At 40.0% G+C, this 288,358-nt stretch overlaps 2 protein-coding genes, 1 long non-coding RNA gene and 1 pseudogene across 14 annotated transcripts; 3 read left to right on the top strand and 1 right to left on the bottom strand.

Moving 5' to 3' along the window:
• Positions 1 to 94: 94 nt before the first annotated feature.
• TRA2B (transformer 2 beta homolog) lies at positions 95 to 18,955 on the top strand. Of its 5 annotated transcripts, XM_038583630.1 has the most exons (10): positions 175 to 389; positions 6,495 to 6,770; positions 11,645 to 11,778; positions 12,809 to 12,971; positions 14,046 to 14,234; positions 14,440 to 14,555; positions 15,448 to 15,531; positions 16,757 to 16,816; positions 17,373 to 17,446; positions 17,951 to 18,955. In XM_038583630.1, the coding sequence occupies exons 4-10, from the start codon at positions 12,939 to 12,941 to the stop codon at positions 17,959 to 17,961; spliced, it is 567 nt and encodes a 188-aa protein (XP_038439558.1). In that variant the 5' UTR covers positions 175 to 389; positions 6,495 to 6,770; positions 11,645 to 11,778; positions 12,809 to 12,938; the 3' UTR covers positions 17,962 to 18,955. The 5 variants fall into 5 exon arrangements, with proteins under 5 accessions (XP_038439557.1, XP_038439556.1, XP_038439558.1 ...); XM_038583629.1 differs by lacking the exon at positions 6,495 to 6,770 and having other exon boundaries at positions 95 to 389; positions 17,376 to 17,446; XM_038583628.1 differs by lacking the exon at positions 6,495 to 6,770 and having other exon boundaries at positions 95 to 389.
• A 16,469-nt stretch (positions 18,956 to 35,424) lies between these two features.
• On the top strand, positions 35,425 to 39,270 carry LOC607760 (annotated as a pseudogene).
• A 93,407-nt stretch (positions 39,271 to 132,677) lies between these two features.
• Positions 132,678 to 288,029, top strand: IGF2BP2 (insulin like growth factor 2 mRNA binding protein 2). 5 transcript variants are annotated; one of them, XM_038583623.1, is made up of 16 exons: positions 132,678 to 132,952; positions 134,515 to 134,575; positions 246,058 to 246,106; positions 247,201 to 247,252; positions 250,506 to 250,569; positions 253,397 to 253,669; positions 255,556 to 255,690; positions 264,106 to 264,228; positions 264,583 to 264,718; positions 267,141 to 267,269; positions 276,540 to 276,608; positions 277,496 to 277,612; positions 281,565 to 281,639; positions 283,068 to 283,199; positions 284,755 to 284,868; positions 287,177 to 288,029. In XM_038583623.1, the coding sequence occupies exons 1-16, from the start codon at positions 132,775 to 132,777 to the stop codon at positions 287,309 to 287,311; spliced, it is 1,842 nt and encodes a 613-aa protein (XP_038439551.1). In that variant the 5' UTR covers positions 132,678 to 132,774; the 3' UTR covers positions 287,312 to 288,029. The 5 variants fall into 5 exon arrangements, with proteins under 5 accessions (XP_038439551.1, XP_038439552.1, XP_038439553.1 ...); XM_038583624.1 differs by having other exon boundaries at positions 286,162 to 287,464; XM_038583625.1 differs by lacking the exon at positions 267,141 to 267,269.
• Positions 206,079 to 218,311, bottom strand: LOC111093887. 4 transcript variants are annotated; one of them, XR_005383842.1, is made up of 6 exons: positions 217,879 to 218,311; positions 214,704 to 214,926; positions 213,180 to 213,392; positions 209,499 to 209,576; positions 206,370 to 206,503; positions 206,079 to 206,168 (listed from the first exon to the last, which is right to left on the bottom strand). It is a non-coding gene; the product is annotated as an uncharacterized LOC111093887 (long non-coding RNA). The 4 variants fall into 4 exon arrangements; XR_005383844.1 differs by lacking the exon at positions 213,180 to 213,392 and having other exon boundaries at positions 209,499 to 209,579; XR_005383843.1 differs by lacking the exon at positions 213,180 to 213,392.
• Positions 288,030 to 288,358: the final 329 nt, after the last annotated feature.

Raw genomic sequence — 288,358 nt, 5'->3', positions numbered from 1 at the left:
ACGCTTACTTTCCCGCCTCGCTGAGACCCAGAGATGGTGGGTGGGGCTGGGCGGGCTGCGAGGCTTACGTCACGTCCGGTTCCGGACGCGCCGCCGCTAGAAAGGGAAGACCGAGCGCCGAGGGGCGGGGCCAAGAAAGCGCGCGTTCTGAAAGGGGAGGAGCCGGCTTAAGGAGCGCCGCGTCACGTCCGGCAGACTTAGAGCCCGTGCGGAGGCGGTGCGGAGCGCTTCGGTACTCGGCGGCTCGGGAGCCCGTGCGTTCTGTGAGGCTGCGGCGGAGCCTCTATACAGAAGGCGCCAGAGGTTGGCAGCTTCGATTGAAGCCCGTCGAGCGGCGACAGCAGCTAGGAGTCATGAGCGACAGCGGCGAGCAGAACTACGGCGAGCGGGTACGTAGAGGTGGTGCAGGGGGCGGCCGTGTGGTTCCAGCTTGCATCTCTTCCCAGGCCCGTCGGCCTCGGCTCCGGAGACGGGCGATTTAGACTCCGAAGTCTGAGTCTTGGAAGCACAGGAGTGGGGTTTTAAAAGCCCTTGCGAATAGTGTCGTTAGTCACGAAGTAGGCCACTGGCGGGTTTGTGTGGCCCGCAAGTCGAGACGGCGGTTTTTTTCCGTTAGAAGAGGGGAGAAAGATTAAAAATGGCCGCTGCGTCCCCTTGGTGTTGGGGGAGGGGAGCGGTATCTCATTTCGCCGTTGCTCTCCTGCGAAGCCTCGCTGCCGCCATCTTGGGCCGGCTGGCCGGGCGCGCTGCCAGAGGCACAAAATGGCGGAGCAGCCGCGCGTCAAGGCGGGCCCGCGCCTCACAGACCGAGCGGGGGGAGGAAGGCAGCGTTCTCTGGGAGGGTTGGCCCATCGTTTAGCTTTAGAATCGTTTTGTGGACCCCGAAAAGACGGAGTCTGGGGTGTTCTTGGGGCTTTTTTACGTCGGGGAAACTAATCCGAGGTAGACAAGTTCTGGGCCCGTTAGAGGGGGTTTCGCGCGGGCTTTTTGTCTGGCCTAAAGGGAGTGCTTTTTTCCGATATCGAAAGTGTTTTCTTTCAAAGGAAAAAATCGTTATCGGTATCCGATGGACGACACCCTGAGGCTACAGAGGTTTTCTTGTTTTATGGAGCAGATATTTATTTTCTAGGGGACTGTGTAGAAGAAACTGACGGGCAACCATGTATGGCGCCGTTATTTCCTTTGTTTTGAGGCATTCTACTTCTGTGAGCCACAGCTTATGTTGGTACACTTTGACTTTGCCTCCACTTAACCCAAATGTTGAGTTCGGTAGTGGTTTGATTAGATTGCGGGAATAAGACCGCTTCCGGGCTTAAAAAGCGTGTAGTAAATAAAGCGTGGTTGCAGGCCTTGGGTATTCATGAAGATGCAAAAATACACAAAGCTTGTCAATCTCGGGCATTCGGAGGATATGGAGAATTTCTTCGAGTGAGATTAATGAAAAGCACCAGAGAACATGATTTTTTTTTAACTTGGTAAGGATAAAGAAGTTGGGTGCTTTGACAGTTGACTTAAGTTTTGCCTTCTAGTGCCATCCTAAGATCTCAATAGCGGTCGTCAGGTAAATCTATTCAAATACACTAGCAAACTTCTATGAAACCGATTTGGGGCCCTTCATTAAGAGGGCATTTTTTAAAAACTTCCTGTCTTAGGCCCTGAAACTTTGTAAAATTTACTGTGTAATTTTGGAACCAAATCTGATTTAACTTGAGTAATGAGGCTTCACCTATTCAGAGAATACTGGCTTTTTACATTTTCCTTTAAGACGGTTGGTTGCACCAACATCAGTGCCTGTACGAGTATTTTTAAGCTCTTGCTGTCCACCGTAAGAAAGTTTGGACCCAACCTACAAATTGTTAAGCAGTGATTGCTGATTCTACCAGTTGACTATATACCGTTGAATCTAGTCATCGGTGTTTGGAACGGGGGAAGCAAATGATAACTTTTAAGTCTTCGGTTTTCTTAAACAATTACTGAGTACTTTTTTGCGCTGCGAAGAGAATACAAAATGGCCGGTTTCTGAGAAGCGCTCTTAGTTGAATATACCTGAATAAGTTACTTGGAATGGTGTGCTTGTGAAAACGAACATTGCCCCAAAATAAATTGTCGTATTTTACATAAGGGAGGAAATTGCTGAAGGTAGGTTCCTGGCTTGAAACAGCTCTGGGTTGCCATCCTAATAATTTGACATTTTTTGATTTTTTTTTTCTGGTTAAAAATATAAATCCTTGTTTTTTCCACAACTTTGTTTACATAGGTTAGGTATTCGCTAAATTCTTATAAAGGAAAGTTACATGTTAGAAATTGATTTTTTTTTCCTTACATAAGTTTTGAGTCCTGGAAGCATTTCTAAACTTCGTAGTTTTATTTGGCATTTTGTTTTGTATGTAGATTGCTTTCCAATTGGTGTATTGGAAGCCGAAGAGATTAGAATAGACCGTAAAAAAGGTTGTGATTCCTAAAGAACTCTGGCAAAACCCTAAAGCTTAATGGAACAGATTAGATATGATGCCATAAACAAGACTTAAGTGTTTGTAACAGGTCTGATTGGCTAAAAACATCCTTTGAACTGAAAGCCGTGAAAAAGTTGGATTCAGGGTAATAATCTTGGACATACCTGTTAATAGCGTCTCTGGAGCCTGAAAAATTGTAGTAAATCCACTCTAGACCCTTAAACCTATCAAACTTGATGTAAATCATTAGTAAAAGCCTGATTGGTACCATTAATGTAATCACGTGTAATACAAATCTCCTTGGTTTGGCTGGAATTCCACCCAACCCTCCCTTAATTTAGCAGTCCAGAATTGAGACGTCGCTGTTCCTGAAGCCCCAGCATAGTTCCGGAAGTATTTTTTCCCCATTTCTTTAAACTTTAGAAGTTCACTTCCTAAATAGGCTGGTTGCATGTGTACAATAAATTGTTCTGTTTGATCACCCCTATTGAGTGAATATACTGACACTTAGAACAGTGGTTCAGTGTGTGCCCCTATTTCGTTTTAAATGCGTACTCACGGTATATTCTAGAATTTTTGTCCACATCACATTTTAGTTATGGCAGAGTAGTTGTGGAACATTTCTCATGAACGTTGATAGATTTAAATTAAAATGTCTCTAGAGTCACTTCCTTGATGTAGCCGAACTTGTGCAAAATAAAATTTTTCATTTCCGAGTATAGTTCTTTTCCAGTACTTTCCAAAAATTACTGGCAAGCATTTTTGGGGAATAGTTGACCACCTTTGCAAAAAGAAGTATTCATAGCAGTTGTGTCACAATCTGGACAAGTAAGAATATAAGAGTTGGCTGCAAGTTTGGAGGTGAGGTACATGGTGATACTTGGGTAATCTTTAAGGACCAGTAATGGTCATAATATTTAGGATATGCGATGTTTGTGTGGTCTTGTTACTAGTTTAATGTTCTACCTTCCTAATGATTGTAATTTCTTTAGATTCTGCAAACACATCTATACTTAGAATCCAGACACAAAGGAAACACTATTGTATAGACCAGATGGTTTTGATTTCTGTCCTGCTGTCAAGATTACAATAGCAAGCAGTTTAAGAAAATATTCTGGTAGGGTATTGGCTATGGTTTTTGTAGAAGTAATATTTGCAATGTTAGGTACATTGTCTTTAGTCTTATTCTTTGTGGAAATGATTAGCATCTGGATACCATCCCATCAAACTGCTTTTCAGATTTCTGCAGTTTTTCTCTTCTGCTTAATCTTGGGTTGTCTTTCTGTATTCTTTGTTTTTAGCCCCTAACTTTGAATTCTGATTTTCAAAAACTGAAACATCTCAATCTATTTCTAAAGAATTACAGCCATCGCACCAGTTCCTTTAATAAAGGATTGAATTTCCAGTGGGAGGAAATAGTTTGCTTTGTTTTACTGTGAGTCTGGTTAGGTACAAGTCTCTTGAAGAAACCAGGTTGAAGAATATTTTTCTTGGTTTTAATGTTGATGTTATCTGGAACTAGAAGGTGGCATTTTCAAACTGAAATTACAAGTGATTACAAGGTAAGTACTCGTTTTGTCAAACGATTAAAGAGGAATCCGGTGATGAGAGATGTTAATATCATTTACCTTTTCTTCCTCTATCTCCAATAAAGCCCAAAACCTAAGTGATAAACTTAACATTTCATAGTTCACATTTTGCCCAAGAGAATAACAGACCTACAATACAATTGTGTATATTTTTTGAGCCTTTGCATTCTGTTATGATTAGTTTTCATTTGTGAATTTTTTTTATTTTATTTTATTTTATTTTTTTTAGAGGGAATAGAGATTGATGTTCAGGAAATTTTAAGTGTTTTATCCAAGCTTAGTTTTTTGGGGATGTGGGTTAACAACCAATTTTAGGTGGTGGTGTCACTTAGTTTTGTTTTTAATTAAGCCCAAAAGAGCTTTTCACTATAGCAAATTAGTTTTCAGATTCCCCAAAATCTTTTTGAATTGGGTTGTGGAAGTTATTTTCGGATTGCTACTTTGATCAACTTAGATTGCCCAATACTGCAGCATGCATGTATGAGACCCCTTTTCAGAGTCTATTATTGATGCAAGAGATGGGCTTACAAGTCAGATGAGCCAAGGAATATTCTGTCTTTTGAAGCTTTTTCTCCACTCAATCTTCTGATAGTGTTTGACCACAGAAAATTAAATAGTCCATTGATATGAGCATTAACCTTTAAATTTATAGCAGGATCAGCACATTTTTCTTTGCCCTGTTTCACGTTTTAAAATATTACCTTGTCAGTTCCCTACGGAGTTTATACACGTTTTTAAAAGTTATTTGAATTCCGGTTGTAATCCCTAGAGTCATTTTAACCAAAATTGTGCTGATGATGGGAGAAGTTTCTGCTTATTTCTAAGTAGGATCTCTTAACCAAATGGACAATAACATTAGCCCCAGTAGTTAGTTGTCTGGTTTTGTTAAAGTGGCCACTTGAGCTTAGTGTTAGTAGTTGAGTTGAAATAAACTTAATATTTACATTATCTACCAGCATGTTTTGATCTTCAAAAATAAAAGGAAGATGGTTGGGAAGGGATAATTAAAAAGGCAGGAAGGCGTCCATATTGAAAAGTTACGATACCTAGAGCTTTGGCCTCCGTTCTAGTATATTTATGTATCTAAGGCCCTGTATCAGTATGTTATCCTTAGGTGGCCTTAAAGAGGAAACCTGCTTGGGCATTCTGATTCCATGATTACATTTGTGCTGCCAGCAAACATTTCCCATTACATTTTAGTGATGGATATTAAAAGAAAATCAATTACTGTGACTCCCTTAAATAAAAAGCTATTTAAATTTTTTCCTGGACTAAACGATAATTGACTTTTTAAAAAAACTGGACTGAAATTTGTGCTTTCTTAGGAAAGACATCACAACACTTCCCACGATAGCCATGGTTGTCTTAATGCCCGGATATATAATGGCTTTTTTCCTTTTTTTTTTTTTTTTTTTTAAGAACCTTTAACCTTGCTCACCCCAAAAGAAAATAAAACTAGTAGTGAGGAAATTGTTAAATGAAAGATCATAAGGTGAAGTACAGGATAACAAGGAGAATGAGGATGCTTTGTGAGGACTATTTTGTTGAAGGTATTCAACAGACACTAGAATACTTTTTGATCTGTTTAGTGATGTGGAGTTTTTAATTTCAGGAGGTGAGCTATAATTTTCTCTCAATATTGCCACCTTTAAAAAGTAGGGTTTCTCCTTTGGACTGCAGAAGATTTTAATACTTTGTTCATTGAGGGGGAATTTACAGGAATCTTTGAAAACACCACTGTTGGATTCAAGTTTGTTCTGCTTTCCTTCATAGCTACATGGATATAGTAGTTGGTTGACCTGATTTTGTCTTTTTATGATTTTAGTACTAAATTTAGTAGTTAGACCATATTTTAAAATGTCACTAGAGCAGTTTTCTAAGGGTGGGTTTTGAGCACTTCAGTCCAAATTTTGATTTCCCTGATGTTGTCTTCTACAGCGCTCTTTAAACATGCAGTACAAAAGTGTGTGACATTAAATACATTTTGTTACCTTATTATCTAGACAAGTCACAAGTTGTAAAACCTCTCCAACCCTGAGCCTTGTCATTGTACAAATGAATTGTCCGTGCTTTCCTTTCTTGCACTTCTGTATTAATGTGTCATTTTTTTACTAGAAATGTGCTTTTGACACTTGACATTTTCTATTGATGAATACAATAAGTAAGAAGTGTGAAATGTAAAGTTCTTAAATGTTAGATTGAACAGCAAATGTTCAGTTGCGCACTTCGCTTTCAATTTAAGCATGATAAAAAATTTATTTGAAATAGACAGTTGAGGTTGATACCTGATATTTTAGAACCAACAGGAAGCTAGTTTCAGTTTTTTGAGCTGCATACTCTAGCTTTTTTTTTTTTAATCCAAAAAAGGGAATTTTTTTTCTAGTTTCAGTTTTGGCACTGGATTTTATCCTGGAGTTTTAAAATATCTTCATCCTGTTCTTTTTCTATTAAGGTTAATGTTGAAGAAGGAAAATGCGGAAGTCGTCATTTGACAAGTTTTATAAATGAGTATTTGAAGCTCAGGAATAAGTGAAGCTGAAATTTGAAAAAATAAAAGAAAGAATGCATGCTAATTATCAGACCAGAAGTCCCACTTGTAGAATATTGAGCAATTTGTGTGAAGTGGGGAAGATGAAAGAAGTCAGAATTTGAAACGGAAGAATGAAGAAAAGAAATAAAAATGAAGTTAAGATAAGAAGTAATCTGGAATCAGAAAGCACTACGCTAAGTAATTACTAGTCTGTTTATGTGTCCCTGTATATTTTGCTAAACATGCATGCATTATTTGTTTAATAGAAGAAAATATATACAGGGCAAAGAAGTGCCTTCCAGGGGAAACGTTTAAATTAGGTAATTCTAATTTTAACTTCTTAGTCAAATGATTGAAATGCAATTTAAAAAAATAACCCTTTGTAGTCAAATATGAGGCAGGAATGAGCTCTCCAGCATGGGTAACAGTTGCTTCATGTTGTCCCTCCAGATTTTTTCATCTGACTCTGCTGGTCCTGGGGCATGAGCGAGTACCTTCAGAGTTGGAATATATTTGTCATAGTTTTCCCAGAGACTGTTGCCAGGACAATTATAGAACCAACTCTCAAAATTTAAGCAAACTAGTGAACAGGGTAGTTAGCTCCTTTTGGCATTAATGAAAATTTTTCTTTCCAGATGGCATAGTGGAAAGCTATGACCTCTTAGGCCCTACCTTTTAAGTTGCAGGTTCTATATTCACAAGGATGATTCTTAATTCTTTCCTGTTTAATGCCTATTCCAGCTGAATGACTAGGATTACTGCTAAAAAAAAAAATACAGTAGCTTCCCTTAGAATGAGGTGGGTCACACAAGTGAACAGGATCTCTAACTCGGTGGCAATAGTGGTAGTTGCTTTTCATTCTGAAAACCGCTTTATTCCTTTTTCTCATTTTCTGCAATTAACAACTGTTATAATGATGTGAGTGGTATGGATTATAAAGTAGCTTTATTCTGGTTCCCCACTCCCACTAACTGGGAAAAAAAACTTTCAAAGTTCTATTATTTCCCCTTCTGTGTGTTTTTAGTTGAATAAAAGAACCAGGTGATCAGTGTAATGTTAACTTTTCAGTTGGATGCGACAAGTAACGGGTCAAAATTATATCCAGTGGTAGCTAACCAACAGTTGTCTTCTGTTGGGAAAGCTAAGGGTATCACTTCTCCTTCCTGAAATGAAGATAACCTAAACTTTCTCTGAGAGTTTTCAGATCTTCTAGCTCTTGGAAAAAGTGGCTTAAGTGACATTTCTAGAAGGATCTCTTTTCTGGAGGTTTTTAGGGCCAATTGTCAATGGAAGATTTGTGCTTTTTATAATTCTTGTGTTTTGCAAGGAGAAGAAAATTATTCCCATTTATGGTAGTATCCGGCACTTGTTTTGTCCCAATTATTTGTAAAATATTTTTGCCATGTATAAGTAACATTAAGTTAATTTGTATTCTGAATTACATACAGATTAGGTAGAGAGCTAAGGTAAAAGAGATGTGAGTAGATACTCTGTTTAAGTCCTTGTATTCTATTATCGGGAGATCTGAAAGGTCCTTGTCCAAAAGAGGAAAGACCTATTAGGCCTCTATGTGGAAGGAAAGTAGTTTGGAATTGATTAAATGGCCAAAGCTGGATAGATGTATGGCAAAACTAAACAGTGATGCTGGTGGACTGTCCTTCAGGGTTTCCCCCACCACCACCCCTTGGCCAAAGCATCTTGGAGTATGACAGTGCCTCCTTCTCTCATCCTGTCCTAGTTATTAGGGTGGTAAGAGGGAGATGGATGGGCCTCTTGTCCTGGGCAGGTGGAACAGAGAAAATGAGAGAAAGTTCGAGGAAGATGCTTTTGCCAAGAAAAATCAGTAAGTAGGAAATATAATACTCTGAAATTGAATAAATAATTAGGCTTTAATTAGCATCTTGTATGGTGCTCATAGGAAATGGTCAACTCCAGAATTACTAAAATGAGCTTTAGTTTAGGGACCTGTATTCTTAAATGCTGTGTAGGTTTACTGCATTATCTCTGTTTAAGAGCCACTGTTTAAAATCTAAATAATTGAATCCAGTTTCTAAAATAATACAGGAGAAACTTAATGATTTGATTCACATGGTTTCTACTTCATCTCTTTCAAAAATGTCTAAGATACTGCCATTCTTGGAATAGGAAGATGAAGTTATTTTGTTGAAAGGATTAGGTTTTTTCCTGACCTGCTCTTTTTACGTTTTATATTGTTAGTATATGACTAAGATCCAATCTATAAAAACTTGATTCTCTGAGCAAAAATTCAGGGAATTTTTTGGCTTTATGTTTATTAAGTTCATGGTCCTTTTGCTTGAGGTATTAATGTCCAGAGTAGTGTTTTTGGTAGGGTTTTAATGCATTGACACAAAATTTTTCAGCCCTGTGAGTGGACTTTAGAGTTTTCTTTGTGAGGAGGCTTTCCCAGTTGGTTGTGTAGATTTGCCCACTGATTAAGGTTTAAAGTTAACTTTGAATTTAGATTTGCCTAATTTAGGTCTCCTTTCTTCTGGACAGGCTAAATTTTCTTGAATATGTTTTCAAACCAGTTAATGGCCAGCATAACTACAAAAAGGGGTTTAACTTCTTTAAGAAACATCCTTGACACGAAAGGTGGGAAGAGATAGAGACATTGTTTAGGTGTTGGTCTAACCAAGCTTCAGTATTATAAAAGGGAAAGTCTTTGCATTTTTGGCTGGTGTTTCTATTCCTGGTCTAAGAAGTGATTGCTCACAAAATGTATATGCATATAGCCAGTCAGTTTTAGGGCCTGAGAGAAAAGCTTAGAGTTTCACAGATAATGTGTCTTTGGCCCTTTATCTTCTTTTCTTAGTGTGAGCAGACTAGTAAAGCAGGTTAGAATAAGGTTTTTCTGTTTAGTGAAGCAAGAGGCTTAAAAAGATCTTCCTATCCTCTCTTCTTTTATATTTTGGCCCCTGGGCTTACTATTTGTTGACTACAAGTATTTTATTGGTAATCTTTTAACTCTTATTGGGAGTTAAGGTGAGCATATTCCGCTCTCTTTTCCAGAGTAAACTGTTTTCTTTGGTTTACAGTAACAGCTATAATCATTCCATGAAGTAATCATTTCTAGCATTGAAATAAACAAAGGCAGTTAACCTTGGGGGTCCCTGTTTTCTAGTTTTTCTTTTAGATTTGCTTTTGCCTGTGATGTCAGAAACCACACCCCTATTATTGAGAATTTCTTTGTCCAAGGAGAGGAGGGCAGTGGATTGTGCTTTTAAATGTCTGAGTATGCAGAATATTTCCCAGAGAATGCCAAGAGATTATTTATTGGGGTCCCTAAAGCTGCAGTACACCTTTAACCATTCCTTGTTGTTAAAGGTAGCTGTTTTCACTAATAAGAATATCATCTTTTTCTTTGAATCTTTTTACAGTCACTCATGGGGGGATGGAGAGGAGGCGGTCACATTTTATGTCCCTTCACACCGTGTTTTATATAATGAAGTCTTAACTGGGAAGTTTTCTAGAATTGTTTTCAGGCCTAGAGACCAGAAGTTGTTTTGCTGGCTGAGTTACTTTCTTTCCTATTCTAAACTTGAGTTTCTTTTGTATTGCATATAACTTTTTTTCCCTGAGCATCATAGAAGTGATCTTTCAAATTTTCTCCCCTCATGTTGTAGAACACAGAATGTAATCTAAAAAGGCTGTAACTATAATTTAATATCCTATGCTATTCTTTTTAAGAATGTCCAGAATACTCTGAAAATCTACCACACAGGGAGGTCTCCTGTGATCACTTTTATCCAATAGTTTCAACATAAAGTCTTACCCCCCTCCAAAGACTTACTGTAATGTTTTGGTTCCTTTTGAGTCTGGCCATTTCTGCTTTATCTTGGGTAGAAAGGCTTTACTAGACTTGATGCCTTTTAATATGCCTTAAGTTGGATAACCTGAAATAAGGTTGTCTTCTTTGATATACATACCTTAGCTATCAGCCTCAGTGGGTTTGTTCTCTTAATCCGCTGTTTCTGTTTTGGTGCCTTGGCAGAATATTTCCTTAGTTCCATTATTTTATATGGTTGTCTTTTCTGCTGAGTTGACTGTATGCTTTGGCTCATTGATGAGCCAGTTACCCTGTTTACTACCCATTCTTTCTCTGATTTCTTTAGAGATCTTCATTACTGTGCCATTTATCTACCAGGTAGTCTAGTTTTGATGGGAAAGCTATACAGTATATACCTAGACTTTGGTTTTTATGTACAATTCTGAACTCCCTCCCTTCCTGGACCCAGATAGAGCCCCTGATTTAATCTGTTCTTGTTTTAATATGTCCTTTATGTACCTTTCCTAGTTATTTATTCCTTGATCCCTATCAGTTTGCCCTGGTTCATCTCCATTTAGCCAGGGAAGCTGTAGATTTCTAGCACTCTTTCAGCTCTTCCTTCTGTACAGTTACTACCTTTCTGCCATGGCTCCATCTGGTTGCTTTGAGATTCTTAAGGCCCTCCCACCATGGTTAGATGGAATAAGGTTTAGTGTTCTTCAGGCTGGTCCTTGCTTTCCACTAAGTTTCTGCCTTTTGCTAGGACTTGAAGCAGATTGTCCCCTGCCTCGATTTTTCTCCACTCAATAATAAATATAACTTGAAGTTTGAGGTCTTATGGGAAAAAAAGGAATTTTAAAAGTAAGTTTTGTGAGTCTCTCAAAGGATTTTGTTTTATTGATGGCAACTTGATTGAAATATAGGTATAAGGTACAGGTGTCATAGTTAATAAGATTCTTTCTCACCCTAGTCTTTATGGAGTAACAATCCCAAAACACAATCCTTGGACAGTTCCCTTAACTGCTTGGCTTTGGCACCCCTTTCTGAAGAGTGGGGTCAGTTAACTCTTATCCCTGCTCCAGAAAAGGTGGAAGTTTAAGTTAATTGGCCTATGTCAGTTGGAGCAATGTAAATATACCAGGTATATTCAATTCCTGCCCTTACCTATGTTTTTCTTATCTTGGAAGGGGATTGCTTTCCCTCACCATTTATCTCACAGCAGCTTATTTGTTTTTTAAAGTTGCCCAGAAAGTATACAAATTAAACTTTTGACATCTACGTGTAGGAATCCCGTTCTGCTTCCAGAAGTGGAAGTGCTCATGGATCTGGGAAATCTGCAAGGCATACCCCTGCAAGGTCTCGCTCCAAGGAAGATTCCAGGCGTTCCAGATCAAAGTCCAGGTCCAGATCTGAATCTAGGTAAGAAAGACTGTCTTGGGATTTTCTTCTGTTACTCTTAGCTTTGAAATTGGTGTGTGCTTTGAAAATTAGGAAGATAGAGAGGGTTAGATCATTTGTTGGCTTATTTAATATTGGTACTAGCAATGAACTTAATCATAAGTTCTGAGACAGAAGACTAAGTGGTTAAGAGCCTGGGCTTTTGGCGTTAGGGTTCAAATCTTACCTCTATTTTTTCTGGCTTGGGCAGATACTTAACCTTTTTCCACCTTAACTTCCTTATCTTTAAAAGGCGAGTTAGTGAGCAGTAGTTCTTCAGAATTGTGAGGATTCACGATGAGTTTAGGTATGACAGACTGCAGAACATTGGCTTTCGTAACTACAATTCTTGATAAATAGGTGTAGTCTAATATACATGTGTGTACAAAACAAAAATACCCTAACACAGCGCCTTTTTTTTTTTTTTTTAATGTTGATGAATAGTAGGCTATATGTCCTCCTTTGCCCAGGACAAGCCCCAGTTTATGCCTATTGTCAGGCATAATTAACTGTACTTCTTTTCTTTCTTAAATGTATCCTGTCTGGTTTAGATGACAGTTCATATGATCACTGTAGTTAAGAGCAATTGATTGGTTTTAAAACACTGCTGGAGGAAAACTATGGTGATGGTGATTTTATCTTAAGTGAATGATGGGCATAATGGGAGAAGCTGAAAAATAGAGGGTGGTATTCTGAGGGGGAAAGTGGCCACAAATCAAGCTAGTGTGAAGTGCTGCATGTCTTATGAGTATGAAATTTTTGAGTGTTCGTCTTGAGCATGTTAGTTTTGATCTCCTTGATCTTAATTATCTTAAATGGAAGAGAGCTGGTAGTGGTTTGGAGCTCTTCCTAACAGAATTGAGATGACTGTAGATAAATTAGAAAAATCTTGATCTCCTGTTAGTGTATGTCTGAGTTGTGTTCTATCACTTTAACTCTAGATTAATTAGAAGAAGTGAAAGCTGCATCTTACCAGTTACTTAGTTATGACCTTGAAGCCTTTGTCTTACAGGTCTAGATCCAGAAGAAGTTCTCGAAGGCATTATACAAGATCAAGATCTCGGTCCCGCTCCCATAGACGATCCCGTAGCAGGTCTTACAGTCGAGATTATCGAAGACGGCATAGCCACAGTCACTCTCCCATGTCTACTCGCAGGCGTCATGTTGGGAATCGGGTAAGGTGAAAAAATTATTGTTGAAGCAGTTTCCTTTTGTTTTGAAATGACTGATTATATTTGTTAATGGACCTTTAGCGGTGAATACACGAGTTCTTTAGAGACTTTTTAGTGTTTTGAGGATAGTCTCTTCAAAGATACCTAGGTAATGGTGTACATTTTGTCAATCAGTCACACGTAAGCAAGACATGACGGTGTGGCTCGGCTCATCAAATAGGAAATCCACTTTTTGCATTACTGTTAAAATACTAATGTTAGGTCTCATAACATGTTGGTATGTACCATACTAATATTGGATTTTTCTGGGTTAGCTTTATTATTTTTTTAGAATGCTTTCTTGGTTTTCCCATTTTAATTTTAAGTGAGTTCATTTTGAGTACTTTGTTTTTCCTTTTAGCTTATAGAGATAATGCTATTCTTATGCTTAGAATAAATTCCTAGGATGTGAATCCCTTGGGTAAATTCCCCCTCCTGTTTCCCACCACAAAAATGCCAGTTTTGATATTCACTAGTATGAGTCCCTGTTTCCTCCTCCATTCACACACGGGTTTAATTCTGAGGGTGAACTTCATTTTGCCGTTTTTCTGCCCATTCCTGGGGGGCTTGGGGGGCAGAGGGAGGGATTCTTCAACCAGGTTCCATAGTTAGCATGGGATCCCATGTGGGGCTTGATCTCAACCCGGAGATCATGATGTGAGCCAAAATCAAGAGTCGGGTGCCTAACCAACTGAGCACCCAGGTGCCCCTTTTCTGCCTGTTTTTAATGCTTGCAGCTATTGCCATAACACTAATTTTAAATTCTAATTGTTGGTATGCCTGGTTGGCTCAGCAGTTGAGTGTCTGCCTTTGCCTTGGGGCATGATCCTGGAGCTCTGTGACTGAGTCCAGCATCAGGCTCCCCCACAGGGAGTCTGCTTTTCCCTCTGCATGTCTCTCTCATGAATAATCTTTTTTAATAATTTTTTTAAATTCTAATTGTTTTAAATCTACTTTATTAGTGACATTTGAGGTAATTTATTTTAACTTTGGTTTATGATAAATTTTGAAGTTTAAAATTTATTTTCCCATTTCTAGGCAAATCCTGACCCCAACTGCTGTCTTGGAGTATTTGGATTGAGCTTGTACACTACAGAAAGAGATCTAAGAGAAGTGTTCTCTAAATATGGCCCCATTGCTGACGTGTCTATTGTATATGACCAGCAATCTAGGCGTTCCAGAGGATTTGCCTTTGTATATTTTGAAAATGTAGACGATGCCAAGGAAGTAAGTTAAAAGTCTACCTGTAACTTTGTAAAATAGTGCTACTATTGACTCTTAAGTACTAATGAACTTGGATAGGACAATTTTTTTAGGGTATGTTTATTTATACATTTACTTATAAATATGTAGAAAAATCTAATTTATAGTTTAGTGGATAGTTCGTGGCTTCGTCCAGGGTGTACATAATAACTTAATGTATCTTTCGAAGGCAAAAGAGCGTGCCAATGGAATGGAGCTTGATGGACGTAGGATCAGAGTTGATTTCTCTATAACAAAAAGACCACATACCCCAACACCAGGAATTTACATGGGGAGACCTACCTAGTAAGTTTTCTTTTTAAGATAAAGATGGATGGCTGAGTGCATTTTCTGTAAGAACTCTATGTACTAGGAGAAAGTCTGACGTTTCATCCAGTCCTGCCACTAGGACTATAGTGGACTAGGACATTATAGTCCTTGGAACTATGACTATAATGCCATAGATCATTCTGGGCTTTTTTTTTTTTTTTTTTTTTTTTTTAACTCCGTAAAACTGTTCAAAAGAATAATCAGTGGAGACATGGTACTTGTGCTGCACACTGTAATTGGTAATTAATAGTCTTGATTAGAACATTTTTTCATAATGGAATCTTAATTATTATAGTAAAGTCAGCTTTGTAACATTACTTGTGTGCATGTTTTAGTTTTTCTTTAAATATTCTCACTTCTGAAACGACATTCATCCAAATATTTTAATTTTCCCTCCTAGGAGAATATGTGGGCTTAACAAATAAACTTTTGAAGGCAAGTTTAGCAGACTGTGTGTATCCCTTAACCAAAAGTTTTTTTGTTGTTTTTAGGTCTTTTTTTAAATATATATTTATCTACATTATTATAGGGGCCAGAGAAAGGACAGTGTTTATCTAATGTCAGTGGAATCTTAAACCAGGAATATTGTTTTCCAGTTAACTTTCCTATTAGAAAAGGCCCATCTATGAATTAATTAGGGTAATATTTATTAGAAAATGATCTTCATTTTTTGCCCAATAAAGGAGAGTAAAGAGATTATACTTGAAGCAGTTGTCCAGTCATGTCTTTAGAGCTCAGCTGTGGCCTCCAAGACCCAAATGAGCCATCGTGCTATTGTCTGAACAGTTTTAAACAGTAACAGTCATATGTAGTTAAATAGGGAAGGAATGACATAAGGTATCTTATGAAGGTATATTATTATTCATAGTGGCAGCTCACGCCGTCGGGATTACTATGACAGAGGATATGATCGAGGCTATGATGATCGTGACTACTATAGCAGATCATACAGGTAAGGTAACCATAAAATGAGATTTAAGTTGCCAAAAATTAAAAGAAGTATCTCCTCCTGAATCAGTTGCAACATAATTTAAGGCAGTGCTACACCTAAGTTTTCATCTTTATTAAAATCACTTTTTATATATTAAATACAGAAACCTAGATTTTTTTTCTTTTTTTCAGAAACCTAGATTTTTTTTAAGGTTTAAGTGTCTAGTCAGTTTAATATGTACATGTATTTTTTTTTTTAATTTCTTTTTACATTTTTATTCATGAGAGACAGGGCGAAGCAGGCTCCTTGCAGGGAGCCTGATGTGAGACTCCATCCTGGGTCTCCAGGATAATGCTCTGGGCTGAAGGCGACGCTAAACTGCTGAGCCACCCGGGCTGCCCCTGTATTTTCTTAAACGTCAAGTTGTAAGCCAACTGAAATCCTTTTAAAGTCATTGCTTTATAAAGCCATTTTTATTGTTTCTAATGTATGATGCACTGGAGAAACGGAAAAACTAAGTCTTATAAGAGTGCAAAGAAGTAACTGCTAAAGAGCAGTAATTTAGCAAAACAATGGCTAGAAGTTTTTTTTTTTTTTTACTACCAAAAGATTTTATACGTTTTCCTTTTTAGGGGGTTAGTATGGAAATAAATACTTAGAATACTTTTGAAGATAAAAATGGGGTAAAATTATTTTAGCTGCAGCAGGTCACTTAGACCCTGTCTTGCTTGTGAAAATGTCAATTGTATAATAGGTACTGACCCCAATAGTAATCCTTGATGCCTTATTGAGGTGTGGGGGCCTTTTTTTTTTTTTTTTTTTTTTTGGTACATTATTTGGAATGTTTAAAGAAGTTAAAATGGTCAGCCTACTATCTGTGGAAGTAAACCTTTAAGCATGCTTCTGATACTATGGTCCAGCATTTTATCCCCAACAAAAACTTTTTTTGAGAGAACATTTGTGTGTTAATTGGCACTTAGGGATTAATCTATGTGGGGGCTTAGAACGTTAAACTTTCAGGTTTTAATTCAGTTAAGCATTTACTTTAGAAATGTAATTTGTTCTGTTACTCATTTTAGCCACCAGAGAGAGCTCTATGCCAGTTTGTAAAAAGGGTGGCAAAGGTAGCACTTAAATCACTTATTTAAAAACTACTTTTCACTTTTCTGGGAGTTCTAATTTTACTGTATAAATGTATCATTTTTAAAACTTTAAAAAGAAATGTGTTGCGTTTCTGCCTTTACAGAGGAGGTGGTGGAGGAGGAGGAGGATGGAGAGCTGCTCAAGATAGGGATCAGATTTACAGGTATGGCAAAGTATTTAAAATCTGCACAGTAAAATGGCTCACCTAAAGACACTTGGTTTTACTAGAAGTATGTTTTAGTAGTTAATTACAAGTTGCATACACAAATTGGATTGCATGAAATTCATAAAATACTAAAACTGGAACCAGTGATAGTGTGTATATACATGACTTCATTTTATGTTTACAGAAATGAATTGGGCTTATACTAGGCAATTACTCAGTGGCACCATTTTGAACCTTAACATGAGATAGTACAAATTAAGGTCACTGATAAGCATTTATTTAAGTTTTCATTCGTTATAGCTATTTTTTTTGTACTATTGCATTTTTGTTAGCTTTTAATGAGCATCTCAATAAGCAAGTGAATATACAAGTCTTACAAAACCACTTTGAAGCACTAGTAAAATTTATTTTGGGAGTTCATCAAAAGGTGTTTGGGTTTAGTGGTTTTTGTATTTAAAACAGACTTTGAAAATAACATGACTATTGGTGATCTTTGTCATTTAATCTAACTTCAATCTATGGAGTCTTAGATGGTTTTGACATTTGTTTACAGAAGGCGGTCACCTTCTCCTTACTATAGTCGTGGAGGATACAGATCGCGTTCTAGATCTCGATCATACTCACCTCGTAAGTTTTTACCTTGATACGATTTTATGTATTACAATAAACTTCTTGAATTTAAATTATGGCAAATAGTTAATTCAGGTAGTTTTATCTATATTATAACATATACCCTCCATTTTTGTAAGTTTCAAGGAAGTATATTGAAATGATCTTGGAATCTTGTTGCTAACCCAAAAATAGTAAATGTATACTAAATTCTGGTCACCATTTGTTGTAGCATTTTTTTTAAAGGGGAGTGCTTCTAATTTTGTACAGCCTGGAAACAATTGGGTGGCTTTAAAAACTTAGTTCTTGTGGGTCAAGTTACACTTCCATAGCTATTTCTATTTAATGTCAGTTCTTTGATTTCTAGTGTAACCCTTAATAGGAGAGTCTTCCTCTATTTTTACAGGAGAGAATCTGATGCATAGAATTTTCGAATGGTAGAATAGTCTGAAAGTCTCAACATTAAAGTATACTTGATAAATATGCTTCAATACTGAGAGACTGATTATTATTTCTTCCTAGGTCGCTATTAAAGCATGAAGATGAAGACTTTCTGAAACCTACCCTAAAGTTGGGATATTGTTTGTGGACAATATTTTTTATTGTCTCCTGTTTAAAAAGTGAACAGTGCCTAGTGAAGTTAGGTGACTTTTACACCTTTTATGATGACTACTTTTGGTGGAGTTGAAATGCTGTTTTCATTCTGCATTTGTGTAGTTCGGTGCTTTGTTCAAAGTTAAGTGTTTTCAGAAAAGTATGTTTTGCATGTATTTTTTTACAGTCTAAATTTTGACTGCTGAGAAGTTTCTATTGTACAAAACTTCATTTAAAAGGTTTTTCTACTGAATCCAGGGTATTCTGAAGATCGAAGCCTGTGTGTAAAAATGTTACCAAATGGTAAAAAGCAACAATAAAGTTTGGTTTTTACTTTTCTTTCTAATATCAATGCTTAGCAGAACTGTTCAGATTAGGTTGTCAGTAGTAAATTTCAAGACAAAAATACCCATTTTCCTCCAATCCATGAAACATACTATACTTACTATACCTGCAACTAAGTGTTAAAAATTATGCTCTGTAACCCTGTACTGCTAGTATTAGAACTAAAAAATTTTCAATACAGCCAATGCTTAATGCTTCTATAACTGTGGATTTGTCAGCCTTTATGTAATCTGTATTATATAAAGCAGGGGATAAGAAAAGAGGTACACAATGTATGCCTTTAAAAGGCTATTTCTTAAAGCTGTTACAAGGGGATAATGGTATTTCAACTAGTTATCAGCAAGTGACAAATACATTCCACCACAAATGTACTCTTGTTCTTCTAGCTTTTAGACTATGGAAAAAACTGAGTGCTTCAGAGTTCGGAAAGAGAAGGGAACACTACACCTGTGTTGTGGATGAACTGAAGACTTTGCCTGTTCATTTTTTAAATATTATTTTCAGGTCCTTTGCTTACCAAAGGAAGCCCAATTTCACTCAAATGTTTTGAGAACTGTGTTTGAATAAATGCAAATGAAAAGAGTAAAAGGCTGGTACAACTCAGTTGACATATAGAAGATTTTGTTTCAACCTTGTTACTTCTAATTAGAGGGTTTTTTTTTTTTTTTTTAAATAGTTTAAGTCCCTTGTACAGTATTCCTTGGGCTGAAATGTGGTGGTTTTTTTGCTTTTTTAAAAAATATATAAATTGTACATTCCTGGAAAGCACATATTAAGAGGGGAGTTAGGTACATGAGTGTCTTCATTTGGATGGTGTTATATTAAATAAGTCTAGTCTCTACACTTGTCCTGAAGATGGCCAGTTCAAGGTAAAGTGCAATAAGTAAGCAGGTAATTTTATCAAAATCACTTAATATGTCCCAGGTATTTTGTAAAACATTTTACACATACTCCATGTAGTCTGTAGGCAACCGTGAGCTATAACTTAAGTTACTTAAACAGCTATTAAATGGCAGTGCCCGGATCTGGGTGTGGGCAGATCTCCATCCACAGCCTGTGCTCTAATTTATGATGCCATTCTGCCACCAGCTTAGGTAACCATATGAAAAAAATAATAATAGGGTCACCTGACTGGCTCAGTTGGTAGCACATAGCAATTCTTGATTTCAGGGTAGTTAAGTTAAAGCCCCATGCTGGGCATGGAGCCTACTTAATACATACGGTTTGTAGGCAATGTTTGCAGGCCTTAATTCATCACACTGGGTAATGTCTCCTGTGCATACCTCAAACTTCGGAAACTGTCAAGTGGATAAAATTCTGCATGTTTGTGCTTCTAAACACCTGGAATTAACTTTGTATCAGCTAGATTATTTCACAACCAGTTTGAGAGTTAGAATTGGCCCCTCACATAGTTGTAGAATGTGATCCAGAAGGGGCTGGATTATATAGTTTTGTAGGGATACTGTACGTGATGGAACATGCTACCACTTCTAGGCCCTCTTGATAAGGGAGGGGAAAGGGTAGGGTAGGCCAGCACCAAGGCAGTGGATGTGAGAACAGTGGGCATCTGGTGCAGGTCTTAGTGAGGTGCCCTACCCAAAGACCTGCTTGATCACATTATAGTGTGTGAGGTAAGAAATATAAAAGATTTCCCAGCCCTCTAATTGGACTCTGATCTAGAGTAACTTTGGAAAGCAAAGCAATCATGCCTAATTGATGCATCTGAGAAAGGTGTTGGCTTGCAAGTCATGTAATCCACTCATCCTGCCAATAAAGTTGTAAACTAGTAGTAATCAGTTGGGACTTTGGGACCTGGAAGCATTTTGTCTTAATTGCTACCAGGAATGTAATAGGCACCAAACCCTGAAGAAAATGTAGAATTTACAGGTTTGATGAGTGGAAACTCCTTTACTGTTTTGGGATAGAAAACAAGTTGTCAATGTGCTCTGTTGGTGGTCATCTGGGGAGTCTCTTGGGTTTACTGTTGCTGTCCAATTTGAAGACACAAATAATGTCAAAGCCATAGGAGAGACATTGGATAATTTAGTGATTGGATAAATTAATAAGTCTTGAAATTCTTAACCTCCAGGCAAAAGAACCCAGGTTTTTATATGCCAGTACTAAGAATACATTGTTTACAGCTGCAGGCCTGATTGAAAACAAATGTAAAGTTGATTGGGAGGACTGCTGAATTAAACTAGTTAAAAAAAATTCATAATCATACTAGGGTCTTGTGAAAGCACACATTATTCAGGAAGTAAGTCAGATCCCAACAACTGGCATAAGTTCCTGTTTTTTTGTTGTGCTTTTTTGGAGGCCTTTGAGAACCCCAAGCCCTCCAAAATGCTCTTGATTCCCTTGCATAAGGAAAGTATGCCTCAGGATAAAACTAACAATTCTCAACCTCATTTCCTGCTAATCAGTATTTCAACCCTGCAAAGGCTCAAAGGGAGAAATTACGAATTATGCCAGGAAAAAGTTTGACCCAGAAGAATTTTGTTTACATTAGCAAAACTTGGTAAATTTTACAGGGGAGGATTTATTGATAGGAGTGTGGACACCAGCAGACAGATCTGCTTGTGTTTCAGACAACAGACAGATCTTACTTGATTATATAACCGAAAAATCTCTGGATCTTGTGAACATAGGCCTGACACAATAGAGAATTCATAAGACACAACTCTTTGAAGAAGAGTCCAAAAACCCGAAATAAGAACCACCTGTGCATATGAACTTTACCAGTTTTGCCAAGGGGTTGTGCAATCATTTCTGCACTTAGCTTTGTACAGGAGACAAATACCAAACTTACCAGAAATACTAGATACTGGCTTGCAGTTAAACTAGTTAATGGGAATTAAGGAAAGACACTTGTGACACAAAAAGCTAAAACTTAGGGCTTTGAACTAAATGATGAGATTCTGACATTTGTAAGGGGGGGCAGGTATCCCCTCTCCAATCCTGTGCAGGTTTTAACTAGTATCCTTTTATTTGGTTAAAGGCCAAATGGAAGGCATTTAGGGCATTAGGGCTTAATAAAAGTCATCCTGTCCCTGAGGATTGCAGAGTAGTAGTGGTGGCTCTGGCAAATAATAGATTATGCAGATGTGATTTTCCATTCACTTAGTTTTGCCAATGTGTAGATGGACGGGCATTTTAAGTAGGAATGGGTACTACTTGAGAATAAGTTTCCTTATTAGGACAAATAGGGCCCTTGATGCGTGCCTACAATCTAAAAGGTTTTTTCATCCTGGTGAACATCAGAAGAAACCTTTACGTGGGAAGAACAGTTCATCTTTCCATTGAGAATTTTTGAATTCCCGAAGGTAGGCAAACTTACCCTCTGGATTGAATCTGGCCAGTTTGTTTCCAGCTTTTCAAAGCCCTAACCATTCACTTAATGCATTGTGTATGACCACCTTCACATTTTCATTTTTATTTTTTTATGATTTAAAGGATTTTATTTATTCATGAGAGACCTAGGCAGAGGGAGAAGCAGGCTCTCCCGCAAGGATCACAGTGCAGGATTCCATCCCTGATCCCAAGATCAGGACCTGAGCCTAAGGCTCAACCACTGAGCCATCCAGGTATCCCCACTGCCTTCACATGATAATGGCTGCATTGACTAGTTGTGACAGACCGTGACTCAAAAAACTGCCAAGTAATTACTGACCTCTTAGAGGAAAATTTCTGCATGCTGATAACTAATTTAGTCCACAGGTGACTGATCCACCTCTCTCCACCCTGAGCCTGATTTATAGGTAGCTCTACCCTCTCTTCCTGCAAAACCCAGAATTAGACTGTTGAATGTTTTAGACCCACTTAGGTGACCCGGATGATTAACGGTAGTTTTCCTACTGAGAACTAAGTTTATATCTCCACTGTGTTGGTCTAGAAAACTGAGTTCATGGCTATTTCCTGGACAGTGTCTTGTGAACTCACTCACTATATGGCTAATTGGCAGCAGGATAGGAGGGTTGGTAATAAAGCAAGGGTAATGAAAAGTTTATCCCTTCCCCCAGCAAATAATGAAAATACCTAACCCTTAGTTTCACTGTGAAGTATAATCCTAGAAGCTTTCCGATTTTGATGGTGAAAACTGCTGAAGTCCTAAGAAACCAGGTATCTGGTATGAGGGATCCTGCTGTTTTGTGCCTATTAAACTTTAATACTTTGAGTGCATCCAAGGATGAGTAATATTGGGAATACAGCACAACTGTCTTGCATTATTCATTCCATTCACTGGTGCAGAATTCCCCACTATGAGATCTGATGATGGAATTACATCATAAATTTTGGCATATCATAGGAAAACCATTGTGCTAGGATGAGTACCTAGAGCTCTAAGCAGCGAACAAAAATGCCCTCTGTTTTAACCTTACATTCAATTTAACGTTACACATTCAACTTTTATAAATAACGTGGTCAGAGAAGACATTTATTTAGTATGACATTTGAGTAGAGAAAAGAGGTAAAAGTGAGCCATATGGATGTCAGAAAGAATATTGATGTACATATGTTGGTTTGTTCAAATCTAAGGCACACCAGGGAGGCCAGACCAGCGTAAGTAAAAAAAGGAGTAAGATTAAGTAGGAAGCAAAGAGCCATTATCAATTTGTGATTTTTGTAGACCGTAAGGAAAATCTGGCTTTTACCTGTAATGCCATGAAGAACCATTGGGAGTCTTCAGTGGAAGAGTGAGCTGATGATAAAAGCTCGCTATGGAGTGCCAGTCGATGTGTAATGAGTAGAATGTGGTCCTCATCATCCAATGGGAAAGATTGGGACGTAGAAGGGATTTCCTTATAATATGGAAGACGAGCATGTTCTAGAGAGACTTGGGATGCTATGAGATCCCAGGATCCCAGTAGAGAGGCCCTGGCTAGGCTTGGGTCAGATGACCCCAGTACTCCTGGGTTTATGATCATGTTTACAAGAGTGTAAGCCATAAAACCAGCATATAAATGTGAGGTTTTTGAGAGCCATACATATGGAGGCTGAATGGTCACTCAGCAGAATTTAGTACAGATGGGTCTCTAGACTGATCCATACTCTGGAACATTTGTTTCCATAATTAAAACTCTCTTACACTTAGTTGCCAACCTTTTCAACCTTGTGGAGTTCCTCCAGATACTCCCAAGGGTGGTCAGCTATTGCTGTGTAATAAACCATAAGAACTCAGAAGCATACAGCAAGTATTTAGCACCTGATCTCAGCCAGGCTCCCCGTCTGGAGGACAGCCGGTGTTTGTTACTCCAGACGGCAGTGGCAGAGACAGGCTGGCTTCACCCTGCAGGTGTGTGGGTCTGCTCCACATGTCTCAGCCTCCTGGGAAGAGTGGGCAAGCCAGCACATGTTCCTCTCCTCATGACAGCAGAAACACAAGATAGTACATTTCAAGCTAGTGCTTGTCTGTTAACTTTGCACGGCAAAAAAGCAAGTCACGTGGCCAAGGAAAAAGCCATGGGATGAGGAAATTACTACTTTAGTTGGGGAGACTGCAGAGTCCCGTGCAGAAGGCACAGATAACAGCCGGCAATCAATCTACTGTACCAGGTTTCCCATTGCTGGTATTATGTGTGTTGTTTTCTCAGCTTCCCAGCAAGCAGATCTGTCTAGGATACTCCCCAGTGAGTTTTGCTGCAAGGCAAAGACTAACATCAAAGATGCAGAAAATACTAGATATTAACCCAGCCTTTTCTGTTTATAGAGCGTATGCATGTGACCAGGCTTGGTCAATCAGATGCATCCAAACCTGACATCTGGAACCAATAACCCCCCAAAAGTAGGGACAGTAGAAAATCTATTTGAGGGGGTCAGCTTCTCAAAAGGTGAAGGATAGGTGCGGAGGAGGGTGAGGGATGAACCTGGGAGTGGGAGGTATTGCTTGCTCCAGTGGCCAGATGGCTTGTCTGTGTCAGCAGCAGCGGGCAAGCTGTGATGACCAGGGTTTGGCAGTGCTCGTGACCACACTGAACTGACTGGTGTAACTTTGGCTGTTAAACTTCCTTCCAAGCCTGTTTCTCCCCTCTTCCTGCAGAGTCTGCAAACTACCAAGTGGTCTTATTCAAAAAATATAATAAAACCACCTCCTATTCTGCTTAAATCAGCTGGCATTTTCTATTTTTTACAACCAAGAATTGTCACTGATAATACTTCTCAGTTGTGATGCTGAATTGGTGGCGATCTCAATTCCTAGCCCTTCTAATCCATTCTTCACTTAGCAGTGAAAATGAACGTCTTAAAATATAAATAAATCAGACCACATCACTCCTTTGCTTTGAAATACATACCCCCTCAAACCTTGTCATGACCTTAGCACATTGTCTGACGTGGAAAGAAAAAAACAATGCAATCTTTCCGTGGCATCCTGTTGCCTTTAGACTTAAATCCAAACTCTTAGTAGCCTGCAAGAATCTTCATTACTGAGCCAACCACCTAACACTCCAAGTTCCTCCCAACTTTTCTCTCGCAACTGTCTTCTGCATACCAGGAGGAGCTTCCTTGGTTTTAGGAATGTGCAGCAGGAGCTCCAACAGTAAGCCACTTGGGAAGAGGAGGAGAAAAAGGTAAGATGGAGACACCCTGGAACTGGGTGCCTCATGATAGTACTTCTCAGGCTTGGAATCAATTTTTTAATCCTTATTTTGCTTACTGCCTGCACGGCCTTTGTAATTACAATAGTGTTTGTTTTAAAACATGCTTCGAGAAGTAAGCAGCCTAAATTTTTTAAACTTCTTAAGCTATAAAATAGGCCTACAGTCTGATGTTTAAACTGGCTTATTTTCTCAATACAATGGATATATTTTTTATTAAAGCTAATAAGTTGCCAGACTCGTAAGACAAACACTCTTCCTCCTCCGCAAAAGATTGTCTCATTAGGCAATATAAAGAGAATTCTAACAGTATTTGCATATTATGAGGATTCTCTGCTTCAGTCTAAGACTGTTATTTGAAAGAAAGTTTTCAAATGACCTCTGGTTTCCAAATCAGCATGTGTAAAGGACCTTAGAAATCACCACTCCATCCTAACAAGTAAAAAGCTGAAAAATTAACAGCTCATTTTAGATCCATAAGAGAGGTGAGGTCACAGGGCAAACTGCTGCTCCCCAAATTGGGGCCAGACAGGCAGATAGAGGGAATCACAATGTAACTGGAACAGAATCCCACAAGTAGAAATCTGTGAAAGCACTAGTTCCCCCAGGAAAAACTAACCAGACCCTAACCTAGGATTTTATCAGAGCCTAGTGACCCACAGAAGAGAAATCTTCAACTCCAGCCTCTTCTAGCCTTCTGTTGTTGGAGGTGGGGGGGGGGGGGGGCGGTTGTGGGGTAGGGGAACTCAGAAGCACTTGTGAAGTTTACAGTGCAGAGGTACAGACATGCTAAAAGATTGAGACCTAATCCCGGGACTATAGACCACTTTCTTCCACCCACATTACTAAAGGCCTACACCAATCCTTTTTCATTCATGTCTGGCTATCAAAAAAATTAGAAGGGCCAAACCCACAGTTTAAAGAGCTAATAAGCATCAGAACCAGACTCAGATATGGCTGGGATGTTAGAATTAACAGTGAATTAAAACAACTGATTAATATGCTAAGGGCTATAATGGACAAAGTAGACCTCATACAGGAACAGATAAGCAAGGTAAACAGAAAACTTCTAAGAATCAAAAAAATGCTAGAGATCAAAAACACTAACAGAAATGAAGATCTTTAATGAGACAGGATATTGCTGAAGAAAGAATCTGAGCTTAAGGAATGCTCCCATAGAAACTGCCAAAACTGAAATGCAAAGAGAAAAAAAAACCCAATAGAACGAACTATCCAAGAGCTATGAGACAACTACAAAAGGCATAACTTACATGGAACAGTAACCAAAAAAGAAAAGAACACAGAAATACTTCTGAAACAATAATAGCTGAGAATTTCACCCATATTCATATCAGATTGCTGTAGACTGTGTCCCTCCCCCCAATTCATGTTGAAACCTAATCAATGACCTGTTATTTGGAGGTAATTAGATCATAAGGATGGGATTGGTTCCCTTATAAAAGAGAGCCCAGGGGCGCCTGGGTGGCTCAGTTGGTTAAGCGTGTGCCTTCGGCTTGGGTCATGATCCCAGGATCCTGGGATAGAGCCCTGCCTCAGGCTCCCTGCTCAGTGGGGGAGTCTACTTCTCCCCCTCCCTCCGCCTCTCTCCCTGTCTTGTGCACGCGCTCTCTCTCTCGAATAAATAAGTAAACCTTAAAAATAAATTAAAGCCCAGAGAGCTCCCCTAGCTCTTTGTACTATGTCAGCACACAGCAAAAAGACACAACTATCTATGAATCAGGAAGTGGATCCTCTGCATCTGCCAGTGTCTTGATCTTGGATTACCAGCCTCAATGACTGTGAGAAATGCATTTCTATAGTTTATAATCCACCTAATTTATGATACTCTGTTATACCAACCAAAACAGACACCAAAGTACAGATCCAAGAAAACTAGATTACACCAAACAGAATAAATGCCAAACAAACACCCCTAAACAATAACAACCAAATTATACCTAGGCCTATCATTTTCCAACTATAGATAATCAAAGATGGAGGAAAAATTCCTGAAAGAAGCCAGAGGAAAAACCTTACCTATAGCGTAGCAAACCATTACATCTCAATTTTCAGAAATGATTAAACCAAGGAGAGCAATGTGAAATGTTCAAAATATTGAGAGGGGCACCTGGGTGTCTCAAGTCAGTTAACCCTCCAACTCTTGATTTCGGCTCAGGTCATGATCTCAGGGTCGTGGGATTGAGTCCTCTGTCAGGCTCCACACTAAGCATGGAGCCTGCTTGAGATTCTCCCTCTCCTGCCACCCTGCCTCCAGCTCATGTGCAATGGCTTGCTTGCTCTCTCAAAAAAATTTTTAAATAAAATTTAAAAATAAAATACTAAGGAAAAAAAGCTACCAACTTAGAATTCTGTACCTCGTGAAAGTGTCCTTCAAAAGTGAAGGAGAAATACTCTCAGGTTAAAAAAAAATTGAGGGCGTGCATTTGTTGCCTTCCAAGAAATGTTAAAAGAAGCTCTTTAGAAAGAAGGAAAATAATATAGAAAGAAGGAAAATAATATAGATCAGAAACTCAGATCTACATAAAAGAAGAATAACGAAGAATTAAGTGAAAATAAACTTTTTTCTTATTCTTAACTGACCTAACAGTTTGTTCAAAATAATGCCAACAGTGCTATTTAACTATTTGAGTATGTGTGCTTTCACATATGCTTATAAAGTGAAATGAATGACAGCAATGATGTAAGAGATGGGAGAGAGGAATTCAAACTTTCTTATTAAAAAGTACTCCCAGGCAGCCCTGGTGGCTCAGTGGTTTAGCGCCACCTTCAGTCTGGGGCATGATCCTGGAGACCTGGGATTGGGTCCTGCATCAGGCTCCCTGCATGGAGCCTGCTTCTCCCTCTGCCTGTGTCTCTGCCTCTCTCCCTCTCTCTCTCTGTCTCTCATGAATAAATAAATAATCTTTGAAAATAAAATAAAATAAAATAAAATGTACTCCCACTAGTGGCAAAGCAGTGTAGTGTTATTTGGAAGTGGATTTGTATTAGTTGTAAATGTCTACTACAAGCTCTCGGACAACAATTAAAAAAAATTTTTAACTATAACTGATTAAGTAAGGACAAAGTGGAATTATAAAGTGCTAAACTAAAAAGCACAGGAGACAAACATAATGGAAGACAAAAATAGTACAAATAGCAACATATAGAAAATGGTAGAGATTAACCCAACTACATCAATAATCACCTTGACTATCAATGATACAAACACACAAAAGAGATTGTCAGAATTGATAAAAAAATAACCCAACTATATGTTGTCTACAATAAACCCACTTTAAATATAAAGACACAGGGATGCCTGGGTGGTTCAGTCAGTTAAGCATCCAACGTTTGATTTTGACTCAGGTCAAGATCTCATAGTCCTGGGATCAAGCCCTGTGTCAGGCCCAGAGTAGAGTCAGCTTGAGATTTCCCTCTCTCTCTCTCTCTCTCCCCACCCCATGCCCCTCCCCTCACTCACACTCTTCTCCCTCTAAAATAAATAAAAAATTTAAAAATAGAAAGACACATATATACATATAAAAAATAAGTAGATGAAGAAAAATATACCATGCTAATACTAACAGAAAGCGGGGAGGTGGGTGGGGGGGATGGGGTGACTGGGTGACAGGCACTGAGGAGGGCACTTGATGGAATGAGCACTGGGTGTTATACTGTATGTTGGCAAATTGAACTTCAATAAGAACAAATATTTAAAAAAAGCAAAAAACAAAACTTAAGGTCATAATAAACACATTTTTTTTAAGGTTGTATTTTTAAGTAATCTCTACCCCAACCATGGGGCTTGAATTTACAACTCTGAGATCAAAAGTCACATGCTCTACTGACTGAACCAGCCAGGTGCCTCTAAGCATTGTTTTTTTTAAGGTAATGTCCATGAATTTTCTTCCTGAAAAAATTACTATTTTCTCTTTGTAATTTGTTGTAATACACTGTGAGACTATATAAATATACTGTTTCTCACTACAAAAAAAAGTAGTTATATTAACTTCAGACAGCTGACTTCAGAGTAAGTAAAGTTATCAGAGTTTAAAAAGAGATACTACATAATCATAACAATCATAATCATAAAGGGGTCAATTCTTCAAGAAGATAAAACAATCCTCAGTGTATGCACCTAACAGAGCATCAAAATATGTGAAGCAAAAACTGATAGAACTGCAAGGAGAAATAGATGTCTCCAATAGTAGAGCTGGAGAGTTCAACTCCCCTCTATCAGAAATGGACGGACCAAGCAAGCAGAAAATCAGTAAGGTCATAGTTGAACTCAACAATACTATCAATAAACTGGATATAATGGACACCTGTGTAGACCAGCAGAAAACATATTCTCAAACTCACATGGAATATTCACCTAGATGGACCACATGTGGGCCATAAGACAAATGTAAACAAGTTTTTAAATATGGAAATCAGGGAAATCAGGGTGGCTCAGTGGTTGAGCAGCTGCCTTTGGCTCAGGGCGTTATAGCTGCCTTTGGCTCAGGGCGTTATCCAGGAGTCCTGGGTTGAGTTCCCTGCAGGGAGCCTGCTTCTCCCTCTGCCTATATCTCTGCCTCTCTCTCTGTGTCTCTCATGAATAAATAAAGGAAATCTTTAAAAAAGAAGGAAATCATACAATGCCTGCTCAGACTAAAACAGAATTAAACTAGAAATCAATAACAGACAACTGGAAAAGCCTCAAATAATTGGGAGGTCAGACAACACACTTCTAAATAACACGTCAAAGAAGAAATTTCAAGAGAAATTTAACAATATTTTTAACTAAATGGAAAAAAACCCCACAACTTACCCAACTTGAGTGATGCAGTGAAAGCAATGCTTAAAGAATATTTTTAGTATTGACTACAAATATTAGGAAGAAAGGTGTAAAATCAGTCATCTAAACCTCCACCTTAGGAAATTAGGAAAAGAGAGCAAATTAAATGCAAAAGAAACAGAAGAAAATAAATAATTATTAAAATTAGGGCAAAAGCCAATAAAGTTGAAGGTAAGAATTCAAAAGAAAATCAGTGAAAACAAAGCTAGTACTTTAAAAAGATTAATAAAATTGATAAACTAGTGAGGCTAAGGAAGAAAAGAGAGAGGACACAAATTACTAATATCAGAAATGAAGGGGCAGCCCAGGTGGCTCAGCGGTTTGGCACCGCCTTTAGCTCAGGGTCTGATCCTGGAAACCTGGGATCGAGTCCCATGTCGGGCTCCCTGCATGGAGCTTACTTCTCCTGCCTGTGTCTCTGCCTCTCTCTCCCTGTGTCTCTCATGAATAAATAAATAAAATCTTTTAAAAAAAAAATGAAGAAAGGGTCCTTGCCTCAGATCCCATGGACATTTACGTGATAATAAAGTACCATGGGGATGCCTGGGTGGCACAGTAGTAGTTGAGCATCTGCCTTCAGCTCAGGGCGTGATCCCGGGGTCCTGGAATTGAGTCCCACATCGGGCTCCTTGCAAGAAGCCTGCTTCTCTCTGTCCATGTCTCTGCCTCTCTTTTTCTGTGCTTCTCTCATAAGTAAATAAATAAAATCTTTAAAAAAAAGTACTATGAACAACTCTATGCCCACAGATTTGACAAACTAGATGAAATGGACCAATTTCTTGAAAGACACAATCTACTAAAACTCCTACAAGAAGAAATGGACAATTTGAATGACCTGATATCTATTAAAGAAATTAAATCAGTAATGAATAATCTTCCAAAAATGCACCAAATCCAGATGGATTACTGGTAGATTCTATGAAACATTTAAGGAAGAATTTAATGCCAATTCTCTTTAGTGTCTTAAAAGATAGAAGCAGAGGGAAAACTTTCTAACTTATTCTAGGAGGAGAGCATTGTCCTAAAACCAAAACCAGAAAAAAACATTACAAGAAAACTACAAACCAATACCTCATGAACATAATATAAAAATATTAGCAAATCTAGTCCAACAATGTATACAAAGAATTTTACAGCATGACTAAGTGGGATTTATCCGAGTTGCAAGACTAATTCAACATTTAAATATCAATTAATGTAACCCATCACATCCACATGGTAAAAAAGAATAATCACAGAATCATATCTACAGATACAGAAAAAGCATCAACAAAATCTAGCATCCATTAATGATAAAACTTAGTAAACGGAGGTGCCTGGCTAGCTTAGTCAGTGGAGCATGTGACTCTTGATCTTGGGGTTGTCAGTTTGAGACCCATATGTGGTATGGAGTTTACTTAAAATTAAAAGTTTAAAAGAAAAAAAAAAGCTCTCAGTAGACTAAGAATGAAAGGGAATTTTCCCTGCTTGATAATCTACAAAAAAACCCAAAACCCTACAGCTGACATCCATCACACTTTAGTGAGAAACTAGAAAGCTTTACCACTAAGATCAAGAACAGATGCCATTCCTTTTCAGTATCATCCTGGAAGTCATAGGATGTCCTAGGCAATGACACAAGAAATGAAATTTAAAAATATACAGACTGAGAAAAAAGGAATAAGACTGCCTTTACTCATAAGGGACATGATTGTCTATGTAGAAAAGCTTAAAGAATCTACAAAAAAAGTAAAAATAAAAAACTGGAATTAACAATTCTAGCAACATTGTAGGATTCAAGGTTAATAAATAAAACTCTGTTGTTTTCCTATATATCAGCAATTAACAAAGAATTTGAAATTAAAAATAATGCCATGTACACTAACAAGAAAATGAAATAATTAGGTATAAATCTAACAAATTATATAGAAGACATATGAGGAAAACAAAGAAACTCTGGTCAATAAAATCCCAAGAATACTAAATAAATAAAGAGGTATTTATCATGGATAGGAAGACTCAATATTGTCAAACTGTTGGTTATTTCCAACTTGATCCAATACAATAGAGATCTTTGAGAGTTATTTTGTGGATACTGACACACTGATTCTAAAGTTGATATGGAGAGTCAAAAGAACCAGAATGATCAACAAAATATTGAAGGAAAAAACAAAGTTGGACTTCAAGACATTCTAAAAGCTACAGTAATCCAAAGTAATATTAGAGAAAGAACAAATAGATCAACAAAAGAGAATAGAGAGCCCAAAAATAGACTCATATAAATATAGTTAACTGATCTTTAACAAAGGAGTAGAAGCAATACATAGGAGAAAAGATGGTCTTCTCAATAAATCATGCTGGAATAACTGAACATCTACATGCAAAAAGTGGGGGAAAGGGAATGTAGACACAGTCCTTACACCTTTTACAACAATTAAGTCAAATTGGGTTAGAGACCTAAATGTAAAATACAAAACTATAAAACTCCTAGAAGATATCATAGGAGAATACCTAGATGATCCTGGATATGGTGATGATTCTTCAGCTATAACACCAAAGGAACAATCCATGAAAGAAATAATTGATAAGATTTCATTAAATTTAAAAACTTCTACTTTATGAAAATCTCAAGAGAATGAGAAGACAAGCTACAGACTGGGAGAAAATATTTGTAAAAGATATATTTGCTAAAGGACTGTTATCCAAAATATACAAATAACTTCTTTTTTTAAAGATTTATTTATTTGTTCATGATAGACAGACAGAGAAAGAGAGAGAGAGAGAGAGAGGGAGAGAGGCAGAGACACAGGCAAAGGGAGAAGCAGGCTCCATGCCAGGAGCTGATGTGGGACTCGATCCCAGGACTCCAGGATCGCACCCTGGTCCAAAGGCAGGTGCTAAACTGCTGAGCCACCCAGGGATCCCCCAAATAACTTCTTTTTTACAAGTAAACTCTACACCCAATGTGGGGATCAAACTTATAACCTCAAGATCAACAGTCCCATGCTCCAATGACTGAGCCAGCTAGGCACTCCTGCAAAGAGCTCTTGAAATTCAGCAATACAAAAATGAACAACCTGTTTAAAACATGAACCAAAGACTTTAGGAGACATCTTCACCAAAGAGATACACAGAAGGTAAATGAGCATATGAAAAAATGCCCTACGTCATGTCACCAGGATATGCAAAATGAAACTACAGTGTGATGATACCTCTTAAAATGTCTCAAATCCAAAACCTGACAATATCAAATGCTGATGAAAATGTGAAGCAATAGGAATTCTCATTCACTACTGGTGGGAAGGCAAAATTGTTTAGCCACTTTGGAAAACAGTATGGCAGCTTCTTGGAAAACTAAACATACTCTTACCATATGATCCAGCACACTCCTTGGTCTCTTTACCCAAAGAAGTTGAAAATTTAGGGGCCCCTGGGTGGCTGAGTCTTTTGAGTATCTGCATTCAGCTCAGGTCATGATCTCAGGGCCCCAGGATTGAGCCCTGTGTCGGGTTCCCTGCTCACCAAGGAGTCTCTTTCTTCCTCTCCTTCTGCTCCTCCTCCTGCTTGCATGTGTGCTCTAAGTAAAATCTTAAAAAAAAAAAAAAAAAAAAAGAAGTTGAAAATTTACATCCGCACAAAAGCCTGCACACAGATGTTTATAACAGCCTGATTCATAATTGCCAAAACTTAGAGTCAACCAAGATGTTCCTCATTGGGTGAATGGATCAACTATGGTACATCCAGAAAACAGAATATTATTCAGCACTAAAACAGCCAACTTATCAAGTGCTGAAAAGATATGAAAGAAATTTAAATGAATATTACTAAGTGAAAGCAGCCAATTTGAAAAGTCTACATAACTATATGATTCCAACTATATGACATTCTGGAAAAGGCAAAACTGTGGAGACACTAAAAATGTCAGTGATAGCCAGGGGCTCGGGGTGGGGGAGAAGGATGAATGGGCTGAGCACAAAGGAGTTTTATGCAGTGGAAGTATGCCGTATGACATTGTAATGATGAATACATGACTACACATTTTTCTAGACCCACAGAATGGACAACAGGAACAGTGAATCCTAATATAAACTGAGGACTTTGGTGATTATGATGTTTCAATGTAGGTTTATCAGTTGTAACAAATACACCACTCTGGTAGGGGATGTTGATAATGGGAGAGGCTATGCATGTGTGGGCTCACTGGGTATGTAGGAAATCTTTGTACTTTCCTCTTAATTTTGCTGTGAACCTAAAATGTCCCTAAAGAATTAAGGTCTTAAAAAATAAAGTCTTTCTTTTTATAAAGATTTTATTTATGTATTTGAGAGAGAGAGCAAGAATGAGTAAGGAAGAGCACGAGTGGGGGAGGGGCAGAAGAAGAGGGACAAGCTCTCCGTTGGGCCAGGGAACCCAGCGTGGGGGTGGATCTCTGGACTGTGAGATCATGACCAGAGCCAAAGGCAGATGCTTAACTGACAGAGCAACCCAGGTGCCCCCCAAAAATAAGGTCTTAAAAGAAAAAGTTAGAGTTATACGCAACCCAACAATTCCATTCCTTGTTATTTATCCGAGGTATCTGAAAACATATGATCATACAAAAACTTATACATGAATGTTCATAGTAGCACTATTCATAACAGCCAAAAAGTAAAAACAATCCAAGTGATCCTTCAACTCTTGGATGGTTAAATGTGATATGTCCATATAGTAGAATATTATTTGGCAGTAATACAAGGAATGGAATATTGTTACAGGCTACCACATAGATGATTCTTCTATATATTTTGCTAAATGAAAAAGCCAATCAAAAAAGAACATATGTTGTATGATTTAATTTATATAAAATGTCCAGGACAGACAATTTTATATACAGAGAAAGTAGTACATTAGTGTTTTTCTAGGGCTGGGCATTTGCAGGAGGAATAGGGAATGACTGGTAGTAGGTTTGGTAGTAGGTTTCCTTTAAGGATGACGAAAATATTCGAAAACAGATTGTGGTGATGGTTGCATAACTTTGTGAATATACTAACGGTGTTGAATTGCACTTTAAGTGGATAAATTTTATCTTTATAAAGCTGTTAAATTCTAGTCACCAAAAGGCAGTATTAAGAGTGAAAAAGGCAAGTCATTCTGACAGTGTTGCCACATCTGATGGAGAACTTTTTTTTTAAAGATTTTATTTATTTATTCATGAGAGACACAGAGAGAGAGGCAGAGACACAGGCAGAGGGAGAAGCAGGCTGCCTGTGGGAAGCCCAACGTGAGACTCGATCCCGGGACCCCAGGATCACGCCCTGGGCCAAAGGCAGACGCTCAACCACTGAGCCACCCGGGTGCCCCTGACGGAGAACTTTTACCAGAATATGTAGAAAAGGGCAGACAACCTTTGGAAGCCAGCTCCCCAAACAATCCCCACTGGTCTTTTCTTCCTGATTTTTACACCCTTGTCTAGTTAGTTCTCTCACATGCTGAGCTAGACAGACTTCTGCAACCAAGAGTGTTACACACATGACAAAATATAACTTCAAAAGCTAGGTCAGAAAAGACATGGAAGCTTCTGCCTTCCTCTCACCTGGGTCACTTGCTCTGGGCAAAGCCAGCAGCAATGTTGTGAGAAATGTCAAGCCACCCTAGGAAGAGTCCCCATGGCAAGGAACTGTGGCCTCCTGCCAACAGGCAGCACCAAGTGGCCAGCCATGTAAGTAAGCCATCTTGGAAGTGGATCTCCAATCCTACTCAAGCCTGAGGATGACTGCAGCCCTAGTTAACCTGTTGACTACAACTTCATAAAAAAAAAAAAAAAAACAAGCCAGAAGCACCCATACCAGGTTTCCTGACACACAAAAACCAAGATGAAAAATGTTTACTGGGGTTTTAAGCCAGTATTTCTTGAAGGTAACTATTACTCAGAACAGATAATATACAACCCAATTTTCTAAAAAATGGACAAAATCTTGAACAGACATTTCATGTAGAAAAGAAAAAAAAGAAAAAAAGATAAGGGAGTGTCTAGGTGGCACAGTCAGGTGTCCGACTCCTGATTTCATCTTAGGTCATGATCTCAGGGTTGTGGGATGGAGCCCTGCATCTCTGTCCTCAGCAGGGAGCCTGCCTGGGATTCTTTCTCCATCTCCCTCTGCCCTTCCCACTTGTGCTCGCTCTCTCGCTCTCTCTCTCTCTCTCAAGTAAATAAAGAAATCTTTAAAAAGTTTTACTTAATAAGACAAAAAGGATATGCAGGGATGCCTGGCCAGCTCAGTCAGCAGTATGTACAACACTTGATTTTAGGGTTATGAGTTCGAGCCCCACATTTGGTGTAAACATAACTTAAAAATAAAATGCTTTTTTAAAAAGTATATGCAAATAGCTAATAAGCTTAGCAGGGAAGTTCATATTAAAGCTGCAATGAAATATTGCTATATACCAACTAGAATGACAAATTTTAAGAGTGACAATAACAAGTGTTGATGAGGATATGGAACAACTAGAACTTTCATATGTTGCAGGCAGAAATTTACACTGGTACAGCCACTTTGAAAAACTATTTGACAATACATCTTAATGCTAAGTATTTATAAACCTTAAGACTTAGTAATTTCACTCCTGAATTTATACCCCTGAAAACTGAGTAGCTTACATCTATAATAAACATGTACAGGAATACTCTTAGTAGATTTATTCATAATAGATCCAAACTGGCGACAACTCAAAGGTCTTTTCTTTTTAAAGATTTTATTTATTTATTCATGAGAGACAGAGAGAGAGAGAGAGAGGCCGAAGGCAGACGCTCAACCACTGAGCCACCCAGGTGCCTAACCCAAACATCTTTCAACAGGAAAGTAATAAATAAACTGTGGTATACTTATACAATGGAATACTATACAACAACAAAATAATTAACAACTGCTACATTGATTACATGGATGAATCAAACTGCTTTAATATTGTTGAATGTAATAAGCCAGACACAGAAGAGGACACACTGTATGACTCCACCGATATGAAGCTGAAAACCAATAAAACAAACTGTTGTTGATAGAAATTTAAAAAGTGATTACTTCTGGGACGTCTGGGTGGCTCAGTGGTTGAGCGTCTGACTTCAGCTCAGGGTGTGATTCTGGGGTCCTGAGATCCAGTCCCGCATCGGGCTCCCCACAGGGAGCCTGCTTCTCCCTCTGCTTGTGTCTTTGCCTCCCCCTCTCTGTGTCTCTCATGAATAAATAAATAAAGTCTTTGAAAAAAAAAGAGTGGTTACTTCTTAGGAGGTTATATTGCTTGGAAAGGGTCATGAGGGAGCTTTTTGTGTTACTAGAATATTCTATATCTTTTTTTTTTTTTTTTTAGAATATTCTGTATCTTGATCTGGGTGTGGTTACAGGACTGTAATCAGTTGGAAATTCATCAAGTTGTATAACCAAATTCTATATACATTTCAATAATCAATACCTCAATTAAAAAGTTAAACTAAAATGGAGGGATTTATATAAAACACAAGCCATATAAAGAACAGAAGAAAATACTTAAAAATTATCATTAACAGGGACGCCTGGGTGGCTCAGCGGTTGAGCACCTGCCTTCGGCCCAGGGCGTGATCCTGGAGTCCCGGGATGGAGTCCCACGTCGGGTTCCCTGCATGGAGCCTGCTTCTCCCTCTGCCTCTGCCTGTCTGTCCCTCTCTCTCTCTCTCTGTGTGTGTCTCTCATGAATAAATAAATAAAATCTTTTTAAAAATAATATATCTAAAAAAATTACCATTAACAACATCTGAGTAGTAAGATAAAATATTATAGCTATGAATAAGAGTATATTACACCTAAAACTAAGAACAATTAGATAACAAGATAGAACTCTTCAAAAATTAAAGACATGATCGGTAGAATAGAAGTTCAATAAACAGTTGAAAGATAAAGAAAACTCCCAGAAAGCATAATACGAAAATCAAAGAGGTGGAAAGCACGAGTGATAAGAAGAAATTAAGAGTATTCCAAGAGATGGAGAATAATAGAATTTGCTGTGAGACCAGAGAATATGGGGGGGGGGTAGATTTATTTAAGATAGAATACAAATAAATTTCCCAGAACTGAAGTAATAATTCTCTATATTGAAAATGCCCATTGAGTATCTGGCACACAAATCCATGTCATAAACGTTAAAGTATGCTGAAGAAAATCATAAAAGCATGGAATGCAACAGAGGAGATGGAAGGAGAGCAGCAGAGGAGAGGAGAGAGACAGAAATAGGGAGAACACAGGTCTCATTTGAAGAACCAGATAATGGGGCACGTGGCTGGCTCAGTCTGTAGAGCATGTAACTCTTGATCTCCAGGTCAGGAGTTTGAGTCCCACATGGGGCATAGAAATTATTTAAAAATAATTTTCAAAAAGCCCTAGACAACCAGATAATAGAATCAGAATAGGGACACCTGAGTGGCTCAGTGGTTGAGCATCTACCTTCCACTCAGGGCGTGATCCTGGAGTCCTGGGATCGAGTCCCAGATTAGGCTCCTCGCAGGGAGCCTGCTTCTCCCTCTGCCTATGCCTCTGCCTCTCCCTCTCTATCTCTCATGAATAAATAAATAAATCTTTTAAAAAGATCAGAATAGCAGGGGACTTTTCAAGATCAATACAGAATGTTAGAAAAGAGTGGAGAAATGCCTTTAAAATTCTGAGGAGCCTTTTAGCTCCCAGAGCAGCGCCTTGGTGGTCGGCAAGAACAAGTGCCTTACGAAAGGTGGCAAAAAGGGAGCCAAGAAGAAAGTGGTTGATCCATTTTCTAAGAAAGATTGGTATTATGTGAAAGCACCAGCTATATTCAATATAAGAAATATTGGAAAAACACTAGTCACAAGAACTCAAGGAACCAAAATTGCATCTGATGGTCTCAAGGGTCGCGTTTTTGAAGTTAGCCTTGCTGATCTGCAGAATGATGAAGTTACATTTATGAAATTCAAGCTAATCACTGAGGATGTGCAGGGCAAAAATTGCCTGACTAATTTCGATGGCATGGATCTTACCCATGACAAAATGTGCTCCATGGTCAAAAAATGGCAGACCATGATTGAAGCTCATGTTGATGTAAAGACTACCGATGGCTATTTGCTTCATCTATTTTGTGTTGGTTTTACTAAAAAATGCAATAATCAGATTCAGAAGACCTCTTATGCTCAGCACCAACAGGTCTGCCAAATCTGGAAAAAGATGATGGAAATCATGACCTGAGAGGTGCAGACAAATGATTTGAAAGAAGTAGTCAATAAATTGATTCCAGACAGCATTGGAAAAGATATAGAGAAAGCTTGTCAGTCTATTTATCCACTCCATGATGTCTTTGTTAGAAAAGTAAAAATGCTGAAGAAGCCCAAGTTTGAATTGGGAAAACTTATGGAGCTTCATGGTGAAGTTAGTAGTTCTGGTAAAGCTACGGGGGATTAGACTGGTGCTAAAGTTGAACAAGCTGATGGATATGAACCACCAGTCCAAGAATCTGTTTAAAATTCATACATTTAATGGTGACAAATAAAAACATATTTGTGATGTTTAAAAAAATAAAATAAAATAAAATTCTGAGGAAAAATTATTTTCAACCTAAAATTCTATAGTCACTCGAACTTAAGTATGAGGATTGAATAAAAATATTTCCAAGCATGCAAAGACTCTCCTTCTTCGAAAAAAAAATATTTATTTTCCGGGGCACCTCATTAGCTCAGGCGGTGGGACATGCAATTCTTGATCTTGGGGTTTTGAGTTTGAGCCCCCATGTTGGGTTAAGATTACTTTATTTTTTTTTTTAATTTTTATTTTTTTAATTTTTATTTATTTATTTATTTATTTATTTATTTATTTATTTATTTATGATAGTCACAGAGAGAGAGAGAGAGACAGGCAGAGACACAGGCAGAGGGAGAAGCAGGCTCCATGCACCGGGAGCCCGATGTGGGATTCGATCCCGGGTCTCCAGGATCGCGCCCTGGGCCAAAGGCAGGCGCCAAAACGCTGCGCCACCCAGGGATCCCTTAAGATTACTTTAAAAAATAAAAATCTGGGCAGCCCCGCTGGTGCAGCGGTTTAGTGCTGCCTGCAGCCCAGGGTGTGATCCTGGAGACCTGGGATAGAGTCCCACATCAGGCTCCTTGCATGGAGCCTGCTTCTCCCTCTGCCTGTGTCTCTGCCCTCCCCCCTCCCCTGTGTTTCTCATGAATAAATAAATAATTCTTAAAAAAAAAAAAAAGAAGTCTTCACTTAAGAGAAATAAAAATAAAAATCTTTAAATGTATATGTAGTTCCTACATGATTTTTTTATTAAAATATTTTACTTATTTATTCATGAGAGACACACACACACACAGAGAGAGAGAGAGAGAGAGAGAGGCAGAGACACAGGCAGAGGGAGAAGTAGGCTCCATGCAGGGAGCCCGACGTGGGACCCGATCCCAGGACTCCAGGATCATGCCCTGGGCCGAAGGCAGGCACAAAACCACTGAGCCACCCAGGGATCCCCTCCTACATGATTTTTAAGGAATGTCCTAGAAGATGTGCTTTGGCAAAATTAGGGCATAACTTTGGAGAGTGGAAGGAATGGACTCCAAGCGACTGAGAAACCCAGCCAGAAAAGCAGCCAAGGGAGGCCTAGTATGACAGTTGTGTGCCTGGCTTAGAGATGCCCAAGTCTACATTGGAGGGAAGTCTCTATGGGAATAATGAAATTGTGTTTTTTGCATTCAGAAAAATATTGAAAGGTTTTAACAGATTTGTTATTTTCCCAAATAGCTGTAGGAAGTTTAGTTACATGAACATGAAGAGCTTTGAAAATGAAAAGATAAAATGATTTTCAGCTCTAGGATAAAAAACAAAATTTGTAAAAGATAAGAAAGCCATTCATTCAATTCATCAAGAGAATATAATAATTGCATATATATGCACCCAACATCAGAGCACCTAAATACATAAAGCAGAATACATTAAGAGAATTCAAGAGAAAAATAGACATCAATACAATAATAGTGGGGGTGGGTACAACAACCCATGTTCAACAACGGATAGATCATCCAGACGGAAAAGCAATAAGAAACACTGGACTTGAACTATACGTTAGGCCAAATGACCATAACAGGACATTCCATGCAACAGCATGAGAATACATATTCTTGGGCAGCCCAGGTGGCTCAGTGGTTTAGCGCTGCCTTCGGCCCAGGGCGTGATCCTGGAGACCCGGATCGAGACCCACATCAGGCTCCCTGCATGGAGCCTGCTTCTCCCTCTGCCTGTGTCTCTGTCTCTCTCTCTCTTTCTCTCTCTGTGTCTTTCATGAATAAATAAAATCTTAAAAAAAAAAGAATACATATTCTTCTAAAGTGTACATGAAACATTTTCCGATAGAGATCATATGTTAGGATACAAAACAAGCCTTAACAATTATCATTCATTCATTCATTCACTCATTCATTCATTCATTCATAGATCTTAAGTAATCTCTACACCCCACATAGGGCTCAAACTTACAACCCCAAGATCAAGAGTTGCATGCTCTACCAACTGAGCCAGCCAGGTGTCCCAACTCCTGAAAAATTTTAAGACTGAAAAGCATATTGAGTATCTTTCCAATCATAATTGGTATGAAACTAAAAATCATAACACAAAGAAATGTGGAAATTTTAAAAATATGTAGAAAATAAACAACACACACCTGAAAGACCAATCAGTCAAAGACAAATCACACGGAAAATTCAAAAACAAAGAGACAACCAAAAACGGATCGCAATATATCAAAACTTATGGGATGTAGCAAAATAATTCTAAAATGGAACTTGATAGCAATAAATGCCTATATTAAGAAAAAAGGAACATATCAAATAAACAATGCAACTTTACATCTCGAGGGATTAGAAAAAATAGAACAAACTAAGCCCAAAGTGAGTAGAAGGAAGGAAATGACATAGGCTAGAGCAGAAATAAATGAAATAGGGACTACAAAAACAACAGAAAAGATTGACAAAACTATAAGGATAGCTTTTTGGGGAAAAAAAAAACCTGACAAATCTTTAAACTAAGAAAAAAGAGAGAAAACTCAAATAAATGAAGTTAGAAATGAAAGATGAGACATTACAAATAATACCACATAAATCCAAAGGATAAGAAACTATGAATAATTATATGCCCACAAATTGGATAGCCTAGAGGAAATGAATAAATTTCTAGAAACAAATAACCTACCAAGACTGAATCATGAATAAATAGAAAATCTGAACAGACCAATGGTGAGTAAGGACGTTGGATCAGTAAACAAAAACCTCCCCAAAAAAGAAATGCCCAGGAACACATGGTTTCACCAGTGAATTCTAAAAAACATTTAAAGAAAAATTAATGTCAGTCTTTTCTGAACTCTCAAAAAAACTGAAGAAGAGGGTATACTTCCAGATTCATTTTATGAGACCAGCATAGTTTAACACCAAAGCCAGATAAAGGAAACTACAGGCAATTTTCCTAAGGTATACAGATGTAAACATTCTCAACAAAATATTGCAAACAGAAATCAACAGCACACTGAAAGGGTTCACCATGACTAAGTGAATAAGATTATCCCTGGGATTCAAAATGGTTTAACATATGCAAATCAATAAATATGACACAGTGCAGTAACGGGATGAACAATAAAGATCACATGAATATCTCAATAAATGCAGAAAAAGCATCTGACAATAAAACAGTATTTTCATGATAAAAATTGAACAAATTGGGTATAAAAGGAACATACCTCAGCATAATAAAGGCTATATATAACAAATCTACAGGTAATATTTTACTTGATAATGAAAAACTGAAAGGTTCCCCTCTAAGATCAGGAACAAAACAAAGATGCCCACTGTCACCACTCTTATTCAATACCATACTGTTAGTCCTAGCCAGAGCAGTTAGGGAAGTAAAAGAAATTAAAGGTTTGTAAATAGGAAACAGAGAAGCAAATTGTTATCTGTAGATGACATAATTTTACACATAGAAATCCTAGGAGTGACTAGCTGGCTCAGTCAGAAGACCATGTGACTCTTGATCTCACGGTTATGAGTTCAAGCCCCACACTGGGTGTAGAGATTACTTAAATACGTTAAAAACAAAGAAAGAAATCCTAATGACTCACTCAAAAAACTACTGGAACTAATCAAGGAATTCAGTAAAGTTGCAGGATATAAAATCAACATACAAATATGTTTTATTACTACACACTAATAAACTATCTGAAAAAGAAATAAGAAAACTATTTCATTCATAATAGCATCAAAAACAAAATACTTGGGAATAAATTTAACCAAGGAATTGAAAGATCTTTATAATAAAAACTATAAGACCTTGATGAAAGAATTGAAGAAGACAAATCAAAAATTTCCCATGCTCATAAATTGCAAAACTTAATACTGATAAAATTTACTGCCCAAAGCCAACTATGGATTCAACACAATCCCTATCAAAACTACAATGGTATTTTTAAAGAAGTATAAAAAACAACCCCAAAACTTGTATGGAACCATAAAAGGCTCGAATAGCTGAAGCAATCAGAAGAAAGAACAAGGGTGCTTGGGTGGGCTCAGTCGGTTAAACATCTGACAGTTGGTTTTATTTAGCTCAGGCCACAATCTCACGGGTCATGAGATCGAGCCCAGAGTGGGCTCTGAACTCGGCATCAGCTTGAAGATTCCCTCCATCTGCCCCTCTCCTTGTTCATGAACATGCTCGCTCTCTCTCAAATAAATAATTTTTTAAAAAAGAAGAAGAAGAAAAAGAAGAACAACAACAACAAACCTGGGGACATCACACTTCTTGATTTCAAGCTATACTATAAAGTGACAGTAATTAAAACAATATGATACCAGTATAAAAATAGACAAATAGACCAATAACAAAACAGAGAGCTCAGAAATAAACACTAGCATATATAGTTCACTAATACTTGACAAAAATACCCAATGGGGAAAGGATAGCCTTTTCAACAAATGATGCTGGTAGAACAAAATAACTACAAGCCGAAAACTTGGAAAAATTGTACGGCTATCTTACATCACTCAAACAAATTAACTCAAAAGAGATAAAAACTTAAATATAAGACCTGATAGCATGAAATATCTAGAAGAAAACATAGGGAAGAAGCTCCTTGACACTGGTCTGGGGAATTATTTTTTGGATATGACACCAAAAGCACAAAGAAGAAAAGCAAAAATCATCAAATGGGACTACATCAAAGTAAAAAGCTTCTGCACAGCAAAGGAAACAATAAAAAAAAAATGAAAAGGCACACTGTGGAACGGGAGAAATTATTTGGAAGCCACTTATCTGATAAGGAGCTAACATTCAGGATATAGAAAGAACTCCTGCAGCTCAATAACAAACAAAAAATCTATCTTAAAATAGGCAGGAGAATTAATAAACATTTTTCCCAAGGAAGACATCTAAAAGGCCAACAGTACATGAAAAGATGCTCAACTAATCATCAGAGAAATGCAAATCAAAATGACACTGAGAGCTCATCTCATTATCTGTTGGAAGGGCTATCATTAAGAAGATAACAGATAAGAGGTTCTGGCAAGATAGGGAGAAAAGGGAAGCCTCATTCACTACTGGTGGGAATGTAAATTGGTTCAGCCACTATAGAAAACAATTTGCAGTTTCCTCAAAAAATTAAAAATAGAACTACCATCTGATCCAGCAATCCTGGGTATATACCCAAAGGAAATGAAACAGGATATTGAAGAGAGAGATGCACTCCCATGTTTACTGAAGCATTATTCACAATAGCCAAGATATGGAAACAGCATAAATGTCTGACAAGACATCCTGCCATTTGAAACAATGGATGAAACCTGAAGGCACTATGCTAAGTGAGGTAAGTCAGAGAGAAACACAAATACTGTGTGATATCCTTGATATGTAGAATCTAAAAGAGCCAAACTCATAAAAACAGACAGTAGACCCAGTGGTTACCGGGAGCTACAGAATGGGGGAATTGGGGATACACTGTTTAATGGTACAACCTTGCCACTAGTAGATAAATAAGCCCTGGAGAGCTAATGTATTGAATAATGATTATAGATCACAATACTGTATCATAAACTTCAAAGTTTCTAAGAAAGTAGATCTTAATTCTTCCCACCACAAGAAAGGAAAGATAATTATGTGACAGAGGTATTACTATAAATGTATTAAGTTAATGCATTATATATCTTAAATTCAAACAATATTATGTCAACTATATCTTAAATTTTTAAAGCTGCAATTTGAAAACCTAGCAAAAGAAATCATGATTGGGGTGCCTGGGTGACTCAGTCAGTTAAGTGTCTGACTCATGGTTTTGGCTCAGGTCATGATCTCATGGGTCATGAGATCAAGCCCTGTGTCAGGCTCTTCACTCAGTTGGGAGTCTGCATGGGGACTGTCTCCCTCGGCCCCTCCCTCCATGCACACAGACTCTCTCTCTCTCTCTAAGAAATAAATAAAATCTTAAAAAATAAAAAATACATGAAAAAACCCCATTGATAGTAACATCAAAATCAATAAAACATTTATAAATAAATTTATCCAAGGATGTGAATGATTTGTATACTGAAAACCATAACATGTTAATGAAAGAAACTGAAAAAGATACAAATGGAAAGATATCATGTGTTCATGAAAATTAATATTGTTAAAATGCCCATACTTATCCAAACTAAACCAAGTGGTCTACAGATTTCAGGTAATCCCTACACCAAGATTCCAATGGCATTTCCCATTGAAATAGAAAAAAAAAGAAAAAAAAAGAAAACCAAAATCTAAGCTTCATCTGGAACCACAAAAGACCTCAAAGAGCAAAAACAACCTTGAGCAAGAACAAAGCTGGAAACATTATACTTCCTCCTGATTTCAAATTATATTACAAAACTACAGTAATCAAAACAGTATGGTACTGGCATAAAACTAGAAGTATGTGCCAATGGAACTGAATAGAGAGCCCAGAAATAAATCCATACATATACAGTCAAGTAGTCTTGGTGCCAAGAACACACATTACCAAGTCAACTAACAATAATGCCAAGAAAACACAATGGATAAAGAACAGTCTCTTCAAAAAATGGTGCTGGGAAAATGAAATTGGACCCTTATCTTACACCTACATCAAAATCAACTTAAATGGGGCAGCCCGGGTGGCTCAGCGGTTTAGTGCCGCCTTCGGCCCAGGGCCTGATCCTGGAGACCTGGGATCGAGTCCCACATCAGGCTCCCCACATGGAGCCTGCTTCTCCCTCTGCCTGTGTCTCTGCCTCCCTCTGTGTGTGTCTCTCATAAATAAATAAATAAAATCTTTTTAAAAAATTCAACTTAAACGGATTAGAGGCTTACACATAAGACCTAAAACCATGACACTCTTAGAAACAAACGAACAACAGGGGGAAAGCTTTATGACATTGGTTTTGACAATGATTTTTTGTATTTGACACCAAAAGGGCAAACAACAAAAGAAAAAAAATCATCAAGTGGGACTACATTAAACTAAAAAAGTTTCTGCATAGCAAAGAAAACAATCAACAAAACAAAAAGGCAATCTACAGAACAGGAGAAAATATTTGCGAACTATATATCCAATAAGGGGTTAATAACCAAAATATATAAAGAACTCATATAACAAAAACCCAAATAACCAATTAAAAATGAGCAAAGGCGGGGATCCTTGGGTGACTCAGCAGTTTAATGCCTGCCTTCCACCCAGGGCATGATCCTGGAGTCCCGGGATCGAGTCCCAAGTCGGGCTCCCTGCATGGAACCTGCTTCACCCTCTGCCTTTGTCTCTGCCTCTCTCTCTCTCTCTCTCTCTCTCTCTCTCTGTGTCTCTCATGAATGAATAAATAAAAATCTTTATTAAAAAAAATAAAAATAAAAATGACCAAAGGATCTGAAAAGGCATTTTCCAAAGATGATGTACAAATGGCCAACATGTATATATAAACATATTCAACATCACTTATCAGCAGAATGCAAATCAAAACCACAATGAGATATCATATCACTTGTGTCAAGATAACTATTATCAAAAAAAAATCAAGAAATAACAAGTTTTGGTGAGGATGATGAGAGAAAAGGGAACACTTGTGCACGGCTGTTAGAAATGTAAATTGGTGCAGCCTCTATGGAAAACAGTGTAAAGTTTTCTCAAAAAAATTCAAAACAGAGTTACCATCTGATTCAGCAATGCTACTGTTGGTATATATATCCAAAGGACATGAGGGATCCCTGGGTGGCTCAGTGGTTTAGTGCCGCCTTCAGCCCAAAGTGTGATCCTAGAGTCCTAGGATCGAGTCCCACGTCAGGCTCCCTGCATGGAGCCTGCTTCTCCCTCTGCCTGTGTCTCTGTCTCTGTCTCTCTCTCTGTGTATCTCATGAATAAATAAAATCTTTAAAATAAAAAAAAGGACATGAAATCACTATCTGACAGAGATATTTGCACTTTCACAATCACTGAAGTATTATTCATAGTTGCCAAGATACAGAAATAATCTAAACGTTTACCAACACATGAATGATAAATAAAATCATGTGTGAATGATATATATTTAATGGAGTATTATTCAGCCATCAAAAGGAGTATATCCTGCCATTTATGATAACATGGATCAACTTGAAGGACATTATGCTAAATTATTTTTTATTTATTTATTTATTTTTTTTTATTGGTGTTCAATTTACTAACATACAGAATAACACCCAGTGCCCGTCACCCATTCACTCCCACCCCCCGCCCTCCTCCCCTTCTACCACCCCTAGTTCGTTTCCCAGAGTTAGCAGTCTTTACGTTCTGTCTCCCTTTCTGATATTTCCCACACATTTCTTCTCCCTTCCCTTATATTCCCTTTCACTATTATTTATATTCCCCAAATGAATGAGAACATATAATGTTAGTCCTTCTCCGACTGACTTACTTCACTCAGCATAATACCCTCCAGTTCCATCCACGTTGAAGCAAATGGTGGGTATTTGTCATTTCTAATAGCTGAGTAATATTCCATTGTATACATAAACCACATCTTCTTTATCCATTCATCTTTCGTTGGACACCGAGGCTCCTTCCACAGTTTGGCTATCGTGGACATTGCTGCTATAAACATCGGGGTGCAGGTGTCCCGGCGTTTCACTGCATTTGTATCTTTGGGGTAAATCCCCAACAGTGCAATTGCTGGGTCGTAGGGCAGGTCTATTTTTAACTCTTTGAGGAACCTCCACACAGTTTTCCAGAGTGGCTGCACCAGTTCACATTCCCACCAACAGTGCAGGAGGGTTCCCTTTTCTCCGCATCCTCTCCAACATTTGTTGTTTCCTGCCTTGTTAATTTTCCCCATTCTCACTGGTGTGAGGTGGTATCTCATTGTGGTTTTGATTTGTATTTCCCTGATGGCAAGTGATGCAGAGCATTTTCTCATATGCATGTTGGCCATGTCTATGTCTTCCTCTGTGAGATTTCTGTTCATGTCTTTTGCCCATTTCATGATTGGATTGTTTGTTTCTTTGGTGTTGAGTTTAATAAGTTCTTTATAGATCTTGGAAACTAGCCCTTTATCTGATATGTCATTTGCAAATATCTTCTCCCATTCTGTAGGTTGTCTTTGAGTTTTGTTGACTGTATCCTTTGCTGTGCAAAAGCTTCTTATCTTGATGAAGTCCCAATAGTTCATTTTTGCTTTTGTTTCTTTTGCCTTCGTGGATGTATCTTGCAAGAAGTTACTGTGGCCGAGTTCAAAAAGGGTGTTGCCTGTGTTCTTCTCTAGGATTTTGATGGAATCTTGTCTCACATTTAGATCTTTCATCCATTTTGAGTTTATCTTTGTGTATGGTGCAAGAGAGTGGTCTAGTTTCATTCTTCTGCATGTGGCTGTCCAATTTTCCCAGCACCATTTATTGAAGAGACTGTCTTTCTTCCAATGGATAGTCTTTCCTCCTTTATCGAATATTAGTTGCCCATAAAGTTCAGGGTCCACTTCTGGATTCTCTATTCTGTTCCACTGATCTATGTGTCTGTTTTTGTGCTAGTACCACACTGTCTTGATGACCACAGCTTTGTAGTACAACCTGAAATCTGGCATTGTGATGCCCCCAGATATGGTTTTCTTTTTTAAAATTCCCCTGGCTATTCGGGGTCTTTTCTGATTCCACACAAATCTTAAAATAATTTGTTCTAACTCTCTGAAGAAAGTCCATGGTATTTTGATAGGGATTGCATTAAACGTGTATATTGCCCTGGGTAACATTGACATTTTCACAATATTAATTCTGCCAATCCATGAGCATGGAATATTTTTCCATCTCTTTGTGTCTTCCTCAATTTCTTTCAGAAGTGTTCTATAGTTTTGAGGGTATAGATCCTTTACATCTTTGGTGAGGTTTATTCCTAGGTATCTTATGCTTTTGGGTGCAGTTGTAAATGGGATTGACTCCTTAATTTCTCTTTCTTCAGTCTCATTGTTAGTGTATAGAAATGCCACTGACTTCTGGGCATTGATTTTGTATCCTGCCACGCTACCGAATTGCTGTATGAGTTCTAGCAATCTTGGGGTGGAGACTTTTGGGTTTTCTATGTAGAGTATCATGTCATCGGCGAAGAGGGAGAGTTTGACTTCTTCTTTGCCAATTTGAATGCCTTTAATGTCTTTTTGTTGTCTGATTGCTGAGGCTAGGACTTCCAGTACTATGTTGAATAGCAGTGGTGAGAGTGGACATCCCTGTCTTGTTCCTGATCTTAGGGGAAAGGCTCCCAGTGCTTCCCCATTGAGAATGATATTTGCTGTGGGCTTTTCATAGATGGCTTTTAAGATGTCGAGGAATGTTCCCTCTATCCCTACACTCTGAAGAGTTTTGATCAGGAATGGATGCTGTATTTTGTCAAATGCTTTCTCTGCATCCAATGAGAGGATCATATGGTTCTTGGTTTTTCTCTTGCTGATATGATGAATCACATTGATTGTTTTACGGGTGTTGAACCAGCCTTGTGTCCCAGGGATAAATCCTACTTGGTCATGGTGAATAATTTTCTTAATGTACTGTTGGATCCTATTGGCCAGTATCTTGTTGAGAATTTTTGCATCCATGTTCATCAGGGATATTGGTCTGTAATTCTCCTTTTTGGCGGGGTCTTTGTCTGGCTTTGGAATTAAGGTGATGCTGGCTTCATAGAACGAATTTGGAAGTACTCCATCTCTTTCTATCTTTCCAAACAGCTTTAGGAGAATAGGTATGATTTCTTCTTTAAACGTTTGATAAAATTCTCCTGGGAAGCCATCTGGCCCTGGACTCTTGTGTCTTGGGAGGTTTTTGATGACTGCTTCAATTTCCTCCCTGGTTATTGGCCTGTTCAGGTTTTCTATTTCTTCCTGTTCCAGTTTTGGTAGTTTGTGGCTTTCCAGGAATGCGTCCATTTCTTCTAGATTGCCTAATTTATTGGCGTATAGCTGTTCATAATATGTTTTTAAAATCGTTTGTATTTCCTTGGTGTTGGTAGTGATCTCTCCTTTCTCATTCATGATTTTATTAATTTGAGTCTTCTCTCTCTTCTTTTTAATAAGGCTGGCTAATGGTTTATCTATCTTATTAATTCTTTCAAAGAACCAACTCCTGGTTCTGTTGATCTGTTCCACAGTTCTTCTGGTCTCGATTTCGTTGAGTTCTGCTCGAATCTTTATTAACTCCCTTCTTCTCTTGGGTGTAGGATCTATTTGCTGTTTTTTCTCTAGCTCCTTTATGTGTAAGGTTAGCTTTTGTATTTGAGTTCTTTCCAGTTTTTGAATGGATGCTTGTATTGCGATGTATTTCCCCCTTAGGACTGCTTTTGCTGCATCCCAAAGATTTTGAACGGTTGTATCTTCATTCTCATTAGTTTCCATGAATCTTTTTAATTCTTCCTTAATTTCCTGGTTGACCCTTTTATCTTTTAGCAGGATGGTCCTTAACCTCCATGTGTTTGAGGTCCTTCCAAACTTCTTGTTGTGATTTAGTTCTAATTTCATGGCATTATGGTCCGAGAATATGCAGGGGACAATCCCAATCTTTTGGTATCGGTTCAGACCCGATTTGTGACCCAATATGTGGTCTATTCTGGAGAAAGTTCCATGTGCGCTTGAGAAGAATGTGTATTCAGTTGAGTTTGGATGTAAAGTTCTGTAGATATCTGTGAAATCCATCTGGTCCAGCGTATCATTTAAAGCTCTCGTTTCTTTGGAGATGTTTTGCTTAGAAGACCTATCGAGTATAGAAAGAGCTAGATTGAAGTCACCAAGTATAAGTGTATTATTATCTAAGTATTTCTTCACTTTGGTTAATAATTGATCTATATATTTGGCAGCTCCCACATTCGGAGCATATATATTGAGGATTGTTAAGTCCTCTTGTTGAATAGATCCTTTAAGTATGATATAGTGTCCCTCTTCATCTCTCACTACAGTCTTTGGGGTAAATTTTAGTTTATCTGATATAAGGATGGCTACCCCTGCTTTCTTTTGAGGACCATTCGAATGGTAAATGGTTCTCCAACCTTTTATTTTCAGGCTGTAGGTGTCCTTCTGTCTAAAATGAGTCTCTTGTAGACAGCAAATAGATGGGTCCTGCTTTTTTATCCAGTCTGAAACCCTGCGCCTTTTGATGGGGTCATTAAGCCCGTTCACATTCAGAGTTACTATTGAGAGATATGAGTTTAGTGTCATCATGATATCTATTCAGTCCTTGTTTTTGTGGACTGTTCCACTGAACTTCTTAAAGGGGAATTTTAAGAGTCCCCCTTAAAATTTCTTGCAGAGCTGGTTTGGAGGTCACATATTCTTTCAGTTGCTCCCTGTCTTGGAAGCTCTTTATCTCTCCTTCCATTTTGAATGAGAGCCTTGCCGGATAAAGTATTCTTGGTTGCATGTTCTTCTCATTTAGGACCCTGAATATATCCTGCCAGCCCTTTCTGGCCTGCCAGGTCTCTGTGGAGAGGTCTGCTGTTACCCTAATACTCCTCCCCATAAAAGTCAGGGATTTCTTGTCTCTTGCTGCTTTAAGGATCTTCTCCTTATCTTTGGAATTTGCAAGCTTCACAATTAAATGTCGAGGTGTTGAACGGTTTTTATTGATTTTAGGGGGGGATCTCTCTATTTCCTGGATCTGAATGCCTGTTTCCCTTCCCAGATTAGGAAAGTTTTCAGCTAGAATTTGTTCAAATACATATTCTGGCCCTCTGTCCCTTTCGGTGCCCTCGGGAACCCCAATTAAACGTAGGTTTTTCTTCCTCAGGCTGTCGTTTATTTCCCTTAATCTATCTTCATGGTCTTTTAATTGTTTGTCTCTTTTTTCCTCAGTTTCCCTCTTTGCTATCAACTTGTCTTCTATGTCACTCACTCGTTCTTCCACCTCGTTAACCCTCGTCGTTAGGACTTCTAGTTTGGATTGCATCTCATTCAATTGATTTTTAATTTCTGCCTGATTAGCTCTAAATTCTGCAGTCATGAAGTCTCTTGAGTCCTTTATACTTTTTTCTAGAGCCACCAGTAGGTGTATAATAGTGCTTCTGAATTGGCTTTCTGACATTGAATTGTAATCCAGATTTTGTAACTCTGTGGGAGAGAGGACTGTTTCTGATTCTTTCTTTTGAGGTGAGGTTTTCCTTCTAGTCATTTTGCTCAGTGCAGAGTGGCCAAAAGCAAGTTGTATTGGGAAAAAGAGAAAAAGAGAGGAGAGAAAGAAGGAAAGAAAAGAGAAAGAGAAAAAAAAAAAAGGGAAGAAAAAGAAAAAAAAAAACGAAAAAAAAAAAAAAAAAGAAGAAAAAGAGAAAGAAAAAGAAAGGAGAAAAAAAGGGGGTGGGGGAAGGAAACAAATCAAAAAGCAAAACAAAACAAAAACAAAAACAAAAACAAAAACAAACAAACAAACAAAGAACCACCGGGGAGTATCTTCTGATTCTGTGTACTTTAAGCCCCTTGGCTTCTCCTGGAAGTTGTCAGTCTAGCTGGTCTTCTGGGGGAGGGGCCTGCTGTGCTGATTTTCAGGTGTTAGCAGTTGGGGGAGCTGCTGTGCCCCTGCCTGGTGCAGGGCTCAGTGGGGGTTGTTTACCCCGTGAGGCCGCAGGAGGAACAGCCCCAGTGGCGGGGCAGCTCTGGAAACCTGGATTCAGCCCCCGCAGGAACTCCGGAGCTCTCTGTCTGCAGGGCCTGGAGGCTCCGGGGCGGGGCCGCTGATCTGCTCAGCTGGGGCAGGAGCGTCCTCGCTGTCCTGGGCCCTCCCGGCCTCTGCCTGTCCCGGGGGAGGCGGGATCCTGGGCTGTGTCCCGGCGCCCTGTGCTCCGGAGCCTGCGCTGGTGGATTCGCGCTCCCGGGCCGCGCAACCCCCTCCGCGGAGCCGCCGCCCGAGCCCCTCCGAGCTGCTCCTGGAACCGCGCAGCCCCCTCCGCACGGAGCCTCTTCCTCTGCCCGAGCCCCTCCGAGCTGCTCCCGGGGCCGTGCAGCCCCCTCCGCGGAGCCGCCGCCTGAGCCCCTCCGAGCTGCTCCGGGTCCCGCCGGGTCCCGCCGTGCGCGCTGCAGCCCTTAGGGAGCTCGGCGCACTCTCCCGGGGCGCAGGTGTCTGTTACTGTCCCAGGGAGCCCGAGGGCATCCCCGCCCTCCCGGGTCCTGCTCCACCTCCCTGCGAGCCCCTATCCCCCGGGAAGGTCGGTGCAGCTCCTGCTCCTCCGGGACGGGGCTCTCCTGTCCTGGGGACACTCGCCCCGGCCTCAGCCCGGCTCCTCGCGGGGCCCCTCCCCCTTGGAGGCCTTTTGTGTCTTTATTTCTTTTTCCCCGTCTTCCTACCTTGGTAGAAGCGCGAACTCTTCTCACTGTAGCGTTCCAGCTGGTCTCTCTTTAAATCTCAGGCCGAATTCATAGATTTTCAGGATAATTTGAAGGTTTTCTAGGTAGTTTGGTGGAGACAGGTGATTTGGGGACCCTACTCCTCCGCCATCTTGCTCCTCCCCCTCCCCATTATGCTAAATTAAATAAGCTAGACACAAAAAGGCATATACTGCATGGCATCACTCTTTTGTGGAATCTTAAACTCATAGTAATGCAGTAACAGAGTAGAACGGTGGTTACCAGGAGCTGGGTATGGGGACAGGGGGAGACGCCAGTCAAAGGGTACAAACATTCACTTACAAGATACTAAGTTCTGAATACCTGACACACAGCACGATGACTATAGTAAATACTAAAGTACTATATACTCGAAATTAGCCAAGAGAGTAGACCTCAATTTTTCTCATCACACACAAAAAGGTGATGAATATGTTAAATTAGCTTGACTGTCGCAATCATTTCACAATGAATACATACATCAAAACATCACAATGTGCATCTTAAATACATATAATTTTTGTCACTTAAACCTCAGTAAAGGTGGAAAAAACAGGACAACAACAAAAAAGCCATTCATAATATATTATACTACTTGACTCAGAAGGAACAATACAGGGGATCCCTGGGTGGCTCAGCGGTTTAGCGCCTGCCTTTGGCCCGGGCGCGATCCCGGAGTCCCGGGATCGAGTCCCACGTCGGGCTCCTGGCATGGAGCCCGCTTCTCCCTCTGCCTGTGTCTCTGCCTCTCTCTCCTCTCTTTATGACTATCATGAATAAATAATAAAAAAAAAGAAGGAACAATACGGATATAGCCATAATAAGGTAAATACTGCATATTAATACACTGAAAATTGTGATATACCCATACTGAGAAGATGGAGAGGAAGAAGCAAAGGGTGGTAAGATCTTAACTTCCATAACGAGAAATGGATAATGTCTAAAACTGGGAAAGTCAGAAATAACAATATAAGGGTAATATTTAGAAATAGAGGTAAGTCCTAGAAGAAATAGTAGGACAAAAAGGTAAACTGGGTGTTGGTAGTTGTCTTTGAGAAAAAGAACTGAGAGAGGAAGAAAGGGATAGAGTCTATTTTTATTTACTAAATATTATTTTTAAATTATTTTGATAAAAATCCTTTTCATAAAATGAATTATAAACAAATTATTTCTGTTCCACTCTTATTTACTTATTAATGGGAATTCCATGCATTCCACCTGAAGAAACTGATTCCACCAAATGATATAGAAATTTATTATGCTTGGTTTGAAGAAAAAAGAAAAGTAAATACACAAAAGTGTATGCTGTGTAAGTGTGGTATGTGTGCTTGTGTGCTAATATAGACATGCTTTTCATCACTTTCTCTGATTAAAATTTTCCTTAACTAACAAAGAGGTTGTTGAATGCTTCCAAATTTCATGTCGGTTTGGGAACTTCGAAAACAGGCTCTACTGTTTGATGTCCTTCTTGTTTCTGTTGAGAACTTTTGGCTCAGCTGTGTGGCATTTCAGGAAATTTAACCACCCTGCTAGTGATCAAAACTGACCTGTTGGGAAATCAAGAAATGGACAAAGGAGGGGCTTGTTAGAGCTCAAAAGAACAATGGAAAAGAAAATGAAACTCTACTTGGAATAAGCAAAGGTTATGAGAAAATAAAACTTATTCTGGAGGATCTGGCTATGTTTATGAGCTGTGGTCTTCCTGGTGATTGCAGTGATTGGCTTATTCTTGGGGAGTTACATGAACCAAAAGCGTGGAATTATAGATTAAACTAGAGAATACCATACACATGTTATGCCATACAGAGTCCTTTTGTGAGCAAAGTGCTTCTGTTGTTTTAAATTTGGTATGATAAACTGAAAATATGGGTATCTGTTACAGTCAATCATTCATTTATTCAACAACCAGTTAGTATATTCGATCTTCTCCTAGGCACTGAGAGTGGGGTGAGAGGCAGGCGACAAGTGGATGGATACAAAGAGAAACTGGCATGCGCAGGTCCCTGGCTTTAATAGAGGAAATGAGACAGGTACTGAAAGAAATAGGGCATATGTAGAAAATGACTTTTTTTTTTTTTTTTAAAAAAAGGCACAGATAAAAGCTACAAGCAGCAAGCATCAGTTTGAATTAGGGGAATCAGGCCTCATGTGAGGAAGGAGATGCCATCTGAGCCTGTGCCTCGGTAGCATGTGGGCTGGACCTCATAAAAAGGAGTCACGCTGGGAGGGAATTACAGATATTTCTGACCCTTATTAAGGGATTAATAATATTTATGGAGTTAATGGTCCAGCCTGGATCTGAGGGCTGGAATCCATTTTCTTGAGACACTTCTATCCAGCAGAAAGCAGGAGGGTGTCCAGCAAGTCACTCTCCAACCGGAAACTGCTGACACCAGGCACCAGCAGGCCTGCTGACTCAGGGCAATAGGACCAGCCAAACCCTCATCACCCCTGGGCACATGAGTCTTTACAACAGCTCTTGGAACACGGCCAGCCTTGCAAATTGCCTTTCGTGCCACTTGCCAAGCATGAGTGTTCACTAATCTTTCTTCCCCCTGGGCAGAGGCATCAATGATAGTGAGTCCCTTGGCTTTCTCTCCTGAGAGGATGTATTTGTTTCAAAATGTATAGTTTGGTAAACTTTGTGCATTTCAGGCCCAAGTATGAATCTTAGACCTAAGGCTAGAAGTTATAAAAGTATAATTATGTTTGTGGTTTTGCCTATTTATTATCACAGCATTTAAAAACAGCTAGACGGATGAAACATTAATGTTAAGTTTAAAAGCAGGGAAAACAATATCATATTTGTCAAGATACAAACATATTAAGATTAGGGATCCCTGGGTGGCTCAGAGGTTTGGTGCCTGCCTTCGGCCTACGGCATGATCCTGGGGTCCCGGGATCCAGTCCTATATTGGGCTCCCTGCGTGGAGCCTGCTTCTTCCTCTGCCTCTGTTTCTGCCTCTCTCTCTCTGCATGTGTCTCTCATGGATAAATAAATAAAATCTTTAAAAACAACATATTAAGATGATACATATACATGTAGTAAGATGATAAAAGCAAGAGTGATGATTATAAACACAAAGTTCAGGATAGTGGTTAACTCTGCAAGGGAGAGAGAGATATACAGGGAGCTTCTGGCTGTATTTGGTTGTCCTATCTTATTTTGTAATCTGAGTGATAAATATAAGGGGATTTCCTGAACTATTCTCTATAGTTATTTGCATGCCTGAAAAATCTAATATTATTATCATTGGATCTCAAAAGCCTTTATTTTGCCTTTTTATGAACTTCATTGTGGTATAATTCACATATAATAAAGTTTACCAGTTTTTAGTACACAATTGTGTACTAAAGTGTCAACATGTTCTGACATGTATATGGCCATGTAACCATCTACTAAAATCAGAACTTAGAGCATGTCTATCACCTACCCAAGTAAAAATATAAAATGAGACAAGAGGCAAAGATTTATGGTTCTATCCATGACAGAAATTGATAGCTGTCCCACAATAACCACCATAAAACTGGATAGAATATGTAAAATAATTGTTCTCAGATGTTATATAACAGATAATATAGTACCATGATCCTTGAGAAAAGGGGAAAATATGAGGTGAGCCTCATATTCCCTGACTTTCTATCTGGAGTCAATTTCTTTTTTTTTTTTTTTTTAAGATTTTATTTATTTATTCATGAGAGACAGAGAGAGAGGTAGAGACACACGCAGAGGGAGAAGCAGGCTCCATGCAGGGAGCCCGACGTGGGACTCTATCCCGGGTCTCCAGGATCACGCCCTGGGCCGTAGGCAGGGGCTAAACCACTGAGCCACCCAGGCGTCCCTGGAGTCAATTTCTGAAGTGTAGTGTAAAGAGGGGTTACCTAAACAGAGCATAGCAGTCTCCCTGATTTAACAAAATAGTGGAGTTTGAGGCTACTTAGTGATCTGGAATTTGTTGCCAAAGTAACAAAGACAGAGGAGCAGTACCATGGAGCTACTCTGGAAATGTACATAGGGACTCTCTTGAATCTAGCCAAATATTAAACTGCGTATAGGGATGCCTGGATGGCTCAGTGGTTGAGCATCTGCCTTTGGCTCGGGGCATGATCCGGAATTCTGGGATTGAGTCGCACATCAGGCTCCCTGTAGGGAACCCTCTGCCTATGTCTCTGCCTCTCTCTGTGTCTCATGAATAAATAAATAAAATCTTAAAAAAAATAAACTGGTATGTACAAGACAAGGCTCCAGGAACCTGGGCAAAGAACAATTATCAGTTAGCTGTGAGATATATAACTACTGAATACCATACAGGGTAGGAAATGTTCAACTGTAAACCAGCCAGGGTGAACACACTTTATAAAAATGATACCTCAATAGAGGCTTCAGAAAGATCACATCTTAGGAGAAAAATAAACCTAAAGTGTTTCTCTAGATCCACCTAACAAATCCTAAAAACTTTAAATCACAAAAGGTTAAGCTAATTGCCAAATCAATAACTCTATAACAGCAAAAATCCAATCTAGGCACTCAATGAGGTAACATTCATAATGCCAAATATATAAAAAATTACTAGATATGTGATGAAGTAGGAAAGTATAATTCATAGCTGGGAGAAAAACTAGTCAATAGAAATACACCTACAAATGAGGGAAATGATGTTATTATCAACAAGGATATAATCCAGTAATATAGTTTGGGTATTTACCCAAAGAAAATGAAAATACTAATTCAAACAGACATTTGCACCCCTGTATTTATTGCAATATTATTTACAACAGCCAAGATAAAGAAGCAACCTAAGTGTCCATTGATAGGTGAATAGATCAAAAAGTGGTATATACATGGGCACCTGGGTGGCTCAGTGGTTACAAGTCAGCCTTTGGCTCAAGTCGTGATCCTGGGGTCCTGGGATTGAGTTCTGTATCAGGCTCCCCGCAGGGAACCTGCTTCTCCCTCTGCCTGTGTCTCTGCCTCTCATGAATAAATAAATAAAATCTTTAAAAAAAGAAGTTGTATATACATACAATGGAATATTACATAAAATGTAATATAAATAAAATGATAATATAATATGTAATATTATAAAATATTATAATAATAATATAATAAATAATACAATGATGAGATCTTGCCATTTGCAACAACATGGATGGACTCACAGGGTATTAAACTAAGTAAAATAACTCAGACTGAGAAAGACAAATACCATATAATTTAACTTACATGTGGAATCTAAAAAACCAAACACAGAAGCAGAATCAAACTTATAAAGAAGAAACTGGTAGTTACCAGAGGAGAGAGGCAAGGAGGGATAGGCAAAAGGGAATTGAGGGATATAGGCTACCAGTTACAGAATGAATAAGTTGCAGGAATAAAAGGCACAGCAAAGGGAATATAGTCGATGATACTGTAATAGTATTGTATGGTGACAGACATCATAGACAGCATAGCATAATGTTCAGAGAAATTGAATCACTATGTTGAAACTACTGTAACATTGTGTGCCAACGACACTGGAAAAAAAATGTTTTTAGGGGCACCTTGGTGGCTTAGTTGGTTAAATGTCTGCCTTCGTCTCAGGTCATGATCTCAGGGTCCTGAGATTAAGCCCCATGTCAAGCTCCCCATTTAGCAGTGAGCCTGCATCTTTCTCTCCTCTGCCCCCTGCCCCACTTATACACACACATTCTTTTTCTCAAATAAATAAATAAAATCTTTTAAAAAATTTTTTCAGCTGAAAGGTCTCATATTTATTACTGAACCAATCTACTGGTGTAGAGGCCTAGTAACAAAGAAAAAAATGATTCCCCTGATAAAACATGTCTATCGGCCAGGTAGGAGGGATGTTTACAGAGTGACAGGATAGGAACATGTGATCTTCATGCACCTTAAATATGTATGCCATATGTATGCCAATTATGTGTGCCATTTCATGATGTGTGATGCCTCATAGATTCAGCTTCGTTCTCTGGTGCCTCATCTTGGAGTTGTACCTGATTCTATTACCAGTTTTCATTCAAATCCACTGGGGAATGGGATGATTCTGCTTCTGTTTCTTGGCCAGGAATCGCTTGATTCTGAAAGTCTTGTGAGAACACATGGTGAGGAATAGTCCACCACACACACTAGGATGGCGGTGAAAAGGAGAAAAGCTTTTAAAAATTTTTAAAAAAATATTTTATTTATTTATTCATGAGACACACACACACACACACACACACAGAGTTAGAGACAGAGGCAGAGGGAGAAGCAGGCTCCATGCAGGGAGCCTGATGTGGGACTTGATCCTGGGTCTCCAGGATCACACCCTGGGCTGAAGGCAGCGCTAAACCGCTGAGCCACCCGGGCTTTCCAAATTTTTAAAAATAGTATTATAAATAAGTTCAACCATTTTGAGGAAAACTGAACAGAATAAAGAAATAATTAGGAAATCTTGATAGAAAATTGGAAAGTGCAAAAAAGGATCAAATAAAAATCCTGGAATCCAAAAATAAAATATAATAATTGAAAACTTCATTGAATAGGTTTAACAGCAGAGAGAAACACAGAAAGATCAGTGAATTTAAAGATATAATAGAAATGATCCAAACTGAAGCACACTGAGGAAAGAAGCCTAGGGAATTGTTAACAAAGTCTTAGTGATCAATGATTGGACACTATCAGGCCATCAACTCTATGTGAAATTCAAGGACCAGAAGAAGAGGCAAGAGATATTAAGGCAGAAAAATTTGTTACAATAAAGAGCTTGAATAATGATCAATTTTTTTCAAGATCCAAAATAAAAACTCACAGATCTAAGAATGTCAAGGAACCCTGAGAAGGATAAAAATAAAGGAAAACACACTGAAGAACCATCATAATCAAATTTCTGGAAACGAGTGAAAAAGAGAACCCTAAAAGCAGTCAGAGGGAGAAAATGTATTACACAAGGGAATAATGATAAGAATTACATCTGGCTTCTGAACAGAAAAAATCCAAGCCAGAGTACAATGTAGCAACCATTTAAAGTGTTGTAAAATAAATAAATTAACGTTGTTAAACTAGAATCTATATCGGGCAGAAATATTCTTTAAAAATGAAGAACAGAGGGCAGCCCTGGTGGCGCAGAGGTTTAGCGCCGCCTGCAGCCCAGGGCGTGATCTGGAGACCCTGAATCGAGTCCCGTGTCGGGCTCTCTGCATGGGGCCTGCTTCTCCCTCTGCCTGTGTCTCTGCCTCTCTCTCTCTCTCTGCATCTCTATGAATAAATAAATAAAATCTTTAAAAAAAAATGAAGAACAGAAAAAGCTCAGAAAATTCAATGTCAGTAGACATGTTCTACAAAAATATTTACATAGATTCTTCAAGCTGAAAGAAAATGATGCCAGGTGAAAGCATGAATGAGTAAATGGAATAAAGGATAAAGAGTAGTAGAACTGGTAAATACGAAGGTAAGTGTAAAAGACTGTTTCCCTCATTTTTAAATTTATTTAAAAGATAATTGTTTAAAGAAACAAAATAACAATGTATTGCAGGGTTTATGATGAAATGTAGAAGTAAAATGTATGTAAACACCACCAAAAAGAATGGAAAGGAATGAAAATACACTATTATGAGGTCCTTAAATTATATATGAATTTATGTTATTTGAAGGTAGAGTATTATAAGTTAAAGATGAACACTATAAATTCCAGAATAATGACTAAAAATATAAAAGAAAAATATGTCTAGCTAATAGGCCAATAGTAAAGACAAACTTGGGTACTGGAAAACACAAATAATACAAAAGTAGGGAGGGAAGGAAGAGGAGAAAAGCAGAGATCAAATAAAACAAAACAAACAGCAAGATGCCAAATTAAAACCAGCCATAAAAATTACAGTAAATGTAAACTGATTAATATTCTAGTTTAAAAACAGACGTTATCAAATTAGATTTTTTTAAAAAAGCAAAAACCAAATGTATGCTGTTTAAGAGATTTCCATTAAATAAATGACCCAGAGAGAGTAAAAATATAAGGATAGAAAAAGATATATCATGTGAACACTAATCTTATGAAAATCTATGCAAACTCTTATGCAAATTTTTTTAAAAGATTTTTTATTTTTAAGTAATCTCTACACCCAACATAGGACTCAAATTTGCAATCCTGAGATCAAGAGTCATATGCTGTACCAACTGAGCCAGCTAGGCGGCCCACACTTATTTTTATGAAAGATGGAATGGCTATCATATCAAACAACAGACTTCAGGACAAGGAGATTATCAGAGATAAAGAGGGATGTTTATTAATGAAAAAAGGATCATTTCACCAAGAAGATACATAATCATAATTTGTATGTACTTTAATAACAGAGTTTCAACATACATGAAACAAAACTGACAGAACCAAAAAAAGAAATACAAATTCATAATTATATTTAGTGATTTCAACACTTCTCTCTCAAGAACTAATAGAACAAACAATATCAGAAAGACTGCAGAAGACTTGAACGACACCATAAACTAAATCAATCTTTTGACATTTATAGAACACTACACTGAACGACTGCAGAAAACACATTCTTTCTAAGTGCACATTGAACATTTATCACAAATGGCCTAGAGAATAGACATAATAAATTTTAAAAGTTGAAATGATATAGACTTTGTTCTCTGACTGCAATTTAACAAAAATAGAATTCAATAACAGATGTCTGGAACATCTTCAAGTATTTGGAAATTAAACAATATGCTTTAATTAACCCATGGATCAATGAAGAAATTGCAAGGGAAGGGATCCCTGCGTGGCTCAGTGGTTTAGCATCTACCTTCCGCCCAGGGCATGATCTCAGGGTCCTGGGATCGAGTCCCGCATAGGGCTTCCTGCATGGGGCCTGCTTCTCCCTCTGCCTGTGTTTCTGCCACCCCCCTCTGTCTCTCATGAATAAATAAATAAAATATTAAAAAAAAAAAGAAATTGCAAAGGAAATTAGAAAATCTCAAATTGAATGATAATAATGGTATATCAAAATTTGTGGGATTTGGCTAAATCAGTGATTAGGAAAAATTTACAAATTAAAATAATTTCAACTAAAAAAGGAGAAAGACTTAAAGTTAACATGATTAAAAAAATTATTTTTAGGATTTGGTAATTTAAAATCTTTCCATAGGGTGGCTCAGCGGTTTAGCGCTGCCTTCAGCCAAGGGCGTGATCCTGGAGACCCGGAATCGAGTCCCACATCGGGCTCCCTGCATGGAGCCTGCTTCTCCCTCTGCCTGCCTGTCTCTCTCTCTCTCTCTCATGAATAAATAGATAAAATATTTTTAAAAAATAATAATGACAGGGATCCCTGGGTGGCGCAGCGGTTTGGCGCCTGCCTTTGGCCCAGGGTGCGATCCTGGGGACCCAGGATCGAATCCCACGTTGGGCTCCTGGTGCATGGAGCCTGCTTCTCCCTCTGCCTGTGTCTCTGCCTCTCTCTCTCTCTCTCTCTGTGTGTGACTATCATAAATAAATAAATTAATTAAATTAAAAAAATAATAATAATGACAAATTTAATTCACCAATGCGTAAAAATTTATTGCTTCACAACTAAATCAAGTTTTCTAAAGAATACAAGTTTGGACTATCATTCAAAAGCCAACTGATATTGTTTGCCACACAGGGAAAAAAAGAAGAAAAACTTAATGACCATCTCAATAGATGCAGCAAAGGCAGCTGGCAAAATTCAACCCATATTTATGACAAAAACTCACCAAACTAGGAATAGAGGAAAATAATTCTTCACTCAGACAAAGGGCATCTATGACCATGATTAATGATTAAAGACTGAATATTTTTCTCCTAATATCAAGATCAAGGCAAGGCTGTCCACTCGCATCATTTCTGTTCAACATTATATTGGAGATTCTAATTAATGCAATGAGGAAAAAAAGAAAAGCATCCATATTGGAAAGGAAGAAGTAAAACTGTCTTTATTCAGAAATTACATGATTGTATTAACAGAAAATCTTAAGGAATCTACAAAAAAAACTATTATATTAAATAAATAAATATAGCAAACATCAGGAAATAAGGTCAATATATGAAAATCAATTGTGAGCAGCCCAGGTGGCTCAGCGGTTTAGTGCTGCCTTTAGTCCAGAGCATGATCCTGGGGACCCAGGATCGAGTCCCACATCCAGCTCCCTATGTGGAGCCTGCTTCTCCCTCTGCCTGTGTCTCTGCCTCTCTCTCTCTCTGTGTGTGTGTCTCTCATGAGTAAATAAATAATTTAAAAAAAAGAAATTTAAAAATCAATTGTATTTCTATACAGTAACTATGAGAAAAAATAAAATTACATTTTATTTTATAAAAGATTTTATGTATTCACTTGAGAGAGAGCAAGCACATGCATGGACAGTGGGGAGAAGCACAGGGGGAGGGAGAACCAGACTCCCTGTTGAGCAGGGAACCCAAAGTTGGGCTTGATCCCAAGACTTGAAGACCATGACCTGAGCTGAAAGCAGACATTAACCTTCTGAGCCACCTAGGTCCTCTGAAAATTAAAATTTAAAGACACCATTTACAGTAGTACCCAAGACATGTAAAATATTTAGGAACAAATTTCACAATGTGCAAGATCTTTATGATAACATGTACACAACACTGCTGAGGAAACTTAAAGAAGGCCTAAACAAATGGGAAGATATGCAATGTTCATGGATTGAAAAAAATCAAAGTTAAGACGTCAATTCTCCACAAGAAAGACTTTTTTTTAAACTAAACTTGATTCTGAAATTTATATGGAAATATAAATTACCTAAAATAGTCAATACAATCTTGATAAAAAAGTAGAAATTTTGAGGACTTACATATTTCCTGGTTTTAAGATGTATGTTGAAGCTGCAGTAATCACTGATAATATGGTATTGACATAAAAAAATATGTCAGTGGGGGAAAACATGATCCAATAATAGACTCACTCTTATATGATCAATTTTTTTTTAAACCAAGGTATCAAAGGAATTTAATGTGAAAACAAAGTCTTTTCAACAAGTGGCACTGACACAATTGGTTACCTATATGGAAAAAGTGAACCCTGACTTTTACCTCCTTTGATACAAAAATTATTTTAAGATGAATTATGCAAATTAAAAAAGATAAAGTTATAAATCTTCTAGAAGAAACTATAAAGCTAAGCACACTCTTGCAGTTTTCCCACTGAATGCAACTAAGAAACCCAGAGAGAATGCATGATGTGACTGAAGGCTCTAAAAAAGTGAATAGCAGACAAATTGATGAGGAAAACCAAGACTGAAAGTACTATTAATTCAGGGTGCCTAGATAGTTCACTTGGTTGAGCGCAAGACTCGGTTTTGGCTCAGGTCATGGTCTTGTGGGTTGTGGGATTGAGCCCCCTGTCAGGCTCCATGCTTAATAGCAGTGGGGGCGGGGGGGAAGGGGAGGTCTGCTTGAAGATTTTCTCCCTCCGCCCCTCCTCCTGCTTGTGCTCTATCAAATAGTCAATAACTCTTTTTAAAAAGTATATATTTATTTATCTATTTGAGAAAGAGAGAGTGAGAGAGAGCATGCAAGTGTGGGAAGGAGCAGAGGGAGAAGGAGAAATTGGCTCCCTGCTCATGCAGGGCTTGATCCCAGGACCCTGGGACCATAATCTGAGCTGAAGACAGATACTTAACCAACTGAGCCACCCTGTCATTCCAAAGTAAATGAATCTTATTAAAAAGTACTACTAATGTAGCAATAAGTTTCCTGATTTTTCTTCTTATCTACCAGCATGAATGCAAAGGCAGCCCAAATCCCAGAACTATTAACAAGGTGTAGACAGAAAATTCCAAGAGAATCTCTCTCTTTCTAAATCAAGGAATGGAATTAAGGCATCCACAGATCAAAGATAGTAGAGAAAATATTCTTTTTTCTTTCTATCTTGTCCAAACCCTCAGGCAATCAATCCCCAGTCTTGAGTTACAATCCAGTGGTGGTGGTTAGTGTAGGCAGTAGGGGTCACGTGGACACCTAAAATCTGAGATAAGGGAATACCTCTCTCTGACTGGAGGAACCATGGTCTGAAGAGAGAGAGTGCAGGAATTCCTGTTGATTGTTTCTCTATATAGCCTTCAATCCCTCAGTCCCGGAGGCAAATCTAACTATATGAAGCCCACGGCAAAGCAGGAAGAATAAAGCATCAACGTTAAAGCCAGGGTGCCAAAATGAGGATTCCCTGAGTGCAGGAGAATGTAGGGAGATTATGGAGAAGAAGGAGCTAAACAGAAGTTCTGCATGAGCTTATACTCAGGCTGTGAATGCACAGATCTGATTTTAAATAGAATAGCAAGACATGAGAAAATGCTCTGCATCACTTGCCATCAGGGAAATACAAATCAAAACCACAATGAGATACCACTTCACACCAGTGAGAATGGGGAAAATTAACAAGGCAGGAAACAACAAATGTTGGAGAGGATGCGGAGAAAAGGGAACCCTCTTACACTGTTGGTGGGAATGTGAACTGGTGCAGCCACTCTGGAAAACTGTGTGGAGGTTCCTCAAACAGTTAAAAATATACCTGCCCTACGACCCAGCAATTGCACTGTTGGGGATTTACCTCAATGATTCAGATGCAATGAAACACCGGGACACTTGCACCCCAATGTTTATAGCAGCAATGTCCACAATAGCCAAACTGTGGAAGGAGCCTCGGTGTCCATCGAAAGATGAATGGATAAAGAAGATGTGGTTTATGTATACAATGGAATATTCCTCAGCCATTAGAAACGACACATACCCACCATTTGCTTCGACGTGGATGGAACTGGAGGGTATTATGCTGAGTGAAGTAAGTCAATCAGAGAAGGACAAACAGTGTATGTTCTCATTCATTTGGGGAATATAAATAATAGTGAAAGGGAATATAAGGGAAGGGAGAAGAAATGTGTGGGAAATATCAGAAAGGGAGACAGAACATAAAGACTCCTAACTCTGGGAAATGAACTAGGGGTGGTGGAAGGGGAGGAGGGCGGGGGGTGGGGGTGAGTGGGTGACGGGCACTGAGGGGGACACTTGACGGGATGAGCACTGGGTGTTATTCTGCATGTTGGTAAATTGAACACCAATAAAAATTATTTTATTAAAAAAAATAGAATAGCAAGGCTTTGAGAAGTGAACAATAGGGTTGATTACTGCTCTGGAACCAGGCTGCACCCTGGGTGGCACATGTGAGGGATTGATCCAAATAGCACCACAAAAAGTTTAAATTATGAACTTATGTTGAAATGACAGAAAGTGAGTTATAACTTATATCCTGAACCTGATCAGGTTGATTTTCTACCAAACAACAACAACAACAATAATAATAATTGAAAAATAAAAGTCCTCCATAGGATTTAAACAAGATATAGTCTCAGAACATATTTTTCAAAATGTCTATGATACTATCCAAAATTATTCAACATAGAAGACCCAAGAAAATCTCAACAATTCACCAGGGAAAAGACAACCAACAGAAGCCAATTCTGAGATGATCCAGATATAGATATCAAACAATGCTTTCAAGCAACTATTATAAATAACCATACTCCAAGAAGTAAGATGAACATGGTTGAAATGGATGGAAAGGCAAAAAATGTCAGCAGAGAAATGGAAGCTGTAAAAATAAACCCAATGATATAGATGGTCAACAAACACATGAAAAGATGCTCAATATCACTAATTATCACAGAAATGCAAATTAAAGCCACAGTGAGATATCACTTCACACCTTTCAGAATGGCTAGTATCAAAAAGACAAGAAATAACTAGTGTTGGTGAAGATGTGGAGAAAAATGAACCCTCATGCACTGTTGATGGAATATAAATTGGTGTAACCAATGCACAAAATAGAATGGAAGTTCCTCAAAAAAATAGAAATACCATATGACCCAGTAATTCCAATAGTGGGTATTTACCCAAAGAAAACAAAAATACTAATTCAAAAAGATATCTGCACCCCTATGTTTACTGTAGCATTTCAATGGCCAAGATATGGAAGCAACCCAAGTACCCATCAATAGATGAATGGATAAAGAAGAAGTGGTATATCCCTACAATGGAATATTATTCAGCCTAAAAGAAGAATGAGATCTTGCCATTTCAACAACATGGGTGGACCTAGAAAGTATTATACTAAATGAAATGAGTCAAAGACAAAAACCATATGATTTAACTTACATATGAAATCTAAAAAACAAAACAAAGCAGGAACAAACCTATAAATACAGAGAATAAACTGGTGGTTGCCAGAGAGGAGGGACATGGGGGCTGGGCAAAAAGGAGTGAAGAGGAGTGGGAGGTACAAGCTCCCAGTTATAGAATGAATAAGTCACAGGGATGAAAGTTACAGCATAGGGAATGCAGTCAATGGTATTATAACAGTGTTGCATGGTGACAGATGGTAGCTACACTCGTGGTGAGCACAGCATGACATACACTATGTAATACACCTGAAGCCAATGTAACATTTTGTGTTAACTATATCTCAATAAAACAAACAAACATAAAGGATATTTTAGAACTGAAAAATATAATAACCAAAATTAAAAATTCATTCGATGGGTTCAATAGCAAAATGGAGGTAACAGAGTAAAGGTGTTGATGAACTTGAAGATTGAGCAATAGAAATTGTGCAATCTGAAAAATAAAGAGAAACAAAACATTGGAAGGGGGGGACGAAAATGAACAGAGTCATAGTGAACCTATGGGCCAATACAAAAACATCTACATTTGTATCACTGGAGTCTCAGAAGGAGAAGAGAGAGTGTTGCAAAAGTTAAATTGATGAAACAATGGCTAAAAAAATGATCAAATTTGGTGAAAAGCATAACTGTACAGAATTGAGAAACCCCACCAACCCCAAAAAGTTAAACTCAAAGAAATTCATGCTCAGATATATTATAATCAAACTACTAAAAACCAAACACAAATTTAAAATCTTGAAAGCTGGGGCCCCTGGGTTGTGTGGTGGTTGAGCGCCTGCCTTTGGCTGAGGTCGTGGTCCTGGGGTCCCAGGATGGAGTACTGTGCCGGGCCCCCTCCGGGGAGCCTGCTTCTCCCTCTGCCTGTGCCTCTGCCTCTCTCAATCTGTGTCTCTCATAGGTGAATAAATGAGATCTCTTTTAAAAAAAATCTTGAAAGCTGCTAGAGGAAAAACAATGCATTATATATAGGAGAATAATTATTTTTTTAAAGATTTCTTTATTTATTTGAGACAGAAAGAGAGTACAGTGGGGAGGGGCAGAGGGATGGGGAAATAAAGTCTGAAGCAGACTCCGCACTAAGCATGGAGCCCAACGAGGGGCTCAATCTCACAACCCTGAGATCACCACCTGAGCTGAAACCAAAAGTTGGACACTTAAATGACTGTGTCACCCAGGCACCCCTATAGGAAAATAATTATTTTTAAAACTTCATATTTCTTATTAGAAACCATAGACATCAGAAGGCACTGGAACAGACTTCCATGTGCTGAAAGAAAAGAACTATCAACCCTGGATTCTGTGTCCAGTGAAAATGTCCTTTAGGGAGCAAGGTGAAATAAAGACATTCACTAGTAAAACTAAGAGAATTTGGGATCCCTGGGTGGCGCAGTGGTTTGGCGCCTGCCTTTGGCCCAGGGCACAATCCTGGAGACCCAGGATCGAATCCCACATCGGGCTCCCGGTGCATGGAGCCTGCTTCTCCCTCTGCCTGTGTCTCTGCCTCTCTCTCTCTCTCTCTGTGTGTGTGTGACTATCATAAATTAAAAAAAAAAAAAAAAGAGAGAGAATTTGTTTCCAGCTCTAAAAGAAATGCTAAAGGAAATTTTTTATTAGGGGATAAATGGGGCAATGATACTAGATGGAAAAATTTTATTAGGGGATATAAGAGGAATGATACTAGATGGAAATTTCAAACTTCAGGAATGGAAGGAGAACAACAGAAATGATAAGTCTGAGAAAATATAGTAGATTATTTTCTCTCCTTCATTAAAGTATATGTGATAGTTGAAAGCAAAAATTACAATATTGTCTGGCAGGGTTTTCCATGTATATACAAATGTATCATGTGTGATAACTACAACATAAAGCAAGGAGGATAAGAGACTTATATGGTGGTAAAGTTTCTCCATTCTGCTTTAAGTGGTAAACATTAATTCTAAGAATATTGTGAAAGTTAAGTATGTATTGTAATTCCTAGGACAAGTACTAAAATAACTGTACAAATAGATGCCTCAAAAGGGGAAAAAATGGATTTCATTAAAATGGAATCCTTCAAAAAATCAAATAATCCAATTTAAACGCCCCTGGATTATGTGAGATGTCCCGACAGAGTTATAATACCTAGGGTACTATTTTAAAGGTTCATCCATGAACCTACGCAAAGAATTAAAAATATATGTCTACATAAAATCTTGTACATGAAATTTTATAGCAGCATTATTCACAATAGCCAAAACAATCAAAAGCACCCAGATATCCATCAACCAAGAAATGGAAAAATAAAATGTGGTATATCCTTACAATGGAATACTATTCAGCAATAAAAAGGAATGAAGTCCTGATACATCCTACAACACATGGATGAACCTTTATTTATTTATTTATTTATTTATTTATTTATTTATTTATTTATTTATTATGAACGTTTAAAATAGTACCCTAGGTGAAAGAAGTCAGACAAAAAAGTACCATAGCTTATACAGTTCCAAATGGCCCAAACAGACAAATCTATAAAGACAGAAGTAGATAAGTGATTGCCTAGGGATGGGGGAGATGGAAGGATTAGGGGTTATGGATAAAAGGTATGGAGTTTCTTCCTGGAGTGATGAAAATATTCTAAAAATGATTGTGGCTGTGGTTGCACAACTTTGTGAATACACTAAAAACCACTCAATTGTATACTTTAAAAGGGTGAACTGCAAAGCATGTCAATTATGTCCCAATAAAACTATTAAAAAAAAAAAAGCAACAGAAAGGGAGAGCCACAGCCAAACTATTTTAAATATTTACACAGGGTCACTGTGTAAATGGTGCACTGAGCCATGCCATGGCCAATATCAGGTCTCAGCAAATTCAGTACTGTATTGGCTAAGATTCTTGTTGCAATTAACCAAAATCCAACTCTAGCTGACCTAACCAAATATATGGGGAGTTTTTTTTATAACTCTATAGGGACATCTCATATAACCCAGGGGCGTTTAGAAATAAGCTACAGTTCTCTTTATTTTCAGAAGTCTTATCCTCAATTTTTTTCTTTGGGTTTTCACAAAGAGATTATTTCTTATCTTTTCGAGTTTTATTTTATTTTTTTTAAAGATTTTATTTATTTGTTCATGAGAGACACACACACACACAGAGAGAGAGAGAGAGGGAGTGAGAGAGAGTGAGGCAGAGACAAAGGCAGAGGGAGAAGCAGGCTCCACGCAGGGAGCCTGACATGGGACTCGATCCCTAGTCTCCAGGATCAGGCCCTGGGCTGAAGGCGGCACTAAACTGCTGAGCCACCCAGGCTGCCCTCTTTTTGAGTTTTATTTGAACTGTGGGAATGACCAAATTCCCTCAGTAACCAGTCTGAGGCAAGGTGGTTAATTAATGTAGGAGTTAACTTGTTCAGAACAAGGTGAAGAAATGACACCAGAGCTGATTTTAGAATGAAGTGAGGAAGAGAATTCTCTCAGTCGTGATGCCTTCAGAGTTAAGGTGTTGCCCTAATTTGAGCCTGGACTATTTACAATGAAACAGAAAAAACTAGAAGTGCAGGGCACGTTTGCTTGCCTAAAGGGTGTTTCCCCTCCCTTTATTTCAGCTTTGTATATTCAAAGCAGTCCAAAATGATATTTTTCCACTTCTTTAAAAGGCATAATTGATCTTTTATAATTGCCAGTCTTTCTCAAAGTTTTCTAAAAAATTGAAGAGAAGAAAACACTACTAAAATCATTTTAAGAGGCCAGTAAAACCCTGATACTAATGTTAGACAAAGGGCCTATAAAACAACTCCAGACCAATATCCCTTATGAGTATCAATACAAAAATTCTCAACAAAATACTAGTGAAACTGAGTTCAGCAGCATATTAAAAGAATTAATCTCCGTGTCCAAGTGGGGTTTATTCTTAGAGTGCAGGTATGTTTCAACATGTGAAGTCAATCAGTCAACCATATTGACAAGATGAAGGAAAAAACACATCTGATTATCTCAATGGATGTAGAAAAAGCATTTGACAAAATTCAACACCCTTTTGCAGGTGCCTGGGTGGCTCAGTCGGTTGAGTGTCTGACTCTGGTTTCTGCTCAGGTCATGATCTCAGGGTCATGGGATCAAGCCCTGTGTTGAGCTCCCCACTCAATGAGGAGTCTGCTTGAGATTCTCTCTCTTCCTCTTCCTCTCCCTCTGCCCCTCCCCCCTACTCATGCTCTCTCTCTCTAAAATAAAGTAAATAACATTTTAAAAATTCAACATCCTTTTATGACAAAAACACTCAATAAACTAGGACTAGAAGAAAATTACCTCAGCATATTAAAAGCCATTTATGAAAAACCCAAAGCAAACATCCTACTCAATAGTAAAAATCTGAAAGCAAAATAAATTACTATAGTTGTTTTATACCACTGTTTTGGGCTGATTTGTTATGCAGTAATAGATAACCAAACCAGATGAGTAAGTTGAAGATTCATATGGGGCTTATTATAGTAAATGATGGGAGGTAGGAATCCAAGCTAATTCTTTTCCCTATAGTGACTCCAGTGTCTTGATACTTGTATATTTTCTAAGACATAAGATTATTCCTTTTTCATACTTTGTTCAGCATAGAATACAATGATTAATACATAATAGTTACTAAAAAATTCTTACTGAATTGAATTTATATATTCACTTTGAAAATGAGTCATCTTGGGGAACCTACGTGGCTCAGTTGGTTCAGCATCTGCCTTCAGCTCAGATCATAATCCCAGGGTCCTGGGATGGAGCTCTGCATCAGGCTCCCTGATTAGCAGGAAGTCTGCTTTTCCCCCTCTCTCTGCCCCTCCCCTTGCTCATTCTATCTCTTGCTCTCTCTCTCTCTCAGATAGATAGAAGAAAGAAAGAAAGAAAGAAAGAAAGAAAGAAAGAAAGAAAGAAAGAAAGAAAGAAAGAAAGAAAATGTGTCCTCTTTACTATACTGATCCTTCTCAAGCAAGATTTCTATATTCATAGGATGCCTGGGTGGCTCAGTGGTTGGGCGCCTGCCTTCAGCTCAGGTTGAGTCCTGCATTGGGCTCCCAGTGAGGAGTCTGCTTCTCCTTCTGCCTATGTCTCTCTGCCTCTCTCTCCCAGTCTGAGTCTCTCATGAATAAATAAATCTTTAAAAAAAAAATTTCTATACTCATGCTTGCCTTAATTAATCCCCTTAGGTTTGTATCATTTTCTTTAAACCTCTTAGATTCCAAGTCAAGTCAATGAAAATATTATTACTATTTTAGGTAGAAGTTACTTATACTGCATTTCTAGCTATATGAATATAGAACAGCAAAATTTAATGAATTTTTATTTGATACTGTGAAATTTTGCTTCAATATAAATTTTTAAATATCTGTAGTACTACTAAGATACTATTAAGAAAAATCTTAAATTTTAAATTTTTCCCACAGACTGGGGAAAAATATTTGCAAATCATATACCTGAGAAGCGACTTATATGCAGGATATATAAAGAACTTTTATATTTCAATAATAAAAAGAGACTCAATTTAAAAAATGGGTGAAAGACTTGAATAAACATTTCACCAAAAGTGATAGGCAAATGGCTAATAAGCACATAAAATATGCTCAACACCATTTGTTGAGGGAAATACCAATTAAAACTGCATGTAAAAAGACTACAATGAGATACCACTTCATGCCTACTAGTATGCTGTAATTATAAGGAAGAGAATAACAAGTGTGGAATTACTAAAACCCTAATACAAATTGCTGGTAGAAATGTAGAAGGGTATAGTCACTTTGGAAAACAGTTCAACAGTTTCTTTCTTTCTTTCTTTCTTTTTTTTTTTTAGATTTTATTTATTTATTCATGAGACACACAGAGAAAGAGAGAGAGAGGCAGAGACACAGGCAGAGGGAGAAGCAGGCTCCATGCAGGGAGCCTGATGTGGGAGTCGACTCTGGGTCTCCAGAGGTCGCTGAAGGCGGTGCTAAACTGCTGAGCCACCGGGCTGCCCCAGTTCAACAGTTTCTTAAAAAATAAACTTTCCATAGAATCCAGCAATTCCACTCCCAAAAGAAATGAAGCCACCCAAAGAAATGAAAACACATATCCATACATAAAAACATATGTGTGCAAATTGTTCACAGCAGCATTCTTCATAATAGCTCCAAACTGGAAACCATCTAGTTATTCATCTCCTGATGAGTGGATAAACAAAATATGCTATATCTCTATACTCAAATACTATTTGGCAATAAAAAGGAATATAATTCTAATACATGCTTCAACATGGATAAACCTGAAAAACATGCTAAATGAAAGAAGCCAGACGTAGACACTGTGTATGATATGACTCCATTTATACAAAATGTCCATGAGAGGTAAATATGTAGAAACAGAAAGCCTGGTAGTCTGGGGCTGGGGGGACAGGCTGGGGCTGGAATGAGAGATTAACTACAAATAGGCATGAAATTATTTTTGATGTCATGGAAATATTCTAAAAGTGGAGTGTAGTGATAGCTGTACAATTCCATGAATTTATTAGCAGTCATTGAATTATGCCCCTAAAATGGCTCACTTTCATAGTTGTCAATATGCCTCAATAATGCTGGCTTTAGGGAGAAAAAACACTCAGATACCTCACCATGTTAGTGTTTTAATCAAGAGAGGACGCTAGATTCTAATCAGTGCTAGCAAGCACGGCAGAAATCCCCATTTAGTCAAAGGATATGGCTTTTTTTTAAAGAGGGAAGCAATTGCCTCAGAAGAATCTATTCAGGAAATTCTGAGCCACCTTGTTAAAAAAGAATGTTCAACTATATATCATTGGTGCCAACTGTTTCTTTGGAAGCAATGTGGCTATTAACTCCATTCATCCATTCAGCAAAAGTCATAGAGTGCTTACTTATTTGCCAAGTATTATTTGTCAAACAAGAGGAGGATAATAAAAAATGAAAGGCATGGGTTGGCCTTCCACCTCCCAACATTTCAAAACTTGTGGCCCCATTAGGAGTTTGGCCCTTCTTCCTTTCCTGACTGCTGTTCTCTTTCCTTGACTGCAGAGCCAAGAGGCTCACTGCTTCCACATCCTTCTCTCTCTCATTCACTGTTTTTTTCCCTTTTAACAATACTTCAAACATACAGAAAATTACAGAGCAAAAAATATAATAAACATCCATGTGCCTGATTAGCTCTAAATCTTTTTTCTTTTTTTAAAGATTTTATTTTTTTAAAGATTTTATTAATTTATTCATGAGAGACACAGAAAGAGAGAGAGAGAGAGGCAGAGACACAGGCAGAGGGAGAAGCAGGCTCCATGCAGGGAGCCCAACGTGGGACTCGATCCCGGGACTCCAGGACCAGGCCCTGGACTGAAGGCGGAGCTAAACCACTGAGCCACCCAGGCTGCCCAGCTCTTAATCTTTTTAGATTTCTTTTAAGTTTTACTCTTGGGCCTTTAAAAAAAAAACAAAACAAAACAAAACAAATATTACAGAGCAAGCTGAAGCCCTTTGTGGTCACTTCTTTTTTCACAGAGGTAACTGGAATCCTGAAATTGGATCCTGAAATCATGCCCACACATGTTTATATACTATTATTTTATTTGTGTATGTATTCATAAACAATGTATACCATTATTTTATAATTTATAAACTTTATGTTAATGATATGATACTTTATACTTTTCCTACATTTTGTGTTCCTCACTCAACATGTTTTTTGAGGCACGCCTGGGTGGCTCAGTGGTTGGGTGTCTGCCTTCGGCTCAGAGCATCATCCTGGAGTCCTGAGATCGGGTCTCACATCGGGCTCTCTGCATGGAGCCTACTTCTCTTTCTGCCTGTGTCTCTGTCTCTTTCTCTCTCTGTGCCTCTCATGAATGAATAAATAAAATCTTTTTAAAAAAAAACACGTTTTTTGAGGTTGATAAATATTTTAACTTCTATTTAGTATTCTAGTATATGAATAAAGCAGAATTTATTTATCCTTCTATTGTTGGACATTTAGGTAATTCCTATTTTTTTCCTTTGCAAACAATGCTGCAATGAACACTCTTATACATATTTTCTAATGCATATATGCAAGACTTTTTAATGGGCTTTATGCTTAGGGAGGTAATTTCTGGACCATTAGGTATATACTACTTTTCACCTTTGGTAGATATTACCAAACTTTTCTTCAACAACTGTTTGATTTACATTCTCATTAGTAGGACCTGAGGATTCCCATTTGTCTAAATGTTTCCTAACATATGGTTTTATCAGATTAAATTTTGTCTACATAAAAGATATAAAATGGTATTTCGTTGTGGTTTTAATTTAATTCTTCCTGTGACTAGGGAGGTTGACTATTTTTCATGTTTGTTGGCACCTTAGATATCCCCCTCTGTAAATTACTTTAGTTTGCCCATTTTCTATTGGACTGTCTTTTTCTTATTGATTTGATATGGCTCTTTAATCTCTGACTATTATGTATATTTATCTTTTCTCAGCCTATTTTTTCTCTTTTTTGTGCTGACCTTTGGTAAATGAAGTTTAAAATTCTTAAATGTCAATTAATGTGTAAACTTTTTCTCCGTTGATCTATGCTTCTTATATCTTATTAAGAAATCTTTAAATTATTTTTAATTTTGCTAGTTGTGCTAATAGTTCCACACTAATTAGGAAAAGGTCCTCATCAGTTGGAAATGAATACTAGTTTATTTACAAGTGAAAATAAATGTTCATCCAAAAATGGCATTGGTGCCTGGGTGGCTCAGTTTGGTTAGGCTTCTGACCCTTGGTTTTGGATGAAATCATGATCTCAGGGTCTTGAGATCAAGCCTCATGTCAGGCTCTGCACTCAGTGGGAAGTTGGCTTGAGATTCTTTCTCCTCTCCCTGTGCCTCTAACCCCCACTCTTCCTCTCTCTCTCTCTCTCTCTCTCTCTCAAATAAATAAATAAATCTTTTAAAAAAATGGTGGAGGTATGCAAAGTAAACAACACTGACAAAATGCTAATAATTACTGAAGCTGGGCAACAGGTACATGGAGGTTCATTATTCTAACCTTTCTTTATTCTTAGTTTGAAATTTTCCATAATTATAAAAAATTAGAAAAAGAGAGAGATAAATGCTCTGCTAATTCTAAGGCATCTAAGGCATAAGAGTATTCTGAATCATCCACTTTTTTCAAGTTTTTATTTAAGTTCTAGTTAGTTAACATATAGTGCAATATTAGTTTCAGATGCAGAATTTAGTGATTCATCACTTACATACAATACTTAGTGCTCATCACAACAAGTGTAATCCTTAATCCCCATCACCTATTTAACCCATCCCCCCACCCACCTACCCTCTAGTAATCATCAGTTTGTTCTCTACGGTAAAGAGTCTATTTCTTGGTTTGCCTCTCTTTGCCCCCCCCCCCACATGTTTATCCGTTTTGTTTCTTAAATTTCACATGAGTAAAATCATATGGAATTTGTCTTTCTCTGACTTACTTCACTTAGCATAATACTCTCTAGTTCCATTATGTCATTGCAAATGGCAATAAATCATTCACTTTTTAACCTGCTGCAAACTCTCCTCTGTCCTCATCATTCCATTGAAACTGCTCTGAAAAAGCCACCAATGACCAATATGAATAGAATGTTCTTAGTTTACATCTTATTTGACCTCTCTGTGGAATTTTATATAATTACTTCTCTTCTGTTAACTTTTTATTATGGGAAAATATAAACCTAAATAAATGGAGATATAATAATATAATGATACCCCAATAATTCATTACTATCTTCAATAATCAGCTCATTTTCTGCATGGAAAAATAAGCAACTAACAAAATGAAAAGGCAACCTACTGAATGAGAGAAAATGTTTGCAAACAACATATTGAATAAGGGGTTAATATCCAAAATATATAAAGAACTCATACAACTCAATCACAACCACCATCACCACAACAAATCCAATTTAAACATGGGCAGAGGGGGATCCTTGGGTGGTTCAGCAGTTTAGCGCCTGGCTTTGGCCCAGGGCATGATCCTGGAGTCCCGGGATCGAGTCCCACATCGGGCTCCCTACATGGAGCCTGCTTCTTCCTCTGCCTGTGTCTCTGACTCTCTCTCTCTCTCTCTCTCTCTGCCTTTCATGAACAAATAAATAAAAATTTATTATTTTTTGTTAATTAATTTTAACAATTAATTTTTATTTTAAAATTAATTAATTTAAATTAATTAAATTAATTTTAACAATTAATTTTTATTGTTATTTAAGGTACATTAAAAGATGCTCACCATCACTATTCATCAGAGAAATGCAAATTCAAACACCCTGAGATATCATCTCATACCTGTTAGAATGGCTATCATCAAGAAGACAAAAGATAACTGTTGGTGAGGATGTGGAGAGAAGGGAAGTCTTGTGCACAGTTGGTGGGAATGTAAATTGATTCAGTTGCTGTAGAAAACATATGTAGTTTCCTTAAAAAATTAAAAATAAAACTACCATATGATCCAGAAATTCCACTTCTAGGTATTACCTAAAGGAAATGAAAACAGGGCATTGAAGAAATAAACGCACTCTCATGTTTACTGCAGCATTATTCACAACAACCACTATACAGAAACAAACTAAGTGCCCACCAAGGGATGAATGGACAAAGAAAATATGGTGTATATATACAATGGAATATTATTTAGCCCTGAGAAAAAAGGAAATCCTGCCATTTGTGACAATATAGATGGATCTTGAAAATATTATGCTAAGTGAGATAAACCAGACAGAGAAAGACAAGTACTATATGATATGACTTAAACGTGGACCCTACAAAAGTCATATTCAGGCTACCTGGCTGGCTTAGTTGGAAGAGTGTGAGACTCATGATCTTGGGATTGTGGGTTTGAGTCCCCTTTTGGGTGCAGAGATTACTAAGAAATATAAATAAACTTAACAAAAATATTTTTAAAATGAAAATTAAAAAGCCAAGCTCATAAAAAGAGGAAGGAAAATGGTGGTTACCAAGGTCCGGTGGCTGAGGGGGATAGGGCAGATATTTAAGGGTACAAACTTATAATGAATCATAAAAAAGTCCTAGAGATCTAATACACAGTATAGTAAATATAGACAATAATATTATAATATTCAACCTTGCTAAAAGACCAGAACTTAATAATTCTAACCACTAAAAAGAAAGGATAATTATGTGATAGCAATGTAATTGTTGCTACAATGGCAATCATATTATAATATATAAATGTGTCAAATTCACATTATTGGAACCCTTTAAATTTTCACAATGTTATATGTCAAATGTATTTCAATAAAACAACAAGATATGTTATTAAACACTTCTCCATGTAAAAAAAGGAAGATTTTAAAAGAAGCATTATCTCAGCTTTCTAAAACAAACAAAATAATTAACTTATAACCATGCATGTCATCTAAGGGACAAGCAGACTCTCTGCTGAGCGGGGAGCCCCACAGAGGGCTCAATCCCAGGACTCTGAGGTCGTGACCTGAGCCAAAATCAGACTTAACTGACTGAGCCACCCAGGTGCCCCGAAATAGATCCCTTCTGTGTGTCTTTGCCACTAGCCTGATTTACAGTTTGGTTCATTTGTCTTATTTTGCTTTTAATTTTTAAGAGTTTATTTTTAAACCTTAATTTTGGGGGCAGCCCGGATGGCTCAGCAGTTTAGTGCCGCCTTCAGCCCAGAGCATGATCCTTGAGACACGGGATCGAGTCCCATGTCGGGCTCCCTGCATGAAGCCTGCCTCTCTCTCTTTCCTCTCTGTGTTTCTCATGAATAAATAAATAAAATCTTTAAAAGAAAAAGAAAAGCTATAAACCTTAAATTTTTTTTCATTTATTTATGATAGTCACAGAGAGAGAGAGAGAGAGAGAGAGAGGCAGAGACATAGGCAGAGGGAGAAGCAGGCTCCATGCACCGGGAGCCCGACGTGGGATTCGATCCCGGGTCTCCAGGATCGCGCCCTGGACCAAAGGCAGGCGCTAAACCGCTGCGCCACCCAGGGATCCCCAATTTTGTTTTATAATTATATAAAATGTTTACATAGTTGCTAAATAAAATCTACAAACATATAGCTTCTATTCCTCCCTCCTTCTACAGATAACCTTTCAAAAAATGTTATGGCTTACCTTTGCATATCTTTTTAAATATAAGCAGTTCTTTTAAATAAATAGTTTTTACTATGAGATCCATTTTATTTGCTCTCTTCCTTTATTCTCAATTTATTTTTTAGTATTTAAGAAATTCCCTGACAGAAAGAGAATCTGACAAGAAGAATCAGATACAATTCTTGGGACCAATCAGGATTTCCTGGCCAGAAGGGATGGGTTGGGGGTCAGGGGAAAAAGTGGTTCCACTCAACTTGCAGCACCTTGTGTGTAGCCAGTGGACTCTTCTCACAAATATTCCATCTTCCCCTGTCACATAGTAAACTGAAGATTCCACTAGATGGCCTGGTTTTGTGTTTTGTTTGGTTTTCTTCTGAAGATTTGGCTATTTGCAGAAATACAATATGAGGTTTATAGAGAAATCTGAGAAACAAGTTTTAGTTTCCTCACTGGTTGGGGATAAGGAGCATTGAGTTGTCCTCCTAAACTCAATCCACTCCTGCTCAGGACCTAGTTTGGCCTCAGTTTGTTCAGTGGTTCCGCCTGTTAAGTGGCTATCTCTGTGTGTGGGTGGGAGAGTCATGACCCATTACACTATTGTATGTTTGCTTCTTGCTGGAAGCTAGAATGGACAGAAACCTAACTGTGTGGTCTCAGTTCTTGGAGGACCTCAAAGATTATAAATAGGCCAGACACCCCAGATTACCTGAAGGGCTATGACCCTAGATTCTAGCTCGTAACCTCACGATATATAGTCACATCAACCTGACAAAGCCGGTTTGTGACCATTGCTCCCACTCTCATAATAAGCAGATAATTCCCTTCTATGAATCCCTAACTCAGGTTCATGTATCCCAGAAGCCACAGGACTTCTTTCCTTGATGTCTCCCTAGCATTTAAAATTCAACATGCTCAGGGATCCCTGGGTGGCTCAGTGGTTTAGCGTCTGATCCAGAATCACGCCCTAAGCCAAAGGCAGATGCTCAACCTCTGAGCCACTCAGGCGTCCCTAATGACTGTTTCAATGAGCATGTTTTCCCATTGTGTTTAAAAGGAAAATACATTTGTTCCCAGGTTTCGGCACCACAAAAAAAGAAAGAAAGAAGGGGGGGGGAGAGAGAGAGATAGATAGAGCTAGAGAGCTAGAGGGAGATAGATGAGATATAAAGAAAGAAAGAAAGAAAGAAAGAAAGAAAGAAAGAAAGAAAGAAAGAAAGAAAGAAAGAAACAATAAGCTATATTAATGGTGCAAACTCACATGAAAAAGAGACTGGGATAGAATTGCCAGAGAAAAGGAGAATGTTATGAAAATCAAGGCAAGAGAGAGATTCAAAGAAGACGGGTGGTCAACAATGAAAAATGCTTCAGAGAACATTCAAGTTGGATGACAATTCAAAAGCACCACAGAATCCACCAACTATGAAGTCTTTGATGACTATGGCAAGTATCAGCAAGATGGAATGGTAGAAGCAGAAGCACCTGCAGTGGGCTGTCAAATAAATGGGGCATGATGAGGCGGAGACAATGAAATCTGGCTGTGAAGGGCAAGAGAAAGATATGGCAGTAGCTAGAAGAGCATCTTTAGCAGAGAATGTTTTCAAGGGTAGAAGAAGTAAATGGTTTAATAAAGAGAGTTACAACTGTCCGCATGCTGAAAAAAACAAATGGGCAAGACTGATGTCTTAACTGTCCCTTTACAAAGCTTTAAGCCTTGTAGAAGAAGGACTTCCTCTATCTCATCAGCTACAGGGATGACAAGATGACATGAGTGACAAGAATACTGATGCCAAGAAGCTGCAATAGCCAGGCTATCAGAGCATGGGGTAGTGAGAAGTGTACAACTAACTATCAGGGTGCCAAGTCTAGAGCCAGAGCAGGGAATAACACTTCTTCTTTTTTTTTTTTTTATGATAGTCACACACAGAGAGAGAGAGAGAGAGAGAGAGAGGCAGAGACACAGGCAGAGGGAGAAGCAGGCTCCATGCACCGGGAGCCCGATGTGGGATTCGATCCTGGGTCTCCAGGATCGCGCCCTGGGCCAAAGGCAGGCGCCAAACCGCTGCGCCACCCAGGGATCCCAGGGAATAACACTTCTTGGAATAGAAAGGTGCCTCTAGCTTCAGAAAATCTGGGGTTGAAGAAACAAAAACTAACAACAACCTTCAATTGTCAATACTTACTGATATTCTATCTGCTCTTGACTGTGTGCCTTTTGACTGTGACAAAGAAATACATTTTTACATTGTGATCTAATAGAAATATACATAAGAAACAAAAATTTCACAAATGAATATGTATTCTTGCTATGTATAATAAAGGAAACAAATTACAAAGTTTGTGTTAAGTATTATTAATATTTAAATACAATAGAGAGAAGTACCAAATAATACAAAAACAAAAATTGGGACTATAATTTGAAAAATGTGAATCTCATTTCTAAGTTCATACAACCTGCTTAATGCTTTCCCTAAAGACAACCAAGAAACTGGTGATGTATAGTTCCAACATTTGAATAAAATACTTATTCTTTTTTATTTTTATTAATTTGAAAATTATTATTTATTTTAAGGAATCTCTACACTCAATGTGGGGCTTGAATTCATGATCCTGAGATCAAGAGTTGTGTGCTCCTCCAAGTCATCCAGAAGCCCCTGAATAAAATACTTTTAAAGGTCAGGCTAGGGCAGCCCTGGTGGCACAGCAGGTTAGCGCCGCCTGCAGCCGGGTGTGATCCTGGAGACCCGGGATCAAGTCCCACATCGGGCTTCCTGTATGAAGTCTGCTTCTCCCTCTGCCTGTGTCTCTGCCCCTCTCTCCCCCTGTCTCTATGAATAAATAAAATCTTTAGGGCAGCCCCGGTGGCGCAGCGGTTTAGCGCCGCCTGCAGCCCAGGGCGTGATCTGGAGACTCTGGATCGAGTCCTGCGTCGGGCTCTCTGCATGGGGCCTGCTTCTCCCTCTGCCTGTGTCTCTGCCTCTCTCTCTCTCTCTCTCTCTCCATCTCTCTCTCTGCATCTCTATGAATAAATAAAATCTTAAAAATAAATAAATAAATAAATAAATAAATAAATAAATAAAATCTTTAAAAAATAAAAAAATAAAAAAAGGTCAGGCTATGGGATGCCTGAATGGCCCAGTGGTTGAGCGTCTACCTTTGGCTCAGGTCATGATCCCAGGGTCCTGGCATTGAGTCCCGCATCAGGCTCCCAACAGGGGGCCTGCTTCTCCCTCTGCCTATGTCTCTGCCTCTTTCTGTGTCACTCATGAATAAATAAAAAATAAGTAAATAAATAAATGTATGTATGTGTGTGTGTGTATGTCAGGTTATTTATAATAACAAAAGAAATAACCCGAATATCTATTTAGAGAGAAATGGTGGGATCAACTATATAGGAGATACAAATATGTATGTGTATGTGTGCATATGTATATGTGTGTATAGATATTAATACTGTGCATATGTAAAAATAAATGAGGACTACATCTATATAACACTACAGGATACTCTGGACATATTAGTAAATGAGAAAAGCAACCAAAACAGGTATGCATGGTATGCTATAGGGAAGGAAAGGCTAAAGAATAAAGGGAAAGAAACTAAAACTTTCTGAATATATTTTGTTTGAGTGTCGCCTGGGTGGCTCAGTTGGTTAAGTGTCCGACTCTTGATTTTGGCTCAGGTCATAATCTCAGGGTCATGGGATCAAGCCCTGCATCAGGCACTCTAATCAGCGGGGAATCTGCTTGAGATGCTCTCTCCCTCTGCCCCTCCTTCCCCTAAAAAAAAAAAATCTTGTTTGATACCTTTGACAATGAAATCATGTAAACATTTTACATAATTACAAAATATGTAATTTTAAAAGGCAATCCCTAAAAAATCAATCAAAAGCAAAATGAAATAAACCTAACTCTATATTGAATTAGCAGCATAAACATACAAATATGAATTATTTCAAAGGAGTTTAAAACTCTATAATTAGTGTAGTCTTCATGAGATATAACTTAAGGATAAAAAAACTGAAAAAAATCTTAAACTACTTTCAGTAATCATAATGTGTGTGTGTCAATACCATTATTCTAAGACTGTTTTGTGTCCATGTGGGACAAAGCAAAAAAGTGATATGTTGGTTTTCCAGTGTGAGAGAAACAGGAGAACTAGATGAATATATATGAGGTTAAGTCAAAACTCTATGGTCCTGAATTTGAATGAGAAGTTTCACTATAAACTCATGATCCATTTTATCATTTAAAAAAAGAATATTTCCTAGCTGTATCCATTGAAAAGCCCTAATAACAAGGCCCGATCAAGCACAATGAGCACACTACTGAGACTGTGGTATCCAAAATCTATTTCACACTTAAAGAAACCAGAGCTCTTTGGAGAAGTGATTGATTCCATACCTGGGGCAGGGATATGCAAATTGAGCCTGAAATATGTCAGAAAACAAGAAAGCCCCATTGAAGGCAAGTGAAGGTTTGTTAAAATGACCCAAGAACCAGTTTTAAGAGGCAACTACTGCTCAGTCGGATAGGATAATTGCTTAGTGGCCAAACGAATGTCTGTAAGAATAATAAATGGGGGGCATCTGGCTGGCTCAGTCAGTAGAGCATGTGACTTGGTCTCAGGCTTGTGAGTTCAAGCCCCACACTGGGCGTGGAGCTTACTTAAAAAATAATAATAGGGGCAGCCCCGGTGGCACAGCGGTTTGGTACCGCCTGTAGCCCAGGGTGTGATCCTGGAGAACCGGGATGGAGTTCCACGTTGGGCTCCCTGCATGGAGCCTGCTTCTCCCTCTGCCTGTGTCTCTTCCTCTCTCTCTCTCTCTCTGTGTCTCTATGAATAAATAAATAAATAAAATATTTAAAAAAAAATAATAATAAGTGGAATTATTTGAAATACTTCAAATATGTTCATGTATTTTAGTGATCCTTAAAAAAACAACAAAACTTATTAGTCACCATTAAAAGATTCTAGGGAGTCAAATCATTCTTTTGAAATCTAATCATTTATCCTGCTTTTCCTATACAAATTGTACCTCAGAGTGAACAAATCATTGAAGTTTCTCTTTATATAAATATTCCAGATAATAAGTGAAGAATGATAGAACATTACCATTTTGCAAATAATAATGAAATAATGGATCTTGATATTAATCACTAGTGATTGCAAGCATCACATAAAGAAAGACAATCAGGGGCACCTGGGTGGCTCGGTGGTTAAGCATCCAACTCTTGATCTCAGCTTCAGTCTTGATCTCAGGGTTGTGAGTTCAAGCCCCACATTGGGCTCCATGCTGGGTGGGAAGCCTACTTAAAATAACAACAACAATAACAACAAAAACAACAAATTAAAAAAAAAGATAACCAGACATTATATACCTCCCAACAGAAATATACACATGCTATTTACATCTTGTCCCCTGCCCCAGAAACTGAACCTCAATCTGATGAAGCCAATTTACAGGAAATAACCTGGACAGAGGAACATGAAAAGCAACACTATAGAGACACAATCAGCAAACAAAATCCCAAACCCAGGCTCTGGAAAACTCTGACAAATAGTTTTCTCCTTTGCTAGGAGAAAAGAAACAGAGGAAAGCTGTCAGGGTTCAATAAGGAAAGCAGAACCATGTTAGGTAAAATAAAGGATTTAATTATAGGACTTAGACCCAACATACTTGGGAGAGCTAGTTGGATAAGCAGTCTATGTAAGTCAGGTGCTCCTGCATTGGGCGCAGGGCCTGATACCAGGGAGGCTGGCAGGGGGAGCAAGAGCAAGCAACCTTATTTATCTCTCACTGGAACCCGTGCTGGTCTCTCACCAACTCTAAGTCCCCAAACTTTGATGACGTGGGTGATCCACAGAAAAACTAGTACAGTGGTTTTGTTGTTGTTTGCTTTGGGTTTCTTTTTTCTTTTTCTTTTTCTTTTTTTTTTAGAGAGAGGGGTGGAGAGGGAGAGGAGAGGGAGAGAAAGAATCTTAAGCAGACTCCACACCCAGTGCAGAGCTTGATGCAGGGCTGAGATCATGACCTGAGCAGAAACCCTGAGCCACACCAAGTGCCCCAAACTAGTGCAGTTCTTAACAGAGCTGCATGTAAAGCTAGTCCATTAACCATATGTCCATCAGTTAAACTTGAACTTGCTTCTATTTATCACTTCATCATCATTGTTTATTATTAAACAATCAATTTTAAAGCATTTAATACAAATTCAGTTAAAATGTTACAATCATCACAAACTCAAAATATGTTGCATTGATAACAATGCTTTTTCTGAAAAAAACAAAGTTTCTATCTAAAATTCATTAAAAAGTATCAATAATTTTGCCAACAGCAAATAAAATTATACTAAACTTTGCTTCAACCTTGGCTGCACCTGTACAACATTAACGCTTCCATTATGATATTCAAATTGATCATCATATACCAGGGAACAAAACATCAAAGGACTTGTCCTAACCAGCTCATGCATTCATCACTTCCCTTTCTCTATCCTCATTCACTGCAGCTGGTGCAATATGCAGTTTTTGTGATGCACCCTTATGATGAAACTCTGGTATTTTCTATTCCATTATATTCTTGTATATTATATTTCATTAAAAAAGAGAAAGCTGGTCAAGAGCTACTAACTTGATTTCATGACCTACTAATGGACTGTGCCCTAGGCTGGGTTATATCTACAATATTAAAATTCCCCTTTTGTTAATGTTTAAATTCACTTAGCTCTTTTGAGTCTCCATATCTTCATTTTTATCCTCCATGTATGTGCTTTTTGATTTCCACTGTTCTTCCTGTGATCTTTCTTTTATTTTGAAGATTAATTTATTTATTTCAGAGAGAGGGAGAAAGAAAAAGAGTGTGTGGGAACATGGAGGGGACAGCGGGAGAGAAAAACTTTAGCAGACTCTTCACTGAGTTCCATGCGGTGCTCAATCTCACAACCCTAAGATCAGGGCCTGAGCCAAAACCAAGAGTTGGATGCTCAACCGACTGCACCACCCAGGGGCCCTAGTTCGTACTGTGATCTTTACAGTTCAGGGATATGATGGAAGTTCTGAGTGTGGGTGATTTTGTAGATCATGCCATGGTTTCTTTCTGCCTTCAAAAAAGCTCAGTTCTGTTTGATTTCCTCTTAAGCAACATCTCAGGGACTGGTCTTAAAGTCACTAAAAAGTTATTTCTTATCTTCTATTTGCAACTCACAAAATCCTACCTCTGTTTTTAGAATTTAAACATTTGACAAAGAGGAATCTTGAAAAGTAAAGAATGGGTATTTTTCTGAGTTTTCTACTGCTATGTGACAAATCACCTCGAACCTGATGGTGTCAAACTGCAATCATTTTATTATGCTATGGATTCTGTGGGTAATTCAAAGAGGGCACAGCAGAATGGGCTTATCTCTTCTCCACATGTCTGTTGGCCTCACTGAGACAAGACTCATGGCTGAAAGATAGATCATCTGGGGGTTTCTTCACTCATATGTCTGGAGCCTGACTGGGATGACTTGAGGCTGGACTCTGGACTCTGTGGGGTCTGTCAACTGGAGCATTTCCTGTGGCCTCTCCATGTGGTATGGTATGACCATTTTGTATAAATGCCCTGAGATTTAGGTTTCTGAATTGTTGTTTCTTGTCCATCACTTAATTGTTCAGTGATATCTGTTCAGGTTTTTATTGCTTTTCTTGATGTCTTTGGCTCATTTATTCATCCCCCCAATATTATAGATCTACTTGTTTCAGGCATGATACTGAGCACATGGATACAGACCCCAGACACAGCTTTCACTTCAGGCAGGAAGGCATTTTAGAGAAGGAGTATAGACTCTGTTATCAGGCAAATTGCATCTAGAATCACAGCTTCATCACTTACTAGTTGGAATCTTACTTGAAAAATTATATAGGTCCTTGTCCTCTTTTTCCTCCCTAGGATGGTAATATTACTAACTTAACTAAGATGATGCCTGGAACTTGGTAGATACTTAATAGGTTTATTCCTTTTAAAAACAGAAGTCGGGGTGCCTGGGTGGCTCAGTCCGTTAAGCGTCTGCCTTCAACTCAGGTCCTGGGATGGAGCCCAGCATTGGGTTCCCTTCTCAGCGAGAAGCCTGCTTCTCCCTCTCCCTCTGCCGCTGCCGCTCCCCCTGCTTGTGCGTGATCTCTCTCAATCTGTCAAATAAATCTTTTTTTCTTAATATTTTATTTATTTATTTATTCATGAGAGAGAGGGGCAGAGGCACAGGCAGAGGGAGAAGCAGGCTCCATGCAGGGAGCCCAATGTGGGACTCGATCCCAGGACCCCAGGACCACACCCTGGGCTGAAGGCAGGTGTCAAACTGCTGAGTCATCCAGGGATCCTCATGTCAAATAAATCTTTCAAAAAAATTTTAAAAAACCAGAACTCACTGGAAATTTCATAATTACATTAACACATGCAAAATCGTGTGAAAGGGCTAATATAAAGGTATATATAGGGGCACGTGGGTGGCTCAGGCAGTTAAGCATCTGCCTTCAGCTCACGCCATGATCCCGGGGTCCTGGGATCCAGCTCCCTGCTCAGTGGGGAGTCTGCTTCTCCCTATCTGTCTGCCCCTCCCCCTTGCTTGTCTGCCATTCTCTCTCCCTGCCCCATCTGTCTCAAATAAATTAAAAATTTAAGAATATTAAAAAGAAATAAAGGTGGATATATAGGATACTTTGTGTATAGAAAAATGCCACCTATCCTAGGCTGGCATCTTGAAAAATTTTCCATAGAATAGTAATTCCCATTTTGGGGTGGGTAGGAGGAAGGAGTATAGAAGCTAAGGAGGGAATCTTTGCATTGAAGGGCAAAGGCTTACAAAAAATTCAATATTATAACATTATTTTATATATAAGGAAATGAAAAAGTTATTGTTCTGATGATGTCAACTACAGAAGTAAATACAAAATCACTCCAGATGGTAGAGATATTCAGATGTAGAGGATATATTCTGTATACCCGCAATTCTCAAAGACGAATAATCAGTCTCTGGGGAAGGTTGGCATGAAATGCAGACATACACATATCACTTAAGAGTATTGTTTTTTATTTTTCAAGATTTTACTTGTTTATTCATGAGAGACACAGAGAGAGAGGCAGAGACAGGGGGAGGGAGAAGCAGGCTCCCTGTGAGGAGCCCGATGTGGGACCCTGGGATCATAACCGAAGCCAAAGGCAGATGCTCAACTACTGAGCTGCCTAAGTACCCCAAGGGTATGGTTTTTTAAAAGATTCAGAAACTTCACTGGGGTACCTGCGTGGCTCAGTCAGTTGGGTGTCTGACTTGGTTTGGGCTCAGTTGGTGATCTCAGAGTTGTGGGATAGAGCCCTTTGTTGGCTTTGTGCTCAGCATGGAGTTTGCTTCCCTTTTCCCTCTGTCCCTCCTCCTCCCCACTGAAGCACTCTGTGTCTTTCTCTGAAATAGATGAATCTTAAAAAGATTAAGAAACTTCACTTAAAAATCTACTAACCAAGTCTTGAATGACAAGTAGGAATCAGGGGCAGCCCAGGTGGCTCAGTGGTTTAGCGCTGCCTTCAGCCCAGGGCCTGATCCTGGAGACCGGGGATGGAGTCCCACGTCAGGCTCCCTGCATGGAACCTGCTTCTCCCTCTGCCTGTGTCTCTGCCTCTCTCTCTCTCTCTCTCTCTCTCTCATGAATAAATAAAGTCTTTAAAAAACAAAACAAAACAAAACAACAAAGAAAAAAAAAGTAGGAATTAGCCAGTTGGAGAAGAAAAGAAAATTCAGGGGTAGTAGGAGCAGCCCTCCCTCCCACATGCTCTGGGGTGTGACAGAGCTCGGCTAGTTGGAGGACAAGTGGTGTTACCTGGCAGTGAGTGAGGAGTACATGAGCATGGAAAGGCTGGCAGGGGCCAAATCTTAAATCCCTCGAATTTTCTACCGAGGGGATGCTGAAGGCAACTGGGAGTCATTTTGAAGCAGATCTTACTAAATTGTGATCTTTGCACTGTCACTATTTTGGTTTTTATTGTCATTCTTATTTTTTGGTGAGTCTATCTAGGAAGTTTCCAGGACCGAGTTTACTGGGAGGTAGTGGGAGGAAGAGAAAAAAAAAAATTAGGTTTGTAGTTCAAGTACTTGATTCCATACCTTGCCTTGCATGACTTTCAGCAAGAAGCCTTAAGTTTCTTCACTTGAAACACCGAACTAATAATAATTGCCAGGTAAAACTGGTGGGGGATTACAGAAAATGTCCTCCAAGTGCCTGAATCGGAGTAGGTGTTCAATGACAGTAAACTTCACAGGTGTTGTCAGTTCCCACCTGTATGCCCTCAGCACTCTTGTTCCCATACCACTAACAGCTTCTCACTGAGAGCTCCTGTGACTCTGCCTGCAGGCTTTCTCTAGCCATGGAAGTTCCATCAACCCTTGCTTGGGGTAGGCTGGAAATGCCGAGGAATTAATGCCTCCCAGAAGTAGCCCTTTCAACCAGTGATCAATGGGAGTTGCAAGATTAAAATTCCTTCTTTCTTGGCTTCTGAGTTAGATAAACTATTCTATATATTCTCTGAGAGGTCCCCAGTGGATTATGACTCAGTTGTCTCCAGGGGTACTTTCTCATTAAAGTGCCCTGTCTTGGCTTCTTTCTCTTCCTGGCCTCGCTTTTCCATGCCCTACCAAGTGTTCACCTCCCAAATAAACTACCTGAACTCAAATCCTTGTCACACGGTCTACTTCTGGGGAACCCAGCTGAAGGCAGTAACTACTGTTCATTCATTCAATAGTTATTTAGCACAATGTATCAGGCACTGTTTTTTTTTTTTTAAGATTTTATTTATTAATTCATGAGAGACACAGAGAGAGTGGCAGAGACACAGGCAGAGGGAGAAGCAGGCTCCATGCACATGCAAGGAACCCGATGTGGGACTCGATCCTGAGATCACACCCTGAGTGGAAGGCAAAGGCAGACGCTCAACCGCTGAGCCACCCAGGCGTCCCTGTTTTTGTTTTTAATTACTGCTCCATCCTCCCATAAAACTCTACATCTGGGATTTCTGGTTTCTTGCCTTTAAAAATTATATTATTAAAAAATTAAAGGATAAATGTAAGGAAAATTCTTTTCCATAATCCCAGAAGTTTAACATAAAATCTACTTTTATGTCTTCCTATTTCCTTCTATTGTTTATCCACATGTACAGTTTCAATTGTAGGTACAATCTAGTATTCCAGGTTTTATTTTTCTTAGTTTCCTATCATACTCCTTTTCCCCAGCCTTTAAAATTAGCACTTTAAAGGCTGTGTTATATTTTATTACCTTATTGTAGGATATTGTATTGGTTAATTTTGTGTGTCAACTTGATTGAACCATGGAGGACCCAGATAATACTTAGTCAAACATTATTCTGAATATTCATGTGCTTAGATAAGATTAACATTTCCATCTGTAGAGAAGTAAAGCAGATTGCCTTTTCTAGTATGGGTTGGCCTCATCTAATCTGTTAAAGGCCTGCATAGAAAAGGCTGACCCTACCCTAAGTAAGAAAATTCTTTCTGCCTGCCTGCCTGCCTGCCTGCCTTTGAATTAGGACATCAGGTTTTTATTTCCTTAGAATCAAACTGAAATATCAGCTCTTCCTGGGTCTCCAGCTTATTAAGTCACTCTGCAGATCTTAGGACCTGTCAGCCGCTATAATTGTATGAGCCATTCCCCTTAATAAATTTTTTTAAAGATTTTATTTATTTATTTGAGAGTGAGAGAGAAAGCACAAGTGGGGAGGAGGAGCAGAGGGAAAGAGAGAAGCAGACCCCTCTGAGCAGGGACCATGACCTGAGCCAAAGGCAGACGCCCAATCCACTAAGCCAGCCAGGTGCCCCAATAAATTTTTTTACACACATACATACACACTATTGCTTCTATTTTTCTGAAGAATCCTAATACAGAAGTGTAGGTTATTTATTTTTTTCCAATTATGGCTAGCATTGCACATAAAATCTTTATGTTTATAATATACCTGTTTTTAATTTTATGTATGTATGTATGTATGTATGCATGCATGTATTTTAAAGAATTAGGGGAAGGGCAGGGGGAGAAAGAGAATTTTAAACACACTTCACGCCCAGTGTGGAGCCCAACACAGGTTTTGTTCTCACAACCCTGAGATCATGACCTGAGCCAAAACCAAGAGTCAGACATTTAATCAGCTAAGCCACCCAGAGATCCCTAATTTTATTTATTTTCAATGAACAACACTTGAACATTATACAAACTGAAAAAGATTTTTCTTCCTCCACAATGAAGTTCACTATTAAAAATTTATTGAACATCATTCAAGAAGTAGGCTATGCCTATATCGCACAACTGACAGCATTCTACACATACTGTTCTGTGCTTTTTCCATTTAATGACACAACACAGTCATCTTTCATGCCAACATGCACTGCCTCAGTGTTTCTGACAGGCTTGTTCCCTCAACTCCCTTTGCAGCTATTTTTTGTAATAGCACCTCCCCAGCATAGGGCCTTTCTCTTAGGCAGAGAAATCACTATTTACTGTCTACACTAATTCATTTCACTGAATATTTATGATGAGGTTAGCACTGTGTCAAGCAATGGCATAGAATGGTGAGCAAAATTTTTAATACTTATAACCTATTGACTTTTTCACTACATACTCTGCATTACTGTTTAGTGCTTGTTCTAGGGTTTACATAAGCATCCTTAACTTCTTAGCCTAATTTAAAGGTTATATTGTATCACTTTATATAAAAGGTAGAACCTTAAAACCTTATGGGTCCATTTACCTACCTACCCCCACCCACCTTTATGAAAACATGTCATATGTATTACTTCTGTGTTACCTTATAAATTCCACAAGAAATTATTACATTTTGTTTTAAAGTCTTATTTTTTAAAAATTAAAAGGGAGAAAGTAGTCTTCTATATTTACTTAGATATTTTACCATTTCTAATGTTCTTCATTCCTTCATAAAGATGAGTTTCCATCTTAGTATCATTTCTCTTTAGCCTGAAAACTCTATTTAGCATTTCTTATAGTATAGCCCCAGTAAAAAAAATTACGTTATTTTTTATGTAGAAAGTTATATTTTTGTTTGCATTATTGAAGGATATTTTTTTGTATATTTTTTATTGGAGTTCGATTTGCCAACATATAGTATAACACCTAGTGCTCATCCCGTCAAGTGCCCCCCTCAGTGCCTGTCACCTGGTCACCCCCATTCACCCACCTCCCATTCCACTACCTCTTGTTCGTTTCCCAGAGTTAGGAGTCTCTCATGTTCTGTCTCCCTCTCTGATATTTCCCACTCATTTTCTCTCTTTTTCCCCTTCAATCCATATTGAAGGATATTTTTGCTGGGAATATAATTCTGGGTTAACAATATTTTCTAGCATTTAAAAAATATTGTTGTTAACTGTGGACAACTATACATCAACAAGCTGGATAACCTAGAAGAAATGGATAAATTCACAGACATATACAATATTCCAAAACTGAATCAGAAAGAAATAGAAAATCTGAACAGACCAATTACTAGTGAATCAGTAACAAAAAGTTCTCAACAAGCAAACATCCAGGACCAGATCAATTCATAGATTAATTCTACCAAACATTTAAATAAAAGCTAATATCTATTCTTCTCAAAGAATTCCAAAAAGTAGAAGATGAAGGAAAGCTTAGAAATATATTCAATGAAGCCAGAAATACCCTGATACCAAAACCATACAAAAACACTACAAAAAAAGGAAACTACAGGCCAATGTCCCTTATGAATATACATGCAAACATCCTCTACAAAATATCAGTAAATCATATTCGACAATACATTAAAAGGGTCATTCACCACAATCAAGTGGGATCTATCCCTGGGTTGCAAGGATGGTTCAACATTCACAAATCAATGAATGTGATACACCACATTAACAAAATGAAGCATTAAAATCATATGATCATCTCAATAGATGCAGAAAAAGCATTTGACAAAATCCAACATCCATTTATGATAAAACCTCTCAACAAAGTGAGTATAGAGAGAACATACCTCATCAAAATAAAGGCCATATATGACAAGCCCATAGATAACATCATAGTCAATAGTGGAAAATTTCTATGAAATAGTGAAAGTTCCTTCTATAGGATCAGGAACAAAACAAGGATGCCAACTCTCACCACTTTCATTCAACATAGTATTAAAATCCTACTCAGAACAATTAGGAAAGAAATTAGGCGATAAAAGTCATCCAAATTCATAAGGAAGAGGTAAAATTGTCTCTATTTGCAGAACACATGATAATATATGTAGAAAACCCTAAATATTCCACCAAGAAATTGTTAGAACTAATAAATAGATTCAGCAAAGTTGCAGAATATAAAATCAATACATAAAAATCTGTTGCTTTTCTATCAGATTTTTATTTTTATTTTTTTTTATTTTTTATTTTTTTTTTAATTTTTATTTATTTATGATAGTCACAGAGAGAGAGAGAGAGAGAGGCAGAGACACAGGCAGAGGGAGAAGCAGGCTCCATGCACCGGGAGCCCGACGTGGGATTCGATCCCGGGTCTCCAGGATCGCGCCCTGGGCCAAAGGCAGGCGCCAAACCGCTGCGCCACCCAGGGATCCCTCTATCAGATTTTTAAAATCTGAATTACAGTTGGATCAAAAAGAATAAAGTACCTAGAAATAAATTTAATGGAGGTGAAACACTAAGGTATATATATTTCAGTATTCTGAAAACTATAGGACACTGAAGAAAACTAAAGACACTAATAAATGGAAAGATATTACATGCTCATAGATGGAAGAATATTGTCAAAATGTACATAGTATCCAAAGCAATGTAGATTCAATGCAATCCCTATCAAAATTCCAATGGTATTTTTCACAGAAATAGAATAAACAATCCTAAAGTTTATAGGGAACAAAAGGCCCAGAATAGCCATGCAATCTTTTTTTTTCCCCAAAGATTTTATTTATTTATTCGAGAGAGAGAGAGAGAGACGGGCAGAGAGAGAAGCAGGCTCCTCGCAGGGAGCCCGATATGGGACTCGATCCCAGATTCTGGGATCACGCCCTGAGCTGAAGGCAGACGCTCAACCACTGAGCCATCCAGGTGTCCCTAGCCATGGCAATCTTAAGAAAGCAGAATAAAATTGGAGGCATCACATTACTGATTTCAAATTATAATACAACTCTATAGTAATCAAAACTGTTTGGTATTGGCATAAAAACAGACACCTATAACAGTGGAACAGAATAGAGACTCAGAACTAGACCTTATGCATATATGGTCAGTTAACTGATCACAAGGCACCAAAAACATACAATGGAAAAAGGATAGTCTCTTCTATAAGTGGCATTGGAAAAACTGAACTACCACATGCAAAACAATGAAACTGAATCACTATCTTACCCTGTATTCAAAAGTCAATGAAAACAAAGTAAATAATGGCATATAAGACCCAAAAACACAAAGTTAGAAGGAAATGGGAGTAAGCTCCAGGACAATAGTCTTGGCAATGATTTTTAAAATTTAATGCCAAAAGCAAAGGTTCCAAGAGCAAAAAGTAAACAAGTGGGACCAGATCAAACTCAAAAGTTTCTTTTCAGGGGCACCTAGGTGACACAGTCGGTTAAGCACCCAACTCTTGGTCTTGGCTCAGGTCGTGATCTCAGGGTCATGGTACCAAGCCTTGCATAGGGCTCACCAGGGAGTCTACTGCTTTTCCTCTTCTCCTACCCCTCCCCCTGCAAATATGCGCTCTCTCTCTCTCTCTCTCAAATAAATAAATACTTAAAAGCTTCTGTACAGAAGAAAAAAATCTGGGGTGCCTAGGTGGCTCAGGCAGTTAAACATCTTGACTCTTGATCTCAGCTCAGGCCTTTTCTAAAATGTTTTTTAAAAGGTTTTATTTATTTATTCATGAGAGACAGAGAAAGAGAAGGAGAGAGGGAGAGAGAGAGAGAGAGAGGCAGAGACATAAGGCTGCTTCTACACATAGGGAGCCCAATGTGGGACTCAATCCCGGGACTCCAGGATCATACCCTGAGCCAAAGGCAGAGGCTTAACCACTGAGCCACCCAGGTGTCCCTCAGATCAGGTCTTAATCTTAGGGTCATGAGGTCAGGCCCCGTGTTAGGCTCCACACTGGACATGGATCCTACTTTTTAAAAAATCCATCCAAAAAAACAAGAGGCAACCTATATAATAGGAGAAAATGCTTGCAAATCATATTTTCAATAAGGGGTCAATATCCAAAATATATTTAAAAACTCATATAATTAAAAAAATAAAAATAAAAAACTCATATAATTTAACAACTCCTGCACAACACAAGAGAGAGACCACATAGAAAACAGGCAAAAGTAATGGAGACATGGCAATGAAGGGAACGTCCCCTACCACTCCAATCCTGCTACAAATTGCATTGGGGAGGGACAGTACCCAGGGAACATGAGCAGATTCATCTGTGCAGGGGTATGGAAGAAAAGCTACAGTTTAAAAGGGCAACTAAAATATAAAGGAACCAGTCCTAGAACACTATCACATAGCAGGGAAACTGCTGGCACTCCCTGTAGGTTAGAGGTGCTGGCAAATGCCACAGTTTATACTTCCCTCTCCATCATGACAGCACAGATGGGAGCACACTGCAGGTGCCATAGCATGCTTGCTGCCTCAGTGATATCTGAGTCCACACCAGCCCCAGATGCCCTGACACATAGGGAAAATGGCTATGGGGAAGAAAAGCAATTGGAATATAAAAGATTCAGCCCTAGAATTCTACCAAATGGTGGGGAAGGTACTGGAACTCTCTTAGGGTCAGAGGGGCTAGCTAATGCCACAGTTTACACTCTTTCTCCACATGGATAGTGTGGATAGGTGGAGGGCCAGGTACCCTAGCCAGCCTATCACCTCAGTGAGCCCAGGGCCTCTAGCCAACACCAACCCCAGCCATCCCATTATGACTACCCCAGCACAGAGCACATTGGGATATCTCTGGTCAGCTCTCACTACGGCCATCATGACAAGATGACACAGGCACAAAGTACCCAGAATACTCCAGGCCCACACCACTTTGAGTTCAGATGGCTTTCTAGGGCACCCCTGGCACAGAGTGCTCTGGGACCCCTGGCTCCTACCTGCTTTGATTCCAGCTGCCCTGCCAGGACATTCTTTGTGCAGAAAGCCCTGGGACACTGTTGCTTGCATCCACTTCAGCTTCAGCTATCCTCCCAGGGCATCTGGAATACCCGGGATCCCTTGGTCTATGTCCCACTTTGACATAGTCAGAGCTGTCCTACTAGGGCACCCCCTCCTACAGGGAGAGGCTCAGAACACCCTGGCTTGTATCCATTTCAGGTTCAGCTGTGCTGCTAGGGTGCCCTCTGTAGGGAAAGCCTCAGGACCTCTTGGCTTGCACTGCTTCAGCTTCAGCTGTCCTGCCAAGGTACCCTCTGCACAGAGAGCCCTAGGACTGTCCCAACCCATATCCATGTCAGCTCTGGCCTTCTGACCAAGGCAGCCCCAGCATGGAGCACCACAAGACCTCTAGTCCATGCAAGCCACAGGTCCAGAGAGACCGCCCACATCACAAGATATACACACAGTCTACAAGGGGGATGACCACACTTCAAGTTTAGTGTAGCTATTTTGCCTAAGTCATAGAACAAACACAGAAAATCAAGCAAAATGAAAGTTTCTTTCAAGTTTAGGAGAAGTAGCTATTCTGCATAATTCAATAGACACAAACAGAAAGTCAAGCAAAATGAGACAGAGGAATATGTTACAAACAAAAGAACAAGACAGAAACCTCAGAAAAAGAACTAAATAAAACATAGAAAAGTAATATGCCTAACAAAGAGTTGAAATTTATACTCATAAAGATGCTCAATGGATTAGAGAGAAAAGTAGAACTCAGTGAGAACTTCAACAAAGAGATAGAAAAAAACCAATCAGAGTTGAAGAATATAATAACTGAAATGAAAAACACACTAGAAGGAATTAACAGATTAATATAAACAGAAGAATGGGTCAGCAATCTGGCAGACAGGGTAATGGAAGGCCTCCCTGCTAAACAATAAAAATAAAAAATAATTTTAAAAAATGAGGATAGGTTAAGAGATGTCTTGGAAAACATCAAGTGAACAATCAATCAATCTTCTCTCAAGGAGAAGAGAGAGAGAAAGGGGTAGCAAACTTACTGGAAATAACAGTTGAAAACTTCCCTAAACTGAGGAAGGAAATAGTCATCCAGGTTCAGGAAGCAAAAAGAGTTGCAAATAAGATAAACACGAAGAGGTTCACACCACAATACATAATTTAAAGGTTAAGGAAATAATTAAAATGTTAAGTAAAAAAAAAAAAGAGAATTTTAAAAACAGCAAAAGTGAAGCAAGAAGTTATATTAAAGGGAAACTCCATTAGGCTATCAGCTGATTTTTCAGCAGAAACTTTACAGACCATAACAGAGTGGCATGATATATTCAAAAGGCTGAAAGAAAAAATCTTCAACCAAGAATACTATACCTTACAAAGTTATCATTCAGAATTAAAGGAGGGATAAAGAGTTTCCCAAATAAACAAAAGTTAAAGGAGTTTATCACCACTGAACTGGTCATATAAGATTTCTTTCTGGGCAGCCTGGATAGCTCAGCGGTTTAGCACGCCTTCGGCCCAGGGCATGATCCTGGAGGCCCAGGGTTGAGACCCGCATCAGGCTCCCTGCTTCTCCCTCTGCCTGTGTACACTCTACCTCTCTGTCTCTTTGTTTCTTGTGAGTAAATAAATAACAAATCTTAAAAAAAAAAAAAAAGATTTCTTTCAGTGGAAAGGCCAAATTTAAAATAAATAAATTGTGAACAAAAAGATATAAAATATGACAACATATATATGTATTTTTTAAGATTTATTTATTTATTTGAGAGAGTGTGTAAGTGGAGGGAGGGGCAGAGGAAAAGGGAAAAGGGAGAGAAGCAGACTGCCTGGTGAGTGGTAAGCCTGACTAGGGGCTCAATCCTAGGATCCTGAGATCATAACCTGAGCTGAAATCAAGAGTAAGTTCCTCAAAGAGTTAAAAATAGATCTGCCCTACGACCCAGCAATTGCACTGCTGGGGATTTACACCAAAGATACAGATGCAATGAAATGCCGGGACACCTGCACCCCGATGTTTATAGCAGCAATGCCCATAATAGCCAAACTGTGGAAGGAGCCTCAGTGTCCATCGAAAGATGAATGGATAAAGAAGCTGTGGTCTATGTATACAATACAATATTACTCAGCCATTAGAAACGACAAATACCCACCATTTGCTTCGACGTGGATGGAACTGGAGGGTATTATGCTGAGTGAAATACGTCAATTGGAGAAGGACAAACATTATATGGTCTCATTCATTTGGGGAATATAAAAAATAGTGAAAGGGAATAAAGGGGAAAGGAGAAAAAATGAGTGGGAAATATCAGAAAGGGAGACAGAACATGAGAGACTCCTAACTCTGGGAAATGAACAAGGGGTGGTGGAAAGGGAGGTGGGTAGGGGGTGGGGGTGACGGGCACTGAGGGGGGCACTTGATGGGATGAGCACTGGGTGTTATGCTGTATGTTGGCAAATTGAACACCAATAAAAAAAAAAAAAAGAGTTGGTTACTTAACCAACTGAGCCACCCAGGCAACTCTTGACAACATATATATATAAAGTGTTGTGTGTTGAGGGGAAGAGTAAAAAAGGAGTTCTTTTAGAATGTGTTAAAACAAGCTATGGGGAGCCTGGGTGGCTCAGTTATTTAAGCTTCCAACTCTTGGTATTAGCTCAGGTCATAATCTCATGGGTTGTGGGACTGAGCCCTGCATCAGGCTCCCTGCTCAGTGGGGAGTCTGCTTCCCCCTCTTCCTCTGCTCCTCCCCACTCCTGCTGTCTATCTCTAAAATAAATAAATAAATAAATAAATTAATTAATTAATTAATTAATAAAATAAAATAAAATAAAAATAAAATAAATCTTAAAAAAAAAAACCCGTAAGTACCACTAACTACATACTGAGAATGTTATATATGAACTTCATGGTAACCACAAACCTGAAACCTATAATAGATATACACAAAATAAAGAGAAAGAAAGCTAAGCACAGGGATGCCTGGATGCTCAGCGGTTTAGCGCCACCTTCAGCCCAGAGCATGATCCCGGAGTCCTGGGATGGAGTCCCACATCCGGCTTCCTGCATGGAGCCTGCTTCTCTCTCTGCCAGTATCTCTGCCTCTCTCTGTGTGTCTCTCATGAATAAATTAAAAAAAAAATAAAGAAAGAAAGAAAGCTAAGCATAACACTTCAGAAATCCATCAATCACAGGAAAAGAGAGTGAGAGAAAAAGAATGGAACAACAAATAACTACAAAAACAACCAGAAAACAATGAACAAAATGGTGATAAGTATATACCTATCAATAATTACTTAATTTTTTAAAAAGACTTTATTTTATTATTTATTCATGAGATTGATTGATTGATTGATTGATGATAGAGAGAGAGAGAGAGAGCGGCAGAGACACAAGAGGAAGGAGAAGCAGGCTCCATGCAGGGAGCCCGACGTGGGACTCCAGGATCACGCCCTGGGCTGAAGGTGGCGCTAAACTGCTGAGCCTCTTGGGCTGCCCCAATAATTACTTTAAATATAAATAGTCTAAATGCTCTCTGGAAAAACATAGGGTAGTGGAGTTGGATAAAAGAAAAGACCAATCTATATGCTTCCTACAAGAGACTCAATTCAGATGTAAAGACACATACAGACTGAAAATGAAAGCATGGAAAAAGATATTCCATGTAAATGGAAGCAAAAGAAGAGCCAGGGTAGCAATACTTATATCTGACAAAATAGACTTTAAACAGAGACTGTAATAAGAGACAAATAAGGGCATTACATAATGATAATGTGATCAATCTAGGAAGAGGATATAACAGTTGTAAATATCTATCTACTCAATGGGGCAGCACCTAAATACATAGAGCAAATATTAATAAACATAAAGGAAGAAATTGATAGTAATACAATAATAATAGCAAAGTTTAAAATCTCGCTTACCTCAATGAATAGGTCATCCAGGCAGAAAATAAGGAAACAGTATCTTTGAACAACACATTAGACCAGATGGACTTTACAGATATACACAGAACATTCCATCCAAAAATAACAGAATGCACATTCTTTTCAAGTGCACATAAAACATTCTTCAGGATAGACTGTATTAGTCTACAAAACAAGTCTCAATAAATTTAAGAGGACTTAAATTATATCAGGCATCTTTCCACCCACGATGGTATGAAACTAGAAATCAATCACAAGGAAAAAACTAGAAAAAAAACCAAACACGTGGAGGTTAAACAACATGCTAGTAAACAGCCAGTGGGTCAACGAAGAAATCAAAGAGGAAATTAAAAAAATACATGGGGAAAAATGAAAACACAGTGGTCCCAAATCTTTGGGACACCATGAAAGTGGTTCTAAGAGGGAAATTTGTAGTGATACAGGCCTACCTTAAGATACAAGAATCTTAAAAAAGCACTCCAACCTTACACATAAAGTAACTAGAAAAAGAATGAACAAGACCCAAAGTTAGTAGAAGAAAGAAAATACTAAATGTAAGAGCAGAAATAAATGAAATAGAGACTAAAAAACAATAGAAAAGATCAATGGAACCAAGAGCTGGTTCTTTGAGAAGATAAAGAAAGTTGATCAACTTTTAGCCAGATAAACTTTTTCATCAAGAAAAAAAAGAGGGGGGCAGCCCTGGTGGCTCTGCGGTTTAGCACTGCCTTCAGCCCAGGGCCTGATCTTGGAGACCTGGGATCGAGTCCCACATCAGGCTCCCTGCATGGAGCCTGCTTCTCTCTCTGCCTATGTCTCTGCCTCTCTCTCTCTCTCTCTCTCTCTACTGTGTCTCCGCCTCTCTCTCTCTCTCTCTCGTTCCCTCTCTCTCTGTGTCTCTCATGAATAAATAAAATCTTAAAAAAAAAGAAAAAAAATTAAAAAAAAGAAAAAAAGAGGGAGGATCCAAATAAATAAAACCAGACATGAGAGAGAAGGCCTAACAACCAACACAGAAATACCAAGGATTATAAGAGACTAGTAAGAAAAATTATATGCCAATAAATTGGCAACCTAGAAAAAGTAAATTCCTAGACACATACAATCTTCCAAAAGTGAATCAGAAAGAAATAGAAAATCTGAACAGACTGATTACTAGTAATGAAATTGAAACAGTAATAAAAAAATTCTTAAGAAACAAAAGTCCCAGACCAGATAGATTCACAGATTAATTCTACCAAACATTTAAAGAAGAACTAATATCTATTCTTCTCAAAAGATTCCAAAAATAGAAGATGAAAGAGAGTTTCTGAATATATTCTACAAGGCTAGCATTATCCTGATACTAAAGCCAGACAAAGACATTACAAAAAAAAAAAGGAACTATAGGCCAATATCCCTGATGAACACAGATGCAAAAATCCTCAAAAAAAATATTAGCAAACCACATTCAACAATACATTGAAAGGATCATTTACCATGGTCAAGTGGGATTTATTCCAGAGATGCAAGGATAATCCAATAGTCACAAATCAATGAATGTGATACACCACATTAACAAAATGAATGATAAAAATTGTATGATCATCTCAGTAGATAAGAAAAAGCATTTGAAAAGATTTTACATCTGTTTATGATAAAAAAGACTCTCAACAAAGTACATTTAGACAGAACATATCTCAATATAATAAAGGTCAAAACTAACATCACACAAGAAAAAGAAATAAAATACATCCATGTTGGTAAGGAAAAAGTAAAACTATCTCTATTTGCAGATGACATGATACTATAGAAAACCCTTAGACTATACAAAACAAAAAACCTGTTAGAAGTATTAAATGAATTCAGTAAAGTTGTAGGATATAAAATTAATATCCATAAATCAGCTGCATTTCTCCACACTAATAATGAAGGAGCAGAAAGAAAAACTTAAAAGACAAGCTCACTTAAACTTGCACTGAAAAAAATAAAATCTCTAGGAATAAATTTAACCAAGGAAGTGGAAGACCTATACTCTGAAATGTATAAGATACTGATGAAAGAAACTGAAAGAGACAAAAAGAAATGGAAAGATATTCCATGCTCATGAAATGGAAGAATATTATTGTTAATAATAAGCTGGAGGTATCACAATTCCAGATTTAAGGTATACTACAAAGCTGTAGTAATCAAAAGAGACACATAGATTAACAGAAAAAAATAGCACAGAAATAAACCTATGCTTATGTGATCAATTAATCAAGGACAAAGGAGGCAAGAATGAAAAAAAACCAGTCTCTTCGATATGTGGTGCTGGGAAAACTGGTCAGCTACATGCAAAAGAATGAAATTGGACCATTTTCTTACATCATACACAAAGATAAACTCAAAATGATTAAAGAACTAAATGTGAGATCTGAAACCATGAAACTCCGAGAAAAAAAACATAGGCAGTAATTTCTTTGACTTTGGCTTTAGTAATATTTTTCTAGATATGTCTTCTCAGGCATGGGAAACAAAAACAAAGCTAAGCTTTTGGGACTACATCCAATTTTTTAAAGCATTTTTTAAAAAAGTATGTTCTATTCCCAATGTGGGGCTCAAACTCCCAACCCCAAGATCAAGAGTTACACACTCCACCAACTGAGCCAGCCAGGACAATACCTGAGGGTATTAAAAACTTTTGTACAGTGAAGAAACCATCAACAAAATGAAAAGGCAACCTGCTAAATGGGGGAAGATATTTGCAAATGACATATCTAACAAGGGGCTAATATCCAAAATACATAAACAACTTGCACAACTCGGCACCAAAATACCAAATAATCCAATTTAAAAATGGGGAGAAGACATGAACAGAGATCTCCCCAAAGAAGACCTATAGATGGTCTTCTTTGATGAAAGACCTGTAGATGAAAAGATGCTCAACATCACTAATTATCTGGGAAATGCAAATGAAAAACTATGATGAGATATCACTTTACATCTATCAGAATGGCTAAATCAAAAGTACAAGAAACAAGTGTTGGTGAAGATGTAGAGAAAATGGAACCAATGTGCACTGCTGGTGGGCATATAAAACAGTGATGCTACAATGCAAAACAGTATTGAGATTCTTCAAAAAATTAAAAAGAGAAATATCATATGATCTAGTAATTCAACTACTGAGTATTTACCCAAAGAAAATGAAAACATTAATTCAAAAAGACATATGCACTCCTATGTTTATTACAGCTTAAAACTTAGAAGAAATGGGTAAGTTCCTAGAGACCTATAACCCACCAAAACTAAAGCAGAAAGAAATAGCAAATTTGAACAGACTGATTACCAGCAATGAAATTGGATCAGTCATCGGGACGCCTGGGTGGCTCAGCAGTTTGGCGCCCACCTTGGGCCCAGGGTGTGACCCCGGGGACCCAGGATCAAGTCCTGCATCGGGCTCCCTGCATGGAGCCTGCTTCTCCCTCTGCCTGTGTCTCTGCCTCTCTCTGTGTGTCTCTCATGAATAAATAAATAAAATCTTAAAAAAAAATTCTTAAAAAAAAAAAAGAAATTGAATCAGTCATCAAAAAAACTCCCAACAAACAAAAGTCCAAGACCAGACAGTATCATAGGTGAATTCTACCAAATATTTAAAGAAGAGTACATACCTATTCTTCCTAAAATATTTCAAACATAGAAGAGGAAGGAAATCTTCCAAATTCATGCTATGAGGTCAGTATTACCCCGATACCAAAACCAGATAAAAACACCACAAAAAAAGAAGAGAACTACAGGGCAATATCTCTGATGAACATAGATGCAAAAATCCTCAACAAAATATTAACAACCTGAATCCAACAACACATTTAAAAAATCATTCACCATGTTCAAGTTGGACTTATTCCTGGGATGCAAAGGTGGTTCAATATTCACAAAACAAGGGGATACATCACATCAATAAGAGAAAGGATAAAAGCCATATGATCATTTCAACGGATGCAGAAAAAGCATTCAACAAAGTACATTACCATTCATGAAAAAGTCCTCAACAAAGTAGGTTTAGAGGGAACACATCTAAACACAATAAAGGTCTTATATTAAAAACTCACAGCAAACAGCATACTCAATGGTAAAAAAAAAAAAAACCTCAGAGCTTATTCCCTAATGTCTGGAACAAGACAAAGATGTTCACTTTCACCACTTTTATTCAGCATAGCACTGGAAGTCCTAGCCACAGCAGTTAGACAACACAAAGAAATAAACGGCATCAAAATTGGTAAGGATGAAGTAAAATTCTATTTATAGATGACATGATACCATATATAGGAAACCCTAAATACGCCACCCAAAAACTACTAGAACTGATAAATGCACTCAGTAAAGTCACAGAATACAAAACCCATATACAGAAATTGGTTGCATTCCTATACACTAATGATGAAACAGCGGAAAGTGAAATTAAGAAAACAATCCCATTTACAATTATACCAAAAACAGTAAAATATCTAGGAACAAACTTAACCAAGGAAGTGAAAGACATGTACGCTGAAAATTATAAAACACTGATGAAAGAAATTCAAGACACTGCAAAGAAAGGGAAAGATATTTCAAGCTTATGGGTTGGAAAAACAAATATTAAAAAGTCTATATCACCTAGGGTCCCTGGCTGGCTCAGTCAGTAGAGCATATGACTCTCAATCTTGGGAGTTTTAAGTTGGAGCCCCACATTGGGTATAGCGATTACTTAAAAATAAGATGTCTATACTAACCAAAGCAATCTACCGATTTAATGCAAACCCTATCAAAATATCAACATCATGGGATGCCTGGGTGGCTCAGTGGTTGAGCATTTGCCTTTGGCTCAGGGCATGATCCTAGAGTCCCAGGATTGAGTCCCACATCAGGCTCCCTGCATGGAGCCTGCTTCTCCCTCTGCCTGTGACTCTGCTTCTCTCTCTCTCTCTCTCTGTCTCTCATGAATAAATAAATAAAATCTTTTAAAAAAAATCAACATCACTTTTCACAGAACTAGAACAAACAGTCCTAAAATTTGTATGGATCCACCAAAGATCTTGGATCTTTGGATCAAGAGCAATCTTGACAAAGAAAAACAAAACTGGAGGTGTCACAATTTCATATTTCAAGTTATACTACAAAGTAGTAGTAATTAAAGCAGTATGGTACTGGCAAAAAAAAAAAAAAAAAAAAAAAAAAAAAAACAGACACATAGATCAATGGACTAGAATAGAAAACCCAGAAATAGGGATCCCTGGGTGGCGCAGCGGTTTGGCGCCTGCCTTTGGCCCAGGGCGCGATCCTGGAGACCTGGGATCGAATCCCACATCGGGCTCCCTGCATGGAGCCTGCTTCTCCCTCTGCCTATGTCTCTGCCTCTCTCTCTCTCTGTGTGTGACTATCATGAATAAATAAATAAAATCTTTAAAAAAAAAAAAAAAAAAGAAAACCCAGAAATAAACTTACAATTATATGGTCGATTAATCTTCAACAAAGGAGGAATGAATATACGATGGGAAAAAGATTGTCTCTTTAACCAATGGCACTGGGAAACCTGCACAGACAGCTACATGCAGAAGAATGAAACTGGACCACTTTCTTACCCCCCACACAAAAATAAACTCAAAATGGATTAAAGATCTAATGTGAGATCTGAACCCATAAAAATCCTTGAAGAGAGCACAAGCAGTAATTTCTTTGATATTGAACATAGCAACATTTCTCTAGATATGTCTCCTGAGGCAAGGAAATAAAAGCAAAAAGAAAAAAAAAAAACTATTGGTGGGTGTGTGCCTGGGTGGTTTAGTAGGTTAGGCATTTGCCTTCGCCTCAGGTCATGATCCTAGGGTCTTGGGATGAAGCCCCTCGTTGAGCTCCCTGCTCAGTAGGAAGCCTGCTTCTCCCTCTCCCTCTGTGTTTGAGCGTGCTATCTCTCTCTCAAACAAATAAATAAAGTCTTTTAAAAATTTAAAATAAGCTTTTGGGACCACATCAAAACAAAAAATTTCTGCACAGTGAAGGAAACAGTCAACAAAATGAAAAGGCAACTTACTGAATGGGAGAAGATACTTGCAAATGACATATCAAGAAAAGGGAGAGTATCTAAAATATAGAAAGAACTGATATAACTCAACACCCAAATAATCCAATTTAAAAATGGGCAGAAAGACATGAACAGAGATTTCTCCAAAGACATACAGATGGTCAATAGACCCATGAAAAGATGTTCAACATCACTCATCATCAAATGAGATTTGATATCACTTGATATCACTTCACACCTGTCAGATTGGCTAAAATCAAAAACAGAAGTAAAAACAATTTTTGGTGAGGATGTGGAGAAAAAGGAACCTCTTGCACTGTTGGTGGAAATGCAAACTGGTGCAGTCACTGTGAAAATGGGTATGGTGGTTCCTCAAATAATTAAAAATAGAACTACCCTATGATCCAAAATCACTGCTGGATATTTACCCAAAAAATACAAAAACACTAAATTAAAGGGATACAGGCACTCCTTCCTACGTTTATTGCAGCATTACTTAAAATAGCCAAACTATGGAAGCAGCCCATCGAAAGATGGACAGATAAAGAAGATGTGGTGTGCACACACACACACACACACACACACACACAACTATTATTCAGCCATAAAAAAAGAATGAGGGCAGCCTGGGTGGCTCAGGTTTAGCTCTGCCTTCAGCCCAAGGTGTGATCCTGGAGTCCAGGGATCGAGTCCCACGTCAGGCTCCTTACATGGAGCCTGCTTCTCCCTCTGCCTGTGTCTCTGCCTCTCTCTTTCTGTGTGTCTCTCATGAATAAATAAATAAAATCTTAAAAAAAAAAAAGAGTGAAATCTTGCCATTTGGGACAACATGCATAGAGCTAGACAGTATAATGCCCAGTGAAATAAGTCAGTCAGAGAAAGACAAATACCATATGATTTCACTCATAAGTGGAATTTAAGAAACAAAACAATCGAGCAAAGGAAAAAAAAAAAAGAGAGAGACAAACCAAGAAACAGACTCTGAACTATAGAGAACTGATGGTTACCAGATGGGAGATTGGTGGGGGATGACTGAAATAGGTGATGGGGGATTAAAGACTACACTTATTATGATGGAAAAAACAACAACAACAACAACAGGAAACTGCACAGTTTTCCAAAGACATATTAAATGGCCAACAGGTATATGAAAAGATGCTCAATATTACTAATCATTAGGGAAATGTAAATCAAAACCATAGTAAGATATTATATCACACCTGTTAGAATGGCTATTATAAAAAACACACACACACAGGAAATAACAAGTGTTGGCAAGGATGTAGAGAAAAGGGAAACACTAGGTACTATTGGTGGAACTGTAAAGTGGTGCAGGTATTATGGAAAGCAGTATGGAGGCTCTTCAAAAAATTAAAAATAGAGCTACCATATGATCTAGCAATTCTACTACTAGGTTTTTATGTGAAGTAAATGAAAACACTATCTCAAAAGGTATTTGCACCCCATGTTCATTGCATTAAAGTATTATTTACCACATCCCAAGATATGAAAGTAACCTAAGTGTCCACTGATGAATAAAGAAAATGTGAGATATATATTATCCTATTGTGTGTGTGTGTGTATAACAAAGAAGGAAATCTTGCTGTTTCAATAACATGCATGGAGATTGAGGGCATTATGCTAAGTGAAATAAGTCAGACAGAGAAAGACAACACTACATGATCTTACTTTTATGTGGAATTAAAAACACAAAATCCCCAAGCTCACAGTTACAAAGAACAGACTGGCAGTTGCCAGAGGCAGAGGGTGGAGGGTGGGCAAAAAGGGTGGAAGGTAAAAAAAAGAGAGAGAGAAAGAAAGTTGTTTCACTGTCTCCATAGTTTTTACTAAAAGTCAGCAGTTAATTGAAGCATTGTTCCCCTGCACGTAATGTTTTCATGATTTTCCCTTTATCTTTTTTAAGCAGTTACACTATGGTGCTTGTAAGCATGGCTTCTTTATATTTACCCTGCTTGGATTTCAGACTTTCTTGACTGTAAATATCTGTTTTTTATCAAATATAGGAAAATTTTATCTAATATTTACTAAGGTATTTTCTTTACCTCACTTTTTAAAATAGCACTTTTTAAAAAGGATTTTATTTTTTTTATTTGAGAGACAGAGAGAGAGAAAGAGAGAGCAGGAACAGGGAGGGGAGAGAGACAGGCAGATGCCTTGCTGAGCAGGGAGCCCAAGGCAGGACTGGATCCCAGGACATGGAGATCATGACCTGAGTCAAAGGCAGATGCTTAACTGATGGAGCCACCCAGGTGCCCCCTCCCAACTTTCTTTTAAGGATTTTATTTTATTTTATTTTATTTTATTTTATTTATTTATTTATTTATTTATTTATTTATTTATTTATTTGTTTGTTTGTTTGTTTGTTTGAGAGAGAGAGAGAAAGAGAGAGAATATGTGCACAGAGGCAGGGGAGGGGCAGAGGGAGGAGTCACATTTTCCTGGATCTTCAAACTTCGGCCTCGTAAATGCTATGTTATAGAAATTCCAGGTTTTAGGGCCTCCTGGGTGGCACAGTCAGTTAAGCATTGACTCTTGGTTTCAGCTCAGCCATGATCTCAGGGTCATAAGATGGAGCCCCACATTGGGCGCTGTGCTCAGCGCAGAATTTGCTTGAGATTCTCTCCCTCTGCCCCTCCTCCTTTTCATGCTCTCTCTCTCAAATAAATACTCATGCTCTAATAAATCTAAAATTTAAAAATACGGGACGCCTGGGTGGCTCAGTGGTTGGGTGTCTGCCTTCGGCTCAGCGCGTGATCCTGGAGTCCTGGGATTGAGTCCCACGTCGGGCTCCCTGCATGGAGCCTGCTTCTCCCTCTGCCTGTGTCTCTGCCTCTCTCTGTGTCTTTCATGAATAAATAAAATCTTTAAAATAAAATAAAATAAAATTTAAAAATTCCAAATTTTGCTATATTTCTCTAAATAATTTTTTTTTTTAATAAACCAGCAGTTTTCTTGGACTTAAACTATAAAGTCTATCTTTTGGATGGTAGCTCAAGTGTCAGTTTAGTTCTTCTTAAGCTCAAAGTCTCTCCAGTGCATATATAGTTCAGCAGTCAACCAGAGATTTAGACACAGTTTATACTCAGAATCTAGGGGCCTCTCTCCATGACTCTCCCTTTTATGAGATTCCACATTCCCCTGTCCAGTACCTGAGGTTTCCCTGAACTTGTCTTATGGTACTTTAGACCAGAAAGAGTTGTGTTTTAGTCATATTGTGCAGAGCTGACTATGGCTTGTATTTAGGCAAAAAAACTCCCAAAGTGGGTAGTTTTCCCTGTGATACTATTTTCCTGAGTATTTCCAAAATCTGCTTGCTTTTGATTTCTCTCCAATGTCCTCAGGTTTTGTGCTTTTGTATTTTGTCCAATTTATAGTAGTCTGTAGGAAGACTGAGTCTGTTAGGAGCCACTAAGCCAAATACCCAATGGTCTACTCTTGCTTTGAATCATATGCTTAGGATAAATTTTCAGGAGTGGGATTTGTGGGTGGGGGAAAAAAAGGTATAAAATTTTATGTTTTATAATTTGCTTGCTCATAGATATTTCTTTTTAAAATCAATATTTAGAGAGAAACTAATTTAGATTTATGTCTTGTTTTATTGTTTTGATTGAATTTTTTTCAAAGTAGGCTCCATGCCCAGGGTAGGGCCTAATGCGGGGCCTGAACTCACAATCTTGAGATCAAGACCTGAGCTGAGATCGAGAGTCAGATGCTTAACTGAGCTACCCAGGTGCCCTGAAATTTTCTTTAAAGGTGAAGGGGAGTATAAATGTTGGACCAGTGGTTGGACTCAAAAGATACAGTTCACAGACTGAATCATAGATCTCTAAAACTCACACAAGGTACCTACAGTGACTTGGTTTCAGGCTCTTCTAGCTCCAACCTCAAAGGTTGTTGAACCTAGACTTTCTACTCTTTAGATTCATACCCTTGCTATGCCCTTACACTGGGTTTATTTCCATGACCCAAAAGAAAAGAACTTCCTTTTAAATTCTGGAAACCAGCCTATTTCTTCTCTTTTCCCTGTTGTTCTGGGCCTGGCCCACAACTGGCTTTCCCACCCTAGAACTTTGAGAGATTTGGGGTTTGTGCTCCTTTTTTCCCCACAATTCTATGCATTTCTATGTTAATTTCTCCCTCCTTTCTGGATACTAGCTCTTATACCAAGTAATGAGGCAGTTTGCATTCAATAAAAGGCCCTGATATACCCTTTCCCAGATGGTGAAAACTGGTAGATGCTACATTTGTATAACCAAATTTGGACTTGTATTGACTATCAAGAGATTCTGTTTTGTTACTTAATACAAACATCTTTGTGTTTCATATCTGCCATAATAATTCTATATAAGAATTCATAACTCAGTGACTTAAAACTATAACCATTTATTTTTTACTATGTATCTTCGGACTGACTAAACTTTATGCTGCAGTTTGGATCTATGTTTGCTCTATATATTTCTCCTTCCCCTTGGACCAGAGGTTGCCCAGTTAGTCTCATGGCAAAAAGCAAGAGTACAAGAGAAAAGGCTCCAATGTGCTAGCCCATTTTAAGCCTTCCTTTTTGATTATTTTCATCCTTAACCCACTGACCAAAGCAAGTCAACACGGCCAAGCCCAAAATCAAATTACATGGAATCCATTCTATCTATCATGAGGCCATAACAAGGGAGTGAATATAAAATACTCCTACAGAGCAGTGAATAATTGGGAGCAATAATTCAATCTACCACACGTAGGGTACCACATTTGTATTTCTTTTCTACATGTTTTTAAAATTTATTTTGTGATTTAAATTCGATTTGCCAACATATAGTACAACACCCAGTGCTCATCCCAACAAGTGTCATCCTTGGTGCCCCATGGTTTAATTTAAGGAATATAACAGTTATTAGAGCAGGGAATTTACGATCAAGTAGACTTGGGTTTCAATCTTTACCCCAGCAATTTTGCTAACTACGAGAATTTGGGCAAATAACCTCACTTCTAAAAAAAATTAAAAATTAAAAAAAATAACCTCACTTCTCTGAATCATGGTTTTTCTTGAATCATCCCTAACTCCACCACCCAGATTTAAACAATGTAAATATTTTGGTGTGTTTTTTTTTTCTAAGCACATAATAATTTCCCCCACAAATTTGTAATAATACAATTTTTTTTTTAAAAAATTCTACCTTCAAAATAGCACTTCACCAGACAGCAAAAATGTTTTGAATGATTTTTTTCTCTCCCCTCCCCAATTTTTAAAAAAATTTTATTCATTCATTTAGAGAGAAAGCTTGTGCACACACGCACACACACAAGCACATGTGTCAGCACACACTCGAGCAGGGGAAGGGGCAGGGGAGAGGGAGAGGGAATTTCCAGCTGACTCCGTGCTGAGCATGGAGCCCAATGCAGGCTCCATCTCATGACCCTGAGATCAGGACCTGAACTGACACCGAGGGTCATAAACTCAATCCACTGAGCAACCCAGGCACTCCTGCTCCCCTCCCCAATTCTTGTCAAAGTTAAGACCCTGGCAGTAAGGGTGGGGGAGTGTCTCAGACTGTGCTCATGACAGAATCACATGGAAACCTCAGTAAAAATATGTATTCCGATGGCCCCCCAGATTTGCAAAGATAGAACAGGAGCTGGGCTTCAGTCCCCCTACTCCCACCCTCAAGATGGTCTGATTTTCACAGTCCATGGAGGAAATTAAGCTCCTAAAGGGACCCAAGCCACTCTTACTTTCCATCCTGGAAATCCTGGGTACTCAGAGTGGTTATCCAAATATTTTAAATTGCCTGCCAGGTTCAGAGAAAAGCACAGTTTTTAACTGCCACATAATTTTCATCACATGGATGCAACAATTTATTTTCCTTTTGGTGGGCATTCAGGTTGTTTCCAATTTGTCCCTAGCTCAAGTAAATCATTTTGCAATACATGTACATAAATCTTTGGGCATATTTCTGATTATTTCCAGTGGAAAGATTCCTAGAAGTGTGATCATTGAGCCAAAGGGTATAAACATTTTGAGGGCTCTTGATAAGAACTATTTTGTCAAGTTGTTTGACAAAAAAGTTATATCAATTCATTCTCACACAAGCATAATCTTTACATAGTGTTGTTAATGCTTTTAGATGGAACTCCAAAGGGATTATTTTCACTTAGGGTGAGAATGTGAAACTGTCACAGAATAGAATCGAATGTGGCACATTTAAATATAAATTTCTTTTAAAAACTGAAGTTGGAAGCAATAAAATCTTTAGATATAAAAGTCTGAATGACAAATGGAGGAGAGGAGTAGGAAATAAACCAGAGCCTCTGTCAATATACTTCTAAGAAAAAGAAACGAAACAAAACCACCAAATGAGGTCAAGTTAGAAAATAACTTAAGGACAATACAAAGGGGTTTTAGAAATGTACCAGAGGGGAAAACATCTTGTGTTCTAATCACACTACACAGAGTACACACACGTGATCCAAGGACTCAGATCACCCCCTTAAAATCACACACGTGTGAGGAGGGCGAAAACACTGAAGATGAAGCTAGCAGAAGTACCCAGAGGGCGGCCGCAGATTCCCCATCAGCAAGGTAACCTAAACGTTAGCTGGGCTCCGCTCACGGCTTAGATGCGATGGGCTGGAGCCCCACAGTGCCCAACCAAGGTCCACAGCCCTACTGAGCCTTCTGCAGTTCGACAAGAGCATGTATTTTGGAAGGCCCCTCTGCCTCCCAGCCCTGGCTCTTCTGAAACTATCTTGGCTCCCCAACATGTCCCTATGGTTCCCTGCTCCTCTTTCAACAAGCTGCTACTCACACAGAACATTAGTGTGTTCAAGCTCACTAAAATATAGGGGCTTGGGGGATGGGTCACATAGCCCATTACACCACAAAGCGCCTAGGATTACATTCCAGGCTTTCTGGTTCATAAATGTCCTTTTGATCATTCCCTACTGGTTTCTCCCCGGCTTTTACTTCCACAACCCCTCCCCTCTGCTCTCTCCCCCACCCTATAGGGAGTACCTTCTCCCCACCCTGACCCCCAAGAAAAATTAATTTCCTGCTTTTGAAAGTGCAGCCTTCTGGCCCTTTTTGGTTGCCAGAGCCCTAGCCAGCCCTTACGCCCTAGGGGCTTATCATGGTATTTCCTGAAACTAAGACAGTTACTTTCCCAAGAATTCTGCTAATATATCTTACCGCTGAAATACACTCCCAGAAGATGATTGGAGTCAGCATTCTGCCTTCAGCAGGTAACTGAGACTCAGATTAAATGAACTGTCCCAAATTCTTAAGAGTAAAGTGGCGAGGACCAGATTCCAGGTTTTCTGTTTTGAAAGCTGTGCCTTTTCCACGTCAAATTTTTATTTACCATGTGAGGGTAGCCTGTTTGGCTTCTGAGTTGGTAAACTTACTTACAGAACCTTTGGTCTCTCATCAAAAGCAGCATGTCTAGCACCATTCTTTGCGCCTTTTGTTTTGGGCAGGAGTAACTGAGATGGACAATTTAAAATACTTTACTGCTGGATTTAAAAAGTCTGAGAACTGCTAAATTGAATACCATCAAAGACTTTGTAGATACAGTGATCACCCACCTCTGCCTCACACTCTTCTCTCAGAAAAGGCAGCCAGGTCAGATGAAAAGCTTAAATCGAGTTAGGCATAATGCTAAGTTTTGAAATTTAGTCATATTTCCCACTGACCTCTATTATCAGTTTGATGATGCCTTATCAAAGAAAAAATGTTTTGCTTGTAAGAGAAACAATATTTAAGTCTGCAATAAGATTTTATAAATTAGTCTTTTTTTTTAAAAGATTTTATTTATCTATTTCAGAGCAAGAAAGGGAGCATGTGTGAGCAGAGGGAGGAGCAAAGGGAGGAGCAAAGGGAGGAGCAGAGGGACAGGGACAAGGAGACTCCACACTCAGCATGGGTCCAATGCAGGGCTTGATCCCATGACCCTGAGAACACAACCTCAGCTAAAATTAAGAGCTGGATACTTAACCAACTGAGTCACTCAGGCACCCCTAGTCTTTTAAAAAAATAATCAAAGGGAACCACAATGCATAGTCTCTCTATTGAACCAAAATCAAATAGATATCTTATGAAGCATTAGAAACTTTCCTTCTTTACTCCAACTGGAGCACACAGATGCTTACTGATGTCCAACTGACTTTTACATTTAGTCTTTCAGTCTAGCTTGGGTCCAAGATAAACTTCCTTAGAGGCAGGGTTAGTTATTTGTTTATTTCATTGACTTGGTGAGGGCTGCTAATAGGTCTATGTTAGTTGTCCTTTTTAAAACAGTAACAACCATAAAAAAATTGCCTAAAACCAGTTGCATGTGTGTTATTAAATTGTCCGAGTTACGGCAAATTTCTGACAAAACGACATTTTTCATTTTGGCATACTATTTAGCTATTCTCTTTGACAGTAATCAGCTAAACAGATCATCTGCTTCTGAAGACCATTTCTGAGATGATTGCTAAAAATGTCTTTCATATAAAGGAGGGTTTTAAAGTTATTCAGGAGGGTATATACACAATTTGTCTAAAATGGTAAAAAATTGGGGCACCTGGGTGGTACAGTTGGTTAAGCATCTGACTCTTGGTTTTGGTTCAGGTCATGAGCCCATGGTTGAGATTGAGCCCCATGTTTGGGCACCCCTGCTCAGTCCAAAGTCAGCATGAGAGTCTCTCCCCCTCCCCCTCTCTCAAATAGATAAATAAATCTTAAATAAAATTTTAAAATGAAAAAAATTACAAAATAAATTTTGAAAAATTGAGTAAATGGTATATAAAAACAGGTACCTTCCAACTAGATTTAGTGTACCCATTCTAATATCAGTAGCTATTGGTTTTTAATATTGAGAAAATAAAATCTCAAAATCCAATGACCAGACACGGTGCTGATCTTAAAACAAATTAGTGAGGATTATTCAGTTGAATATAGTAAGATGTCCAGCCATGCTTTCTCCTTCCTCTCCTCTAAAACATTGTGAAAATCAGAGATAATTTCCCTTGGCTTTAAACAAAAGGCCTCACCAGTGTTATTTATCTTATACCAGGTAGTTCTGTGTTTTGTCTTCTCTATCATTACCAGAAAATGCCAACAACCTAGACTTCTAGAATTTTTACTTAGGTTTATTTTAAAGTCATGCATATGTCTGATACTTTATTTGGTCAAAACTGCTAATTAACAACTCTGGTTTTGGGGCAACAGGTCTATTTCTTCCTTTGGCACATTCCCCTATCTTCTACCCCCCTTCTTTTATGTGTATTTGTTAGAGAAAAGGTTAAAATTAAATCTATAACCACAAATATTCCTGAACACCTTCTCTAACCTGGCACAGAAGTTTCAAAAACACATTAAGACAAATTGTGTTTGGTGAGAAGGGCTAAGCCAAGAGGGTTGTGAATAACTATGACCAATCCTATTTCTATAGATTATCTTGTGGCTTTGTCTAGCTTAATTTCTTGCCTTTCTAGGTCTAATGGCCATCCTTCATCCCAGATCTGACTCACAAATGGTCTCATTTCACTCTGCTGAAGCCATATCGCAGTGAGTCAGGCTTAGTTCTAGACATCACAAACTTGCATATGCAAAGGTGAGTGATCAGAGTGGTGAACAGCAGACCTGGTTCATGGTGAGGACGCTGAGAAATGGGGTACCTGAAAGAACTGGAGGTCATGATGATTGATAATCCATCTACTAAAGCGCAAGTAGGAGGCTGTTCTTTGTAGCTCCGCAATGCATTACCACCAAGAACACCGCCTTACATCGTGTCCCTGAACCTCATGTTCTTCATTTATAACATAAGCCAATGGGCTAGAAGCTCTTGCTCTAAATGGCTCTGAGTCTATAATTAGTGGGAACCTGATTTCGGCCCAACTCAAGAAAAATCTTTCTTCCAATCAACCAGTCTTCCAGTAACAGGCAGTGTTAGGAAGTGGTGCTCTCTTGTTGGCATGGGCAGAGTTGGGACAATCATCTGTCAGGAAGCCCATAGCAGGATCTCATGCAACCTCTGGGAAGATGTACCAGATTATTGCAAAAATCCTTTCCAAAAAAAAAAAAAAAAATCCTTTCCAACTCTGTCTAGAAACCTTTCCTATTTCAGTTGTCAGAGAGCAACTCCCGTTGAAGTAATGTTCAAGTGCTCAAAGTCAAGAACCTCAGCAGGAAGAGGGAGAGCAAAAAACAGTCTGCAGTAGGACAGTAATATCCTCAGGATGCCTGGGTGGCTCAGCGGTTGAATGTCTGCCTTCAGCTCCGGGCGTGATCCCAGGGTCCGCGATTGAGTCCCACATCGGGCTCTTTGTGGGGAGCCTGCTTCTCCCTCTGCCTATGTCTCTGCCTCTCTCTCTATGTTTCTCATAAGTAAATAAATAAAATCTTAAAAAAAAAAAGTAATACCCTCATCTGTGTGCCAGGCATTTGACATATGGCATCTACCTTACAGCAGTTCCATTAGGTATTGTTCTTTTAGAAAATGGAATTGAAGCTCAGAGAGGCTAAGCAACCTTATTAAGGTCACACAGCTAATCAGTGAAAGTTAAGGAATTCAATTCTAGTTGTACTGACTTTAATACAGCTCTTTCCACAATGCTTACCTGTCTCAAAGGAACAGTATACAATGGGAAGAGGCAAAAAAAACATAGAGAAGTAGAATATCAAGGAAGCCCGATGCAGTATAAATCAGAAACCATGAACTAGAGATCAAAACTTCCATGGCCTGTAGGCAGGGGAGAGGGTGTTTACTTACATGCTGAGTTTGAGAGGCCACTGTACCAATAGTGAACATTGAATTATAAAACAAGAGGCTCCTGGTGTTTCTGCTGACATGACTGTTTTAGACTGAATGTTTGTATCCCTTCCAGAGAATCTGCCAGATTCTCTCACTGGGACTATCCTCAATCTCTTCAGGCATTTACCACTTTTCAACCTTTATTATAATTACTTGACTCGTGTTCCCTTAGACCATAGATTCATTCACTAAAGTTATTTTTTACTGTTATTTTACTATATGCTGTACATCTACATACTTAAATGTATGATACTACTGCTTGGATATCTTCCATGTGCTCCACCAAATCCCCTCTTCACCCTTCCCTGCCCTACTGTGTGCTGTAGGCTGCCAGTTACAAATGGCTCTAATGGGCTCTCTTGCCCTCTGTCTTCTGCTTCCATTCAGCCATTAGGGGGCATAGGCAGGAGTGGGAGAAGAATAAGAGGATATTTATTTCCTCAGCTCCCAACTTGTCATGCTGCAATGAGCAATGACTGTGCTATGCCCAAGTCTGTCCTGGAGGTCTCGATTCCATTAAATTGTCCCTCCCTCCCATCACTCTTGAGTTGCTGCTTGTAGCAGGATGCTTCACCAACTCTTGTTTATGTCACCCAACCACACCCACACATCTAAATAGTGCCTTATTAGATTTTCACTCACTCTTTTTGAGTACATCATGTTTCTTACCAGGACTCTAATATATGTACTTAAAAGCCTCAATAAAAAAGAAAGAATGAACAAATGAAAGAACATAGAGAGGCCTTTCACTCTTGTAGCTCTTTCCTTTGGTAATTATCTATGTATTTGTGACTAATTTGCTTACGCTATTGCTTGATTTATCAATTTTGGCTATTATCTATTAGGTTGCTATCCCATTGAAGTGAATGAAGAGACAGCCTTTGTTTTTAGGATGATTCAAACCAAAACGAAGAGTATTATCCTAATTTATAATGTAATGTAATCTCAGTAAAATACCAACTTTTTATGGAGCTTGACAAGCTGGTACTGAACTTCATATGGAAAAACAAATACACAAAAGTAGCCAGGAAAAAACTTTTAAAAAGAAAGAATGAAAGAACAGAAAAAAGCCATAAGGGAAACTAGGTATACTGGACATTAAAACATACTATGAAGCCTTTCAATTTAAACAGTGGGGTATGGGCACATGAATAGACCAGTAGAAAAGAAAGTCCACACATAGACCCAAGTACCTATGAAACTTTAGTATGTGATAAAGTTGGCATCTCAAAATACCTGGCTAAAAGGATTTTTTTTTTTTATAAACAGTACTGGAACAAGTAGTTAGCTACTTGGAAAAAAAGGAAAAATTAGATCCATACCTCATACTATATACATGAACAAATTCTAAATGGACCTAAATATAAAAATGAAGCCACACATATTTTAGTCTAAAAAAATAAGTGAATTCCTCTTTAACCTGGGTCTCTAACTCAAAATCAAATGGAAGCAAGAAAAAACTGATAAACTTGACTACATAAAAGTAAAATTGTTGCAAGGGAAAAAAAAAAAAACAACAGAGTAAGAAATGATCAAAATCAGGGCACCAAAAAAAAAAAAAAAAATCAGGGCACCTGGGTGGCTCAGTGGTTGACTGTCTGCCTTTGGCTCAGGTCGTGATCCTGGGGTCCTGGGTTCAAGACCCACATTGGGCAAGGCAGCCCATTAGAGCTATTTGAACCTGCTTCTCCCTCTGCCTATGTCTCTGGCTCTCTGTGTCTCTCATGAATAGATAAAATCTTTTTTAAAAATCTGGAAGAAAATATTTGCAACATGTATCACAGATAAAGGGCTTTAAGTAACTCATAAAAATTGAGGAAATACATAGATCAAAACCCAACAGAAGAATGGACAGAACACATGAACAGAAAATGTACCCCCAAAAAGGAAATAAAGATGATTTTTTAAAAAAATAAAGGTAGTTCTTAAACATATGAAAAGAAGTTCCTTCTCACTCATAAGAGAGATAAAAATTAAAACTACATTGAGGGGACACCTGGGTGGCTCAGCGGTTGACCGTCTGTCTTTGGCTCAGGGTGTGATCCCAGGGTTCTAAGATCGAGTCCCACATGGGGCTCCCTGTGAGGATCCTGTTTCTCCTCTGCCTAGGTCTCTGCCTCTCTCTCTACCTCTCATGAATAAATGAATAAAATCTTAAGAATAAGTAAACAAAACTACACTGAGATACCATTTCTCACCTATCAAATTGGCAAAAAATAAAAACTATGATAACATAACTTGTTGGCAAGTTATCAGGGAATGGGCACTCTTATACATTGCTGGTGAGAAGGCAAATTGGTATAACCTTTGTGGAGAATTTCACAACATATATTTAAAACACACACACACACACACACACACACACACACACACATAATATTTTGACCTAGAAATACCACTAAGAATTTACCCTGAAGATCAACCTCCAACACATGTAAAGGTCATTTGTAACATCACTGTTTGCAAAATAAAAAACTTCTGGAAACCACTGACATGTACATATATATGGCATATGAGTATAACCAGCTGTTAAATAAAAAAGAATGAGAAAGATCTCTATGAACTGGTATGGAGTGATTTCCATGATACATTGTTAAGTAAAGAAATCAAGTGCAAAAGAGTATCTGCAGTATGCTTTGTTGTTGGAAAAGGAGGAATAAGAAAACATACATGTGGGCAGCCCCGATGGCCCAGCGGTTTGGTGCCACCTTCAGCCTGGGGTGTGATCCTGGAGACCCTGGATTGAGTCCCACGTTGGGCTCCCTGCATCCATGCTTCTTCCTCTGCCTGTGTCTCTGCCTCTCTGTCTGTCATGATTAAATAAATAAAATCTTAAAAAAAATACATGTATATGTTCATTTGTGCAAAAAAGAAACAGGAAACATAAGCCAGAGGTTATTAAGACTGGTTGCTCTCCAGAAACAGACTCTTAACTATAGAGAATTTCATGGTTATCAGAGGAGAGGTGGGGGGGATGGATTAAATAGACGATGGGAATTAAGAAGTGCACTTGTCGTGATGAAAACTAGGTAATATATGGACTTGTTCAATCACTATAGTGTACACCTGAAACTACTATTGCATTGTATATTAACTAATTGGTATTAAAATAAAAACTAAGGGATGCCTGAATGGCTCAGTGGTTGAGCATCTGCCTTTGGCTCAGGTCTTAATCCTGGGGTCCTGGGAGCAAGTCTCTCATGAATAAATAAATAAAATCTTTTTTAAAAAACAACTTTAAAAAACCCTGATTCTTCTCAGGGGTTGGGTGGGAAGGGGTTGGATAGAAAAGAAGGAATGGAAAGCCAATGAAAATAATCTGACTATACCTTCTGTGTTTGTTTTTTAAAGATTTTTATTTATTTATTTATGAGAGACACACAGAGAGAGGCAGAGACATAGGCAGAGGGAGAAGCAGACTCCTCAAGGGCAGCCCAGTGCAGGACTTGATCCCAGGACCCTGGGATCATGACCTGAGCTGAAGGCAGATGCTCAACCACTGAGACACCCAAGTGTCCCACCTTCTGTGTTTTGGAACTATGTTAACGTTTTACATACTCAAAACAACAAAAAGAGAAAAAAAATGAATAAAATTAACAAAGATGGAGTGGGACTAAAATGTATAAAACAATTGAACCAACCAAATTTCAAATGAATAAAATAACTAGTACTGAAGGGGGAAAACAAAACACAAGTAACTTTTGAACAGTGCAATTGGACTGTATACTCTCAGGCTAAACACTAAAGAACTCTAACCTAATATTAGATAACAGGAGCCCAGTTAATATCCTTTTTTTTTTTTTCACAGAAACATGGATGAGCAATTCTGTGTATTCTAGGATCAAGCAAGTAAGTAAATATATCGTGGATAATGGGAACCAGGTTTCTCACTATCAAGAGTTACAAATACGGAAAAGTGGGAGGGAAGAAAAAATGAATCCTATAATGTTTCATTGGAATCAGAAGTATTGGTATGAACTTCTGATTTTTTTTAAAGATTTATTTGTATTTATTTATGATAGAGAGAGAGAGAGAGAGAGAGAGAGAAAGAGGCAGAGACACAGGCAGAGGGAGAAGCAGGCTCGATGCCGGGACTCCAGGATCGCGCCCTGGGCCAAAGGCAGGCGCGAAACCACTGAGCCACCCAGGGATCCCCGAACTTCTGATTTTTAATATAGTAATAGACTGGTAAATATAGACAGGCATAGATCTACATTTGAGTGTATTTACATAATCGATCTCCTAGGCTTTTTGGTTGGGAGGGCCTAGAATCAACAATATTCCAGAGCAATGTTAGATCTTTGTTTGTAACTACTGTTGTCTGTCTGGGATGTCTGGGTAGCTCAGTGGTTGAGCATCTGCCTTCTGCTCAGGGTGTGATCGTGGAGTCCCAGGATCAAGTCCTGCATCGGGGCTCCCTGCATGGGGCCTGCTTCTCCTCCCTCTGCCTATATCTTTGCCTCTTTCTCTTTCATGAATAAATAAAATCTTTTAAATAAACCAATATATACTTACATACATATGTACATACATACTGCTGTGTGTAGGGGCGCCTGGGGTGGCTCAGTGGTTGCCTTCAGCTCAGGTTGTGATCCGGATCCTGGGATTGAGTCCTGCACCCGGTGCCCCATGGGCAGCCTGCTTCTCTCTCTGCCTATGTCTCTGCCTCTCTGTGTGTCTCTCATGGATATATAAATAAAATCTTTAAAATAAAATAAAAATAAAATACTGTTGTCTGCTAACGAAGCACCAGGGTTTTTCAGGTAAGTAGCTTTTCATAGGACTGAGGCAGAGACAGTTGAAAATGAGGAACTATGCCAGAAGTTCATGTGAACCAGCTTGGAGGGGCTCTTACTGGCTAAAAGTGGGACAATGTGAGCTGAAAAATACTTAATGGTAGTAAATGTTTATAACACTTTGAATAACATATGCATCCACACTGATACATTAAATGGGAAAAAAGGGATCCCAGGGTGGCTCAGTGGTTTAGTGCCTGCCTTTGGCCCGGTCATGATAGTAGAGTCCCAGGATCGAGTCCCATGTTGGGCTCCCTGCGTGGAGCCTGCTTCTCCCTCTGCCTGTGTCTCTGCCTCTCTCTCTCTCTCTCTCTCTGTGTCTCTCATGAATAAATAAATAAAATATTAAAAAAAAATGGGGAAAAAAGAGAAAGCTCTTCCTTTCAGTAGAAAACCAACTAACACAAAAGGAATGATGAAATGAGAATCACCATTTGGCAACCATAATTAATTTAGGCAAGAATCAACAATAGATACTAAAACTAGTGGTTGAAATTTTGAGGAATAATAGAGGAAAATAGAGAAACCTGGTACACACCACTTTCAGGAAAAGAGCAAAATTTTTATCACCAAAGTGAGTAATGGGACAAATCAGCCTCAAATGCCTACTGATACAATGTACAGTATCACTCACTTCTGTGGTATTCCTGCAAGAAAATCTATAACTAAAACCTAATCAGGGAGAAACATCAGACAAACCCAAATTGAAGGGCATTCCAATTAAGTAAGCTGGTTTTTCTTTAATCAATAAAGTCAATGTCATGAAAAATAAAAAAGATCAAGAAACTTTCTAGAATAAACCAAATAGATAAAACAGTGAAATGCAACAAATGATTTGTGATTTTCTTTAAGAACGTGATTTAAAAAAATTTTTTTTATTTGAGTTCAATTTGCCAACATATAGCAATATCACCTAGTGCTCATCCCGCCAAGTGCCCCCCTCAGTGCCCATCACCCAGTCACCCTCACCCCCCCCCACTTCCCCTTCCATTACCCCTTGTTCATTTCCCAGAGTTAGGAGTCTCTCATGTGCTGTCACCCTCACTAATATTTTCACTCATTTTCTCTCCTTTCCCCTTTATTCCCTTTCACTATTATTTATATTCCCCAAATGAATGAGACCATATAATGTTTGTCCTTCTCCGATTGACTTATTTCACTCACCATAATACCCTCCAGCTCCATCCACGTCGAAGCAAATGGTGGGTATTCATCGTTTCTAATGGCTGAGGAATATTCCACTGTATACATAAACCACAGCTTCTTTATCCATTCATCTTTCGATGGACACCGAGGCTCCTTCCACAGTTTGGCTATTGTGGACATTGCTGCTAGAAACATCGGGGTGCAGGTGTCCCGGCGTTTCACCGCATCTGTATCTTTGGGGTAAATCCCCAACAGTGCAATTGCTGGGTCATAGGGCAGGTCTATTTTTAACTTTGAGGAACCTCCACACAGTTTTCCAGAGTGGCTGCACCAGTTCACATTCCCACCAACAGTGTAAGAGGGTTCCCTTTTCTCCACATCCTCTCCAACATTTGTGGTTTCCTGCCTTGTTAATTTTCCCCATTCTCACTGGTGTGAGGTGGTATCTCATTGTGGTTTTGATTTGTATTTCCCTGATGGCAAGTGATGCGGAGCATTTTCTCATGTGCGTGTTGGCCATGTCTATGTCTTTCTCTGTGAGATTTCTGTTCATGTCTTTTGCCCATTTCATGATTGGATTGTTTCTTTGATTTGGGATTTTCTTTTGCTCTAACAAACATTACTGACACGTTTTGTGAAATCTGAATAAGGTTAGTAGATTACAACATTGTTTATTTCCTGGTTTTGACAATTATACTGAGGTTACATAAAAACTACCTTTTTTATTTGTTTTGAAGGATAGGGGTTTTGTCTGTTTTTTAAGATTATATTTATTTAAAAGAGAGAAGAAGATGTGGTATATGTATACAATGGAATATTGCTCAGCCATTAGAAACGACAAATACCCACCATTTGCTTCGACGTGGATGGAGCTGGAGGGTATTATGGTGAGTGAAATAAGTCAATCGGAGAAGGACAAACATTATATGGTCTCATTCATTTGGGGAATATAAATAATAGTGAAAGGGAATAAAGGGGAAAGGAGAGAAAATGAGTGGGAAATATCAGTGAGGGTGACAGCACATGAGAGACTCCTAACTCTGGGAAATGAACAAGGGGTAGTGGAAGGGGAAGTGGGTGGGGGGATGGGGTGACTGGGTGATGGGCACTGAGGGGGGCACTTGACGGGATGAGCACTGGGTGATATGTTGGCAAATTGAACTCCAATAAAAAAAATAGACATCACCTTAAAAAAATATTTTATTTATTTAAAAGAGAGACAGTATGAGCAGGGGGACAGCCAGAGGGAGAGTGAGAAGTTGAGTGAGAGCCCAACATGGGGCTCAATCCCAGGACCCTGAGATCATGACCTGAGCCAAAGGCAGACACTTAACTGACTGAGCCACCCAGGTACCCAAGATTGCTCTTTTTAAAAAAGTAGGTATACACTGAAATTTTTAGACATAAGGGGACATCCTGTCCACAGTTTACTCTCGAATGGTTCAAAGAGAGAAAACGATAAAACAAATATGATAAAATGTTAACACTTGGGGAATCTGGGTAAATGGGATATAGGACTTCTTTGTACTATTCTTGCAATCTTCCTGTAAATCCAACTTACATATATATGTTATATACATTTATAAATTTGCATATGTGTATATATAAACATACAATTTTTTTACATATGTATAGCTAAAACAACTTTTAGTTTTTTAAAAATGCAGATTCTTGGGCCCAGCTCTGAAATTTTTGGTTCAGGAGAGTGGTGGTTCTTGGGAATTTGTATTTTTAACGTCTTTCTAGTGATTATGGTGTTTAATCATTTGATTTGAGAATCATCCCCTGCCAGATATGGAAATAAAGATTTGCTGCTAAAGGGGTTAAAAAAAAAAACGAACAAAAAAAACAACGACCCATTTACTTACCACCCAGCATTAACAACAAAACCCCAAACCAGCTACATTGGAAATTGTGTGCCTCTCCATCTCCTATTTTTTTCCCTTTCCCAGAGATATTCACCCCAAAGTTGAAGTCTGTTATTCCCACACGTTTTTATACATTTATACCATATAAGTATGTTCATATCATCAATAACATTGTTTTGCATATTTTCAAGCTAAGTAGTTCATAACACTCCTTCCTGCTTTTCATTCAGCATGATGTATTTTAATATTTAACACTGATACAAGTGTTACAAGATTGATACAAGTAGCCAATCATTGATTTCATCCAGAAGAGGGAAAAACTGATTCCAGAAAAAATGAGTAACATGCATAATCTTTGACCTGATGTATAATGTTCAATTTATTACTATGCCACAATTTTAAAACTCCAATTAAAAAAATATTTATTTGAGAGAGTAAAAGAGGGTGCATGTACATAAGCAGTGGGAGAGGTAGAGGGGGAGGATCTCAAGCAGATTCTTCTCCAGAGTAGAGTGCAGTGTGGGAATTGGATCCCATGACCCGGAGATCATGACCTGTGCTGAAACCAAAAGTCAGATGCTTAACCAACTGAGCCACACAGGCACCCCTAAAAATCCATATTCTTGATGATGGATCTGGTTCCCAGTATTCGCTATTCCAGTGTGATAACAAACCTTGTATATGTTTGCGTATATGTAGGATTTCTTTAGAGAACAAATTGATATGTCAAAGGGTGTTATTCCTCTTCTCTGGAATCATCAGTTTTTCCCTCTTTTTTGGATCATGCATGGTCATCCATAGTAATAGAAGGCAGGTTCTAAGGGCATAGATGTGGGGATGAGGGTCTGAGGGAATTTGTTGAAGTGTTCTTCTCATTGCTTCTATTTCCTCAATGAAACAGAAAGCAGGGTTATCAATTGAGACCTAGGGTGGATGAAGAGCAATCGGAAGGTAAAGGGTGTGAAAAGAGGTGAGATGATAAGTCCATCTAGCAGAATGGGAGAGATTGCCAGGGAGTGCTAAGAGCCTAGATCTTCAGTTTTACTAGGTACTGACAAATTGTTCTTTAGAGAAATTGTACCAACGTACACTCTTGCCAGCAGTGGATGGCTGTTTCTGATGCTCTATACCTTCACCAATCCCTGTATTCAGAATTTTGTAATTTTTGCCAAGTTCACATTTGTGAATGCTTTTAATTTCCTCGATTACTCATGAGTTGAGCTTATTGTCCATTTGTTTTATCTTCTGTGAATTCGTCCATTCATATTCTTTCCTATTTTTCTAACAGTAGTCTTTTTCTGACTAATTTGTAAGTTCTCTTTATGCAGTTTGGATACTATATCAGTGTTTGCATCATGACTATACAAATATTTTCACTGTTGAGCCTATGATCATTGCTTCTTTCTTGTATGACCATGTACTTTTCCTAGAGTTAATAATTTCCTTTTCCATCTGCCTAGTTTTCCATATACCTATGATTTTTTTTCCCAAAAGCTCCAACATGCCTGGCATCCAATCAGAAATAATTACTATACATTCATACATAAGTTCCATTTTTTTTTGTTCCTTGAAGTTCTCTCTTTCTTAGCCATCTATCCTCTTGTTCCAATCTGTGCTGGTTGCTCTCTGGAAAGCTGCACTAGTGGCATTGTAGATCTTCTGTTCATAGTCTCCTGGGTTGGATTCCATGGTTTCCAAATCTCGTATCTTCCTCTTCTGTGACATACCTGAATCCATGCTTTTTTTTTTTTTTTTCAAGTAAACTCTATGCACAATGTGGGGCTCAAGCTTAGGACCCCGAGATCAAGAATCACATGCTCTTCTGACTGTGCCAGGCAGGCACCCCCTGCTCTGGATCTTCCAGGCTGTGCCTTTGGTAAACCCTTCAATCTGAAGATCCAGGTCTTTAATTCTAGAAAACCTTTTGTTATTTTTTTGGTGCGGGGCATTATTTTTTCTGTTCTCTTTTTCTCAAAATTAGTTCTCAATCAATGTTTGAATTTGATTTTAGGTGTGGAACAGATGCTTTTTTATGTTTCTGTGCCTTTGCACTTGTTATATCTTCTGCCTAGCATGCATTTCCTCTCACTTCTTCCCCTACTTTACCATATCCCTGGTTATCTTTCAAAACCCATTTCTGGTATCAGCTCTTCCATGGTGATCCCCTCCCTGACCCTGAACTGAACAAGACGGTCTTTCCTCTATGTTCCTAAAGTCTATCATGGCACCTCTAATGCCACACTATAATGTGTTTATACACCTGCCACCCCTTCTGATCATAAACTCTTTGAGAGCAGGACAATGTTTATCCATTTCTGTATCCTCAGTACCTAACACTGTGTAATGCCATGGATAAATGAATAGATTCAATGAGGGGAGAAAAGTGAACATTTCCTCCTGCTACATGTCAAGCACCATGCAAGACATCTCATACGTCTTCGTTTATTTCTCAGAGCAAGTCTCAGGTAGTAATTGTTTATGCAACAAATACTACCTGAGCTTCTATTACATGCAAGTTTTGATAACTGGCCAAAGAACGAAAAAAACAAAATCTCATTTCTCCTGAAATTCACCATAGAGATTTTTTTCCTCATGTAATTTTTAAAAATTGACATTTAATTCACATACCAAAAATTCACCTGTTTAAAATGCACAGTTCAATCAATGGTTTTTAGAATATTCACAAAGTCATGCAACTGTCACCACCAGACAAGATATTTTTCACTGTATGAATGAAGTGCTGTGTGTTTCCTGTGGTCAAGTCAGAGGAGGAGGCAATTTATTAGGGGAACGTAGTCCCGGGAAAGCAGCAGTATATGCAAAGAAGTAGAGCTCTGAGACAGCCTAGTATTTGGAAAAATATGAAAAACACAGAAGAGCTAGAGTTTATGTTGAGGTGGTAGGTTAGCCTATTTTACAAATAAGGAATTTGAAGCTCAGAGAGGTGAATTAAGTCAACTAAGGTCAGACAATTTTTTTCTGCTAACACAAGGTGTCTAATGGTTACCCTACCATCAATTCATCCCCAATGAACAAGCAGGCGCTGATACAACCAAACACTGAATTAGCTCAAAATACAATTTTTCCCCAGCCTTCCAGCAAATAGGCTTCATTTTCCCTCCCAACTCCTTGTATTACCTACCACCACTGGCCATACAGATCACCATCATTAGCTGAGCAAAACATTTCACCATGGCTTTATAGATTCAAAAGGTTAAGGCAACCACAGTGATACCATCAGAAGGTGCTTTGTCCATGGATAAAATATTTTGGTCATGAAAGTCCAAGGGGGCACCTAGCTGATAGAGCATACAACTCTTGATCTTGGAGTTGTAAGTTTGAGCCCCATGTTGGGCGTAGACATTACTTTAAAAAAAGGAGAGAGTGTCTCCAAATTGAAGCCATAACACTTCATGGGCTCTGTTTAGCTAAAATACGTTTGACAGTCATGTTTCAAGCTCTGTTCAACCAGGAAGAAATTCTCGCTGTTTTCCTACCTGCAAAGTGACATTAAGAAATCTTGTCCTAGCTACCCTACTGCGATCTTGCCCAAAGGAATCACTGAGGATCTGTACTGCCTTCAATGTTGTTGAGGAAAAGGTTAATATGCCTAAAAGTAATATGCCTAATATAAAAAGGTCTCCAACTTTCTGACCTTAGTTAAACATTCATATAATCCTGGCTTATTAGGCTTAAATTCAGTCCAGATACGTTCGCATTTCAACTCTTTGGGAGGAGATGAGCTAGGGGAACTCAGGAGAAAGCAGGCAGAAAATAAAGTTTTGTCAGGCAGGGGCAATGACCTCTGGATTTCTGGTTCTACATTTGGAGGCTGTCTCCTCCTCTCTCATGTGAAAGAGCGACTCTACATTCTAGGATAAGAAACTGTGGGTGCTACAAATTTGAGGTATGGTGGAAACATGTCCTCCACCACACTATTTAAACCCTTCTGCAGCACCCCGGTTTACAAACCGCTGGCAGGACAGGAGACACAACTGCAGCAAAGGGCAGTTATTTCTCAGGGAAAAAATTGAAAGTGACCAGATGAGGCACAGCAAAAGAGTTCACCAGAAGCTACCTAGGCCAAGAATCTTTAGATGCTTGCTGCCACTGGAGAATCCATGCTAAAATGTTTGCGATTTTGCAGTAGGACCAAGGAATTGATATGCCTAAACATTACACAACAAAAAACAGCTTTACTTAACCTTCCAGAGAAGAATGAGGTCAAGTACCCCTGCCACTCTTGTTTTTCTTTTAAAGTGTGTAAATCTGAATTATCGGAAATCAAATAAGCAAATGCTGTCCCATAATACGATTAGGGATATTCATGTAAACAATCTGAAGATCATTACCTCCTCTTCTACTGAGGTTTACGTAAATACACAGTACTTTTCATTTGTGATTCTCCAATACGTTTTGGTAGGGAAGCATGCAAACCTAGTTTATCTATTAGTTTTGGGGAATAATGGCAAAGTCCATTCCTAACTCCAGGAGCAGTACAATCCAATCCTTTTCTAAGAGAGAGGAAATATGGGAATATTTGAGACCAACACCAGAACTCAAATAACTGCAATATCTGGGTATACTTTATTTCTCCTCTGGACAACTAATTATTTAATGAGATCTCCTTTTCCAATAGACAGTTTTATAAAGCTCATTAGTTCCTAAGAAAAGCATTATGTGTGTGACCACTGTGTTTCAACACACTACTCAGTTCTTCAGAGACTTCACAACAGTTCTGCAAGGGTTGGTTGCTTTATCCTTTTCTTTCTTTTTTTTAAAGATTATTATTTTTTCAAGACTATTTATTTATTCGTAGAGACACACACACACACACACAGAGAGAGAGAGAGGCAGAGACATAGGCAGAGGGAGAAGCAGGCTCTATGCAGGGAGCCCGACGTGGGACTCGATCCTGGGTCTCCAGGATCACGTCCTGGGCTGAAGGCGGCGCTAAATCACTGAGCCACCCGGGCTGCCCTCTTTCTTTCACTTATTTATATATGTATGTTTAAAAGATTTTATTTATTTATTTATGAGAGGCAGAGAGAGAAGCAAGCTCCATGCAGGAAGCCTGATATGGGACTCGATCCAGGGACTCCAGGATCATTCCCTGAGCCAAAGGCATATGCTCAACCTCTGAGCCAGCCAGGTGTCCCTCTTTTTTTTTTTTTTTTTTTTAAACTGAAGAAACTTAGGCTCACAGATGCTGGAACATTCTAAGCCACACAGCTAGGGACGGACAGAAAGGAGGAAGGTCTGAGTCCTAAGCGTATAGGCCTTCCACCTGCCAGCGCATCCCAAACAAGAATCACCTGAGAGCACTTAAGGAAGATACAAAATGCAGGCTCACAGGGACCTGGAAACGTGCATTTTTAAAAAACAAGCCGTGCTCCCTTCACCCTCTCGGTCAACAGGAACGCTTATTAGCAAAAGAGAACTTCACGACCCAGCCGGGAGATCTGAACCTGTTCCATCTTCACCAAGGGACCCCAGTGTCCTCAAGAACTTACTCCTCTGGTCAAACCATCACTCCCACTAAGGTCCCCAGAAGTTCAGATCTTGCAATCTTCTTCTGTCCCTTCTTCAACCAACGAATCCTGCCATTCTTTTCCTTCCCTGTATAATAATTCATTTCCTGGCTGGGACCGGGCTCTAACCACCAGACTTCCAGCCGGGCCCCGGAACTCCCAACAGCCTCCAGCCCTTCTGGCTCCTTCCCTAGCCCCTCGGCTTGGGGCTGCTATCATCCCAACCCTGCCTCTTCCGTCGGTCACGTTGTTTCCTCCGCTTGGAAGGACCTCTTTCCTCTCCGGGCCCTCCCCAGAGCTCGGGGGGAACTCCTACTCCAGCCCGAGCGCCTCCGCCTGCAGCCGCCCCCGCCGCCCACCACCGCGCTCCGGGACGGAGCCCGGCCTCGCAGCCCAGAAGCGAGCGCGGTCCTCGGGGCCGCGGCCCCCGCCCCCGCCCCCGCCCCGCTGGCCTCCCCACCCGCCACCTGGCCCCGCGGCGGCCGCTCGGGAAGCCCTCGGCACTTCCCAGAATAGGGAGCAGCTGCCAACGTCAGGCTGCCGCCGGCGCGGGGTTCCGGGCGCACGGGGCGCGGGCGGAGCGGACGGGACTCGGCTCCGGCCTTCCGTCTCCCGCGACGGGCCGGGAAACTGAGGCCCGGGCCGGCGGCAACTTGCCCGGGCTGCGCCGTGCGCGAGGGCCCAGGCGTCCCGACCGCCGTCCGCGAGCCTCGACCGCACGCGCCGCGGGGTCGCCCCGGGGAGCCGGGCGGGGAGCGGGGCTCCGAGCGAGCGCTGCGCCCGGGACCGCGCAGGGCGCCGGCCGCGGCCAACTCGCCGCCGAAGTTGCCTCCCAGCCCGCCCTCGCCTCTCACCTCCGAGACACACCTTCCCCGGCCGCGGCGGCCGCGCTCTCACATCCGGTCCACCTTGCGCACACCCCTCTCCGCGCTCTCCCACGGCCCCGCGCCCCCTCGCGCACTCCCACCCGCGCCCCGGGCGCGCCTTCCCCGCCCCGCCGCACGCCCGGCCTCCGCGCCGCGCCCGCCGGGGCTCCGGGCTCCGGGCTTCGGGCTCCGGGCGCCCCGGCCCCGGGCCGCGACCCGCTTCCGCCCGCCCGGCGGGAGGCAGAGCCCGGGGAGCCGCGCGGGGGGCTCGGGGCTCGGCGGCGCGGCGCGGGGCGGGGAGGGGGCGCTCGCTCGCTCACTCTCGGCGGCGCACACGCCCGTACAAACTCTCACACACACACACACACACGCGGGGTGCGCTGCCGCCGCCCGCCGCTGCTCCTCCTCCCGCCACCGCCTTGAGAGCGAGCGAGAGGGAGGCAGAGAGAGCGCTTTGTCCGCGCGCCGCCGCCCGGCCCGGGACTCTGCCCCGAGGAGGCAGCCGCGCCGAGTCCCCGCCTCCGCCTCTGCCCCCGGGCGGGCCGGGCCGGCCGCGGTGGGGGGAGCCAGGCTGAGGGTGGGGGTGGGTGGCGGGCGGGCGGGCGGAGGGCGGGGAGGGGGGGCGGAGGAGGAGGAGGAGGAGGAGGAGGAGGAGGAGGAGGAGGAGGAGGAGGAGAGACGAGGGCAGCGGAGGAGGCGAGGAGCGCCGGGTACCGGGCCGGGGGAGCCGCGGGCTCTCGGGGAAGAGACGGATGATGAACAAGCTTTACATCGGGAACCTGAGCCCCGCCGTCACCGCCGACGACCTCCGGCAGCTCTTCGGGGACAGGAAGCTGCCCCTGGCGGGACAGGTCCTGCTCAAGTCCGGCTACGCCTTCGTGGACTACCCCGACCAGAACTGGGCCATCCGCGCCATCGAGACCCTCTCGGGTGAGCAGTCGCCGCCGCCCCCTCCCCCCGCCTCGCCCAGCTCGGGCCGGGACGGCGCCCGGAGGGAGGCCGAGCCTGCGGGCGGCGCCCGGCGGGGGCTCCCGCGCCCGCACGCTCACTTCCCCGCACCAGACCCTCAACTCTCGGCGCCGGCCCGCTCCCCTCCCCCCGCCGCGCCGGACCCCCCCCGCCCCGCGCGCTCCCGGCCGCAGCCCCGGGGCGACCCCCGTGCCGCTGCGAGGGTGCCCGGGGCTCGCCCGCGCTCTGGGGGCGCCCCCCTCCCGCAGGCTGCCCGCGCCGCTCTCCGGAGTTTCCCCACCCCCATCCCCGGAGAGCCCCCCGTGCCCGCTGTCCCCTGACCTTGCCGCCCCCCCTTTGTCAGGGACCCCCCCCGCCCCGCACAGCCCGCGTGCCCGGACCTCTCGCCCCCCGCGCCCCCGGAGCCGCGCGCCCCTCGCTGGCCCCCTCCCCACCGCGCCCCGCGGCCCCCCACTTTCGGAGCCCCCTCGGCGCCGCCCTGACGGTCCCCTCCGGGGTCTCGGTGCCCCCCCCGCCCCCCAGCCCCGGCCCCTGCACGACGGCGCCCGCTCTCGGTCCCTCTCCCGAGCCGCCGTCCCCTCTCGCTCGTCTCTCAAGCGCTCCTATTTTTCTCTGAATTTTTTGTCCGATTTTATTGAGAAGAACTCGGGGCTGGGGGCTTTCCGCCGCCGGCCCCCCCGCCTCCCGCTCGGCCAGAAGCACCTTTCTACGAGGTGCCCTGTCTCAACTCGGTGGGGGCCCCGGGCTGAGAACCGGGAAAGAGGCGACCGGGGGGCCCGCGAGAGCGCCGGAGCCCAGACGGGAGACGGAGAGCGACACACACACACTGGCGCGCGCGCGCACTCCCCAACTCGCCCTCTCGCACACGCACCGCTCGGAGCCGCGCTCGCCGCCCGCCCGCCGGAGCCCGCGCCCCCCGAGCCCCCCGCGCCCCGGCCGGCCCGAGCCCCCGGCCCACCGGCGCGCGGGGGGGGGGCGGGGCGGCCGCCAGGCCAAGGTGACACCCCGGAGCCGGCCGGGACCGGGCGCCCGCGGCGGCGGCCCCCGGGGGGGAGGCGGGGTGGGGGCGGGGCGGGGGGGCTCCGGTGCGCCTCGTCGGGGCCGCGGGGTGGGGAGGGCGGGGAGGGGGGCGCAGCGGAGCCTCCGGGGCCCGGGTCAGCGGCTTGGAGAGGTGGGGGCCGGGCGAGCAGCGGGGCCGCGCCAGCCCTGCAGCTTGAGTTTCAAATGAGCTCATCCTTTCAAATTGGCGCCGCTCTTTATTAAATTTGTTTTTCCGGTAATGCCACCCACAGCTATACCTGGGGTCGGATCCGGGCTCGCGCCCTTCCCACCTCGTCCAAAGAGTCGGGGCGCCCACCTTGCTTCCCACCGGGAGCCAAGTTTGCCCAGCTCGAGGCGGGGAGGAGACCCCTGGAGGGCGCCCGAAGGCGGAGCCCGAGCGTGCAGTTCTGTGCGTGCCCCTCCTAGACCCCCGCCGCTTTGATCTAAGGAAGGTTCTGAGTGCTTTAATTTCTGTTTTAAAGGTAAAGTGGAATTGCATGGGAAAATCATGGAAGTTGATTACTCAGTCTCTAAAAAGCTCAGGTAAATATATTTTGCTTAGTTATTTCGTGATAGGGCTTACGTGTAAATACAGAAATACGCTCCGTTTTTTTTTTTTTTTAATGTGCTTTTGTGGTTTTAAAAAGGGAGGCTTTTGTTTGTTTTGTTAGTGGAGATAACATAGTCTAGAAAGTTACATTTTTTTTTTTTACTTTCATTATATAAGGTGTTTACTGTACTTTGGAAAATATCTGGTGCCTTATTGGGGGTGAGGGGTGGCGAACCCTAGCTGTGTGAAATTCGCTGGGACCGTTAAACTTGTTTATCAAAACTTGCCTCCCACCCCCCACCCCCCCACTCCCAGCCCTACCCCCCCCAGCACAGTGGCAACAAATGCTTGTCAAGACTTCCTGTGAGATGTTAAGAGTAAATATTTACTTTGTCAACTAAATTGCTTAACTAAACTTCGCGATTAATTAGTTTTCTTTTTCAGATAGCTTAGCGTTGAATAATAAAATAATTCAGTAAGGGGTCAGTATTTTGCATAGCACTCTAAAGAAGTAGGTTGTTTGCATTGGGTGGTAGTTAAAAAGCCAGACTTTTTGAGTCACTGAGACTACTGACTGTTGCTTCTGAGCGTTTTGTTGTTGTTGCTTTTAAGATATGTCTGAGGCTAACCAAGTATCTTTGTGAAATCTATAGTTATATTTAAGTGCACTGTTGTTAATGAAGGCGTAAAGAGTTTGGTGGAAGTTGGATTTCTCCACAGTGATTTGCCTACATGAGAAATATCTCTCTATGAGGAGAGAATGAGGGAGAACATCTTTGTTTAAAGTGTATTGTGGACTTTAAATTGGGGCCCTTTATTACTCATTCTAGGTTTTTTTTTTTTTTTCCTCTCTTGTGTCGTAACTTAGTTTATATCCCATTCACATACATTTCTTCACCATTAGTCATTAAGTAGCTGGATTGAAAACTAAGTGAAGTCTTTGATTTACCACCTTTACAATTTATGATACTCAGGAGTGTGACCACTTACTTGATTTGTGCCAGGATTGAATAGATTTTAAAACAAACTGTACTAATTTTGTAAATACTTATTTTATTAAAGAGATTTTTGAAAATTGTGGGCACGTTTTCAGATACTTTTATTTTAACTAAGCAACAGGATATCTTTTGTTTGCAAATGATTCTGTGGCATATCACAAAGGGAACGCCTTTTAAAAAAAGGCAAAAGTTATGATTTGCAGTTTCATGTGTAATAATAGTAAGCTAGTTCTTCTCTCTAGGAACAGATATAGTGTGTAACTGGTTTTCCAGTTAAGTATTTTAATTTGTGTGCTTTTCTATAATTTTTTTTTTTTTGCCTGAGAAATCCAAGTTGAAGCTTTCTGATATATTAGGTACTTAGTGTAAGTTTAAATTGCTCTTCATGCAACACTTGGAAGTTTGATGAATATATTGAACAAGGTTTGAAAGAACCGCCTAAAACATTTGATGGGCTGTTATCGTATAAGTGCCTAGTTCTGTTGGCTGCATAGCTGTTTTGAGTCCTTTTTTGGGTTATAATTAATAAAGATCACCCGAGTTTTAACTTTAATGTGTCATTTCATGTTGCAAAGTACAGTATTTCATGTTGCAATGTAAGGGAAATACTGTTTTCTCTAAAGTTATTAACATCTCCTAAGACTTCTCACAAATAAACTTCTAAATATTTTTCTTTCAAAATGAAGAGGTATTTGCTGTTAGCCAGAGTGTTATTTAAATAATTTTGTTGTGTTTATTTTAGAGTTCAGAATTAAAAGCATGCCCCAAATTTTTAATATCAATTAAATAAAGAGCAAACTAGGACCTCTACAGCCCTATTAGTACATAATTTCTTTGAACATGTGGGCGATATGAAATACCTAGGAGGTAGATTAAAATGCGCTGTGTGTGATTCACTACCCTGAAGACGTCTGACATACCAAATGTATGCATAAGCTGCTGCTGTAGAGGGTTGCATCATTTCTGATTGGATGGTTTTACTCTTTTTTTTCCCCTTTCCTTTATTGGTTGAAAATGCAGGAATTAGTTACTTGTACTGCAGGCTAAGGGAGAGATGGCTAATGCCTGGCGATGTGTACTGAGCTCAGACCCCTGGGATGAAGCAGCTGGATGTTCTCATGTACAGGGCACTACCACGGTGCTGGCTTTCAAAAGCAGGGTACTGTGACATTTGAAACCAAAGCTTTTATGTTATATGGTGACTATTTTGGTGTTCCTTTGTTGCATTTCCATGAAATTTAACAAGTTAGAAGTAAATTTGTCAGCGTTAAGTCAGTTCTATATGTGGTTTTTGTGTTAGTTGAAGTGAAAATGTGAAGAAAACAATTCATCCTCATTGCTTGCTTGCTTAAAGATCATTCAGCAATTGAGTACTCATTTTCTTTATATTGTTCTGATTTCTTTCTGTTTTCAAGAATGAGTTTTTAGTATCTGCATTCCAAATAGATTTTTTTTTAAGCTAATGATACTTTGGGAGGAGATGTTTTTATCTTAAGTCATGAAATTATTGGCATGCCATTTGCTTACCAATGGATCTTTTGTTAAATACAATTCTAGCATCATTTTTATATGTGCTATTATAGTAGACAGACTAGGTAACCATTATTTTCTCAGGGTCATCAGTAGAAAACTCTTTTTTCCTTTTTGCCACATGTGTTTCATTCTTATTAGATGCAAATTACTGTAATGCAAACCATAGACAAACCATCTATTTTTTTTAATTTTAATTTTTTTTCTCTCTCTTTTCTTTTCTTTTTCTTTTTTTTTTTTTTACTTTCTAAGTTGGTTTCAGGCTCTGTTGAATAAAAACCTTTGGATCTTTTTTTCTCTATTCATATTTCTTGGTAGTATATATAAATCAAAGATTGCTTCAAGAGGAAGAAAACTGTAGTGACTTTAAAATTCTGTTAAAAGTTGTAGAAACTTCCTTGACAGAAATTTCATTTTTGATGTTGAAGAGAGTTTGGTTTCAATACATATACATATATCTGCATATGTATCTATACACACATGCATGCACGCATACACATCACATAAATTGTTTTGAGCCAAGACATACGCTAACCTGAATGTGCTTTGTAACTAAAGTTGAATGATTCTGTGAGAAACAAAACTTTGAAAAATGCAATTTCTGCCCACTGCTAGGAAGTAACCAAGTGGTGCTAGACGTGCTTTCACTGAGATGGTGTGAATACTATGAGGTAGTGTAGGAAAAAGCTATGAATTTGTCTTTCATGAGTTAAAAATCAGTAATTGTGTTCTCTCCAATGCAAATGAATTCAGTCTCCTATAGGAATGTTAAAGAAAACAGTATCTCAATTGTATTTTGCTTGTATGTACTACATTGTGTATAGTTGAATTAAATACCAAAAAGAAAAAAAAAATCACCCAACCTCAAGCTCTCCCCCCAACAAAGGCTTTTGCTGCATCAATTTTTAATTTTGAAGCAACAGAGAAGACTTTTTTAGGTTAAAATCATATGGTAGCCTTCTAATTAAAGAATTTGTTGAATTAAAAATTAATGCTTGAATTTAATTATATAGAGTCCATGTGTGGCTGGCTATAACATATATTAATGTAAAATACATGTCAAACTGAGGTAGTTTATGATTTGGCTTTGGGTTGGACGTTTAGTTTCCCATTTTTAAAAAAGCTAGTAATTTTTTCATATGGTTTTAGGCAATATCATAAAGAATTACACATTTTCATGACCTTTAAGAGATAAGTATTAGAATTGAAATAGAAGCAGTAAAGAAAAGAATTAATTGATAATTCAAGTGATAATGTAGATTTAAAGTTGTAGCCTACAAATATTAAATGACTGCTCATTTGATGTTGATTTTGTGTTATTTAGCTAAATATTAAAAACCATTGAAAACTACAAATCAAAATACTTTTTATGTAGTACTTGATTTTCCAGTTTGTCAAATTCATCTCAGTTTTATATTCGTATTATAGCAATTTATAAAAGTATTAAATGGCTACATCTAAACATTAATTCTAAAAGGAGATTTGGTGATGTTTGATACATTTGTCAAATGCTGTTTTTTAAAATAGTGTTTCCTTGTAATTATGGCCAGTAAGAGATGGTCTCAGAGTTTTGTTTTTTATTATTTTAACCTGAGATTGCATAAAGATGAGAGATTAGTATTTGTACAATACCTTTTTATACATGGTGGTATAATGTATTTTCTTTAGAAAGAATTTTTTTTTAAAGGACATTAGCTGATTTAGAACTAATTGCATATCAAAATTAACATCCTAACTATTTTGAGTAAATGTTTTTGTTTTATGGAGGTTGCTCCAGTTTTTCAGCTGGGGGAATGTAAATAATGTTGAAATGTGCATTAAAGCATAGTAACTTGGGCACATTTATTAAAAGTCAAAACTATGAAAATCAGATTTCTACAGAAACTTTTTACACATATTTGATACTTCTCAACTCTCTAAATATTTGTTGTCTATTGCTGAATCACTCATTCAAGTCTTCTAATGAAATTCTCGAAAGTAGATGAGCAATTGGTTAGAGTTGTGAGAGAATATTATTTGAGCTAAGTGTGTCATCTCTGTGATTCAGTGGGGTGTGTGCACATGGGTGTCTGTGTGCATGTGTGCTTTGTGGGGGGACAGTAGTTTCAGACAGATGGTATCAAGAGGGAAGAGGAGGAAATCTTTAATTGAGCAACATTTGCTCTGGATTTAGGCAAGGCAAATGAAAATTGCTGGGTGTTTGAACCTTGTAACAAAGGGAATTGGTATTTGTTTTGAGTGATGCATAATTCTTGTAGGTGGTTAACCTTATGGAAGCCAGGGCTTGGGCACCTGTAGTGACTTCTGCAGTGAGGGAGCTGCTGCTGTAAGGGCTATCCAATGCACAGTCTACCCTTCTTTTTGTTAAGATATCCCCTCTCACTAATAGAGTTAGCTCAGTGATTCTGTGAAGGCTCTGATGATTCATAAGCCATTTTTATAAATGTTAGAAAATTCAAGATTTGAATATACATTTTCATTTATAAATTCTGTACTGTGAAAGACAGTATATTATTTTGTACAGCAGAAGTATTCTGACAATTTCATTAGAAGCATAAATATTGAACTGGTTTCTTTGGAGACTTAAAAAAGTTGAACCATAAGTTTCAAAATATATTTCTAAAAATTTCACCTACACGCCACCAGAGTGTCTTCACTGTTCTTTCTGGTGTTGAAGAAGAGAGTGATGTGGCTTGGCTAAGTCAGTTTTTAAAAACCAGTTTTCTGAAACTTTTAGTCAAAAGTGTAATCTCTCAGAAGTTATGATTAACTTAATTTGAAGGATGGGATAATTCTGTTTAACAAAACATGCCCAAATAATTTATTAGTCAAAGTTTATCCTTTTTACAGAGAAATTCAAGTCCAATCAGTTTGGGTAGTCATTCAGAACACTTATCATTGAAGAAAACATAGTAGCAAATAAACAACAAACACCTACAAGTAAAGATTAACCGTCTGTCCTCCCATTTATCATCATTAAAATATCTTAAAAAATCTTTTACTTTATAATTTGACTTCTTGCTTACAAACTTGTAATTTTCATTTGGTGGCATGGACTGTATGCGTTCTATTTTGGGTAGCAAAATTGCAGAGTGCTCAGAGCATTATTTTTAAGGTTTTTCTTTTTCCTGTTTTGATCATGTACTTTGGTCTTTCCATAAAATAGTGAAGAAGAATTATTTTCCTTTATAGAAAAATTCAGATTCTGTTGCTTTGGTTTCCAGAGGCAAAGGAGGATATAATAATTGTTTCTATAACTTGGTTTAGAGTTTGACGGCATATTGAGGTAAAGATTAAGTAGACCAGAGAAAATGGATGCTTTTACACTAATAGCAGGCCATCAAATCTAAGAGCTAACCCAGTGTCCATCATTGAATAGATATATGTCTCCTTCCCAAGCCTCTGTTTCTCACTATGTAATAGGCTTACATTTTTGAGATACATTTTGTTTATTTCTTCCCTGATTTCCTTGTTATTTATCTATTCTGTACTTTATTCTTAAAATGTGAACATTACTAAGAATTTCCTCATTCTTTTTACTGTCAAGAACGTTTCATAAAATAGGTGTTTTAATAAGTCCAGTAAATGAAAATGAAGAGTTCTGATGCATATTTTAGACTTTCTGATATTTACCTGTATCATAAGAAATGTTGTACCTAATGACCAGGAAAGTATGTATGGGACCAATTGCAATGAGAATGTTTTCAGTTTTTCTCATTATCATATAATTAATATGTGCCAGTGCATGAGAATTTGCCTTAGGGGAAAGCTTGGATTTTTTAATTTTTGTTTTAAATGTGAACAGAAAGATTGTTTCATGATTCCATGTGCTGGTGTGTAAATAATGCTAGTAGCATTCTCTCAGGGAGATACATATATTTTTATGTGCCTGCATCTTACACTCATATAGTGCTCATGATGTCCCAGCCTCTTCAACACATTATTTCATTTATTCCAAATAATAATTATGTGAAGCAGTTAGGACAAGTAATATTCTCCCCTTTTTTCTGATGAGGAAACTTAGTTTCAGAGAGATTTAATAATTTGCCTAAGTCCACGTGGCTTTTGAATAGTAATGCTGGGGGCTGGGGCTCATTAGAGCCCGGGTCTTCTGATCCTCCAGTCCGGTGTGCTGAGAACTTTTTTCCCCACACTTTTTTAAATTAAAGAATTCAGTCAAGAGTGTTGTAAGGCTTAAAGGGTGCCATTCAAGAGTGATGGAAATACATGAAAATAGTTTTGTTCGTGAATGACCCTTTTGCAGTCTTATTCTTACATCAATCTGAGTGATCTGTACTTTGTTATAGTTTTTTAGAAACAAAAATAATTAGAAACAAACAGAGGCAATTTAAACATTACCAGCAGCATTCCCTCCTCCTATCACCATGCTTGCCCATAGACAGAAGTGGGGTTGGAGTTTGTTGCTTTTTTCAGTGGTTGCATTCCTTGTGCTATGAAATAGAACACTGCCAGGAAAGACGTATCTCCGGACATCTTGCTCCACACACATTAGGCAGTGAGCTGTACCCCTGGTCAAGACTATAAGCCTTGTGGTAAAGGAAAATCTAGCTCAAGGAATCACTTGGGTGGGTTCTTCATGGGTTTTAACCAACCCACTGCTGGAGGTCAGGACTGTGTTTTGGTTTTTTTCCTGGAGACTGCCAGGTCTTTCCCTAGATTTGGTGTCTCTCTGCTTCACTTTCTGTACAGAACATGGCATTTGGCCTCTTCTGTGGGGATGGAATGAGTATCAGTAGGGATAGCATCCATGAAGTTTTCAGAGGTCTTCATTAATGATATAATCACTCAAAAACATACACTAAATAACTAATCATGTGAAGTATAGTTTCATTTCCCCTTAATTATAAACTTTTCCTACGTTTATCCTCTTGTTACCTTTAACTTTTGTGTACAATTGGGACGCCTGGATGGCTCAGTGGTTGAGCCTCTGCCTTCGGCTCAGGGCGTGATCCTGATGAGTCCCGCATGGGGCTGCCGGTAGGGAGCCTGCTTCTCCCTTTGCCTGTGTCTCTGCCTCTCTCTTTCTGTGTCTCTCGTGAATAAATAAAGCTTAAAAAAAAAAAAAAAAACCTTTTGTGTACTATCATGTATATGGTGGTAGTGGGAGGAAAGAAGGCATTATCAAGAAAATAATAAAAATAAAATAAAATAAATAAAATAAATAATAGGTAAGAAGATTATTTCCAACTCCCCACACATTTCATTTCTTTAAGTTAGTACAGTCTGGAGTAAGGGTTCTGTTCCACGTTCTGTGGAATTCTGATTCTGAAGATGGAGAAGGAAGGTAACTAATATTTACGAGGTAGATCCTGTGCTAGGCCCTGTACTGGGCCTTCTGGGTATCTTATTGTATCCTTACAACAGCCGGGAGACAGCTGTACATCATCCCTTTTATAGATAGGGCTTTAAGGTTTCGGACTCAGAAGCAACAACTCCTTCCACCTGCCCAAACCTGCTTCAAAGAGACAGTGGTCCTATCACCTTTGCTGTCCTGCTCTCCTCCTTATCTGAATATAGCAACAGCAGCCTACCAGTAAAGCAGGAGTTGTGATAATGTTTACATAGGTTATAGAGTACCTTTATTTTTCCCAACTCAGAATAAGAAATAAAATTTACATGTAGAGGATGGGTATGCTGAGGAAGATACGGGGCTGAAGTTTAGTTATTTCTAATTTAGTATAATTGAAAAGCAACTAAAAGTGCTAGTCATAATTTGAGGACACTTTCTGAAGCCGTCCTTCCTATTGTAGAGGCATTAGTAATTTAAAAGAGAGATGGTTTTAAGAATTGTTGTGGCCAGAAATGAAGTGTAAAAAATATAATGTATATGCAGCGTGGTGAGAGGGTCTGTATTCATGCTTTTGGGCCAGATACATATATATTTTAAATCCTGTAAAAAGACTCAGGCTTTTTTGTTTAGGACCTAGAATGTTACACAAAGTTTGGCATGCTTTCATTTTCATCTGTGTATAAATGTGTATGGTCTAGAGAAGGAAAATCTGGGATTCTCACAAATCGCTTTCCATAAAATGATTCATCTTACGTCAGAAAATTTTAAACCTTTTTGACACATGAAAATGTCAGTGAAAGTACAGGGAGTAGAAAGATGTATATGTTCTTTTTGATACAACACTTAAACATTATACAGTACATTGGTGACTTTTTTTAAGTAAACAAGATGTAAGATAGAATTATACCATCAATGAAATGAGACAGAAGTTTTGCTTCTAGATATAGACGTTGTGCTTTTTTGATTAAAAAAAATCTTATGAACATTATGATTAAAAAATAATAACTTTTCTCAGTAGCCTCTAATAGAGCTTAAAATGTTATCAGAGAAGACATTTTTGCTATCTTGCTACATCTTCTCTTTACTTTTTCTCTTCAAAAAGCAAAGTAAAAAATTCATAATCAAAAGGTGATTTTGCAGACAGGTTAACCTCAAACCAATTCACAAAATAGAAGATATTTTGAAAAAAACTTATGTGAGGACAGGCTATAACTGTATTTTGTGGAGACCATTTACTTGAGTCTCTTTTGATGTTTGTAATTTCAACAATGCATATTTGGAAAATGAATGTTTTTCTTCATAGTTGTATGGATAAGATTTTGGAGTAAAATATTTGTGCATCTTTGAGAGAATCAGAGATGATTAAATGGTTTAACAGTAAAAAAAAAATACGATTTGGCTTCTTCAATTAGAAGGAAGGAAGAAAGGGAGAGAGAGAAAGATATTTGGAGGGAGAGAAGGAAGGAAGGAGGACAGGAGCTAGGTGGCCATAGGAGCTTGGTGACTGAGTGAACTATGTCATACAGCTCATGCAGTCTCTAATTCCAGAGCACAGGGGAAAGACTGGTACTCCCTGATAGGGTATAGAAAAGAGTAAGGGACTCCAGTGGTGACAGCAGAACTGCGAATCTCACAGAATTTATTCTTTGACATTTAAAAACTCTAGGAGTATGTGGCTGGCCTGCCCCACAAAAGGTTTTACATTTCTTTCTATGAGGCCCTGTACTGGCCACTTCCTTTCTCTCTCCCTCTCTCTCCCTCTTTCTCCCTCTCTCCCTCTCTCCCCTCTTGCCCTTTGCATTTCCCTGGGGATGGCCAGGGCTAGAAGGTGCCTGGTGTGCAGGCCTGCATCCAGTGCAGTGCCCCCTCACTGGCTGAGTTTGGGGAAGCCAGGGAGGAGTGTGTGCGCTTGCTCAATGTGTTGGAATGTATGGTTCTGTGGCATACACTTACTGGGAAAGTGCAGCAGACAGACACACAGACACACATACTCACTCATCAGTGGTTGGTGAGGGAGGTCAAACGTTGCTGGCTTTTGTGAGGAGTTGAAAATTTGGGAAGGAATTTCCCAGTGTTGAAAATTTAGGCTACTTTTCTTCCCCCCTAAAGTGTAATTGTATTTATTCTTTGTAAAGGGAAAACATCTTTTTATTTTCCCCCCAAATGCCATTGAAGGATAGAAAAAAATTTTGTGGATGCATAAATAATCTGGCCTTTCTACTGGATCTTGCTGTACTTTTTCTCCCTTCCTTTTCATACTAATAGTGATATCCTCAAATAATAGACACTAAATTTGTAAAATAAGCTTTTGAAAACTGAGTTTTCTAGGGGTGGTAGAAGGGGAGAAGGGCGGGGGGTGGGAGTGAATGGGTGACGGGCACTGGGGGTTATTCTGTATGTTAGTAAATTGAACACCAATAAAAAATAAATTAAAAAAAAAAAAAGAAAACTGAGTTTTGTCACTACTAAGGATGATCTTTAGAAACAAGGGTCTTTAGAAGCCAAGTTTTAAGCTCAGATATTTTACTTTTTAATTTTTTAAAAAAGATTTTATTTATTTATTCCTGAGAGACACACAAAAGCAGACATAGGCAGAGGAAGAAGCAGGCTCCCTGCCGGGAACCCAATGTGGGACTCCATCCCAGGACCCCGGGATGAGCCAAAGGCAGACGCCAACCACCAACCCACCAGGTACCCCTAAGCTCAGATATTTTAAAATGTTGGATTTAGCCTTCCTTTCAAGGAATAAAGAATAAAATACTAGTCGATGAATACTTTTAATTTTTTTTCCCTTTAATATTTAAAAACAATTTACATTCATTTTTTTTTTAATTTACAAAAGATTTGAGATGAAAAAGGTGCTGGTTATTTAGTTTTAAATAAAGAAGACAGGGATTTAGTTTTATGAAGTAGGCAAGTGAAGCTGACATTTTGTTTTAAGGGTTATAAAAGACTGGGAACAGGTGGTTGGTTCTAATGTAATTTTTTATACATCTTAGGAGATTTGGCAGGGAAGAGTTAGCTCTTTGGTTCATTGATTTATGTATTAATGGTTTGCTGTACATGTCTATTTTAATGATTTCAAAATAATAATTTTTCAGTAATATTGAAAATTTGTGGCTTTAGTTTATGATGATGAGCAAGGTGTTAATACTGGACTTAGAAATTTTCAGGCCTGTGACACCTGGATGGCTCAGTCAATTAAGTTTCCGACTATTGTTTTGGCTTGGGTCATGATCTCAGGGTTGTGAGACAGAGCCCCACATCAGGCTCCACACTCAGTAGGGAGTCAAGCCTGCTTGAGATATTCTCCCTCTCTTTCTGCCTCTCCCCTTGCTCATGTGTGCGTGCGCTCTCTCTCTCTCTCTCTCTCTCTCAAATAAATAAATAAATAAATAAATAAATAAATCTTTAAAAAAAAAATCGCCAAGCCAAAGTCCTCTTTTATTCCCCATGGCAGTACTTTTAATACTATGTTCCACGAAAGCTTAGGATTCTGAGGAGATGCCAGATTTATGGGAAGGAAGAAGTGGATATATGTACATGGGAGATCCTGGCTTCTTAACTACATTTCAATCAGAAAACAGCTGTATTTGCTGCAGTTTTATGTATTGGAGTTCGGTCTAGAATTTGGTTCAGAAAAGGGGTTTGCTGCTTTAGAAAACAGTTTGAAAGTTACCTGACCAATGGTATATAATTCTGGACCTTGAGTCCATTCCTTGTTCAGGCATTCCGGCAGATCCCCAAAGCTCTTTCTCGAGGAAAGTTTGCTACTTCTAAATCCACTTCCTGCAGAATGGCCTGTCACTTTTGCTTTAGTAACAAATGTTTGCTTTGCCATCTGCATGCCAGACTACTAAATCTATGGATTTTTCTATAATCAATAGCACTGAAGGTTTGCCCTTCGGGAACTTTTCTAGGGAGCTCCTTAGCCAATGATTGCACTCCAGTTCTTAGCAGAGCCATTAGAATCAACTAACTTTGAAGAATGATGAGTCTGGTGACAGGGGACCTACTCATTCTTCAACAGTAAGTTTTGCTTCAGGAGGTCCAAGCAGGTTGGACCGCTTGCCCCTTCTTCAAGCAGAGCATCCCTACTTTTTTTTTTTTTTTTTTTTTTTTAAGATTTACTTATTCATTCAGAGAGAGCGAGAGAGAGGCAGAGACACAGGCAGAGAGAGAAGCAGGCTTCATGCAGGAAGCCCAATGTGGGACTCGATCCCGGGTCTCCAGGATCACACCCTGGGCTGCAGGCGGCGCCAAACCGCTGCGCCACCGGGGCTGCTCCTTTTTTTTTTTTTTTTTTTAAGATTTATTATCATCCCTACTTTTATCTGTCACATATGATGGGTTTCCATAAATACAGGGGTGATCTTCAGAATATTTTGAACTGGTTAGTGGATGCCTCACAAGTCAGAAGGGACATAAACCATGATCCTCTAATATACACTTGCACAGTATCAATCCTGCACGCATGAGTCTTCTTCCAAAACAGGATATTATTTCAAATAGTATATGTTATTCTCTCAGTGATTTCTTAACCTGTGGTCAAGGACTCTTGGGGGCCGTACTTAAAGTCCTTGGACTTTGCCTTCTGTGTTATTTAAAGAGCCTCCTGGGTGGTTTTCATTATGAGAGAGAGAGAGAGAGAGAGAGAGAGAGAGAGACACTCTCCTCTGAGCTTCCATTGCTCCAGCTTCCTGAAGACTGGTCTTTGACGATTGCTGATTTCATATCATACATCCAAGTTTTGTAGTGACTGTTACAAGAAACCATCATATATTTACAGGGATCCACACTCAAATACCTGCAGATGATATAAGTGGTAGCAAGGTGTGAGGTTTCTTCTGTGAAGTACAGGAGGGGTAGCTCTTAAGTCAGCTTTAGCCACCTGTTACCATGTGGAAATGTAAGGCCACTATTCTCAAATCTGATTTTTCAAAAGAAGCTGGAAGTCAGAATTCTTATGTTAAATATCAGCAACAATTCAAAAATTCTTGTAGAGACACTGTGAGGGTCAAAGAAGATAGCTTGTAGGTTGAATCTGGCCTGTGGGTTGCTAGTTTGCCATCTCTGCCTCATGAAAATCTGCAGCTTCTATAAAATATTGCTGAAGATTCTCTCCATTATGGTTACCATCTCCTACCTTTAAGGTTGGTCTATGAGTGAGAGGGAAGTCCTTCTCTTTTTTTGTTTTTTTTTTAAAGATTTTATTTATCCGAGGGAGATAGAGAGAGAGAGAGAGGCAGAGACACAGGCAGAGGGAGAAGCAGGCTTCACACAGGGAACCCAAGGTGGGACTTGAGCCCAGGACTCTATGATCACGCCCTGGACCAAAGGCAGGCACCAAACCATTGAGCCACCCAGGGATCCCGCAAACATTTTTTTAAAATGAGAACTTGAGGGATCCCTCGGTAGCGCAGCGGTTTGGCGCCTGCCTTTGGACCAGGGCGCGATCCTGGAGACCCGGGATCGAATCCCACGTCGGGCTCCCGGTGCATGGAGCCTGCTTCTCCCTCTGCCTGTGTCTCTGCCTCTCTCTCTCTCTCTGTGTGACTATCATAAATAAATGAAAAAATTAAAAAAAAAATGAGAACTTGAGTTTTGCCCGTAAATCAACATCCCATAAGGCAGGTAGTTTTAAAAAGTATAGCGTGTACTCAGCAGGAAAAAATCAGTGGTGAAAAGTAGTGCTTTTAAATATTTTGAAAAGTGTTTTGGTTATTGTTGCACTTTCTTGTATTTAAGTTGAGGAAATTGAAAGCCATATGGATTCTGCTCCTGGGCCCCGGGTGCAGTAAATACTCATTAAGGCCAAACTAAATGAAAACTGTCAGTTACCTAAGGGACCTTTACCAAAAAAACCCAAAAAACTGAAAAACAAAGATGCTAGCAGGATGGTTGGATTACATTTGAAAAAATATCTTTTTATTCTAAAACTTATGTAAAATAACTCATTAGGATGGTGATGGTGAGGTAAAGTGCATGTCTTGGAGAACGTAAATTAGGTATCTATGGTAAGACATAATGAGTGACATATAGGAGTCTGGGAATTCAGGATTTCATTTGGTTTCCCACATTTTTGAAACATCTCATGGTCATCAGTTCCATAAAAATAGCTAGCTCTATTTTTTGGACTGATCTTTTGAACTTTATAATTTTGAAGTTCCACAAGATCTTGTTCTTGTCTTGTTACCACTGCTTCACATTGAATGCCTTGAAAAGTGAGATTAGCTGCTCATTAAAATTTTTCAATTTTTAAAATTAAAGCCATAATAAAGTATCCTTAATAATTTGTTTTTATCTGTTTTCTTCTTCTTTATTTCCAAACTGAGGGTGGGTAGAAATAGCAGTTCAAGGATTTTACTCTTTTGTGAATGGGTTTTCAGTCTTTGTACTGAATCTTTGGCATGAGTAGAATGAAACCTTCACGGACATTTTAGGTACAAAGGCCCTTTAAAACATGAGGTGAGCTGCAAAGAGCAGTTGCACAGGGCTTCCAAATGAGTATTAGGAAGCAAAACTTTAGATTTGGTGGAAGCAGAATAGGTTTTGCAAATCAGTCTTTTTTTTTTTTTTTTTTAAGAAGGATGGGTTAATCGTAGTGTTATCAGATTCAGTGTTATTATTCGAAAATGTGAATTTCTGTATAGATATTTCTTTCTCCAACTCAAGTTACATTAAGAGTCTGTCAGGAATCATGGAAGAAAAACATGTGTGTATATGTGTGCGTGTCAGTATAAATATATATTTATATGTATATTTATACATATCCCCCCAAAAGCAGCTATCCTCTTATTGGGAGATAGGTAGATACAAGAAACAAGTTAAGGTGTGTTTTTATGTAGTAAATAAAAGATGATCAGTTTAAGCAGACAGCATCTGAAATTGCTGTGAAAAAATAGACAAATGCAAAAATGACAGAATTTACCAATGGATGAGATAATTCATACCCAAGGAAATGACTGATTTTAAAATAAATGTTAATTGCCAAACAAGACGTTGTCAAATCCTCTGTATTAGTAATCTATTGCTGCATGCAAATTACTCCAAAACTGGGGTGCCTTGCTGACTCAGTCGGCTAAGTGTCTGACTCTTGATCTCTGCTCAGATCTTGATCTGAGTGTTGTGAGTTCAGGCCCTGCGTTGGGGTCCACACTGGGCATGGAGCCTACTTAAAAAAATAAAACAATTTGCCCCAAAACTTAGCAATTTAAAGCAGTGAACATTTATTTTCTCTCACATTTTCTGAGGGTCAGGAATATGGTTTAGCTGGGTTGTTCTAGCTCAGCATCTTTCATGAGGTTGCAGTCCAGAAGATTTGCTGTCTAGCTCACTCATGGTGGTTGAAAGGCCTCAGTTTCTCTGTGGCTGTTGGCTAGAGTTTTCAGCCCTTCCCGACATGGACCTCTCCATAGATCTCACAGCGTGGCGCAGGTTCCCAAGTGAGTAATCCAAGAGAGCATGACGCCACAGTGCCATGTACCACCTAGTCAGTGAATTGCACATCATCACTTCTGCCTTATTTTGTGTGTCAACATGAGACCTTTGTCTAGCCTGCATTCACTGGGAAAGGGTCACTCAAGAAGTGAATACCCACAGGTGGGGGTTTTTGGGGAACATTTAGGATTTAACTAAGTCAGGAAAAGTCAACAAATCGAAGAGAGACTTGATTTGGGGGTTATACTAAGGAGAATAATCCCCTTCTATTAATATTTATACTTAGCCTCTTTTGGAGTAAAACAAATTCCTTATAAAACACCAGTAATAACAATTATGGATTACTAAATCCTTTTATAATCTTTGTTTAATTTTTCAGAACCCATTCTAGGGTGAGGAGGGCACTATTCTCCTTATTTCAGAGATTGAGGAACTCAGGCCTAGACTGTTCAAACTGCTTAGACAGGACCACATATTCAGCATTCAACCCGAAGTGTCTCCTCCCCCCACTTTCCTCTCTCTTCTTTCCTCCAAAGAATGATTGTAGTTACTTTCTCTTTTATAGAACACAATTTAATTTTTCCCTTCCAGCCTTATCTGAAAGAGCTGATCTTTTAAATGCTTAATTGAAAAGTTTAAAACACTGTTCTTATAGTATCAATAAAGATGTTAGTCACTTTTCTGCCAGCAGTAGAAGTCCTTTTTGCTATTTTTGTAACTGGGTGAGGTCTGATTTCTCCAAAATTGTGCCATACTGTGGTTAGCCATGGTCTACAAGAGGAAAATAGATTTACCCTTCTTTAAAATCATTGGTTTTCTAAGAAATATGCTATTTACTATACCAAATCTGAGTAAATCTTTCTGGGACAAAATGCAGTGGTCACTTTGACATCAGACGAGGCCAGTTCTCTCCCCCACTAAAAATGCAAAACATCAGGCCTTCAGATCTTTGGTATCTACCTTTATTATACATTTATTTCTTGAGAAAATTTGATAGTGTTTTTGGTGTTAGTCGTATACACATCCATGCTGAAGGATTCATTCTGTATGAGTGTTTTGCCAAATTCATGCAAACGTATCAACTTTGCATATAGAATGTCCTGACTTTGACGTCACTTAAATACAGTATTTTAATAGTCATGTCTTTAAATTTTTATTGAATCTCAGTGCTTGCTTTACTTGCATTACATATTCCTTTTTTTTTTTTTAATTTTTTATTTATTTATGATAGTCACATAGAGAGAGAGAGAGGCAGAGACACAGGCAGAGGGAGAAGCAGGCTCCATGCACCGGGAGCCTGACGTGGGACTCGATCCCGGGTCTCCAGGATTGCGCCCTGGGCCAAAGGCAGGCGCCAAACCGCTGCGCCATCCAGGGGTCCCAACATTACATATTCCTATAACCCATTTAACCTTTTTCTCTCAAAGTTCCTGATTGACATGATAGTGTGGAATGAAGAGTTATTTTGGTTCTTTCCTTATGAAAGTGTATAGGCTGAGGCTTTTAGAGTGTTAGGGTCCTTTAGGAATGACTGCTCTCTAAGAAAGATGGATACTTTTTATATTGTTTAAGAGAAACCCCTAGAAGGTAAAAACTGAATATTTTTACACTCTGTGTATTTTAGTCAAACAGAGTATGTACTGAGTTATCCTTTTTGGGAGAGGGTTGTCCTTGAGTGGGTTCTCAAACTCTCCATAATTTAAAATTTTGATGTATTTTTTCACAAAACAATCAAATGATGACATTAAAATTTATTTTTTCCTTCAGAGATTTTAAAACTCCTTTGCTGCTTTCAGTGGAAAGACCAAGTTTAAGATTTATTTCAGATTTTTGTCATCTTCAAGTATTAGGAGGTTACAGATGAGCATGAACAATTCTGGGAGCTCAGAGGACCAATGTGATATATAACTCTACCTGGTTTTTATTGTTGTTTTGTAATATTTTGACTACCTGTAGATACTTATCCAAAGAAATGTACTTTTTCTCATTCTTCCTGGTGACTTATCTTGTTATAATCCCAACCTGGGGGAGAGGCAGGAAGGAAAAAATAGAAACCATCTAATAAGCTGAACTGCTGCAGGTGACTTACTCGGACCTCACATGATCTGTTATTTCTCAAGTTGTCCCTTCAGTTGATTTGTTTTTCAAGTCTAGAAAAGCAGCATTTGGGATAGAAGAGAACATTTTTTGCTTGATGACCTTACAGAGCACGTTTCCCAGGCCTCCTCCCAGAGCCACACGGGTGTCTTTACCTACAAAACACCCCAACACAGGAGCTGTCCACAGAGTTCTGGCTAGGACACGGCTCCTCTGAGTGTCTCACGTAAGGTTATATGTGCTATGGAAACTTACATGTTTCCTGGTTTTTCAGAAGTGCTTCTGGGCTAGTGCAATTGATGTTTGAACCTCAGACATTCTGTCTTGTGTGTCTAACAGCCTAGGGACCGCATAATGTACAGTGAACGTGGTTGGGTGTTTTTCATCATCAAATACATCAGATCCTCTCTGAAAACACAAGCGGCATCAATTTCTCTGAATCTGGTTGCCGCTGTTCAATTCTTGACCTGAGGTTATGGTTAGAATTAAATACATTGAGGCTTTATTGATGCAGGTTATGGGAAGATCAATGATAATTCATCAAATGTCTGAATGGGCAGATTTTTAAAAAATGTATGTTACTTTCAATTAAGTATTGCAACCTGAGTAGACAAAATGTTGCTAAAGAGCAGTCCTACCAGACCCTTTTTTTGAATAGAAAAAAATTATTTATATTCACATATCAGTTATATGTAAATACTTCTGAAATGTGTTTAAATAGCTTATTCTCTTGAGTGGTTTAAATTTCCCTCTTATGATCTTGTTTTTATTGATTCTTTGGTTGAATAAGCCACCCTTCCCCTCTTTTTAAAGAAAAGGTGGAGTAAATTCCAGTTCTATGCTATTACAATTAGAATTAATGACATTTCACTATTCAGTGGACTATAATATAATCTCAGTTCTTTGTAGGTTTCCAGTGCCCTTAAGATACAAATAATTTAATGTTTGAGTATCATCCTATTCTAAAAGAATTTAGGATGATACCTTTATAATTTTTACATGACAGGAAGTAGTTAAAAAGTCATCCATTCAAAAGAGAGTTCAATATAAATCATGGGAATCCATTATTATTGAATTGACAAATGAAGGCAATTTTGATCAGAATAATTCTAGCTTAATAAAATGGAAATACCTCTTTTTCTGTACTTTTATTTGGGAAATATTCACCAAGAAGAATCTAATAACCCAATAATACTTTAATTTGGGAGCTACTTTTGGTATATGTGCTGCCAAAGCGAGCACTGGAGGCGGTTAAATCTAATCATTTGACATTCGATTCTGTACTACCCTTTAAAGGTGAAATTTAAATACATTTTCATTTTGAAGGAAATATTGTGGGTAACTTCTAAGATTGAGCCTAGCAAACTACATTTTTCAGAGATGGGATGATAACCTTCAAAATCCAGCTGTTAAGTAGAAGAGGCTGCTTGGGAGCTGTGTTCTAGTGGGAGACATAGAACCTGCAGTCTGCTAATAACCCCTATTACATCAGCACTCCAAAGGGTACTTCCAGCATTTAACTTCTCATTTATTTCAGTTCTCTAGCAACAAAAAGTGTTTGTGGGTGTTTTCATCTTGAGGAAAGCTTTTACTTCTGGATATTTTCTCTGTCAGGGGTCTTTAGAGACCTAAGCTTTGTTGCTAGTGCCTCAGTCTGGCTGGTGGGTAAAAGGGATTCTATGCCAGGTTGGTGAAGTTACATTTGGGTTTTGAAATTCACAGTCTGCCCACTCTCAATACCTCAGGTGAATGTCAGATAATGTCCCAGTAATGTAAAAAATGTTTTTGAGATTCAGTTAGGAATTCAAGTTATTTTAGTTTGGAAGAGCATTACTTGAGCACCTACTATGTGTTTAGCCAGAGTGCAGGGGCACAGAACGTAGGACACAGAGGAAGCCAGCCCTCGGTCTCTGCATTAATGAGCTGGGCTGTAAGAAGTCTTCTCTTATTTCCAAATTCACAGATGCAAACCATGAGGAAACTGCTGTTTTTTGCCCTTACTATCCTCATACCAGCTTAATGTGTTACCATATTTCTGGTTAGTCAGGAATACTTTTCAAATGTCTGTGGTGTGTTAAGCTTGGAAGAGAGCAAGATTTCAACCTGAAATTGAATCAGACTCCCTCCCCTGCACCTGAATGCACGCCTGGGGTGCATTAGGTTTACCTGCCACATTACATTTTTTTTTTAAAGATTTACTTATTTATTTCAGAGAAGAACACGTGAGAGAGTGTGTGTGCATCCAAGTGGGGGGAGGGGCAGGAGGGAATCTTTTTAAGAGTTTATTTATTTGAGAGAGAGAATGAGAGAGAGAGATAGATCATGAGCAAGGGGGATGGGCAGAGGGAGAAGCAGACTCCCCACGAACAGGGAGCCTGATGTAGGGCTCCATCCCAGAACCCTGGGATCATGACCTGAGCCAAAGGCAGACGTTTAACTGACTTTGCTACCCAGGCACCCAGAGAGAGAATCTCAGGCAGACTCCCTGCTGAGTGGAGCCTGACTCGGGGCTTGATCCCATGACCCATGAGATCATGACCTGAGCCAAAATCACGAGTTGGACGCTTAAGCAACCAAGCCACCCAGGTGCCCCCCACATTACATTTTTCCATTCCTTACTCCCAGGTTCAGCCACACTTAAGTGTGAGGCATTGGGCTAATTGTTGTAAGAAGTACAAAGGTAGATAAAACCACAGAATCTGCCTTCAGCCTGGAAGTAAAATTAGCCTGTAGTTCCTGATCACACCTCTAATGCCTGGGGACAAGGTCCAGATGCACCTTCATGGGGCAGAAAGTAGACGGCACTGGTATTGTAAAATTTGTTATGGGTACTGGAAAACTGGCAGCTGTGTGATCCCCTTGAAGATCTAGCTGTAAGGTCCCCTCCTGTGTAAAGCTCCACCCAGCTCCTTCTGAAATGTTCCTACTCAGGTTTTCACTATTCCCTTAGCTGTCACCGTCTGACTGCATAGTTATTTGTGTGCACAGCAGGCTGGTCTGGTAGTCTGTTCACTGCTCTAGGAAGGAAATAATGACTTACTCATGATGTGTGCTCAGCTATCACATGGGTGGTGCTTGCTAATGGTTGGAGTGAATTGTGTCTGATTTTATACCAGTTTAATTCTAGTAACATTCTCAGGGAATGGTACATTCTGATAAACTAAGTAATTGATGGTCAAGCAGAAAATCCTTTCTTTGGCCTGCACTGTTGAAAACCTTTCTAAAATCTTAGATCTTACTGTATTGAGCAGAGGTCTAATATTTTCATGATAAAATTAACTTAGAATAACTATTAATATTATTCAACTAGAGAAAGTATAAGGAAGTGACTCTCAGTGTGGCCTTTTGACCATCAGCGTCACCTGGGAACTTGTGAGAATTGCAGATTTTTCCAACATAGCCCAGGCCTCCTGGATCAGAAAATCCCAAGTGGGTCCAACAGTCTGTGTTTTAACAAGACCTTTAGGTGATTCTAGTACCCTAAGTTTAAGAGCCACTGGTATAGGTCAGTTGTTCTGAACCCTGGATTCATATTGTAACCCTTGTGGAGCTTTATAAACTGCAGTCCCTGAGCTCACTCCCAGGAATTCTGATTCATTTTGTCTGGGGTAGGCCTAGCATAGCTATTTTGTAAGTGCTCCCAGGTGGTACTGCTGTACAGCCAGAGAACCAGTGATGTAGGGAGTGGAGTTACTCCACATTATCTCTGCAGCTCTCTTAAAAAATCAATCAATCAATCAATCAATCAATCAGTCAGTCAGTCCAGGGCACCTGGCTGGCGCAGTTGGAAGAGCATGCGACTCTTGATCTTGAAGATGTGAGTTCAAGCCCCATGTTGGGTGTAGATGTAAAAAAATAAATCCAAACTAATGTTTTCTCCTAAAGAAAAATTTACAGTTGTGTTTTGCTAAATCAGGGTTTCACTGAGCAGGAAGTCTCCACTTTTCATGGCATTACACTAATAAAGAAGCAGGTGTTTTAAAGCCAGTGGTATTTTCCCACAGGAACAATGTCATATTTGGGTGTTAACTTCCTGATCATGGCCTTGGCATCGAATAAGTCATAGATGGGACCAATAACATGTCATAAAATCAACGATACAATAATTATAGACCTCTGTGATCATTTAAAATCATAAAGTTATGCTCCAAGTCCAATAAAATGATCATAAATGTGGTGTGCAACCTAGGATCACCCCAGATGTCTCAGTACCATAGAAAAAAATGCATGTGGTCGTAGGAAACAGTTTCCTGCATCTGTTGTGTAATAAATATTCATTAACACTATATGCACTCTTAGAATTTGGAGAGGCAAGATTCACATAGTGTAGGTCTCTAAAAATGTCCAAGGAAACCTTGAATGGATGCCTTTTCTCCCAGTACACCAGGAGTAGTAGTAAGCGTGGAGGTGGGTAAAAGTACAGGGACCTAATCATTGCTGCTGTTGGAGGTGGTGGTAGTGTGGGTGTTTCTATCCACACATTAAGTTCTACTTAATGAAAGGACCCATCTGAGAGTTCTCTGGGCCTTAGTTCCTTCAAAGTTCTGCCTATCAGAAATAAAGGTAAGAGGATAAATGATGTGATCAGTTCACACTTGACTGAAAAGCCATGAATTGTTTAATCACTAGGGCCTGGTTTTTGAGGAAGGAACTTCAGGTATTCTCTTTGGAGTGACCCAGTTTGGCATAGACTTGTGAGAGTATGGGCCTAGGTGTGGTGGAAGGAGCACTGGACATGGAGCCAGTTTAATTTGGCTGTTTCTTACTACCTGTGTGGCTCTTGATAGGACACTGAACTTCCCTCTCCTTTCTTGTAATGTAAATACCAACACACCCTACTCCCAGAATTATAAGGATTTAATAGGTTAATATAGATCATTGTACCCAGCAAGGGAAGCTTTCCCTAAAAGTTACTTTAAGAAGTTGAAATATTGATTGGGGAAACAAACATGAGGCATTCTATCTCTGTATCTCGCCCTTGTTGAGCCTGAAGTAGAAAGCCTGCTTCATCATGTGTACTCAAGCAGATAGAGTTCTGGGAAGCTGGGGAAAACAGGGTGCAAATCCTTCCTGAGAATGACAACAATAATGTCCAGAGCCTGGGTCTTTAGGAAAGACCCAAGAATGGCTGGGGTTTGGAGTGTGTTATTGTCTTACTTGTAGCCGGGTCTGCATTTTGATTCTGAATGCGTTGTCAAGGTTCTTGGTGACTGAATGTTTGCTCAGTAACTGAAGTGTTGTTTGGACCAAACTATTGTATCAAACTTTTCCTGGCAGGTATGCCCTCTTGATACGGAGCTCAGTGGTGTGCATTGATACCAACTACTATATCAACTACTATAAAATAATCACAAGTTCACAGTGGCTTAAATTAAGGATACTACACTTTAGAAAATTCTAAGGCAATTATCAAATAAATGTGCGACTAGGGAAGATGATTGCCTATTATCTTAAATTAGTCTCAGTGATTTTATGAGTCTCTCTGATTTACTTTCTAGCTCAGGAGTTCTCCTTGCCCTTGAAATTTATTTTCGAGAATATACTAAGTTCGTTAACTAGAAACAGTTCTTTAAGCGTTAATATATTTGGTTATTCAAACAGAAATAAGGGAGAGTAAAAATGATGAAGGAACATAGTAATTCTTTAAGTTTTTCCATAGATTCCTAGAGCGCACAGAATCTATAGATCTCAGGGATTGTCTCCTCCTGCTGTCTCTCCTCAGAGGAGTAAAAAATGTTACATTGGACATTAATACAAAGTCATCCTCCTCACTATCATTGCCATGCTTTTTCTTCTATCTAACACAGCCTCTAAAAGAGTTCTCACAGAATTTGTTTTTAAGTTAAGCTAAGTTCAGGAACAAAACATTCAGTATTTTTCTTTCTTTCTTTTCTTTCTTTTCTTTCTTTCTTTCTGAATTCACCAACCAAGATGATTTAGTTTCTTCTGTTTCCTTTGAGACGCATTTCAAAATAGCACTGGTATACCATATGATCCAGCAATTCCATTTCTGAGTATGTACCCAAAATAAAAGCAAGAACTTGAACAGATATTTGTATATCTATCTTAATAGCAGCATTAATCACAATAGCCAAAATGTGAGAGCAGCGTAAATGTCCATTGACAGATGTGGTATATACATGCAGTGGAACATTTTTTTCAACCTTAAAGAGGAAGGAAATTTTGACATAGGCTCTAACATAGTTGAACCTTGGGGGACATTATGTTAAGTAAAATAAACCAGACACAAAAACTCAAATACTGTAGGATTCCACTTATTGTGAGGTACCTTGAGTACTCATTCATGGAGACAGAAAGTAGAATGGTAGTTGCTGGGGGCTGTGAGGGGAAGAGGAGAATGAGGAGTTAGTATTTAATAGCTACAGAGTTTCAGTGAAGAAAATGAAAAAGTCCTGGAGATGGAGGGTGGTGGTGGATGCCCAGTAGTGCAACTGTATTTAACACTGCGGAACTATATACTTAAAAATGGTTTTTAGGGCTCCTGGCTAGCTCAGTCGAAAGAGCATGTGACCCTTGATCTTAGGGTCATAAGTTTGAGCCCCACATGGGGTGCAGAGATTACTTAAAAATAAAAACTTTTAAAAATGGTTTAAATGGTAACTTTTATGTTATATGTAATTTGGTCACAAAAAATGTTTGGGAAAAAAAGAGGTGATGTTCCAAATAAAGTCAAGACTTTGAAAGGCTTTAAAAAAAAAAAAACCTGAAGGAAAGAAACTGGCTGAATGAGATGGTAAAGTCTGGTGGAAGGAATGCTGGCCTGGGCTCTAATTCTGGTTCTGCCATTAACCAGCTCTGTGCCCTACCCATCTGGCCATTAGTTTTGTCATCAGTAAAATGAGGATGTAGGCTGGTTCATGTCCAGCCTTCCTGCCTGCTCTGAATTCTGGGAGTCCACAAGTTCTCTGCAAAGAAGTACTTATTTAGGAACAGCTGCGTAGTGAAGATAAGGAGCCAGGCATATTTGTGATATGAGGGCAGCCCAGTTCTCTAGAACTTGTTCCGACCAACTTTTGACTCAGGCACGTTTGAAAATATAGTAATCATTTTAATCTATCTTGCCTCATTGCTCTAGAGGCAGGGGCAGAACTTCAGAGTGGTCAGATTCCAGAGCTGTATTTTAGTGCCCTGTACCTGCTTTGACACCAGGGCCAGAGACGGGCTGTCTCTCAGTGCTTTTGACAGCGATCCTGACATCAGAAATCAGTGTCTGCCTTCAAGGATGGGGGCTGTTTCTCCCAAATTGTCTTTATTTTCACTGAACTGTGGAAAAGGTTCTCTCTTACCTGGGCAAGTGTATCAGACATGTAAGTTTTCTTTTGGCTTTGGAGTAAATAGTTTTGTATGAGGAAGTTAATCCTCCTCCTTAGGGTTTCGTGTAGGCTTGTATTAGCAGAGCTTTGCTTTTATTAAGCACATAGAGGCTGATTGACAGGCTGAGGCTTACCTTTAGCATACTGTGAGTGCCATGTGTGGGCAGCATGTGGATATGTTGTTTGAGAGGAGGTACAGACAGCCTGGCATGAAAAATAGAGGCCATTGACTGGGCTGGTTGCTTGTATGGATTATCTACCATCTCTCAATAACCCTGTGAGGCATGGTGGCAACTTTATTCCTCAGAAGAGAAGATTGAGAGGTTCAGGGAGACGGCTGCTCTCTCAAGGCCACCAGCAAGAAAGGTGACAACTTAGATTTGAACTTAGATCTGTCTGACTGCAAAGCCTGTATAGTCTTTCTGCTATGCCATACTTCATAATATAGGAAGACATATATCTGTGCTACTTGATAATGTAGAACTGAAAGATTAGCTCCAATTCAAGTAGACAGTAAGAATCACTAGCTAGTTCTGTTTGTAATTGTTCTCCCCGTAAGGCTGAGATCTGAGCAATTTGTGACTAGTGAGCCATGTTTGTGATAGCTGGGACCAAAAAGTGAAACAGTTCTTCCACGCCCTTGTATCTTAGGATAATAGAATATTTCAGCTGAGATAGAGGAGGAAGCTCTGTAGGCTAGATAGGAGAGGGTCTCAGGTGGTTCAGAGCTATCCTAGGAGTCTGATGATGCTAGTTCTTCGTAGGTCTATTTATGGTGTCCTTTAGGAATGCGTATGGTGTGACCAGATACTCTCCTCATTTTGTTTGCACCTGTGTATTTCTAAGTAATAGTGGCTCTTACTCCATCTATTTTTAACTTCTCTCCTAAGTCTGTAATTTATTATAGGATAGTACTTGGAATTGATCTTCCCTTCCTATTCCACTCATTAGTCATTCATTTAGACTCTAACAAGTCAAGATGAGAAATAGAAAGAATGCTACTTGATATTAGTTCAGGGTGTGTCCACTTTGTGTGTCCCTTCTCCCCTCCCTCCAATATTTTTCCTAGGCTACTGTAGCATCTGACACATAGTTTATGTTCCACAGATGAATTTGATGAATAGATGAAGGAGCTTGCAGTGTATAGTCACTGTTTATGTCTTTGATAACATCTGTGTTAAATGAATATATATGCATTTTTTAAACTTTTAGTATTGGGGGGAAGGGGCAGATACTCCATTACTCCATTCCAAAATAAGACTTTTAATTTGTGTATCTGCTGTCTTTGGAGGGGTCATAATTTGATGGTGTTTGAAACCAATAAAGTAATGATCTGCTTTTTAACAGGATTTGCTATAATTTGATGAGTGATTTGTCTATGATCATGCATTTAAGCTGATAGCAGTAATAGTAATATCTTTACCATTCCAAAATGTGGATTTCTATATGAAAAGGTGCATCTGAGTTTATAATGAGGTTCAAAATTAAAGGTGTAACCACTGTTGTCTTCAAATACTCAAATGATCCATGTCATATATGGGAGTATGACACCCAGCCCCATCTTTCCTTCTCCTATTTTCCCACCCTAAGAGACCCCATTGTCAGAGGTGCCCTTTATTTCTTTCCTTTGCTCTACTTCTATGTGAGCAAATTCTCCAGAAGGAGGAGAGAAGAGAAATTATGAATGGGGGGTGGAGGGAGGTGTTCCTGGAACTATATAGCATCCCTGTTAGAATTTTTTAAAAATGTATTTCTCTGTAGAAGTGATATTTTGGGAATAATTGGTTTTATGATACCATAAGGTCTTAATGGCTATTAAGATACCTGGGTGCATTTAAAAATCACCATTCTATTAAGTGTTCCATGATCTTCTCTCCCTTCTTCCCACTTTTACAGTCCTACCTAGGATGAACCTCCTGGTGACTGCTAAGTCCTGTGAAAGCCGGACCTCCAGCTGATGTCAGCTCATTCTGAGGTGCATCTTGGAGTAGAGGCTCTGTCATCTTTATCTGTGTGTCTGCAACTACTAGTCTGGTGCCCGGCACAGAGGACATCCTACCCAGCTCTTGCTTAATTAGGTTGAATTTAAGGAAGAAAAACATTTACATTCTCTATTCTCATCCTCATCTGTTCTCAAGAACTTTCTTATGTAGAACTCATCAGCACGGGAAGTAGGACATGCAGTTGGATTTATTCATTGACCTTTATTTACTTTACTTACTTTATTTACTTACTCATCAAATATTTATTGACCAGCTACTATGTGCCAGGCAGTACCAGGCTCTAAAAGCATAGCAATGAACCAGTACCGTTTCATTGCCTGCTCTCTTGGAGCTTATAGTCTGGTGGGGAAAAAAGTACCATCATCAGGAAGGCCTCACTGGATCAGACCGGTGGGACTATTCCTAGAAATAGTAGACTGCTATTTTAGAAAAACATGGGCTAGCTTTGAATTAGCCTATGTGTCTGATGGCAAAATCTCTTTTCTTAAATATTAGCGATGAAAAAGTGACTTTTTCAGTTATTCAGTATTGTCTTTAAAAATAAACTTGATGAAAGATAAGATATCGGCATTTTGTTTTTACAGTGTTTGATCAGAGTAATTCTCATTTACTTTCTTTTTAAATATTTTATTTATTTATTCATGAGGGACAGAGAGAGAAAGAGAGGCAGAGACACAGGCCAAGGGAGAAGGAGGCTCCATGCAGGGAGCCTGACGTGGGACTCGATCCTGGGTCCCCAGGATCAGGCCCTGGGCTGAAGGCGTTGCTAAACTGCTGAGCCACCTGGGCTGCCCTTACTTTTTTTTTAAATAAAGTCCTAAAGTTAGTAACCTGAGATACTAAAAGGGAAACTTTTCCCAATATTCTGCTAGCAAATTATTGATTTTCTGAGTTTTCTATTAAGGCAAGCTATCAGTTTTCCTTGTGCCTGGTGACTAATTCAGTTGCATATGTGTGTATATATATATATATATATATATATATATATATATATTTTTTTTTTTTTTTTAATAGTTCCCCAGTCTTAGGTAAAACTGAGTAGATTTAATGGTGAATAGCTTCATCAATTTCCTATGAGTAAAAACAGAAAATCATGAAAAATAAAGTTAAGAAAATCATAGTACAAAGCCAGCAGGACAGGATAAAGGGTGATTAGGCTGGTGACCGGGTTGGAAGAAGTGAAATTTTATCTTGATATCCTTTCTGTGATGCAATATTTCTTTCCATAGATTATTTTAATTTATATGAGCTATTTGAGGAGATTACATTCTTTTCTTTTTTTTTTTTTTTTTTTTTTTTTTAAGGAGATTACATTCTTAACAGTTTCCATAAAGCTCTTTATTATGTACAGCCGGAAGCCCAGTCACTTCTTCACACTTGTTTCTGTGAATGCTCTATAAAATGTAGAGGGGCTTTCAAGATAAGCATAATTCTGTTTGTGGATTTTGGGAGAGCTTCTAAGAACAGATATGGGTAAATAGCACCTCATGTCAGATCTTCCTGTGTAAGGGATTCGAGCACACCTGGCAGCAAAGAGGTTTAACCTAGTTTCTCAGATAAAAACTTGAGATGGAAGAAGGATGAGGAACTATCCAGGGTGAGCTGAGGACCTTTACCCTACTTTCCTTGGGATGACGCACCTTATCCCCAGGTCAGTCAGCTTCTTCAGCCCGTGTATTAAGAATCGTGGTTGCAAGTAACAGAAACTTGCTAGATATTTGATAGATAGCTTGAGCAAAAGGGGGGATTTTTTTTTTTTTTCTTAACCACCCTGTCGAATGAACTGGGATGAAGTGGTTTTTGTTTTCTTTTTTTTTTTTTTTTAATAAAGTTTTTATTTATTTGTGAGAGACACAGAGAGAGGCAGAGACAAGCAGAGGGAGAAGCAGACTCGACTCCCTGTGGGGAGCCCAATGCAGACCTTGATCCCAGGACCCCGAGATCACGACCTGAGCCAAAGGCAGCCGCTCAACCACTGAGCCACGCAGGCATCCTTGAAGTGGGTTTTAAGGACATTTAGAACAAGCGACTTCAACACAGCTGTGTATCTCTGGCTTCTTCCCTCTTTCTCACCACCTTTTGTCTCTAGCTGTTAGTGTCAGCTTCTTTTTTTCCTACCTCAGATGGGCTTTCTTTACATGGAAGGTAGTATCACATTAAGTGCCAACATGCAGATGTCTTTAAAGCCTGTGATCTGGGAGAAAACAGTTTAAGTTCCCTCCAGTTTAAGTTTGAAAAATCCCAGGGAAGAATTCTGATTCGCCTGGCCTAGGTCATGTGCCTGTGACAGTTTGTACAGCCCCAGGGATAAGGTGCATGATAGGCTTTGCTTGTGTCCTGTGCCCAGGGAGGTGACACAGACATTGCCCTGAGGGGTTTGTCACCAACAGCCAGAGCTCTTTCTTTTTTAGTTTATATGGGGCCCAGGTCAAACAACTAGTAAAGATTTTTTTCTGAATTCATTGAAAATTGTTTGAAATCTTTTCTTTTTGTTGTTTTTGTCAGGTTATGGACTTTGCACCCAACTAACCTGTAGGTTCCTCTTTGATTTTACTGTTTTCACAAGAGCACAGACTGGCGCCCTGTGCTGTAGTGTTTTCTTGAAAATGGGGGTCGATTGACTAAATGAATACTGCTGGAGTTAGGTATATTGAGACATAGAATTATAAAACTCAAGTGGTGAAAGAGATCTAAGGTTACCTCTGCTTTTTTAAAGTTTCACATATATTATGGAGTCTCCAAAACACAAAGGACCTGGAGATAAGAGTGGGTGAGCACTTACAAATATTACACCTGTTCTGAGAACGGAGGATAGTGACATGACATGAAACATAAAGAAGGACCTTACATTTACCTAAAGAAAAATCTTGACAGGCTAACTAAGGATGCCACATTTCTTTGATTTTTGACTGAAACCATACCAGTTTAGAGCTTGTCTTTGAAGAATGGGCTGACACATGAACAGAGCTGAAGCTCTGATTGCCAATATGTATCTTTGAATAATTGTTTAAGAAGCAAAACCAATTATTAGTGAATGATATTTGTTTAGCGGATAAAATCTTTTGAAATATGCCATCTGTTGGAGAAAATAAATAAAAGAGTTCTTGGAGGTGAGAATGACTAAGAGCTCAGTCTTTGAAACAACAAACTAGGACTCAAATCTGAGTGCTCCGCTTGTTGACTTGGTAACTCTGGCAAGTTGCTAAAGCTCTCCTAGCCTCACATTCTTCAGCTGTAAAATGAAGATTCTATTTTTATAGCTTTTTTGGTATTAAGTGAAAGTCAAGCAGTTTTTAATAACTCTTTTATTGTGGTAAAATACACATAATATAAAGTTTACAGTTTTAACCATTTTTAACTGTACAGTTCAGTGGTATTAAGTACATTCATATTATTGTGCAATCATTACCACCATCCATCTCCAGAATTCTTTGATCTTGCAAAACTGAAACTCTATACCCATTAAACACTAACTCTTCATTCTCCTCTCCACCCAGCCCCTGGCAACCACCATTCTACAAATAGTTACTTTTTTATAAATGGTAAGATCTAAAGAAATGCTAGCTGTTATCCTTCTAGATCAGGAGTCAGCAAACTCTAGCCCACAGGCCAAGTTTGGCCAGCAGCCTGTTTCGGTAGGGTCCTTGAACTAAAAAAGATTTTTATATTTCTAAAGGGTTGTAAAAACAAAACAAAAACAAAATAAGAATATGCCACAGAATATGTATCCCACAAAACCTAAACTATTTACTGTCTGGTCCTTTACAGAACAGAAGCTGACCCCTGTTCTAGATATGATGTATATATATATTTTATCATGGGATCCTTAAAGAATCTGATTAAACGTGTGTGTGTGTGTGTACTTGTACACGTATGCATATGTACTCTTTGTGTATCTTATGGGGGTTATATCAATATCTACTCTAGACCATGAATTCACAGTGGGGCTGTGTTGCCTTACGGGAATGAAATTGGTTCTTGGAGGATAAAAATCTTAGCTATTATAATGGTTTGCAGCCTTCCAAAGAGCCCCAGATACACAGATATACAATATTATCTCTAGTATTAAATTTTTTTTTTGGGGGGGGTGAAGACGGGCTGGGATGATTAGAGCAAATGTCTAGTTAAATAGTTAAGTTTGTTAAGGAAGTGATGATGAAAAAAAGTTTGAGAAACACTGTCCAAGACTGACTTCTGGAAAGCAAGACATGTGTCTTAGAATATACCAGCGTTTAGCAGAGGATCCAGAATGTTTTCTTCAGTCTGTTAAATTCGTTATAGCATAGCTGAATGAATGAAACCTCTGATCTAGTTCAGTGATCCATTCTGTCTAGAAATTGCTTTCACAGCAAAATCTGCAGCACTAGAAATTTTTAAGTTCTTTTTAACCTTTAAGAAGTTTGTTAAATGATTATTCTTTCTTTTTTTTAATAACATTTTATTTATTATTCATGAGAGAAATAGAGAGAGAGATACAAGCAGATGGAGAAGCAGGTTCCATGCAGGAAGCCTGACCTGGGACTCGATCCCAGGTGTCCGGGATCACGCCCTGGGCTGAAGGCGGCGCTAAACCGCTGAGCCACCTGGGCTGCCCAAATGATTAATCTTTCTGATACACCACAGAGAATCTTCTTGCTTTATAAGGATAGCATTTTTAGTCCTTTTTTCTTATATCTGTTATTGACAAAATGAGTGTAGATGTTGGAGTGTAAGTACCTCTAACCTTAAGCCTCCCTGTAAAGCTTCTCACAGTTATGACAACTCTAAATTGAAAAGAAAACATAGGTATATCATTATTTTACTGGGAAAAATTAAGTCAGACTTATAATATGCAGATTTTGATAGCAGGCCACTGAAATGTCAGGAACTTAGGTCATCCTGATCTCACCTCCCAGTCGAGGATGGTGTCTTACGTATCTCTGTATCCTGAGTACGTAGGACATGGCAGGTGATTAGTGAATATGTTTCTGGTGCTGGTTGTACTGGTGATGTTTCTGCACATGCCTCATTGTACCCTGGAGTTGTTACTACTAGCAAATTTTCTTTGCCCCAACCTATTCTCACTTACAGACCCATGTCTCACTTTGGTCGCCAGGACCAGTTGGTCTTTCTACCACTGTCGTAGAATTTGATGGTGATGAATAGCAGTGGATTGTTCAAACAGCCTTCTTTGCACAAGGAAAGTTTTCATGGCATAACAAATACTGATGTAGTAGTGCCCAGCTCTGTGGTTGACTTAAGAATGTAGTGTGGTGGCTGGTACTGAAAAAGGCAGAGCCAAGGATTCATGCCTTCTCTGGGCTGGGAGCTGGAAGTGGCATCTGGGGAGGGGGATGAGGCTCTGAAGGAGCAGCCTAGAGATCCAACAGGCCAGTATTCCTCAAATATCTCTACTAAAATCCCCTTGCGAGTCAGAAGCTATCTACCAAAAAGACCTCTATGAACATAAAACTTGTCTTCTGTTAAAAATTTTTTTTTTAACATTTCTGTGTGTCTGGTACTGTATTCCATGTATATGTGTTTGCTTTCATATAAAGATATCAAAAAAGTAATATAAAACTTAACATGGGATTGATACTCTGCAGAATTAACATTCATCCTGGATCCTGAGGCCAACGTTATGAATCGCTGGGAAGACTTACATTCATAGGTGGAGACGCATAGCGAGGCTATTGGTTGAGTCCAAACAGGTATTAGCTAGCCATTTTGGCCAGTCAGATCTTGGGAGTTGAGGTGTTTTTACTTAGAGTGATAAAAACCAGGGACTAGCTACTAACCACTGTGTGTGGTTAGAATGACAAAGTGATAGCCCTCTGGTTCTCCCTGGTTTATGTCCCTGAGTTTGTAAATGAACTGCTGGGGTGGAGTCTCTTGGAACCCTTTGGCCTGCCTTCAAAAGATGAGGACTCCATTTGGTGACCATGGCAGTCACAGTGGCCCTGGGGTTCCTCATCACTGTAAGTCCTTCTGCACATCTGCAGAGCTCCATGCAGCCTCAAGGAGGCCCATCACATTCTCCTTGCTGAGGGCCAGGGTGGAATTAGGCCTTCTCAGAGCAGAGGCACTATTCTCTTTTCCGTAAGAGTCCAAATGCTCAGAAACCTGTGTATGTGAAGGGGTACACTTACTTGTATTGCTGTTCATGGAGCAAGAGGGTCCACTCTTGGTTTACAAGTGTCCCACATGTCTCAAATTTGAATCAAATGTATGATAACCTCCAATCTTACAGTTATCCTTTTCTATAAACCTTCTTAAATGGCCTAGTTTCACCATGACATTCTAGTGGAATTAAACTTGAACTAAAAATTATGTAATTAATTACAACTATTAATTGAGTCAAGCCTGTAACTTGATAACACAAGGCCCACAGCTGACAGGTGGTTAATCCCTAGTGCATAACTTCTTCATATTTGTTCCTTAAGATAGGATTTGAAAGAATGAGAGTTTCGGTAAAAATCTCGGGTGAGTGTGCTGTTTGGTGATCAGGCTGGGGAAACCAGTGACTTCCACCTCCCACCTCTCAGCCTGAGGTCCTGTTCTGCCTTCATGGAGGCCTCCTTCTACGAAAGCCCTGCAATTCATGAGTCTTGTGCTTTGACGTACTCTGGTCACTGTGTGGACACAGTTAGTCATGTAGCTATTTTCAGATAAGATCGATGTAGCTGTGCCCATTAATTTACATTCTGAGCTTCTGGAGATGAACTAAAATTACTAGGGAATGGTTATTTCTTGATGACTACCTTATAAGTGCCATGGTGTAGTGGAAAGGCTTTTTTCTCAATATCAATGTGTGATAATATAACTCTCTATATAAATGAATGTGAGCTTTTAAAGCATGGTACATTAGAGAAAGCCATGGTCAAAAGATTAATGCCAAGCAGAGATGGTGAGTAAAACTTATTTTAAGACTCTCTGAAGCGAACATAATGGTGTCGTTGGTCTATTTGAATGTCATTGTGTTATAGAGGAAAGGGGATAGGTTTTGGAGTAGAACAGACCGATGTTGGAAATTAGCTGTGATCCTAAGTAGGTTTTTCCAGGGTACAACCAGTTTTACTCATTCAAAAGAAAGAGGGGTAGAGACTAATTCTCTACATCATTAAAAAGTTCCTGACACATGATGTTCCTAGCACATCGGGGGTGTTTATAGCAGTCATCCATACTAGGGTATCTCTTCCACTCGTCCCTTCCCAAAAGAAGAAGGAAGGACTTGTTTTACTCTACTGAGTCGGGGTTTAAATATAGCAAGATCCCAGATTCAGTACATATATGTTTTAAATGGTTATGGGAAATGTGCCTAATATTTGAAATGAGCTGTACGTGATTCATGGTTTTTAGCAATCTATCTACCTAGTTCTAAAAAATAATTTTTTTAAGGCAGGTAATTGATTTTTTTTAAATTTTATTTTTATTTTTATTTTTTTAGGTAATTGATTTCTTAGTCATGCTACGAACTCCCAGGACCTTATCCCACGAATGCAGCCCTGGTTAGAGTTTTTTGTGAGCCTTCAATGCTTCAAGCCCACTAACCTCATTTTGCACATTACCCCAAAACAAGCACACACAAATATACACACAATTCATGACCCAGTTTTGGGGGCAAAATGTTAAACAAATAAAATTCTTAGAAAGTTGTGAGGCACTTAAAATAGTTTGCTTTTTAAATGGTTTAGGAGCTTTTCCCATAAGACGTGGTGCTTGCTGCTATAAATAGAGGCATGCATGTGTGTCCAGAGTATTCTCTGTAGTCCCAGTGCTTAAGAGGATCAAGAAGTCAGTTGTATTATCTTGGTATCTAAAGTCCAGTGTGAGATTTTAACCTTGTTAACTCCGTACTTTGAAAAAAAAAAATTAACTTCCACAAAACCTGTAAGTCCAATTGAGACTATTTCACATGAGCAGTTTTCAGATGTCTTGTCACTTTTCTTTGTTAAAAGCAAACCGTTAGCTCCCCTCCCCCCCCCACTATTTGCATCATTACTAGGATTTTTCTAATGGGCTTTGTGAATTTGTCAAAGCTGGGAGATGGGTACATACTATCTACTTCTATGTTGTTTTTTTATAAATTAGAGCAGATACATTTTTTAAAACTCAATAGCCAGAATTCATCCTTTTTAAATTTATGAATGGAGTAATGGTAGTATTATTATTTTCTTTTCTTCAGTCTCATCTCCTTAGGTTGTTCAAGGCAAGATATTGGAAAAGGAAAGAAACTAAAAATAAATATATATGAGATCCCCAACATATACATATTATTGAATATTGCTCCTGAGAGTTTCCATTCTGAAGCAATCTAAAAACTGTTGGGAAATGTGGGTAAAACCATATTTATGTATGGCATCATGGCCAGTGTAATGTAATTGAAAAGCAGAGGACTTGGAATTACAAACGGAGAGCTGAGATCTGGCTTTGCCACTTACTAGCTAAAGGGTCCTTGGGCATACCACCCAACCTTTCTAAGCCTGTTTCTTCATCTTTATTTATTTATTTTTGTTTCTTCATCTTTAAATGAAGACAGTATGTGCTCTGCCTCTTAGGAATTTTCTTTTTTTAGCTATTATTACTATACATTGACCTTTGTGTTATTCATTTAGCTAGTGTGCACCATCATCTGTTGAACTAGGGACTGGGAATATGCAGCAGTAAAAGGAAGCACATATAGAATTTATTCTCAAGTAGCTCATAGACAAAGGGAATACAAAAATACACAGAAAAACAAGCACCACTTTTTAAAAAGAATTTATTTATTTATTTGAGGGAGAGAGAGCACAAGCAGGGGGAAGGGTAGAAGGAGAGGGAGAAGTGGACTCCTGGGTGAGCAGGGAGCCCCACCTGGGGCTCTAGCTGAGGACTCTGGGATCATGACCCGACTCAAAGGCAGATGCTTAACAAACTGAGCCACCCAAGCTCCCCCAGACGCCACTTCTGAAGACATATTTAAATACAGAATATGCCTAGTACCAGCTGAATGCACATGTGGAAGAAAACAGAAAAAAATGGTCCATCATATATACAAATAAAACTAGTTTCTAAATACCTACCTTTTGGCAAAGATCTTCAAATTTTCTATCCATCTTTCTACAGCTTTACCATGATCATAATTTCTCTAGATAAACTCACTTGGTACAAGAAACTATATAGCTACTTAAAAAAATATTAATGATACATGAATGCATTCTCCTTTCCATAAAAAGCAAATAGATTCCCCTTTAACTCCTCATCCCCATTCCCACTCTCCTTCTTCCCTTCCCAGATGTTGCTATCGGTTCTTCCATACTTTTTCTCTTCCTTTACACATGCATATATGTATCCAGAGAAAATACATAATGAAGCATCTGTTTTTCTTTTGTTTTGTTTCAAACAAGTGTTGTTATACTGAGTGGAACATCCTGCAACCTGCTTTTTTCACTCAACAACATGTCCAGGAGAACTTCCCGTGATCTGGCTCATTCATTTTAACCTCCACTTGCTGTTCTGCCCTGGTTTGTTTCACCACTTATTTACTGATAGGCGTTAAATTGTTTCCAATTCCAACAAACCTGTCTGCACATGTTTGTAATATCCTATTGAAGCATATATGTAAATTCTTCCTGTATTTTTTAGGATACATATTGGTAAGTGGAATTGCTAGGTTGTAAATTATATACTATAAAATTTGACTTGTTAATAGCAAATTGCCCTCTCAATTAAAATAAACACTATTTTTGCCCAGCTCCTTGGAGCCACTTAATTAGGGAAAGTTTCACTGAGTATAGTGATGGTGGTCTAGAGTAGACCAGGGCTTAAACTTTAATGTGCAGACTGATTACCTGGGGATTTTGTTAAAATGCAAATTTGACACCCTTTAAAACAAGGCCTAAGATTTTGCATTACTTAAAAGCTCCCAGGTAACACAGACACTGCTGATCAGGGAGGACACTTTGAGTAGCAGGAAACAGGAAACCAGATCTCATTCCAGCTTGTTTTTCCATACTGCTGAAAGTTAAGAGTTTTTATGGGTATGTGTGTCCATGCCTCATCACATGGACATGAGCATGTTTCCAGGGTAAGTTGTATTTTGCCATTGAATTTAAACTCTGGCCCTAGAAGGCTAGACCTTTAAGTCCTATGAACATGTATGGTAAAATGTTGATGATTGTTGAAATTAGGTGATGGGCACATAGAAGTTCTTTGTACTATTCCTCCTACCTTTGTGCAGAGCATTTTGTAGAAATGTTTATAATATAAACTTCAGAATAAAAGATCCTTTAAAAATTGAGTTGCTCCTAAGAATTTTCACCTTGGTAAATGCTGCTATACCTTTCCTAGATTTCCTCTGGTAGGTGATTTGAAAGTATTTTGTGTTAATCATTAGTATATTTTGACTCCTATAAGTTTTAATTTTGATATATCTAAGTATTTTTAGAAGTCTAAAAATAAGTGCAAAAAAGAGCTGCCTACCTTAGCAGGTGTAGTCAGATCATCCTCAGCCTTCCTCATTCAGAGAGGATGCCATGAAATATGACAGACACCATGATCACAGCATGGTGTGTGTGTGTGTGTGTGTGTGTGTGAGAGAGAGAGAGAGAGAGAGAGAGAGAGAGAGAGAGAATGCGCATGATAGCACTGGAGTATTTTGAGAGCCCTTAAGGGTCAGAATGCTTGTGTGCTGGTTGATTGGTAGTTACCTGGAACATTGTTGGCAGGATTTTGATGTCTTTTTAGGATTCAACAGAGAAAAATCTTTATGATTCATTAACAGTATCTTGTCAGGGTGTGCTGTATTGGAGATAGCACAGATGCTGCCTGTGGTTGGTTGACCGTGGCTCCGTGGAAGCAGTTGTTGGGAAAACCAGGTTCAAAGCGTTTCAGTGATCTGCCATAGATTCATGGTTAGCAGAAGAGCTAGTACTATAATCACTAAGCCTTCTGATTCCTAGTCCAGTTCTCCTCCTGCCATTCCATCCTCATAGTGGGAATCTAATTATGCTGAAGGCCATTCTCTTGGTGAAGCGGCTTGGTGTAGAGTAGAAGAAGACATCACCTTTTAACTGGGTGACGTTGGACAAATCAGTTAATCCTAAGGAAGGGTATAGTTTCATCTTAGGCAGGTAAATGAGTGTCTTTTTACTTGAGCCACTAGGAAGCTCAGAGCTGAACTTGTACATCTGCTGTATCAACTCTTTAGTCCCCCTTGGCCTGCATAATTGTATTCTGAACCTCCTTTCTCCCCCATTCTGCCTTCATTTCCTAATCTGATTCCATGTTTTCTTGCTCTTATTTATTTGCTTCATTTTTATTTCTGTTTTATTGTATGTCTTTACCATGAGCTGCCTCAAATATTTGTGAAACAGATGGTATATGAATAAAGAAATTGGAATGTTTGGAAAAAGTTGTTATTGACAAGACTGATAAGGATGAAAATAGTGTCCTAGTTCTGAGAAAATGTTGGTGTCTGTGGTATCTGCTCTCTTTTTCTCCCTGCTCCTCCTGTCTCTCCTTAATGGGTCCATCTTGGTCACTTAAACCCCTTTTCCTCTCTGTGTGGCTTTGGCTGCATCCCAAGCGGTGATGTTTCCAACTCTGTCTCCAGCCTCACCTGAATTTACAGATACATGCCCATATTTCTGACTTCCCTCTTACCAGATACCTCCATCTGAATGTCCCACAGGTCCCTCAGCTCAGCATCTACCAAATGAAGCTCTCATTTCCAAAACCCCTCAAATCCCCTGCTACCTGGATTCCAGTGGCACCACCATCCACCCTATTGCTCCAATAGGTCACCCAAGCTAACTTTTTACTTTTTACATTCTATAATCCACTACATCTAATCAGCATCTAAGATCTGTAACTTCAACTATTTACCCAATTTTTAAGTCTATTAGCTCTATTCTTTCTGTAAGACCCTTTGGGGTTTTTACATATCCTTGCCTTCCTTGGGGTTTTCATCACTGTAGTAATCCCCACTCTATCTCCTTTATCTTTTGTTCCCCTTTCCAGCACATCCTTTGTCCTGAAGTCAGAGGTCTGCATTTCTCTTCAGGCTAAGTTTCAAGTTACTTAGGTCTTTCATACACTTGCCTTTGCTAAGCTTATTAGTTTTACGTTTTGCCATTCCCCAGCCTTGCCTGCAATCACCTTTTCTTTTCTCTTCCTTTGGTGCACTCCATTCTGCCTTGTAAGACTTGGCTCATCTCCCTTTTCTTGGACCTCTTTGAGCTTCTTGCTTCTCAACATCCTGTACACATCTCTGTTGTAGTTCTTACTACTAAGTGCATATTGTCCCATTTGAGTGGATGCTGTTTGAAGATCTGAATTGTGGCTTTTGAGTCTGTATCTCTTGTCTTTAGCACCTTATACATGACACACATGGCTAAGTCCTCATCAAATGTTTGCTGAAGGGACTTCTGGGTGTCTCAGTTGGTTAAGTGTCTGATTCTTGATTTCAGCTCAGGTCATGGTCTCAGGGGTGAGGTCAAGCCCTGTTTTGGGCTTCATGCTAAGTGTGAAGCCTGCTTAAGATTCTCTCTCCCTTTGCCCCTCCCCACCTCTCTTAAAAAAAAAAAAAGAAATGAAAAATATTTGCTGAATGAAGACATTGCATTCTTAGAACTCTTTTGGAGAACTATACTGGTTGTAGTAGTCACATCGATAGCTATTACTGCCGTTATTTATTAAGCTTTTACCTGCCAGATACTGTTCTAAATGCACAATTCTTTGTGGTCAATACTATTACTATCCTTATTTTACAAATAAAGAAACTGAGGCACAGAGCTTAAGTAACTTGTTAGAGTTTATCCAGACATAAGTGGTGGAGCCAAGATTTGAACCTAGGTTCCCTCTTGACCATCATATATATTATGAGACTTACTTCTTTATCTAGGGGAAGGCAGGGCTTTACCCAGTAGTTATTTTTTGAAGTCACTTCTAGTTTCTTAGTCTGCAATTTTGCATTAGCATAGGAAAATAAGATGACATTTGAAACTTAGTGAATGGCACCAATATCATGTGAGCCGTGTATAACAGGCTTCCCTCCCTTCTGATCTGGACTCTTCACGCTTTCCTCAGCTGTGTGAAGTGGAATAAAGATGCAGCCACAATTCTTTGCTCTTCTAGAAAGCACACATTCTGGAGCACCTCCAGAAAACTGTATTAAGAAGAGGTGGAGAGTGCCAGGCAGCCCTCACCCCATCATATCAAAAGAGATTTGTTTCTCCCCTTAATCAGCAAAGTCAGGACTTCCTGGGAGGGAGGGCCAAAAGTGAGAAGTCTGAGATAGTGAATGGAGCTGGACAAGTATTTGCCTTTGTCAGATCACTTGCACAAGTATTCTTAACACATTAAAAGTATGACAAAGGGCTTTTAGAGCATTTGTTTTTAGAATACTCAGAGTGCAAGAAATTGAGATTGAGCTAATGCATGGCCACAATATGAAAAAAAAATCTAAGTATTTAAGCCTAAGGAGTCACATTAAGAAATTAAACCAAGAAAGAGAATATGGCATGAAATGAAGTGATAAAAGGAATTGTAAGGAACTATAGGGATAAGGATATGTGCTCATTTATCCATTTGTGATGATGTTTCTTTCTACTTACAAATAAGACTCTCCTTGGTTTCCCTAACTTGGCTTTTATGTTGGGAATTTATTTTTTTTTTAAGATTTTTATTTATTTATTCATGAGAGACGGGGGGGGGGGGGGGGGCAGAGACACAGGCAGAGGGAGAAACAAGCTCCATACAGGGAGCCCGACGTGGGGCTCAATCCTGGGTCTCCAGGATCACTTACTGGGCTGAAGGCGGCACTAAACCGCCTTGGGAATTTAAACTGATCTCAGGTCTGGTTTTTTTTTTTTTTTTTTTTTTTTTTAACTAATTGATTTTAGACATTAAATTCTTTTAGTGTTTAGTGCATGCATGAGTGCAGGTTGGGGTTGAGGTAGGAGAGGGGCGTGGGGAGAGGGAGAAAGAATCTTAAGCAGGCTCCATGTCCAGCGTGGAGCCTGATGCAGGGCTCGATCTCACAACCCTGAGATCATGACCCGAGCCAAAAAAAGGGTCAGATGCTTAACTGAGCCATGCAAGCACCCCTAACACTCAATTTTAAAGCTATATATTTTGGGGAAATTTTCTTTTTTTTTTTTTTAAAGAGATTTTATTTATTTATTCATGAGAGACACACACAGAGAGAGAGAGAGGCAGAGACATAGGCAGAGGGAGAAGCAGGCTCCCCACAAGAGCCCGATGTGGAACTCGGACCCCATGATCATGCCCTAAGCCAAAGGTAGACAGACGTTCAACCACTGAGCCACCCAGGTATCCCAAATTTTCTACTTAAAAAAACTTAACCTATTTCTTCATTGTGTTTCCTTTTGAATGTGTAATCTGAACTTGAAGTTTATATATAAGTGATTTATATTTCTTTAGCATTTCTGCTTTTTAAAGTACTTAAACATCGAATAGATTATTTTATTTTAGCCAAACACTCAAGTTATGTAGTCTAGGTATTATAATAGTGATTGTTCCCTCTTAACCATATAAAGAAAGAGGACTGGTCTGTTTTATTAATCAGCACACAGAGCACTTAAGTGGCTCAGTTATAGGAGCTGGACAGTATCTAGGAGGTATAAAGATTGGCCAGCTGTCTTTTTGCAGTTTGCATGCTCCCCACCTTAGTGAAGGGATTTACACCTATATTGACATGGTTTGGCCTGCTGGGTGGCAATCATGTGTTTTGTGGCCCTTGAGAACCAGACTGGTACTGTAACAAAGTCAGCCTGGCTCCCCCACACACCTCCTTATTCCCTGGCTGGCATCATTAAAATCCTGGAACTTATGAAGCAGGAGTGAGGTCTTCTGCACATTTGTTAATAGAGGGCTGGACCAGTAACATTACTGAGAGCAGACATTTGGAAGGATAAAAGAAAGAAAAATACAGGGATTATTTTATGATAATAGTAGAGTACACTGTATACAATAGATGTAGTATTAAAGTGCTTATCTTTTTAAAATTTTTATTATTATTTTTAAAGATTTTATTTGTTCATGAGACCCCCCCCCCCCCCCCACACACACACACACAGAGGCAGAGACACAGGCAGAGAGAGAAGCAAGCTCCATGCCGGGAACTCAACGTGGGACTCAATCCTGGGTCCTCAGGATCAGGCCCTGGGCTGAAGTTGGTGCTAAACTGCTGAGCCACCCGGGCTGCCCTTTTTTTTTTTTTTTTTAATTTAAATATTTTATTTATTTATTCATGAAAGACACAGAGAGAAAGAGGCAGAGAGAGAGGCAGAGGGAGAAACAGGCTTCATGCAGGGAGACCAACATGGGACTTGATCTTGGGTCTCCCCGATCACGCCCTGAGCTGAAGTTGGTGCTAAACCGCTGAGCCATCCGGGCTGCCCTGCTTATCTTTTTTTAAAAGGATTTTTTTTTCTTTATTTGAGAGAAGGGGAGAGAGAGGAAGCACAAGCAAGGGGGAGAGGTAGGAGAGGCAGGCTCCCCGCTGAGTAGGGAGCTTGGAAGTAGGGCTCAATTCCAGGACCCTGAGATCACAACCTAAGCCAAACACAGATATTTAACCAACTGAACCACCCAGGTGCCCCTAAAGTGCTTACCTTTAAAGGGAAGATGAAAATCTTTCATAGGCAGAAGCATGGGGAACAGATACTTGTAGAAGGATGAAATTGAAATCTTTCAGATATTGTGTACAAGCATGGTAAGACTAAACCCTGCAGTGTCTGGGCCTTCCCTCTTACACAAATGCAATGTATACACTGAATAAAACTTAGAGTGGGGAAAACTAAAACATTATTTGTTATTCAGCAAAAATTTTTGAGTATCTACTATGGGCCAGGCATTGTTGCAGCCAATGTTGGGATATAACAGTGAATGAAACAGATAAAAATCTCTGTCCTCATAGATCAAACAATTTAGGGAAGCAGAAAATAAATAAATAAAATGTGTGACTTAGAACCTTCTGGTTCAAAGTGGTAGAAACAGAATCAAGCTAGTTTAAGAAGAAGGAATTGCTGGGGGGAGGTTTCTCATGGGCTCTCTTTGGGACAAATGTCTATTCCGCATCAATCAGATATGGCCCCAGGGATAGGGTTCCAGGATTTAAACATCACGTCCAAGAGCCCACTCAGGAGATGAAGAGGCACTTCCTGAGGGCATGGGGTACAGTGTGAACTACTGAGAATCTCAAAAAACGTGTCTATTAAAGGCTCTTACTTTTCCAGTTCCATTGTTTTCTTTTATTACTGAGAATGAGTTTTGCAATGCAAATAAGCTTATAGGATTTGAAATTTATTGTCTTAAAAATTCAAGTGCAAGACTTACTTATTCAGGTAGGGAAAAGGAGAGCATAGGAAGCAAGAAAAAGATTGATTGAAATTGCCAAGAAGAGACTTTAACCAGAACCTTAGTTATCCAGAAGGTTTTGGAAAGTTTACTACCTCCTTAAGCAAATGTTGTTTTAGTAGTTTGGGGTAATAGTCTTTCTAAAATAGTCTTCCTGCTTCTTAAACAGAGAATGAACATATTTAAATTGTAATAGTTTTTTTTTTCAAGTTTTGTAGACCTGTTTTTCCCTATTCTAAATAGTCTGAGGCTTCTTGCTTTTTAATTTCTGTGGCTGTTTCTTGGATTTTGAAAGACCTTTCCACCATGTCTTCTATTATGTCTTTCTCAGCTTCTCTGTGACTACCTGTAGGAGTTCTTTCTCTCTCCTCTCATAATTAAGCCACTTCCCACTTGAGTATCACAGGCGCTATGGGAAATACAGCTGACCTCAGGGTTAGTCTTGAGCCTGCTAATTTGCCCGATTATAAAGGCAAACCATTTAAATTTCTCAGGGTTGGGACACCTGGGTGGCTCAGTGGTTGAGCATCTGCCTTCAGCTCAAAGTGGGATCCCGTGGTCCCAGGATCGAGTCCCACATTGGGCTTCCTGCATGGAGCCTCCTTCTCCTCCTCCTTCTCCTTCTCCTTCTCCTTCTCCTTCTCCTTCTCCTTCTCCTTCTCCTTCTCCTTCTCCTCCTTCTCCTTCTCCTCCTCCTCCTCCTCCTCCTCCTCCTCCTCCTCCTCCTCCTTCTCTCTCCCTCTCCCCCCACTCCTCCTCCTCCTTCTCCTCCTCCTCCTCCTCCTTCTCCTTCTCCTTCTCCTCCTTCTCCTTCTCTCTCCCTCTCCCCCCACCCTCATGAATGAATGAATGAATGGATGTATAGATAAATCAATCAATCAATCAATCAATCAATCTTAAAAAAAAACTTCTCAAGGTCTTCTCTTTCTAATCTATAATGTTGAGATAAAGATACTTTCTCTATAGGGTCCTAACCAAAGGAGCAAGTGAAATGTTTGCCAAAGTATTCTGCAATGTATAAAAGAATTACAAATATAAACCACTGTTACTGCTGTCACCAATGTGATGGTCTCTGTTCTTTGGTTTGGCCTCTCCTGCCACATCCCGTTTTCCCTAAGAGAACCAGAGAGTTTCCTGTAAATCACTAGACATGTTCCCTGGGGTTGGCCAATCCTACTTGACCAGTCCCAAATCCTAACTCTGTGGTTGTGCTCCTGCAGACCAAAGATGTAGACTTCATTTTCTGGTGTCAATTATACACCCACCACCACATCCCTTCTTATGAGACATGGGTTTTCTTGGCATTTGAGCTTAAGAGGGAGACAGTATCTGTATTCTTACTGAGGGATGTGGAGAAGGGAGTTGTTTCCCTTCTGGGGGTAGGTGGACCTTACCTGGTTTGTGTGGGCTTCTAGTCCACAGGGCTGAACTGTGGAAAGAAAAAATGTAGTAGCTGCTGTTATATAGGCAGTTAGCATTTTGTTGGAGATAAAATATGAAAAGATGGTTCATTCATCCTTATTTTGTGGTTTTGCCTAATAGGTAGCAAGCATGGCAGAGACACAGTCCTCTTGGTTCATGTGGTTTTGTGACTGACATGATATCATTTCTAATTTATGAGGCTGTGGTTTCTCTATCTGTAAAATGGATTTGAGAGCAAATCAAAGAATGGCTTTAAAACAATACCCTTGGGCACCTGGGTGGCACAGTTGGTTAGGCATCCGTCTCTTAGTTTTGGCTCAGGTTGTGATGTCAGGGTCATGAGATCAAGTGCCACATCAGGCTACACACTCACTGGGGAGTCTGCTGAGAGCCTCTCCCTCTCCCTCTGCCCCTCTCTGCCACTCTCTCTCTCAAAAAAAAAAAAAAATCTTAAAAAAAATAAACAAAAAAACAATATCTGTGTTTGATCATGGCTTCACTATTTAAGAGTTACATGTTCTTAGCAATATTTGCTGTCTCTTCATAACTTTATTTTTGTGGATTCGACCTTTTAAAGATACTTCTTGATCTATCAAAAGCCTCAAAGTGAAAATATGATGCTCCACCACTAGGGGGCATTGCTGCCTTAGTCACATGATCTGAACCTACAAATAACTTAATTTGAAGCTCCTCCCTTCAGTCTTCTGCCCAAAATGTGTAGTAGTTCTTTATATATGTTAAATATATACAATAAATACAAACTGCAAGTCTAAAAGGCAGTAAAAAACTGTATTTAAGTAATATGAAATGATCTTTTTAAAATATTTAAATTAACTTTAAAAATAAATATTTAGCATACAGTTCTTTGTCATGGTATTCAGTTATCCTGAATCCTGGAGTAAACAGTCTGTCCCACAGGTTTGTGGTTTGTCTTCAGCCTTTAGATTAGCTCAGGGCTGTAGCCCCTCTAATTATCTAGTCCCCTACATTTCTTCTCCCTGCTTTCTTTACAGGAATGCCGTGTGTCTGGCCTAGGATGCTTTAATTAATAATGGAGATGTTCTTGGGAAAGTTTCCTGACTTTCCTTCTTCCTTTTTAGGCAGAAGGTAAAGAGCTAAATAAATGTTTATATGGTGTCATAATGCAACTATGAATATAGAAGTGCTTTTGTCTCTTTTCCCTGCGTCATAAGGAAATCCTTTTTCTATCACCTAAGTAGGATGAAGTAGCCCCATTTTGTGTTTCTTTTCAAGTCATAGCACATTGTTTTTCTTTTTCATAGAGTGACAAAGGTATCATAAGAACTGAGGATCTGACATTTGCCCACATTTCAGATTATATTATTTTAGGATAAATTTCTAGGAGTGGAATTACTGAGTCTAAAGAACATAAATATTAGGACACCTGCTAATTACTGCTAAATTACTTTCCAAAAAAGTTATACTAATGTATACTCTAGCAATCTATCAAAGTATTGTTTTCACTGTATACACTCCAGACTTGGATTCTTTCTTTCTGTAGCCTTCTTTAAAAAAAAAAAAAAAATGCTTTAGAATTATAAACATCTTTTTCTAGGCAGAAGACATACATGGTGGTCAGTATTTCCCCAAAATGTATTACTAAGCTAATGCGATATTAAAAAATGGTTCAGGATCCCTGGGTGGCGCAGCGGTTTGGCGCCTGCCTTTGGCCCAGGGCGCGATCCTGGAGACCTGGGATCGAATCCCACATCGGGCTTCCGGTGCATGGAGCCTGCTTCTCCCTCTGCCTATGTCTCTGCCTCTCTCTCTTTCTCTCTCTGTGACTATCATAAATAAATAAAAATTAAAAAAAAATGGTTCAGTGGTCCAGTAAATTTTTAAAACATTGCATACTTGTTTCTTTTTGTAGATTTAAGAAGCATACATGCATGTTAAGGCTCTGAGAAATCCTGTAGTAAAGAAATCTGTTTAACTTGGTGTTTCCCAATTTTATTTATCTAATTACAGAATCCTTTTTTAAGACTTAAAATCTGTTAATTTCTTATGAAAACAGGATTATAGTTTGGAAAGTTGTGATAGTTGTTCTTGAAGCTTTAAGGAACCACCATGGTATTATAAGGACTTCTTCTCAAGTTGTATTCATCTCTGATCTTCATTCTGGATGATAGAACCTGGAGTGGCTTGGTCAAGCACAAGAGAATGTATTAAGATATCTAGATAGAGCACAAGTTTGTTGGGCCGGCTGAAGAAACAGACTCCAGGTTGAGCTTCCGGGAATTCCACAGAACTGGTTGGCCAAGGGAGCTGCTGCCTCCGCCACCCTCAGGAAGCTTCCATGGGAGCTGCCTCTGCCAAGATGGGAAACCACGGAGTCCACATTTGTGTGTCTCTGCTCTACCTAAAAGAAGGGTTAGGGAGTGTGGTGTTTGGGATCCTATTTTAGGAAGGAGGGATTTTACGCTATGGTGAACTATCAAATATGGAGAGAATGTTTAAAAGACTTTTGGCAGCCACTGTTGGCAGACATCCAAGAGGACAGAGTTGTGTAATGTGAACACCTCTGGATGTAGGTCAGAAAATTGGAGTGTAACTCTGGCCTAGCCACTTAGCAGCAACATGACCTTGGGCAAATCCATTTTCAAACTTCTGCATGCTCATCTCTCTCATCTCTGAAGAGGGATAACTTCTGCTTACCCAATTCACAGATAATTCACTTTATCTGAGTAAAGATAAAATAACAAGTGTGAATTTACCTGAAAACCTACAAAGTATGAAATAAGTGAAAGGTGTTTTTCCTTACCCCAGGTATGTCTCAGGATCAGGGGATGGCAAACTTTTTATGTAAAGCACCGGATAGTAAATATTTTTGTCTTTGTAAGCCATTTAGTCTCTTTTGTACCTACTTAACTCTACAAAAGGAGCCATAGACAATATGTAAGTGAATGAGTGTGGCTGTGTTCCAATAAAATGTTATTTATGGACATGAAATTTGAATTTCATGTAGTTTTCACTTGTGGAATAGTATTCTTCTTTTACTTTTTTCAGCCATTTTTAAAAAACGAAAAACATTCTTAGATTGCAGGCTGTACAAAAGCAGGTGGCAGGCTGGACTTGGCCTATGGTCCATACTTTGCTAACTCTTGTTCTAGAACATTATACTGAAAATATTTTAAAATATAGAGTTGTTTTGCCTTGACGCAGTAGCAAATAAATTTGGGGCTTTTTCTGATGTCTAAATAGAGAGTATACTATCTTTATTGCTTTCTAGATTGGATTTGGTAGTAGCTGCCTCTTTGATAGTAGAATTAAATTAAGTCAGTGGGCACGTATGGAAACAGAGTGATATATTTAGGTAAGAATATTCTGTGAAGGGGAGCCTGGGTAGCTCAGTTGCTAAGCGTCCCACTCTTGGTTTTGGCTCAAGTCATGGTCTCAGGCCCCTTACTTGGACACTCTTGCTCACACATGTGCTCTCTTGCTCTCTCTCTCTCTCAAATAAATAAATACAATCTGGGATCCCTGGGTGGCGCAGCGGTTTGGCGCCTGCCTTTGGCCCAGGGCGCGATCCTGGAGACCTGGGATCGAATCCCATGTCGGGCTCCCGGTGCATGGAGCCTGCTTCTCCCTCTGCCTGTGTCTCTGACTCTCTCTCTCTGTGTGACTATCATAAATAAAAAAAAAAAAAAAAAAAAGGTTTAAAAAAATAAATAAATAAATAAATAAATACAATCTTTTAAAAAATTAATATTCTGTGAAAGTTGAGTTTGCTACCCAGCCAGTAGATTCTTTCTTAGAAGCTCCACATTTTTTCCTCTCCTCTGCTTTTTTTTTTTTAATTTTTTTTAAATTTATTTATGATAGTCACACACAGCGAGAGAGAGAGAGAGGCAGAGACACAGGCAGAGGGAGAAGCAGGCTCCATGCACCGGGAGCCCGACGTGGGATTCGATCCTGGGTCTCCGGGATCGCACCCTGGGCCAAAGGCAGGCGCCAAACCGCTGTGCCACCCAGGGATCCCTTCTCCTCTGCTTTTGGTTTTGGGAAAGAGATGGGGGCAATCAGGTACTTCTTTCATGGAAAAATGCTAACATTGCATTTGGTGACATTCCCCTTCCATGCTCACGATTCATGCTTCTTAAACCCATCCATTCCTTCTTTTAGAATGTTCTGTATTTGGATGAGAAGTTTTCCCCAAAAGCCTCTTGCCACTGTAGTCTTATTGTCCCTACTGGGAAACCAGAACCAGAGTATTTCCCTCCCTGGTCCTCAAGTCTTTTAGAACTCTCTATAGTCAACAAATTCACAAGATCAGTTTTAAATAAATCAACTAAGGTAAAAATGTATACTGTATAGTAGTTACAGGGGTGGTATGCTTCTGAACTAGCTTGGTTTAGAATTTCTTGGTCACCTAAGCACTTTTCTGTGCTTCCTTTCATTTAAATGTACCTTTCTCAGTTTTTCTTTTTTCCTTCTAGGTGCAGGCGGAGAGTCGGGGGTGGTATAGATATATTGAAATCTAGAAATAAAGAGTGGAGAGATGGGGGTTGCAGTGAAGGTGAGAGGAGAGGAGATGTGGGAATGAGTAGGGAAGGAGACAGAGATTACGGAGGATGGGCCTGCCTTCCTATTGTAGCTGCTGCTTGGTACATGCGAGGCCATAGGCCACCTTTGGAGAAGGCCAGCACATCTTATGAGTGTATGTGTGTTCATATGAACTTTGCTTTCTTAGCTGCTGCCATATAGGCTAACTCTGGGATTTCCTGATTCAAAGAAACTATATTTAATTTTGCTTTGCCTGTATCCCTTTTATTTGGGCTTTACTAAATATAGCTGGATGGAAGGGAGGGAAGGAGAAAACAGTGTGTAGAGCAGAAGTTAAAATACGCCAGAGCTTTGGCAGCTTTGGGACAGAAAAATAAAACTTTAAACCTGCTTTCTATTTTGAGGCCATCACAAGATGTTTGCGCTTACATTCATTCCTAAGTCATAAACAACGGAGGAGGGGTTGGGGATTAAGTAAGTTATCTCTTGAAAAATATTAATTTGAATTGAGTTAAAATTAGCCAAGGGAAGAAAGAGGAGGAATAAAACATTGGACTCAGCCTATTTGGAAGCAAAATAATAAACACCTCACGGGGGTAGAAGAGGCATGCAAATTTCCTCCCAGTCTTTGGCTTCTGCTCCTGCACAGAGCCCCATTGTCTCTGAGTGGGGGGCAAGGCTGAGTGCTAAGAGAGCTGACTTGGCCAGGAAGGCCTGTGAATTTTGACATAGGTCAACCTCTTCTTGTGGCTGGGATCTTAGAATCAACATGATTTCTGACTAATAGGCACTCGCTGTCATACCACAAACCGGTTTATCGTAATATAATTATCACATACTAGATGTGGTAATCGCCTATTTTTAGGCATTTCTGTACTGGGAATCCTGCGTGGTGAGGATGGTCTCTTAGGAACGTGTTCTCTGGTCCTGTGAAACAAGGCCCCTTGTTGATGAGACTTCCCTTCCTGGAAGCCCCGTTGGTGCTCTCTCCACCTCTGCCTAGGCCTTTCAGCTTTGCCAAATAGTGGCAGGAATGCTTACTCTAGGCTTTGCCCTTGAGCTCCCCGTCAGGTGCCACATGCCCCTTAGAGTGTATTTGTGGGTCTGCCCTAAATACCCAGACTCTCTTCTGACTTGCAGATGCAGAAACGTAAGCAAGAGAAGCTGTGAACGTGTATGCAGAAGCCTTAGCCAGTCACCTCCATACCCCTCTAGAGGGTCCACTTTGTACCTAGAGCATCTTTAAAGTGTTTTTTTTTTTGTTTTTTGTTTTTTTTTTGCTTTGAGAGCAAACAAGCATGAGCAGGGAGAGGAGCAGAGGGAGAGGGAGAAGCAGACTCCCCACTGAGCAGGGAGCCTGACAAGAGGCTGGATCCCAGGACCCTGGGACTATGACCTGAGCGGAAGACAGACACTTAACCAACTAACTGCCACTATACTTAGACCATCTTTAATTGGACTTCCTAAAGCATAGTCCTAGTGATGTCATACTCCTGCTCAAAAATCTTCCATAACTATACATTTAGAGAAAAGACTGGAAGGGGCTGTGCCAAAATATTATTAATGGCTTTCTCCTGGTGATGAGCTTCTTTCTGGTGATAATGTTTATTTGCTTTATGATTTTTAGACTTTTCCAATTATCTTCACAATAAATGTATAATGTTTTTAGAGAAAAATGTTTTTTTGTAAAGATAAAAAGTAGCATTTAAAAACCTTTAGTGGCTCCCAGTTGCTGATTATAAACCCCCTACCCCCACCCTAACATTCAGGGTCTTGCAGGATTCCTGCATCCAGCCTTACCTCCTTCTCTCTTGGTCCTACACCCCAGGTTACAGCAAAATAGAGCTACTCCTATTGCCACGTACATTTGTGCATTGTCTTTGCTTGTGCTCCTCCGTACCTGTCAATTTTCCATTTTTCAAACTGATTTTACCTTCTTTAGAGAGTAGTTTTATCATGTGCTCCTTGTAAGAGACTTGGAAATAGAAAAACACAAATAACTAAATCTTTGATCCCACTTCTTAGAGATAACATCTGTAAATATCTTGATATATGTCTTTCAGAAATATTTTTGAGCTCTGCAAAGAGTGGTCAAGCGCATCTTGGATGTCTGTTACAGACTTCACCTTCTAACTTGTGTTGTTATTCATGCTTGTCTCACCTCACCATTCTGGATTTTAAGCTCCTTGACTGCAGGTATAGCTACAAGAGTGACTTTTCATCTTTGTACCCTCCACAGGTTGTGAGCACAGTGACCTTCACATAATAGGCAGTCTAAAATCATGTAATAAGTTACATGAGAGAGCTAACACAAGCATGTAGCTTAAGCATAAGCCATAGTAACAAACACAGACATAACAGTTACATTATGAATATAATGCTGAATATATTCATAAATAGTTACAGGAAAAGTATAAAAACCATAATATCAGAGGTGTATCTGGAATGGTTGAATGACTAGGGTCCTACTAAGGTAGGGCCATTTGGGATGTTACATGAAGGAGATTCATCTTTGAAGGAAGGAAAAGCTTATTTGAGGGATCTGTATAGACCATTGGCTCTCAACTCTGGCCCACTTTGGAATCACTGGAGAGCTTTTTAAAAATATCAGTGCCTGGGCTCAATCCCAGACTATTAAATTAGAGTCTTGGGTGGTGGGGGAGGGGGCTTAGCTGTTTGAAAACACTGTACAGGTGATTCTAGTGTGCATCCAGAGATGAGAACCACAGTCTAGGCAGAGAAATCTTCCTTAAAAACACACACACACACACACACACACACACACACACACACACACACACGAAAACAACTAGTAAATGTCTTGCTGTGACATTGTTAGAGAAGCCAGAAGGTGATCATCTTGAGGGTGGGGGAGCTCTGGTGGTGGTAAGAGCTGGTGTAGATCGTTAAGTGTACTTTAAAGTATTTGGATAAAATTCATCTGTTAGCTTTTATTAAGGTAATAGCCTCTGTGCATCTCAAATTGCTGAGTCTTTCCCCTTCCCAAAGGCTGCTTTCTCTTAGGGCAGTAACTAAAATAGAATATGGCCCATAGGAGTTATGTTAACGTGTTGTTCACCTCTATTATTGTATCAAAGGTTCTTCCAAGGATTTGTCCCCTATTCAGATATCCTGCCAAAATCATGTTTACTCTCAGGCATGATATTTCCTACCTTGTGTCTCTTTTTCACATGTTAAAACCTAGTACTACCCTCCCCCAACAGAATAAAACAGAGACCGCCAGGCAGTTTATCTTCATGCAAGCTTTTCTAAAACCACAAAGCAGAGTGGAATATCTGTTGCAGTTTATCCTATGGAAAAGGAAATCCAGTCCCTTGCTCTAGCTGTCAAGTAGCCATGCACCCTAGAATAACACTTTTCCACAGTGTGCCTCCTTGGATTTAATACAGGAAATGTTATTTTGCTAAGCTGTGCTTTCATGTTCTGAAACATACTTGCATGCTGTCATACAGTAGTGTTTAAATCCAAACCAAAGTGATTTTGTTGCAATGGAAATATTTCAATTAATGTTTACAGTTGGAACATATAAACAAAAACTTGGGTTGAAATTAGTTGATTAATCATTGCATTCCTGGGTACAGGAAGAGTTTTGTTAAACTCTATCAAAGGATTAATGTCCTCTGTCTGTGAGGTCCTTCCAGACAACTTTTCCTCGGGAAAGCTTGGGTTTTAATGTTGCTTGGTACAGGATATTTTTCTGTTGGCAAAAACAGAACAACCAACACCACCAAGTAGAATGTGCCAGCACTTGGAATGGAGAAGAATACATCACACTTCTATTGGTAAAGCTGCAGTTTTTAATCCCTGAAATTTACACACACCCTTCCTAGTAATTGCAGTAGTAAGTTATTGAGGCACTAACCTAACATTCCAGAGTGATACCTGCCATGTCTCTTTTCTTCTTTCTCTTGGTTTCCCCTGACCATCAGTTCTATCATGTTTGGTCCTTTAAACCATTGAATCATCAACTCTTCCTTCACAGATTCTTCCTATACCCATATACCTCTTTTTTGTGTGTATAGAAATAAACTTCACATAGTCTCAAGTCACCTTTTTTTTTAATTTTTTTTTATTTTTTTATTTTTATTTATTTACTTATGATAGTCACAGAGAGAGAGAGAGGCAGAGACACAGGCAGAGGGAGAAGCAGGCTCCATGCACCGGGAGCCTGATATGGGATTCGATCCCGGGTCTCCAGGATCGCGCCCTGGGCCAAAGGCAGGCGCCAAACCGCTGCGCCACCCAGGGATCCCCTCAAGTCACCTTTTATGCATTCATATCCTTTAGTAGGAGTCCTAGGACCATAATTTTGTGAATATCAGTCTAAGCATGCATGCGTCATCAAAAGAAATAATTATGGCCAAATGGGAGATTTTCCTAAGCTTTTCAGGATTGGATAAGATAGTACCAAAATGTCGGGAGAAAAATGTTATACATTCAAATCTTTCCTTGTCCCAAAAAAGCGTTTGACAAAAAGTCAGAAATTCTTGAAATATAAGAAAAAGACAAATGAAGGAAACTTAAGGTAAAGTCTGATCAGAGAAAAGTAATTGATAATATGCTACATGGTTATAAAAGTTGGGCCACAGATTTGCCTCTGAGCTTTCTAATAGGAAAGCACAAACACATGGCTGATTCTTGGCTCCCAAATTAGGGGAGAAAGGAGGAGTCCCTTGCTGGGGTGTCTTGTTCCCAAGATGAGTGTCAGGTACTTTGAATACCCTCCCAAGATGACAGTTCCTGTCTTGGTCAGGGAGTGGGGAGTGAACCCCTAAACAATTTTCAAACAGCATGAGAGTGGAGTAAGAATGTCCAGAAAAATGGAAAAAAATCCACAGAGGCAGAAAGCAGATTGGTGGTTTCCAGGGGAGTGGCAAAGGGAGGTGGGGAGTGACTGCTGATGGGTACAAGGGTTTCTTTTGGGGGCAGTAGATGTGTTTGCAAGTTAGGTAGTGGTAATATTTCATAAACTTGTGGGTGTACTAAAACCACCTCAAATGGATGAATTTTGTGATATGTGAATTACATCATTATAAAGCTATTGTTTTTAAAATTTTGAAAATTGCAATTATAAAAGATCGTAAGATGACATATAGTGGAAAATCAGTTCCTGAGTCTAAGATTCACATCCTTCACAAGATGCACACTTGTAAGGAAAAGTTGTTACAGCTGAGGTCTGCTTTAAGGAGGATTGGGTCATACTGGGTAGAAATTGAACTTGCAATCTCTAAGTTTCTTTCCATTGTGAACAGTCAGTTTTTGACCAATTGTTGAAAATGATTAGGTTATGAGACAATGGGGACGTATTTGAACACTGATGACATATTTGATAATATAAAGGAATTGCATACTTCTCATTGTTAGTATATGATAATGGTGGTCACTTTCTAAAAGTCTTTGAGAGACTCATAGTGACGTATTTCTAAATGGATGCTGAGACATCTGGGTTCAGTTTGAAAGTAATCCAATGGATAGCATATAGATGAAACAAGATTGGCCATACATTGATAACTGTTCAAGGTGGGTCCATAACACACACTCTCTCTCCTTATGTGTAAGTTTGAAAAATTTCCTGATAACATGTTAAAACATAGATTTTATCATTCTCTATTAAATACAGAAAAATCTAACGACATAGCCAGGGTTCTTGCTCATGAGAAATTATGCTATTTGCAGCACTTGTCTCATTTGCTGATTTATGGGTGACTTCTGAGAGATTGGAAGCCTGGGTGCTGGCTCTAGGTCATATGTATAAGTGAGCATGAAATTCTAGTAAGGTCATCCACAGCTTTTTCAGCCTTCCCTGGGCTTCTCAGATAGTGCTTCATGGGCTATGGAAGGAATAGTTGCTGCTCTTCAGAAAGGCAGAGGGGAACACTCTTTTCTCTTTAAAAAATTTTTTTTATTGGAGTTCAATTTGCCAAAATATAGCATAACACCAGTGCTCATCCTGCCAAGTGCCCCCCTGTGCCCGTCACATAGTCACCCAACCCCCCACCCACCTCCCCTTCCACTACCCCTTGTTCATTTCCCAGTTTGGTGTCTCTCATGTTTTGTCACCCTCACTGATATTTTCACTCATTTTCTCTCCTTTCCCTTTATTCCCTTTCACTAATTTTTATATTCTCCAAATGAATGAGGCCATATAATGTTTGTTCTTTTCAACACTCTTCTCTTAAGGGTAGTTTTACCCTTTACATTTCTTTGCCTCCTCTTTCTTTCCCTCTGCTCTTCAGGGGAATTTGAGTGTTAAAGTACTTAAATTTAATATCTTCTCGGGAGGAGAACTAGAAGAATATCATTTCTCTTGACTTCCAATGTGAACTTGAGATCCATGTGACTAAAACCCATGCCCACACCCCTAAGACTGTGGAGAACACAGGGTAATGTTGATGGTAGCACATGATTGCGAGTGAATGCCAGCTTCTCTTTGCAGTGCCTTTTCAGGTACCCCTTGTTTTCCGAAGAGATTGAAGCTGGGCATGTGTATCTCCTCTCCAGAATCTTTCTGATTCTAAAGATTGGAATTCTTGTTCGTAGAAACATTTATTACACTGATATCCTGGGTGTGTTCCATGACACTGGATGTACAGGTTCATTGTAACTGAAATTCATTTTTATGTTCAGCAAATATTTGTGTGTCTACTATATGCAGGTGTCTTTTCTGCAGTGGCCTGCTTGGGAGCTGAATTCTTACACTAGTTTTGGATTCCTGCTTTACCTTCCCTGAAGAACCAGCTTTAGTTTTTGGAACAATGTTGGCTTTCTAGGAGTTTACAAGCTATATTTAGCTCAAGGTAAAATAGATGAAAGTACTTTGAAGTGCAGTCAAATGTTCTACCACTGACCTATATCTCCCAAAGCAGTTTGAATTGTTGAAAGTACCAAGAGACTGTGACGTGAATATAGCTGGAGCTGAGTGTTTCGCTTCATAATAGTTTGGGATAATGTTGCTTGTGATGTCAGCGAAACATCTGATTCTCCATGTTACTTAGACTTTATTGACAGAGTTCCAAGGCATAAGATAGTTTTGTATATATTCATCTTATTTCTCTAAGTCAGGTCTCCCTTGAGCTTGTCTTGGTGGCGATGCTAATAGGTGGCGGTGCTAATTAAGCACAATGCCCAATACTGTGAATACCACTACTGCTTGCTCTTGTTGTCCTTCCACTGTAGCAACAACTTCCCACCTACTAAACAGCTACCTGTGCCAAGTAGTTTGCATGAATTACCTCATTTAATCCTCAAAGCAGCACTGTGAGGTAGGTCTCCTTATCCTTGTTTTATAGAGAAGGAAACCAAAGCTAAGCAAGGTCAGATGTCTCTCCACACAACTAGTTAGTGCTGTATCTAGGAATCAACCCAGGTTTTCTTAGTTTCAAAGCCCATACATACTCTTCTTTATAAAGCGTGTTGCCTCTTTGTGGTGTTTGGTAAATATTTACTGAATTGATATGTGTCTTGGATGCTTGACAGATCTTTTGCATATCTCCTAAATTTATATTAGATAAAATGGCTATGAGTCTGTAAGACATACCAAAGGCATTATATGAGTGGGAATCTATGGCCAAATCCATGTTTTGTTGTCTAGACATATGAAAGCAGAACCCACCTGTATGGTTTCCTATTGCCATTCAGAAGTGCTTTTTGCTGCTTGCATTAGGGTTTCACAAACTGCCCTCAGTGTCTAAGGCAAACTACTCACATTCTCTATGGGAAAAAAGACCATTGTTCCTGGTCAGGTGGCCAAGCAGCCAAGGTAGTTTTGGGGCCAAGGTAGTTTTGGAGCGTAGCGTTACCAAAGGTTAGCCTCTTCAGAGATGAGCCAGTTAGCTTGAATGCATAAATAGCCTCTGTCCCAGTCAGATCAAGGTTGTATGTATGGATAGATTGGATCTATAAACACTAATAAAAAAATCAATCAGCAAGCATTTACTGATCATTTGCCACATGCCTAACACTATGCTAGAAGTGCTGGAGGATTACGAGGAAAAAATGTGAGATATAGCCTTTCAAAGGTTTATACCCAGTTGGTGCAGATATGACTCACACAGAGAGAAGAATATAAAAACAAGAACTTTATCTGTGTGTGTGTGGTTATTTTTTTGTTTGTTTGTTTGTTTGTTTGTTTGTTTTCATCTCCTCATGCTCAGCAACCAGTTTAAGTGCCTGGCACATCATTAGAACTTGATAAGTAGTTTTTGAATGAATGAGAATGCAGAGGAGAGAGATAGGTGGTAGCTTTTTTGATGGCTTTGTAGAAGTTGAATTTGAGCTGGACATTCAAGCATGAATACAATTTAAGGAAGAAGAGAGGGGTGGGGAAGTGGAAAGCACATTCCAAATGCAGGAGATGGTGTCAAGAGTACTCTGGAAACACAGGGGTGCATGTATAAATGTGTTAAGGAAGAGAAGAGACCAATTTTGCTGGGCCAGAGATAGGACTGGAACCATGGAGTCTCTTGAATGTTAGATGAAGACATTCAGATTTTATTCTGTAGTCCCCTGACTTTCTGATCAGCAGAAAGGTGTGAGCAAAATGGATGATCCAGGATGGAACAGACTGATGGATGGGGAGGCCAGTTAAGAGGCTATGATTATGTTTAGATATTTGAGTAATAAGGACCTGAACCCAGAGTATTGGCCAAGAAAGCTGAAAGAGGCAGTTGGAAGAGCTATTGTGAAGAGAGAAGAAACAGGGCTTGGTGAGTAGTGATGGGATATGCAAGTCTAGTGAAGGTAAGGAAGAAGAATAATCAGAGATGGCCCAGTGATCCTAACCAGGGATCTTGGGAGAAGAGTGATGGTACTGTTTTATTAAATGTAATGTGGAAACCAGAAGAGAGGGGTGAGTTTGAGACAAAGTTTTAAATTTGAGGCACTGTGACATCAAAAGAAGGTGTTTGCTTAGTAGTGGGAAAGGATGGCTATGTCCTGCTGGTCTCTTTGGATGGGGCAATTGTTGTATCTATGCATGACATGATGGCATGTCCTTGGGTCCCCCCAAGGATATCCCCTGCAGGGATGACTTGTTACAGGAAATGATAATTTCACTTTTCATAAGGGATATATGAGTTGATTCTACTAGATAATGTGTATAATCTTTTCTGCGTAATTCCTAGTAATATTGGTCCTCCCAAGATGGGAAGGAAGACCTATACTTTGAAGCAGTGAAAAATGAGACTTGGAAGGGTTGGGTGGAGGGGGTAGATGGGTTCTTTCAAGAACAGTGCACCCCTGTAAGTACTTGAAGGTGATGTTAGTGTTGGTTGTGGAGGCCATGCCTATATGTGCTTCTTGGGGTGAATAGTCTGTGTTGAAATGGTGATTCTTATACTCATGATCATCATTTTTATGAGAGCTTTTTGATAAGCACAGCATAAACAGGAAGAGTTGGACTTTTCTTCACATGGGGTCTTTGATTCTCTAACAGCATCAACTAATTAAAATGTGCAGTGTAAGACTTTGATTTGTCTCCCCCAGTCACTCTGCGTTATCCCTGTAACAGTGAATACAGAACTGAAGCATAGTAAGTAGCTTATATTAGTCTTCAGTCTTTCTCTTTTTTATTAAAAAAAAAAGCTTTAAATGTTCTTATTTTCTTTGGACCCTAGGGAATGTATGTAAAGTATATTCCTATTTAATTTCATTGACAAAATAAAATTTCTCATTAAAACAGAAGTGGGGGGCGACTTCCCTGACTCGGGCCACCTCTCCGAGTCATGGAACCTCTCCTGGAAGCGCTCCCCATTAAAGCACTCTTGAACCTAAAAAAATAAAATAAAATAAAATAAAAATAAAACAGAAGTGGGGAAAAATGTTCTACCTACATTAAAGTACAAGAGAAAAGAAGTCTGTGACTACCTGCTCTCCAATATTAGAATGTACAGAAACAAATAGAAGTATTTTTTTTATCAATTCAGATTTTTTTTCTGATTCAAGAAAGTCAGGCTGTAAATTCATTAGGTAGAAATTCTTTTAGCTTTATCAATCTGGCAGTTAGTTGTATCCTTGCTCACGGCCCAGTGATGGAGAGCAGGGATAATATATACATGTATTTATTCTCCTGGATACTAAACACACATAGCATGCATGAGAGATGAAAAGTTCCAAGGGGTTAAGTAAGTAAATTATTGCCCAACCATGGCATAAAATCTTGTGCAGCTTTTAAAGTAAATGCTGTAGAAGAATATTTAAAATCCTGCACAGTGTACTAAGTGAAAAAGATTGCAGAACAGAAATAAATAGTATGATCCCATTTTCATAAGCATGTACCCTAACTGTAATAACACTCATCACATTACTAACAGTGGTTATCTTGTGATAGAATCACTAGCAGTCTTAATTTTCTAATTTCTTTTCTATATTTATTACTTTTATAATAAAAATGTCATAAAACTGAAATATTTTTAAAAAGGATAGACTGTGCACTGAATTACATACATTTATTTAAAAGGAAATGGCATGCATTCAAGTGATGATGGTTAGTTTATCTTCAGATCGCTGAATTAATGATGACTCACATCTTTCTTCTCTTTTTCCAAAAAGATGGTTTTTTGAACAGTGATGAAAGAATTTAGAGTGCCTGGAGGACTTAGGTAAAAGTACACTAAGTAGACCTCATACATTAGCATATATGGAGACTGGATTGGAGCAGAGGTCCAAAGATGGCAGGTGGACAAAAGATCCAAGGGGACTGGAAATGATGTTTCCTCAGGAGATGATCTCTCCCATCTTAGCATCTTGTAGCAGTCTGGGTAGGTGGGAATTATCAATGGAGGAAAGGGATCCTGGATTACAAATGTGAGAATTGTAGACATCTTCAGCAAGGAGTAGGCGTAATAGCATCAACGCTTACTGAGTTTTCTAGGAGTTAGACTTGGTCCAAGAGCCGTAGATACACAGTTGACCCTTGAACAATGTGGGTTTGAACTGTATGGATCCACTTATGCAATTTTTTTGTACTACACTGTGAATACATTTTCCATATGATTTCTTAATAACCTTTTCTTTAGCTTACTTTATTGTAAAAATACAGTGTGTCACATACAAAATATCTGTTAACCCCACTGTTTATGTTATCAGTAAGGTTTTCAAGCAGCAGTAGGCTATTAGTAATTATGTTTTGGGAGAGTCAAAAGTTGTATGAGGATTTTTAGACTGCATGGGGAGGGGGTGTCTGCACACCTAACCCCTGCATTAGTTAAAGGTCGTTTATATTATTCTTTCACTGAATTTTTACAACCACACTATAAATTACAGGTATTATTATGAATCTGGTTTTATAGATGAGGAAATAATGGCTCAGAGATGAAATAACTTGCCCAAGGGCTCACCATTTTAGTAAGAGAAAGCCAACATTTGAATTCAGGTACGTCTTATTCTAGAATTTATACTTGTAGAGACAAGTTGCATGTTGTCCCAGGTGAGATGGTTCTTAGGCTGAGGGGATTGCTCTCTTTTGCTTTGGAAGGTCTCAAAGTCATCTGGAGAGGTTTATAATACATAGATTAAAGATCAACATAATAAATTCCCAATGTCAGAGTGTGGATCTGTATGGCCATTTCCTGTGGAAACTTTCATCTTGCAGCTTTCCAGTGCTGTTGAGGGGATGTTCCCCACAGAAAAGTATTCTCTCACCTTGTTCCCATGGAATATACAAACTGGAATAGTGATTTTCAAAGTGTGGTCCTCTTACCATCCACTGGGAACTTTGATGTTAGTGCAAATTCTTAGGCGCCATCCCAGATCTATTGTACCAGAAACTCTGGAGGAAGGTGGGTCCTGCAATGTCTGTGTTAAGTCCTCCAAGGAATTCTGATGCAGACTGGTTTGAGACAACTGAGCTAGGATAGAGCCCCACTTTTGAAGAGTTTGTAGTCACCCATTAAATCACAAGAGGAATAAAAGCCAAAATGCTGTTGTGGTTTTGGTATACTTTTAATTTTGTTGAAGATGCGAGCTTGCCTGATTTATCTCAGGAATAGGCTCTTTTCTCCCTGAGCCAAGCTAATTCATGTTCTTGGCTTGGTATCAGGGACCCTTTTAACACACTGCAACCTTGCTGATTGTAATAGTGCCTTTGTCTTTCAATGAGAGGTCATATCCTGGCTAATTCCCCCCCCCCCCCCTTTTTTTTTCACACTGGTTAGTAAAACAACTTGAAGTTTTTTCTCAAAATCACCCAGAGGAAGAAGTGATGGTCATAAAAACAACAACAATGATACTGCATTCCAGAATAGTACTAGTTTTCAGAGTTCTTAAATATTCACTTGGGAAGAAGTGACATCGGAGTTACAATAGAGGTTGCAGGATAGATGGTCACAAAGTCTGTGTGAGGAAGAGGCCAGTCTCCATTCAGAAGAGCAATTAGTCCATTCATTTAATTGTTTACACTTCTTCTATCAACCATAATTGCTTGTTTGAATTATGGACTCCAGCATAAATTATTTTCATTAGTGTCTAATCAGTAATTGATTGTATGTCTTAATTTCTTTGAGTTGAATCTTTAAATGAAGACTCCTCTCCCATATGCACTTCTTGTTTTTTCCCCTCTTGACATTTATTTTTAAGGCCAAGAGTCTAATAAATAAACTAATAGGTAATTATATCATTTACAACACAGCCTTGGCATGTACATGTTTAGGTTAAATTACCATTCTCAATGCAATCAGGCAGGAAAAGGGAGAAATTCTTGAGTTTACTATATGTATTTTTATTTTATTTCAATGGCTGGAGAGAGGTAAAAAGATGTTATGGAATTTCAGATGTTAATCAGTAAAATTGGAGTTCTTTGTGTCAACAACCTGCAGAATGGACTTCTCAAAATACGACTTATCAAGCTGATTTTTAAATTATGTGGGGTAGCCAGACCTGCTGGAACAGGATTGCCGCCCATCAGGCTGTGTGCGGAGGCTAACGTGGGGGTGACAGTTGGTATATTCTAAATCAAGTGTTGGGGAATTCAGCTTCTAATGATTGTTACATAATATGTCCTACTAGTTCCTACTGCTGGCCTAGAATTTGTTAGTTGGGAATTTTTAGAAATAAAACAAGTTCAGGGCGCCTGGGTAGCTGAATTGGTTGAACATCTGACTTTGGCACAGGTCAGCAAATTACTTTGGACCCTGTAATCTCAAGGTCTTGGGATCCAGCCCCACGTCTTTGGCTCAGAGCTCAGCAGGGAGTCTGCTTGTCCCTCTGCCCCTCCCCTTGTTTGTGCGCATTCTTTCTCCTATAAATAAATAAAATCTTAAAGAAAATAAATTCAATAATTTGGGAGAGAGCTTCTATATAATCTATTATTGGGGGGAAAGAAAATTAGTATTTGAAAAGGTTGCTGTTTGACTTCCCGCATTAGTAACAGCCACAGGCTTTGTGGCATATTTTTCTGTTTGCTAGTTGCTGCTTCTGGTGTTAAGGCAGAAAGTACACACTGAGCACAGGCAGGCAGTACATCATATATCTAATGGTGTTTCCATTATACCCACCCATTTGTCCTTCCCCTGCATTTTCTGCTCCTGCTGAGGGCAAACTGAATAGGACCACCTAAAAAAGTGATAGGAAGTAAACTTATAATTCATATCTGCGACACACTCAACCTATTAAGGAGACCAAAGTAGCCACTGTCCATATATATTTTTTTAAAATCCTATAGGAACAGAGCACCTAGACCATAAATACCAAAGGCCTCCAAGCCCAGGGATGGTATCTCATAGTGAAAAGAAATGTTGACAGAGTATTACTAGTTTTCAAAGCTTTTAAATATGTTAACATCTTAAAATCAAAATTTCCTCAAAGCAGGGGTGCCTCGGTGCCTCAGTCCAGTTAAGCTGCCAACTCTTGGTTTCAGCTCACGTCATGATCTCAGGGTCATGAGATCAAGCTCCGTATTGGTCCTCACACTCAGGAGTCTGCTTGTCCCTATTCCTCCCTGTCTGCTCTTCCTCCCTCTTGTTCTCTCTCACTCTCAGATAAATAAATAAATAAATAAATAAATAAATAAATAAATAAATAAATAAATAAAATCTTTTGAAACTTTTTTTTTAAAGATTTTATTTATTTATTCATGAGAGACACAGATAGAGGCAGAGACACAAGCAGAGGGAGAAGCAGGCTCCCTGCAGGGAGACCCATGTGGGACTCAATCCCAGGACCCAAGGATCACACCCTGAGCCAAAGGCAGATAGATGCTCAATTGCTGAGCCATCCAGGTGCCCCCTAAAAAGTTTTTTCAATTAAAGGGTACATGTTTATAATTTATTAGTTTGAAGCTACAGGTAGGCAAATAATTAATGTTGAAAGCATAAGAATCATAGAAAATTAAAACATAGTGATTCCATTGATACTTGATAGATAATTGATAATTCCATGAGTAATTTTCTTTAATTCCTAATAATTTGGAAATGATTTATTTTGGAGTTTTCTGTCTTTGACTTATTTCTTTGTTTTATCTGGTTTTGCTTTTTTTTAAAATAAATTTATTTTTTATTGGTGTTCAATTTACCAACATACAGAATAACACCCAGTGCTCATCCCGTCAAGTGCCCCCCTCAGTGCCCGTCACCCATTCACCCCCACCCCCCGCCCTCCTCCCCTTCCATCACCCCTAGTTCGTCTCCCAGAGTTAGGAGTCTTTATGTTCTGTCTCCCTTTCTGATATTTCCCACACATTTCTTCTCCCTTCCCTTATATTCCCTTTCACTATTATTTATATTCCCCAAATGAATGAGAACAAATAATATTTGTCCTTCTCCGATTGACTTACTTCACTCAGCATAATACCCTCCAGTTCCATCCACGTCGAAGCAAATGGTGGGTATTTGTCGTTTCTAATGGCTGAGGAATATTCCACTGTATACATAAACCACATCTTCTTTATCCACTCATCTTTCGATGGACACACCGAGGCTCCTTCCAGAGTTTGGCTATTGTGGACATTGCTGCTAGAAACATCGGGGTGCAGGTGTCCCGGCGTTTCATTGCATCTGTATCTTTGGGGTAAATCCCCAACAGTGCAATTGCTGGGTCGTAGGGCAGGTCTATTTTTAACTCTTTGAGGAACCTCCACACAGTTTTCCAGAGTGGCTGCACCAGTTCACATTCCCACCAACAGTGTAAGAGGGTTCCCTTTTCTCCGCAACAACAACATTTGTTGTTTCCTGCCTTGTTAATTTTCCCCATTCTCACTGGTGTGAGGTGGTATCTCATTGTGGTTTTGATTTGTATTTCCCTGATGGCAAGTGATGCAGAGCATTTTCTCATGTGCATATTGGCCATGTCTATGTCTTCCTCTGTGAGATTTCTGTTCATGTCTTTTGCCCATTTCATGATTGGATTGTTAGTTTCTTTGGTGTTGAGTTTAATAAGTTCTTTATAGATCTTGGAAACTAGCCCTTTATCTGATACGTCATTTGCAAATATCTTCTCCCATTCTGCTTTTGTTTTTTATTTTGCTTATTACACTTCCAAAAGAAGGCAGGTCTGGAATGAAAGAGCCCACGCACAAATTTAACAAGGCCACCGTTGGATACCTAGATCTTTACAGATCAACTTCTCAACCTGAAGGATCAGAGAGGCCCTTTTCTTTTTTTTTTTTCTTTTTCTTTTTTCTTTCTTTTAAGATTTTATTTATTTGAGAGAGAGAGACCATAAGCAAGGGAGAGGGGTAGAGGGAGAAGCAGACCCCCATTGAGCAGGGAGACTGACTCGAGACTCCATCCTAGGACCCTGGAATCATGACCCAAGCCAAAGGCAGATGCCACCCAAGCGCCCGAGAGAGATCCTTTTCTTGTCTTCCTTCCAGACATTAGAGTATTTTCTCTTTTCCCAGAAAATATTTTAGATAATTTCTATAGGAATCTCTAGCTCCAGATTCTATCATTTAAATTAAAATCTAAATAGAAATTATAAATAGATGTCTTACATAAGATGGTATATGTTTTGTTAGCTTTATACCCACCTCTGTTCCACTCCCATGTAGTCTTTTTCCTAGAAGCTCACAAAGCTTTTAAATCAAAGTATGCCTCAACCCAAGGACTTGCATTTTTTTTTTTATCTCAGTGCTAGAAAGGCTAGTCCTTTTGAATTATATCCTACACTATAGGATAGTTTATACTACACTATATACTACACTGTATCCTACACTGGCCTCCCCAGTGCTGCTCAGGAATGTAATTAATCACTATGACGTAGATCAGTCCTATTGTCACTGGAGGATGTGGAGTTGCCCCTGTGAGAAGCAGCTCCAAAGCAGAGCAGTGCCTTCCATTTGGAGCCCTTATCCTTGGAATGCTCATGTTTGATGTTATGTCCATAGTTGCTATGAATGGTCTGGTACACCTGGCTTCAGTAGCTCTGAAAGCTGCTTCCTGTACTGTCAGTGCGCCCCATTGATTTGAGAGGTCTTCGGGCAAAATGTGTCATGCCACATAGATTATATCTTAAGTTATATGGAAAATGGGCTTGTTTTTTAGAATTGGATTAAATTAGAATCGACTAGGGGCAGAAAGGGGTAGATTTCCCAATAAACTATAGCTAAACATTTTTGTGTTTTCAAGTAGCTTTTGGGGTCTTAGGGTCCTCAGATGATAGGATACATTCTCTTAATTCTGGAGTGGTTTAATTTTGGTTCTACCTGAAGGAAGGTCATCTTCTCAAACCTAGGTTCTTGGCTCTTCAGTTAGCAAGGAGTGTAAAGGAATGGACATGGCCTTGCCAAAAAGAGAACTTTCAGACCACCCACCAAACCAGAGGTAGGCTAGGACTTTTTTTCTATGTACAGCCTCCCACAGCTCATGATTTTTATTGCTGCCCAGTGGCATTTGCAGTATAAAATGGTGGCAGTGATATTTCAACCTGTTGGGAAACAGCTAAACCGTGTACTGCAACCAGAGCTGTTTGTTTGGTCAGCTACTCCAGGCTCTCATTTTTGTGGCCAGTATTTTGTTTATGAGTGTCTTCTCCTCTATGGTTTCCGGCTTTAGCAACTAGGGGTGGGAGTTGTGGGGGCTCAGGGGGAGAGGGCAGACAGAAGATGATTGGGCTCATTTCATTTCCTGAATCATGTTAGGCATTCTTGCGTTTCTTGGTTCTATCTTGGCTGGGCAGCATTTCCCGCTAGTTTGTCAGACCAGCTTTCCCAGCCACCTCCGGGGGCGGGAGGGAAAACCACACCTTGCTCTGTGTCACCAGTTAACAGGCAGAGTTTTGTTCAGTAAATATTTATAGAACCTCCCTATTAACCTCGAACTCTGCAACCTTGTACCTTTGAAAAGTTTATTCTCCCTCCATGTCCTCCCATGTAACTGTTTAGCCCAGGCAGTACATCTCAGAAGGACAGTGATGGTGCCTTTATCTCAGGCTGGGCACCACCAAAACACATCCTTCCTGTTCTTAACCCTGACCTTGGTGTGGACTGTGCCCCCTTTTTAGTGTGAGAGAGCATTCATGGGAAAGGGATAGAGGTAGATTGTCTTTCACTCTCCCCCTTTGATTTGTCACCTTAAACCCTGTGATCAGAGGAAGTGCAGAGCAGTGTTTCGAGAAGAATAAGCCTGCAAACCAGTGAGCTGCAGCCTGCCATGGCTCTGCACACAACAACAATAAGGTCATCAACCTGCATGAGCTATTAACTTGTCCATGAAAAAGAAGTACCTTCTGGTAATTCTGGAAATAAATCAGATACAACCTAAATATCCAACAATAGAGAATTGGTTAATAAACTAGCATTTATCTTTAAGAAATACTATGTTGAGGGATCCCTGGGTGGCTCAGCGGTTGAGTTGAGCGCCGGCCTTAGGCCCAGGGCACGATCCTGGAGTCCTGGGATCGAGTCCCACATCGGGCTTCCTGCATGGAGCCTGCTTCTCCCTCTGCCTTTGTCTCTGCTTCTCTCTCTCTCTGTATCTTTCATGAATAAATAAATAAAATATTTTTAAAAAAAAGAAATACTATGTTGTATTTTTTTAAGATTGATTTATTTATTTGAGAGAGAGAGCACAAATAAGGTCAGAAGAAGAGGGAGAGAGAATTTCAAGCAGACTCTGTGCTCAGCTTAGAGCCTGAGTTGGGCTCTATCTCACAACCCTGAGGTCATGACCTGAGCTAAAATCAAGAGTCCAACACTTAACCAACTGCACCACCCAGGCACCCCCTATGTTTAATTTTTAATGCTGTATAAAAACGTGATATATTGGAGGGAAAGAGATGTATCATCATGGAAAGCATGATTCCAGTTTTATGAAAACAAAAAAGGGTAGCTCAATTAAGCATCTCACTCTTGGTTTCAGCTCATGTCATGATCTCAGGGTCACGAGTTCAAGCCCCAAGTCGAGTTCCATGCTGAGCATGGAGCCTGCTTACAATTCTCTCTCTCCGTCTGCCCCCTCCTCCCCCTCTCGTTAGCAAGGAGTGTAAAGGAACGGACATGGCCTTTCCCTTGAGCTTTTTCTCGTTCTAAAAAATGGGGGTGGGGTTGGGGGGAAGCATCAAGTTGTTAATAGCTTTCTTTGGGAATATGGGAGATTTTTAACTTTCTTTTTTAATCTCTCACAGTAAACACTTGTTACCTTTTGTTCTTTCTGTTGCAGACTTATACAACAAAGTACATAAAACACACATGAAGTTTAACGAATAAGTCTAAAGTGAATGTGTAATCACAGGTCAAGAACAATAAAAGCAACTTTACTTTTAGCATCTGAATACTGATAATAAAAAATTTATTAAAAATTGCTTTTCCTAAGTTCCTCATGTGGCTGTGGTAGAAATAAAGTAGGTCTCTATATGAAAGTGCTTGTGCTTATTAAGTCTAAGGCATCCATCAAACATAAGCAGTTATCTTTCTGCCCTAAGGTGCCAGATAGGACAGGTGCACATGAGCAATAAGTCATTGCTGAAGTCTGAGGCTGCTCGGGTCATACAGAGATTTGCACTGAAAATGTGTCAGTGATACCACTTGTCCTCTCTGCATGTTCCTTCACAGGGAAGCCCTGCTATACAGTCTGGGACCCCACTAGAGATATCTGTGACAGACTCGGTATAAAATTTTTTTTTCTCTTTTTTCAGTCTGAATACCCTTGGTTTTCTGTGATTCTCTGTGTTGTTGCATATGGTGGAAGAAGGTTATGTGTGTGTGTTGAGTTGATTTCACCAAAGTCAGAATTCGAAACAGTCATGTTTTTTTGCTTTCTTATTGAATTATCTAGTCTTTCACCTCTTCATTTGAAGTTTGACTGGAGACAGGCAGTGAATCAATCATAATTTAATCCTTTCATCTGTTATTATTGTCGAGGCTTGTTGGGCCATGTGCAGAATGAAAATGGGAGAGCCCTTTTTCAAAACCACAGGGGAAAAGTGTTGTTTCAAGGTACTAAAATACAGAGCTTTTACCTTTCATCCATGGTCTCTCTCTTGACTTGTGGTGTATTTTATTTGCTATTTTAATGTCATTCTAAGTAAGGGAACTTTCTAATTTTTAAATTATTATTATGAATTTTACTGTTTACCTTTATATGGTATGATGCCAGTTTATTAAGTTTTTAATTTTAATTCCAGTATAGTTAACATGCAGTGTTACATTAGTTTCAGGTGTACCATATACACCTGTTCAGCAGTTCTATTTGTTACTCATTGCTCATCATAAGTGGACTCTTACTTCACTCGTCCCCCCACCCCTCCCCTCTGGTAGCCATCTGTTTTTTCTCTGTAGTTAAGAGTCTGTTTCTTGATTTGTCTCTCTTTTTCTTCTCCCTTTGTTCACTTGTTTTGTTTCTTAAATTCCACTATAAATTTAAAATGCAAATATAAGCATTTAATTCATATGCAAAATCACCAAAACTACAAAAATGTATTATTTTGTACCTCATTCATTGTTCTTTCTGGAATAGTAGAAATACTGCACCAAACTAACTCAGCCATTTTTCTTTCACTGAATATGTGCATGTTCCACCACCACCACCTTCAGTTTACTGATAGTAAGGACTAATGGAAAATGACTACAGATTACCCTATCTTCTCCCTTCCTTTTACATCAAACATGATCATTTTCAGTGTAAGTGGTTGGCTAATGGGGGAGAGTAACATGAGTGAAAATGGATATTACAGAGTTCCTTGGTTGTTCATGTTTCTTAGGATGGTATTGCCTTAATGCTACCTTCAAGGGGGTCCCTGGGTGGCTCAGCGGTTTAACACCTGCCTTCGGCCCAGGGAGTGATCCTGGAGTCCCTGGATTGAGTCCCGCGTCGGGCTCCTGCATTGAGCCTGCTTCTCCCTCTGCCTGTGTCTCTGCCTCTCTCTCCTCTATCTCTATCTCTCATGAGTAAATAAATAAAATTTTTAAAAAATGCTACCAAAAAAAAAAATGCTACCTTCAAGACAAGTTCTGGTGCCAATGGAAGGCATCCTTTCTTGGGGCTGCACCTCCACTCACTCAGTCACAGACCCCACATGCTTGCCTGGAGCTTGCTCTGAGTCTTGCTGAAATGGATGACAAAGCAGAACAACATGCACATGATCTCTGTCTCCTCTGTTCATACACATGGTCCACTATTCTATTGGACTTTACTTACAAAACACAAATGCAAAGATAAAATTATTAAGAGTTCCTGTGTGGCTCCAGGAGAGCATTAAACAAAGCACAGGCCCTTTGGCGTGCAGGGCCCTGAGTGACTGTACAGGTTGCCATGGCCAGGAAGCTGCCCTGACTATCGTTATTTTTGTAATCTTAATGACTGGTTCTTGTTGTCACCCTTCCCATGGCTTTCTATTCTGGGTTTCGAGTCTTCCTTATCTGTAATCCTCTTGGGCCCAGAGTTCTGTTCAGGGTGAATTCTAGGTTTTTGGACAATGATAAATAGCAGTTCTTCGTAGTACAAGGTATGTTTGCTGTTAGTACTAGTTCATTTTTCATTATGTACTTATCAGATACATTAGCCCAAGTATTTTGAATATGAAAGAAAGAAAGCAAAAGAAAGAAGAAAGAGACAGAAAGAAAAAGTAAGTAAGTTGAGTCTAAAAGGCCAAGCTCATGGGTGCCTGGGTGGCTCAGTCAGTTAAGCATCTGCCTTCGGGTCAGGTCATGATCTTGGAATCTCGGCATCAAGCCCCACATCAGGCTCCCTGCTCAGCAGAGAGTCTGCTTCTCCCTTTGCCCCTCCCCCTGCTTATGCTCACTCTCTCTCTTTCTGTCTCTCTCTCTCTCAAATAAATAAATAAATAAATAAATAAAATCTTTTTTTTTTTTTTTAAAGGCCAAGCTCTTGAAATTTAAGAAGTTTAATAAAAGTCCAAATTTATAGCTAGCAGTTTCAAAGTTTTACTTTGCTGGCAGCAAGATATTCTCCTTGTGTTACTGTTGGGTTTATAAAACCATCAGTGTGCTGGTAAGCTGTTTGCAAACCAGTAACTTTCTGAACTTATCTCTGAGATGTTATTGGAATATTTTGCCCCTGTGCCTTCCATAGAAAATTCTTCAGAAAATATCCAAAAATTCTTTCCATCTCCAAGTAATCTTTTTTTTTTTTTTTTTTTTTTTAAGATTTTATTTGTTTATTCATGAGAGACACAGAGAGAAAGAGAGGCAGAGACACAGGCAGAGGGAGACGCAGGCTCCATGCGGGAGCCTGACGTGGGACTCCATCCCTGGACTCCAGGATCACGCCCCAGGGTGAAGGCAGTGCTAAACCGCTGAGCCACCCTGGGATCCCCCATCTCCAAGTAATCTTAACAGTCTCTTGAATAAATGAAGGCTACAAAGCTTGCCAGTTAAGGGCAGCCCGGGTGGTTCAGTGGTTTAGCGCTGCTGTCAGCCCAGGGCGTGATCCTGGAGACCTGGGATCGAGTCCTGTATCGGGCTCCATGCAGGGAGCCTGCTTCTCCCTCTGCCTGTGTCTCTGCCCACCCCACCCTCCCTCTGTCTCTCAGGATAAATAAATAAAATCTTAAAAAAAAAGCTTGCCAGTGAAGAGCGTAAGTTCTGGTCCGGCAGACCTTAGTTCATATCCTAGGTCTACCTCTTACTCGGTGTATAATTTTGGGCAAGTCACCTATGGTTCTGAGCTTGCATTCCTCACCTGTGAAGAGGCAGTAGTAGAGTATCTAGCTTAAAGGATTATGCTTGATAATATAGGGAAAATGGGTTAGTTTGATGTTTGACTCAGAATGGGCATTCACTTTTAACTATTATGCTTAGTAGTATAAACTGGAAAAAAAAGACCTCAAAGACTATATTTGTAAGGTTAGAAGGTGAATAATATTATTCTCAGATGAATAAGTAGTCTACTTCTGTTGGAAATCCAGCAGATAGCCATGAAACATAAAGGAGAAAATGGTGTCAATCTGTATAAAACTCAGTGTTATAGGAGCTGTGAGCCATGCATTTCAGTATCCTCAGCCCAGCACAGTGTCTAGCACATAGTAGGTGTTTGCTGATTAAATAATGAATGAACAAATAGGTAAATATTTTATTTTTCACCTTGTGTGATTTCTATCTTTCTAAATTTACAAACAAATCAAGAGATCTATTTTGTGGTTTTCTATGTATGAAGATCCCCTTTGCTTTTTGACTACTGAAAAAGAAAAAAGAAAAAAGAAAAAATCAGACAAAATCTCATGGCATCTTTTTATAAAGATGGGATAACTAATAATTTCCCATATCTGAACACAGATTTGACTTGTGACTCTTGGACTCAGTGGCAGATGATCTGAAGCCTTATCTGGGATCTGGGCTGCATTGTGGGCCTGGACAGAAGCTCTGTGTGGTTGCTTACCTGGAATCTGGGGTCATAGCCTTCCCCTAGGGCTCCAGGCAGGAAAAGCTGTCTCCCTCATGCATGCAGCATCAGAGATGTTAAGTGTATGCTCCAGCCAAGCTCAGCTGCATTCCAGCAGGTGGTGGTGATTCCTAGGGAGACAGGAGAAGGCCAGGCTATCATTGAGATTGAGAGATTTATTTGCCTTTTGATAACAAAGCCTTTAGGAAGATATCTGAGCCATAGGGTGCAATTTGAAGGGCTTAAATTTAAGTGAAAATAATTGACAAAGTAATTCAAAAGCCATTTTCTAATAATTTATAAAAGACCAGAGAGGCCCTTTTGTATGTGATTTTCTGCCAATTCTATTTAAATCCTCTGCAATTTAGAGGATTAGTGACCTGGAGAGGTGTTTTCAGCTTTGAAAATTATGGAATAAATTAGAGGCTTTGACCCAGTACAGTTGCAGTTGTCTCCTCCACCCCAGGTGTGCTGCAGATTGATGTTCTGCAAGAATTTTTCAGAACAGTTAAATTCCAGGGCATGGGTATTTATATTTGCCACTGATGACATGTGAAAACACATATAAAAGGGCTGCTTTTAGGGATATTTATATTATTTGAAAATGATATGATGCCAAAATAGATTTTTATACTATTTTTTAAAGATTGATGTATTTATTAAAGAGAGAGTGAGCAAGTGTGAGCAGGGGAAAGGACAGAGGGAGAAGAAGAGAATCCTCAAGCAGACTCCCCACTGAGCATAGATTGAACACGGGTCTCCATCCCAGGAACCTGAGATTACAACCTGAGCCAAAATCAAAAGTGTCCACTCAACTGAGCCGTCCAGGCGCCCTTATACTATTTTTAAACTGGATTTTGTGTAGATCCAATTGATTTTTTTAGGAGTAGAAGGGAGTTAATCTCATTAACCTCATTATTAATCTCATTCATATTCCCTCCTGCCTTACTTGAGAAAACGAATTCCTTACGTTTTCATTTAAATTCCAGTTAGTTAACATACAGTGTTATATTAGTTTCAAGTGTACAATAGAGTGATTCAGCACTTCCGTACAACACCCAGTGCTCATCACAGCAAGTGCACTCCTTCACCTCCATCATCTATTTAACCCCCCACCCCCACCCCACCCTGTAATTCTCAGTTTGTTCTGTATAGTTTAGAGTGTGTTTCTTGCTTTGTCTCTTTCTCTCTCTGTCTCATTCCCCCCCCCCCCCTTTGCTTATTTGTTTTGCTTCTTAAATGAAGAAACTATTTAAGGGTCATTAAGGATTAAATATCCTCTTACAGCTTGACAATCTAATTTTTAAAGATTGTGTTCAACAAAATGGCTCCCAAGTTGTATTTGTGAAAGTATTCTCTGTGAAGGAAGCACGAGAAATCTTGCACCTTGAGTTACTGGATGAAGTAGTGGGAAGATTTGCTGATTGCTTTTCCATGGACAGAAATGCAACTGCAAGTGATAAAGAGAGATGATAACACTAAAACTACCCATGAGGCTTGAATCTGGATTGCTAAGACTTTATGTAATAAAACATTTTCGTGGAGAGGATTCTAGTGGCTACACAAACCAGCAACTGGCTCCTGTGCCTGGATTACTCTCCTTTCTTCCTTTTCTGGTCATGACCTAAGTTTACCCTGAAGATTACCCTTCAAAACCCAACTCAGATGTCACCACTTCCTTGAAGCCTCCCTGACTACTCTCGGCTGCTTCTTCTGTGATGTTTTTGCATTTTAGGTGTACATCTTAAGGAAGGAGCACTTTCCATAGTGTTCTGTAATTATTGGTGTTTATCTTTTGCACTGGATTTATGAGCCCTTAAAGGGCAGAGTCATCTTTGTAGTCTAACCCCTAACATATTGCCTGGAAAGTAATAAGCACTCAAAGATTCTATGGAACACTCGACTACCAAAAGGCAATACCAAAATGGGTACCACATGGGGATATTTTGTTTTAGTAGAAATTAATCTATTTTAGATTTCCTCCTATTTGTGACTTCTAAAAGCAATCCATTAGATGGGGAAAAAGATAATACCCAGTGTTGGCAAGACCGTGGTAATAGATATTCGTACATCAGTGATGAGGGTATAAATTGGCATACCCTTTCTGGGAAATTATTTGGAAATTTGGGGCTTAAATATTGATAAAACCTTTGACCTAGTAATTCTGTTTCTTACAATTTGTTCTAAGGAAATAATAAATTACTCTAGTGTTTTAAAGCATAATCAAAGGAACAATAGTTATATGTTAATTATACCTCAATAAAAAAATTTTTGAAGGTACAGCAGCAACAGCTTTCTAATACTATGTGATCCAAAGCAAGTATGTAGTCAGTTTCTAAGAACTTGAAATGATAACTTCTTGAAGTCCTTCTTTTATATTCACCATATCATCCAGCCCATTGTCTTGCATATAGTAGAGGTTGAATAAATACTTTTAATAAGTGAGTAATTCCATACATTAAAATAAAAAACATCAAATCCATGTTCACCCATATCATCCAGCCCACTGTCCTGCATATGAAAGAAGTTCCATAAATACTTTCAGTGAGTAAATAAATGAGTAATTCCATAAATTGAAAATAAAAAATACCAAAATCACAGAATAATGTAACCATTACTCCTGATACTACCACCAGATTTAATAACCATTAATTGATGTACTTGTTTCCAATCTTATTTTTCTTTGTTTAAGCTTTTAAAATTATACAAGTAATATATATGCATATTCTTCATGCATAGTATTTTATAATCTGCAAAGTGATTTTATATTTTATCTTATCTTAAATCAACAGAGAAATCATTCCCATTTAATAGAAAGGATAACTGAGGCTTACAGCAGAGCCAGATTACACTTCTGACTCCAGACCCAATATTTTTTTACTATAGGAGTCTTTGGGAAACTTAGGAAACAGGGAGTAGGGATCCCTGGGTGGCGCAGCGGTTTGGCGCCTGCCTTTGGCCCAGGGCACGATCCTGGAGACCCAGGATCGAATCCCACGTCGGGCTCCTGGTGCATGGAGCCTGCTTCTCCCTCTGCCTATGTCTCTGCCTCTCTTTCTCTCTCTGTGACTATCATAAATAAATAAAAAACTTAAAAAAAAAAAAAAGGAAACAGGGAGTACCTACCATGTTTATTAAAGGAGGGTGTGCATCAGTTTCAGAAAGACGTTGACAGATTAGAAGGAATTTAAAGAGGAGCCAACACTGCTGGAAGGAAGGACATAGGAGAGATGAAAGGAGCTAAATATGTATAGCTTGGCCAAAGGATGATTAAAGGGGATATGATAACAGTCCCTAAGAATGTGAAGGATGTAAACATCATGGAAAGAGAAAATGTATTTAGAACCAATCAAAGCAGTATATAAAAAGAAATAAAAATTAACGCTAAACCTTAAGAAAAGCTGTTTTATGGAGAGACTTGCTGGCTTGTAGATTGGAATCCCAAGAGAAGTATCAAAGCCCCATATAGAGGAGGCATTTACAACTGAGCTCTTCTGCCTACATTTGGGGAGGGCTTTCGAGTTCTAATTTTGATGGCTGAGATCATGGCCCTTCCTAGCATGGATTTGCCACCCAGTTCTGATTGCACAGTTTTGCATATCAGGGTCAAAAGAAAGAGTCTTGTTACACTCTTGCAGAAGCCAAACTCAGGCACGTCCCCAGTGTCATGCAGTCCAACCTTGCTGACTGTCCATGAAGCCTAAATTGAAACCCTTAGTGTGTAGCTATTTAACTCTGCAATCAGGTGAGTGATTCCTCCCTCTATGGTGCTCCCTGCCGGGCATTTCAGGTTGTGAGCAAGATACAAAGGAGCCTCCGTGCTATAAAATTAGCAGCCACACTTGGTGAGCAAGTGGAAACATTCTTGACGGAGCCTAGGAGGCACTGCAGTCCTTTGTCCTTTGAATGCAGTAAGACATTGCCATTGCATGGGTAGGGAATTATCTTACACATGTTGTGTGTGTGAAGTTACATCCCCAGGAGAGGATGTGTGTTCATCGCACGCTGACCTTATGCTATGTGCTTACATTGTGTACATGCCCTTAGGATGCATATCTCATGAATTAGATTGCTCTTTTCACAAAGTAAAATTTTATAATGATGTATAGAAAAGCTTCCTTTATCAGAAATTGAAGTGTGTGCTCATGAACCTACAGCACAGATATACCTCATTTTAACCAATAAATATTCTCTCTAAAATTAGTGCAAATCAATTTTAAGAGCTCAAATTCCATTCTAAACATAATATGGGAGTGTGCTATGTTACAAAAGCAGTCTTGTGTCAAAGCTTTCTAGCAACAAATGGCTAGTCAATGATTTATCAGGTTTGCTGGTGCTGAGGATTACCACATAGAGAAAACAATACATGTATTAGCTGGAATTCAGGATTACATATATTATGTTCAACACAGTTACATACATTTTTAACCCATTTTTTTTCATTTTTAACCCATTGATTAAAATTCTGTCTCAGTAAAAAAAAAAAAAAAAAAAAAAGAGCCCTTGGGGACATCCAATAAAATCTGAGGCCGAAGCTATAAAAGGTATTCACCATTCATTGGGATGTAGCCACAGATTTATCTCTACCTCACAGGAGGCGTGTCCAAACTAAATAAGAATTGAGAGGGCAGTCTTAAAGCGAGGAGTGTGTTGCTCAAAATGGTAAGGCATCAAGTGTGTTGGGGTCCTTGGAAGGAGCTGGAAGATATTCAGACCTGCAAAAGAGTCCCCACCTCTGAGCCCACATGAGGCCACATGGCCTAGCTAGATACCAGCGCAGCTTCAACCAGGTGCAGGAGCACCCAGCCTTAGTGTTCTGGTGAATTTGGTCTGGAAAATTGAATAGGACTGAGAACGGTGGTCTGGGGTCCCCTGAGGGCCTGTGATACCACCACTAAGAAAACGACCTGAGAGAGAGGGAAGATTCTTAGCCCCAGCACACTGGCAAGGCGAACTGGCCTAGGACTTTAGTTAACAAGTGTATACATGTGTAGTTTGTAAACTAACCTTTTCTCCTACCCTCACAGCCTGCGTCAGTGCCACTCTTCCCATTCCTGTTCATTCACTCACTCAACAAACAGCCAGCCCCACTTCTATGGCCAGTTAGGAGCTTGATGATAAGGATACGAAGACTGTGTTGGAAGAGGGTCAGGGGAACGCTGGGTAGTGGCAGAACTGTGATTCAACCTGGGTCTTCAGGTTTCTAGGGCAGGGAGCTTCCCCTCTGCTGCATAAAGCTTATTATCTCTTCCCAGAGGAACTCTGTCATTTTGCTTTTCTTTCCTGAGAGACTTGGCATCAAATCAGTCACAGATACAACAAACAGTGTCATAAAAGCAAAGATAGGAAAACTGTATACTCCTTAGCAACTTCTATCAATACTCTACATGATTTAAGATAGAATTTGCTGTGCACATAGATTATTAAAGGATTTAAATATATTTTCATGTGTACAAACTGTCATAAAATGCAGTTCTGCTCTGACATAAAGCATATTAAGCTGTTTTCTTTGTCAATCACTGTAATTGAGAATGCCGTCTGTGCTTTTAGAATAAGGACAGCCTTTTGTGGCTTGAGAGCTTGTCATGTGCTCTTTCGTGTACGGATGGTATCGGTATCTTCACTAGTACACTGTGAGGGAGCACTTGTTCTTCTCTCCATTCTACTACGGGGAGACTGAGACACCCTGGAGTTGAGGAATTGGCCAAGGTCACAGGGTAAGTGGCAAAATCTGGATTTGAACTCACGTAGTCTGGCTGCCAAGTTCAAGTCAGTGACCATTGTGCTATACTGTCTCTCACAAGAGAAGGCCTTTGGAGTTACATGTTAGCCTGAATCTCATAGGATCTGTCCAAGAAATATGAGTTTTCAGTTAATTTCTGTGTCCTAAGCAACACTAAAAATTATTCTAGTCCGTGTGAATGCCGCCGTAGAACACTGTAGACAAGTGTCAGCACACTTCTCACCTCATTGGAAACCCATAAAAGTAATTGCCAGGTGTTAACACACACTTTAAAAAAAAAGAGCTTTAATACTGCAAAGGCAAGCAAAGTCTCCTGGATCTCCCCAGTGTATGATTCTTTGCTCAAAATAAGTGGAACAGATGGATGGAGGTACTGAATGATTGAGGTATGGGTTTTGATTATGTTCTTAAAGGGAACTAAGGAAAGTGTAAGTATAGGATTTGGAAATCAGAAGACATTACTTCAACTTTGGGCTGTGACGTTATTCCCTCTTTAACCTTGGGCAAGTCACTTCACCTCTGAGTGTGCTTCCTCATCTTTAAAAATGAGATTGGTACTTTTCACCCTCTCACTCTCACAGAGCTATTGTTAGAATTTCATGAGATAATACATGTGAAAAAGGTTTAACCTACAAAACTGTGCAGATGCTCATTACCCTGAGGCTCAGGGGTCCTGGAGAGAGGTGCCTGAGCAGACGTGAATTTAAGTTTGCTTTTGGCTACCCTATTAATAAGGAAGTGTGCACCCTCTTGTGGCGAAGTGCGGGGGCTGAGGAAACCTTCTGAAAAATACTGGAATGTTATTGGGGTTTTGAAAAGTTGTCTCCAGAAATCCTTTTCCATTAATGAATGTACACTTTCTAAACAAATCCTTATATTGCAGCATAAGTAAATTGCTTAGTCTTTACCCAATTTTGTTTGCAATGAGAGATAGATTTTTTTCTTAATCAGAATAAATGTTTTGTTTTCCTCCATTTCTTTACTGTCTCATTCATAGAGGTCTTGCTGTTTTTTTGTTTTCCTAGTCTACTGTATTTATTTTGGTTTCATTTGTTTGCATTTACCTTTTTTTTGGATCCAATTTAATATCTGTTAAATTTTTAATGCACAGTTAGAGTGTACTATGTCTGCCTGTGCTAACACAGGGCCTCTGTCATCCACCATAGAGTAGATACTCAATAAATGATGCTGAGTAGGTGCTGACAGTCTTCTTATGCATTCTTTAGTTCCTTTCCCTATTGTACCTGTGGGTATTCTTTCCCTTGGCATCAGTTTTCCTGAAATATACAGAAATAAATTAAGGAAGTATAGCATTTCAGTAAGTTAACATTATTTTTCTCAGTTCCCACTCTAGTAAAGTAGGGGGGCGAGAATAGGTGATTTCCAAGGTTCATGCTCTGTAGAAGTAAGGAAATAAGATGACATTCTTCAGCAGAACCTAAGAAGGTTGTGAATGTCTTATTATGCTTGTCAGCTTTATTATATCCTCCCTCAGTTCCTAGATGAATAGAGGGGGAGGCATCAGAACAAGGTATAGTGGAAGGAAAGGCAGAAAGAAGGGTAGAGACTGGATGAACAACAGGATAAGAGAACATTGTGTGTTGGGGTGGGGGTGGGGATTAACAGGACAGTAGCAGCATTCCAGAAAGAAGCTGTAACATCCTGAGCTATGTGAAAATTTTTCATAACTTATGCACATTGTATTGTCTGTGATGCTCACAGGGGATTATCTGACTCAACATCCTTTATTCCCACGCATTGCTTACATTAAATTTGACGAAAAAATCTTTTTCTCTAATTGAGTTGTAAAGTCCCTGATCGTGTAGCAGTTCAAACTACAGCATTACTTTTTAATTGGCTTTATATACTCTTCATTTTCCTTAAAAATTTCTAATTCAAATCTGCTTCAAAAGCATGTTGTTGGCTTTAGAGGACTTGTGACACAGTTTATCACTGAAGGAGACTGGTGTCCTTACAGGGAGGGCACTTGTGGGTGGGGAGACTGGTGTCTTATAAGGGGCTTCCCTGGAATTGGGTCTCCATTTTACAATTTCAAGATTCATACCAATCTAACTTATAAAAGACTTGATATTCAGAATGTCAGTTGAGTGCCATACTGAGGAGCACTAAAAACCCTGCACTATTCTTGGCTGGCTAGCAGTTTTCCCCTGGAGAGGTCAGGATGCCATTGTGAGATAGCTTGGTGCATGGTGGGGACTTAATTAGTTTCATTAATTGAACAGATCTTTTTTGAGTTTTACTCTATGTGCCAAGTACTGAGCAAAATGCTGGAATTAAGACAAAATTCTGCCTTTTGAGGCCTTACACTTCTATCAGATAGCCATGTAAGCAAATATTACAACCACATGCTTAATGCTGTAGGAAAGGGTTATGCAGGATGCTTGGAGGCAGAAGGCAGAGGCAAGCATCTACTGTGCTAGAAGTCTCCTTCAAGGAGAGTAAGAGTTTCTTAGGACAAAAGAGAAAATGTGTACACTCTGGGAACAGCAAGAAGTTGAGAATGGTCTCTAATGCCTATTGTCATTAAGCCATAAAACCTGATGAGAAATAGAGTCCTTGAAACTTACTTGCTGAGAAGTCTGGGAGATTCATGGCCGTTTCTCATGGCACCCTCTCACCTGGAAAATGATGCAGCTGTACCACCTGCTCTTTGGGCTTCTCTTCTTCTAGATTCCATGCTGTGCAGCAGTAGTCTTCAAACTTCTGGTCTCTGGAGTTCTTTATGCTACTTACTACAAAGTATTGAGGACTCCAAGGAACTTTTGATATTCACCATATCTGAAGTTAAAACTAAGAAAATTTGAAGGTATTTATTAATTTGCTTAAGGATGACAATAATAAAACAATTATATATTAATAGAAATAATGCTTTCTTAGAAATAGCTAGAAAATGTAATGGAATATTGGCTTTTTGCAAATCTCTCTAATGCCTTGCTCAAGAGGAGGTATATACATTTGTATATCTATTTATGCATTCAGTCTGATATATTATTTTGGTTGAAATATATGAAGAAAATCTGGGATCACCCAGATATATAGTTGGAAAGAGAGTCAACAGGCTTTTCAGAGAATTATAGATATTCTTCTTTGATACTACATCAAAACTTGACAAGTAGTGGTTTCTTAAAGATTATTTGCTGTATAGTATCTGAAACCATACAAATGAACTTTAATTTTCTGTTACATTAGAATCTCTTACTAATGCAGGAATTTGTAATATCATATATTAATTATTTAGAAAATTTTGGGTTATTCAGATCTTCCAGATGTTGACGTTATTATACAGTATCAAAAAAAAAAATCAATCATTGCTGTCCTAACCAATCTCATCTCAGAAATCTTTAAATATTGGTAAGCTGCAAGCTCGTGATGGTAAAATACAAGTTTCCCCAAATCCTCACTTTTGCTTGAAAGCTCCTATTTCATCATTAGCAGTATAAATACTGTCAGTTTTTTTCTTTGAAGTCACAGACGCTCTTCATTTATTTTCAAGAGTATGTCAGATTCCCAGTTCTGAATAGCTGTGGCTGCCTGTCGGTCTTTTTTTTTGAGGTAAAAATGGTATTCCATGAAGAAAGTGGCTGTGGCAGCCTACAATCAGTCACATGTTGAGATAACATGTTACTTCAGTATATGCAAAAGTGCTTTATGTGTACTTTCCATTTTATCACACAGTATTTTGGAAGACCAGTGCTTTAGGGTCAGGATTTTTAAAAATTAGTAATTTATGCAGCTTATCAAGGACTCCATTACTGAATGTGTACAGGTGAGAATACAATGACTATGGGTACATTTTTGCCTCAATTCATACTGAGGTCTCAGCACTTTTAGCTGTCATTACTTTTGTACTTCTGTACAAATCACCAACACAGTGGAAAAGGCAAATAATATTTTGGTACTATTTGCATCTCCTGAAAGACTGTTGGGGATCCCAAAGGTCTGCAAATCACACTTTGAAAACTACATGGGTGGGTGGTGAAGAGCATGGCTCAGGATCCAGATTGCCTGGGTTTGACTCCTGCTTCTGCTGCTGATTAGCTGTGTGACTTTGGGAGGATATTGAACCTCTCTGTGGCTATTTCCTCTCTGCAAAATGGGAGTAATAATTGTACCTACTTCATTAAATCAGTTAATCTACTTAATCCATCAGTAGGTATTGATAAAACATATTACCTAGTTGATTGATTATCTGAGGAAACACCTGAAGGCCAGGTTGCCCAGAAGCTGTCTTCCAGGATGCCTGAGATGTCCACCATTATCATTACTTCTTTGTACCTTTATGGTGGTAATATACTATTAACTGAGTTAAAGCCTGTATCCTAGAAAGGATAATGTATTAGCTAACGACTTAGCAGTGGTTGGTTTATTTAATTAACCCAACACTCTTGCCAACCAAATCAAGGCTCTGAGGGAATGGAGGAGGAGGACAGTGCTTGGTGAAGGGTCAAGAGTGGGGAAATCCAAGAGCAGTGAGGGGTCCAGTGCACAGCCAGCTCTCTGGGGAGGGGAGGAATGGTAGTCACTTTGCCTCTCATACTACGGAATTGGTCCTGGTCACGTCTTTATCCTCCACGAATTGCACACATAGTTCAGGCATATGTAATGTCAGTGCCCTTCCCTACACATTCTCCAGCTTCGAGGCGCAGTCATCTCTGAGGCGGTACAATAGACCTCATTAGTTCAGACCTGACTAATGTTGAACTTGTGACTATTGGGAAGTAGGCCGTGCAATGCACAGAAGAGAACATGAGCTTTGCGATGAGGCATGTCAGGACTCAAATCCTGGCTCTGTCATAAACTAGCTGGATGGCCTTGGGCAAGGGGTAGACCTTTCTAGGCCTTGGTTTCATCTCTCTGAAATGGGACTGCCGGTGCCTCCAGAGGGAGTTGCAGATATTAAATGAGATAGTTGATGTTAGGTACTCAGTAAAGGCCTGTGACCTTGCATGTGCCAGCTTCTTTTATCTTAAACTCCATTACTGGTCATTTATAATAAGGCCCTGACTACTTTTCAGTGTCATCATTGCTTTTTCACTTTTATTAAGAAAGGGAGTTTTTGGAAAAAGATGTATGCAGTGCTGGAAGGATTGATGGGATGCTGCTGCTTCTCCAGGGATTTCAAGTAAATATTTCACAAAAGCATGACCCCTCTTCCTCACTGGTCCTGGGGGCCCCGGAAGTGCTCTGATCCAGAACCCCTCTACTCTAAAGAAATGCCCTTTTGTTCTCCAGCTCAGCCTGGAAGGAACCCAGTTACTGTTCAGTTCACCCCAGCCACTTTCATGCCATCTGCCCAAAGTGAAGAAGCAGAAGGAAGCCATGTGTGGAATAGCTGGCACACAGCCACCTCTCAAAGGTCCGTCCGTCCCCAACTGCCTCTTCCCTCCTGGTTGCCACCCAGACTGATTCTTCCCCAATGCCTTGTCTCTCTGGCTGTTCGTAGAATCTTCGCTGTTCCTGGAATTTCTTTAATTGTTTCTAGACTCTGGGTGGTTGCACCTTTTTTCCATATCACGCTCAGTGAGTTTCAGAAAACTGTATGGTCATTAATGAATCTATTTTCACAACCTCCTCAGAAACAAGCCTCTTCCATGTTATAGATCAAAGAACCTATTACTGACACAAAAGGAATCCAGACAACTAGCCTTTCCCCCCCTATGGGAGGCAGGCCCCATTCTAATCTTGCCTTGGCTTTTGACTTGCTGTGTGGCCTTTGTTTCTTCATCCAACAATAATATCTACCTCACAGGAATGTTGTGGAGTTCAACAAATGCTAAGAACTGTTCCTCTTCCAGGCTGAAAGAGCAGTATCGGATCTACTACAATGCCAGAGAACTCAAAACACTTGATAGGAGTCTAATCTGTCCCTTATCTTGGTGAGGTAGATTAGTGGCAGGTGTTCCTGTGCCCACTTTCAGCATCTCATTTCAACAGTTCCTATTCACTTCCTCTTTGCAGACTCACAGGAAATTGTCTATCTGAATGGAGACTAAAGACTGATGTACTTAAGCAGGCTTTGTCTCATTTCACTCTTCAGTTTGTGTCTCTGATTCTACTTGTAGTCAGGGGTGGAGAAGCGTTCCTCTGACCCTGGGTCCTTTTTTGGTCTCCTTTTTGGTTTCAGTCTCTTTTCTTAGTACTTTATCCTTTGACCTCTTGGCAGCATTTGGCACTAACAATGATTACTTTTTCCAGAACTTGTTTGTGATGTTATAACCCTAGAATTCTGCCTCTGTGACTTACCATACCTGGTCCCTCTCATAAAGGCTGAGGATAAAACCTTTCCTCAGCATAATCTCAGAGGTAATCTCTTCTGTTTTCAAGGTTTTAACCAAAACCAGTGTTCTGCTTCTAGTCCTAAATTTCTTCTTGCTTGACACTTCTTAGATTCTCCTAACATGATGCAGGTTCAATATATGCAGTATATTTAGAATGGATTTGAACTCTCTTTTTCTTAACCCCTACATTTAATCTGTCCTCTGTAAACACTCTCCCCACTTCAGTATTCAGGTTGGCATCATATAAAACCTGCCATATTGTATCAGTGGTTCCCTACTGGGTCCCTCTGCCACCAATGTCAACCTACTGCAGTCAGGTTAGCCTTCTGGTGAAAAGCACTTTCAAACCTGTCCAGTCCCTCTATTGCCTTAAGCAATTGTGATGATTAACTGTTGCTGTGTAATAGACCCAAACTAAGTGGCATAAAACAGCTATTATTTTAGACTCACAAATTGTCAGGGTTAGGAATTTGGAAAGGACACGATGGGTCAGTTTGTCTCTGCTCTGTGATGTCTGGGCCTTCTGCTGGGAAGATTCAAAGCTGGGGTGTGACTTGACATCTGAGAGTTTCTTCACTCACAGCTTTGACAATTTGATGCTGGCTGTTGGCTGGGCCCTAAGCTGGAGCTGTCAGAGCAGTGATCTCTCCATGTGGTTACTTGTGCTTCCTCACAGCATGGTGACTTGGTTCCAAGAACAAGCTTTCATAAGAGAAGCAGGATATGATCTAGCTTCAGAAACTCTATGCTATCATTTTTGCCATGGTCACAAGCCTATCCAGGTACAAGGGAGGGAACATAGAATGCCATCTTTTAACGGGAGAGGTATCAAAGTCACATCATAAGAGCATGTGGATGATTTTGTTGCTGTCATCTTTGGAAAATATCTGCCTCAAAGTTAAGACTGCTATCTCAGGACGCCTGGGTGGCTCAGTGGTTGAGAGTCTGCCTTCGGCTCAGGGCATGATCCCGGGGTCCTGGGATTGAGTCCCACATCGGGCTCCTTACAGGGAGCCTGCTTCTCCCTCTTGCCTGTGTCTCTGCGTCTATGTGTCTCTCATGAATAAATAAAATCTTTAAAAAAAGAAAAGACTCCTATATCAATGGGAATTCTTTTAAATATATTCCAGCTTGCCTTTTAAATAGAGTAAGAGAGCACCTACCACTCATGGAACACTTCTTGCGTGCCAGGCACTGTTGAAAGACTGTGCATTCACATTCAGTCTAACAGTTCTGAAAGTCTGAAAGGTGAGGGGACTAAGGTTAAAGAGGCCTTGTCAAGTGTCTTCCAATTAGTAAATAGTTGGTTAGGATTTGAACGTAGAAACTTTGACTCCAATCTTAACTTCCACAGTGTCTCCACTTAATCAGGGCAAAAGCCCAGGTCAGAAAGAGATGGGGGAAAAATGATAGCAGTTATAAAAACCTACTAGGGATTCATTTTAAATTCTGACCTCCCCTCGTCCAGTTGCAGTCCTTCACAAGGTTCACAACTCAAGGGAAGGAAGACTCTTGTTGGCAGATACCTCAGGCTAGCTTAGTCTTTGGACTGCTCTGGCGCCTGTGGACAAAAGCCCAGGGAATGAGCTCAGTGACAGTCTCTGTGTCTGCCTCTTCAGGCCTCAGCCGGACTATTTTGCTCACGTGCTTTCTGGGAAGCTTGCTTCCTCTTCTCTTCTCTTTCCATCTGTCATTCCTCCAGGTTCTGGTGCCCACTTAGGTCTCCCTGCCTCTACCGCGTGTTTGTGTTTACTTTGACCTCGTGTTCATTGCAGCCCCATTAAGAGTTAGAGATTTGTCTCTGTGTGGTTTGGCTTCCCTGGAGTTACTCAAGCTGAACCTGCTTTCCTGGGGTTTCTTTCCAACCTCATTCATGCTGTTTTGTCTGCAGGATGAATGTCCTTTCCTCTCCTTCTTTACCTGAAGAATGCCAACACTTTCTTCGAGATTCATTCAAGTTCCTACCCTTCTCTCTCGTGGCTAGTTGTGGCCTCTCCTCAGAGTTTCCTGTACATTCTCCTGGACTGGTTTTCAGTCCATTCTGTACTTGTCTGTTTCATTCCCTGTGACCCTTGCTAGCTTGGGAGCTCCTCAGGAAAGAAACTGAAGCCCTCCAGTTCATCGTTCATCATGGAGTCCTCTGTGCCTGTTCAGAGCCTGGCATATGAAAGATACTCACATCGTCCTGAGGTGGTTGATATGTGTCTGGAATACCAATACTTGCTCATGTCTGTATTCTCTGTGTCCCTGGTAGATGGTAGGTGCTACCAATAGAGAATACCTGTTGGAAAGAAGTTTCAAGGATCTTGAGACTGAGAAGATGAAGCTTCTCATCTGAAAAACTATTGCTGGTCTTTGGATGAATCACTTCTCTTGGGATGCAGTCTTTTATTTATGAAATGAAGGATTTCTCTAAGGGCTTAATACTCTATGAAGATAATTTTATCTGATAAGCTTTTGACTATACACTGTCATGGAGCTCAGTAGTAAAAGTATTGGAAATCTAACCCAGTATCATAACTTCCTTAGGATAGGGTCCAGTTATTTGCACAATTTTGATTGTGTCCTTGGGGGACTGTGTTTGGCTGGATTTGATAGAATCATAAACACGTCCACAGTCCACAGACTGTTCCTTCCCCACAGAAACCTTGGTGGATCCTCAATCTCATGACTTATAAGTCTCCATTGAATTTTATTGCCTACTTTCCAGTTTAGCCAATAAGAAACATTTCAGTAATTTTCAACTCTTAATTAGGCAAAGCAAGACAAAAGGACTTTCCCTTTGGAAACAAGACAAAACAGTGTTTTTATGGGTAACAGTTTTCCCTTATAATGAAGTCTGCTCTTGAAAGCACTCTAACATAATAGGTTATTATGACTCAACTATCATTATATACATATATAACATATACATAATAATTATGTATAATTACATATGTGCAAATGTATGTGTATATATGCACATATATGTGTGTGTTGTGTATATACATACACAATTGATCTTTTGCAATTTGAACTGTGCAAGTCCACTTTTATGCTTACATGTAGATTTTTTTATGGTATTGTAAATGTCTTTTCAGTTCCTTATGAGTTTCTTAAGACTTTTTTCTCTGTCTTACTTTATTATAAGAATAGAGTGTAGGGGTACCTGGGTGGCTCAGTGGTTATGCATCTGATTTTTGGCTCAGGTCATGATCCCAGGATCCTGGGATTGAGGCCCATGTCAGGCTCCTCAGAGGGAGCCTGTTTTTCCTTCTGCCTATGTCTTTGCCTCTCTCTTTGTCTTTCGTGAATAAATAAATGAAATCTTAAAAAAAAGAATAGAGTGTATAATACATATAAATACAAAATATATGTTAATCACCTGTTTATATTATCAGTAAGGCTTCCAATCACCGGTAACCTTTTAGTAGTTAAATTTTGGTGAGTCAAAAGTTACATGCAGATTCTTGAGGTGCCTGGGTGGCAAAATCTTTTAAGCCTCAGACTCTTGATTTTGGCTCAGGTCATGATCTTGTGGGTCATTAGATTGAGCTCTGCATCTGGCTCCCCACTCAGCACGGAGTCTGCTTAAGTTTCTCTCTGCCCCTCCCATGCATGCACACACACCCTGTCTCCCTCTCAAATAATTTAAATTAAATTAAATAATTTTAAAATATTTTATTGAGAGAGCGCACACAAGTGGCAGGGAGAGGCAGAGGCAGAGGGAGAGGGGAAAGCAGACTCCTCACCCAGCAGGGAGCCCAATCTCAGGACCCTGATATCATGAACCAAGCAGAAGACAGACACTTTACTGACTGAGCCACCCAGGCACCCCTCAGATAAATAAATAAATCTTTAAAAAAGTTATATGCAGATTTTTGGCTGTATGGGATGGGAGTTCAGCACCCTTAACCTCTATATTGTTCAAAGGTCAGCTGTATTTACATAATTCCACAATGCTGGGCCTGAAGTCTCCACCCACCAGCTTCAATGTAAAGAGGCCACATAATTTTCCATTGAGCTTACGTGTGAGTAGAGCTGAGGGTCATTTCCTGGAGTCTCTGTGTAGCCTCCATCAGACTGGTCATTCTTAGTTTGATTATCCCCGTCTGGATCATACAAGCCTCTTACTTTACTTCTCTGTCTCCACCTTCCTATTATATCACCTATTTCCAAGCTCAGTCTGCTATTCCAGAAAGCACAAAATGGCATAAAACTGAAAACTTAAATCTGTCAGTGTTGCCTCTCATTAGAATTTCATTTCAAGTTGAAGTGTGAAAGAAGTGGTAAAGGAAAGCAATACTGTATAAGGTGTGATTCAGTTCTTACAAACCCTTCTTTAGTTTTTGAAAGTAACCCATGAAGCTGAATTACTATTATCTTGCATCTTGCTCCTGTGGCATGTCCTAACAGTGATTTCCTCTTCTTGTGCCTCAGTTTCGCCCCCTACAAAATGGGGATCAACAAACACTGCCACCTGGAAGTTTCTAAGGGCTGCCAAGGAGGCTGGTTAGTGGTGAGTGAATGGTTGGTAAATAGAAGGCATTATCTGCCACCCAGAAGAAAAACACCTCATAAATAGACCGAAGGCTGCCCTGACTTGCCAAAGGAGCATTCTTTGTAAGTAGGAAGAGTCAGGAAGGAAGCTAGCATGGGTAAATTTTCCCCAGGGTCTGTTGGTCCTGATGATAGGGAACTCACAAGGTGGGTGTTCATGTCTTTTCAGATGAGGAGGTGGTGGATAGAAAGGGAGGAAGAAGACAGGTACATGAGAGATCTACTTGAGGTTTGAATTTTTTTTTTTGAGAGGGAGAAAGAGGTAGGGGGTGCAGAGGGCAGGGCAGAGAGAATTTTAAGCAGGCTCTGCACCCAGTGTAGAGCCCAATGCAGGGCTCGATTTCATGGCCCTGAGATCATGACATGAGCCAAAATCAAGAGTCAGATGCTTAGCCAGCTGAGCCACCCAGACGCCCTGAAGTTTTGATTGTTAAACAGCATTTTATTCACCTGAAGGAAACCAACGTGAAAGTACAGTTCTTAGAGAAAGAATTCATTTCCAATAAAATGTGGTGTTCATTTGCTGAGGTGAGCAGGTAACAAAAGTTTTAGCCATAAACATAAGAGACAGGAAAAAACTCACTTGGAAGGAGAAGAGAGTATGAGCCTGTCCTTTCATATATGACATTAACTGGTTAAAATTTACACATTAATTTTCTGTTATTTCAAATACGATACCTAGGGTATTTTGCTCTATTGATAGTACATAGAAAATAGCATTTGGGAATGCTTTGTGGCCTCTGTCCACTTACATGTGCACATGTATGTGTGTGTGTACATGTGTGTACACATACACAAATAGCTTCTAGACGTCCTAGATGAACTTTCTTTTCTTTAACTAAACTACCCTTGGAGTAATTTGTCAGCCCTGTATCAGCTGCACTTTGATGTGGCTTGACTGTAGACTCCCTTCTCTGTCTACGGTTACTCCCTGTTTGGTTTCAGAATTTGTTTCTGATCATGCAGAGCATACTCCCAGCCCTGCCATGTAGTCCAAGGTGAGCAGTTCTGTAGTTCTGAGTCTGTTTCCTTATCCACAAAATGAGGTTATTCTGAGATTTGAAAGTGAGGTTCTTCAAAAACCTTTTGAGAATGTCACCTGAAAGATCTCAGTCTCAACAATGGAGTGGATGAAGTAGCTTTAGCAGCATGACTTCTGAGTGACCTGTCTGTGTCCCCTCACATCATCTGTGTGAGAGCTGCTGTGAACAACATGCTGAATTTCTGGTGGTTTGCTGGTGAAGGCTTACTCTGCTCACCAGAGTCAATTATGTGCATCTCTTTCCAACTTCCATTTAGTGATGCCATGTTAGTGGATTTAAATTAGCTGTGCTAAGAGTATTTACACTGTGCAAATTGGCAGAACTACAAGTTACTGCCCTCTCCACCAACCTAGCCCCTGCAAGTTTATGTATTAGTGGCTCTTGTGTCCAGTATAGTTTGCTTCTCTCATTTGCATTTGTCTCTAACGGGGCTCACTTATTTATACTCCAGCCTTTACTTCCGGGTCAACACTCCTGGTCACATCAAAGTCATCACTGTCTTGTTTCTGTTTAACTCATAGAAATGTCCATTCAAGGATGTGAAGCATATGAAAGAAGAGCTGGCATAGGTGTTTTGAGCCTGTGACTGCAGCAGATCCTCACACTCTAGTGATAGACCTCTTATTAACACCTTTATTCTAGGGCAGCCCAGGTGACTCAGCGGTTTAGTGCCGACTTCAGCCCAGGGCCTGATCCTGGAGACCTGGGATTGAGTCCCACGTCGGGCTCCCTGCATGGAGCCTGCTTCTCCTTCTGCCTGTGTCTCTGCCTCTCTCTCTCTTTCTCTCTGTGTCTCTCATGAATAAATAAATAATAAAAAAAACAAAAAATCTTAAAAAAAAAAAAACTTTATGCTAGCAAACTTGATCCATTTTGTCTTTTATACTGTTGTGACTCAAAGGTAGTATGTTACTGTTCTGTAGAACTTTGTCATCCCCTATTATCTGCCTTACAAATAACTGGAATTACAAATTACTTCCCTGCTCAAGTGCTTGCCGTGATCTCCAGTAGCCTACCATATCAGTGCAAACTCCTCACCCAAAGAAATAAAGCCTGTGTACCTGTCCCAAGTTACTATTCATCTCTCTCCTCGTTAGATGTACCCTATTGGCCCTTGCCCAAATACAAGCTGTTATTTCCTCTTCCTACCCAAGGTCGTGTGTGACCATCACAATCATATCACCTGCCACCTGCCAATTAATACCACCTGCCAAGGCACGATTGGGGTCCCTGGTTTCCCAAGGACATGGCTCCTTTAAGTTGCAAAGGGCAGCAACTTGGGAAGGTCTGGGAAGCCCAGAATAGCCCATCACAAAGGTGGTTTTGACCCCAAAAGATGCAAAACCATTATCTCTGGTGTTACCTTGCCCCTTGTTCATCTTCTCTTCTCAAGCTTTCACCATGGCTTTGCTCTTTTCCTCTTCCTGCTTCACTTTTCTATTCAGATTTCTTCCTACGTATCTGCCAGTTCCAGGGGGGCAATTTCTGACTTAATTTCTGGCAGAGTTATTGCTTTGGCTCTTTAACTACACTCACATTCTCCAGTGGCTCTGATATACAATATCTGGCCTGCCAAGTACAAGGGTCAGTTTGTTTTGTTTGTTTTTGGCTTTTTTGGTAAAGAGCCAGATAGCAAATGTATTGGGCTTTGTGGCATAGATCTCTGTCACAGCTATTCAATGCAGCCATTGTAGTGACTATGTATGTAAACAGTCTGTTTACAATATGTAAACAAATGTGAGTTTCAGTAAAACTTTATTTATAAAAACAGGCCTCGGGCTAGATGTAGCCAACCAGCCATAGTTTGGTGACCTCCTACTCTAGTCAAACACTTGTTAATATCTACTTCTCACTGTTCATGTAACTGCCAACTAAATATGTGATATTCATTCATGTAGCCCATGCAAGAGATCATGTCTGGGATATGCCCACCTGGAAATCCTGCAGCCTCAGAGTTGAGGGTTCTAGAGAATATTACTTGTCCTATTTATCCATGAAGGAGTACTAATTCACAACTGAGGAGAAGCACTTGTATTCTGAGGGCCAGTGTGACGTAGAGCAACATTTCCCAAATTTTAGCCATTGGTGTACTGCTTTCATGTTTTGTGCCATATTTCTATCACCTGCACCATTAACTTTTTTTATTGCCCTTTAAAGTGATCCTCCTTTTAAAAACTTAAGTTTTTTAAGTTAAGTTGGCTGACTCAGTTGGTAGAGCTTGTGACTCTTGATCTTGGGCTCATGAGTTCAAGTGCCACATTGTGTGTGGACCTTACTTAATAAAAAAAAATGTAAGTTTAATTTAAAAAGAAATTTTATATCATTTATATAAGTGGAAAGCTAGTACCATTTGCAAAATATAGAAAGTAACCAAAAAAATAAAATATGCTGCAAAGTGTTATTAAATTCTATGTACTGTTGCTTTTTTTTTTTTTTTTTGTACTGTTGCTTTTTGAAAGATTCTGAGCCCAATATGATCTCCTTTTTTAAAGAGGGAAGAGGATTAGGATTGATGAGGTATTAAAAACTGTCCAGCCTGAGACATTTGCCTTGATAAACAAAGAAATACTAGAAAATAAGTGAAATGTGCTACACTGTTTTTTTATTGCTGCATTTCTTCACCTCCTGCCATCATCACATGGAACTATGTGTCTCATGTGTCACCTAAAAACACTACCAGAATGAAAGGACTAATGACTTAGGCATCAGATCTGTGTTCAGATTCCTGGCTTCACCTTAGATTCCTTCCCCAAGTGCAAAGAACTAGCAGTTAATGCCTGTTTCACCTTCATCCATGCAGCAGATAGGAGCCAAGTATTGACTGTCTGGGTCAATTCTTGGCTGAGGGGCAGTGTGAGGCTCTTTTGGATACTGTGTTTAGTGTCGGTAGGGTACTCAACACAATGCCTGTCCTTTGCATAGGGACTATTAGTTGTCCTTGGAACAACTAATGAGTTCAAAATGTCTCTTAGTCCTTACAGTATTATCTGCAAAATTTTTAAAAGAGATTTTATTTTTTTATTTGAGAGAGCATTTTATTTTATTTTTATTTGAGAGAGAGGGTAAGGAAGAGAGAGCATGAGCAGGGGGAGGAGCAGAGGGAGAAGCAGACTCCCACCAAGCAGGGAGCCTGATGCAGGGCTCCATCCCAGGACTCTGGGATCATGACTTGAGCTGAAGGCAGACAGTTAACCAACTGAGTCATCCAGGAACCCCATCTGTGAAATTTCTATAATTGGCACTATCCCATCATAGCTGAGGGACCTTGAACAAGTTACTTACATTCTCTGCCGGCCCGCTGGCCAGTGTGAGAATCAAACGAGGTGGTGTGTGTAAAAATGCTTTGCGTGGTGAAGTCTGCATTGGTTTTATCCTTAGCAGTACCTTGGTTGGTCGGTTTTAGTTTTTTGTCTTCCTCGCCTACTGTACTGAGTTCCGGAAGGCAGAGACTACGATGGGAGGCTTCTAGCTACATCATCCCTTTGCATTTACAACTGATGCAAAACTGTCAGTGAAGGGAATAGAAATAGTAATTCGTGTTCATTCTCACTTCCTTTTCTACCTCCAATACCAGAACCTTTGGCCTTACAAACTAATGAATCTCAGTGGTCCCTATTCCCATGTGGAAAATACTAGTATGGTAGAGGGGTAGATACCCATCGGTATGGGCCTGGGATGAAAATGTGTCCTCTGCTGGCTGTTGGTGCTGCTTGGGTCTCTGTGTGTTACCTCCCACAGTCCCATTTTGTACCATTTGCCCTTTACCCAGTTAATTCTCTGCCATTTCAAAGCTCACTCTCCACCTCCTGTGATCCTGCTGATTCACAGTCTTCCTCTTAGAACTTTTGTTTGTTACAGATGTTTTTACAAGTTCTTAGCCATGGGGTTCTTTTCTTCTAGCCTTTACAAGCCATTTTTCTTGGCTCACAGATTAAAGTCTGTCTATCTATGTCATTGAATGAAGATTTCTAAGACTTCTCTGAGTCCTATTCTCAGAATAAACTACTCACAGCGTAGAAATTCTTCCTTCAAAGGTTGTGTTTTTTGGGGTGTTTTGTTGTTGTTGGTGGTGGTTGTGGGTTTTTTGTTTTTTGGTTTTTTTTGCCTGGACAACTTAGTTATTGTACAGATTTCTATGAGAGGAAGAGACATCTGTTGTGTCCTTGAGGGAAGACAGCAGGCAGGACTGGAGAATTCTCAACACTGAGCAGGTCTGTAGTAAGAGGCCATTTGGCCCCAAGAACTGAAGTAGCCTGCCACAGTCACATTCCAGGTGGTAGCCCCGTGCTTAACAGTCTTGTCATCTCACCTCTGTGCCTATGACCTCTCAGTAAACTGGGGTCTTATGCCCTGAGGGAATGAGCTTTCTCTCAGAGCTCTCTGACCATCAAAGGGCTGCAAAGAGCCTGGTCAGAGGCAGAGTGGCCTTTTCATATTCCAATGACCTGGCCTGACCAAAGTGAGTTGAATTGAGAGGCCCGATGACATGGGCTTACAGGGCAGCTACTCCTGCTCTGTTCACTTGTTTATAGTCATACCTCAAGCATGGAAGGTGCTGGATGGTGGGATGAAGAAATCACAGGGAGCAGAGTCTGGCTGGGCTATAGGAGATGCAAACAGAGGGTTGTGATAAATGAAACAAAGAAGGCTGTGGGAGCACTGACCTTGCCAGGATAGGCAACCTCCCCTCAGTGAAGGTGAAATTTAGATCCTGGCACCTAATGTTAACCAGCCAATACCTGGAAATGAAGAACATCCCCCACCCCCATCTTGATGATCAGCCCTTACTGATGGGATCGACTTCCCCATGCACCAGCCTGGTCCTGAGTAGATACCCTCTCCTTAACCAGACTAGGATGCTCAAAACAGCCAAGGTGTTCTCCTTGGTGCTGTTCCTCTCCACCTTCCCTGAAGGAAAGTAAGTGAATCCCCTTTGAGGATAGGTTGGTGACACGGATATGGTGGCCAGCCCAGCAGTCTGGCATCTAAGGAGGCCTACAAAATCAGGCAGTCTACTCCCCAGAGATCTGTCCTCTGTGCTGTTAGCAGAGGCCCAAGGAGAGAGCTCTGAGTTTTGTTTTCCTTCTGTTGAGTATAGAAAGAGGAAGAGGAGGGAAAAGAGGCATATTCTGCTTCAACACACAACGCATTTGTAAGATTGCACTACAGACCAAAGGCAAATCACTAGGTCAGTGTTTAATAGGTAGCTGCTGAAGAAAATATTAATTTAAAAAATCCAAAAATGGGACACTTGGGTGGCTCAGTGGTTTAGTGCCTGCCTTTGGCCCAGGGCATGATCCTGGGGTTCCGGGATCGAGTCCCACATCAAGCTCCCTGCATGGAGCCTGTTTCTCCCTCTGCGTCTCTGCCCCCCCCCTTCTCTCTCTCTCTCTCTTTCTCTATCTGTATCTCTCATGAATAAATAAATAAAAATCTTTTTTAAAAAATCCAAAAATATGTTGGGCAGAAGAACTGTTATTGGAGTAAGTAAATAGTCTTCTGTGGGCATTACTTTGTTGGAGGCATTATTTACATGGATTTTTTAAAAATAGAAGTTCTAGCGCATTCATTTAAGAAAAATCAATCATGTTATTTAATCATGCCTTTCACTATCCTAAAAAGCTCTTAATATTTTTAATAGATTTATTTGTTGTACTCTCAATAGGTATGGTAAATACCTGCTGGAGACAGAAGAATATTACAATGGTAGTTGGTGAGATGCTTTTATTATAAGATAAAGAGGCACTTAATTTGTTGGTGAAATGTACCTGGCAGCCCCATGTCAAGGAGTAGTGAGGAATGGTCAGCATACTTCCCCAATGGTGGTGTGCACACGGCCACAGGAAAGGGTAGAATTATGCTCGTACCCAAATTTTCAGAGCCACACAGCTCTTTTCTTGGAGGAAGGAAGTCTGCAAGAAGAAAGAAGAAAACAGTTTCTGCAAAGAAAGTTAAAGCTGATGGCTATATTTATATGTCTCCAGTGTTTCACCTGGTGTTCACTGGCCCTGTAAAGGGCCTGATGTTTCTTTTCTGGGTCTTGAGAGGTTTAACATTTTCATGGTTTAGCTCAGGAAATAGGAAGCTTTTCCTGATCTGGTTCCTGCCAGCCTCTCTAGCCTGCTCTCTCAGCTTTCACTGGAAGCATTCTTTTCTCAAACTAAGTAAGAGGCCATCATGTTTTTGTGTACCTCATTCCCTTGACTTGGAAGGCCTTTCTAGACCCTTCTCCACTTTTGACCTTGCTTTTGGACGCCTTTTGTACTCTCAATCCTTCCTTTGTTCACCTGGCCCATTCTGTCTCCTGCTCAGGACTTAGCTGAGGTGTCTCTGGGGGCTCTTGCTGGGTTCTACCCTGGCACCCTCCAGCGTGATACAGGCCTGGCTTGTAGCAGCATGGCTCCAGGGTTCACTGACTATTTGCATGGGTGTCCTCCTAACCAGACTGTGAGCTCCTTATGGTAGAAGGCAGGCTTTTCACATGTCTTTCTGGTGTCCAGCATAGTAATTGCTCAGCAAGTGTTTGTCAAATAAATGAAATTGAGTGAGGTTAATCAAATCCAGAAGTCACCTCCTAGAATACTGAAGAAAAGCAGGGAAGAATTCTGTCAAGTTTCTGGGGTGCATGGATGGCTCAGTTGGTTAAGTGTCCAACTCTTGGTTTTGGCTCAAGTCATGATCTCATGGGTCATGGGATCAAGCCCCACGTGGGGCTCTGTGCTTAGCAGGGAGTCTGCTTGAAGATTCTCTCCGTCTGCCCCCCACCAATAGATAGATAAATCTTAAAAAAAACTGTCAAGTTTTCCAGTTTTCCAGGGTGAGTGAAGTGAGGGATCTTCTTCAACATATTAAGAAGAATCATCAACCTCATTGTAATTAAGATGCAAGTAAGATAGTACTTTTCACGTATGAAGAGGCAGAAATAAAAAATTTGGTAACTGTTTTCAGATGTGTGGAGAAACAACATTAGGTTATATTTGTATTTTAACATTATAAATGCAAGCCTTTTGATCCAGTGATTCCATTTCTAGGGGCTCATCTTCCAAGATACAGTCACACATGTGCAAAATTAGTAGATTAGTAGATATAACAGCATTTTGGGATTTTTTTGTTGTTTTGAAATAGCAAAAGAATAGAAACATATGTCCATCAGGAGATCAGTTACATTAATTATGGTACTTTCATAAAATTGCATATTATGCACTTACCAAAAATAATAATACACTCTGTGTATGTGTATGAAACAATCTCCAAGTGAAAAAAAGCATATACAGAGCACCAACATTTTTATTTGGGGGTAAGGGGAAAGAATATATACATACATACTTATGTATAGAATACTCTATAATGATTTTTAAAAAACATATCAAGAACAAGAGGGCAGAAGGATATGTAAAGCAGATAATTGTTCTATACCTTTTGGTATCTTTTGAACTTTGAGCAAAGAAGGTATAGTATTTGGGACACCTGGCTGGCTTGGTCCATTAAGTGGCTGCCTTCAGATTAGGTCTTGATCCTAGGATCCTGGGACAAGGCCCCATGTTGGGCTCCCTGATCAGTGGGGAGTCTGTTTCTCCCTCTCCCTTGGTGCCCTCCCTCTCTCTCTCAAATAAATAAATAAAATCTTTAAAATAAATAAATAAAAAGTACATTTGTCTGGAAGAAACCAGTTAAGTGGTAGCTAGAAATGTTCAGATTTCCTGAAGTCTACAGAATTGCTGTATAAAAGTCACTGGGAAGAACTCTGTAATATAAACACTTTTCCTCCTGATGTCTCCCCACACCCTTCCACCCTCTGGCTCCTGCCTTTGAAGTCTCTCTCACCTGTTCCCTAGACGCTTGTTGCTAGAAAGAGCCTTAGACAATTATCTAATGGTATATCAAGCTGAACATTGCTGCTTTTCTAATAAATATGCTATGCCTTAAGTTTTTCTCACCTACTGTTATAGCATGTTACTTCAAAAATATGAATGTGGGCTTTACAGAACTATTTAGATCAAAGTTGCAATAACAAGTAGAGTATCACTACAACACTAATTAACCAACATCTGAATTATGGACCAGAGCTGTTTCTATGTAGTGGAAACATAAGCTTTGATCTGGTGGTTTATGACATCAGTGAAATTCCTTGGAAGCAATTATAGTCTCCTTGTTCACAGGCCCATGCCAAGACCTACATACACCTATAGGAAGTGGACAAGTTCCTGCTTAGCTGTGCCATACACTCCATTCATAGTAAATTTCATGAAGTAACATCACACCTTCAAAATCTAGACATCAGAGATTGTGCAAGAATAACCCTGACAGTTGTGAAAGTGTAAACATAAAGCTTCTCTAATAAGATAGAATAGGGAATAAATGGGAGAAATTGTAGCTGTTGAGATGGGTTATGATACAAGTAGAGTCAAAACCCACTATTTTTGGATTGTAAGCCATCCTATTATAAAACACCATGGACTCTGTCATCTAACTTATATATTGGTTTGTCAAAAATTATGACCCAAACAAAATGGAAACTGCTGAATTGGGTTGGTTGTTTTGGTTTTTTTGTTTGTTTGTTTGTTCTGTTTTTGTTTTTGTTTTTTCCAGTTCTCTGTAGCTTAGGTCCATGGAGATACCTCTTCTGCTTCTTACCTTCCCTCCTTTATGACAGTTTTGTTTTGCTACTAAAATGAAGTAAATTTTAGTTTGGGAAAGCATTTGGTCTGTCCTCTTGTCTAAGTGCCTCTAGGTCTGAGGCATTAACCAGAGAGGTTAAAGGACTGACTAAACATCTGTCTGACATGTCCAAAAGGGAGTGAGATTGAAACTCAGCTGGGTACACCTCCTACTCTACTTCTCTGTTGTGCTGAAATTATAGTAGCCTTTGGTAACAAAATGTTTTATTAGGGGTGGGGAGAATCACTGTTGGAAAATCCAGGGAATATATTTAAATTTATATTTTTTCTTAAATAATATTTCTCTAAGAAATCGAGGCCTTTTCTTCTGCTTACAGACATTAGTATATAAAGTGTTTGCATTTCCACAAGTTTCTACTGAATATTATAAATTCTCTGTTTCCCACCAAGGAACAAAAGTACTCTCATTTAAGCATAATAATTGAGGTGCTCTTAAATGAAGAAGCTTAGGGGCACCTGGATGATTCAGTCCGTTAAGCATCTGTCTTTGGCTCAGGTCATGATCCTGGGGTCCTGGGATTGAGCCACACGTCAAACTCCCTGCTCAGCAGAGAGCCTGCTAGTCCCTCTTCCTCTGCTGCTCCCCCTGCTTGTGTACTCTTGCTTGCTTGCGCGTGCGCTCTCTCTCTCTCTCTCAAATAAATAAATAATCTTTAAAAAAAATAAAATAAATGAAGAAGAGTAATCCTTCAGTTTGTGAGTTGTACTCCTCAGCTTCTAAAATTATCCTGAAATGGATTTTTAGCCGGACTCCTCAGGTGATTCTGTAAACCTTCAGTGGCTTCTTCCCTGGTTCCCTGCTGGCTCCATGCAATGTCTTCTAATGAATGACATGGTTGTGACTCATCAGATGATGTCAGATTCACTCACATTTCATAGGAAAACCAGCTCTCCTGGGTACATCAGAACCAAAGCTGGAAATGAGAGATGCAAGCACAGTTTGAGGTTGCTGTGCATCTGTCAAAATAATCCTACTGCCCACATTTGTAGGGTGCATTGCAGTTTACAGAGTACTTTCTCTCTCATAATCCCTTGGGATTTGGCCAGGAACAATTAAGAGGAGAGGGCAGTTGCTCATCACAAAATAAGGAGACTGGGACTCTATGAACAGCAGAGGGGAAGGCACCCACTGAACTCTCCTCCCTCCCCCAATGATGTTGTTGGAGACCTGGCTCCAGGCAAAGAAAGAAGCCATGTCCTGAAGTATGGGGCAACCCTGGGCTGCATCCGGAGAAAGGGAAAGAGATGGGAAAAGGAATTTGAAACTGGTAGCAGGACCTCTTGCAGCCACCTGCTGAGCCAGGTAGGTTGTTCACCTTTATTAAAGTCAGGCGTTGACATCTCTCTGCAACTCCCATTGATGGATAATGCTGCGGCCCACCCAGCCAATGGTGCTGGCCTAAGAGGAAGTGATGAAAAGTCAGGAACCAATTGAGACAGATGCTGTGTTTACAGTCTTTGTAAGACTGGGAACTCAGAAGAAAGTGTGAATCAGCAGCTGGAAGGAATTCTGTGTTTAAGTGCCAGAGACGTTAACCCTGTCATGTACATTGATTCATTCATCAAATTTATTGAACGCCTGCTGTGTACATGCCGCTAAGCTAGAAGCTGTGGATGTACAGCAGTAGGGATAGGATGTGCATAGTTGCAGGAGGATACAGTTCATGAACCTTGCATTTCTCTTAGTACCTCTGGGAAAATTTCTCTGTGTAAAAGTCTAGTCTCCCAAAATTGGTTATGAATAAAATTTGCTTATTTGAAGTTCTCTCCCTGTTTACTTCATTTTAGAATTGATGTGAAGGGATCATAAAATGAATCCTCATTAAGATGATGAATTATTTTTTAAAAAATATTTATTTGGGAGAAAGAGAAAGAGAGCATGGGGATGGGGGTGGAAAGGGAGAGAGGGAGAGAATCTTAAGCAAACTCTGCACTGAGTGCAGAGCCCGACATGGGGCTCGATCTCACAACCCTGAGGTCATGATCTGAGCCAAAACCAAGATTCAGCTGCTTAACTGACTGTGCCATGCCACTCAGTTGCCCCTAGATGATGAATCCATTTTAAAATAAGAACAATTTGTGTATTCTCTCTGATTCATTCGTATGGTTTTAAAGTTGACTGTTGAGGCTTTAAAGAGTGAATTGTGGGATGCCTGAGTGGCTTAGTTGGTCAAGTGATTGGACTCTTGATTTCAGTTAATTTCGTGGTTTCAGGGTTGTGAGAGTGAGCTCTGTGTTGGGCTCCATGCTCAGCAGGGAGTCTGCTTGAGATTCTGAGTCTCTGTCTCTCTCCTCCTGCCCCCACTCCTCTCCCGTGCTCGCTATTGCTTTAAAATAAATAAATAAAATCTTTTTTAAAAAGCTAATTACGTTGTATTCAAACATGTAACATTAAGAGCTAGTGATTTTCCTCTTTTTTTTTTCATCGCACTTTATGAGATACCAATTGGGCACTGCTTTTGTTTTCTTTGCATCCTGTGACCTTGCTTTTATCTTTTTATTGATGTTGTGTGAAAAGTTTGTCTGATTCCTTTCCCAATTTTGATAAATAACTTTCTCATGATCTTTTTTTGTTTTAAAGATTTTATTTATTTATTCATGAGACACACACACACACACACACACAGAGAGAGAGAGAGAGAGAGAGAGAGAGAGGCAGAGACATAGGCAGAGGGAGAAGCAGGCTCCCTGTGGGGAGCCCGATGCAGGACTCCATCCCAGGACCCTGGGATCATGACCTGAGCCAAAGGCAGACGCTCAGCCACTGAGCCACCCCAGGCATCACTCCCATGATCTTTTTCATTTTCTCCAGAGTACCCCCCTTTGTATCGCAGAAAAAGCTTTAGGGGGTGTAGGGCCAGGTATAGGCCCTGGGTAGGGAGTAAAGCTTCTCTAAAACCTCTTTGTGGCAGTTCACATTTTCCACTGCTGTTACAAAAGTATTTGCCCCAACCTTAATTTCCCCACGGCACTTGGAAGCAGGGGCTCTATGATGCTATTCACTAGCTGCAATTACATTATAAGAATACTGTGCAGAAATAGGTGTTTAAAGATATTTGGTTTGCTTCTAGCTAAAATATTTAAGCTAAAAAAATAATAAAAAATAAAATATTTAGGCTAGCAAAAAGCGGGGATAGCCCTTTTCCTTGAATATTTAATTAAGATCAAGGCACTAACTCTAAAGCACTTTGTTTTGTTGAAATTCAGATTCTAAGGGTTGCTGAGGTCAATATTACCCTGTGTTTTTTACTCCCTAGAATATAAGCAGCATGAGGACATTTTTGTTTTGTTTACTGATATACCCCAGAACCTAAGACAAATGCTTGTTATTTAAGAGGTGTTTAGTGCACATTTGCTAAATAAATTTAGAAAAGTTTTAAGTTTAATCTTAGAAATCACCCTGTTTTGGGGCACCTGGGTGGCTCAGGCAGTTAAGTGTCTGCTTTCGGCTCAGGTCATGATCCCAGAGTCCTTGGATGGAGATCCTGCTTCTCCCCTTCCCCCCTGCTTGTTCTCTCTCTCTCTCTCTCTCTCAAATAAGTAAATGAATCTTAAAAAAAAAAAAAAATCTTGTTCTCCAAAATTGGATAAAATGTCCTATATTTAATCTTCTGTCAGAACGTTTGGGTTGTTTACACCACTGCAACCCCCAGTATAGGTGAGATGTTACTCTTGTGTGAGATGGTGAATACTACTTGATGTGCACAGCAAGGAAAAGGAGTTCCTTTGTGAGGGAGGGTATGTGATTTGGCCGACCCTCTCCTACCCTGCTTATTGAGATTTAGGTCTGTAGTAGAGATGCATTTAATTTTTCTTTTTTTTTTTTTAAAGACTTTTTTTATTTATGAGAGACACAGAAAGAGAGAGAGGCAGAGACACAGGCAGAGGGAGAAGCAGGCTCCATGCAGGGAGCCCAATGTGGGACTTGATCCCGGGACTCCAGGATCATGCCCTGGGCCGAAGGCAGGCGCTTAAACCACTGAGCCGCCCAGGGATCCCCATTTAATTTTTCTTAATCATCATCATGACTGTAATGAATAAGATCAAAGTTTTATAACTGGTGGGAATAATTCCTTCTTTTCACAAGTAAAATGTTGGTTTATCATCCATTCCCAAACATTGTGGACTCACAGCTTCTGGCTTGAATTTTTGTGTTCATTGTGAAACTGTTTCTTCAGTAAATCAAGGCATGCTGATATGCTTCTTGTCTTAAGGGGAAAAACACAACTTTTACATGAGTCACTATATCTAATCACAGGGAATGTATGTAGAGGCTACTGTGCTAGGAAATATCTTCTCCTGTCTTTTTTGGTCAACATTGCATTGAGCTGATGAGCATAAACTAGAGTCAAAGAAATTGGCTTGGTTGAAGACCAGTCACTGTCTTCAATAAGCACATGTTCTTATAGTTGGAAGACAGAATATGGATGGAGTGAGCCAGGAAAAAGAAGCCAGCTGTCAGCAACAAATGCTTCTGGTGAATTTGCTGATTGCTGAGCACCTGCTCTGTTCCAGACACTGCTTGGGCTGAGGAGGGCAAAAAATGAAAAAGGCCCAGGTAGGAAGGAAGGAAGGGGACAGATTTGTGTGCTCTTTGGAAAACTAAAGAAAGCAATTATTTGAAAATGGGTTGAAGAGATGCTGGAAGAAGGATGGCACAGTTGTAGGTGACTAGGCATGTGGCTCCCCTTGCCTTTACAAAGATGATTTTGTGTTTACCATACACCACACAAGGCAAACATTTATATACTCAGATTATAACTTGTGTTGCATCGTGTTTATATGTATCATTTATCTTGGCTCAAATTATGATATGTAAATATGTATTTTTACCCTAGTTAAGTCTTAATTATAGATAATGAGTTGAGGGCCTTGTGAAGAGTAACTAATCACTTCTGTAGAAACAATTTGGTTTTGTTAACTGGAATCTTCATCACAGCAGAATAAGAACATTAAAGAAAATCCTTTCAGTTCTTAACTCTGTTTAGACCTTAAAAAGCTGGAAGTTGGTTTGCAGATTTCTAGTTGACAAAGACTCAGCCTGCCCTCTCAAAATCTCCCTGTCTTGAGTCCAAATGCCTGTTTGTACTTTGGCACACATAAATGCTCTAGCCTCCTGAGAACTTCGTCTGCGTGTCTGGGATCCACTCCACCTTTCCCCACAGAGCAGTCTGTATTTGGAAGAGGGTTCTCAAACTTAATCATGCCTCATGAGGCTCTGCACAGCCCTGGTTAAGGCCGGTGGTACTAAGCAAAACTGTGAGGCAGATTAGTCCCATCCCCAGGCCTTTGCAGGTATGCACAGCTCCCAACCCTGCACCAGGAGAGCCTGACTGTCAGCCAGGAGTCAGCTGACCTGGTGAAGTTATTGACTAGGTAATACCTTTATTATCCCCCTCTAGAGGGCATTTATATGTAAGTAAATTTTTTTGAGGAGCAAAGAGTGAGCCCCTATGGTGAAGTGAAGTATTTAAAACAACCCTACATAGAGGAGGTGTTTTTGATCAGTCTATAATGACATTGACCTTGAGAAAGGCTAGAAGTCCATTTATGAGACCCATTTTCCTAGAATTTGCCTGATAGGGCACATCTTGTCCAAAATTCATTGAACTGAAGTATACATATGAAGTGTAAATTTGTTATTGGGGAAGTGACGATTTCAGAATGACATTTTAAGAACAAAGATTCAAATTGCTGAGCACAAATAAAGAATACCACTCCCTACCTGTGAGATGCAGGCAGAGGACTCATCAGCTTCTCAGTTTACTTATCTGAAAATTGAGGTGAACAATGCCTATTTCATGTGCGAGTGGTAAGGCTTAAATGAGATGCTTAGCATACATTAATGTAAGTCGTAATGGTGGTTTGGAGAAGCGGTCTGGTAAAAACACTGATGAATATTTTGGGTGAACCTCTGAAAACTTTATTAGACTTCATTAAATAAAATAACTTGGATAGGGAGGAAATAGTGTTCAGTGAAGCACATGGAGAAGTTCTGGTAAAACTAAAGCTAAACTATTCCTTTGTCAGGTCACAAAATGAATTGAGAGAGATGGTAGATTGGGAAAGTTGGTATTCTCTATAGGGAATTGTATACAACAGACCTTGATAAGAATGGTCACAGTTTTCCTGTATGCATTTTTTTTTAACTTCCTAAAGAAGTTTTTGGCAAAGAAAAATGTTAATTTTTCCCCAAATAACTAGATTTTTTTTGTCTTCCTTCAAATACTTCTCCTGTGTACCACTATTCTGGTAAAATGAGTCCCTTTGCCAAAAACTGAATATGAATAGAAGAAGAGAAAGTGTTAGACACTTCCTTTTTAAAAAGCTAAAATATTGAATCTCTGAGAATTCTGGTTATCTTCTTTGCTAGAGCAATATATGGTTGTTTCAGTCTACAAAGTCAAGCATGCTAATTGCTTTTTTTTTTTTTAAGATTTTATTTTTGAGTGATCTCTACACCCTACTTGGGGTGTGAACCCACAACCCCAAGATCAAGAGTTACTTGTTCTACCAACCAAGCCAGCCAGGCACCCCCATACTGATTCCTTTTAACACGAGATTATTTTAACCTTACAGTTCCAAAGGTTTTGTAGAATCCTGCAGTTGAAATGAAACTTAATGGTCTTTTCATGCAAATTATACTCACTGTACCCCTTTCCAATAGGGGAATTACTTCACCATCTTGCCCAGGAGTAGCAGTCTGGCCAGTCTTCTCCTGAACATCTAATTATCATAAATCATCCCATTGATTCTTTTCTTCCCCTTTCTCCCTCTTTCAGCAACAATTAAGAATCCTGGTGTTTTCCTCAAAAGGGAAATTTGGAATTGCCTTAGCAACTTCTTAAAAGTTAAGGCCTTTTTTATAAGCTGGTAGACTGAGAGGGTATAGAAGATTAAATAAGTTACAGAGTCTCAGGCTGCTGCTTAATCATATTCACTACTGTCTTTTCTGTCACATTCAAGCAGTGGACATTCATGAGCTCCTGACCTTGAATGTTCAGGAAGCATGAGCATGTTAGGGCTGCTGGGGAATTTATGGTTTGTGGATGTGAGTTTATAGAGCCAAGAAGTTACCAGGTTTGTAACTGCAGTTCTGCTGGCTCAAAACCTTTTGCAGTAGGTCACCACAATAATACCTGATTTATGATTTGACCCATAGTACCACTAATATTCACAAAGACTTTGATCACATAATTTTTCTTCTTAAAAAAAATCCCAGAACCTCTTTTTGTTCATTTTTCAGCAGTTTATATATTGAAAGCATTAGGTTTTCTAATAATTTATAATAAATTTATTTTAGATCCCATAGAAGCAAAGGCAATTGTTCTTAATAATTTTGTATCAAAGAAAGTAACTAAACAATTTGTTTAGTTGACTCCTAATCATTTTCTGTGCACCACCTCTGTGTGTGTTTGTGTGTGTGTGTGTGTGTGTGTGTGTGTGTGAGAGAGAGAGAGAGAGAGAGAGAGAGAGAGAGAGGGAGTTGAGGGGAGGATTTAAGTGACAGTTGGCTAGAAGATTGGACTTGGTTATCCATTTACTTCCCTGAGCAGCCGTAGGTCCTAGTTCAATTTAGCGCAGACTATCCCTTCTACAGACTGTCAGAAGTTTTAAGTATAAGTTTTAGACCCATACTAATGAGTGCATGGGATACAGTGGAATCTGACTGTAACACTGGTGGGGGAGGACAACACAAGAACCATGGCGGTTTTAGTCTTGGCTCTACCGCAGTCCTTGGAGTTGATTAACATCCTTGCCACTCTTTAGACATAATGCACGTTCCGTGGTGCTCTAATTTCCCTCCACTGAGAGGACTGTGTATCATCTGATGATACCCAGAATTGCTTTTGAAACAGATGGGACCTAGCTAGGTAGACTCCCTCATTGAACCCCAAAGGACTCTTTCATAGGGACCCTCTTTACTCCTAGACTGCCTCTCTGGTCCACACTTCACCTGGGATCCTCCAGTCCCTAAGACAGCCTAACTTACAAATGGAACCTGAGATCTTATGAGCTGCATTCCCACAAGTTGTTAATTTTGTTCTCTGCTCAAGCCCTCATCATGGTCAGGGTTTGGACTAGAGTTTCCAAGGTGGCTGATCAGACTTGTGGCTAATTACCATATGCCTGAAAAACTGTGCCATCGTCCTCCACACATGCAAACACGTATTTTACTTCCTTTTTTTTTTTTTTCTGAATACAGGTAAAATGATTCTTCAGAATCACAGAAATTCCATGACAATTAAATATGATTGTATTTCCCCAAATGGTTGGCCACTTATTTTAAGCTACAGATTCTACCATACGAAGTAATTTCTGCCAGGTAATTGAAACTCCTAACAATGGACATCTAGTTTATCTGAAATTCACTTAAGTTGGAACTTTCTATTTCCTCTGGGCATCTACAGTACTAAGATAATATAAGAAGTATTCTGAGGCACTTAGATGCTGAAAAGCTCCATATAGGGATGCCTAGGTGGCTCAGTGGTTGAGCATCTGCCTTTGGCTCAGGTCATGATCCCGGGGTCCTGGGATTGAGTTCCACCCACGTCTTACTCCCCACAGGGAGCCTGCTTCTCCCTCTGCCTATGTCTCTGCCTCTCTCTGTGTGTCTCTCATGAATAAATAAATAGAATCTTTAAGAAAAAAAAAGCTCCATATACCATATATACAATGGAATATTACTCAGCCATCAGAAAGGGTGAATGCTTACCATTTACATCGATGTGGATGGAACTGGAGGGTATTATGCTGAATAAAATAAGTCAGTTGGAGAAAGTCAATTATCATATGGTTTCAGTCATATGTGGAATATAAGAAATCATGAAAGAGACCATAGGGAAGGGGGAGTGGGAAACTGAGTGAGGAAAAATTAGAGAGGAAGACCAACCATGAGAGACTCCTGATTCTGGGAAACAAACTGATAGTTGCAGCAGAAGAAGGTGGGTAACTGGGTGACAGGCACTAAGGAGGGCACGTGATGTGATGAACACCGGGTGTTATATGTTGGCAAATTAAATTAAAAAAAAAACAATGCAGAGCATAAAATTTTGATACATACTACAACATGGATGACCCTGAAAACATTATGTAAACTGTAATACAGTGAGGTATCTGTACCTCAGATACCTTGCATATAAACTGCAAGTGTAACAAATTACTTTTGATGAAGGGATAAGTGCACAAAGTTTGGGTAGTTTGGTGTTGGCAAGGTAGAGATGAGGAAGATAGTAACAGGGTCATGAAAGAAAATTTGGATGTGGTGACAGGGAATCAAAAAAGACAGGAGTAACCAGCCATACTTGTGTTTTAGAGAGTCACTGGCAGCCAAGGAGGGAGTACAGTCAGAAAATGGGCCAACTAGGAGACTGCTCTAATGCTTCTGGGCAGTGAGGATGAGAAATGTCATTACATATATTTAGAGAAGCTTGTTTTTTGTTTTTTGGGGGTTTTTGTTTTTGTTTTTTTTTAATAAAGGAACTGTGAGATTATTCCCTTTTTTTTTAAGGAACAAAATATTTTCTTAAAACCAGTCCCTTTCCTGAGTTACTGTGTAAGTTTGGCTTTTTAAAGCAGGGCACACTTTTAGGGATTTCAGAGAGAAAAAGATCTACATTTGTTGGTTGAAACTGAACCTAACACTGTTTCTTTTCTAAAGGAAAGAGGGACAAGAACTCCTCCCTCTTCTCTTGACTACCTGACAAAGGAGAAATAAAGAGTTGCCCTTCGGGGATCCCTGGGTGGCGCAGCGGTTTAGCGCCTGCCTTTGGCCCAGGGCGTGATCCTGGAGACCCGGGATCGAATCCCACGTCAGGCTCCCGGTGCATGGAGCCTGCTTCTCCCTCTGCCTATGTCTCTGCCTCTCTCTCTCTCTCTCTCTCTCTCTCTGTGACTATCATAAATAAATGAAAAAAAAAATTAAAAAAAAAAAAGAATTGGCCTTCTAGGGTGGGGTCAGGGGATCCACATCATAGGCAGGCTACAGCCAGCAATGGGAATGCTTTTCCGAGTCCATGGGGTGCCATGCTCTCCTTTTATACTAGATACTTGGCCCTGTGCTGGACAGGAGACTAGTACACCAGGAGACTGTCCTTGAGGAAATTACTATCTAGCAGAGGGTTCATGGGGGACCAGGACAGCCCCAGCAGATAAATAATTATAGCAGAGTGAACTGTTACAAAAACTGAAGGATGCAGAGGGGACCGTCCTGCCTGGAGATACCTTGGAAGCCTTTGCATGTGGGAGTGGGATTTGAAGGGCATGTGGAAGTCCCTCTCTGGTGAGAAGGAAATGGGCATCCGAGGATCCCCAGAAGGAGGCACAGCATCCAGATGGTGCCTTGGAAGTTAGCAGAATTCCCAGGTCCTGATTGATCCTGATCCTGAAAGATAATCGCTCAGGATAATCTTCCCAGTGATCCAAGGATCATTTTAATTGTTTCTCCTGTAGTGATATCCTTTTTTAGTTCTGTTTGTTTTCTTCCTTTCCATACTGATCTAAAATTAGAGATGCCACACACCAACTTTTTAGAGACTATTTCTCCTGGAATCCTGCTTAACAAACATTGCAGTTACTGAACTAATTGCTTGATGTGCATTCTCTTACATGAGATGTTACAGGGAAACGTTATTATTTTGGACCCATTTAGTTAGGATTTGGGATAATCTACACCTGGGCAGAGTTTGACAGCTTACACATTAGAAACAGAGTTGGCTAAATAAATTAATATTTTGTTAAATAAGATTTCAAGAATACCTAACCTAATTATGGAAGAAGTCAGGTGTTTTTTTTTTTTTTTTGTTCTTTTTTTTTTAGTAGATTCTAGCGTACTTTTCAAAAATAAATCTTGTGTATTCATTAAAGTAGCCTTAGTAAGAATTTTAATTGTTAATTTTTAAAGCAAGTAAGACATGAATACATTCTCATTTAAAAAAAAATGACAGAGGTAGCTAAAATACGTGCATTTATTCCCCCTTTCACCAACCTCTTGTAGCTGCTACCTTTTTTTTTTTTTAATTTTTTATTTATTTATGATAGTCACAGAGAGAGAGAGAGAGAGAGAGAGGGAGGCAGAGACATAGGCAGAGGGAGAGGGAGAAGCAGGCTCCATGCACCGGAAGCCCGATGTGGGATTCGATCCCGGGTCTCCAGGATCGTGCCCTGGGCCAAAGGCAGGCACCAAACCGCTGCGCCACCCAGGGATCCCAGCTGCTACCTTTTTAATGTATTTGCAAAGCACACACATTTAATAACATGTAGTATGTATAGAGCACTTAAAAAACAGGGTCAGCCTAATGTATAATTAGCTCTCTTCTTATAACAGCATGCCTTGGAGAGTTTCCTAATGACCATGTCCACGTGTTTACTTCATTTCTTTAAGTAATCTCTACACCCAAACTTTCAACCCCGAGATCGAGAGTTGGATGCTCTACTGACTGAGACAGCCAGGCATCCCTACTTCATTCATTTGTACAGCTGTATAATGTTCCATCTTGTGACTATCTGATGATTTATTTATTCTTGCCCTGTTGGTAGATTTTAGATTATTTGCAGTCTTTGTCATAACATACAATGCTATAGTAGCTATCTTTTTTCCAAAACTTTGTGTTCATACATGGGTTTCTTCCAATAAGACTTATACCAGTAAATTCTTAGTTAGCATTTAGAATCAATGTTTATATTTGGAGATAAAAATATTTTTCTTTAGAAATATTCAATTTCTTGCAAATTCTGATGCCTTTTCTATAAATAGCTAGGCTTGTGACATCTTCAGTGGAACATTCCATGTAGCCTCTACATGGGATGGTGTCAGCAGTTTTATTATGAACTATTGCCAAAGGCAGTGTCAGAAAAAAGGCTTCATAGCATAGAGGTAAAAATTAGTTCTTGGTTCTTTTTCCTCCTTCCTATCCTGAGACAAGATGAAAGGTTCTATAGACTGGCTTGTATTGTCATTGAAGGAGCCCTATAGTAAAGCACGAATGCCTTCTCATTCTTAAAAATAAATTAGAAGTACTGTATAGGATCTAGGATGGCCCCTCCTTGCATTCAATAAAAACAATCTGAGAAAACTGGAGCCCCTGATTTACTTCATTGTTTGTTTCCATGTTTCCTCTCTCTTTTCCTCTCTGCATGAATTGTAACATTTTTTTCTGGAGCTATTGCCAAAATTAAAGGCATGAAAAAAGATGTGGCGGTGTGTTGCCACTATTTGGTACCTCTGATACCAGAAGGAAAGAACAAGTAATGGCAGGTACTTTGGCCATCATACCCTTTCTCTTGCAACACCCTCAAATAGATATTTAGGGGAATTGAATGTCAAGTCCATCCATTAAAATGACCTCTCTAATATTTAAGTGCTGCTCTGTTTTCCTTCCAGAATCTAACATGTTCTTAAAAGATAGAAAAAAAATTCTTATCCTATTCTTTTTTTCCACATAACTTTAATGTTTACATTAAAAAAAAAGAAACAATCTAACTCAAAATTATCAGACTAGCAGGATGTCTCAGCAAAACAGAAAAATCCTCTGACTAGAAAGGCAGGAGAAGGCCCAAAAGTCCATCAACAGGAGATGATGGACTTTGGTACATCCAGGTAACACAAAATAGAATGAGGATGCTCTCTATCTGCCAATTTGGGAAGATCTCCAGGATGTTACTGTTAAAGTGGAAAAAAAATAACCAGCATACAGAGAGCTTGTTTCTACAATTAATATCCAAATATTTCTGTAAGAAAAGAGGAGAAATAAGAATTTGTATTCACTATTATTTGCGTAAAGAAACTGAAGAATACATGAGCAATAAGTAAAAGTGTTTATTTCTGGTGAGGGAAGGGGGTGCATATAAAAATATGCCTTTTTATGGTGTTCTAATTTTTTAATAGTGTATTACTTATTTAAAGATAAAAAGTAATTTTTGAAAGGAAGTTTTGTATTAGGTAAGGGGTGAGCTAAATCTGATCTTGTTTAAATCCACTATATATGTGAGTTCAGCTATCATATTTGAGCTGAGGTCTCTTTTGGGGTAGGGTCAGTTGCAGGACCATATATTTTGGGGAGGATGTTAAAATTCTGTAATTAGAATCTATATGGGAATTTAAATTCTAACTTCTTTGGCAAGAAATTAGAAAGGCATGTCTGCATTTAAACATTTTTTTTTAACCGTATTCAGACTTGTTAGGTTTTTTTCTTCACTTTTTTCCCCAAAGTAACTGAAACCCTTAAAACATGATGCTTACGAGTCACAGCTGGAATCTCTTGCTGATGCCTCAGTAAATACAGTGAGAAGTGAACTCAAACTCTGGTCTTAAACCTGTTTTTATTATTTGCTGAAGTCTGTGTCCTGGAGAAAGTGTTACAGTCTGAGCTTTCATTTTGACAGGAGCAGAAAAATTCAGATCCGAAACATCCCTCCTCACCTGCAGTGGGAGGTAAGCCAGTGTCACCTGCATATTTACTGTCTTCCTGCTCTCTACCCTCACCTTACTTTATAATAGGCCAACAAAACATCTCTCCCTCTGTTAGTTCCCTGAGGAATTAGAGGTCCTCAAGTCCTTTCCCACAAGGCCCCAGTGTTTTCTCTCTTCCTTTTTCAATATCCTAAAGTATGTGATCTGCCATAACTTTAGGGTTTGTCCCTTTTGTTGGGCAAGGTGTATGCTTTGAGCCCCCCGTTCTGTCTTCTCCAGCACCAAGCAGCAACAAACTCTGAAACTAAATGTATACCTGGTTTGTGATTTTTATCTCACGATTTTGTAAAAGATTTTTACTTTTCCAAATTATGATTTTGGAAAAAAATCAGTGGAAACCCAGTAAAAATAGAAGGGTGTTAGACTAGGTTTTTGTTTATTTTGAATTAGTTTTGCAGTGAATAGTAGTTAAGATATAGTTTCAGAGTTGTAAAACTTATAAAATAGCAACCTTAAAATTTAAAAAGATAAAATTCAAGGAGTAGCTTTATTGCACTATTTAAAAACAAACTGCCCCAATGTTTCTTTCCAAATGAAACAAAATCAAAACAGCCCTAAAGGAAACAATGTTTTGTCTGACATTTTTATTACTTAAAAAAAAAAGCTTTATTATGAAACAGTTCAAATATATATATCCCATTGCTTTGTAAAATAAGGAGATCTCTAGAGAAAAACAGAAGGAAGAATGCTTAAAACTTCCAAGAAGGACAAATGAGCCTTGTATTTTATTCTCCTTGTCATTTCAAAAGCAATGTGTTCCAACCATCACGATGAATGTGATTGTTAACATTTACTAAGACTGAAATCCTGCTGTGTTACCCCAGTGAACAGATTACTTGAGAGCCAATAAGCAAATACAAGTCCCATATATTTATTCAGTTCTGTTTTGTTGGAAGACCTGAGGTATCAATTTATTTAGATTATTCCTATAACTATCCTTACTTTGTTTTATTTCATTTGTTGGAAAATACACTAAAACATTTGTGTGTGTGTGTGTGTGTGTGTGTGTGATCTTGTCTTCCCATTCTGACATTGAAGCTTTTTTTAAATTTCAGGTGCTGGATGGACTTTTGGCTCAGTATGGGACAGTGGAGAATGTAGAACAAGGTAATAAGTGAGGAAATTAGCCTCTTGAATTTTGAGGGGGATTATTAGTTATTTCTTGTAGGCTGGGTCAACTCCAAAGAGAAATAGTAAATTCAAATTCCTTTTAAACAGGCTTCCTCTGCATATGAGAGATAGTCAAATCTTTTTATCCATATCTGTATAATTTGTTTTTTTAAGGAATATGACTTACAGGTTGGTTTTTTAATACTCTGTTAATGTGCAGACAAAACACTATCAAGCTGAGGTAAGCTTAATTCACTTGGAAGTAATTGAATTTACGTTGTTACAGTTTTCCTCTTCCTGGCTAAGAACAACAGATCCCTAATATCTTAGATTGAGTGTTTCTCAAGGAAGAGGACTCCTATACCAGAAGCGCCCATGATACTTATGAAAATGCAGATCCCTGGGGCTCACCATAGACCTACAAAGTAAGACTCTTTGGGGCAAAAGTTCATGAATCTGTATTTTAAACAAGCACCCCCAAGTGATTTTTGTGTGTACTCAAGTTTGAGAGCCACAGATTTAGGAAGTTTTGGAAATCCACAGAAAATATATACTCTTCTTTCTGCTGCTCTCACTTTTATCATCTAAAACATGAAATGCTATGATTTAAAAAAAAAAAAAAAAAAAAGATACTTTTTTTAAAGAAGCTGATATCTTATGTTGCTCTGCAAGAGTCCCAGAAAAGTAGATTCTAGGCTCCTGATATGACAGGCGATAACATGCAATAAAGATTATTTTTCTTTGGCCTGATGTAACAAGCAGTAACATGCAATAAAGAAGAATGTGAATTAGGTCATTTACTGACTATGAGCCCTTGGGAAAGTCACTTACCCTCACTGACTGAGTTTCCACCTGTATAAAATGGGGAGAATAATGTCTACTTCTTTCTGTATCACTAAATAGCTGTGGCACCCAGAGAGAACCTGTATAAATATTTGTAGACAATGGAGTCCTGTATGATCTCAAGGCTAAGGTTCACTTGGAACTAATCACAGCGAACCCATTTTCTTACATGCAATCTGTTCTATCTGCCAGTATAATAATCATTTTTAAGTAGTAATTATTCAGATGTTCTCCACTCCATGAATATTAAAAATATTATTATTCAATTTCATGCTGCTGACTGCCCATGCCCAAAGGTGAAGGGAAAGAGCTCAGAAAGAAGACATGATTTACAAGGATTCTATTTCTCAGTTCTTGTTATTTCCCTCAACATGGAAAAGAAGACATTCTAATAAGGATTGGATGTAGTAGGCAAGATGGCCTCACAGACATGAACCTGTAAAAGTTACTAGCTAAGACCATGTTATAAATTCAGGACAATGCCATGCAAGGAAGAATTATTTCAGGTCCCCAGGGCAGTTTACAACTCTTAGCGCACCTGTGCCCTGGAGACCACCCAGTTTCCAGCTGCCTCACAACTACAGGATAGAAGTGTTGGGTTTTCTGTTTTGTTTTGTTTCATAGGTGATTCCTGATTCAGCAGGAAAACATTTTCAGTAGAGTTTTAAGAAACTTTTTAGAGTTTTTATGTCCAGCGAAATAAATTATTTGAATGGAGCTCAGTTCTTTCCAGAATCGCAGAACTGTCTGATTTCCTGAAGACAAGTGTCTTTGAATAACAGAGAATATGACTAAGAAGTGAGAACAGAATCTGAGAATCTGAGCATCCTAGTGGATAGATTTATTCAGGAGGTCCAAACCCTTTCTCCCTTTCTGGGAGTCGACAGCCTCATCTGGAGCACTAGAAAGCAGCAAATAGGAACCCTCTGTACATTCTGTGTGTCAGCACTGAGAGAGGACGGTTGTGGGCTGCTCATCCCCTGTTTTGCACTATGAGGACTTCTCTGGGTAAGTGTGAATTAGGGCAGCAAGAACACTCCCGGGCAGAGCCAGGCTGGGCTCAGCATTTATGACATGTAAATCTCAGGGGCATCTCCTTTCTGAAGACTGTACATCCCTTCCCTGTGAAGGCTGCAGCTACTCAGAGGTTATCGAATACACAGTATTTTGAGCCCTGGCCTTTAACCTCTTTGAGAGTCTTATGGAAATTATAAACCAGAGGAATTCATAAATCCACACATTTGAATCTTTGGTCGGGGTGGGGGTGGGGGTGTGAGTTTATATAGAATTCCTAAAGCCCTAACACGGATCTAGGATTAGGAATCCCTACACTACAGGGTTTTATTATTACTTTGGAAAGCAGCTTTATCATGGTTTTCTTGAATTATCATTAACTTCCTGTTGTTAACTCCAAGTCTCCCAATAGCTTACAAGTTTTTTAAAGGGAGGATCTGATTTAGTCATGGCTACTTGTTTTGGGAAAACCGGGATTTGGGAATTACCTTTATCTGGCTTGGATTGAGAAAGCTTTATCTTGCCTTTTAAATTTATTTTTAACTTCTGACTTTAGAAGAAGAGGCAAGCAGTTATGAACCAGAGTAAGCCAGCTCACAAGAGTTTAGTATTTAGTCACTCTTAGAGTTCTCTCCTTCAGCCAAGTAAGTTATAATTGTCAGTTTTCTTTATTTATTATATACAATTATTAGATTTAACTCACACCGTCATGGAGCTCAGTCAAAGGGAAACAAAAATATTAATTCAACTCTAAGAATGAATGAAGAATTAAAATACCTTTTATTATTTTATTCATATATACAGTTATTTAAAAATAAAGGCAGAACATAACATTAAAACTCATACCTTGGCGGTAGTACAATAAATTGATATATACTTCTAAGAAAATAATCTGAAAAATATGCGTTAAGCGTTATGTTCTGTTACCCAGTTATTTTTCTTTCATGACTTTGGCCTAAAGAGTAATTCATAAAACAACATAAATCAAATGATGTTTGCAGTAAAGGTGATTTTTTGCAACACTACTTAGAAGAGCAGATATTGGGAATAACCCATATGTCAACAATTGAATGGTTAGGCAGAAATCATGGCACATTTACTTAAATTTTACATAGACATTAAAATGAAAAATACAAACATGTGCACATACAATAGTATTTATAAGTGAAAATGTAGCTTTGAGTTGTATATACAATTGATTACAAATGTGCATATACAGTTGATTACTATTTACTATGAATGCACGTGAATAAAGATAGAGATTCAGATAACTGTGCAGTCAGACTGATGAATTTTTTGTTCATTCTTTTCTCAAGTTAGTCTGTTTACATTGAGCTAGAGGGTGGCAGCTTTTTTTTTTCCTATGACAGTATAGTTTTTGCTTCTTTCCTAGTCAACACAGACACAGAAACTGCCGTTGTCAACGTCACATATGCAACAAGAGAAGAAGCAAAGATGTAAGTGGGTTTGGACTACTTTCCTTTTAAAATTTTGGGGGGGTGGGCAGCCCCAGTGGCTCAGCAGTTTAGCACCGCCTTCAGCCCAGGGTCTAATCCTAGAGACCCGGGATCGAGTCCCACATCGGGCTCCCTGCATGGGGCCTGCTTCTCCTTCTGCCTGTGTCTCTCCCTCTCTCTGTCTCTCTGTGTCTCTCATAAATAAGTAAGTAAATAAAATCTTTAAAAAATAAAATAAAATAAAATTTTGGAGGGTTGTCTTTGAATTCCAAAAAGATCCTTATCTTTGACACACCAGAGGAGCTCTAGGACATCTCTGCTACTTACTTTTGACATGTCAGTGGAGCTCGAGGGCATTTATACCGTTATCCAGGATGTCCATTTGTTGGTTGTACAGAGTCTTTATCTTGAAAAATATTGAGCCATGGCATCAAAACTGAGGTGGGTGCTGTGTCTTGACATGGTCGGGAATAGAGGCACCAGTTCTCTGACACTATGTTCCACAGACTCTGCTTTGCCAACCAGTGGGAGCTTCTTTTACCTGGAGCTTCCTCCATGCACCTCAAGAAGCACCAATCTACTTCTCTCCACACTTGGTGAAGAGATAATTTCCTCTGTGTAATATTAAAAAGGGGATCCATCTCAATGACAGCAGCAGCAGCAGGGAGAATTGTCTGGAAGTGGTTAATAAAAAATTGCCTGGTTTGGGTTCTTTTTCCTAACTTCTGTTCACCTCCTAGTCCCTATTTTTGATTATATTGCTTCATTGATGGTTAATTTTGACGTTGGCGGTTAATGGACATGGAATTGGGTCTTTATTTTATTTTATTTTTTTAAATTTTTATTTATTTATGATAGTCACAGAGAGAGAGAGGGAGGCAGAGACACAAGGGAGAAGCAGGCTCCATGCACCAGGAGCCTGATGTGGGATCCGATCCCGGGTCTCCAGGATCGCGCCCTGGGCCAAAGGCAGGCGCCAAACCGCTGCGCCAGAATTGGGTCTTTAAAAACAATAACAACAACAAAAAAAAACAAGTTCTTTTTGTAGGAGGTCTTTATTTTTTTTTTTAAGATTGTATTTATTTATTCATGAGAGAGACAGAGGCAGAGACACAGGCAGAGGGAGAAGCAGGCTCCATGCAGGGAGCCCGACACGGGACTGGATCCCAAGTCTCCAGGATCAGGCCCTGGGCCAAAGGCAGTGCTAAACCGCTAAGCCACCAGGGCTGCCCTGTAGGAGGTCTTTAAAGTGAAATGCCTGTCAGGTCATTGTAACTAGAATTATGGTCAAACATGGCCATGTTTCGTGGATGTGGCATAACCTTGGTTATACATCCCAGAATTATAGCTTTATTATTTTTCAAGGTTTCAACACACATGATGATATATTTAACTCATCTTCCTACCACTAGTCTTAAAAAAATTAATTTTGCATTGAAAAAGGCAATAGATCATTTGCTATTGACTTCAGCCACATGTACATAAGCAGGATATAGATCAGCAACTCACTGTTGTAGTTTGTGTCCAGCTGCCACTTAGCTAGGACCTCCATACATGATATGATTGTTGCTTTTATTGAATTCAAAGATACTACTTTGTAATAAATTCACAAACCCTAAACATTAACCTAGGAGAATAAGGCTATTGTTTTCATATGCTGCAAAAAACCTGTGAAAAAATTGTTCCACTTCCTGTATAATTTTAAAAATGCAATAGTGAGATATTGTGTATTCCCTACCAAATTAATAAATAATTTTAAATAATATGAGGACTCAAGGAAACAAATGCTCTCTTAACTGCTATGGAATAGTAAGTGTTGAAACTTTCCAGAAGCACACTGAGCGGTACTTAATAATATCAGATTTCTGCATGTACTCTCTGACCCAGCAATTCCATTAAGAATTTGTCCAGTATGCAGTTGGAGTTGAAAAAATGCCCATGGCAACACTATATATAATAATAAAAGATTATATATGTATAACATCAGGGAATGAGTTGCAAAAGCTATGATAAATCAACAGAATGTTAAACATCCAGTAAAAACTAAATTGTAGGACATTTAATGACTTGGAAAACATTTAGATTACACCTGGGTGGCTCAGTAGTTGAGCGCCTATCTTTGGCCCAGGGCGTGATCCTGGAGTCCTGGGATTGAGTCCTGCATTGGGCTCCCTGCTCCTTGCATGGAGCCTGCTTCTCTCTCTACTTATGTCTCTGCCTCTCTCTCTCTCTCTGTGTCTGTCATGAATAAATAAATAAAATCTTTTTTTAAAAAATAAAAAAATAAAATCCCTTCAGGAAAAAAAAAAAGAAAACATTAAGAGTATTAACTGTTTTTTAAAGATTAAAAAATAGTTTATATGCTATTAATCCATGTTTTATAAATGATAATTATATTTAAGAAAAGAAAGATATAGGATGGACTAGGTTTTTTTCTTATTTGTGCATATCTATTTCTGAATTTTCAATAATATGTATTATGATCAAAATGAGAAAAAAAAGCAAAGTGAGAAAAAAATGACTCATAATTTAATACCAATATTTATAGAGTTTTTTTGAGGGGGATACACCTTGGGTGGTGAAAAAAGGCAGAATGCATAGTTGTATATCAGGTGTGACAAGGCCTGTACATTGCAATTGTTTAATTATTAACCACAAGCTCTAAGGGAGCAGAGCTGGCATCTGCCTTGCTCACCACTGTATCCTTGGGGAGGATTAATGCTGTTCACATTGGCAACTAGTAAACTAGACTGAATGAACCTATCCCCTGGCCTGAGGGTCGTCCTCTTTGACATCACTCTCTAACAAAGCTCACCTGCTCCTGCAGAGCCATCGAGAAGCTAAGCGGGCATCAGTTTGAGAACTACTCCTTCAAGATTTCCTACATCCCGGATGAAGAGGTGAGCTCCCCTACGCCCCCTCAGCGAGCCCAGCGTGGGGACCACTCTTCCCGGGAGCAAGGCCACGCCCCTGGGGGCTCTTCTCAGGCCAGACAGATTGATTTCCCGCTGCGGATCCTGGTCCCCACCCAGTTTGTTGGTGCCATCATCGGAAAAGAGGGCTTGACCATAAAGAACATCACTAAGCAGACCCAGTCCCGGTACGTGCCTCCGGGGCTTCCTTTGCTTCCTTCTGACAGGCTCCTGAATGCTGGTGGGTCCCAGTCATCCTCAGGTGGCTGTTGCTTGCATCAGCAGTGGGGGGTGGGGGTGCTGTGCTGTATGGGATGGTAGCTTCTTAAAATAGAACTAACCAACTAACAAAGCTTGGGATTTAATGTGCTCTCCTGCCAGTAGCCTAAAGGTCACACCCTGAAATACTAAAGTTTCATAAAGAAGGTACAAATGACTTAACAGCTGAGAATTGTTCTCATAATCTTACTTATGCTTGTGAGTACATCAATTTCTAAAACATTAGACGTATGGGGCTGAGTTTTGTGGGATCCCAGAAACCACTTATCTCTTAGTTCTTTACCTCCTGTCTTGAGTTGGAGCCCTGAGTCATAGTCATCCTTGGAGATCGCTTAGGTGATCTCATAATTAGCTACGTAAAAGAAGTGAATAGGTCTGCTATATTGATCAAGAAATGAAGTACATTAATCTTATGTTTAATTTCTAAGGAGATTGAATAGGAGTAGTAGTTGTAGGGGGTAGTAGGAATTGTAGTGGATAAAATGACCTGTGGGATTGTTGGTTTTTGAATGTTCTTAAGAACACAGCATGATGCAATGAAGAAAGCACAGGACACAAAGACCCATATTCAGGATTTACCATTTAATGGCTCTATGATCTTAGGAAAAAATTAACTTCCCAGAGCATCAACTTTGTTCCATAAACCAGGATTATTGTTAGAATTAGGACAGTCAGGCAGATTGAAAGAAATAATTGCTGTGAAAGCACTTAAATTGCAAAACGCCAAGTTGCTGACAAACAGGGGTTATTTACATGCCTAGCACATTTTTTTCACGTCATTCATTGAGTGTCTTGTAACCTGAAAGAGAAAACACTATTTTCTTCAAAGTGTCTGAGTTACTGCCAAATAATGGGCACTTATATGTATGAGTCCCAGAGTTCATGGTCATAGCAGTGAAATGATGAGCCAGTAGAGGAGGGAAGTACTGTCTGCTGTTCCATTTATTTTAAAATCAGCTCTTTTCTCCCCTCTAAGTTTGCTTCACTGCAAAAGTGATTTTTAGTTATGTCTTTTTGTTCCAAAAATTTCTTAAAGTGGCTTTAAAAATGCAACAAGTTTAAAGAGAAGTGAAGTTTAGTTCTCAAAGTATGTGCCCAATTTTTGCAAATAGGCCAAAGACTTGAATCTTGGCTTTCTAACAGCCAAAGTAAAAAGGGATATAATCAATTATGTGATTTTCAAAAATAACAAAAATAAGTAGGGCCACAACTACCCTAAGAAGTCTGATAAAGTCATCAAGTTTTTGAGCCATTAGTTTTAAGAGCCTGGAAGAAGGCAGGCTGCCAGTGGCAAGGAAACCAAAAACTTCAGCAGAGAGGGCATTCCTCTGTTTTTAATCCACACTCAAATATATAAAGCTTGCTTGAATTTGGTGTTTGGATTTGGATTAACATATGGCTTTTAAAAGCTACAATCAGTTCAGAAACTGGCACCATGCCAGTGTGCAGTGTTACCCCACTCACTTTACCCTTCGCTTCTATGATCATTTGAAAGACTACACAAAATACTTCATTTGCCAAACTGGCTTCATTACCAAGTTGGCTTGGTGCCTTTGTCCCACAGCACTCCGGCAAGAAATATTCCCTTCTAAATGGAACTGCAAAGAATTCAAGTTTGGCATAAGACCTCCTGCACTGCTTGCCGCCGTCTTGAAGAATGGCATTGGTTGCAAACGTGCTAATGACACTTCATTGTCTGTGTCCTTGCTGTATGTTGGCCCGTGAGATGCTTTCTCGGGACTAGGATCCTGTCCCAGAGGACGTTGTGTTATGGCTCCTGATTCTTTCCCTACAGGGTAGACATCCATAGAAAGGAGAACTCTGGGGCTGCAGAGAAGCCTGTCACCATCCATGCCACCCCAGAGGGGACCTCTGAAGCATGCCGCATGATTCTTGAAATCATGCAGAAAGAAGCTGATGAGACCAAACTGTAAGTGTGCATACGATGTCCAGATCACTTAACAGAGAACAGAGTAAGTTCTCATTGACTTAACACAAATTTTTTAAAACCTTTAATTCTATTACTCGATATAGGGAGCAGGGGACAGATTATTTTTAAGAAATTTGTTCCTTAGGAGAATACAGTAGGAAATAGATCTTTTATGTTTATGACATGACTGTTTCTCCACTTTGATGTTTCTTTTGGTCATCTGAATGGTTCCATCACTCATTACTAAGAATTAACTGGTAGAAACATGTAGATACATGCTTCTAAGGCCATGCAATGATGGAAATATTGTGTATCTGCACTGTTCAATATGATAGCCATAAGCCATATGTTGCTATTGAGTACTTGAAATGTGGCCACTGCCTTGGAGGAGCTAAATATTTTATTTTCATTCATTCAAATTTAAATAGTCACATTTATGGCTAATGGCTATCATACTGGACAGTGCAGATTTGCATGGAATGTATGTTGTCATCGAAGCCATCATTTATTGTTCTGGAAAAGGTTTTTACCACCATGTTGCACTCTTAAATTTTCCTTAAGTAGGAGAAACTGCTATCCAAGTAGCTACTTTACTCTTCTTTCATTTCCTTCCCTCCTTTTCTTTTTTTACAAAATACTTCTTAGGATTCCTGAGTGTTGTACCAATTCAAATGATACAGTTCTTACTATACCCATTGACTTTGTGTTATAAATGAATTAGTGATAATGGAATAGATGATAAAAGGAGTTCCCCTGTCAGTTTGGCAAAAATCCACTTAATGGGTAGTGGCAGCAGTTTTATAGAGAAGCAGTGAGGGATGAATCAAATATAAAATTAACTTAGCAAATAATGTCAAATAAGAGTATTCTAAAACCAAGAAGATTAAAAGAAAAATAAAAAATAAAACCAAGAAGATGAAAATAGTCCTTAAAAGCAAAACATTGCAAATCTATTCTCACATTTCATAAGCGACTCTAACTTATGAATTTATTACTTATGAATTATTCTATTTGAGGCCTTTGAAACCTCCCAAATGCCATGGCTTAATTTGAATAAGCTCCTCCCTCAACCAAGCTATTGAGAACTTTATAAATAACACCCTTCCTGGTCCTTCAGCCTCAGGACAAGCAATTTCAAATATTCTAAATAATCCAAAAGACTGATGTGTAAATTAAATTCTTGAGTTTTCACGTAGGGCCAACATAGAGGTTGAATATCTCTGAAATCAGTTTTTTTCAGTGCCGCACTGTGCTAAGTGCTGTGCTACTGCCATAAACAGGACCCAGACCCTACTTTCATGGAGCTAATGATCCAGTGGGAGAGATATTCGCTAAACAAATACTTACACCAGGAGGTCATCAAGCACAGCCATGAGACATGTGAGAGTCGAAAATAACTGCATGTAAGTGAAGGACCATCATCAAGGTTTTAGGAGAGCAGGAAGACATTTGGGGGATTCAGAGAAGACTTCTTTCTCCCTGATAAGTGATGTTTCAGCTGAATCCTGAGGGGGATGAGCAGGAGGTTAGAGGATGTAGAAGAATAATCCTAAATTTTCTTTTTTACTCATTTATCAAGCATTTATTAAGCACCTACCATGTGCTGGGCAGTATTCTATGTGAACAAAGCCTACAAAAACCCTCCCCTCTGAAAGTTCCATTCTGGTGGTGTTTCTTCAAGTGTCTGTGTATAGTAGGAATGCATGTTAGATTGCTTTTGGTCCTAACTAGCAGAAAACATATAACAAGTCACTTAAGCAATAAGAAACTATTATTCTGTCACATAATAAGAAGTCCTGAGGTGGATGACTCCAAGGTCAATTGAATCACAGACTCAGACCCACCACCTTTCTTTCTGTTCTGTCTTCCTTGGGATGTCTGATACTGGCCTGATGATGACAGGATGGTTATAGTGATTTCAGACCTTCTGCCCCCACATAAAAATATTCAAAAGTTGAAAGAGAGGGCATCCTTGTTCCTCCTTTTTTGAACTCTTTTTTTTTCTGGTAAAAAACACAAAACAAAATTTACCATCCTAATCGTGTTTTTTGTTGAGGTATAATTGACATGTAATACTATATTTGTTTGAGGTGTACAACAAAATTATTGGATATTTGTATGTATTGTGAAATCATCACCACAATAAGTCTAGCTAATATCCCTCACCATTCATAGTTATTTTTTTTCTTGTGACAAGGACTTAAGATTTGCTTTCTTAGGGACTTTCATATATTCAGTATAGTATTATCAGCTATAATCACCATGCTGTTCATTATATCTCATGACTTATTTATTTTGTATGGAAGGTTTTTTTAAGATTTTTTATTTATTTATTAGAGACACAGAGAGAGAGAGACAGGGAGAGGGAGAAGCAGGCTCCATGCAGGGAGCCTGATGCAGGACTCGATCCTGAGTCTCCAGGATCATGCCCTGGGCTGAAGGTGGTGCTAAACCGCTAAGCCACCGGGGCTGCCCTATATGGAAGTTTGTAAGTTTGACTCTCTTCACACATTTTGCACACACACCTCATCCCTCACACACCTCTGGCAACCATTAATCTGTTCTCTGTATCTATGAGCTTGTTTCATTTTAGATTCCACATGTAAATGAGATTATGCAGTATTTGTGTTTCTCTGATTTATTTTACTTACCCATTTTTAAGTTTACAGCTCAATAATATAGTCACATTATTGTAAAAACAGATTTCCAAAGCCTTTCATCTTGCAAAACTGAAACTCTATATACCCACTGAACAACTCTCCTTTTCTCTCTCCCTCTAACCTTCAGTAGCTAAAATTTTACTTTCTGTTTCTGTGAATTTGACTGCTTTAGAGACTGCATATAAGTGGAATCATACAGTATTTTGTCTTTTTGTGACTGGCTTATTTCGCTTAGCATAATGTCTTCAAGATTCATCCATGTTGTAGCATGCAGCAGGACTTGCTTCCTTTTTAAAATTGAATAAAATAAAAAATAAAAAAATAAAAAATAAAAATAAATAAAAAAATAAAAATTGAATAATATTCCTTTGTGTGCATATATCACATTTTGTATAGTCATCCACTGATGTACAATTTGGGTTGTTTTCACCTTCTGGCTATTGTGAATAGTACTGTTATGAACATGGGTGTACAAATATCTCTTCAAGATCCTGCTTTTTTCCCCCCAAGATCCTGCTTTTAATCTTTTGGATATATACCCAGAAGTGAGATTACTGGATCATGATAGTTTTATTCAATTTTTTGAGAATCTCCATATTATTGTTTTCCATAACAATGATATCATTTTATAATATCACCAACAGTACACAAGGGATCCAATTTCTCCACATCCTCACCAGTCCTTGCTATTTTCTGTTATTTGGTAGTAGCCAAACTAATGGATGTGTGGTAATAATTTGTGTTCATAGTATCTCAGATTATTTACATTTCTCTGATAGTTGGTGATATTGAGCATCTTTTCATGTGCTTATTGGCCATCTGTATATCATCTTTGGAGAGTATCTAATTTATGCCTATTTTTAAAATGGGTTGTCTGATTTTTTTTGTTGTTGAATTGTAGGAGTTCTTTATATATTCTGGATATTAATCCTTTATGATTAGTGGTACATGATTTGCAGATATTTACTTCTTTTCCCTAGGTTACCTTTCCACTCTGTTGACCATGTCCTTTGATGCACAAAAGTTTTTAAATTTGATGTTGAATTTGTCTATTTTGGTGTTTGTTGCCTTTGCTTTTGATGTCTCATTGGTAAGCCTGATGTCATGAAGCTTTCCCTTATTTTCTTCTAGGACTATTATAGTGTTAGGTTTTACATTTAGGTCTTTATTCCATTTTGAGGTAATTTTTGTATGTGGGCTAAAATAAGGGTCTAGCTTCATTCTTTTGCATGTGGATATCCAGTTTTCCCAGCACCATTTGTTGAAGGCTGTCCTTTTCCCCATTGTGTTATCTGGGCACCCTTGTCAAAGATCATTTGATCATATATGCAAGCGTTTATTTCTGGAATCTCTATTCTGTACCATTGGTTTATTTATCTGCCTTGATGCCACTACCATACTGTCTTAATTACTGTAGCCTTGTAACAGGTTTTGAAATCAGGAGGTGTGAGTTCTCCAGCTTTGTTCTTTTTCAAAATTGTTTTAACTGTTCAGGGTCCCTTGAGATTTCAGATGAATTATTTTATTTCTGCAAAAGATGCCATTGGGAATTTGATAGGGATTGCACTGAATCTGTAGATCACTTTGGGTAGTATGGACATCCAAACAATATTAAGTCTTTCAGTTCATGAACATGGGATGTCTTTCCATTTATTTTTGTCTTCTCTCATTTCTTTCACCAGTCCTATGTAGTATTTTAGCATATAAATCTTTTATCTCCTTGGTTACGTTTATTCCTAAGTATTTTATTCTTTACGGCACTATTGTAAAATGAAAGTGTTTTTTCTTAATTTTCTTTTCAGGTGGTTTATTGTTAGTGTATGGAAACAAACTTGATTTTTGTATGTTGATTTTATATACTGCAACTTTGCTGAATGAGTTTATTCTAACAGATTTTATTTTTTTTGTGGAATCTTTAGAGTTTTCTTCATATCACATCATATCTGCAAACAGAAGATAATTTACTTCTTCCTTTTCAATTTCAATGCCTTTTATTTCTTTTTCTTACCTAATTGCTCTAACTAGCACTCTAGCTAGCACTTCCAATACTAAGTTGAATAGAAATGGTGAATGTGGGTATCCTTCTCTTGTTCCAGATCTTAGGAGAAGTTTACAGTCTTTCACTATTGAATATGATATTCACTGTGGGCTTTTCACAAAAGGCCTTTGTTTTATTAAGGTAGTTTCATTGTATTTCTAGATTGTTGACTGTTTTTATCATAAAAGGGTGCTAAATTTTTGTCAAATGCTTTTTTCTGCATCAATTCAGATGATCATGTGGTTTTTTACCTTTATTCTATTAATGTATATTACATTGATTTTTATATGTTGAACCACCCTTACATTCCAGAAGCACATCCTACTTAGTCATAATGTATTGTTCTTTTATTTTTTATTTTTTTATTTTTTTGTATTGTCCTTTTAATGTAAAATGCTTTTGAATTCATTTTCTTGTATTTTGTTGAGGACTTTTGTATCAATATTTATCAAGGATATTGGACTGTAGTTTTCTTTTATCGAAGTGTCTTTGTCTAGCTTGGTATTAGAGTAAAGCCGGTCTCATAGAATGAGCTTGGAAATGTTCCCTCTTCTTTATTTTTTTGGAAGAATTGGTATTAATTCTTCTTTAAATGTTTGGTAGAATTCTCCAGGGAAGCCATCTGATTCTGGGCTTTTTTGTTGGGAAGTTTTTAAGTACTGAATCAATCTCCTTACTTATTAATTGGTCTGTTCAGATTTTCTTTTCAAGATTTAGTATTAGTAGGTTGTGTGTTTCTGGGAATTTATCTACTTCTTCTAGTTAATCTCTTTGTTGATGTATGCGTGTTCATGGTATTCTCTTGTAATCATGCTTATCTCTATAACATCAGTTGCAGCATCCCCTGTTTCACTTCTGATTTTAAATATTTGAGTGTTCTTTCTTTGCTTTAATCTAGATATTTATTAATTTTGTTGATCTTGTCAAAAACCAATTTTTAGTTGTTTTTTTTTGTTTTGTTTTGTTTTTCTCTTCTCTATTTTGTTTATCTTTGCTCTGATCTTTATCATTTCCTTCCTTATTAATCCAACTTTGGATTTAGTTTATTCTTTTTTTAATTCCTTGAGTTTAAAGTTGTCAATTTGCGATCTTTCATTGTTTGTTTGGTTTTTTTTAATCCATTCAGCCAATCCATATCTTTTGGATTGGGAACTTTAATTCTTTTACACTTAACGTAATTAATTATTAATAGGGAAGGACTTCCTATTGCCATTTTGTTGTTTTCTAAATGTCTTGTAGCTTTATTGTCCCTCCTTTTCTCTTTTACGGCTTTCTTTAGTGTATTTTTTTTACTTTGTTCTTTGCTTTTTGGTTTTTATAGTGATACGTATTAAGTCTCTTCATTTCCTTTTATGTATATCTATAATTTCTTCATGGTTACCATTGCAATTACATAAAACATCTTAAAGATATAGCATTCTATTTTAAACTGATAGCAATTTAACTTTAATCATATCCAAAAACTCTGCTCTTTTACAATTCTGCACCCTATTTTGTTACTGATGTCACAAATTGCTCTTTATATATTTTATACCTATTAATAGATTTATCTTTTTAAAAAATGTTTTTGTCATTTAAATTCTGTGCATCAAAATTATTATAGTACAGGTTATTGTATTTGTATTTACATTTACTAGAGAACCTTGTATTTTCATATGGCTTTGTGTTGCTATCCACTGTCCCTTCATTTCCATTAAATGATTCCTTTTAGCATTTCTTGTAGAGCAAGCCTAATAATAATGATCTCCCCTTTAAGCTTTTGTTTATCTAGGAAAGTCTTAATATCTCCTTAATATCTCCTTCATTTTCACTTTTGCCAGATACAATATTCTTGGTTGATGTGTTTTTCTTTCAGCATTTTGAACATTTCATCCAACTGCCTTCTGGCCTGTAAAGTTTCTGCTGAGAGGGCAGCCTGGGTGGCTTAGCAGTTTAGGGCCTGCCTTCAGCCCAGGGCCTGATCTTGGAGGCCTGGGATCCAGTCTCACATCAGGCTCCCTGCCATGGAGCCTGCTTCTCCCTCTGCCTGTGTCTCTGCCTCTCTCTCTTTCTCTCTGTGTCTCATGAATAAACAAAATGCTTAAAAAAAAAAAAAGTTTCTGCTGAGAAATCTGCTGATAATCTTATGCAAACTCTCTTGTTTGTGAATAATCACTTTTCTCTTGCTGCTTTGAAGATTCTCTCTTTGTCTTTGCTTTTGGACAGTTGGATTATAATGTGTCTCAGTGTGGTTCTCCTTGGTTTGTCCCATTTGGAGTTCTTTGAGTTTCTTGAATCTACATGTCCATTTCTTTCCTGAGATTCGGAAACTTTTTTGCTCTTATTTCTTCAAATGAGCTCTCTACCCTTTCTCTTTCTTCCTTCTGGGATTTGCATGAGTTTATTAGTCCACTTGATCCTGACCCATAAATTTCTTAGCCTTTGTCTGTGCTTTGTGGGGGCTTTTTTCATTCTTTTTTCTTTTTTCTACTTTTACTTGATGATTTCAAATGACCAGTCTTCAAGTGTGCTTGTTCTTTCTTCTGCCTGTCAGATTTGCTTTAATGAATTTTGTTTTGGTTCAGGTATTACATTTTTTAGTTCCATTATTGTTTTTTATAGTTTCTCTGTTGATATCCTCATTTTGTTCATTCATGGTTTTCCTGATTTTGTTTAGTTGTCTCTCTGTTCTCTTTTAGAGAACTGTTCTCTTTTAGGTCATTGAGTGTCTTTATGACATTTGTAAATTCTTTGTCAGCTCATGCATCTGCATTTCTTTAGGGATGGTTTCTGGAGTTATATTTTGATCCTTTGATTAGCACATATTTCTCCATTTCTTTGTATGTCTCTTAATGTTTTGCTAGGATTGGGGCATTTATAAAAAAAACAACCATCTTACTTACCCACCCTGTTTGGAGTTGTTAGGGCCTCTCAAACCTCTTCTGACCTTTCTCCCCCTGACTTCTGACTATGGAATTGCAGCTCTAACATACTGCTCACCTCGATTTTCAGCAGCTTCTAAAACGCTGGCACCCTTCTCCTCAGTGCTTCAAGTGAAGCAAGGCAGAAACCAATCCCTCGGGCAGCTCCCAAATAAGCTAGAATGTTGGATATGTGGTCTAATCTTTTGTATACATCCCATGGGAGGATCCCTGGTATGGGAGATTTCCTCCCATTTGCTCCTTGCTATGCTGCATAGGAGAAGGAGCAAGAGTAGCCACGCCAAACACTGCAGATTTTCCCACCTCTTTTACTGGAGTCTTTTCTTGGCTTTATCATGACCAGGGTACCATAGTTTCTCAACTGAGCTCTGGAGTTCTCACAGAGGTATTTCAGTCTCTCTATGGTTGTTAATTTGGTTATCTCTGTGGGGTTAGGAGGGCCTGTAGCATCCTAGTGTGTCATCCGGGGCTGATAAACTCCCTTGTCTTTTTTAAGAGCAAGAAAAACCTTCCTAAAGTCATGCGAGACTTCTCATAGCTCATTGGCCAGATTTGCCTCCTAGACCCACTTCCAGGCAGTATCAACAAGGGAATAAAATTACCATGATTTGGCTTGTCTTAATCAGAATCCATGCACTGGGGTTGGTGAAGGAACAAGCCTCACCTACAACCCATAGCCACTTGGTACCTGAACAAAATGGCTTATGTTTGTAAAGGGAAAAAAGTGGTTTAATAGCTCTTAGGAGGCAACCAATATGTCCACTTTAAGTGTTAAATTATTGTTTGTCTCTTTTAGAGCTGAAGAGATTCCTCTGAAAATCTTGGCCCACAATGGCTTAGTTGGAAGACTGATTGGAAAAGAAGGCAGAAATTTGAAGAAAATTGAACATGAGACGGGGACCAAGATAACAATCTCATCGTAAGCCACCCATTCCGGTTTAATTGTGCCCAAAATGGAGAACTTGAGCATTTTGATACGCCCAGCTCCTTCATCTGCCTTTCCTTAAAATGGGATTATAATCATAAGTGATGTAATTCTCTCCAACACCATCAAAACAAGTGCATAGTTACCAGTCAGACATTTTCTGCTATGGATATGAGCTAAGTCACCTCTAAGATTTGAAATAAAATGACAAGTATTTGATACAACAGTGTGTGGTGAGGGAACCCAGTTTTCTCCCCATGTCCTCCACCAAGACTTGTTTGTGATCCTTCTGGGATTTTATTTTTCCTTTTGAAAAAAGGAAATCTCTCTTTTTTTCCCGGTGGCCAGCTTGCAGGATTTGAGCATATACAACCCTGAAAGAACCATCACTGTGAAGGGCACAGTCGAGGCCTGTGCCAATGCAGAGGTAGAGATTATGAAGAAGCTCCGTGAGGCCTTTGAAAATGATATGCTGGCTGTTAATGTAAGTGCCAAATGCTTTCTTCTCTACTGGTTTTTACATGTGTTTTCAGGCAGGACACAAGCCTCTCTAAGAATAGTTGTCATTCAGCGAGTGAGGAAGTGCCTTAGAATAGATATGCGGAGTTATTCCTGCCTTCTTGGGGCAAGAGCATTAAAACAAGCAGGAAACCAACTAGTGGATTGTGATAAATGTACTGGATAAAAAATAGTGTGAAGCTATTAAAATCATAACTTTGAAGATTATAAAATGAAGAATTGCTTATGATATAATGTTAATTAAGAAAAGAGCATATAGAAGTATATTTAGTTCAGGTTATGGTTATGTAAAATAGTATGGAGCAAAATGACAGGAAGGCTGCATACAAAAATAAAAACAGCTGGTATGCTAGGAAAGAGATTTTTTTCTACTTTACAAACTTTCTGTAATATTGTCCTGTTACTTTCTAAATTTAAAAATATATACTTTAAAATTAAACTCTGATTTTCATCCCTTGCTTACTGATCTGCACATCTAGTCACCCAATAAATGTTGTCAACCACCTTGGCTCTCACTGATGCTTTCAGCAATGTCCGGATTTGGGCATGTCCTTTCTGTTATTGCTAACTAATTCTCACTTTATAATGGGGAGGCACTGGTCTGACATTCAAAAATCTTAAAAATATTTGTCTATCAGCAAAGCCCAAGCCCCACTCAGAGGTGTAATTTTTTCATTTTTTATTATAATGATTTTCTAACCTAAACAAAAGAGGAAGGGATATTGTAATTAGTCTTCATATGCCTATAAACAGACTTGAACCATTACCAGCCCCCGGCCTGTTTTGTTTCATCTGGACCTCCATCTGCTTTCCCACCCTCCTTGAATGACTTTGAAGCAAATCTCAGACCTGGTAATATTTCACAGAGGAGTAAATATTGACAAAGAGCTCTGTAGGCTAAACCCAGTGCCGTCAGTGCAGCTCTTTCTAAGGACCCTCCTCTTCAGATCAGAACACTACCCCCACCTCTCCCCAGCGCCGCCCCCCCTCCCCACCCCCCACTGTAGCAGCACACATCATGTGATAACTGTGGAGCATGATGAGGACAGGATTGTATTGTCACCTCCCTGTTTGTGTATATTTGTCTGTGGAAATATCCTCAGATGATCTCATTTTCTTTTTTTGGGCTCTTGACATCGTATGATAAACATCTCTTCTGTGAATACCCAGAAAAACTACAGAAGGGTCTGTGTGCTCCACATACCTCCACTTGAGCGCATCGCTTAGATTCATCCATGTCTGTAGCAAAGTCATTTGTTGATAGATGAATAACAAAATTATTGTATCTTAGATATCTGATGAGGTAAAGGTTAAATATCCCAGCTCTCCTACTCCAAACATCCTAAGAGAAGGCAAGATAATGGATGACCTTTGTCACAATAAGAACATAGAAAATGTTAGAGACCCGCTTGGTGTTCAAGGAGACAGAGGTAGGGGCAGGGAGGACACAGGTCAGGGGATGACATCCCTCTGCCTCTGACGGGGCTGTGCAGTTCAAACTCCCCGCTCACCCCAGGTGAGCATCCCGTGTTTAAATGTGAAATGACCAAGCAGGTGAGAGGATCACAACACTGGCAACCAAATGGTGAAAAATTCAAAGTTGTGAACCATCCTGAACCTGGAGAATGGTGTTTACATGTGTGGTATCCTAGTGAAAGGTCTGATCTTTCTCTGGATAGAGTTGGAAAAAACCTGTTAACCCAATATATTTTAAACATGCGTTCTACAAGTATTTATTGAGTACTTACTATGTACCAGGCACTGAGCACACAACACTAAGTAAAACAGTCTCCATCCTCAAGGAAATTATGGTCTAAAAGGGAAGAGGCAACTACACAGGCAATGTAAATACTGTATGATGATACTTTGAATATTATTTGAAGGAAACACAGGAATATTGGTGGGGGGTGCAAAGAAAACGCACTGGAGCAGAGACCTTTGGGGTGAGAGAAGGTTTCCTGCCTGAAGGGGACATCTAAGCTCAGGTAAAACCCACATGAAGAGTACGACTTAGCCAGGTGAAGAGGAAGAGAAGCACATTCCTTACATGATGGATAATATGTGCAGGGGCCCAGCAGTGAGAGGAGCAGAACTGGGCAGGGTGGGGATCAGAAGTCAGCAGGAGAGAGGGTGCAGTGGCCTGGGTCCCCTAGAGGAGCCTAGTTGGCTGTGTTACGATGTGTAGACACTCTAGGAAAAGCTTTGAAGGAATGCCATCATCAGCTTGAGGTTTGGAGAGCCCACCCCAGCAGCGGGGTGGTCCATGAGGCAGGGCAGAGTGGATCAGGAGGCACTGGTGCCAAACAGACAAGAGATGGAGGTTGACCCAGGCAAGCTGGGCCTCTCTGGTCTCCTCCCCTCATCTTTTTCTCCATTTCTGTTCCCAGCAACAAGCCAATCTGATCCCGGGGTTGAACCTCAGCGCACTTGGCATCTTTTCAACAGGACTATCCGTGCTGCCTCCACCAGCAGGGCCCCGAGGAGCTCCCCCCGCTCCCCCTTACCACCCTTTCGCTGTAAGTAGCTCAGCATCCAGAGGTTTGCTCATGCTCTGGGCACCCCCAGGCGGCAGCATTACTCTGCTATGTTGAATGAGAGCTAAAGCTTTAATTTGGAGGCCATAATCATAAGTGATTGTAGGATAAATCCAACATTTCTTGGGACTTCTTCCTAATGGACAGATAAATATTATTAAACCATCCTCTGAATATGTGCTCTTACACAGTATATGGCATACCTAGGAAAGAAACTACAGTGCTAGCAAATTCACTAACTAGAAGTCTATTCGTTTATAAAAAGAAGATCTGTTAGCTCAAATAAGAATCTTCATGAATATTGTTCATATAAATGAAATAACAGGGTACCAGGATGACTCTTTCATATATATATACATATCTCACCTGTGTCTATAACTCAAATGCATCATATTTTATTAATAGGCAGTTTTTAAAAGAAAATAATACACAGCGTTTGTTTCTAAACACTGCACAATGCCTGGCATTTAGTAGGTTCTCAATAAGTATTTATTATTTGAGTCATAGTTAATAACAAAAGAAATGTGAATGTTTTGAGTTTTCTAATTGTTGCTTCCAAATACAAGCATTATAGATCAATACATTGTCAAATTTGGGTTCAGGATATTTGACAGCTTATTTTTTTTCACTCCTAATTCTTTTCTATACATATTGCTTATTTTTTAAGCAAACTTTCTTTCCTCCAATGTTTGTACTGTTTTGTTCGTCAACCTAATTCTTTGCAAACAACCTAATTACTGTAGCAAACACTCCTTTCTTCTGAGATGTGGTCTCTGGTGTAGGCATTGCTGTATGAGAATTCCTAGTAGCTTTTTGAGTTATCTGTAGAAACGAGATAAAGCCACTGTGCCCTATACTAAAACCAGAAGAGAAGCTGTTAGCTATCATGTGATAGCAGAATATTTTCTAAACTTGAAAATAAATTTTGACAGTTGAGAAGTTTCCTTTCATCTGAGATTTTTACTACAACAGTAAGATAACCATTTTACTAAAATAAGTTCTTCATAAAATAGATTTTACTTTCTTTATAAAGCTAAAAGCCGTGAACTTCTGATCTTGATCCCATAGACCAAGAGTAAATTCTAATCCAGAGCACATAGTTGCCCCAACTGCCTGCGACAATATGGTTCCCTGGGGTAGGTATCAGACATCTCCCTGAGGTAGCTGCAAAAGTGCAGGACATGGAGGTGGCCCTGACTTCCTGCCTATGTGGGACCTAAGACTGGCCCCTAAAGCCACACTTAGAGAATCTGAGGAGGATAGGGTAGGATGGGAGTGGTGGGCATGCTTTAAATACTTGTTTTCCTGTCATGTAGGCTTTCAGATTTCCAGGAACCTCTAGGGTATTTCTTTGCTTTTATGCATCACAAGCTAGTACTTTTGCTCTTGGCATCCAAAAGTCAGGAAGTCTCTGTACCTCCTCGTAGCTAGCTTACACATGCCAGGGTTGGTCTCTGACCTGAAGCTTTGGAAGCATATGTGTATGTATGAAAACTTATTCTTTATTATTTTCTGGTTAATGAAAGTAATATATGCATTGTATTTAAGAAGCAAATAATACAGAATTGTAGAAAATGCAAGTTGTTTCTCAATGTCGAAATAACCAGTGTTTGCATGTATATGGGTGTATATGTGTATACAATTTATATATATGCGTATATTATAACATATATTTAATATATATATATTTAAATTTTTCACTCTGCTGTGGAAATCCTTGTATATACATCTTGGCTCTTTTATCCAGTTATTTCCTTGGAATAAATTCCTAGAAATAGAATTTCTGAGCCTAAGGATGTATAAATTTTATACATAATGTATTATTATAAAATACATAAATGTTGATACATAATATATAAATTTTGATACATGGGGCAGCCCCGGTGGTGCAGCGGTTTAGCACCGCCTGCAGCCCAGGGCGTGATCCTGAGGACCCTGGATCGAGTCCCACATCAGGCTCTCTGTATCATGCCTGCTTCTCCCTCTGCCTGTGTCTCTGCCTCTCTCTCTCTCTGACTCTATGAATAAATAAATAAAATCTTAAAAAATAAATAAATAAATAAATTTTGATACATGAAAGATACACTAGTTTTCCTTCCTACCAGTGTGTGACAGGGATTTTTTTTCTCCCATACTCTTTATTACTCATGTAATTAATTAGTCTGTAAAATCTAATATTTTAAAATAAACATTTCTTTTGTTATTATGAGGCTCAACAGTTTTATTGGCCATTTTTCCCCTTCTAATGAATTGTCTCTCTGTGTCATTTGCCCATCAGTCTTTTGAGAGGCAGTACAGTTTCTAGAGACTGCTTGCATTTGCATCTCTGCACTATCACTTGCTATTTTTAACCTTGGGCAGGTGACTTAACCTATTTGCATCTTGATGACCCTGGTATCATGGGGTTGTTTTAAGGATTATTAAATAAGTTAAAACCTGCACATAAGGGCAGCCCGGTAGCTCAGTGGTTTAGTGCCGCCTTCAGCCCAGGGTGTAATCCCGGATCTCCGGGATTGAGTCCCACATCAGGCTCCCTGCATGGAGCCTGCTTCTCCCTCTGCCTGTGTTTCTGCCCACCCCCCTGTATCTCTCATTAATAAATAATAATAATAATTTTAAAACCACATAATTTCTATGTAAACATAGCTGCTATTGTTATTACCTTTATTTTCCATCTTTTTGTTAATGGTTTGTAACAGCCGACTACATATTAAGGCAATTAGCTGTTTGTTGTGTTGTAAATATTTTCTGTCATGCTGTCATTTCTCTTTGCCTTATTCATAGTATCTTGTGCCATAATAATTTAAAATACATATATTTTGAACAAGTTGTATAAAGTAAAATGTGGACATTTCCCTTCACCTGCCTTATCTTACCCAAATTTTATCCAACAACCACTCCCCAGAAGTATAGCACCTTTATGTTTACACTTTTAAAAAATTCTATCAGTATATGATCATATTATTCAAAACTATATGTAATAATGTCATACAGAATTCCATGGGTTTTTTGTTGTTGTTGTTGTTTTACTTATTATGAGCATTTTTTCATAGCTAGACTAATTCTCTTTAATGGCTACATAGTATTCCATTGTATGAATTTACTATAACTTTCCTTACCAGCACACTATTTTTAGACATTTGTTTTGTTTCCAGATTTTCTCTACTAAATGTAGTATCAAAGTAAGTATTCTTATCCATAAGTCTTGGCACAAATGTGTATCTGAAAGTAAATTCTCTAAGACTGGAATTATTGTATACAAGGGTATGTGCTAATTTACATTCTCCCAAATTTCCCTTCACCAGAATTCATGTAGAAATTTTTTAAGAAGTAAGGTAGTTAAATCTGTGATGTTTTGTGTGGATTCTGGCCTTTGCTGTCATGCTAAGGAAAAAAGTCTCCCATCCAAGACTGTAAAAATATCCTCCCATGTTTTCTTAATGTAAGTTTTAGTTGTTGGTTCTTGAGAATTGTTACTTGTATTTGTATCTGTAATCCATAGGGAATTTATTTTGATTAATAGTTTGACAAAAGAGTCTAATTTGATTATTTTCCCAAATGGATAGCCAGGTTTCCTGAAATCATTTTTTGAATGCTATACTATTTTTTATCACTCAGTTTAAAATTCCAGTTTGTCCTACACTAAATTCCCACTTAATCATCTGTCTGACTCTGTTCCATTCATCTCTTTGTCTACACTGTAACAATCCTGTCAGTTTTAACAGCAGGATTACTTTTTTCTCAAAGAATGAATTGGAAAGATGACTAACTTTTAGTATGCCTTGGAAAATTAAAGAATATGTAGGACTTCTCTGTTTCTTGAAGATTTGATAAGACCTATCCATAAAACATCTGGGCCACCACCTTTTATTTGCTTCACATAAACTTTTCAGTTTCTTATATGTTTTTTACTTAGTTGTGTTGATTTTTATTTTCCCATGAAAGTATTCATCTCATCTAATTTTCATATGTGTTGGCATAACGTGTACAGAGCAGGCCATTAGCCTTTAAAATCCCCAAACTTGGGGTGCCTGGGTGGCTAAGTTGGTTAAGCGTCTGCCTTCGGCTCAGGTCATGATCTTGGGGTCCTGAGATAGAGCCCCATGTCCGGCTGTCTGCTTAGTGGGGAATCTGCTGCTTCCTCTCCCTCTGCCTGCCACTCCCCCTGCTTGTGCTCTCTCTCTTTGTCAAATGAATAGATAAATACCCAGACTTGTGTATTACTCTCTTGTAATCCCTAGCATTGTATATTTGTGTTTTCTCTCTTTTTTATTTTTAAGGTTTTTTGTTGTTATTTCGTTTTTTGTTTTGTTTTGTTTGTGTTTTTTGTTTTGTTTTGTTTTGTTTTTTTTAATAAACACTACCCTCAACATGGGGCTTGAACTCACAACCTCAAGATCAAGAGTCTCGTATTCTACGGACAGAGCCCACCAGGGGCCCCTCTTTATTTTCTTAATCAAATTTGCTAGGGCTTTGTTTATTCTAAACTTTTAAGAAGTTAATGGTTTCTTTTCCATTATCTTGCAATTGTTTTCCATACTTTGTATTCAGACAGTGTTATCAGAGCATTTCTGATTTTTGTGGCCTTAAGTATAATCGGTTTTTTAATTCATGGGCATTTGGACAGATGTGCCTTCTCTGATGGGCTCAGAGTTGTGTTTATAGCTATAAAAGCGGGGTTCTAATTGGTGGCTCATATCATCTATATAATTGTTTTCATCCGTATGATGTTACGTGATGGAAGCACTTTGCTGTTTTCCCACTATGATTATGGTTTTGTTAAATTCTTTATTGTAACAAAGTTTGTTCAGGGTGTTTAAGTCAGCTCACTCTAGAAATAATCTGGAATTTTATTCCAAATTATTAAGCTTGCTTTCTTAATGAATACACAATCTCATAATCTACAGTTTAGGATTAACTAAACTGTAACTGGTTACTTTGCTCACTGCAGATGGTGTCTTGCGCTCCATATGCTCTCTCTTCTTCTTTTTTTTTTTTTTTTGAGTTATTTGGGGCTTTTTTGTTTGTTTGTTTGTTTGTTTTGTTAATTTGTCAGGAATACTTCCTTAAACAACCTTTTCCAGGAATAGTAGTACATAAGTAGCATAACTTCTAAACTTTTCTAGATTTGAAAATGCCTTTCTTTTCCCCTCACACATGAATGCAAGTTCAACTGGCTGTCTAGAAATTGTAGAGTCATAGTTCCTTTAGAACTCTGAAGACAGTACTTTTAGTATTTTGTTTTTCAGATTGGTGTGCTACCAGCCTGATTCTCTTTATTTTGTAGTTTCTCCTTCTAAGTTTTTTTGCCTTTTTTAATATTTTGCCTTCCCCATTGGAATTCAGAAATCTGAATCTTAGCCCTTTGGTCTGAAGACTCAGGTTTTTCTTTGGTTCAGGAAGATCTCTTGCTGATGTACTTCATGTTGGTATTCCGTTCCCTCCACTTCCATTTTCTCCTTCCGGAACTCCCATTTTATGGATCATACATCTTCTCTATTCCTGCCTCCCCATTCATTCATTCATTCATTCATTTAAATTAAGTTTGCCAACATATAGTTTAACACCCAGTGCTCATTCCATCAGTTTCTTCTCTATTCTCATGTCTGGTTCCTGCTTTTTGTTTTGCATGGGTTGATCTTCCAGTGCACTGTTGGGTTAAAGGAGTGTCTTCTCGGCTATATATACAGCCTCTGTTGAGTGATTGCTTTCCAAAATCAATCTCAGTCTCTCCTTTATTTGTTTCTCATAGCCGTTTCTTATGCGTAAAGGAACTGTCATCTTGAATTTCACTAAGAAATCAAATGAGACATTTTTTTAAAAAGCTCTTCCTCTTTCTTGAATTAATTCACTGAGGTCATTTGTTTGCCTGTTCATCTTTGCTCCCGTCTTTCATGCTCCTGATTCGCTGTATATATCTAATGAATTTTAATTGTTTGTTCATATATTTAAATAAACTCAACAGAGGGCACATTAGAGTCCTTAGGGGAGTTCTTCCATAACATGAGCCATGGGCCTCACCTGAACCCATGAATTTGGAATGTTCCAGGTGGGGGCAGCGTTGGTTGTAGTGGTTGAGATCTTGGGCTGCAGAGTCAGACACAGCTCTGTGCTCAAATCTCAGCTCTGCCTCTTGCTAGCTTAACAATTTCTGGTTTTCGTCAGCTCCTAAGGTTGTCCCTTGACAACACCGAGGTGGACAAGCAGCTATTGTGGGAGGCCATTTGACAAGCTGGAGTAGAACAGTGTACCTTCTGAATCTGAGAGACTTCTGTCCATGACATTGACCCCTCTGCCCAAATCCACTCCCTCCCCGCAGGCCCAAGTCCACCTCCCCGGTTCCTAGGGAGAGCATCCACCATCTTTGCAATGTGGCATCAGTCTGTTTTCACACTAAAGTTGTTTCAGTATTTGAACGTAATTTGTATGCCTGACTCTCGCCCTGTCTACTACCCATTTCCCAGCCTCACTCTTCCGACCCTTGGATTTCTTTATGCTTCAGTGTATCACTTAAATCTGGCATCATGATGATGGCTATACACAGCAGCTTGGAACTAAGGATGCTGCATTTCTTCCAGGGAAAAGCTGGTCCAACTATTTATAATTCCCTTTTTAATTTTTACAAATGCACTTGGTATCTACTCCTCTACCCACACCCCAGCAGTCAAGCAGACAGGAAGAGCAGACACCAGTTTCTCTCAAACTGCGAATGTAACATGAACCAGTGGATAATAATGACCACACCGTCCTTGTTGCCTCTGTTGGCAGAGGGCAGGGTCACCTTTACTGTGACGTCCCTCGCCCCCTCCCCAGTGTCCTGATGCTTCTAAAATATTCAAAACTAAAGTAGGTTCTCCTTTGTAAAATAACTGGGAATCCTCAAACGGGGACAGTGTGAGGCCAACTGCCAAGTAGGGGGTGGAGTTCCATACCAGCCTCTCCCTTCCCTGAGCCTCTGGTTCATCTGATGGCTACAACCTGCTTTCCCTTCCCATTCAAGAGAACATTTATTGAAGTCATGAGTGGGTGATTTCTCTGATCATTATGACAAAGCCTGTTTTGAAAACCTTCTTCCATTTAAGATCAGAACTCCATTTCAGCTTGGGAGGTTGGGAAATAGTGTGCTGTAAGCCATACATTCCATTATGGTCAGTGCTCATTTACTACTCGTCATCCAGCCCATATAGCACCCAACCATAGATTCTTTATTCCTGTGACCTCCCTGAATGCCATGTTACATTATTCAGGGGCACCGTTGTACATAGGCTCTAACCCATGTTCAAAGCCAGGCCCACAACCTGCCTGCCTGTCGTCATTCGCAGCGGTCTTCTATTACTTGCTTTTCAAATACTGGCCTCTTTTCTAGTTTTCAAGAGGCCAACCCCTTTCCTGGCTCAGCATCTATATGAACACCGCTTAGAAGGTCCAGTGCCTTATGTGGGGTTCTGTCCTCACCGTGGGTCCCAGCTCAGAGGCCACCTCCTCCTGGGAGGTGAAGATCTAACCCAAGTGGTCAATGCTCACCCAAATCTACCACTTGGGTTAGATCTGCAGTTGGTACAGTGTTTATGCTGAGAGTGTGTGAACTCAGAATAGGAGCCACAGTGTGGCCGGTCTACTCTTGGTCTCAGAATTTTGGGAAGAAAAGGTAAATAACAATTGAGAAGCATTGCTGCTCTGAGGCCTGATGCAAAAAGGCTGTCCTGCAAGACGAAGGGGGAAGAAGCATCCTTCCCCAGGGCAGAACTTTGGGCAGAAAGCCACAAGCATTCTCCCCTCACCTTCCATGGCTCAGGACAGGGACCTGCGTGAAGGGTCTGGAACTGAACTCTCTTCAAGGAAGGGGCAGGACCAGGAAAGCCTGCACTCAGCTTCCAGGGAGATGTGGAGATCGCCCGGAGAATGCTGATCTCGTAGCCCCCTCTTGTGGCTATGAGCTATCACTGTAGTCTCTTTCTGAGACATTGAGAGCAAAGGTTCCCTCCCCTGAGCAGAGCTCTGTAGGCACCTCAGGTACCCCTGGGGGAGGCCTCCCCCCCCACCCCCGTGTCCATACCTCCTTTCCTCTGAGGCCAGAAGTCCACTGTCCAGCTCAGATAGGAAGACTGTTTCATTTTGTCCCTAGTGAGACATAGGGCGAAGTTGTGATTTGGAGCTCAGAGTCCAGCTGGAGATCTGGGAGACTGAGAACACCATGAAATTTGTTTAGGAGCCATCAGGCAAAAGTTAGTGTCTGACCAGCGTCAGAAACCTACAAGGTCATCTTGCAGGTTGGGTCCACAGGCATCGGCTCCATGGTGACCTGCCTTCCTGTGACAGGCATGCCTACGTTTTTGTGACCTTATGTCAGATGCACTTAACTAGACCACACTGATGCACTCAGCATCCTGCCTATAGGAATATATGAAATCAAACCTCTTCCTGTCATACAGGCCTGCTGTGAGGATTAAGACTCTATGAATAAAGTCTCTAGCACAGTGCCTAGTACACGGTAGGTATTCAGTAAAAGGCAGCTTTTTTAAATGTTATTTTCTTGGAGCTTCTGGGTGGCTCAGTGGTTGAGTGTCTGCCCAGGGTCCTGGGATCGAGTCCCACGTCGGGCTCCCTGCATGGAGCCTGCTTCTCCCTCTGCCTGTGTCTCTGCCTCTCTCTCTCTCTCTGTGTATCTCATTAATAAATAGAATCTTGAAAAAATAATAATAAAATGTTATTTTCTTAATAGTTCTGTTGTTTTCTGTGTACATCTACCTTCCTGTACCCACACACACACTCACACACGATGCTGATTATTCACTCATTTTCTTTCCTTCCTTTCCCAACCTCTTTCTCAAAGTTCCTCCATCCTCAATCTTGTCATTCCTTCCGAAATTCTCTAAGGGAGCTCATGGCCCCAGCTTCCCGGGAGCACATTCACTGGCTACGTCCTGATAGTGTCCCACATCTCTGTGCCTTATGGTCCCATCAGGACTTCCCACTGGGCCTGCCCATCTGAGGGAGGGCAGGTTAAAGGAGTGTGTGTGCGCCCTCACTCCCACGGTGGCAAGTTCCTGGGGCCTCAGCGGCCAAAAACCCAGCCCAGCGCTCCATGCTGCGGAGGGGGTGGGGGTGCAGCAGAGATCTGAGCTGCCGATGGGCAGGTGCAGACGTGCCGGTGCGAGGAGCCTGTGCTGTGTGCGGGAGTCTTGCCTCCCTGCGTGGGGAGTGTCCCCGTGAGCACCAGCTGACTGACCAACTGTTTCTTTCCTGCTGCAGACCCACTCCGGATACTTCTCCAGCTTGTACCCCCCTCACCAGTTTGGCCCGTTCCCGCACCACCACTCCGTAAGTGTCCCCCCAGGACCGCCCCCTCTGCCACTTTTTCCCTGTCCTGTGGTGGGCGCCCCAAGGGCCTTGGCAGACTGACCGGCAAATGTTCCTGGTGTGAGTCACCCCAGGAGCGACACAGCATGGGGTATCACACATCAAACTACCCCAGCATCGGGGCACGCTGACAATCTTCAGAGCGCCGATGCGTCCCGTGCAGCCATCCTGCCGATGCTTACAAACCCAGAGGTGGCAGGAAGCCGGCACGTGTGAATGATCAAGAGGCCAAATTAGGAGGCAGTGTCGAGCCGAAGAACAGTTTCCAAATGTCTCTGAGGAAAGTCTAACAGTGGGAGTCGTGTCATTCCCACAGACCCCTGGAGCGAAGACCCCTGGTAGCCTTGCCCACGTCTCTCCGGGCTGTCACCAGGCGGCCTGGTCAGGGCAGATTTACTTGTTATCTTTTGAACACGAGGCCACTCTGGTGAAAATACCATTTGTGGCTCCCAGGTGCCGAGTAGCTTCCCATTCTTCCTCACCAGGTGCCTCGGGACTCCGTCCTCAGGCCAGGGATATATTTAATAACGGTTTTACCTCTTGGATAGAGACCCAGGAGCGGTACATAGCACATTTGTTTGTGGCAGAAAACCTGTGAACAGGCCACTTTCTGAATCCAGCAGACTCCAAGCTGCTCAAGAGGTCTCACTGTTCAGGTTCATTCCTTAGGCTTCTCGCCTGCAGAGCCCTAGAGCACAGGGGAATTGCATGCACCATTGTGGCCATTTCCTTGGGCATTGGGGCCGTCAGAGCACATGGCTCGTGGTAGATGCTCGGTTCCTGCCTGCCGAGCACCTGAAGGCACAACCCCAGTGGGAATGACATCTTGTCTTCTGTCGCCCTTCCAGTATCCAGAGCAGGAGATTGTGAATCTCTTCATCCCAACCCAGGCCGTAGGTGCCATCATCGGGAAGAAAGGGGCGCACATTAAACAGCTGGCTAGATTTGCTGGGGCCTCCATCAAGGTAAAGCTGCTCTCGACAGCCACCCTCTTCCCTCACCAGCCCCCCGCCCCGCATCCCCGTTCCCTCTGCTGCTCCTGGGCCACGCTGATTCCAGGGGCAGGAGCCTGCGGGGTCTGGCCAGTTAATGCCATCGCCTCTCCTCTTTAGCTCTCTCCTTCCTTTCTCGTTTAACTGATGATGAAATTGGAAAAATTATTAGTAACACCTGTAACACCTAAGGCAACCCCGTTCTCTTTGGGCTACTGCAACCCTCTTCTCAAGAACTGTAAATGCGCAGACAGGCTGGGGCCTTTCCCGAGCCAAGGGGGCTACGCCAGCAGAGCCTTGTTTACATTGTGCCCTTATCAGGGTTTTGATGCTTTAATTAGTCTCTGCTTCACACACCCCTGAACCTCAAGAAAATAGTTTGAATGAAAAACTCTTTGGAAAGCGATAACACTGTAGATAAACAAAAGCTGGGGACACAGCCCGACAGGCAGCCCTGGGACGGAACAGCAGCTCAGGAAGGAAGGCCCCTTGATTTATGGGAATGGTCGCGAGTGGCAGTGGCAGTTACGCGCCCACATCCTGCCCCTTCGGGCGCCCTGTGAAGAAGCGTCCCGGGAGCTGAAAGGGAAGGATTCTTCGACCCTGGTCCTGCTCCAAGCCCAGCTATCGGCTCTGACTCACAGACAGAATGCTGAGCACGTCCCAAGCCTCATGAAACACTTTAGAAAACAGAGTTTCCGTTGTTACGTAAAGTAATTTGCTACCATGGGACAACCCGGAATTCCGAACGAGAAGTCTCATGACTTGGAGAGAAAGAATGCTTGCACTTTCTCCTCAAGAAGAGCTGGAATTTCTCCCACAGCAAGTGTGCTGGAGGAAAGCAAAAACAAAACACTCTGAGTAGCACAGAATGAGGATTGCCCTGAGACCACCAAGGAATTCTGTTTAGAAAAGGCATTTCTCCTGTTACCTGCAAAGTGTAGAACCTGGGCGGGAGCCCCGAGGGGCGGGTGGCCCGCAGCGTGGAACACGGAGGCCTCTGCTCCCAGCAGGCTTGTGGCAGGTGGGACCCCGGCCCACGAACGGGACAGGTATGCTGGGCTGGTTGCCTGTCCCCCCGCCCCCCGCCCCAGTGTCCAGTCCTGTGGCCTGAGAGGCGGTGGAGACCGAACTAGATGATTTCGACCACAAGGGGCTTGAAGGATCGTGACATCACATCCTCCCTGTATCCCTTGAGAAGAGTGGGACTTAGAGAGTCACGGGGACCAGGCTGAAGCACACAAGTGGCAGGACCCGCTGTGACCTCATCCGCTGCCCTGCAGGGTTCTGAGCCCCTGCTGGGCTGGCTGCAGCAGCAACTCTCCATGTAGTGTTGCCCGTGAGGAACCGAGGCGCAGAGGGTTTCATTAACTGTCAGAGGCCACAAAGGTAAAGAATGTGAGAGCCGACATCCAACCAGGTGACCCAATTTCCAGTCCAGGGTTTTTGCCACCAGAGCCACCAGAGCCCTACAGTGGAATCATTCCCAACAGGCCTAGAGGAGATAGGAGAGAGAGAGAGCACTCCCTTGGGCATCGCCCTACAGCGTCCCCACTGCCCATCCATATCCCGACAAGGTTGAGTGGTGGTATGTCACTTTGCTCACGACCTCTGTGATGGGCAGAGCCAGCAGGGCGGGACCAGGGGGGCAGAAAGGGCTCTGCAGGCTGGTCAGGCCCAGTCAGCCTTTATGTTGCACCGACCACCTGCTTCATCAGCACCCTGCTCCTTCTCTGGCCCCTGCCTCTGTGCATAGCAATGAAGGAGAGAAAACCAGGGAAGCCAAGTATTTGTGAGAAAAATTTCCTGCTTTTAAAAACCAGTCTGGTTTTTGTTACTTTCAACAGGACTCTAAAGCATTTTCTCTACAGCAAAATGTATAATCTCACTACAAAAAACCCTCCGTTCTTGCTTTGTCAGCCTTCAGGGGGCTGCAGCAAGAGGCACATTTGATGCTGCCATTTCAGGCAGAGAGCTGTACACTAGTGGGAGCTGGGGGGGGTGAGCAGAGGGGAGGTCGGGGAGGTGCACCCCCAGATGCTCTGGTTACAGACGGAGCTGGGCTCCTGTTGCTTGCCTACCCTGGGAGCATCAGGGCAGCAGGCTTCAGAATGCCACACGAACTCCTGGCCCTCGCTCCAGCCCCTGCTTACCTCTGGGCCCCATTTGCCTCAGTCATGATAAGGTGGGGTCCTCCTCCCTGGTGCTCTCCCGGTGGAACGTCATTCCAAACCCCAGGAGCACACGAGTAGCTCTTAGGCTTGTGGTCTGGGCTGGTGAGCGTCAGAGGAGAGACGGGGTGTTTGTTTCAGACTCTGAGCAAGGCAACCAGGAGTCACTGGGAGGCGCACAGCGATGGCAGCAGGGATTTGGTCAGCGTAAAGCATGAATTAGCCCTTTAGCCCCTCTGGGTTTGGGTGGGTAGGGTGGGAACCACCATGTCCATGCTCCAGTCCCTCTCGTCTCCTCTTTGAGATAAGGGCCAGACTTAATGCCAACTGTGGATCCAGAAATAGAGGCAGGCGTTTCTGCCAGTGGTCTCAAGGACCAGTCTGTGTGACCTGCTGGGAGGACACTGTGATCTTTGCTTTTCAGCAGAGGATGCTGCCCTACACAGTTGAAGGCTGGCAGGTCGTCTGCCCATGTAAGGGAAGTCCTCCCAAGGAGCTCAGGGCTTGGGGACCTGTGCCTCACGTTCATCCTCATGCTGCAGTGTCAGAGCCAGAGCCCCCAGGAAGATCTCTGATTCCAGAGCACACCTGGGATGCGTCATCACTACAATGTTGCAGCGGCCGTACGGTACCTGAGGCTCACGGATGGAGCCTGGCCTTGGCCGTGGGCTAGAAACTAACCCCCGTGGAGTTGGAGGTCTTTGCGGGGCAAGGGGGGCACGTCTGAAGCACAGCCGTTGGTGGTGACTTACATCATCAGTCTCAGGATGGTACCTCTCCTGAGCCGCTGGCTTTTTCTGACTTTAGGAACACTGTGACCCTGTAAATGAAGTTTCTTTTATTGATTTTGTTCTTCTAAGCTTAAAACTGACTCTGCGGCCCACCTGAGGCACGTGCATAGGACCTTATGAGATGCATTTACATACTAACCTCACTCCTGGCTCATTTCTCAATGTCTGGAGTACCTTTAACTCATTTTACTTTAAATTAACTTTAGCTTTTGCTACGACATATTTATTTTCAAAGCTACCTTCGTGGTTTTTGGAACAAGGCGGGCTATACAGAGAAGAATCTGTAATGAGGCTCTAACAAGACGTGCTTGCCTGTCATGTGAGCTGTGTTACAAGAGACCTAGACTCACAAATGGCGAGAGCTAGAGGGGGCGTTGAGCTTGCCGGGGTTCACCTTCATGTTTCACAGATGAGGAAACGGAGTCCAGGGAGGGGAGGGGTTTGCAGAGCGGACATTGGGACCCAGGTGTCCTTGCCCCTCACTCAGTTCCTGTGCCCTGGACAAGCTGGTGCTAGCTACCTGTGCTCTAGCTCAACTGTCCCTTGCAGCCAACCGCCTCTGTGAGTAGAGTTAGAATCCGGGCACCTCTCCTGCAAGCTGGCTGCACAGTAGTGGTCTGTGGACTAGCCGTTCCTCTGCTCTGGGGCCTGGGTCGGGTGGCGGAGCCCACAGCTCCTCTTCCTCCTGACTCCCTTGGGAGGCCTGTCATTGCCTGTGCTCAGGGTCGGGACAGGCAGTAACTACTTGGCCTGCCTCCAAGTCTGCCTGGGTAGCCGAAGACCCAGATTTGATGCTGGGCACCATGGTGGTCACTTCCTAATACCCAGAGTGGAGGCAGCAGGGGCAAAGGCAGAAGCCCCATCATCCCCTGGCTAGGTATGTGCGCCACGCACCCAAACAAGAGAGGGGTCTGGAGAGCACAGCCTGGCAGCAGCACTTTCCTCTTGCCTTGTAAACTGCAGATTGCCCCAGCGGAAGGCCCAGATGTCAGCGAAAGGATGGTCATCATCACCGGCCCACCGGAAGCCCAGTTCAAGGTCAGTACCAAGGGCCACCTGGGCCCCACAGTCGTAGAGGGCCTTACGCAGGCAGCAGCCACCTCAGAGGCATGTTCAGGACTGTTCTTTGGGAGGCCCTGCCTCCGCTGCCCTTCCTGCTGCTGCTCACTGGTCTCAGACTCACCCTGTCTCACCTCCCTCCAGGCTGTTCCATTTGGAGCTCTCCTTCCCTTCTCTTCCATGGAAAAGTTGATTGTCTGTCAGTACCCACTTCAGGTGGTGCCCCTCTGGGGTATCTCGGCCTCCTGAGCCATGGTTTGGAGGACAGGTGTCTCAGACTTCTTGAGTCACTTATACCTTTCAGGCTACGGGGGCCTAACCATGGGGTGTCAGGGGACATAGCAGGAATTTGTTGGATGTTGTTTGGTGAGGTGCATTTTTATTTTCGCCCTTCTCCTAGGGAAATTAGAAATTGAGTTTTCTGAAAGTCAGGAACATATTTATAAAAGGATAGTCCTTATCATTAAAAATATTTAGGACTTGGGACGCCTGGGGAGCTCAGCAGTTGAGTGTCTGCCTTCGGCTCAGGGCATGATCCCGGGGTCCGGGGATCGAGTCCCACATTGGGCTCCCTGCATGGAGCCTGCTTCTCCCTCTGCCTGTGTCTTGGCCTCTCTCTGTATGTCTCTTATGAATAAATAAGTAAAATATTTTTTAAAATACTTAGGACTTGAAAGGAAAACATTAACCCTTCAACTCACGAGTAGATCAATGAAATGTGGTCTATCCGCTCAATAGGATGTTAGCTATAAAAATTAGTGAAATTCTGATGCATGCTGCACCTGCTTCATCAGCACCCTGCTCCAGTCCAGTGTTTTTTCCACCAGAGCCTAAAATTCACTGGGAATGATTCCGGTGTGGACGGATCTAAAAAACAATACACCAATAACTCCTGGAGTGTACACTTGAAAATGATGAATTTTAGGTGATATAAATTGTATCTCAATTTTTTAAAGGCTTTTTTTTTTTAAAACCATAACCTCACAGGTGCACTGGTTCTGGGGTTAAGACATCAAAAAGCAGCCACACTGCACCACGCACCTCGCCTCCATCCTTCGGTTTCCATGGGCATAAACATACTGTGGGGGGAGGAAATGAAGAATGCCCCGCACAGGTTCATTCAGCCCAACATTTGTAGGTGCTAGGGAGACAGAAATCAGGCCTCATTGCGCCCCAGCCCCACACAGAGGGCTTCCTCGAGGCCGCGGTCCCCTGCATGTTGCTTGGAGGTGGCAGGAGCAGCACTAGGTCTCTGAAGGAGGGAGCAGGGCGCGCAGCTTCCCCGTGTCCAGCCCCACGGAATTTGGGGCTGAGGCTGCGCAGGGCCTGGGCTCGCTGGTTCGAGCAGCAGCACACAGGTGTGCAGACTGGCAGCCCAGACTCACCGGTCATGCCCTCCTCTCTCAGGCCCAGGGGCGGATCTTTGGGAAACTGAAAGAAGAAAACTTCTTTAACCCCAAGGAGGAGGTGAAGCTGGAAGCCCACATCAGAGTGCCCTCTTCTACAGCTGGCCGGGTGATCGGCAAGGGCGGCAAAACCGTAAGTTTGCTCTGAGCTGGCTTCATCTCCTGGGCTGATTCCCTGCCCCAGCCTAGCCTAACTTCCCTCAGACCTCTGTTGGCTCTTCAAGGATGTGACTCGGAGCGGAGGGCCCCAAATCCTTGGTGCCGAGCCAGGCCACCAAAAACACCAGGGTTCTTTCTGCACCCAGAAATACGGCATCTCAGCTACATGCTGGAAAATGAAGCTCCCTACTCCCTAAAGATGACAAGGAGGCTGCCTCCTGCCCCCTTCAAGCCCACACCCAACAGCAGCAGGAAAATAACAGGGAATGGAGCCCCCTCCAGAGTGTATGTCCTTCTCTGAATTCATGCTGAGAGGCCCGTGGGGCCTGATATCCTACACTCTCCTCTGACTTTTCAGACTCTCCTTCCTGTAGATTCTGTCTTTGGTTCCCCAAACCTGCCCATCTGTTACAGGGGACCTAGTTTCTCAGTTGGGTGGTGGGTGAGAAAGGAAACATAAAAAAAAAAAAAAAACACAGCTTTTAACCTGAAGGTGGCAGCAACACAAAGTCATTTGAAAATGCCAGAGAATTAACTCTGAAGCTTGTAGGAACCAGCAGATAGGCTGTCAGACATGAGACATACCCACCTGGCGGGGATATGACCGCCCCCAGAAGTTCCCATAAAGCCTGTGCACGCTAGCAGAGGGACCGTGTGGAGTGGCAGGCATATGGGGACCTCTAGAGTCATAGGTGCGCACATGCACGTACCTGCTGTTTTCTTTATGCGGAAGCTCTTATCAAGGACTCAAAGCCAAGTTCTAGATATAATGAGTCACCTTTTATACCGAAGAATAGAACCCAATGGCTTACAGATTATTCCCCATATCCAGGAATGTAATCAGCATCCAAGGGCACACACACTGGCTTTGGATAAGCTAGGATACAATAAGAAGAGGGCAAACAGCCATCCTGAGCCCTTGGATCCCCTATTTGGTCATTTTAGAACCAGTCACTGAATTCTGTGTACCCCCCCATCTCCGCCCAGAGACTGTCAGCTGTCCACGAGCACTTGGCAACCCCACCTGGGTGTTCAGCACCCCGGGGCCAGGGCCTGGGCTGAGCCCCGGTGCAGTGTAGGCTGGTTGAGGCTGGGGAGGAGCGCCGGAGAGCAGGAAGGGGGGGCCATAGGGGACAGAGGAGCAGCAGGGTCGCTGTGGGACTGGAGAAAAACTAACAATTCGAAGGTAGAAGGAAGACTTGGAGGCGGGGGTGCAAACGAAGAGTGGGGCTCAGAACAACGCCTGATTAGAAAGGAGAGCTTACTCTGGTGAGTCAGAGGTGGTGTGGGCTCCTGGCTCGCCTGGAGAGTGTGTCCAGGAGGGATTTTCCTTCCTGGATGATGGCAGAGCCCGGGTCCTTGGAGCATGTGCAGGAACCTGCTGAGGGGAATTCCAGAATAAAAATTCAGCCCCAGGGGGGCTCCAGGAGTCGGGGCGCCCAGTGACTGTCCCCCACCCCCCAGGCTGAAGGAAAGGCGAGTAGCTCTCCCCTGTCCACTTCCTCCTGAACCACTCTCTCCCTTCCCAGGTGAATGAGCTGCAGAACTTAACCAGTGCAGAAGTCATCGTGCCTCGTGACCAAACGCCAGATGAAAATGAGGAAGTGATCGTCAGAATCATTGGGCATTTCTTTGCTAGCCAGGTACCTGTGCTGTGAGGGTGTGGTCTCTCCTACCAGTCACTTTCCAGCTCTCTAAGCTATTGGTAGCCTGTCAGGTAGTCACGGGCCCTGCACACAAACACACACACACACACACACACACACACCCCTGTGCCACCCCCCCACTCCTGCACCCCCCACCCCCCCACCCCCACAGGTGGACCTCCCCGTGCTCTTCAGGGACTGCCTACAGGGCAGGGACAACTGCTCCACCCCTTCTCACCTCGGCTCTCCCCAGGCCCTCCCCAGGCCCTCCCTAGGCTGCTAGAGGAGGTCAGGGCCGAGCCTAGCACTTGGAAGACAAACCCAGCACATCTCCAGCCCCCCGCAGGGCTAGAGCATTGCCCCCCTCCCTTTGCTGCCCCCTTAGGCCTCAGTCACAGCCTTCCCCTGCTGGGAACCACATACCAGCAAGGACCCACCCAGGGGTCCCCAGTCAGGCTCTGAGACCCTGAGCGGGGACCAGCATCGCAATGGGAAGGGTTCAGCTCGCTCACTGCAGGAGCCCACCTCCCCGTGCCATCCAGGCCGGGGCTCCTCCCTTTCAGTTGGGGACCTGTGACCCAGTGCCATGTGGCCTGGTTCTGTTCGAGGCCCTCGCGTGTTGGGTCTGGGGACAGAGCAGTCCCAGCCTCTGCGCCACCCCAGTGAGGGCCACCCAATCGCACAGTAAAGCTGCGCCCGAGTGCCCGGCGTGCTCTGTGCCGGAGGCGCCCTGCCCTCAGAGCGCCGGCCGCACCCCCTCTGCCTCCTGCGTCCCAGGCCTCCTGGACCCGAGCGCAGGTGTGGGGTGAGGGGCTCGCTCAGCTGCACAGGGCAGAGGGTCTGGGCCACTTCTCGGTTCCTCCGCACCCGTTTCCTGTCCATCCGGCATCACACTTCCATTCTTCCTAAAGGGCTCCAGGAGGGGGGTGCGGGGCAGCCCTGAGGGCCGAAGTGTGTGTAGTGGGAGGGGGTGCGGTCCAGCTCTGCGAGGCCCCCTGGCACTGGCTCCCTGGCTCTGCCTCCTGGCCTGCAAGTACACAGAAGCTTCTGGGGTCCCATGTCTTTCTCCCACAACCAGCTGCCTTGGGGTAGGGGTGGGGGGCATGGGGACCCTGCATTTTACTTCAGGCAGAAAAGGCCCCCAGAGTGAGGGCCTCGACAGGCAGATGACGCTTCTCTGAGCCTCCCGCTTCCTTCCCCCACGTCCCAGCCCCACCCTCCGGGCCCCACCGCTTGTCCTCAGAACCGGGTTCCTTTTTCTCCCCTGTCCCCTCCTCTCCCTTGCTGCAGACTGCCCAGCGCAAGATCAGGGAAATTGTACAACAGGTCAAGCAGCAGGAGCAGAAATATCCTCAGGGAGTCGCCTCACAGCGCAGCAAGTGAGGCTCCCAACAGGCACCAGCAAAACAACGGATGAATGTAGCCCTTCCAACACCTGACAGAATGAGACCAAACACAGCCAGCCAGCTCGGGAGCAAACCAAAGACCATCCTGAGGAATGAGAAGTCTGCGGAGGCGCCGGGGACTCTGCAGAGGCCCTGAGAATCCCCGGGGCCCGGAGGGAGGGGGGGGGTCAGCCCGGTCCCCGGCCGGCCTCCTGCCTCCCCCAGGGCCTCTGCAGGCTTCCCAGCCATCCACTGCACCATCCACTCGGATCTCTCCTTAACTCCCACCACGCTATCCCTTTTAGTTGAACTAACATAGGTGAACGTGTTCAAAGCAAAGCGAAATTCACACCCTTTTCTGTTTGTGGAAATTGTCTCTGTACATGTGTGTACATATTAGAAGGGGAAAGATGTTAAGATATGTGGCCTGTGGGTTACACAGGGTGCCTGCAGCGTTAATATATTTTAGAAATAATATATCAAATAACTCAACTAACTCCAAGTTTTAATCAATTAATTTTTTTTTCCTTTTAAAGAGAAAGCAGGCTTTTCTAGACTTTAAAGAATAAAGTCGTTCTTTGGGAGGTCTTAATGGTTTAGTAAGGAGCTTCGAGACCACCCACACAAAATTCACCCGAGGGAAATCTCGAAAGGACACTCACGGCAGTTCTGGATCACCTGTGTATGTCAACAGAAGGGATACCGTCTCTCTGAAGAGGAAACTGTCTCTCTTCATCCCTGTCTAGCTCACACACCCATTTCTCTTTGCTTCACAGGTTTTAAACTGGTTTTTTGCATACTGCTATATAATTCTCTGTCTCTCTCTGTTTATCTCTCCCCTGCCTTCTCTCCCTCCCCTCCTCCTCCATTCCCATTCTTTTCAATTCCCCCATCCCTCATCCCTCTGTCTCAATTCCCAGTATCTACGCACCCCCCAGGCAAAGCAGTGCTCTGAGTATCACATCACACAAAAGGAACAAAAGCGAAACACACAAACCAGCCTCAACTTACACTTGGTTACTCAAAAGAACAAGAGTCAATGGTACTTGTCCTAGCATTTTGGAAGAAGAAAACAGGAACCCATCAAACCAACCAACCAAACAAAGAAAGATTCCACAAAGAAAGAATGTATTTTGTCTTTTTACATTTTGGTGTATAAGCCATCAATATTCAGCGAAATGATTTCTTTCTTTTAAAAAAAAAAAATGTGGAGGAAAATAGCAATTTACACGAGGTCGTTGGCCCAGGGCGTTAAATTTACAGATTTTTTTAAACGAGAAAAACACACAAAAAAAAGCTACCTCAGGTGTTTTTTACCTCAGCACCTTGCTCTTGTGTTTCCCTTAGAGATTTTGTAAAACTGATAGTTGGAGCATTTTTTTATTTTTTTAATAAAAATGAGTTGGAAAAAAAATAAGATATCAACTGCCAGCCTGGAGAAGGTGACAGTCCAAGTGTGCAACAACTGTTCTGAATTGTCTTCCGCTAGCCAAGAACCTATATGGCCTTCTTTTGGACAAACCTTGAAAATGTTTATTTAAAAAAAAAAAAGATGACAAAGAAAAACAGAGAGAGAAAATATTGGAGATGTCCTGAATTTCAATAGGGTACGCGCCATTAGGGCTTTTTGCGCTAAAGGATGAACATGTACTGGTTTATGTGAACAAGCCATTTTACCACCAGACTGCAATGCCAGTTTCCTCTACTGCAAACAGTGTTCTGTGACAAAAACAAACAAAAACAAAAAAAATGAAATATATCCAGCTAACAAGATCCTGGTGTCTCGGTCTCTTATTTTACTAAGCATCGCCCATCCCAAAGTGTCGACAGAGTTTTCCAGCTCTGGGGGACTTAGGGAAGATGGGCAGCAGATAGAGTCAGGACTGGGAAGCCACCCTGAGGAGGCAGGCTTCTCCAGGAAGCTATCTGGGAGGAGCTCAACTAGGTCAGTGGTGCTCCACGCCTGGTCCCCAACTAGCAGCATCAGTATCACCTGGGCACTTGTTGGACATGCAGATTCTTGGGGTCCACCTTGAGTCAGAAATCCAGAGGGACCCCGCAGTCTGCTTCAGCAAGCCCTCTGGGTGATTCCTGAGTGTGGC

Source organism: Canis lupus, chromosome 34 (genome assembly GCF_011100685.1).
Source record: "Canis lupus familiaris isolate Mischka breed German Shepherd chromosome 34, alternate assembly UU_Cfam_GSD_1.0, whole genome shotgun sequence".
Classification (NCBI taxonomy): domain Eukaryota; kingdom Metazoa; phylum Chordata; class Mammalia; order Carnivora; family Canidae; genus Canis; species Canis lupus.
This window is presented reverse-complemented; position numbering and strand designations above follow the sequence as displayed.

Bases quoted from the DNA above. Each gene is read 5' to 3' on its own strand.
- IGF2BP2 (XM_038583623.1), top strand. From the start codon at position 132,775: ATGATGAACAAGCTTTACATCGGGAACCTGAGCCCCGCCGTCACCGCC. The intron at 264,719-267,140 runs GTAAGTGCCAAA...TTCTGTTCCCAG, and splicing joins ATGATATGCTGGCTGTTAAT to CAACAAGCCAATCTGATCCC. The intron at 267,270-276,539 runs GTAAGTAGCTCA...TTCCTGCTGCAG, and splicing joins CCCCTTACCACCCTTTCGCT to ACCCACTCCGGATACTTCTC.
- TRA2B (XM_038583628.1), top strand. From the start codon at position 354: ATGAGCGACAGCGGCGAGCAGAACTACGGCGAGCGG. The intron at 390-11,644 runs GTACGTAGAGGT...ATCTACGTGTAG, and splicing joins AGCAGAACTACGGCGAGCGG to GAATCCCGTTCTGCTTCCAG. The intron at 14,556-15,447 runs GTAAGTTTTCTT...TATTATTCATAG, and splicing joins TACATGGGGAGACCTACCTA to TGGCAGCTCACGCCGTCGGG.